Source organism: Lynx rufus, unplaced genomic scaffold (assembly GCF_022079265.1).
Source record: "Lynx rufus isolate CCGP_SWC_20201006 ecotype Redwood Valley unplaced genomic scaffold, mLynRuf1.p SCAF_10, whole genome shotgun sequence".
NCBI classification, from domain to species: Eukaryota; Metazoa; Chordata; class Mammalia; order Carnivora; family Felidae; genus Lynx; species Lynx rufus.
In genome coordinates, this window is record NW_025814824.1 from 55,741,047 (window position 1) to 55,999,938 (window position 258,892).

General features: G+C 40.0%; 2 protein-coding genes, 2 non-coding genes and 1 pseudogene across 11 annotated transcripts; 1 reads left to right on the plus strand and 4 right to left on the minus strand.

The window, feature by feature from the left end:
• Positions 1 to 6,125: 6,125 nt before the first annotated feature.
• Positions 6,126 to 120,620, plus strand: UBE2R2 (ubiquitin conjugating enzyme E2 R2). Of its 2 annotated transcripts, XM_047065553.1 has the most exons (5): positions 6,126 to 6,305; positions 90,965 to 91,051; positions 102,727 to 102,824; positions 117,029 to 117,163; positions 119,613 to 120,620. In XM_047065553.1, exons 1-5 carry the CDS (start codon positions 6,129 to 6,131, stop codon positions 119,830 to 119,832), a joined length of 717 nt encoding a protein of 238 aa, XP_046921509.1. In that variant the 5' UTR covers positions 6,126 to 6,128; the 3' UTR covers positions 119,833 to 120,620. The 2 variants fall into 2 exon arrangements, with proteins under 2 accessions (XP_046921509.1, XP_046921520.1); XM_047065564.1 differs by lacking the exon at positions 117,029 to 117,163.
• Positions 40,973 to 41,449, minus strand: LOC124501405 (60S ribosomal protein L27a-like; annotated as a pseudogene).
• A 2,228-nt stretch (positions 120,621 to 122,848) lies between the features above and the next one.
• On the minus strand, positions 122,849 to 201,386 carry UBAP2 (ubiquitin associated protein 2). 7 transcript variants are annotated; one of them, XM_047065493.1, is made up of 28 exons: positions 201,221 to 201,386; positions 194,876 to 194,953; positions 191,746 to 191,856; positions 185,756 to 185,909; positions 183,595 to 183,672; positions 174,005 to 174,059; positions 171,117 to 171,220; positions 165,097 to 165,162; positions 160,083 to 160,135; positions 154,909 to 154,976; positions 152,430 to 152,619; positions 148,876 to 149,089; positions 145,511 to 145,785; positions 144,738 to 144,907; positions 143,147 to 143,360; positions 138,911 to 138,950; positions 136,586 to 136,769; positions 135,324 to 135,393; positions 130,679 to 130,874; positions 129,744 to 129,835; positions 129,416 to 129,463; positions 126,991 to 127,069; positions 126,571 to 126,776; positions 126,149 to 126,248; positions 125,957 to 126,064; positions 125,734 to 125,801; positions 125,457 to 125,648; positions 122,849 to 125,366 (listed from the first exon to the last, which is right to left on the minus strand). In XM_047065493.1, the coding sequence occupies exons 1-28, from the start codon at positions 201,317 to 201,319 to the stop codon at positions 125,271 to 125,273; spliced, it is 3,408 nt and encodes a 1,135-aa protein (XP_046921449.1). In that variant the 5' UTR covers positions 201,320 to 201,386; the 3' UTR covers positions 122,849 to 125,270. The 7 variants fall into 7 exon arrangements, with proteins under 7 accessions (XP_046921449.1, XP_046921439.1, XP_046921468.1 ...); XM_047065483.1 differs by having other exon boundaries at positions 160,083 to 160,138; XM_047065512.1 differs by lacking the exon at positions 165,097 to 165,162.
• Positions 137,390 to 137,472, minus strand: LOC124505394 (small nucleolar RNA SNORD121A). The gene has a single exon (XR_006960655.1). It is a non-coding gene; the product is annotated as a small nucleolar RNA SNORD121A (small nucleolar RNA).
• Positions 152,226 to 152,308, minus strand: LOC124505389 (small nucleolar RNA SNORD121A). The gene has a single exon (XR_006960654.1). It is a non-coding gene; the product is annotated as a small nucleolar RNA SNORD121A (small nucleolar RNA).
• Positions 201,387 to 258,892: the final 57,506 nt, after the last annotated feature.

Sequence of the window (258,892 nt, forward strand, 5' to 3'; positions counted from 1 at the left end):
TGCTATTGACTCATTAAAACAAACAAACAAATAACAAACAAAAATACCCAAAACTATTGATTTGGGGCTTTTTCCTAAACAAACAAACAAAAGTACACTAAGCTTCTATGTTTCCTGTGACAGGTCATCTGGGGTGGTGGGGGGAAATCTGCATGACTCCCCCTCCCCAACAGCAGCATAACTTCTGTATAACCCATCATCGGGGGCAGAGGGTGGGCACATGGAGGTTATTGGCTCTTGTGTTTATTTAAATGCAACCTCATAGAGGTTTATTTTGCCCCTGCCCTGCTTCCACTTAAAATTGCATTCACCCCTGATGTGCCTGGCTGGCTGTGATGGTAGACAATGCAACTCTTGAATCCTACCATGGGTGTAGAGATCACTTAAAAATAAAATCTTAAAAACAAAAACAAAACAAAACAAAACAAAACAACCTGCACTCACCCTCCCAAAAGAATAATACAAATAAAAAATAAAATTGCATTCACCCCAACATTTTCAGTTTTAGGCTCTAATTTAGTCACCTTCATTAGTACTCACCAAAACTTGCAATATTATTTGTCTAGTAATTACTGATTTTTGTCTGATTCAATCTCAGCCACTAGAATGTAAGCTCCATGACGGCATAACTAAATCATTAAATCATTTAGCATAGGGCCTGTCACATAGCAGGCAATCAATAAATATTTATTGAATGAATAAGTGGCTCTTAAGAGCATCTCAGAGGCTGGGAGAAAGATGTAAACAAATAATTGCAGTATAGCATTGGAGGCGATGTGTTATGTGTGGATTGTTATGGGCACATTAGAATAGGAATATTACAGGGCTTTGGTTAGGAGCAATCATGCTTAAGTGGGATAACCAAGGTTCAACTCCAGGTTCTGCCATTTACTCACTGGGTCACTTTTTTTTTTTTTTTTGAAAGAGAGAGCTCGTGGGCAGGGGAGGGGGCAGAGAGAGAGAGGGAGAGAAAGAATCCTAAGCAGGTTCCTGTGCTGTTAGTGCTGAGCTTGACACAGGACTCCATCTCATGTTACACGGGATCGTGACCTCAGCCAAAATCAAGAGTTGGACGCTTAACCGACTGAGCCATCAGGGGCCCTACCTTGGGTAAATTTTTTAGCTTTTCTAACTTTTATTATATTCAGGAAAATAGATGTTCTAGTATGGATGTCATGGATTTTTGAGAGAATTAAACAGGAAACTACATGTAAAAAGTCTGTCACAGACTGATGCACAGCAAACATTAGCTATAATTATTAAAGGAAGATTGTGTCTCCTTAAGAACACTATTGGACTTAACATGTGTTAACATATGCAGAACTTAAAAAATGTTGGTCTCCTAAAGAGTCATTATGTAAGGTAAGAATTGACCTCTCCAAAGCAAATACTCCTACCTCTCATTTATCTTCCAAGATTTCTATATTTTCTCCCTTTAGAAGAAAGAATCATTTCAGAAGAGCCCAGGTTGAGGAACACCAGGTGATACCATACAGACTGAGGGTAAGTGTCCTATTTTCTTCACCACCAGAGGGCACCACTAGTCAAGTCAATCTACCCGTCATAAAACACTTAGGAACTCTAGGAAGCTGTTTTTGCCCTTCATTCTTCTGACAAATATGTTTTGAGTACCTACAACATGCCAAACGTTGTAGTGGCTTGTATATAAAAAAGGAGCTTGTATAAACAAGACCTGCCATCCTTGTGGAATCTATAATATTGAGCACCTACTATGTGTCTGAGAGGTTCTATTAGACATGGGGGTGGAGGGTGGGGTTCAATTTGCTTTTGCTGTTTTCCTGCCCTTGGCTGTAAGCCCATGAGAACAATTACTTAGTGTCTACTTTGTGTCAGACAATGTGCTGGTTGCTGTGGATCCAGGCATGAATATGACACAGTTGCAAACTACTAATAAACAATGTCTTACCTGCTAGGATAAAAAGGCATGAGAAATTCCGTGGAAATAAGAGTTCTTCAGACCAAGAATGGAGAATCTTAAGTACATACTTCATTAACACACTAGGATATAAGCTTCCTACACAGGTATATGTTTATTAGCCACCTCCCTTAGGGCTATGGTCATTGTAGATATTTACTATGAGTTTGTGAGTTTGTTTGAAGCCAGGGAGCAGCTTCTGGTCTGTGTCAGTTGTATGTTCTAGTGGGTTAGGCTAGGGATCTACCATCTTCTGGGGCAGGGTGGGACTGTGATGAGTTTATGTGGGTGAAATGCTTTGAAGATGAACTTTCTGCCTATTTGTCTACTCACATCCTTGTTATTAAAGGTGTCAACATCATCTCCTACGTTTCCAGGTCAGCAATCTTCTTGTCCCTAAATTGAATGGTGGAAGAAGGGAAGTCAGAACCAGCAACACAGCATCATTTTGGGAGAAGGGGATGTATTGACTAAGACATTCTCCCTCCTCTGAAGTGAGCCCTATTTCCAGTGGATTTGGTTGCAAGACCTAGAAAGTAGAGTTGGGAGCTAGGGAAAGATTCTTCAAAATATTGAGATCTCATCTCTGATGAAAAAGAACAACAAAAATAAATAAACAATGCTCCTTCATTGTGGATTGTGCAAAGTGACTTCCTTTTAAAGGGTATGGTATACAAAGGAGGTGAAAAGGGTTACATTATAGTGGACAGACCTGACACACTACCTCAGCCAGGTGATTGAGGTCAATATCAACACTGATAAATCATGTGGATACTATGTGCCCTGATATGATGTAATAAAAAATATCATTTTACTTCTGTGATCTTCCACCCCAAAACCTATAACCCACAAATTCTAATTGAGGGACATTACACAACATACTTGATTAGTACTCTTCAAAACCCTCAAGGTAATCAAAAATAAGGAAAGTCTGAAAAACTGTCACAGTCAAAGGAAGCCTAACAAAACATAAAAACTAAATATAGTGTGGCATCTCAGAACAGAAAATGGACATTATGTAAAAATTAAGGAAATGTGAGTAAAAACTTTAGTTAATAATGTATCAATATTGATTTATTAGTTATAATAAATGTACTATATTAATGTAAGATGTTAATAAGGGAAATTGGGGTGCCAGGTACATGGTAACTCTCTGTAGTACCTCCTCAATTTTTCTTTTCTTTTTTCTTTTTTAAATTTTTTTTAACGTTTATTTATTTTTGAGACAGAGAGAGACAGAGCATGAACAGGGGAGGGTCAGAGAGAGGGAGACACAGAATCTGAAACAGGCTCCAGGCTCTGAGCTGTCAGCACAGAGCCCGACGCGGGGCTCGAACTCACGGAATGTGAGATCATGACCTGAGCCGAAGTCAGATGCTCGACCGACTGAGCCACCCAGGCGCCCCACCTCCTCAATTTTTCTATAAATCTAAAACTGTGTAAAAAATTGTCTACTGAAAAATCAAGGTGCCTGGTTGACTCAGTCAGTGGTGTGTACAACTCTTGATCTTGGAGTTGTGAGTTCAAGCCCCACTTTAGGTGCAGACATTGCTTAAAAATAAAATCTATTTATATTCATTTTTGAGAGAGAGAGAGTGTGAGTGCGAGAGGGGCAAAGAGAGAGAGAGAGAGAGAGAGAGAGAGAGAGAGAGAGAGAGAGAATCCCATGAGGTGCAGAGAGAGAGGGAGAGAAAGTGTGGAGCCTGGAGTGGGGCTTAAGCTCAACCAATGCAGGGCTCGAACTCACAAACCCTGAGATCGTAAGTTGAGCTGAAGTCAGATGCTTAATCAATTGAGCTACGCAGGTGCCCCCAAAATAAAATCTTTTTTTAAAAATGGAGGAGGTGGTGGTGCCTGGGTGGTTCAGTCAGTTGAGCATTGGACTCTTGATTTTGGCTCATGATCCCAGAGTTGTAGGATTGAGCCCTGTATCTGGCTCTGTGTTGAGGATGGAGCCTGCTTGAGAGTCTCCCTCTTAAACAAACAAACAAACAAACCATCAAATAAATAAATAAATTTTAAAAATGGAAGGGGTAGTAGCCAGAATACAGCTATGCCTTAGTATTTTTTTCTTTAAAGTTCCTATTTAAAGAGGCGCCTGGGTGGCTCAGTCAGTTAGGTGTCTGACCGCTTCATGTCGTGATTTTGCAGTTCATGAGTTCAAGCCCTGCATCGGGTTCTGTGCTGACAGGTCAAAGCCTGGAGCCTGCTTCAGATTCTGTCTCTCCCTCTCTCTTTGCCCCTTCCCCACTCTCTCTCCCTCTGTCTCAAAAAAAAAAAATTAAAAAAGTTCCTATTTATGGATCATTTACCATATGCTAGTAACGCTGTATATAGATGATCTCATTTAATATTTACAGTTGTTTAAGTTAGTTGTAATTAATCCTCTATTACAGAAGCTGATGAATAAGGAATGGATAATGTAAATCGTGGAGCCAGGATTGGAATTTAAGATCTTTTCAATCTCAAAATTCTAAATGTATGGAACTCTCATAGTATCCTGACTTTTCTAGGAAATGTTTCAGCAGTTATCACAGGAAGAGCCTTCCCAAGAGAAATAGGTATTCTAAATCACCGGGATTTAAGACTGTCTCCCATCTCACTTCACTTATGATTAACTTAAAAGTCCCTCATTTCCAGGTTGGATCTTCAAGCTGAAAGGAACTGTAGGGGGTCAAGGTCCAAGTTCAACCACAGTATTTCTTTTTAAGATTTTATTTTTAAGTAATCTCTACACCCCAGGTGGGGCTGGAACCCACAACCCCAAGATGAAGTTGCATGCTCCACTGAGCTAGCCAAGCACCCTCACAGTATTTCATTTTACCAATAACTGAGGGATAGCCAGAGCACTTGCCCCAAATCACAGAGAAGGGCCAGGAACCCAGGTTCCGTCTGAGTTATTATTTCTCTCTTTATTTCCCACAACTTCCTCTTTGTAGTTAAGAGAAGTAGAAGCTGGCCTATCTGCCTTCCCCATTTCTCGGATGGGAATCGCCCCCCCCCCCCCCCGGGTGACACACTGCCCTCCAAGGACACACTAGTTTAAGGGCCCTGCAAAAGATATGTCGGGACAATTGTTCCTGCCCATAAGTCCCATAAACTCAGCACATTCTTGTCAAGCACCTACTGAGTGCAGGGACGGCGGACTTTGTGTCACGGGGAGGGACCTGCAGAGGAACAGAGTTCGTCGGCGGATGGCTGCGAAGCCTGTGGATACACATACAGAGAGGAAGGGAAGGCGCTGGGCAACTCTAGGACCAGTGGTCCTTTCCCGGGAGCTCCCCAGGAATCGCGGCGTCGAGCCGCACAACCGTCATTTGGGGCCAAGGGCATCCCCTGTGGCTACCCTCCGCCCCCACAGCCTCTTAGCCCTTTAAGGGCGGGGGACACGCGTCAGCGTCACAAAGCGCCGCCACCGCGCCTGGTGGCGGAGAGCAGGCGGGGAAGGGGGAGGAGGAGGAGGAGGAGGGCGAGCAGGGCGGGGGAGGGAGGGGCGTGCGCACGCGCGTCGGGCCGCCCGCCGCCGAGAGCCGCCCTCCCTCCCGGCGCGCGCCCCTCCTCCCTCTCACCCTCCCTCCTTCTTCTCGGCTCCGTCGCTCCCGCGGCGCGAGGCGCTCTAGCTCTTCTCCACCTCCTCCGTCGTCGCCCCTCCCCCCGCGCAGCCGCCGCCGCCGCCGCCGCCGCCGCCGCCGTCGCCGCCGCCGCGAGACCCCAGCGCGCCGCGCTCCCCCCGCCCTCCGGCCCCGCGCGCCCTTCGGCCCCAGCAGCCCCTGAGGAGAACGAGAGGGCGAGCGAGCGCGGCGCTCCCGGGCCGGCTCGGCCCCCTCCCCTCACCATCGCCGGCCCTTTGCCGCCCTCCTCCGCTTCCACCCCTTCTCCCCCCTCCCCCCCCCGCCAAGTTGAGGCCCCCCCCGGGGGGGGGAGGCCCGGGACCGGGAGCGAATTCCCCTAACTCCTTCAGCCCCTCCCCCCGCCTGGCCCGAGTGTGAGGAAAAGGGCCCGGTCCGGCCCGCGTCGTGTGTGAGGAGGACTCGGGCCGGCCCACGGGCCGTCTGGGGCCTGGTCCGGCCCGCCGGGTGTGTGAAGACAAGCCCGGTGCGGCCCGGGCGAGGACGAGCGGAGGGGAGGGGCCTGGTCCGGCCCGGCCGGTGCGAGAGGACTGGGGCTCCGGCCCGGCGCCGCCGCCGCCGCGATGGCCCAGCAGCAGATGACCAGCTCGCAGAAGGCCCTGATGCTCGAGCTGAAATCCCTGCAGGAGGAGCCGGTGGAGGGCTTCCGGATCACCCTGGTGGATGAGTCCGACCTCTACAACTGGGAGGTTGCCATCTTCGGACCCCCCAACACCCTCTACGAAGGCGGCTACTTCAAGGTACCCCCACCCCTCCCAGCCCTGACTTCCCCAGGCGGAGGCCTTGGCTCCCTGTCGCTTGCGGGGCCCAGAGTGTGAGCGCGAGTGTGTAGAGGGGGCTCCTCACCTCGACAGCCCCCTCCCCCCATCCGTGGAAGCAGGAAGGCCTTGCTTACCAAGTGCCTTTTCTTTGTCATGGGGGCGGGGGCGGGAGGCCAGACTGCACCGGGAAATAGGAAAGCCTCTCTGGCTAGGGTAGTGGCTACCGGCGGAGGAGGGCTGTCTTTGTTTTGTTTCCCCAGCTGAGGGTGTGTGGGAAGAAAGGTGGGCTTTCCTTTCTTGTCTTCCCATCCGAACCTTCCCCGCGCCGGCTGGAACTGCCCCAGAGGGCAGAGTGACCTGCACTTACTGGGTTGGACCTTTCTTTTTTGGGGGGTGGGGGTGGGGGAAGGGTATTAGTCTGTCATTCCAGAGTCTGCCTAGTGACCTGACACTCTGAGGATTTGATGGGCTTCTTGCGTGGTGGTAGTTACAACTTTACATTCCAGTGGGCGGTAATGAATAGGACCCTAGGGGTGGTAAATAAGGGTGCCTGCGTTTTCTGGCCATTATCTTACTGGAGGGAACGCTGATTTAGCCCCCTTTCTGTTCTCCTTTCTCTGTTTACTTAATGGTGTTTCAAATGCCCTTTGTCCTCACCCTGCCACCAACTTTACTGCCCCCCCCCCCGCATGTAGAAATATCTGTAGACGGTGTAACGTGTACAGGAGATTGATCGTCTCCCACTTAAGAGAGACAAAATTGAAACGTTTTACCCAGGTGGTTAGCTTTAGCAGATGGGGTGGTCTCACAGATGAAAAGTATCATCTGAGGTGAGATGGTTTCACTGAGTAGGACTGTTCCATAGCCACCCCCGATTTAAGACAGTGGTTATTATCATTCCTGAATCCATTGATTTTCTTTTTTTTTTTCTATTCCAACGTAAATAACTTGGAGGTATTGAGAGTTTTTTGTTTTTGTTTTTATTTTATCATTTTTGTGGGGATGATCACGGACTGAAGGTGGAATGTTTCAAATGGTGGAGGCAGACAGGAAATTAGTGCTAAGGAATCCATTTAATTTTATTTCCAAAATTAAGTAAAATAGAGCAGTGTGAGTCAATCTTGGTTTGCTTTGAAGGGAGGGGCTGTCTTGGCATAAGTTTTAAGTGAGTATCTTAGTCATGTAGTTATGATGTACATTTTTAGGACTACCCAATTACTTTTGTTTTTCTATCCTTCTAAAGGTAGAAACTTCAGTGTCAGCTTTGAAATTGGGTCAACTTTGTAGAAAATGTGAAGAATTGACGGGGATGTTTAATATTCATGCCTGTGATAATCAGTGAATATCTAGTGAAAATACATTTTTAGAGCAGCACCCTTACGAACTGTATGCTTAATCTTTTGTGGTCACCATACACTGTACTTTTTTAGATGCATGTATTAATGTACCAGTTATTAGTGACAAATTGAAGAAGGTATTGCTGTATCTGCTGGCTAAATTTAGTGGCATAAAGTTTAAATTTCCATAAAGTGTCATTGTTTGGGGTAATGGATAGTCAAGGTGAGTGGGTACTAATTAGAATGATCTCCATCTCAGTGTTTAAAAAAAAACAACTATGTGAAAGGAAATAATGGGCTGCAAATTGTATTTTTTGCTGAAAGAACAGGAAAAGGACTGTGGAGAATCCTCTCAGTTTGAAAGAAGTAGTATGGGGAGAGGATTCCCTACTGGAATTTTAACTTTAACTTTTAATTTTAATTTTAAAATGTAGGATTCCCTACATTGATTTCAGTTAGGTGTTTTGTCATTTCAATCCTCTTTAGAAAGAATGGTTGAATTTCATTGTATATGTTAATTTCTTAATCTTCAATTATGATATTTTAAAATGTATGAAAATTCTTAGGTAGGTTTTATGTTTTAGTCTTGTGTGAGAATTTTGTCAATTTTGTTTTCTTATACTTTATTCCTTATTGTATGGCCCTTTATTCCAAAAGTCTTTCATTGGAAAAAGCCAAAGTTATGGTCATGAGCAGTTGACACTTGTGATAGGTCTAAAACCATTGTTTTTTATTTCACTGCTTTTGTCTTAAAACAAGGCTTTTAGTGTGTTCCACTACAGCTGCAGTTAAAAGTTGGCACAGACCTTTTTCTACCACTATTCTCCCTTATCAGATAGTTCTTGAACATTTAGTATAATTTATTTTCAAGTTAAATTCTTTTTTCTATTTTGGATTGTAGTTTCTGAAGGCAGTGGAACCACCATTCTTTAAATTTTCCATGTTACTCCTTTAACTTTTACATATTAATAGGCTTCTTACTGATCTTTTTCACCGTGAAATAGTTGGCTCCAGTCTGTTCTAACTATGGCATCTGTTGTGGTAGAGACTTGTGAGACCTGTATTTCACAAATTTATTTTGGATTCATGTTGTCTTTTTTAAATCTCTCAAGTCTGTGATTCTTAGCTTTGGGCGGGCCGGGGGGTGGTGGTGTTGGATGTATGATAGGCATAGGTAGTTTCTTGTGCCTGTTTTTCTGGATATTCTAAAATCTTTCTTGGCCTTGCTTTTTGTCCAGTTTCTTGGTCTCTTAGACTTACCGAGTGAACTTCTTTGCTGATTCGACTTTTTCCTCTAGGGATCAATCATTACAAAACACAAAGTAGAATATAGCTTAGAATAGAGAATACCTCTGAACGTAATTTTGCTACTGTGGAGCAAGTTGGAATTTTATTGTCAATGGAAGAATAAATTGTTGATCAAGTGAGCAGTTAGTTAATGATGACTTTTAACAAGTTTACCTCATTCCTTTAAAAAGTACTGTCTTTTCAAGTAAGTCCTGTTAATGATCATAACTTAGAATGGCTGCTTTGGGCTAGAACCTCCTTGGAACTCCTGCATTATTTATCTGAAAGCATGGTAGCAGTGAGTCTAGAGATCAGAAAGTGAGAGTGCCTAAGGGGGAACCTGGCTGTCACGGTTGGTAGAAAATGTGACTCTTGATCTCGGAGTTGTTGAGTTCAAGCCCCATGTTGGGTGGAGAGATTAAAAAAAGAAAGATAGTGCCTCTTTCGTGAGGTGTGTAACATAAAAGTTTAAATGATACAGAAAACTTAAAATATTGCAGTTAACCTTTTGTAGTTTTAATTTTATTCAGTATTTGAGAGTCAAATATAGGTGCCTTCCATTTGTAGAAAACTTCAAACTGATAATTTACAAAGTACTATATACTCAAAATTTTCTTTAGTAGGAGCTTCTTTATCAGACTTAACACTTGATTTATATTAAAGAAACTTAAAAAAATTTTTTTTAAGCTTGCGAGAGAGAGAGAGAGAGAGAGAGAGAGAGAGAAGGAGACACAGGATCTGAATTGAAGCAGGCTCAGCAGAGAGCCTGATGCTGGGCTCAAACCCATGAACTGTGAGATTACCACCTGAGCTGAAGTTGGATGCTTAACTGACTGAGCCACCCAGGCGCCCCTAAAGAAACTCTTCAATGATAGTTTTTTTAAATAATGGCTATGCATCATTTTCATTTGTTCTAGAATAAATGAATCTATTTTCTGCCCCCCTCAGAAAAAACAAAACAACAACAACAAAAAACCTTGCCAGGCTTACCTTTAGTGTCTGGCAATGCCCTTCCGATTATAGCATACTCTATTTTGTGACTCTAATTTTTTCTTTTCCTTTTTTTTCCTTTATCGTTTATTCATTTTTAAGAGAGCATGAGCAGGAGAGGAGCAGGGAAAGAGGGAGACACGGAATCTGAAGCAAGCTCCAGGGTCTGAGCTGTCATCACGGAGCTCTACTTGGGGCCAGAACCCACAAACCGTGAGCTCACGACCTGAGCTGAAGTTGGATGCTTAATGGACTGAGCCACCCAGGAGCCCCTGTGACTAATTCTTAATATAAAATTGAAACAGTTATTTTAAGACAGTGATTCTTGGGGTGCCTGGGTGGCTCAGTTGGTTAAGTGCCCCACTCTTGATTTTGGCTCAGGTCATGATCTCACAGTTAATGAGTTTGAACCCTGCATCAGGCTCCACACTGATCATGAGGAGCCTGCTTGGGATTCTCTCTCTCTGCTCTTTCTACGTGCACGGGCTCTCTCTCCCAAAATAAATAAATAAACCTAAAAAAGGGAAGACATTGATTCTTAGTCTTTTTGTTATATGGATCCTTTTGAGAAACCATTTTCTTTGGGAAAATATTAGCACATATAAACTGGTTTGCATACATTTTCTTTTTCTTTTTTTAAAGTAGGCTCTGCACCCAAAGTGGGGCTTGAACTCATGACAGTGGGATCAAGAGTCAGATTCTCTACCAACTGAGTCAGCCAGACACCCCAGTTTGTATACATTTTTAGAGGGTTAACTAACAGGTTAAGAATTCCTGTTTTAAAGGATTTGGATAGGCAACTTAACAATTAACTTTAAAATTATAAGCATAGTGCTTTTTTTTTTTTTTTAAACAGTTGTATGATGAGTCTGTCAATATCCTAATTCTTAATTGTTTCTCAGTTACTTTGAGAATGAGTACCTCTTAGTGCTTTTAGCTGTAACCTTTTCTGGAAGTTGAACTTGTCTTGAGTGCTGAGTGAACTAAGGCAACACTATAAATGGAAACATAGTTAATGTCTAGTGGTTTGGGGCACTACTGTAGTAAATTTAGTAGTTTTAGTGTTCCTCCTACCACCTCCCCCCACCATGGCATAAGTATAGCATCTCCGTATGTATTTTATTTTTTAATGTGTATTTATTATTTACTTATTTATTTTTAAATGTTTTTATTTATTTTTGAGACAGAGAGAAACAGAGCATGAGCAGGGGAGGGGCAGAGAGAGAGGGAGACACAGAATCTGAAGCAAGCTCCAGGCTCTGAGCTGTCAGCACAGAGCCCGACGCGGGGCTCGAACTCACGAACCGTGAGATCATGACCTGAGCCAAAGTCAGATGCTCAACTGACTGAGCCACCCAGGCGCCCCATTGTGTATTTATTTTTGAGAGAGAGAGAGAGGGAAACACCGAATCTGAAGCAGGCTCCAGGCTCTGAGCTGTCAGCACAGATCCCAACGTGGGGCTTGGACCCACAAACTGTGAGATCATGACCTGAGCCGAAGTCGGATGCTTTAACTGAGCCACCCAGGTGCCCCAGTATTTTTTTTTTTAATGTTTATTTTTTATTTTTGAGAGGGGGGAGGGGCAGAGAGAGGGGGACAGAAGATCTGAAGTGGGCTCTGTGATGACAGCAGCAAGCCTGAGTAGGGGCTTGAACTCACACTGTGAGATTGCAACCTGAGCCAAAGTTGGCTGCTCAATGCACTGAGCCATCCAGGTGCCCCGCATCTCAGTATTTTATAGAATATTTTTTTACCATATTAAGCTGATTCCAAAATGGTTTTTTTTCCTCTTTTTTTTAGTTTTTAACTTGTTGGAAATTGGGATGTGTCTTAAAATCCGTGAAGTCTTTTTTTTTTGTTGTTTCTTTAATGTTTATTTTTGAGAGAGAGCACAAGTATACAAGCGAGTTTGGGGGAGGAACAGAGAGAGAGGGAGTAGAGGATCTGAAGCAGGCTCTCTGCTGTCAGTGCAGAGCCTGATGTGGGGCTCGAACTCACCAACCATGAGATCATGACCTGAGCCAAAGTCAGATGCTTAACCAACTGAGCCACCCAGGCACCCCCATGAAGTCTTAAATCCCATCAGCCAGGTGGCACTTGAGATCTAGTTGTGAGAGAACCTCCCATTGAAATCTTGTAATAATTTTTTTTTTAATGCTAGCATCAGTGTCTTAAATTTGATAAAATAAGTATAGTTTCTTTTTGAATGAAGAATTTGAGTCCTAGTTAATATTTTGTTTGCAGCATGTTGATTCTTGTGTTTCAGAGATTTGTGTTAGTAAATAATACTGAGTATTCATCAAAGGCAAAGCACTGTATGAAGAGTAACTTATAGAGAGTAAGGAAAGTGTTAGGATAGGTAACCTTAGACCTTATATGAATAATCTTAAAAATCTTTGTGTAGATTTTAAAATATGAGGTGTAGGTATTATTCACACAATTGTAAATGGTAATTTAAATCAAACCTTTTATTTTTATTATTTTTTTTAAAAGGCACTGTTTTATTTTTATTATTATTTTTTAATGTTTATTTTTTAGATAGAGACAGAGTGTGAGCAGGTGAAGGGCAAAGAGAGAGGGAGACACAAAATCTGAAGCAGGCTCCAGACTCTGAGCTGTCATCACAGAGCCTGATGTGGGGTTCCAACACACAAACTTTGAGGTCATGACCTGAGCTTAACTGACTGAGCCACCCAGGCGCCCCTATTTTTATTATTTAAAAAAATATATATTAGTTTATTTTTGGGAGAGCACAAGTGGGGGGGGTACAGAGTGAGGGGGAGAAAGGATCCTAAGTGGGCTCTTTGCTGACAGGCTTGACAGTAGCAAGCCCCATGTGGGGTTTGAACTCCTGAACCATGAGATCATGACCTGAGACAAAGTCAGACACTCAACCGACTGAGCCACCCAGGTGCCCCTAAATCAAACCTTTTAAAGTTTGGAGGCCCATTAGAGCATTTGTCAACATAATGACAATCTGTCATGATAAAACGTCTGTTCCATCTTTGCAATTTAGTATTACTAATCCTAGTTTAAGGTTCCAGAAGAACCTGTCTTGTGGGAGACAAGTGAAATAAAGGAGGCCATCTAACAAATTGGTCCAACTCTGCTAGTTAGGGGGAAATAGCAGGAAGAGTTATAAATTCAGGGTTTAGGACTACAGAATTCCACCTTGCTGAAAGGTCATAGTTAAAAGATCTAATTCTTTTATGTTCCTGAACTTCTTTTGGACTGTTTCACATACAACTACAGAGATGTTAGAGCAAGACTGAGCCTCTTTGGATGTGTTCTGTCAACACAACTATTTTATTTCAACTTTATTCAGTAAGAAATTTGTCATTCAGAGTTTATGCTTATGTACCTTTAAGTGAGGTGATTCTGAAGTGAAAGGAATGATAGATACGAAATTAAAGAGATAATTTTAGTTCAGATTCCCAAGGTTTGATATATAAATATTATTCCATATTAAAATTGGAAAACTCAGATTTTGGGATACATATTTAAGGTTTGTAGACAATAGTCCACTTTAAATACTATACTTGATTTGTTTTAATAACAAATATAAAAATGTTTTTGTTATAAATAGTAAATTGAATTACTGTTGTGAACCTGTTGGCAAGGTAAGTAGAATGAATACTTAAAACATATTAAAAACCAAGCACACAAATGTACTAAAAACTTTGAATGCCATATCTAATTGTGGATACACACTACTAAGTACAGTATTATAGATATTAGTACCTAACATTTATTGAAGCTTACAATGTGCCACATCCTTTATAGGAATATTTCATAATCGTGTGAGGTGTGGTTACTGTTACTTTCATATAGGAAGAATGAGTCATAGCTCATTTAAGTTGTCCAGGGGTCTTCAGCTAGAAAGTTTAAATACCAAATTGTAGTACCAGACTGCTGGACTCTGAAGCCTGTGTTATTCTTTTACTGAGATCTTTTGCCACTTAGGATATGTTTGAAGGTATAAAAGTGGAGCTTTAAGAAAATCAAATTTATGGGGGTGCTTGGGTCGCTCAGTCAGTGAGTGTATCTGACTTGATTTCAGCCCAGGTTGTGGTGTCCTGGTTCATAGGGTCCGCCCCTGACGGGTTTTGCACCGTGAGCGCAGAGCCTGCTTCGGATTCTTTCTGTCCCTTGCTCTCATTTGCCCATGTGTGCATGTGCTCTCAGAATTGATAAGTAAATATTGTAAAAAAGAAAATCAGAGTTACGGAGTTTTTATAAGGAACTATTTAAAATTTTACTTAAGTTTAAAGGTCACAAGGGTAATATCTGCCCCTCCAAATTATGGGTCAAGATTGTTATGATGACATTGGTTTATATCTTAAGTTCACTGGAAAAAGGAGATTTTTTTTTGTTTTTGGATTACTTCAATTAGAGAATGATAAATCCTGTTGCAGAATGATTTTTTTTTTTTAATTGGCAAAACTGTTACTTTAATAGTAACTTTCTAATTACTTTAAGGGGCCAGTGGGTTAGTGCCACTGTTGAGAAATAGAAGTCTGAGAAAACTACTTTTGGGATTAGAAATGATACTATATCTCTCACAGAAATGATGGTGGGAGGATGATAGGAGTTACATTTCTTTTTTTTTTTTTTTGATGATTTTTTTTTTAATTTTTTTTTTTTTCAACGTTTATTTATTTTTGGGACAGAGAGAGACAGAGCATGAACGGGGGAGGGGCAGAGAGAGAGGGAGACACAGAATCGGAAACAGGCTCCAGGCTCCAAGCCATCAGCCCAGAGCCTGACTCGGGGCTCGAACTTCCGGACCGCGAGATCGTGACCCGGCTGAAGTCGGACGCTCAACCGACTGCGCCACCCAGGCGCCCCTTTTTGATGATTTTTAAAAAATTTACATCCAAATTAGTTAGCATATAGTACAACAATGATTTCAGGAGTAGATTCCTTAGTGCCCCTTACCCATTTAGCCCATCCCCCCTCCCACAACCCCTCCAGTAACCCTCAGTTTGTTCTCCATATTTATGAGTCTCTTCTGTTTTGTCCCCCTCCCTGTTTTTATATTATTTTTGTTTCCTTTCCCTTATGTTCATCTGTTTTGTCTCTTTAAGTCCTCACATGAGTGAAGTCATATGATTTTTGTCTTTCTCTGACTAATTTCACTTAGCATAATACCCTCCAGTTCCACGTAGTTGCAAATGGCAAGATTTCATTCTTTTTGATTGCCGAGTAATACTGCATTGTACATATATAGACCACATTTTCTTTATCCATTCATCCATCGATGGACATTTGGGCTTTTTCCATACTTTGGCTATTGTTGATAGTGCTGCTATAAACATGGGGGTGCATGTGTCTCTTCGAAACAGCACATCTGTATCCCGTGGATAAATGCCTAGTAGTGCAATTGCTGGGTCGTAGGGGGAGGATTTACGTTTCTTTTTTTTTCAACGTTTATTTATTTTTGGGACAGAGAGAGACAGGGCATGAACGGGGGAGGGGCAGAGAGAGAGGGAGATACAGAATCGGAAACAGGCTCCAGGCTCTGAGCCATCAGCCCAGAGCCCGACGCGGGGCTCGAACTCACAGACCGCGAGATCGTGACCTGGCTGAAGTCGGACGCTTAACCGACTGCGCCACCCAGGCGCCCCAGGATTTACGTTTCTTAATGCAGTATTGGCTTATACTTTTATTTATTATTATTATTTTTTCAACGTTTTTTTTTTTTTTTTTTTTTTGGGACAGAGAGAGACAGAGCATGAACGGGGGAGGGGCAGAGAGAGAGGGAGACACAGAATCGGAAACAGGCTCCAGGCTCCGAGCCATCAGCGCAGAGCCTGACGCGGGGCTCCAACTCACGGACCGCGAGATGGTGGTGACCTGGCTGAAGTCGGAAGCTTAACCGACTGCGCCACCCAGGTGCCCTTATTATTATTATTTTTTTAATGTTTGTGTATTTTGAGAGAGAGCAAGCAGGGGAGGGGCAGAGGGAGGCTGAGAGAGAGGATCCCAAGCAGGCTCTGTGCTGTCAGTGGAGAGCCTAATGCGAGGCTGCATCTCATGAACTGTGAGATCTCTCATGCACTGTGAGATCTCTCATGAACTGAGATAATGACCTGAGCCAAAATCAAGAGTCCTACACTTAACCAACTGAGCCATCCAGGCGCCCCATGATTTATGCTTTTGAAATAATAATGCCTATGAGAAAGAATGAAATACGGCCTTTTGTAGCAACGTGGATGGAACTGGAGAGTGTTATGCTAATTGAAATAAGTCATATAGAAAAAGACAGATACTGTATGTTTTCATTCTTATGTGGATCCTGAGAAACTTAACAGAAGACCATGGGGGAGGGGAAGGGGAAAAAAAAAAGTTAGAGAGGGAGGGAGGCAAACCACAAGAGACTCTTAAAAACTGAAAATAAGCTGAGGGTTGATGGGGGGTGGGAGGGAGGGCAAAGTGGGTGATGGGCATAGAGGAGGGCACCTGTTGGGATGAGCACTGGGTGTTGTATGGAAACCAATTTGACAATAAATTTCATATTAAACAAATAATAATAATAATGCCTTAGGGGCACCTGGGTGGCTTAATCTATTGAAGTCTAGCTTTGGCTCTGGTCATGCTCTCATGGTTCTTGAGTTTTAGCCCCGTATCAGGCTCTCTGCTGTTAGTGCCTGCTTGGGTTTGTTCCTCTGTCTCCCTCTCTCTCTGCCCCTCACCTGTATTGTCTCTGTCTCTGTCTCTCTCAAAAATAAATAAACATTAAAAAAAAAAACCTAAAGCACAATGCTGTAATACTTTTCTTACTATATTCAAGCACCATAGGAAACTTGAGCAGTTTAAGGTTAAAACTTTTTTGTTCCTTCATTTGAGTGTTAAAGTGATATATTCCTACTTCTAGCATCTTTATTTTTTTTTAATTTTTTTTTTAAGCATCTTTAGATTAGTACCATAGTTTTCATCTGTTCTGTGTCTGCATTTCCAACTTTCATAATTCATTTATCTGCTTTGCTGTATTTGCTTCATGGGCAGCTGATGTTTAATTTGAGGGATAAATTCCATGAATTTATCCTAATTTATCCTAATATCCTAATTTATACTAAGCGTGGCTCACTTAGTAACACACATAGTAATTCAGATTGTAAATATTGAATAATTACTGTCTTGTTGAAAATAACCGTAGCCTCATTTATAAAATAATATTAAGAATTGGCAAAGTTATAGCAGTTGGGGCAATATGTAGCAATCCTTTGTAGAAATAGAATAACTTAAAAATTTAGAAACCAGGGGCACCTGGGTGGCTCAGTCAAGGTTAGGCGTCCTACTCTTGATTTTGGCTCAGGTCATGATCTCATGGTTCATGAGTTCAAGAGTTGGCCACTCAGCTGACTGAGCCACCCAGGCACCCCACACATGTCATTTTTGATTCAAAAATAGTATTACTCAGGTTATTTACCCTATTTACCAAGTTGAATCTCACTGAATCAGTTTTGGATATTAAATGCGACAAAGTAAAGTCCACACTACAGAGAAGTAAAGATTAGCCACTAACAAAGACAGTATGAAGTTGTACAATAAGCTTTGAAAGCAGTTCTCAAAAAATTCTGAATTGTTTGAGCACTGTGGGCGTAGCATTGTTGGAGTGGGTATATAGCCAGCCTCCTGAGGTATTTGCTCTGGAGGGGGCAAAGCTCATTTGAATTCTGGTAGTTGAGTTAAAAAAAAAACAAATCAAAACACTTATTACTTAGGCCCATCTTGATCTTAATCACTCAACTGCCATTTCCCCCATTGGCTAAACAAAGATAATGATGTCTTCAAGCTGTTAAGGACTAAGCCCTGTGGAAAAACTTCAGTGCTAATGTTAAACAACAACAACAACAAAAAGTATAACTATGTCCTCAGGGTTCCCACCCTTAGTTCTTTGGAATTTGTTAATCATATTTCAACATTTACTCTGAATAAGAATGACAAAATTGGCTACACAAAGAAAGAAATGTCTTGTTGAAGATATGGAAATTATGTAGAATTTGGATTTGAGATTCAAAGAATCTTGTATTAAAAGGGCTTTAAAATGAGCGCACGTCCTGAGTTTTGAATTAAATCTCCACCTTATGTAACTTTTTTCTGAAGATTTTTTTGTTGATAAATTATGGAATAAGTTATGTACAGAAAGGTTCCTTAAATTAAAAATAGTACTAGTAAGTGGTAAAACTGGAAAAGTTACTTGAGGATGTGTAAGTATTGTATTAAGGAAATCAGTTATTTCTAACTTAAAAAATTTTTTTTCTATTATCAAATTGTGATCTTAGATTATGAGCTGTTTAAGAAATGCCACTGGATCGGGGCGCCTGGGTGGCTCAGTCGGTTAAGCGTCCGACTTCGGCTCAGGTCACGATCTCGCGGTCCGTGAGTTCGAGCCCCGCGTCGGGCTCTGGGCTGATGGCTCAGAGCCTGGAGCCTGCTTCCGATTCTGTGTCTCCCTCTCTCTCTGCCCTTCCCCCATTCATGCTCTGTCTCTCTCTGTCTCAAAAATAAATAAACGTTAAAAAAAAAAAAAAAAGAAAAAAAAAAAAAAGAAATGCCACTGGAGGAGTGCCTGGGTGGCTCAGTTGGTTGAACGTCCAACTTGACCTGATTTCGGCTCAGGTCATGATCCCAGGGTGGTGGGATTGAGCCCAGCCTCGGCTTGAGATTGTGTCTTTCCCTCTGCCCCTTTCCCCTGCTTTTACTCGCTCTCGCTCTCACAATAAAAATTAAAAAATAAAAAAAAGAAATGCCACTGGATCTTTGAATTTCCTTAGCATTTGCCATAGGACCTAAAAGATAAAAGAATAAATGCTTATCTTTTGGGGAGTCACATCCTTTGAGAATGGCAGCCCCCCCTTCCTCCAAATTCTGCATGCAATTTCGAGGAATTACTGGTATCTGAATTTTCTCCATAGACCTTAAGTGATTCAACCTGTAGTCTAAGACATGTGGTAGACTAAAGTGGCTAAGTATTTAGACTGCTCAGTTACTTTAGTTGTGCTTTCCCTTTTGGGAAGAAATTGCATTTTATTTGGATTTTGACGTTTTATCTATAGTTGCCAGGTTGCCTCAATTAGATCTAATGTTCTTGATGACTGAAGTTTTTTTTTAAGTGATTTTTTTTTTAAGTTTATTTACTTATTTTGAGAGAGAGAGAGAGAAAGCTCTAGTTGGGGAGGGGCAGAGAGAGAGGGAGGGAGAATCCCAAGCAGGCTCTGCATTGTCAGCATAGAGCCTGATGTGGTGTTTGAACCCACAAACTGTGAGATCATGACTTGAGCCAAGGTTTGATGCTTAACCACTGAGCCACCCAGGCATCCCGTGATGACTTAAGATTAGCTAAAAATTAAGATTGAAATCTTGGTTATATAGTATTATAGCAAATGATAATCTTTGTGTAGGGCTCCTCTTATAATTTAAATACTATAAAACTTGTTTAGAAGAGGTTAAGAATTTTAGAACAGTGATAGTGAGAGGCATTAATTACCAAAACCTGCCAACCATAGCAACCTGGACCTCTGTAGTCTCATGAAGATAAAGATTGCTAAGCCTCATGTGGAAAATTAAAAGAAATAAAATAAAATAATTAAACCCAGTTCTGTTTTAGCCTTTTTAGAGTATCAGAAGACATTAAAAAGAAATTTTAAAACTAGAAGTGCATTTTGGAATTTCTTATAAAGTGGAGGATTTTAAAAGAGCGACTATAAATGTTATGAATATTCTTATGGGGTTCTTGATGCTTTAAAAAATAATTAGAAGACTACATTTTTAAAGCTCTGCTTGTACTTTGATAATACTCTATGTGCACGCATTTTGTTAATAATTTTGGTAAAGTTTAGCCAAATATGTACCTATATTTTTCTTTCCCCCAATATACATAAAGTTTCCTAAATAAAAGATTAACTATACCTAGCATGTACTGTTTACATATATACCTTGAATAAATGAATTATTAACAAGGTGGAGTAGGGAGGGAACTTTTAAAGTAGGTTAAATTTCTGTGGTGTGTGAATTATTATAAACTCTTCTGGGTTATTGTTTCAGCTACCAAATATGTCCTAAAGTGTGTACATCTTTAATTAGACCTTAATTTTTTGCCTTCCTGTTAGACATTTCTGCTAGTATGGCTTTTTTTTTTTTTTTAATTATGTTTTAATTATACTAAAAAGTAAACACTAAACTGGTCTCTACCTTTTTTCATAAGCCTCTTTTGTATTCACTTTCCTGGATATTTGACTGACACTGTCTACCCAACCACACGAGCCTAGAAGCTGGAAATCGTTTAAGATGATTTCTGCTTCCTCTTTTCACATATCCAATTATTTTTAGTATCTCATGTCTCTGGTATTTAGCCCCTCCTTTTCATTCCTGCTGCCACCATGTAAGTTATACTCAGTTGTCACTCAGACTGTGACAGTAGCCTCTTTACTGTCTTATGCCCCTCCAGTGTATGATGCTCCTAGAATAACCTTTCTAAAGTTCTTTTCTTTTTAGTTTTTTTATTTTTTTATTTTTGAGAGAGAGACACACACACAGACAGACAGACAGTGAGTGGGGGAGGGGCAAAGAGAGGGAGATACAGAATCCTAAGCAGGCCCCAGACTGCAGGCTGTCAGCACAGAGTCCAGCTTGGGGCTCCAACTCACAAACTGCAAGATCATGACCTGAGCTGAAGTCGGACACCTAACCAACTGAACCACCCAGGCGCCCCTCTTTCTAAAGTTCTAACCTGACCTGTCTCCACCATCAAAAAAAAAAAAAAAAAAAGAAAAGAAAAAGACACTATCTTCCACAAAATAAGTAAAAATTTCTTTGTGTGACATACAAAGCCCTTCATGATCTGGTTCTTACTTACTTTTTCAACTGTATTTCCAGTTCTTGCTCCATAGGTAATTTTTGTTTAAGTTTGTTTTGTTTTTTTTTTTAAGTTTGCCTAAGCAATCTGTACACCCAACATGGGATTTGAACTCATGACCCTGAGATCAGAGCTCCACCAACTGAGTCAGCCAGGCAGCTCTCCATAGATAATTTTTGACAGTGCCATTGCCTAAGCTATTTATCTGTCTGGAATGCCCTTTTCAACTTTTCTCTTGTTCTCTTTAGTCCAGGGAACTCCAACTTCTATTTTAAAACCCCATTCACTATGAATGACCTGAAAATTTCTTGGGTTCACCCCCTCTAACCTACACTCTTCCCAATTAAACTGTTTTAAGGTAAACTTAGATATCCTATTCTTTGATCTGTAAATACTGGAGTCCTAAAAAAATAAGTACTCTTTTTAAAAACATAATTGCATTATTCTTTTTTTAAAAAATTTTTTTTTTTTCAACGTTTTTATTTATTTTTGGGACAGAGAGAGACAGAGCATGAACGGGGGAGGGGCAGAGAGAGAGGGAGACACAGCATCGGAAACAGGCTCCAGGCTCCGAGCCATCAGCCCAGAGCCTGACGCGGGGCTCGAACTCACGGACCGCGAGATCGTGACCTGGCTGAAGTCGGACGCTTAACCGACTGCGCCACCCAGGCGCCCCTATTGCATTATTCTTAATAGTAATTCCTACACCTGAAACTAATGTAACATTATGTGTCAAATATACTCAATTAAAAAAAATCCTTAATATCTAATATGCAGATTTCCCCAGTTGTCTCATAAACTTTTAAATTAGTTTGAATCAGGATCCCATAGAAAATCCACAATTGCATTTGGTTGATATGCCTCTTAAGACTTTCTTAATCGATATATTATCCGTTCTCCTTTTTTTAAATGTTTGTTTTCAGTGTTTATTCATTTCTGAGGAGAGGGAGGAGCAGAGGCTGGAAACAGAGGATACAAAGCAGGCTCTTTGCAGATAGCAGAGAGCCGGATGCGGGGTTCAAACTAAAAAACCAGGAAGGAGATCATGACCCTAGCTGAAGTTGGATGTTTAAGACTGAGCCAGGTGCCCCCACCTTTTTTTTGATAACAGTTTTATTGAGATACAATTCATACACCATACAATTCACTTACTTAAATGTACAATTCAGTGTTTTTTTTTTAGTATATTCACAAGAGTTTTACAACTCATGACAATCAACTTTAGAACATTTTCATCACCCAGAAAAGAAATTCCATACCCATTAGTTGTCACTCCTCATTTTTCCCCAAGCCTTAGGCAAGCAGTCTACTTTCTGTGACTACAGATTTGCTTATTCAATAAATGTACAGATTTACTTTCATATGAATGGAATCCTATAACATACAGTCTTCTGTGACTGGCTAATTTAGCATAACGTTTCCAAAATTCATATGTTGTGGCATGTATCAGTACTTCATTTATTTTCATTGTTAAATAATGTTCCAGCGTATGAACATTTGAGTTGTTTTCTATTGAAAATAACACTGATATGAACATTTGTGTACAAGTGTCAATGTGGGCATATATTTTCATTTCTCTGAATTATTGGGTCATATAAGAACTCTATCATTTGAGGAACTCAGACTATTTTCCAAAGTGGTTGTACCATTTTATATTCCCACCAGCAGTGCTTGTGAGGGTTCTAATTTCTGTAATCTTGACCAACACTTGTCTCTCTCTTTTTTTTAAACTTTATTTTTTGCCATTTGAATATATTTAACTGCTAAACTGCTGTCTTCGCTTTTAAGGAATTCACTATTGTATTGGACTGGTAATAATTATGTTTTATTACATAGTAAAGGATATTATTATAATACTAAAAGTAATGGAAGGTTACTATGTTTCTAACACTGGTGGTCACCAGACATAGTCATGGAAAGTTCTAGCCCCAAACCTAGGTAGCCACTTATGTTTTCCACATTGTTTCTTCTCTGTTTAAATTCATAAAACTTCCCATGCAGGATCTAGTCATATCTCACCTTCTCATATCTCATGGAACTAAATTTAGGTTAGTAAATTTGGTGGAGAAAAATACTAATTTCTTGATGGAGTGAAATCTGTTATGCAGGTATTATACAGGAATTTAAATTTTATAACATTAAAGATGTAATGAGGGACATTTATTAAGGGCATTAGTTTATTGTTTTTCTAGGAAAAAATTCAAGCAGCATGAAAGTCTTTCCCTTGAAAATCACTTGACTGTTTGACATGTGATCCTTCAGAAAAATATTCTATGCATGTACAAACATAACTATACATTTTTAAACTATAATTTTAATTATACTTAAAAGCTTTTTCTGCATCTTGTTTTTAAACATAATAGTTTATTTTGGAGATCTTTCCATGATCAGTATTTGTGGATTGTCTCATTAATTGTAACTGTTGCACATTACTCCAGTTAAGGATATACTTTATTCAACTGTCTATTGATGGGCAATTAATCATTCTCAGATTTTTTTTAATGTTTATTTTTGAGAAAGAGAGCGCACGCGCGCAGTTGGGAGAGGGACAGAGAGAGAGGGAGTCACAGAATCTGAAGCACGCTCCAGGCTCTGAGTTGTCAGTACAGTGCCTGACACTGGGCTCTAACTCACAAACCATGAGATCATGACCTATGCTGAAGTTGGACACTCAACTGACTGAGCCATCCAGGCACCCCAGTTTTTGACTCTTACAAGCAAAGCTGAAAAGGGACATTTTTACATATCTTTATATTTTTGTGAATAGATTGCCTGGATTAAAGGATATATGTATTTAAATTTTACTAGTCAAATTATCCTTCAGAAATACTAATTTTTTTCCATGATGTAATTTTTATGGGTATTGTCAAACTATAAAATTTGCAGTTCTGATAAATCAGCTTTTATGATGGTTGTTTCTCTTAATTGTCAATGAAATTTAGCTTACTTTCATGTCATTGGCCATTTGTAATGTATATGCAGGTTATCTATACTTGTCCTCTGCCCATTTTTGTTAGGTTTTGTTTTTATTTATTTTAACTAGGATAAAGGCTGTGTGCCTAAAGAAGGTTGCTTGTTGCAAATATTGTTCCCATGTGTCATTTATTAATGATGTAATTTAAAATATTAATTTGTGCTTACAAATCTACCCAAAGTTAAACATGAAGACAAGCATAGAGAAAATTGTATTTGTCACTGTCATGACAGTAGGCTAGAAGAATTTGTGGGGTTTAGAGTAAACTCTTCTAAAACATTGTCTGTGTGGATGATTCCTAGTCTGTGAACAAACTTGACACAAATAAGTTACAGGCTGATACAGAGTTACCTGTATTTTACTGCGAAAATGGTAGTAGCTCCTTTCAAAAAGTAAAATGTTAATCCCCACTTATAATTCAATACATGTTTATTATAGAAAGTTAAAAAAATTTTTTTTAATGTTTGTTTATTTTTGAGACAGAGAGAGACAGAGCATGAACGGAGGAGGGTCAGAGAGAGGGAGACACAGAATCTGAAGCAGGCTCCAGGCTCCAAGCTGTCACCAGAGAGAGCTGGACGTGGGGCTCGAACTCACGGACTGTGAGATCATGGCCTGAGCCGAAGTCGGATGCTTAACTGACTGAGCCATCCAGGAGCCCCTAGAAAGTTTTAAAAGTTCCTGAAGCTATAAAGAAAACGTCACTTATATTGATGTTACTTAGAAGTAATACTTTTTTTTTTTTTTTAAACTAAGTTCTGTGCCCAACATGGGGCTTGAACTTGTGACTCCGAGATCAAGAATTGCATGCTGTACGACTGAGCCAGCTAGGCACCCCTAGAAGTAATACTTGTAATACATTTTCTTCTGAATATGCTATAGTTCATCTCAAAAATCAGATACTGCGTATTCATTTTTTAAACTTAATATATTCTGAACATTTTCCCAGCTGTTATTTAACCTTTTCTCTCTTGTTGGACCTGGGGATTTATTTTCCTTTCTAAAAAATACTATCTTTTTTTTTTCCTCCAGTTTATTTATTTTGAGAGACAGACTGCGCCACACACATGAGTGATGGAGGAGAGGCAGAGAGAGAGAGGGAGAGAGAGAGAGAATCATAAGCAGGCTCTGCCCTCAGTACAGAACCCAATGCTGGGCTCGAGCCCACAAACTGTGAGATTATGACCTGAGCTAAAGTTGGACACTTAACCAACTGAGCCTCCCATGTGCCCCTAAACAATACTGTCTTGAATACATTTTTATATCTATATTTGTGTGTTTTTCACATAAGTTTCTGGTACTTGATATATTGGGTCAAAAGTTATGAACATCTCCATATACATTTAGAGAAGATATTTGGAACTGATTTTGACAAGATAAGATGCAATAGTAAAAATGCTAATTTTCTAGAGGGCTAGGAAACCATTAAAGACTTGGCTACTATGCCTTGGTTTTACATAGTTATATATGGAAAGTTAATGGGATTAGATTAGCCAAAACGATTTTGAAAAAGAAGAGCAAAGCTAGAAAATTCATAATACCCAATTTTAAGATGCAGTATAAAGGAATACTAATCAAGAGAGTGTGATATATTGAACTAAAGAAACAGAATAGAGAACTGAGAAATAGACTTAAATATAGTCAACTGATTTTTTTGACAAAGGTGCAAATAATTCACTGGAGAAAGGACAGTCTTCAACATATGGTGTTGCAAAAATTGCTCATCTGTATGTAAAGAAGTAAGCCTCAACCTATATAATGTATTTTATGCAAAAAGTAACTCAGCATGGATCATAAACCTAAATGTAAATCATAAAGCATTAAAACCCCTGGAAGAAAGCCTTGAGAAAAGTCTTCTTGACCTTGAGTTTGGCCGAGAGCTCTTAGATACAGCACCAGAGATACGATCCCTGAAAAGAAAAAAATTCATGAATTGAACTTCATCAAAATTTAAAACTATTTTCTGTGAAGGACACAGATAAGAGAATGAAAAGACAAGCCATGAACTGGGAGAATGTATTTGTAAACCACATATCTGAGAAAGAAATGAGAATATTCTGGGGAGGGACATGGGAATCTGGTGGGCGTTTCCAGGTGATTTTTTTTTTTAATTTTTTTTAATCTTTATTTTTGAGAGAGAGAGAGAGAGAGAGAGAGAGACAGAGTGAGAGCAGGGGAGGAACAGAGAGAGAGGGAGACACAGAATCCGAAGCTGGCTCCAGACTCCAAGCTGTCAGCCCAGAGCCCGACGTGGGTCTCGAACCCATGAACTGCGAGATCATGACCTGAGCCGAAGTCGGACGCTTAACCGACTGAGCCATCCAGGCACCCCTCCAGGTGATTCTGATGTAAAACAAGGTTCCTATTCCTGATATTCAGTGTGATTCTGTGTTTTGCTTTATAAGTAGAATGACTTTATGTTCCAGAGTTCTATATTTATACATTTTTTTATTAGCCAAAAAAGAGGTACTTTAAAATTCACTGTTATGTTTATGTGACTACTCTACCACCAAGTACCATCTTCTCATGTAACCATGACACATACCTGTGAAATTATAACCAGAGGTGTTCTTTAAGCTTTGGAATTTTTTTTTTTAAATGTTTTTTTTTTTTTTTCCAACGTTTATTTATTTTTGGGACAGAGAGAGACAGAGCATGAACGGGGGAGGGTCAGAGAGAGGGAGACACAGAATCGGAAACAGGCTCCAGGCTCTGAGCCGTCAGCACAGAGCCCGACGCGGGGCTCGAACTCATGGACCGCGAGATCGTGACCTGGCTGAAGTCGGACGCTTAACCGACTGCGCCACCCAGGCGCCCCAAGCTTTGGAATTTTTATGTTAATAGCGTATATAATTTTTTCCCAAGGATTTTTCTATGTGATCTTTTTATTTTTTAGTTAAAAAAAATTTTTTTTTAACCTTTATTTATTTTTGGGAGTGAGACAGAGCATGAGTGGGGGAGGGAGACACAATCTGAAACAGGCTCCAGCTGCTCATTGTCAGCACAGAGCTCCACCCAGGGCTCGAACCCATGAACTGCGAGATCATGACTTGAGCCCAAGTCCCATCTTAACTGACTGAGCCACCCAGGCACCCCTAATTTTCTTTAATTTTTTATTTTGAGAGAGCAAGTGAGTGTGCAAGTGCACAAATGGGAGGGGGGCAGAGAGAAGGAGAGACAGAATCCCAGGCAGGCTTCACGCCATCAGCACAGAGCCACATGTGGGGCTCGAACTCATGAACTATGAGGACATGATGCAAGCTGAAATCAAGATTCAGACACTTAACTGTCTGTGTGCCACCCAGGTGCCCCTATATGATGTTCTTAATGAGTAGTTGATAGTTGTGATTTTTGTTCAGGCAAGGAAATTACTTCATAACATGTCTAATGTATTTCTGAAGCAGTAATTTAGTAAATGAGAACACTAGGAAAAAGTATTGCTAAGTTGAATATTTTAGCTTCTCATGTAATGCTCTACAAACACCTGGAGAAGGATTTGGGGCCTAGGTAAATCATCATTATGTTATTCTTATATATAATTAAAACTATAAATATTAACTTCAGAAATATGGAGAACATTTAAAATTTGTTATTTTTGCTTATGTATACTTTTGTTTACCAATATTGAGTGCTTACATGTGTCAGGCACTGTTGTAGGTGCCAAGGGTACAGTGAACAAAACCCTTGACTCATGGTGCTTATATTCTAGTGGGAGAGATAGACAATGAACAAAAAGTATATGGCATCTTAGAAAGTGGTTAAGCGCTAAGGAGAAAAGAGTAAAATAGTTAAGTAGGGGTCTGAAGTTAGGAAGAGGATATTAAAAATTTTTGTGTGTGTGACAATTTAGATATTTCTGAAGAAATGTGACTTTTGGAATGTTCTCATAAGGGGCAGAGTTAACTAACCATGAAGATCTGAAGAACATCTTACTTGAGAGCTAAAAAATAGTGTGTTGGGGCACCTGGGTGGCTTAGTTGGTTAAGCATCAGATTTAGGCTGAGGACATGCTCATGATTTTGAGCTCCACATGGGGCTTTCTGCTATCAGCGTGAAGCCTGCTTCAGATCCTCTGTCTCCCCCCGCCTCCCCACTCCCCTCTGCTCCTCCCCTGCTCACACTCTCTCCCTCAAAAAAAAAAAAAAAAAAAGAATAGTGTGTGTTATTCTTTGTTGTATGCCTTCGTGGGTTAATGAAGTAGAAGGCAGTGAGTAAAAAGTTGAATTATGTTTATTTTCTGTTGTAAAGGCTTGTAGTTAGACTTTTCTTTCTTTTTTTCTTTTTTGGTAAGTGCTATTTAGTGCAACTAATTTCTTGGGTTTTTATGGGTTGTGATTTTAGTCCCTACAAGCAACTTTAGAGACTGAAGACTCAGAGTTAAAACTTAAAACTGTTCATATTTCCTAGTGGAGTTAGAGAGTAGGCATTATGTACTTTAGTATTTTAGTAACCCTTTGAGTTTTCTGCTAAATCTCATTCTTCCTTAATATTAATACAGAGGTATTATAATATAGTGATTAAAGTTTGGGCTTTAGAGTAAGACAGCTAGGTTCTGGTTCTGAACCGGTGATCTTGGGCAAATTATTTAACTTCTGTAGGCCTTTAGTTTCTTCTGTAAAATGGGATGAAGGGGAATGTGGCATATGCTTTGTTAGGAATACTGTGAGAATTAAGTATTATGTTAGTACATGTGAAGGTACTTAGAATGTGCCTGCTATGTGAAAAGCAGTCAGTAAATGTTAGTTGGTGTTAGTGTTAGCAACACTGTTTTGAGTGGTATTTTTCACTTTATAAGTAATAACATGTGCATCATGTAGGATCATATTAAATGAAAAGTTTTATTATGCCTACTACTCTATCCCTTCCCATATCCCTGGTTGTATTTCCCAGAGGTGGTGGTGTTTTTTTTCCATTTTTTCATTTAAAAAATTGTACTAACCACTTAACATAAAATTTCCCATTTTAACCTTCTTTAAAAACATTTTTTTTTTTCCTTAGGGGAACCTGGGTGGTTTAGTTGGTTCGGTGTCTGACTCTTGATTTCGGCTCAGGTCATGATTTCATGGTTCCTGAGATCGATCCCCATGTTGGGTTCTGTGCTGTCAGTGAGGAGCCTGCTTGGGATTTTCCCTTTCTCAAAATAAATAAACATTAAAAAAAATTTTTTTTAAGTGGTTTCCACACCCAATGGAAGTCAGGACCCTGAGATTAAGAGTACTGTGCTCTTCTGACTGAGCTAACCAGGTGCCCCCTTCCATTTTAGCCATTTTTAAGTATATACTTTAGTACTTAATACCACTAATTTTTGTACTTTAAAAGCAGTCTTTCTTTTTCTTTTTTCTTTCTTTTTCTTTTTCTCTTTCTTTTTTTTTTTTTTTTTTTTTGCTATGGAAGATGATCACAAAATATCCACTTCCCCTCTGTTGAATATCTTCCCAATTTTCTAATAGCTTCTTAACTTTTAAATTGCTTGTATTGAGTTAAAAATTTTATAAAAATCAAAGTTTTACCTGTCTGTAATTTAAAGAATTAAATGAATTTTGCAAAGTTACTTCATAAAATAGTCCCCCAGACACTGCCTCTTCATTTCCATCACTCCACACAAAAGAACTTAAAATTCTTATAGCTGGGGCGCCAGGGTGGCTCAGTTGGTTAAACGTCCGACTTCAGCTCAGGTCACGATCTCACGGTCCGTGAGTTCGAGCCCCGCGTTGGGCTCTGGGCTGATGGCTCTGAGCCTGGAGCCTGCTTCCAATTCTGTGTCTCCCTCTCTCTCTGCCCCTCCCCTGTTCATGCTCTGTCTCTCTCTGTCTCAAAAATAAATAAACGTTAAAAAAAAAAATTCTTATAGCTGATCATTTTGGCATTAACCTCCTTAATACTGTGCTTCTATTACTACTCTCTGATTTTTAAATTTTATTATCTGTGATTGCCCGCCATAGAAGATAAGGATTTCTTTTTAAATCCCTCCACTGTCTTCTTTCCCTCTAACATATATGTTACACATACACGCACATATATTCCTCCAGTCTTCCTAAAGTTATATCATAATTATAGATCTTCATTACTTAAAATTTAAGATGTAGTAAAATATTACTTTTTTTTTAAGTTTATTTATTTTGAAAGAAACAGAGATAGCGTGAGTGGGGGAGGGGCAAGGAGAGAGAAAGAATCCCAGGCATGCTACACACTGCAAGCACAGAGCCCAATGAGGGACTCAAACTCACAAAACCATGAGATGGTGACATCAACCGAAACCAAGAGTTGAATGCTTAATCAACTGAGCCACCCAGATGCCCCCAAAATATTTTTATTTCCCATATAATATTTTGTTTTCCATATAGTTACCTTATTTTGCTTACTCATTTACTTTTCTATGTAGTTACCACTAATCCCAAGAATTTTTTTTTGTAATAGCTTTATTGAGATATAATTTATATTCCATGTAATTCTGCCACTTATAGTGTTTAATCCAGTGGTTTGTAGCATATTTACAGAGTTATGCAATCATTGTTACTACAACCAATTTTAGCATATTTTCATCACCTACCAAGAAAACTTTTTTTTAAGTATGCTTTATGCCCAGTGTAGAGCCCACTGTGGGGCTCAAACTACAATCATGAGCTCAAAACCTGATCTGAGATCAAGTCAAACACTTAACCGACTGAGCCACCCAGGGGACCCCCCCCCCTCCAGTTTTTTTTCCCCTAGGAAAATCTCTTAACCGTTAGCAGTCATACCCCCTTTCTCAGCAACCTCTTCAATCCTAAACAATCACTAATCTACTTTTTCTGTGTATTAGACTTGCCTGTTCTAGTGCTTGCTTTGGCAGCACATATACTAGATTTGTCTGTTCTGAACATTTTGTATAGATGGAATTGTACAGTATGTATATATACATATATATACACATATATACACAGATACACTTATACATATATATATATGATCTTTTGTTACTGACTTCTTTAACTTAGCACAATGTTTTCAAAATTCATCTGTTGCTGAATAAAATCACATTGTATGGACGTAATGCATTTTGTTTATCCGTTTGTCTGTTGATGGACATTTGGGTTTCTACTTTTTGGCTATTATGAATAATGCTTCTGTGAACATTTATCTACATATTTTGTGTGGATATTCTTTTCATTTCTCTTGGGTGTGTATCTAGGGGTGGAATTGCTAGATTATATGGTAACTGTTCAATCTTGTGGGAAATTACCAGACAGTTCTCCAAAGCGGCTGTATCATTTTACTTTTCATCAGTCTCCTGAAGTATTCTGAATTTTATTCTGCATAGTTGCCTTCTGTATCTAGTTTATAGCTGTTTACTGAGTTTACTGTCTTTGCCATCAGCCTGGGTGTTTCATGCTCCTACCTGTGTTATATTGGCTGTTTACCTTATTGTCTGTGTCTTTGGTTCATTCTCATGTTTTGGTATATCATATCCTTCAGTAGATGTTTTTGAGGAGGTGTGCATAGCACATGAATTTTTGAGCTCTTATTCTTTTTTTTTTTTTTAACGTTTATTCATTTTTGAGAGACAGAGCATGAGCAGGGAAGGGGCAGAGAGAGAGGGAGATACAGAATCCGAAACAGGCTACAGGCTCTGAGCTGTCAGCACGGAGTCCGATGCGGGGCTCAAACTCACGAACTGCAAGATCATGACCTGAGCCGAAGTCGGACACTCAACCGACTGAGCCACCCAGGCGCCTCTAGAGCTCTTATTCTAACTTGAGCTCTTACTGAATTTGAGTTGCTTGGCAGGGTATAGAATTCTAGGTTGGAAATCACATAGCTTTAGAATTTTGAGGCTATTGCTCTATTATCTTCTTGGTTCCAAAAGGGCTTTTTGAAATTCGGAATCATTCTAAATCCTGCCCATTATATGTGAATTCTTTTCTTCTGGAAATTTGCAAGATCATCTTTGTGTTCCCACTGTTCGGAAATTTCACATTGCTATGGGTACTTTTAATCTGGAAACTCGTGTTCTTCAGCATTGAAAAATTTTCTTGAGTTATTTCAATGATATTTTCTCCTATAAATTTTTTTTTGCTGTTATCTTTTGGAAGTGCCTGTTACGTGGATGTTGGATTGCCTGGATTAATCTCTAATTTACATTGTCTTTGAGGTGCCTGAGTGGGTCATTTGGTTAAGCATCCAATTCTTGATGTCAACTCAGGTCATGATCTCTCACTGTCTGCTGGGCATGGAACCTGCTGATTTTGTCTCTCCCCTTCTGCCCCTCCTTTATTTACACTCACTGTCTCCCTGTCAAAAAAAAAAAAAAAAGTCTTTTTATCTGATTTTCAGTTTCTTTGTGTTTTTATTTTTGTTATTATTTATTATTTTTTTAAGTAATTTCTACCCTTAATGTGGGGCTTGAACTCACTACCCCAAGATCAAGAGTTGCATGATCTACTCACTGAGCCAGCCAGGTGCCCCATGTTTTTATACTTTTACTCTTGATTTCAGCTCAGATTATGATCTCATGAGGCAACTATGCAGAATAAAATTCATGCACTGACAGTGTGGAGTCTGCTTGGGATTCTGTCTCTCTTCCTCTCTCTCTGTCCCTCCCCCACTCATGGCCCCCCCTTCTCTCTCTCTCTCTCTCAAAATAAATAAAAACTTTAAAAAAATTACCTCACCTGGAATGCTTAGCTGACTCAGTAGGAGGAGCATGTGGCTCTTGATCTCAGGGTTGTAAGTTTGAGCCCCACACTGGGTGTGGAGATTACTTAAAAAAAAAAAAAAAAAAAAATCTTGGGTGCCTGAATGGCTCAGCTGGTTAGGCGTCTGGGTCTTGATTGTGGCTTAGGTCATGATCTCACAGTTTGTATGAGCCCCTTGTTGGTCTTCCTGCTCACAGTGAGGAGCCTACTTGCGATTCTTTCTCTCCCTATCTCTGCCCCTCTCCCAGATCACACTCTGTCACAAAATAAATAAACTTAAAAAGAAATAATTAACTCACCTTTATCTTTCACCCCTTCTGTGGAGTTATTCATTTTTGTTTTATGTAGCATTTTTAGTATAATTTACATACAATAAAATGTACTGATTTTAAGGGTGTGGCCTGATTAATTTTGACAATTCCCATTTAGTCACCACCTCTGTGAAATTATAGAACATTTCCGTAATTCCAGACAGTTCCTTCATACCCCTTCCCAGTAATTTTCCCCCACATCATCCCAGGCAGCTACTCTTGTTTGCTATCACTATAGCTTTTATTTTTGCCTGTTTCAGAGATTTATGTAAATGAAATCATACAGTATGTATTCCTGGGTTTGGCTGCTTTTCCTCAACATATTGTTTTTGAGATTCACATATGTTACATGTAGTTTGTTCCTTTTGATGAGTAGTATTCCATTGTATCAATATACCCTAATTTGTTTATCTCTTTCTCTGTTTGATAGGCATTTTTCCAGTTTTTGCTACTTGGAATAAAGCTGTTATGAACATTTTTGTTAAGGTCTTTTAGTGGACATTCATTTTTATCTCTTGGGTAAATAGAATACCTAAGAGTAGAATTTCTGTATGTTTATCTCTGCTGTTTTTATTTAAAGAGTTCTATCTTGATACCTGATTTTTATTTTTATCTTTTTAAAAAAAATTTTTTTAACGTTTATTTATTTTTGAGACAGAGAGAGACAGAGCATGAACGGGGGAGGGTCAGAGAGAGGGAGACACAGAATCCGAAACAGGCTCCAGGCTCCGAGCTGTTAGCACAGAGCCCGACGCGGGGCTCGAACTCACAGAGTGCGAAATCATGACCTGAGCCGAAGTCCGCCGCTTAACTGACTGAGCCACCCAGGCGCCCCGATACCTGATTTTTAAAAATAACATTGTTTTTGAGTCTTGGTTGCAGTGTTTTCTCCGAACTTTCTGAAGACATTGTATATTTTTATGTAGCGGTAGATGCTGATTTATTTTTTTAAGCTTATTTTTCCCTCATAGACTGTTTCTTCCACGTTGTTGTTTTTTTTAATTTTTTTTAATGTTTATTCATTTTTTAGAGAGAGACAGAATGTGAGTGGGTTAGGGGCAGAGAGAGAGGGAGACACAGAATCCGAAGCAGGCTCCAGGCTCTGAGGCTGACGCAGGGCTCGAACTCATGAGCTGTGAGATCATGACCTGAGCCGAAGTCGGACGCTCAACCGACTGAGCCCCCCAGGAGCCCCCCAGGTTGTTTTTGATAAGAAAGATTCATGTTAAAGACTTTACTTTAAGTCTGGTAATCTTTGGTTATCTGCTCAGTAGTCTTTTTTTTTGTTTTTTGTTTTTTTGTTTTTTCAGTTGAGGTTTAATATACAGTAAAGTGTATGCCTAGAACGAGAGAAAACATTTTTAGTGCTCCAAAAGGCACTCTTGTACCCCTTCCAAGTCTGTACCCTCACTCCCCTAAACCATTAATTAGGGGTGTCTGGCTGGCTCAGTTGGTAAAGCATGCAACTCTTTATCTCAGGGTTCTGCGTTCAAGCCGCACAATGGGCATACAGCTTACTTAAACAAAACAAAACACACACACAAAACCTAGGGGGCACCCGGATGGTTCAGTAAGTTAAGCGTCTGACTCTTGGTTTTATTGGTTTCAGCTCTGGGCATGATCTCACAGTTTGTGAGTTCAAACCACACATTGGGCTGTGTTGGCAGTGCAGAGTCTGCTTGGGATTCTGTCTCTACCCCCCCCCCCCAAAATAAATAAACTTAAAAATACCCTATAGCCACTGATTATTTTGATGATTTCTATCATAAGTTAGTTTTGCCTATTTTTCAACTTCATGTAAGTGAAATTACTCCATTTTTTATTCTTTGTTTGTTACACATTCTTATAATTGTTTTTAGCAGTTATCCTAAATCAGAGTTTCTCAACTTTAACACAATTGACATTTGGAGCCAGTGATTTTTTGTTGTGGGGTAGGGGGCTATCCTGTGTATTGTATGATGTTTAGCAGCATCCCTGGCTGCTACCCACTAGGTACCTGTAGCAGCCGTCTCTCAGTTGTGACAACCAGTCTTCAAGCATTACAAGATGTCTCCTTGGAGGGTAAAATTGTCCCTGGTTAAGAACCACTGCCCTAGATATTTCAATCTGCATTCTTTTTTTTTTTTTTTTAAATATGTATGTATGTATTGTATGTATGTAATCTCTATACCCAAGGTGGAACTCACACTCATGACCCAGAGATCAAGAGTTGCATGCTCTTTTGACTGAGCCAGCCAGGTGCCCCTCAGTCTGCATACCTTATTTTTTTTAAGTTTATATATTTTGAGAGAGAGTGCATATGTGTACAGGTAGGGGAGGGGCAGAGAGAGAGAGGGAGAGAGAGAATCCCAAGCAGGCTGAGCACTGTCTGTGCAGAGCCCAATGTGGGGCTCCATCCCACGAACCATGAATTTTGACACGAGCCAAAATCAAGAGTCAAGATGCTTAACCACTGAGCAACCCACACACCCCTGCATTCTTAACTTATTACATTTTAGTCTGAGTTAGTGCTTTTCAAAAAAAGTGAGAACCACATAACAATTGAATTCCAGTCTGTCCTCCTTACCCTTTGTGCTACTGATACCACATTTTAGTTATACATGTCTTATAAATCTCTAAGGCAATAATAGTATTGTTGTTTTACATATTTAATCCTTGTAAAATAAGCAGAAAATCTCAAACACGTGCACACTTTAAAAAATATTTATGAGAGAAAAAGAGTGTGTGTATGTGTGTGTGTGTGTGAGTGTGAGTGAGAGAGAGAGAGACAGACAGAGGAGCAGAGAGGGAGCTAGAACCCGAAGCAGGCTCTAGGCTCTGAGCTGTCAGCCTGGAAATGGGGCTCGAACTCAGGAACTGCGAGATCATGACCTGAACTGAAGTTGATGCTTAACTGACTGAGCCACCCAGGTGCCCCCCCCTTTTTTTCCTTTTCTTGTTTAAAAATATTATTTATTTTTGAGAGAGAGAGAGAGACAGACACAGACAGAGTGCAAGTGGAGATAGAGCCCGACATGGGTCATGAACCCACAAACCATGAGATCATGACTTGAGCCGAAGTCGGACGCTCAACTGACTGAGCCACCCAAGCACCCCACTTTTTTTCTTTTTTAATTAAAAAAAATTTTTTTTAACATTTATTTATGAGAGACAGAGCGAGACAGAGCATGAGTGGGGAGGGGCAGAGAGGAGTGTGGGACACAGAATCCAAAGCAGGCTCCAGGCTCTGAGCTATCAGCACAGAGCCCAACGTGGGGCTGGAACTCACGGACCACAAGATCATGACCTGAGCTGAAGTCGGATGCTTAACCAACTGAGCCACCCAGGCACCCCCCCACCTTTTTAATATTTATTTTTGAGAGAGAGAGAGACAGAGTGTGAGTGGGAGAGGGACAGAGAGAGAGGGAAACACAGAATTTGAAACAGGCTTCAGTCCTTGAGGTGTCAGCACAGAGCCCGATGTGGGACTTGAACTCACAAACAGTGAGTTCATGACCTCAGCTGAAGTCAGTTGCTTAACTGATTGAGCCACCCAGGCGCCCCCTCAACCCCCCCCTTTTTTTTTAAATAAGGCAAATATTCATGAGACTACAGCACCCAGGTCAAAAAATAGAACTATTTTTCAGCTATCCAGGAATCCTTCCCATGTCCCATTTTGATTATAACCTCTTCCCCCTCCCCTTCCCAGATAACCATTGTTCTGACTCTTTAATCATTTCCTTATTCTTTATAGTTTTATCACCAAGTATGCATTTGTAGACTATCGTGTTACTCATTTTTAAAAATTTCGGGTTTTTTAAGTTTTTTTTAAATTACAGTTTACCCCTCTGCCTCTTTCTTTACATTTTTTTCTCTTGAAGAACCCTGGCCAAAGTTTGAATTTTACTGATTGCACATCTCATGTTGCAGTTAAGCATGTTCCTTCATCCTCTGTGTTTATTACAAATTGGTAGCTGGATTCACAGCCTTGGTCAGACTCTGGTTCAGTCCTTTAGGCATTGCTATAGGCAGTATTGTGTTCTTTAATCAGGAGTTATGTTACTGGTTTTCTCTCTTATTGTCATGTTAGCAGTTGGGCTTTATGCCCAGATCAATTAAATTATTGATAGTTGCAAAACAGTAACATTCTGTTATTTCTTTTTTATTTATTAGTTGGGATACTTTTATTAAGAGATGTTTCTCTGGGGCGCATGGGTGGCTTGGTTGGTTAAGCGTCCAACTTCGGCTCAGGTCATGATCTCACGGTCCATGAGTTCAAGCCCCGCGTCGGGCTCTGTGCTGACCGCTCAGAGCCTGGAGCCTGTAGCCTGCTTCGAATTCTGTGTCTCCCTCTCTCTCTGCCCCTCCCCTGTCCATGCTCTGTCTCTCTCTGTGTCAAAAATAAATAAATGTTAAAAAAAAAAAATTAAAAAAAAAAAGAGATGTTTCTGCTTATCTACTAGTTATCCAGAGCTACAGGATACATACTTGGTTCTATGTCTTTATCTCTTTCAAGATAGCAGATTAGTTCCCTATTATCCTTTAAGAACTATTTTTAAAATAGTGTTATTGTGAATTTAGGAATTCAAACATCTGATGGGTTTTAATCAATGGTAATTATTAACATCATTGATTCTCAGATTGTCCTACTGTTGGCCAATTGAAGCCTACTACATTAGCTCTTGAATAACTTGATCCACTCCAGGTGTTCTTTATAGCATTCTTGCTATAGGGTATGACCAAGTGTTTGAGGCTTATCTTTTACATTTCCTGCTCCAGATTGGTAACTACCTGGTTTCTCCAAGACACCCTAGTTATTAGTGGAAAATGATATTTGAGAATGTCATCTGGGCATTAGGTATGTGCATTGCTGAGTTATCATTTTGTCTAGAACAGAGTTAGGAGTGATGTATGTACATCTGTTTCCACACACAGCCACGCACACACACATTTTAAGACTTAATCTCTTTTATATGACATCTATATATCCTTTTTCCCATACCCAAAATTCTGTTCTTAAGGATATAGGGAATAACGGATTAAAATGTCATCATCATTATTTTTTTAATATTTATTTTTGAGAGGGAGAGAGACAGAGGGCGAGTGGGGGAGAGGCAGAGAGAGAGGGAGACGCAGAATCTGAAGCATACTCTAGGCTCTGAGCTGTCAGCACAGAGCTCGACACGAGGCTCGAACCCCCAAGCCACGAGATCATGACCTGAGTGAGCCTAAGTCGGATGTTTAACCGACTGAGCCACCCAGGCACCCCTAAAATATCACATTATTAATTACTCATTTGTTTTATCCCACATTATACAGTAGTCTCAGAATAGCAATACTAATAATACTGTTAGCCATATGATTGCTGAGCAGTTGCATAAATTATTTTGCATATGCTATCTCCATTTCCTCTGTAGAGCTGTACTATCTATCTATACCATCAGATTACATTGATATTACATACTGTATTCTTTTAATCTGCACCTATTTTTAGTTCTATAAGCAATTATAGAGTTCAGTGGAACTATATACATAGTTCAGAGGTTGACATACTTTTTCTGTAAAAGGCCAGATAGCAGATATTTTAGGCTTTGTAGGCCAGAAGGAAAAAATCAAAGTTACTATTACATAGTTACTTACATAACGAGAGAAACCAAACTTCCACAAAACCCTATTGACAAAATTCAAAATGTAAATAGTTGAGTATAATTTTTTATAATGTAGGTCTAATGAGAAGAATGGAATTAATTTTGGGGGTTAGATAATGCTTAATTTGGGTTCAGAGCTATTATCATTAAGATGGATTGCAGTTGTTCATTTGTTAATGTTGATCTCTAATGAGATTTTCTTTTCAAAAAGTCTACACACAGATTGGTACTGCCAAATACAAACATCAATCCGTGAGTATATGATTTTAATGGAAATAATTTATCGTTTGGAAGGCATTTATAAAATTCTGTTAGATTCTTGATATTTGTCTTTCAGCGTATCATTATAGTACAGATGAGTCACTTCCAGTTGTAGGTTAGGTTGAAGCTCCTCAGTTGCACAGTTATACATGGATTGATTTTAAAATATGAATTTTCTGGGGCGCCTGGGTGGCTCAGTTGGTTAAGCGTCCAACTTCGGCCCAGGTCATGATCTTGCGGTTTGTGAGTTCAAGCCCCGCGTCGGGCTCTGTGCTGACAGCCAGAGCCTGGAGCCTGCTTCGGCTTTTGTGTCTCCGTGTCTCTCTGCCCCTCCCCCACTTGTGCTCTGTCTCTCTCTGCCTATCAAAAATAAATAGAAAATTAAAAAATAAAATAAAATATGAATTTTCTATTTTACTTAGGGTCCAAAAAACACTGCTGAAATTGTCCTTTGAGCTCAGAAAATAGATATTTTGCAAATTTGTGTGGGAATGGAGACCTTAATTTTTGACTGAACAGGAAGCATATAAAGCAGTTTGCCATTATATACGATTCTAATAGCTTTAGTTATTAAAATATTTTAGGCTTTACCTGCAGTATGTTTCTTATATAAGCAGTCTTTTGCTAATTTTAAGTTATCAAGAATCCAAGTTTTCAGCAAAAGCTAAATTTTCAAATCCATTTGGTGTTCTACAATAATGGTTGCGGCTGATTTTTTTTCTTTAGAAAAATGTTGAGTCCATTCCTTGGGCTCAAAAAATGGCAGTAAAACTGCCAAGCCATGGAACTGCTGAGTGGTGGGGCAAGTCAGGATATTCAGCTTCTGTTTTGGAACCAATGATGGTGAAATCCCCGAAAGCAAATGAAATTTATCTTTTGGCACTACTGGTCTATAAGACATGATGGGTTCAGATATTTTCCTGAGAATACCTGCTGCTGAGTAATACAGTGAATAACCATAGTCTTGAAATACCTTATACATTTTACATTTTCACAAGTTTTGTTAATTTGTCCCCACTAAGCCTTTTTCTTACCACACACATTTTACCACCATTGCTTGTAGCATTTCTTAGATTCCACTTCAGGTTATACTGAATTAATGATTTCTTAAGTTTGAAAATACTCTTTACTCTAGTAGTTTCACATAGGCATTCATAGAGGCTAATTTTTTAGTTACTCAAACTCTGTATTGATTGATCAAATAAATAACTGATAAGTAATCTGCAACATCTGTTAACTCATCTGTATTCAAGGAAACCTGCTAGAAATCATTTGCCTTGTTTTTAAATTGACTATTGCTATTGCTCCCAATATCCTCAACTTGCTTGAACAACTGTTCTCTCTGGAAAGGCTAATAATCTTAAACAAGTTCGTTTTCTCTAGACACATTTCCTTGACTGCTGTAATCAAACATTATTTAATTAACTCACCATTAGTAAATGGCTTTCCTTGCTAGGCTGACAAATGAGCTACTCACACACATAGTGTGGTTGCAGTTTCATTTTTTCATTTTATGAAGAAATTAATATGAGATAATTTAAAATTTTCTGATTTTCTAATGCTTTCCTGTGAGTTGGGAACTCTTATGATGAGTACAATCTGGTAATGTCTCTATATGTTGTATTCTTTTAGCATAGTTATAGTGTCATTACATAATAAAGACAATGCTTTGCCATCTAATTTGATGACAAAACATACTCCACTGTGCCTTGATGTGTGACATTTAAAGTGCACTTTCTTGTTTTGACATGATGGGTTATGCACTCATAAATAAAATTAAAATGTCATGTACAGCAGTATGTGTGACACTCCATGCTGTCAGATACAACTACATCACTGCAATTTATAGTGCACCGTGATGCAGCAGTGTGAGAGGGCACCACATAGTCTCTATTGCAGCTGCTCAACTCTGCATTGCAGCATTAGAACAGCCAAGCCAATCATAAAAAAATGAGTGTGATGGTGTTCCCATAAAACTTTATTTTATGGATATTGAAATTAGAATTTTTTTTTTTTTAATTTGAAAAGTACTTGTTAGTATTTATTTTTTTTTTTTTAAATTTTTTTTTTTTCAACGTTTATTTATTTTTGGGACAGAGAGAGACAGAGCATGAACGGGGGAGGGGCAGAGAGAGAGGGAGACACAGAATCGGAAACAGGCTCCAGGCTCCGAGCCATCAGCCCAGAGCCTGACGCGGGGCTCGAACTCACGGACCGCGAGATCGTGACCTGGCTGAAGTCGGACGCTTAACCGACTGCGCCACCCAGGCGCCCCAGTACTTGTTAGTATTTAATGAACCTCTCTCCATGTGGTTTCAGGCTTCAGGCTACCAGGACACAGGCTCCCCCCACACTCTTAATCTTCTCCCCAGCCCTTCTACTGAAGAATTTGGCCTTCACGATGACAGGCTGTTTGGGGAGCTTTCCCTTTCCCAAAACTTTGTAGTAGCCCGATTGCACCACATCAATGATAGGAGCAGCTCCAGTCTTATTTTAGGCAGCATTTACCTGTTTCTGCTCACTAACCAAGGTCCACAGTTTATCAAGGTTGACAGTTGGGCAGAAGCTCTAGTTCCTTTTTAAGTGGTAATGTCTCATACCAACTTTTTCAAAGTAACCTGGATGATATTTGTCAAAGTTGATCCTGTGGTGATGCATGCCACCAGCATTACCCCGGCCTCCTGGGTGCTTCCGGTGCTTGCCGATGCAGCGGTGGCCGTGGCTCACGTGGCCCTGGCTCACGTGGCCCCGAAGTTTCTGGGTCTTCCTCAGTCTGGATGGCATATCGGTGGCCCAGAAGAAAGAGTGAAATTTGAATTTTATGTGTTTTTAGGCATCACAAATATTCTTTGTATTTAACCACATATTTCCCTTTCAACTGTTTTTCATCAGTTCTTGCAGGGTACTTTTTTTGTTTTTTGTTTTCTTATTTATTTTGAAAGAGAGAGAGAGAGTGTGAATGGGGCAGGGTCAGAGAGAGAGGGAGAGAGAAAATCCCAAGCAGGCTCCATGCTGTCAGCGCAGAGCCTGACACCAGGTTTGATCCCATGAACCATGAGATCATGACCTGAGCCAAAATCAAGAGTTGGATGCTCAACTGACTGATCCATCCAGGTGCCCCTGCAGTGGTACTTTTATCTTAGATGTTTTCCTTCAGCATGAGGAACTTGCTTTCAATAAATGATGTAGTGCAAATTTGCTGGCAACAATTTATCTCAGCTTTCGTTTGCCTGAAAACATCTTTATTTTTTGAAGTTTTTTTTTTTTTTTCTGGGTGTAGAATTGTAGCTTTTTTGGTGGGGTGGGGGGTAGGGGGGGCCAGAGAAGAAGCTTTCAGTATTCCAAAATCATTTTCTTGTTTTCTGGCTTCCTTAATTTCTTTTTCCCCCTAGCTTTATTGAGATAAAATTGACATATAACTTTAAGTTACGTAAAAGTTTAGGGTGTGCAGTGCAGTTATATTGCAAAATGATTACCACAACGTGGTTAGTTAACATATCCTTTATCTCTCATAATTACCAGGTTTTTGTTGTTATGGTGGTGAGAACGTTTATGATCCACTCTCTTAGCAGCTTTCAAGTACATTGTTGTTAACTATAGCCCCCATGCTATACATTTGATCCCTAGAACTTACTCATCTTACAACTGGAAGTTTGTACCCTTTGACCAACATCCCCATCCCCACCCCCACTCTCACCCCCATCCCAAAGCCCTGGCAACCACCAATCAATCAACTCTCTGTTTCTGTGACTTTGGCTTTTTTAGATTCCACAACTAAGTGAGATAATACAGTATTTGTATTTCTCTGTCTGACTTTACTTAGCATAATGCCCTCAGTGTTCATCCATCTTCTCCCAGACAGCAGGATTTTCTTTTATGGCTGAATAATATTCCATTGTATATGTATTCGCTTCCTGAATTCCTTTTGACAAGTCAGCTATCAGTACTATTATTGCCACTTTAAGATAATATCTTTTTTTCTTCTGGCTACTTTTAAGATTCTCTCTTTGTTTTCAACATTTTATGGTGTGCTTAGATGTGGTTTTCTTGGCATTTATCCTGCTTTTGGTCCACTGAGCTTTTTTTTTTTTTTTTTTTCAGTTTATTTGTTTTGAGAGAGAGAGCACAAGTGCACGTGCATGAATGGGGGAGGGACAGAGAGAGAGAGAGAATCCCAAGCAAGCTCTGCAACGTCAGCACGGAGCCCAATGCAGGGCTTGAACCCACGAACCATAAGATCATGACCTGAGCCCAAATCAAGGGGTCCCTGGGTGGCTCAGATCATGATCTCATGGTTTGCAAGTTCAAGCCCTGCATTAGGCTCTCTGCTGTCAGTGTGGATTCCACTTCACATCCTCTGTCGCCTTCTCTCTCTCTCTGCACCTCCCCACTCGTGCGCTCGCTCTCTCTCTCTCTCTCAAAAATAAACATTTAAAGAGTCTGGCGCTAAATTGGCTTAGCTACCCAGGTACCCCAGTTCACTGAGCTTCTTAAATTTGTGTGTAGTTCATCAGTTTTGGAAAATTCTTAGCCATTATGTCTTTGTATATTGCTTTTACCTTGTTCTGTCTCATCTCCATTTATAGAGTAGACCTTTTGTAATTAGGTCCTACCTATCTCCTACACTCTGTTCTGTCCTTTTTTTTTTCTTCCTGTTCTGTGCTTCACTGTGAACATTTTATTGACCTGAATTTGAGTTCACTAATCCTGTTTGATGCTGTTCCAAATCTGCAGTTAAATCTACCCAGTGAGTCCCCAGTTCTAGATACTCTATTTCAGGTTTAGACTTTTTAAACTAGATTCAAGTTATTTGGTGGAAGTTTATTTTAAAAATTAATTCACATCTTTTTCTCTATTTTCTTTTAACATACTAATCGGTGGCATTTTAAAGACCTTGGCTACTAACTCGAATACTTGGGTCATCTGTGGATTTGTTTCTATACCTTTTTCCTCTCTTGATTATCAGTCATTATTCTGCCTCTCTATATGTCAGTTTTTTATTATATGTTGGAGAATGCATATAAAAGAACCATAGAGAGGCAGAGGTAATCTTTATCCAAAGGTGCTTTCCCCTTTCCCTCTGTTAGGAAAATAGGTTGTCAGGCTGTTCCTTTCAAACCAGGCAAGGATTAATTTAGACTGGGGCTTGGGTTACAGTTTAGTAAGACTTAGTTCATCTCTGGTTGCCCTAGTGTTTCTGGTATGCTCCTCTGGACTTTTCTTTGAGAGAGGTGAATTTATGTCTTCTCAGCTTTGGATGACTACAGGAGATGGAATTCTGTCCTTCAGAAGTTCTGAGTTAGCTTTTTATAAAACCTCTGACACCATGCAGTTATAAAATCTGAAGGGAGATTGTGTTTTTGTGTCTATGCCCTAGAGCCAGGGGAAAATTGTCCATGTGTTTTAAGCACTTGTCCTTCATTCCAACCCTGTGTGACCACCAAAAACTGATTTCTCTTTCTCTTAGAGTCCCCCTACCAATGCCCAGTCTCCTTTTTCAGCACTCCCCTCCCCCTGCTCAATTGGCAAAATGCCCTCTACCACTGAAAAAGAAAATGAATAAAATGGCCATCTGTTTCTGGCTTATAAAAGAAAGACTTTCCTCTTTCTGAAATTTTAGTTCAAATAGGTCCTGTTACTTTTGTTAGTTTCCATATTCTTTCCAAAAATGTGATTTTTGCAAACTGCCCTCACTCCCTGCCACTTTGCACCATTGCAGTGAGAACATTGGTCTGTGACCTACTGTATCCTACTTGGAAGGAGAATTGTCTCCTATTTAATATCTGAGTGACCAAAAAGCTGGCCAAGTTCTGAGTGCATGGATGGCAGGCAACTTTTAACATATGACCTGGCTAGCCTTTTTCTAATGGAACCTCTTAATGTCACTATCTTTAGGCCTTTCTTTTGGGCCTGTGAGTTTCCTCAGTGGAGGCCCTTAACGGTTTTCTGTCTGGAGAGTAAGAGACTAACTACCAACTTTCTGTGAGCCACCTGAGGAAGATGACTAGGGTTGTCAGCTTAAAGCATATTATCTTTTACTTACTGCCCACTGTTTGCCTGATTGCAGCATGGAGTTACAGCCCTACACTGAGCCTGATGTTACCCAACTCAAAGACTTTGACCTTCTCCAGAGAATAAAGCGTCTGTCTTCTGGCAAGAGCATCCAGCTGCATAAGTCAGGGAGGGGATTTGAGAAGCTGACTGCTTTATAAAGAAACCTTCAGGCAGCTTCCTTCTCTTAGCTCTCTTCTATTCCCACTTCCAGAGCTACTTGATGCTTCCAGTTTTCAAGATTTGGGGAGGGGAGGTCGTTGTATGTATAATGTTGGTTCTCTGTTTTTCCACTGCCAGTTTAAGACAGCTTTCTCTGGCCAGTTGGAATAATTTGTTTCTTTTCCATCTGTTTTCTACTAAAATTTAATTGCTTTGTCTCTTTGGGCATTGTCTTTGTCCTTGTGGGTGTATGCTTTAAAAAAAAAATCCTATATTTTAACTTTTAGTGGGTCTGAGGATGAGCAAAAATAGGAGCTATGACTTCAATCTATAATACTAAAAAAAGATAACATGGTACAAAACTCATAAGGTATAAAAGGGCACTTACAGCAAAAAGTTAGTCTGAATAATCTATTCTTTTCTACTGGTTGTAATGCAACCTTTATCATAATCCAAATTCCCATTTACTTGGGTCTGTTTCTGTTTGTTCATTGATCTCTACCTACTTCGACTTATTTTGGCTTAGAATACATTTTTAATGTCTATTAATGTTATTTTCCACTCATTATTTTTGTTTTTCCTGAGAAATTTCATGGCTGTTCTTCCTTATTTTTGTAGAAACCTTTGGATCAAATTGGCTGGGTCTCCCCAAAATTCGTTTAGTACCTTTTGTTTGTTTGTTTTTAGTCATTGCATTACATTTAACAGTTAATTTGGAAAGAGTTGACATCTTGACAATATTAAAATCTTTCTATGACCTTTCATTTATTCAGAGCTTCTTTTATATATCTTTCAGACCTCTTATTTATTTGGTTTTCTTTTCTTTTTCTTTTGTAAATTGTATTTTTTTTTAATTTTATTTATTTTGAGAGAGAGAAAGAGAGAGGGAGCATGTGTGTGTGCCAGCCAGTGGAGAAGGGGTGAAGAGAGAGGGAGAGAGAGAATCCCAAGCGAGCTCCAGGCTACACAGAGCTCCATCTCATGAACCGTAAGATCATGACCTTCGGTGAACTCCAGAGTCAGATGCTTAACTGACTGAGCCACCCAGGTGTCCCTGTACTTTTTTTTTTTTTTTAATTTTTTTTTTTTTTCAACGTTTATTTATTTTTGGGACAGAGAGAGACAGAGCATGAACGGGGGAGGGGCAGAGAGAGAGGGAGACACAGAATCGGAAACAGGCTCCAGGCTCTGAGCCATCAGCCCAGAGCCCGACGCGGGGCTCGAACTCACGGACCGCGAGATCGTGACCTGGCTGAAGTCGGACGCTTAACCGACTGCGCCACCCAGGCGCCCCTGTACTTTTTTTTTTTTTAAGACTATTTTTTTTTAGAACAGTTTAAGGTTCACAGCAAAATTGGGAGGAAGGTACAGAGATTTCCCATATACAACTGACCCCATGAGTTGCATAGCCTTCCCCGTTATCAGTTTCTCCCACCTTCTCCCATAGTGGTACATTTGTTATAGTTGGTGGACCTACATTGACACCTCACAATCACCTACAGTCCCATTTCACATTCAGGCTCACTCTTGGCATTGTGCATTCACAAATGTGTAATGACATGTATGATCCTTAATATAGAGTATTTTCACTGTCCTGGAAATCCTTTGTGGTTTTCTGTTCATCCCTCCCACCCCAACCACTGATTTTTTTCTATCTCTATTGTTTTGTCTTTTTCAGAATGCCATATAGTTAGAATCATTTGGTGTTTAGCCTTTCACATTGGCTCTTATTTAGTAATAGACATTTTAGATCCTCCATGACTTTTAGTGGCTTGATAGCTCATTTCTTTTTAGCATTCAGTAATAATACATTGTCTGGATATACCATAGTTTGCTTCCATTTACCCAGCTAAGCACATCTTGGTTGCTTCAAATTTTGGCAGTTATTAATAAGGCTGCTGTTAATATTTACGTACAGGTTTTTGTGTGGACATAAGTTTTCAACTGATTTGGGTTTTTTGTTTGTTTTTTATTGATTTTTGAGAGAGAGACAGATAGAGTACAAGCAGTGGAAGGGCAGAGAGAGAGGGAGACACAGAATCCCAAGCAGGCTCCAGGCTCCAAGCTGCCAGCACAGAGCCCGATGTGGGGCTCCTCGAACTCACGCACCATGAGATAGGACCCGAGCTGAAGTTGGACGCCCAACTGACTGAGCCACCCAGGGGCCCCTTAACTGATTTGGGTTTTAAATACCAAAGAACATGATTGCTAGATTGTATGAGTATGTTTAATTGTAAGAGTCTGCCCAACACAGTGGCTATATCATTTTACATTCCCACCAGCAATGAATAAGAGTTCTAGTTGTTTCACATCCTCGTCAGCATTTGATTTTGTCAGTATTTTGGATCTTAACCATTCTAATAGGTGTTAGTGGAATTTCATTGTTTTAATTTGTAATTGTAATGATGTGTAATGTTGAGAAATCTTTTCATATGTTTATTTGCTGTGTGTCCTTAGAGTTCTGTTCAGATCTTTTACCTGTTTTTAAATCATGTTATTTTCTTATTGTTGAGCTTTAAGAGTTCTTTGTATATTTTGGAGTAGTCTTTTATCCCATGTGCCTTTTTTTTTTTTTTAATGTATTTTCTATGCCCAACGTGGGGCTTGAAGTCACAGCCCCAAGATCAAAAGTCACATGTTCCACAAACTGACCCAGCCAGGCAGCCCTATTACGTGTGTCTTACACCAGTATTTTCTCCCAGTGTATGGCTTGTCTTCTCATTCTCTTGTCAGCATCTTACACAGAACTCTTTTTAATTTTAATTAAGTCCAACTTATCAGTTCTTTCTTTTGGGCCTTTGGCATTATATCTAAAAATTTATTGCCAAATCCAAGGATATCTAGATTTTTCTCCTGTGTTATGTTCTAGTTTATGGTTTTGTGTTTTGCATTACGTCTATGGTCTATTTTTAGTTAATTTTTGTGAAGGGTGTAATGTCTGTGTCTAGATACTGTTTTCACGGTATCATGCTTAACTTGCAGCACCCCTTTTTTTACTTACTGTGTACTTTCCTTGTCTTTAAAGAGTATCCTCATCCTTTTTCTTTACATATTAATCTTGTACATTCAATTTTATTGCTAATTGTTTTTTATTGTTGCTATTTCAAATAGGATTTTTTTTTAAGTTTATTTATTTATTTTGAGAGAGAGCATGAGTAGGAGAGGGGCAGAGGGGTGTGGGGGGAGAGAGAATCCCAAGCAGGCTTCATGCTATTGGTGCAGACCATGATCTGAGCCGAAATCAAGAGTCAGACACTTAACCAACTGAGCCCCCCAGGCGCCTCCCTGGCTAAGGAGTCTTAATCTGAGAAAATTGTATAATTCAACAGAGAATTAACAAAGATAATGACAGTTACTGTTTATGCTTAGCCAACTGAGCTACCCAGGCACCCTTATAACTACTGTTTATGAAGAGGTTAACATGTGCCATGCCCTGTGCTAAGGGGAATATACATATATGTAATATCCAGACTTCCATTAATTACTAGCTGTATGACCTTGTGCAGGGTTCTAAAACTCTTTTTATTCATTTTCCTCTTTGTAATAAGGAGTTTGATGACAATACCTGCCTCACAGGGTTGTTTTAAGAATTAAATGAATTAATAGGGGCTCTTGGGTGGCTCAGTCAGTTGAGTGTGCTACTTCGGCTCAGTCATGATCTCACCATTTGTGAGTTTGAACCCCGTATCAGGCTCACTGCTGTCCACACAGAACCTGCTTTGGATCCTGTGTTCCCTCCTCTCTCTGCCCCTCTCCACCTTTCAAAAATAAACGTTAAAAAAAAAGAATTAAGTGAATTAACATGTAAAGAATTTAGAACAGTGCCTGGCACATAGTAAGCACTCACTGAGTGAGAGCTGCTACTGCACTATTTCTTATAGCAATCCCATGCGGTATATTACTGGACAGTTCTATATATGTGGGGAAACTAAGGCTCACAGGGCGTTTAGTAGTCCAAGGTTATGCAGATTAGTCTGTATTCCTGATTTTGTAGCTTATTAAGTCTGTCTGTCTTAATTGTATTTTGCCCAAGCCTCCCAAAGCAGGATAGTTGGATGTTCAGACAAGACAGTTTGTCAGGATGTTGTCTCATGAGGGGATCAGATAGACCCCTGCTGCTGGAATTTGGAACAGTATAGCCTTCAGAAAGACATTGGCCATTGCAAGAAGAAACGAAATATACTTTTAGAACAAGAACTTCAGAATTAGAGTTGGAGCACATGCTGGCATTTGGGCTGGGGGAAAGAGGTTGGAGCCCAGAGGTTGTTCCTAGGAGTTAGGGATGCATTGATTCTGTGGGTGTCGAAAAGTGGCAATAGCTGCAAGGACAATTACATCAGAAACTGGTAACGAGGGTGGCATTAGTTACTTCATTTCTCAGTCACTTGTATTTACTCTTCATCTCATAATACCAGACCAGCTGTGCTCTGATAGCAGCTGGCATCATGAGCTACAGAACTCATGGTTTAGATGCCCTTTGCAATAACAAATTTCTTCTCAGTCCTGGTGTCTGATGACGGAACTGACCTGCTGATCTGGATTCCTGACTTCTGGCTTACTCTTAACCTCTTAAAATTTCCCTGTCCCTCCAAATCCTGCTAATCCAGATTTCTTACTGCCGTCATATTACTGATTTGACACTTGCTTTTTTCCTTTTAATTAAATTTAATTTTCATTTACAAAAATAATTAAAATATATATAGTTTTATATGTATCCATCCCTACTCCCAAAAGCAGTCTCTTTCAGCTGTTTTAGAAGTGAAGAGTAAGTGAGTCTTTGGTTGCCTCCGTGTTTACTTTGAGATAAAGCCATGCCTGAGGTGAATTCTACCCCCAGACTCAGTCACATATTGCCAGTATTTATTTAAACCAGTTTTTTGTTGTTGTTCCTAGTGTTAATAATCATACTCATCAGTTCATGGCTCTTTATCATTATTTTGCCCATACCAGACCTTTTCCTGTTTGTTTGGTGGTAGTTGGTAGGTAGGTTTGTATGCAGCCATTTCTTTTTATTCCCATTCTCACTTCTCCTTCCCTGTTTTTCCTTAGGCAACCATTCTTTTTCTTTTTCTTTTTCTTTTTTTTAAGCAGGCTTCAGGCCCAGCATGGAGCCAGCACAGGGCCCAACATGCGGTTTGGACTCACTACTGTAAGATCAAGACCTGAGCTAAAGAGTTGGATGCTTAACTGACTGAGCCACCCAGGCACCCCCCTCTTAGGCAACCATTCTAATGTATTTATGAATATTCTTTGATAGGCACTCATAAGAATCACTTAAATTTTTTTTTTAACAATGGCAAACTTGGAGAAAAGCTCCAAGAACTTTCTTCCTGAACCATTTGATAGTAAGTTCTCGGTGTCTAATTTCCCACCATTTCTCTAAATATTTTAGTTTATTTTCTACAAACAATATTATTCTGTATAATCTCAATATAACTATTAACAATTAGGAAATTAATGTTGAGGCATTAGTACCATCTAATCCTCAAGCCCCATTCAATTTTGCCAATTTTCTTAATACTGTTCTTTGTAGTAGAAGAATTCAGAATCATGTGTTGCTTTTGCTTTTAGTTGTGTCCCTATAATCTGTCTCAGACTCTAATAATTTCTTGTGTTTTTCTAGACTTTAATGCCTTTGATGGGTTTGATGGTTACAGGACACCTATTTTGTAGAATATCCCTCAATTTGAGTTAGTAATGTTTCCTCATGTTTATTTCAGGTGGCATATGATTGTGATTTGTCTCATTATTGAGGATGTTCACTTTGGTCACTTAGAAGATATGTCAGGTTTCTATAAAGTTACTCTTCTCCTTTGTAGTGGATAAGTATTTTGTGGGAAACTATTTTGAAGCTATATAAACATTCAGTTCCTACTCAGCTTTCAATTTATTTATGTTTGTATGGATTCATAGTTTATTATTTTATTCAATGGCTAATGATGGTATGCATTCAGATATAAAACTATATGCATATATATTACATTGGTATAAATGATGTAGTTTGATTTTATTTTAATATAATGGTATATTAAAGTGTTAAAATGTGATCTAAATCTGGAAAGTCATATTTCAGAATGTTTAGGATGATTATCTGGTTGGTGGTGAGTAAAACTCTACCATAATGAGATAGGGTGGAGTTCAAAAAATTTAATCACATAAAATATAAGCTTAGTGTTATTTCTGGCTGGCCTGAAGTTATAGGGATCCAGCTGCTTGATCCAATTCTGACCTGGTCCTGGCTGCAGTTTTGTGCCACCTGGTGGCATTTGTCCACTTCAGTATAATATAAATGCGACAAATCTGGCTGCTTAGGACTTCATGCATTGGTAGCAATTTTAGGTGTGGTTAGTTGATGCCAGCTTCTTTGACACAATCTGGTGAATTTGGGCCAAGTGAGTACTGGGTATGAGAAGACCTGTTCTCTATCTCTTTGCTTTCTAAGACAGGTGGCCTACTTTTCTCTTCCTGGCCTTACCCTTGCCTCTGTCAGTATAGGGGTGAGCGGGTGGATATATTTACTATTGGTGATTTTTATTTTCTCTGCTTTGAAAATCTATATTTTCTCATATTCTCCAAATTAACATGTGTGAAGTATTAATAAAGTATTTTTTTAAGTTTATTTATTTATTTTGAGAGAGAGATCAGGGGAGGGGCAGAGAGGGGAGAAGGAGAGAGAATCACAAACAGGGTCCACATTACCAGTGCAGAGCCTGATGTGGGGCTCAAACCCAGGAACCGTGAGATCATGACCTGAGCCAGAATCCAGAGTCAGACACTTAACCGACTGAGCCACCCATGTGCCCCAAGTATTAATCACAGAAAATATTAATAACAGAGAGAAAGATGGAAGGCTCAGCTGTCACAGGAATAAGGGAAACCATATTAAGTAGATGATTTATGTAGGAACCGTTTTCTAGCCCTTCAAAGAAATTTTCAACCCGTGTTTAAGTCTTACTACCAGGACTTGTTCTGTGTATATGAAAGGATTCTTCCAAAGCAAGTCTTGTCTTTAATTATTCTATTTTTAAATTTTTTTATTTATTTAAGTAATCTCTACACCCATCATGGGGCTTGATCTCACCACTCCTAGATCAGGAGTCGTATGCCCTTCTGAGCCAGCCAGGAGCCCCTAATTTTTCTATTTTAATTCTATTACGTATTATCACCATTTCTGGATTATTTTCCGATTTATTCTGATTGCTTCATCTACCCACTAACATTTTCTTTTTGTATCTTAGGTGCAAAAGGTTAAGTTAATCATAATCCACAGTTTATAGCCCATTTTTGTCATTGGTTTATGCTAACTACCACTTGTGTTACTTGCTTCTATCTTTATACCCCACTTCCATTTCACTCCTCCTGCCCTAGGCAACCATTCTGGTGTGTACTTTTTAATTTGTACTTGTTCCTACAAAATGTGTGTTATTCAGTATACATGTATTTTACTTTATGTACTTTAAGTATTATTCATATTTTTATTTTCTCCTAAGCAGTATATTTTATTTCTTCTTCTTTTTTTAAGATTATTTGAGGGAGAGAGAGCATGTGTGCATGAATAGGGGAAAGGCAGAGAGAGAGAGGTAGAGAAAGAATCCCAAGCAGGCTCTGTGCTGTCAGTGTGGAGCCCAAGGTGGGGCTCGATCCCATGAACTGTGAGACCATGACCTGAGCTGAAATCGAGAGTTGGACGCTTAACTGACTGAGCCACCCAGACACCTTCCATTTTTAAAAAAAAAAAAATTTATGGAAAATGTAAAGATAAACAAAAGTGGAGAGAATCTTAAAATGAACTCTGATGTACCTATCACCCAGTTTAGTGATTAATATTTTGCCAATGTTGTTTTTTCTGTCCAGTTTCTTAAAACATATTTAGATACCATTTCCATTTTACCCATAAATAATTCAATATGCTTTTCTAACTGTGGTTATCATATTATTAATTGGAAGGCTTTCTTTTTCTCCAAGTTTTTCCTTTTATAATTTACTGTCCTTATTATTTCCTTTTATAATTTTTACAATAAAAATTATCTGAAAATATTATGGCGTTTTATGTTCTTTGCCTTTGTCTTTATTTTCCTAATTGCTTTTTACTTTTTCTTTACTTCTAATTTTATCATTCACTTTGGAGGTTTTCCTCAAATTTCTGTTTTTTTTTTAAGCCCTTGGTTAATTTTTAAGAGGGAGTTGCTAAGAAGCTGCAGGTGGGAAATTGTGTATAAGCGCACCTGGTTGATTAGTGGGTCTCAACAAGCTTAGGTGACAAATTGGGGCCTTTTTATGGGGATCTCCCAAGTATGAGTATCTGTAGGTCATAAATATAGTCTATTTACATTTCAGTTCACAGAAGAGTTTAATATCTTTTAAAAATGCATTATGGGGGCGCCTGGGTGGCGCAGTCGGTTAGGCGTCCGACTTCAGCCAGGTCACGATCTCGCGGTCTGGGAGTTCGAGCCCCGCGTCAGGCTCTGGGCTGATGGCTCAGAGCCTGGAGCCTGTTTCTGATTCTGTGTCTCCCTCTCTCTCTGCTCCTACCCCGTTCATGCTCTGTCTCTCTCTGTCCCAAAAAAAATTAAAAAAAAAATAAACGCTGAAAAAAAAATGCATTATGGGGGGTGCCTGGGTGGTTAGTTGGTTAGGCATCCAACTTCAGCTCAGGTCATGATCTCACAGTCTGTGAGTTCGAGCCCCGCGTCAGGCTCTGTGCTGACAGCTCAGAGCCTGGAGCCTGCTTCAGATTCTGTGTCTCCCTCTCTCTCTGCCCCTCCCCTGCTCATGCTCTGTTTTTCTCTGTCTCAAAAATAAATAAAAACATTTTAAAAAAATGTATTATGGGTTATGTTTCCTGTATTTGGGACCAGTATTGCAAATACTTTGAAAACCATTAGCCTTTATAAATTCTTGGTTTGAAAATGTTAATGATATCATCATTATTTGTAATTGCTACTGTAGTTTTTCTTTGTATATTTTATCTCTTGGTAGATTAATATCTGTCCTATGCTGACATATTTGGATACTTACGAAGACTAAGCTGAGCTAGGAAGGACAGTTTATATTTAAATTTTTTTAGGCTCACTGCCCAAGTTTAGTTTACAATCCCTGCCCTGCCTGATAGTTTAAGACACTTGAGAATATCGCTATTTTAACATGGAAGGTTATATTTTCAAAGTGCTACAAAAACGATTTATGTAGATTACTAAAATGGACTCCTAAAATCTTAAGACTAGGATGGACTCTTGGGATACTGGTTTTCCTTTTACATCTTTATTTTGGAAAACTTACTAGAGCTAGGGTTTTTTTCCCCCTGAATAACCAAAGATAAAATTTTACATACATTTTTGTTTGGCATAGAAGACTTGAGACCTTATTTAAGTTTCTTTATTTTATTTTCCAGAATGATTTTGGACTCTAACGTAAAATACACTTTAGTTATTTAACGTAAGCTTAGTATCTGGCATATAATTTTTGTGGGTATCCAGGCTATTTTATTTTAATATAATTATATTTTAGGAATACACATTTTCCAAGTAATTTTATAGAAGGAAATTCTCTTGATTGGGCATGACACTTTCCTGACAGGCCAAATATTGGTGCATAAGCTTCGTTTTCTAGTGACATCTTAGCTTTTGGTGTAAGTTTGGATTTCTTTCTTTCTTTCTTTCTTTCTTTCTTTCTTTCTTTCTTTCTTTCTTTCTTTCTTTCGGGAGAGACTGAGCTGGGGAGGGGCAGAGAGAGAGGGAGAGAGAGAAAATCCCACCCAAGCAAACTCTGGGCTGTTAGTGCAGAGTCTGATAGGGGCCTTGAACTCAGAAACTGTGAGGTCATGACCTGAGCTGAAGTCAGACATTTAACAGACTGAGGCACCCAGGCCCTGCCCCTATCCCCCCACACCCCCATTCCCCCACCTCCCCACCTCCAATGTCTGATTTCTAATAGCTTCTTCCTAACATTTTCTTTTTCTTTCTTTCTTTCTTTCTTTCTTTCTTTCTTTCTTTCTTTCTTTCTTTCTTTCTTTTTCTTTCTTTCTTTCTTTCTTTCTTTCTTTCTTTCTTTCTTTCTTTCTTTCTTTCTCTTTCTTTCTCTCTCTCTCTTTCTTTCTTTCTTTCTTTCTTTCTTTCTTTCTTTCTTTCTTTCTTTCCTTTTTCTTTTTTTTCCCTTCCTCCCTTAACATTTTCTGTCATTAATCAGGTAGTGAATGGCAAGTACCTTTTTGAGAGTGTGTGGATGCAACATCTTGTGGTGGCATGGCACGATACTCCATAGCACTATGACCTACCACTCTTTGGTTAAGCAAAAACATTGCTGCCAGTACCTTTTCTAAATGAGTCTTTTATATGCTACATTTGTTCATTCTCGAATTCATGTGTGTTTGAAATCAGAGTGTTCACAGATTCATGGTTGTATAACATCAAATTTCCATTTTTGACTTGTTTGGCATGTCTGACACATACTTTTTTTCTTTTTTGGGGTGGTGTGGTAAAACACAATATGAGTTGACACCATGTGAAGTTTTAACAAGCTATTCTTCAGCAATTAGTTAATGCAAGAAAAGATCTAACTTAGTTCTCTGCAGTTTTAGTGAGGATCTATTCTGTGTCTGAGAAGCTTTTTATTCTTAAAACAATGGCAAATATTTATGTTAAACTTTAATATTATTTGACAGATATGGATTAGTGAAGAAAGCGATTTTGAATCTTTTCAGTCTATTGTTCTTCAAATGACTGTCACTATCATTTGCTGATCTGTTTTCCTCTTTGGTAATAAAACTTTATTACTTGTCATTTAATACAATAAATAGAGCCAAGAATTAGATATTTGTTCCTTTTTCTCTTTTGCCATTGCCACTGTCAAAATCTAGACTTTCTTCCTTCATATGTAGTGAGTTAATTTTACCTCCTTCTGTTATCCTGCTTACTTCTTATCAAATACTTGCCTCATATGTCAGTCTCTTGCTTAAGAACATGTAGTGTCTTTCCCTGGTGTTTACTTAGGCAGGAGTAGAAGACAGAATATAGATAGAATGCTATTAAATTTCTTTTCTTGCTTTCATAAACTTGATGCTTGTCACATATTTCTCTCTGCTTGGCTGAATTATATGTTGTGTACCCTTATTTCCCACTAGTATACATCTTTAACAATATAAAGTCTTCCAACTCATGAATGTAAGTTATCTTTCCATTTGCTTGTATCATCTTTAATTTCTTTCAACAACATTTTGTAGTTTTCAGTATACAAGTCTTTCACGTCCCTGGTTAAGTTTATTCCTAAGTGTTTTATTTTTTTTGATGCTATTGCAAATGAGATTATTTTACTAATTTCCTTTTTTGGATTCGTTGTTGTGTAGAAATGCAACCTTTTTTTGGCAGCTGATTTTTTTGGATGTTCATATGGTATTCTGCAACATGGCTTGATTGGATTCATTTATTCTAAGAGTTTGTGTTTTGTGTGGAATCTTCAGTGGTTTTTATATAAGATCATAATGTCTGCAGACAGAATTTTCTTCTTTTCCAGCTTGATGCTTTATATTTAATTTTCTTGTCTAATTGTTCTGGTTAGGACTTCCAGCGTGAAGATACTATTTTATGTTTTCTTCTAGAATCTTTATAGTTTTAGTTTTGCACTTAGGTCTGTGATCCATCTGTAAATAGTGAGAGACAAGGATCAAGGTTACTTTTTCTGTGTGAATATCTAGTTCCTCCAGTACTATTTATTGAAAAGACTATCCTTTTTCCTATTGAATTGCAGTTTTGCTTTGTTGTAAAGTAGGTGATCTTATAGATGTTTGTTTCTGGAGACTGTCTTCTGTTCCATTTGTCTATTTGTCTAGTCTTATACCAGTAACAATCTTGACAATTAGAGCATATGGTAAGTCTTGAAATCTAGTCCTGTATCTCCAGTTTTATTGTTCTTTTTCACATTGTTTTTGGCAATTTTACATCCTTTGTATTTCCACATAATTCTGGGTATCAGCATGTGAATTTCCACAGGAAAACCTACTGGGATTTTAATTGGAATTCCAGTCCATCTGTAGATCCCTTTGGGAACAATGGACATCTTAATAATATTGAATCTTTTGGTCAGTGAATGTTTTGTATCTCTCTACTTATTTAGGTCTTTTTCATTTTTTTTCATCAGTGTTTTATAGTTTTCAATGTAGAGATAACACACATCTTCCTGCAGATTTATTCCTAGGTAACGTTTTTCTAGATTTATTAAGCTATAATTGACATATAGTAATGTATTAGTTTAAGGCATGCAACTCGATTAGATATGTGTATATATTGCAAAAATGATTAACAAATAAGTTATCTATCACCTCATATAGTTACAGAAATCATTTTCTTAAGAGAACTTTTAAGATCTACTCTCTGAGTAACTTTCAAATGTATAATGTAGTGGGGTGCCTGGGTGGCTCAGTCGCTGAAGCGTCCAACTTCGACTCAGATCATGATCTCGCGGTTTGTGGGTTTGAGCCCTGCATTGGGCTCTGTGCTGACAGCTGGGAGCCTGGAGCCTGCTTCGGATTCTGTGTCTCCCCCTCTCTCTCTGCCCCTCCCCTGCTCATACTCTGTTTTTCTCTCTCTCAAAAATAAAGAAAAAGGTATAATGTAGTTAACTGTAGTCCCCATGTTGTACATTACATTCCTAGAACTTACTGAAAATTTGTTCCTTTTGACCATGTTCACTATCCCTGCCATCCTTACCCACACACCCCTGCTTCTGGTAGATTGGCAACTATCAAGAAGTTCTCTGTATCAATGAAAAGTTTATTTTTTGTTATTTTGAGAGAAAGAGATAGCAAGCGGGAGGGGGCAGAGAGAGAGAGAGAGAGAGGGATAGAGAGAATCCCAAGCAGGCTCCACACTATCAGCATGGAGCCCATTGTGGGGCTGGAACCCACGAACCATGAGATCATGACTTGAGCCAAAATCAAGCATTGGATGCTTTACCGTCTGAGCCACCCAGGTGCCTCTCTGACTTCCTTTTTTTGATGAAACTCTGTTCTAGTAGTTTCCAAGGGAGGGTACCGTTGATAAGTATGAGACCTCCTATGTCTAAAAATACTTTTACTTGATCTTCATAATTGAGTGATAGTTTTGCTGAGTTTAGAATTAGAGGTTTAAGGTAGTTTTTCTTCAGAAATTTGAAGGCATTGTCTTCTTCCACTGTTACTGTTGAGAAGTCTCAGCCCCCCCGCCCCCCCCCCGTGGAGTCTTTTTTTTTTTTTTTATTCTTCCAGCTTTATTAAAATATAATTGACATATAACATTGGGTAAACACAGGATTTCCTTTTGTCCCCATGTTCTGAAATTTCACAGTGATATGAAACCTTGGTGTAGGTTTTTTTCATTCTATTGTGTTGTGCTTTGTAGGTTGACTCTACTTGTGTTCTTCAGTTTTAGAAATTTTTCTTGAGTAATTTCCTTCCCTTTGTTTTGTCTGTTTTAAACTCCAGTTATGTGGATATTGACCTTCTAAACTGGTCTTTTCGTTTATCTCTTTTTCTCCTTATTTTTCATCTTTGTTTTTCTCTTTTCTGAGAGGTATCTTCAGTTCTTCTAGCCTATATGTGTGCATGCAGGCACACATATGTATATGGGGCATGTGTGTATTTCCTCTTTGCTATCATAGTTTTCATTTTTCAGAAGCCTCTCTTTTGTTGTTGTTGTTTGAATGTCACCTCCCTGCCTTTGGCCTGTTCTTATGTTATGGATACCATTTCCTTCCTTTCTTTCTTTCTTTCTTTCTTTCTTTCTTTCTTTCTTTCTTTCTTTCTTTCCTTTTTAACTATATCATTTCTTAACATTCTAAGAATATTCATTATTTTTTGACATTTTCTTTTGCTTCAAGTTGTTTTTGAGGATTTTTCCCCCCTTTTTGTTTTTTGCCTCTAGGCTTTCCTTAAATGTCTACAGATCCTGTCCACTCATATTTAAGAGCAAAGTACTAAAAATTTTCAAAGATTGAAAATTCAGCTTGGTGTGCAAGGGCAAATATTTTGTGACCTGTTGGGTGTTCACAGTATGGTGATCAGGCTGGGCTGATTTGGGAAGTCCCCATTTGTTGTATCTTTACAGTTTTCTTTTTTATTTTTAAACCACTGTATTAAGGTATAATTGACCCCCTCCCCCCCAAATGGTCAGTGGTCAGCTACCTCAGAGAAGAAGCCTTTCTTTTATCTTGCATTTATAGATCTGGTTACTAGCCTTCTCAGAGCCAGGTAGAAAAAGAAAAACCCAGGATCTTACCATTCAGTAGTGAGATTTTCCCTGTTTTGTTTGATTTCTCCACACTGCTGTACTTAGTTCAACCATGGTAGAGAATAAACCTCTAGTCTTCTATTAGAGTGGTGTGGGCTAGTCACTGATCAGCATGGGGTAAAGGTTCTGGAGATATGACTACTCTTTATACAGACTTTTGACCAGCCCTCCTATTTTCAGCACCACTTGCACTTGGTGCCTCAAATTTCTGAGTTTTTCCATGGTTAAATGGAGAAAGTAAACCTACTCCTTGGGCTTTCTGACCACAAGCCGGGGTTTAAATTTTCTCTGGTCTTCTAAGTTAGTTACCACTTACCCTTCTGGTTTCTAGCTTCTAAAATTTTGTTATTTTGTGTCCTCCCATTTGTCCTTCTGGGTTTATGACTTTTAAAAAATAAAAAGACCTGTTTTATAAACTTAGTTTGTGAGGAAGCAAGAGTAAATATACATGTTGACACATTTTTAACTGAAAGTCCAAATGTCTTTTCTGCTATTACATTTAACATTAACCCAGCTGATGGTGCCATGGGTTCCTGTAGCATTTATTTTGGGAATAAAAAGCTTTACTTTCCAAGCTAAAAGAAACATTTTATTACTGTATTAAAAAATACAGAGGACTTTCTGTTAATATTGAAAGTTACTTCTCCTCAAATGTCTAAAGTTTACTTTTTAATGTTTGTTTGTTTGTTTGTTAACTTATTTTTGGGCGGGGGACAGAGGATCCGAATCAGGCTCTCTGTGCTGTCAGCACAGAGCCCGACATGGGCTCCCCCACAAACTGTGAGATCATGACTGAGCCACCCGGACACCCTTGAAGTTTACTTTTTAGAATTCAGTAAGAACTTCAGGGATTTCCTATTGTTATTTATATTTCATCTTAATTTTAGGATAATTACGTTGAGTATTATAACAACTCTCAATTAAACTTTTTCTAAAAAGTTTAATTGGGGGGCACCTGGGTGGCTCAGTTAGTTAAACGTCCTACTTCAGCTCAAGTCATGATTTCACGCTTCGTGAGTTCGAGCCCCCGCGTTGGGCTCTGTGCTGACAGCTTGAAGCCTGGAGCCTGCTTCGGATTCTGTGTCTCCTCTCTCTGCCCCTCCGCCACTCTCACTGTGCGTCTCTCTCTCAAAAATAAATAAACATGTAAAAAGATTTTAAAAAATAAAATTTTTAGATTGGGATTTTTAATCAGTAAAGACTCATACTTATTTCTTGACTTGCCTGTGGCATCTGTTACAGCATCATTAGGTATAGCTTCTCACTTTATTCTTCACATACTGTTAATGAACAGTTTAAAAGTTTGTGTTGGTCGTTGGCAGACTTTCGAAACTTACAGCAAGTTAATAGAAAACATGTTTTGATTGCTTTTGCTGTTATGTTGGAAACATATCCTATATAGCAGATGTGTGCTGATGACATAGCAGAAAAACTCAGCAGTGGGAGTGTCCTCATTTCACACTAACTCCAGGCACTATTCCAAATGCAACAGTAAACACTCTACATTTGCTGTCAACTGAGCTATTACCAAGTATAGTTGTCTTTAGGACCGGGAACCTTTTTCTTAACCTATTTAATTGTATATTAATAACAAGGTAACAAGAAGAATTGGAATATATTGCATTATTTATTTTTTTTGTCATGGCTAAAATTTTCACATGAAAATAATTAGTGAGATAACAAAATTACTTTAACATTTGCACTTTGGGGATTATCAAAATTCTGTGCCAAGACAATGTATATTTCATTTACATATATTAACATTGTTTTACTTTCAAGTTGGGAGTGGGTTAGGGAGTAGTTTAAGTCTCTAGGGAATTTTGGAAGCAAGGTTTCTAGCCCCTTGAGGGGGCTGGCTATTAACTTTTTGGTTATGCATCTTAGGGCCTCTTTTTCTTTGCCTATTTTTTTTTTTTTTCATTTTGTTATGTTTCACATTTTGTGGGGAGAATAGAGAGCTGGGGAAAGTGACAGCACATTAAGGTAAAAAGATCTTAAGACAGCCTAAGAAGTGATGTGGAAATGTTGGGGTTTGGAGCCGAGGGCCAAGAAAGAATTCTTGAGATGTCTTCTGTGGAAGAAGGTGGTTTTATTAAAGCACGGAGCCGAGACAAGAGCTGTGGGCAGAAAGAGCTGCACTGGGGTTGTGACATGTGACTGATTATATACTTTTAAATTGGGAGGGGGTTAGGGATAGCGTAAGTCTCTAAGGAATTTTGGAAGCAAGGTTTCTAGCCCCTTGAGGGGGCTAGCTGTTGTTAGGAAAAGGTCATTAACTGTCTACTAAACCCTTAGTCCTGAGACCCTGACCCTTCAGATGTGTATCAATGGGCCATATGCTTGGAGGGTGATTGCTAAAATATATCTTGGGTGGTAGAGATAAAGGAAGTTTCCAAAGGAATTTTTATATGTTAAAGTAGACTTACAGGATCCTAGAGGTCAGGCTAACATTTAGCTAAGATTGCCTTTTGCCTTTAGCAAAGTTTTAACGTACATTCCTAGAGGAATGTTACCCTGCCTGTCCCAAGGACTTGTCAGTGGACTGTAAGTTGTAAGGAAATTTAATTTTTTTCTTGTGCCTTTGTTTCCCACATCAAGAAGAACGAGAAAGAATGGACAGAAAAGCTTAAAATCAGGAGACAGTGGAGTTACAGAAGTCCAGGAAATAAAATTGTTCAGGAAGACAAAATGATAAACATGGGGAAATGCTTCTTGGTAGTCAAAGATGTGGACTAGAAAATAATCTGTTCCTCATTTAATAGGTCATCTGCATTTGTGGCTTATACATACTTCTTACCTTGTAATTTCCCAATGGAGTGATGAGATGAAGTGATGCTTGTAAAGCATTTAGCCCAGTGCCTGCCACTTAAGCACTTTATAAGTGTTATCATCACTGCCATTTATTGTTGTTCACCTATTTCCTCAGTCCAGAAATCTGAGAGTCCTCCATAATTTTTCTCTTTCTCAGTCCCCAAATCAAATCAGTCACTAGGTCTCATTGATTATACTTCCTGGATATCTCAAAGTAAGTGTTGTGTTCATTCCTACTGTCTATGCCATTGTTTTCATTTGTAAACCTTTCTACGTTATTTTCTCTCTGCCTTTAAGTTCCTTTTCAGTTTGAAGGAGTTTACCTCAGGTATCACCTTTCTATAAATCTTCCCTAATCATCTTGGGCAAAGTTAATCATTTCTCTCACAGTGCTCTTTTAGCACCTAGTAGACATCTTAAGGCCCTTAATTTGTAATCATTTATTTGCGTGTCTGTCTTTTCAGTTAGACCATAGCCATTCAGGGTTAGGAATAGTGTTATAAATATCTTTGTTTCCTGCCTCCCATATTTGGTACCTGGGAACAGGATTGTTTTTCAATAGTATGTTGAATGATTGAATATTCATGTAAATGTTCAGTGTGTCTGAATAACTAAAAATAGATGTCTGTTGAGTTCATGGATATCATTGAGGGTACAGTTAGCAATAGCCTGAGCATTTCAGAGAAGGCATTTGTAGTAATGCTACAGAAACTATTTTGGAGGTACTTGTCATGAGAAAGATAAATGGAGTTGCATGAAAAAGAGTCTCTCAGAGTTTAATTTCTTCTGTAATAAATGAATATTTTTAGGTATGACTTTTCAGATTTATTTCTTGTATTTCTTTTTTTTTTAAGTTTATTTATTTTGATAGAGAAGGTGCAAGCAGGGGAGAGGCAGAGAGAGGGGGGAGAGAGAGAGAATCCCAAGCAGGTTCCACATTGTCAGTGTGGAGCTTGATGTAGGGCTAGAACTCACAAACCTTGAGATTATGACCTGAATCAAAATCAAGTTCCGACGCTTAAGTGACTCAGCCCTCCAGACGCCCCTCTTGTGTTTCTTTAAAAAAAAAAAAATTTTTTTTTAAAGCTTATTTATTTTTGACAGGGAGAGAGAGTCAGAGCATGCGTGAGGGAGGGGCAGAGAGACAGAGACACAGAATCTGGAGCAGGCTCCAGGCTCTGCGCTGTCAGCACAGATGGGGGCTCAAACTCACAGACTGCACACAAGATCATGACCTGAGCCAAAGTCGGACGCTCAACCGAATGAGCCACCCAGCTCCCCTTGTATTTCTTGATATAGCCACATACAGGCCAAATTTAAAACTATACTTCATGGAAAAATTTGTGAAAGGTGAACTTGAGATAACTTGATTGTGTGTATGTAAACTTGGTTAAAGGTTATACTCTAGTACATTTACTTAACAGTTTCAGAAATAAATGGAGAGATCTAAATATTATAGATGCTATTTTCATCTAATTTATATTTAAATTCTAGTTATTTTTTAAATGTTTATTTAAAATTAAAAAAAAAATTTTTAACGTTTATTTATTTTTGAGACAGAGACAGAGCATGAACGGGGGAGGGTCAGAGAGAGGGAGACACAGAATCTGAAACAGGCTCCAGGCTCTGAGCTGTCAGCACGGAACCCGACGTGGGGCTTGAACTCACGGACTGCGAGATCATGACCTGAGCCGAAGTCGGCCGTTTAACCGACTGAGCCACCCAGGAGCCCCTAAAAAGTTTTTTAATGTTTGTTTATTTTTGAGAGAGAGAGAGAGAAACAGAGTGTGAGCTGGGAGGGGCAGAGGGAGAGGGAACACAGAATCCAAAACAGGCTCCAGGGTCCTACCTATCAGCACAGAGCCTGATGCGGGGCTTGAACCCATGAACCGTGAGATCATGACCTGAGCAGAAGTCGGACACTTAACTGACTGAGCTATCCAGGCACCCCATAACTGTTGATTTATTTTGAGAGGGAGCACAAGTAGTGAGCAGGGGAGGCGCAGAGGGAGAGAGAGAATCCTAAGCAGACTCCACGCTCAGCTTAGAGCCTGATGCACAGCTTGATATCATGAACTGTTGTCCTGACCTGAGCTGATATCAAGAGTTGGACACTTAACCCACTGAGCCCCAGGCACCCCTAACTTCTAGTTATTTTATTTTGATTTCATCCTTAAGCACAACAGTGGTGAAATGTCTTCTGGGTGATTTTGGACTTACTCCTAAATAAGAATTATTACTTCTGTTTTTACAGTTTATTTTTTAAATGTTTATTTTGAGAGAGAGGGAAAGAGAGTAAGTGGAGGAGGGGCAGAGAGAGGGAGAGCAAGAATTCCAAGCAGGCTCCACACTGCCAGTGGAGAGTCCAACATGGGGCTCGAACCCACGAACCATGAGATCCTGACCTGAGCCAAAATCAAAAGTCAAATGCTTAACTGACTGAGCCTCCCTAGGTGCCCCTCTATTTTTACAGTTTAAAAAGATACAGTAGTATGACTAAGCAAAAACTTAATGATAACTTAGAAAATATTTCTGCAGAAAGAACCAGTGCTTCTGTATATGCAGTGTGTAATTTACAAAATAAAGATGTCGGAATGTGTCACATTCCACATGTGACCTACAAACCTCCCTAAAGGATATCAGATTTCCAAAAGAATACTTAGCTATAGCTCATATATTTCATATTTACACATTTTCAGGGTGCCTGGGTCAGGTCTTGCAAACCGAGAAATCACAACCTGAGCTGAAATCAGGAGTCAGGCATGTAGCCGATTGAGCCACCCGGGCACCCCCCAACCCAAATGTCAATTTTCATTGCAAAGTAGGTATATAGAAATATATAGAAAGTCATGAATAAAAATCTTTTTTTTCCTATTTATAAAAGTAATATATGTTCATGTATCAGTCATATAGAAGTTAGGCTAGTTCTTTTAGTGACCCATTCGCCCATCCTCATTCCCTCCCTCACTTCTACCACTGCTCTTTTCCCCAGAGATAACCATTGTCAGTAGATACAAATATATCTTTAAAGCTTTTTTTCTATATGTTACATACAATATATGTGAAAATATAAATATCCTCAAGTACATATATTATTATTTTTTTAACTGCAAGATAAAGATTTTTTCTTTTTTAATATATAATTTATTGTCAAGTTAGCTAACATACAGCGTATACATTGTGCTCTTGGCTTCAGGGGTAGAGTCCTGTGATTCATCGCTTACATATAATACCCAGTGCTCATCCCAAGAAGTGCCCTTCTCAATGCCCATCACCCATTTTCCCCTCTCCCCTGTCCACTCTCCCCCCGCCCCACCATCAACCCTCAGTTTATTCTGGAGGGTATTATGCTACGTGAAATAAGTTAATCAGAGAAAGACAGATAGCATATGTTTTCACTCATATGTGGAACTTGAGAAACTTAACAGAAGAGCAAGGGGGAAGGGAAGGTGAAAATAGTTTCAAACAGAGAGGGAGGCAAACCCATACATATATTACTTTTTACATGTTCTATATGATGTATATTATTTTTAAGTAGCATCAGCCTATATACTGCCATTTACCTTTTTTTACTTAACACATCTTGGGCATTTTTCGCTGTTGGTATATATTGGTCTGTTACATCTTTTATAATAGCTACAGAACAGAGTATCAAAAGAGACGACCACTATTTAGTATTTGAACCAGAACCCACAAATGTGAGTTTATTGCTTGCTTAAAAGAGGTTTACTGGTCAATCACAGTCTGTCCAAGTAGAGCAGACTACTGATCTTTGTACACGTTTTGAGAAGTATAAAGTTTAGGGATCAGTTTATTTTTTGTAGCCATCAGTTTATTTTTTGTAGCCAGTTTATTTTTTGTAGCCAAACAGTGGAAGCATGATTACTTGGGTGAGATGGTTACTGGTTGGTTGGTATTCAGAAGTGTGTTTGTTGTTAAAGTATGTTCCCAGTTGACTGGCTTTTAGAAGCAAGGGGCTGTCACTGATAGGTTGGGTTGCAAAAATATAGTCACCAAGTTGTTTTCATGTGAGTTTAAAATTGGTTCTTGTTGGGGAGCCTGGGTGGCTCAGTAGGTTAAGCATCTGACTTTTGATTTTGGCTCAGGTCATGGTCTCATGGTTCGTGGGTTTGAGCCCCCACGCTGGGCTTCAGTGCAGAGCTTGCTTGGGATTCTGTCTCTCTGTCTCTCTCTGCTCCTCCCCTGCATGCATAGGCATGCTTTCTCTCTCAAAATAAATAAATATTTAAAGACAAAATTTGTTCTTGTTCCATAGCTGTAGAACTGTCAGGTGTGGATTAAGCAACTTAAAACTGGTTCTGATAGTTATTTTATTATGGCTACAGAACAGTCAATCTTTTTGCCACTAGGATATGAACCTTTATTCTTGAGATCAAGGATTATCCAGATCTTCACCAGTGTTGTTGATTTGTCTTAGAGGTGAGGTTTGATCTTTTTTTTTTTCCTTGAAAGTGAAGTCTTGATTTTTAGTTCCAGTGTTTATAAACATCTTCATCGCTTCATCCAGAGGGAGAGTCATTTTCCCCAACTTTCTTGTGTTGAGTCCTTCCTCTACGTATTTGAATTGTTGCCTTTATTTATTTGAGTTTGTTTGAGAGAGCGCACAGGAGGGACAGAAAGAGAAAGGGAGAGAGAAAGAAGCCCAAGCAGGCTCTGCACTGACAGCTCAGAGCCCGATGCAGGGCTCAAACTCATGAACCATGAGATCATGACTTGAGCTGAATTCAAGAGTCAGACGCTTAACTGATTGAGCCACCCAAGTGCCCCACCTTTATTGTTTTCTTAGTAACTTGTTCCACTCTGTATCACTGACCTGACTCATTTCCTCTTTTTTTTTTTAACTTTTTTTTTAATGTTTATTTATTTTTGAGAGAGAGAGAGAGAGACAGAGCATGAGTGGGGGAGGACCAGAGAGAGACGGAGACACAGAATCCGAAGCAGGCTCCAGGCTCTGAGCTGTCAGCACAGAGCCGGACGTGGGGCTCAAACTCACGAGCTGTGAGATCATGACCTGAGCCGAAATTGGACGCTCAACCGATTGAGCCACCCAGGTGCCCCATGATTCCTCTTTTTTAAAATAAGGTTTATTTATTTTTGAGAGAGAGAGAGAGAGAGTGAGTGAGTGAGTGCAGGGGAAGAGCAGAGAGACCGGGCGAGAGAGAATCCCAAGCAGGCTCTGCACTGACAGTGTGGAGCCTGATGCAGGGTTTGAACTCAGGAACTGAGAGATCATGACCTGAGCCGAAATCAAGAGTCAGATGCTTAACTACTGAGCCACCCAGGCACCCCACTCATTTCCTTTTTTAGTTATTATAGCTTTATAGGTTGGTTTTCTGTCTGCTAGTGTGTATCCCCCCCCATCCCTGCCATTACTGGTTTTTGTCCAAAACAGTATTATTTTCATACAGTTTCTCTTTTACATGAACTTTATAATCATCTTGCCAAGTTCCACCATATTTATTTGGTTAATAGTGGCATCTATTGCTGTTATAATGGTATGATAATGTTGATTATGCAAAGAATCATAATGCTTTTAAAAAATAATTGTGTATTAGTCATTCTTGTTTTTTTTTTAGCTTTTTCTATGTTTGAAATTTTCCATAGTATGAAAATAGAAATAGTATAATAAACTCCTGTATACCCATCACTCAGCTTCCAAATTAACTCATAGAAAATCTTATTTTATATGTACCTTATCCACTTCCCCCCATTATTTTGTAATTGATTTCAGACATCATATCATTCATTTGTGAATATTTCATAATGTGTTTCTAAAGCATAAAGGCCTCTTTAAAAAAGTAATCATAATACTATTATTACAATGGAAAAAGTTAGTAATCCCATAAAACCAGTAGTAAAACTCCTATGTCTTTCATTATATTTTATTTTTTTTATCTTTATGTTTTGGCCACTGTCCTAATGCATTTTATAAGCATTAACTCATTTAATCCTCAAACCAAGCTGTTTAATAAGTACTATAAACCTTATTTTACTGATGCAGAAACTGAGACACAGGTTACGTATCTTGTTTGAAATAATAGTTCATGAGTGACAGAGTTGGGTTTCAAACCCAGGCAGTCTAGCTTCTATTGCAGATATACCCTTAACTATAACTCTTCTATTCTGCTTTTCATATTGGTGCATATCATAGGTCTTTATAAATTTTAGTGCAGCTATACCTAGTTACTCTGTAAGGATTTCTTTCAATATATTTAGTAGTCTAGGAAGACATTTTGGGAGACCTAGACATTTGGCTACAAAATTTTATTGATTATTTCTGTTTCTAGAATGGATAGTCTAATTTCCCTATAGAAATGTGATAGAGGAGGTTACATTTTCAACTTATTGTAGAATTCCCAACTTACTATGTGCAAGTTATTTCACTTGCACTATTTCACAGTCTGAATTTATCTAGATATAGCTTATATAACTACATAATAATTAGTGAAGCTTTCTAAAGTATGTACAGATTTTAGAGATGAGATTGATTAGTGGAAAATCTAGGAAATGTCTTCTAACTTACCTCTTTTATTCTGTCCAACCCACCTTCTCAGTGCTTTTCAGAGTCATTTTGCTAAAATATACATCTTGTCATTATTTTTTGATTAAATATTATTTTCTGTAGCTTCCCACTAGCACCTAAATAAAGCTTCAACCTGTCTTCATCCTGTCTTCTTTTATCTCCTGTCATTACCACCTAGCATTCCACTAGCCATACCTGACCAACCATTATCTATCCTTAGTACTAGCTGTCACTCTGTACCTGGTGCCTTCATTTTGCTTCCTCTGCTTTTACCTATCCAGGGACTTATACAGGCAACACCTAGCCATAGTAGCGCTCAGTAGATGTTGAAGACATGAAGTCTTTCCTGTTTTTTCCCACCAGACTAATTACTTTTCTTTACATATAACATATTGTATATTTTATAGTGGGATTCTTTCTTAGCTGGATTGAGTGTGTGTGTGTATGAATATTTTCATCTATAGGTTCTCAGTACCCAGCCTGGAAATGCTTAATAAGATTTTAAATGAATAGTGGGAAAATAAGCTTATTTATAATTTAAATTTTAAGAAGTGATTTGGGTTTTTATTATTTGGGTATTTGGGGGTGGTCCAAGATGTTTTATATTTATTTTGTTCTCCTACTGCTTCTTGGTCATTTGGAAACCAGCACTTGATTTCTTATTTAATGACTTAGTTGGAGTTTGAGAATATTTTAAGTATTTTTGAGCCCCAATGAATATTCAAGAATTTTCCTTACCTTTGGATCTTCGGAATATTCAGGCACAGAAAATGTAGAAGGCAGAGAATAGCAACTGAACATAGTGATCAAACTCTCCCTGCTTCATACCTTTAAACTTGTTTGTGGAGAGAGACTTCTGTAAATAAAGGAAGTGGTTGTTAACATCTGTATCTATTCTTCTAACTACAAGGAATGCATGCCTGTGTAACTAGTTTAATAACTACTTTGCCTCCTTACGATTTCAAAGCTAATCAGACAGGGTTTTATTTAGTCATGTTTTGCCCATTAGTGAATGCTGAACCTTAAGATCAAAACAAATAGAAAAATTTGAAAAGCATATAATAATACAAAGATGGACCAGGGAGAGGCATCTAGATTTCTATACTTATTTTTTCTACTTCAGTATTTTCAATATAAGATTTTTTAAAAGTTTATTTATTTATTTTTGAGGTGGGAGAGGGACAGAGAGAGAGAGAGAGAGAGAGAGTGAGAGAGAGAATCTCAAGTAGGCTCTGCACAGCCAGAGCAGAATCTGATGCTGGTTCAAACTCACATGAACTGTGAGATCATGATTTGAGCCAAGTCAAGAGTTAGGAGCTTAGCTGCCTGAGCCACCTGGGCACTCCTCGATGTAAGAATTTTAATTCTTATTTAATTGCGAATTCTAAGTTTAAAGATAAGATCAAGTTCAGTATTTCAATAGCACTGAGCAGGTGTGATGTACCTTGTCCTGTTACATAGTTGAAAACCATTCATTAATACAGATTTGGGCAAAAATGTGGTTGTCAATTGGCTCCTTGGTCTTTTAATTAACTCTTAGGAATGTAGCTCCACATTTTTTTTTTTTTTTTTTTTTTTTAGCATTTATTTTTGAGACAGAGAGAGACAGAGCATGAACGGGGGAGGGTCAGAGAGAGGGAGACACAGAATCCGAAACAGGCTCCAGGCTCCGAGCTGTCAGCACAGAGCCCGATGTAGGGCTCGAACTCACGGAGTGCGAAATCATGACCTGAGGTGAAGTCAGCCACTTAACTGACTGAGCCACCCAGGCGCCCCTGTAGCTCCACATTTTAAGCACCTGAAATTTTTGGACCCCACTTAACAGCATTTTGGGAAAGTATTTTGTTTTTTTGTTTTTAAGTTTATATATTGAAGGAGAGAGAGAGAGAGCATGCACTTAAGGGGTAAAAGAGGAGAGAGAGAGAGAGAGAGAGAGAGAGAGAGAGAGAGAATATCACAAGCAAGCTCTATACCATCAGCACGGAGCCTGATGTGGGGCTCAAACTCATGAACTGTGAGATCATGACCTGAGCCAAAGTCGATGCTTAAACAACTGACCTATCCAGGCGCCCCTGGGAAGGCTTTTCTGTATTTTTGTTTGCTTTTGTTTGATTGTATTTTAAAGGATCTTGGGTTTGCCTAATAAGTGTAAAAACAAATACTAAGTTTTTCTATAAATCTTTTCCAGGATTCTAGTTATGTAAATAGAGCTGTAGGAAAATGGGTCACCTAGGCACCTTGGCCTTATCTTTCTTATGTTTGTATGATAAAAATTTTTGGTTGAGATCACTTAAGGCATTTGTAGAAAACTTTTATAAGAACTTGTTTTTTGGTATTTATAATTTGTAAAGCTTTTGTATATATTATTATATAATGGTTTAGGTATTTTATTTAGTGTTTCACAGTGCTGTATTTATTTTTATTTCATTTGTTCATTGCAAGTATATAGAAATAGTTATTTTTGCATATTCACATTGTATCCTGCAGCCTTCCTAAACTCATATTTGTTCTAGGAGCTCTTTTTGTAGATTCTTAGGGATTTTCTTCGTAGACAATTGTGTGATCTGTGAATAGAGATGGTTTTAGTTCTTCATTTCTAACAGTATGCCTTTTGTTTCCTTTCTTGCTTGATTGCACCGGCTAAGACCTCAGTGCAATGTTGAATAAGAACAAGAGTGATAGGAGTGGACATCCTTGCCTTACTTACCATCTCATAGTGGGGCACATTCAGTTTTCCACTAATAGGTGTGACATTAGCTGTAGGATTCCTATTTTGCCAACGTTTTTTTTTTAAACCATGAATTGAATGTTTACTTTTTCATATGCTTTGTTTGTACCTATTGAGATGATCCCATGTTTTTTCCTCTTTAATCTGTTGAAATACACATCTTTTACCCAGTGTTAAATCAATTATGATTTTTAAATGTTGAACCAGCCTTGAATTTCTGTGATAAAACACTGTTTGTCATGATTTATTATTCTTTTTAATATATTGCTGGATTCCATTTGTAAGTATTTTGTTGAGGATTTTTATATGTTTGTTCATAAAGGATATTGGTTTGAAGTTTAATTTCTTGTAATGTGTGTGTCTGGTTTTTATATCAGGGTGTGGCTGGCCTCATAGAATGAATTGGAAATTATTTACCCTTGTTGCATCTTCTAGAAGAGTTTGTTTAAAATTAGTGTTCCTGCTTCCTTAAATATTTGATAGAATTTGCCATCATTGATGTCTGGCTCAGGAGACTTCTTTGTGTAAAGACTTAAATACAAATTCATTTCCTTCCTTCCTTCCTTCCTTCCTTCCTTCCTTCCTTCCTTCCTTTCTGTAAGATTTTGTTTTTAATCTCTACACCCAACGTGGGGCTTGAACCCACAACCTCCAAATTCAAGAGTTGCGTGCTCCACCGACTAAGCCAGCCAGGCACCCCAAAATTCAATTTCTTAGTAGATATAGGACCATTTAGGTTATATATTTCATCTTTTTTTTAAATATTTTTTTAAAGTTTTTTTATTTATTTTTGAGACAGAGACAGAGCATGAGCAGGGGAGGGGCAGAGAGAGAGAGGGAGACACAGAATCCGAAGCAAGCTCCAGGCTCTGAGCTGTCAGCACAGAGCCTGACGCGGGGATTGAACTCACAGACTGTAAGATCATGACCTGAGCTGAAGTCGGATGCCTAACCGACTGAGCCACCCAGGCGCCGTGGTTATATATTTCATCTTAAGTACCTTTGGTACTTTGTGCTTTTTGAATAATTTGTCTGTTTCATGGAATTTGTTGAATTTTGTGAGCATAAAGTCATGTGTAATGTTTCCTCATTCTTTTAATATTGGTAGGATTAGTAGTGCTGTCACTTTTTTCTGGTCTTACTACTGGTATTTGTAGACTCTCTTTTTTATTGGTTTGTCTAGAGATATGTCCATTTCCTTGATCTTTCAGAGATCTGGTTTTATTAATGTCTCTCTGCAGTTTCCACATTTTTCAGTTCCATTGAGTTCTTTTATCTTAATTCATTTTCTTCTGCTGGCTTTTGGTTTAATTTCTTATTTTCCTAAGTTTTGTTAAGCAGAAGTTTACACCATTGAATTGAGACCATTCATCTTTTATTTTTACTTTACGGAAGTGTAGTTGACATACAATATTGTATTAGTTACAGGTGTACAACATAGGGATTCAACATTTATATATATATGTTACAAAGTGATCACTACAATAAATTGAACTACCATTTGTTACCATACAAAAGTGTTACAGTATTATTAACTATATTCCTATGTTGTACATTGCATTCCCATGTCTTACTTATTTTATAACAAGAGATTTGTGTCTTCTAATCCCTCTCCCCTATGTTGTCTGCTGCCTCTCTCCTCTCTGGCAACCACCAGATTGTATTGTTCTCTATAATTATAAATCTGTTTCTCTCTCCGTTTTGTTTGTGGGTTTTTTTTTTTACATTCCACATATAAGTGAAATGATTCAGTATTTGCCTTTCTCTGCCTAACTTATTTTACTTAGCATAATACCTTTTAAGTATCATCCATGTTGTTGCAAATGGCAAGATTTCATTCTTTTTTATAGTTAATATTCCATTGTATATATACCACATCTTCTTTATCCATTAATCTATCAATGGACCCCTGGGTTGCTTCTGTATTTTGGCTATTATAAATAATGCTGCAGTGAACATGGGTGCGTACATACCTTTTGGAATTAGCATTTTTTCCTTCCTTCCTTCCTTCCTTCCTTCCTTCCTTCCTTCCTTCCTTCCTTCCTTCCTTCTTGGATAAATATAAATACCCGGAAGTGGAATTGCTTGATCACATATGGTAGTTCTAATTTTAATTTTTTGAGTGAAATTCATACTGGTTTCCATAGTGGCTGCACCATTTTGCATTTCACCAAGAGTGTACAAGAGTTCCTTCTTCTCCACATCCTTGCCAACCCTTGTTATTGTCTTTTTATGCTGGCCATTCTGACAGGTGTGAGGTGATAACTCATTTTGATTTGCATTTCCCTAATGATTAGTGATGTTGAGTCTTTCCATGTGTCTGTTGGCCGTCTGTATGTCTTTGGAGAAATGTCTATTCAGGTCCTCTGCTCATTTTTTTTTCTTAATGTTTATTCATTTTTTAGAGAGAGAGACAGAGAGTGAGCAGGGTAGGGGCAGAGAGAGAAGGAGTCACAGAATCTGAAGCAGGCTCTAGGCTCTGAGCTGTCAGCACAGAGCCTGACCCAGGCCTTGAATTCACACGCTGCGAGATCATGACCTGAGCTGAAGTCAGATGCTTAACCGACTGAGTCACCCAGGCACCCCTCTGCTCATTTTCTAATTGGGTTGTTTGCTTTTTTGATACTGAGCTGTGTGAGTTCTTTATATATTTTGGGTATTATCCACTTATCAGTTATATCAATTGCAAATATCTTCTCCCATTTGGTAGGTTGCCTATTTGTTTTGTTGATGATTTCTTTCACTGTGCAAAAGCTTTTTAGTTTGATGTAGTCTATTTGTTATTTTTGCTTTGTTTCCGTTGCCTGAGGAGATAGATCCCCTCCAAAATATTGCTCAGGCAGATGTCTAAGAGCTTATTGACTATGTTTTCTTCTAGGAGTTTTAGGTGTCCAGTATTAAAAACATTTAACTTGGGGCGCCTGGGTGGCGCAGTCGGTTAAGCGTCCGACTTCAGCCAGGTCACGATCTCGCGGTCCGCGAGTTCGAGCCCCGCGTCGGGCTCTGGGCTGATGGCTCAGAGCCTGGAGCCTGTTTCCGATTCTGTGTCTCCCTCTCTCTCTGCCCCTCCCCCGTTCATGCTCTGTCTCTCTCTGTCCCAAAAATAAATAAACGTTGAAAAAAAAAATAAAAAAAAACCATTTAACTTATTTGATTTTATTTCTGTGTATGATATAAAAAAAATGGTAATTTCATTCTTTTGCATGTAGTTGTCCAGTTTTGCCTGCTGAAGAAACTGTTCTCCATTATATATTCTTGTCTCCTTTGTTGAAGGTTAATTGACTGTATAAGTGTGAGTTTATTTCTTGACTGTTCTGTTCCACTGATCTGTGTGTCTGCTTTTGTGTCAATGCCATACTAGTATTTTGATTACTATAGCTTTTAGTATATATTGAAATCAGAGAGTGTGTGATGCTTCCAGCTTTGTTCTTCTTTCTCAAGATGGCTTTGGCTATTCAAGCTCTTTTGTGGTTTCATAGAAATTTTTGAATTATTCTGTCAAAAATGCCATTGGTACTTGGATAGGGATTGGGTTGACTCTGTAGGTTGCTTTGGGAGTATGGACATTTTAACAGTATTCTTCCATTCCATGAACACATATATATTTCCATTTATTTGTGTTGTTCCTAGTTTCTTTCATGAGTGTCTTTCATATAGTTTTCAGAGTATGGGTCTTTCACTTCCTTGGTTGAATTTATATCTAAGTATTTTATTCTCTTTGATGCAATTGTAAATGAGATTGTTGTCTTGTTTCTTTTCTGATAGTTCATTAGTATATAGAAATGTAACAGATTTATGTGTATATTAATTTTGTTTACTGCAACTTTACTGAATTCATTTATTTTAATAGCTTTTTGGTGGAGTCTTTAGGGTTTTCTGTATATGGTATATCATGTTATGTGCAAATAGTGAAAATTTTACATACTCTTTTCCAATATGGCTTCCCTTCCTTCCTTCCTTCCTTCCTTCCTTCCTTCCTTCCTTCCTTCCTTACTTCCTCCCTCCCTCCCTCCCTCCCTCCCTCCCTCCCTTGTCTGATTGCTGTGGATAGGACCTCCAATAGTATGTTGAATAAAAGTGGCAAGAGTAGACATCCTTTTCTTGTTCCTGATCCTAGAGGAAAAGTTTCCAGCTTTTAACCATTAAGAATGATGTTACCTGTGGCTTTGTCATATCTTTGTCATATATGGCCTTTATTATGTTGTGGTGTGTACCATCTGTCATCACTTTATTGAGAGTTTTTGTCATAATGGATGTTGAATTTTATGAAATGCTTTTTCTGCTCTATTGAGATGATCGTATCATTTTTATCCTTCATTTTGTTAATGTGCTGTATCATGTTGCTTGACTTGGAGATTTTTTAAAAAGTTTATTTTGAGAGCAAGAGTGAGTGCAAGTTGGGGAGTGGGGGAGAGAGAATCCCAAGCAGGTTCTGTGCTGACAGCGTGGAGGCTTGATCCCATGAACTGAGAGATGATGGCCTGAGCTGAAACCAAGAGTCAGACGCTCAACCAACTGAGCCACCAAGGCACCTGATTTGCAGATGTTTAACCATCCTTACATCCCTGGAATAAATCCCAATTGATGATGGTGTATGATCCTTTTAATGTATTGTTGAATTTGGTTTGCTAACGTTTTGTTGCAGGTTTTTGCATCTATGTTTGTTGTGGGTAGTTGCATCTATGTTTACTAGGGATATTGACATGTAGTTTTCTTTTTTTGTGGTGTCTTTGTCTGGTTTTGGTCTCAAGGTAATTCTGGCCTTATAGAATGTGTTTGGAAGATTTCCTTCCTCCTTTATTTTTTGGAATAGTTTGAGGATAATAGGTATTAACTCTTCTTTAAAACTTTGATAGAATTCACCTGGGATCCATCTGGTCTTGGACTTTTATTTTTTGCTAGTATTTTTATTACTGATTCAATTTCATTACTAGTAATTTGTTCAGATTTTCTATTTTCTATTTTTGGAAGATTGTATGTTTCTAGGAATTCATTTCTTTCAAGTTGCCCAATTTGTTGGCATATACTTATTCATAGTAGTCTCTTATGATCCTTTGTGTTTCTGTGGTATAGGTAATAACTTCCTTTTCATTTCTGAATTTATTTGTGCTTTTTCTCTATTTTTGATGAAAGTCTGGCTTTTTAAAAGTTTCTCAGTTTTATCTTTTCAAAGAAGAAGTTCTTAGTTTCATTGATCTTTTCTGTTGTTTTCTAGTCTCTATTTCACTTATTTGCACTCTGATCTTTGTTATTTCCTTCCTTCTACTAACTTTGGGCTTTATTCTTCTTTTTTTAGTTCCTTTAGGTGGAAGATTACATTGTATTTTTGAGATTTTTCTTGTTTCTTGAGGTGGGTCTGTATTGCTATAAAAACTCTTAGGACTGTTTTTGCTCTATCCCAGAAAATTTGGATTGTTGTGTTTCCGTTTTCATTTATCTTGAGGTATTTTTTATGTCTTCTTTCATCTATTTATTGACTCAGATTTGTTGGTTTACTGGCATGTTTTTTAGACTCCATGCATTTCTGTTCTTTTCCAGTATTTTTCTTATAATTGATTTCTAGTTTCATACTTTTGTGGTCTGAAAAGATGCTTCATGTGATTTCAGTCTTAAGTTTGTTGAGGCTTATTTTGTGGCCTAACGTGTTCAGTATGCACCTGAAAAGCATGTTAATTCTTAAGTTTTTGGATGGAATACTCTGTATGTATTTATTAAGTACTGTGGTCTAATGTGTCTTTCTTTCTTTTCTTTCTTTTGAGAGAGAGAGCGTGCAAGCTGGGGAGGGGCAGAGAGAGGGAGAAAGAGAATCAATCCCAAGCAGGCCCTATGCTGTCAGCATGAAGCCCAATGATGCTGGGCTTGATCCCATGAGCCAACCATGAAATCATGACCTGAGCTGAAATAAGATCAGACGCCCAACCAACTGAGCCACCCAGGTGTCCCTGATCTAATGTATCTTTTAAGGCCAGTGTTTCCGTACTGTTTATCTGTATGGATGATCTATTTGTTGATGTTAGTGGGGTGTTAAAATCCCTTGTTTTCATTGTATTACTGTCAGTTTTTTCCTTTTATATCTGTTAATGTTTATGTATTTGGGTGTCCCTGTGTGTTGGGTACATAGATATTTACAAGTGCTGTATTCTCTTGTTAATTCCTTTGTCATTATGTAATCTTTTGTTACAGTCTTTGCTTTAATGTTTATTTTGTCCCTATAAGTATTTCTTTTTATTTCCATTTGCATGGAATATCTTCTTCATCCCTTTTCTTTCTTTCTTTCTTTCTTTCTTTCTTTCTTTCTTTCTTTCCTTTCCTTTCCTTTCCTTTCCTTTCCTTTCCTTTCCTTTCCTTTCCCTTTCCCTTTCTTTCTTTCTTTCTTTCTTTCTTTCTTTCTTTCTTTTAATAAATGTTTATTTTTGAGAGAGAGAGCTCACGCGTGAGCAGGGGAGGGGCAGAAAGAGAGGGAGACCAAGGATCTGAAGCAGGCTCTGTGCCGACAGCAGAGAGCCCTATGCAGGGCTTGAATCCATGAACCTCGAGATCATGACCTGAGCCACAGTCGGACACAACTGACAGAGCCACCCAGGCTGCCCCATCCCTTCACTTTCAGTTGTAGGCCTTTAGATCTGAATTGAATTTCTTTTAGGCAGTGTGTATGTATGTGTGTGTGCGTGTGCGTGTGCGTGTGTGTGTGTGTGTGTGTGTGTGTCTCGGGTTTTTGGTTTTTCCATGGGTCTTATTAATCCAGTCAGCCACCACATGTCTTTTGATGGGAGCATTTAATCTATTTACACCTAAAGCAATTATTGATAAACAGTGTATTTTATGCCATTCTACTGATTGTTTGTTGGTTGTTTTTGAAGTTCTCTGTTCCTTTCTTCTCTTGCTATCTTTCCTTGTGATGTGGTGACTTTTCTTAGTGCTATGTTTATATTTCTTTCTTTTTTTAAAAAAGTTTTTAATGTTTATTTTTTTGAGGAAGAGAGAAAGCGAGAGAGAGACAGAGTGTAAGAGGGGAAGGAGCAGAGAGAGACAGAGGCACAGAATCCAAAGCAGAGAGAGAGCTGTCAGCACAGAGCTCGATGAGGGGCTTGAACTCATGAACCATGAGAGCGTGACCTGAAACGAAGTTGGACACTTAACCAACTGAGTCACCCAGGTGCTCCTCTTTCTTTGTTTTTTAAGTAGGCTGCGTGTCCAATGTGGGGCTTGAACTCATGACCCTGACATGAAGAGTTGCATGCTCTACACCTGAGCCAGCCAGGAGCCCCTGTATTTTTTTCATCTTTTTTTGTGTATCTGTTATAGGTATTTGATTTGTGATTACCATGAGGTCCATATATAACGTCCTGTATATAAAGCAGTATATTTTAAATTTATGGTCACTTAAATTCAAGTACGTTCTAAACACTGCATTCCCCACTCCACCCCCATGTTTTATGTTTTTGATGTCATATTTTACATCTTAATTATTTTATGTATCTTTTGACAAATTATTATAGGTCTAGATGACTTTACTACTTTTGTCTTTTTTTTTAAATTTTTATTTAATGTTTTTATTTATTTTTGAGACAGAGAGAGACAGAGCATGAGCAGGGGAGGGGCAGAGAGAGAGGGAGACACAGAATCCGGAGCAGGCTCCAGGCTCTGAGCTATCAGTACAGAGCCTGACGCGGGGCTCAAACTCACAGACTATGAGATCATGACCTGAGCTGAAGTTGGACACTTAACCGACTGAGCCACCCAGGTACCCCTGTCTTTTAACCCTCATACTAACCATGTGGGTGGTTGCTGTGCTACCTTTACTATATGTTTACCTTTACCAGTGAGATTTTTTTTCTTTCATAATTATCTTATTTCTATTAATGGTCCTCCCTTATATTTTAGTTTAAAGACATCCCTATAACATTTCTTATAAGGCTAGTTTGGTTTGATGAACTTTAGCTTTTGCTGGTCTTGGAAGCTCCTATCGCTCCTTCAGTTCTGATTAACATCCTTGCTGGGTAGAGTATTCTCGGTTAATTTTTCATTTTAGCACTTTGAATATATCCTGACACTCCCTTCTGGCCTGTAAAGTTTATGCTTAGAAATCAGCTCATGGTCTTATGGGGGTTCCCTTGTATATAATTAGTTGTTTTTCTCTTGCTGCTATTAAGATTCTCTCTTTGTCATTAACTGTTGACACTTTGATTATGTGTTTTGGTTAGGTCTCTTTGGGCTCATCTTTTTTTTTTTTTTAATGTTTATTTATCTCAGAGGGGGGTGGTGCAGAGAGAGAAGGAGACAGAGGATCTAAAGCCATCTCTGTGCTGACACCAGTGAGCCCAGCATGGGACTTGAACTCACGAACTGTGAGATCATGACCTGAGCTGAAGTCAGACACTCAACAGACTGAGCTACCCAGGCACCCCTCTTTGGTTTCATCTTATTTGAGATTCTGTGCATCCTGGACTTGGATGTATTTGCTTTGCCAGGTTAGGGATATTTACAGCCCTTATTCCTTCAAATAGATTTTCTGTCCCTTTCTTACTCTCCTCTTTAGGGACCCCTATAATTCAAATGTTAGTATGCTTGATATTGTCCTAGGAGTCCCTTAAAATATCCTCATTTTTATAATTTTTTCTTTTTTCTGTTCCTTTTGGAACCCTGTCTTATCACTGATCTATTCTTCTGTATCATCTAATCAGCTGTTAATTCCCTGTCATGTATTTTTTCATTTCATTTATTCTTTAGTTCTAATTGGTCTTTTTTTAAATTTTTTCTCTGTGCTGAAGTTCTCACTGTGTTCATCCATTCTTCTCCTGAGTTTGAGGAATATCTTTATAACCATTCTTTACACTCTTTATCTGAAGTGTTTATCTCCATTTCATTTAGTTATTTTTTTCTAGATTTTGTCTTGTTATTTTGTTTAGAACATATTCCTCCCTCTCCTTGTTTTGCCTAACTCTGTTTCTGTGTATTATTTAGATCAGTTATCCTGCCTCTTCTCATCTTTTCTAATATAAATACTTAATGCTAAAAATTTTCCTCTGAGTACTGCTTTAGGTGTCATAAATTTTCATGTCATGTTTCCATTTTCAATGGAAATTCGAATTCAAACTTCAGTTCAAAATGTTTTCTTTTTTTTTTTTTAATTCAAAAAATTTTCTAATTAGCCCTTGGCTTCCTCTTTAAACCACAGGTTACTTGTTCTGTTATTTAATTTCCAAATATTTGGGTATTTCCAGTTTATTTATTTATTTACTTATTTATTTATTTATTTATTTATTTATTTTTTATCTTTAGCCTTGAGAGACAGAGAGACAGAGAGCATGAGTTAGGGAGGTGTAGAGAGAGAAGCAGACACAGAATCCAAAGCAGTCTCCAGACTCTGAGCTGTGAGCACAGAGCCTGATGTGGGTCTTGAACCCACAGACCATGAGATCATGACCTGAGCTGAAGTCAGATGCTTAATCAACTGAGCCACCTAGGTACCCCTCCATTTTACTTTTTGTTAATGATTTCTCGTATAATTTAGTTGTGTTTGGAGGACATGCTTTGTATGATCTTCTTTTAAATTTGTTGATATGTTTTGTGGCCCAGAATATGACATATCTTGGTACATGTTTCATGTGTCCATGAAAAGGATGTTGTTGGTGCTGTATGGTCTTCTATATCCTTGCTAATTTATTGTCTGCTTCTACTTAGAAGGAGGGAGATGATGATGTCTTCAACTATAATTTAGGATTTTTAATTTTTATTTTCAGTGATATAACTTTCTAATTATTTTGTATTCTAAAGCTCTTAGGTGCATACACTTTTAGAATTGTTACTTCTTCTTTGTGAATTGACCCCTTTAGTAACCAGATTGCCCTTTTCATCCCTGACAGTATTCTTTATTCTAAAGTGTGCTTTCTCTCATATTTCATAAAGCCATTCCAACTTTGTTCTTTCCCCTACCAGTTTTTCCACTAACATCCTTTTTTAATAAATTGTGATGTAATTTACATATCATAAAATTCACCCTTTCAAAGTATACAGTTCAATAGTTTCATTCTGTTCACAAGATTGTACAACCATCACCACCATCTAGTTCTAATATATTTTATCACCCTCAAAAGAAACCCTATACCCATTAGGAGTCACAATCCATTTTTCCCTACCAATCCTAATGTTCTTTTATTATACCTGGATCCAGTCCAGGATACGATATTGCATACAGCTGTTCCATCTCCATAGTCTCCTCCAATATTTGATGGTCTTTGTTTTTGCTTTTTTGTGACCTTGACAATCTTGAAAAGAACTGGTTAGATATTTTGTAGAATGTCTCTGAGTTTGGGTTTGTCTAATATTTTTTTTCATGATTAAACTGGGATTGTGAGTTTTGGGGTAAGAATACCACAGAGGTGAATTGTGTTTCTCACCATGTATCAGGGAGGTCATGATTTCCACGTGACTTAGCACCAGTGATGTTAACCTTGATCACTTGGTGTAGGTGGTGTCTGCAAGGTTTCTACACTGTTAAAGTTAGTATTTCTTCCTTTCCATACTCTATTCTTAGGAAGGGAGTCATTAAGTCCAGCTCATGCTCATGGGAAAGGGAATTAAATTTTACTTTCTGAATGGGATTATCTACATAAATTTTCTGGAGTAGTACTGTAAGGAACTTATCCCATCTCCCCTTATATTTTTTCATTCAGTAGTTTATACCAATATGCATTCATTTATAGTAATTTTGTACTTCAGGTAATTATCCAGGACCATGAATTGTTTTAGTTTTGGCCATTAGGAACTCTTTCAGGTTGGCTCCTATGTTCTTTTGACATATTTTTTCTTTAGCATGCCTTATTTTCACACAGTATAAGAGGCTCTAGGCTCATCCTGTATTTTCCTTGCCCCAGATCTAGAATCAAGTATTTCTCTGAAGAACTCTGGTTCCTTTTATTAGGGGATGGTAACTAAAAACCAAGATCCGGGGCGCCTGGGTGGCGCAGTCGGTTAAGCGTCCGACTTCAGCCAGGTCACGATCTCGCGGTCCGCGAGTTCGAGCCCCGCGTCGGGCTCTGGGCTGATGGCTCAGAGCCTGGAGCCTGTTTCCGATTCTGTGTCTCCCTCTCTCTCTGCCCCTCCCCCGTTCATGCTCTGTCTCTCTCTGTCCCAAAAATAAATAAACGTTGAAAAAAAAAATAATTAAAAAAAAACAAACAAACCAAGATCCAAGGAACTGGATGTCCTTGTTGCTACTGGGGTGTGGCTACATTAGAGCTGCATTATTTTAAAATAAGTAGCTTTATTGTGATTGTTATTATTTATTTTATTTATTTTTATTTGAGAGAGAGCAGGAGCAGAGAAGGCAGAGGGAGACAGAGAGAATCCCAATCTAGTTCCACACTCAGCATGGAGCCTGACATGGTGCTCAATCCCATAGCCCCAGGACAAGACCTGAGCTGAAATCAAGAGTAGGATGCTCAACTGACTGAACCCCCAGGCCCCTCGTTGTGATTTTAATGCTCATATACATTTATTCATTCATTCAAATTGTTTTAATTTTTTTTAAATTTTTTTTTAATGTTTATTTATTTTTGAGACAGAGAGAGACAGAGCATGAATGGGGGGAGGGTCAGAGAGATAGGGAGATACAGAATCCGAAGCAGGCTCCAGGCTCTGAGCCGTCAGCACAGAGCCCGACGCGGGGCTCGAACTCACGGACCATGAGATCATGACCTGAGCTGAAGTCGGACATTTAACCGACTGAGCCACCCAGGCGCCCCTAAAGTAATTTTTTTTTTTTTCAACGTTTATTTATTTTTGGGACAGAGAGAGACAGAGCATGAACGGGGGAGGGGCAGAGAGAGAGGGAGACACAGAATCGGAAACAGGCTCCAGGCTCTGAGCCATCAGCCCAGAGCCTGACGCGGGGCTCGAACTCCCGGACCGCGAGATCGTGACCTGGCTGAAGTCGGACGCTTAACCGACTGCGCCACCCAGGCGCCCCCTAAAGTAATTTTTTAAAAAATGTTTTGAATGCTTATTTATTTTTGAAAGAGAGAGAGAGAGATAGAGCATGAGCAGGGGAGGGGCAGAGAAGGAGACACAGAATCTGAAGGAGGCTCCAGGCTCTAAGCTATCAGCACAGAGCCCAATGCGGGGCTTGAACCACAAGTTGTGAGATCATGACCTGAGCCAAAGTTGGACGCTTAACCGACTGAGCCACCCAGGTGCCCCAAGAATATTAATTAGAGTTGTTTTAAATTCCCAGTCAGATAAATCTATGCCAGATAACTCTAACCAAATAATCTATGCCATATTTGGTTGTGATAATTGCTCTGTCTCTTTATTTTTTCTTTTTGTATGCCTTGTGATTTTTTTCTTGATAGTTGGATATGATGTACCCAGCTATAAGGAACTCAGTAAATAGGCCTTAGTAAAATGGTAGTGAGGTAGTGGGTGGAGGAAGTGCATTCTGTATTCCTATGATTAGGGCTTAGTCTCAGTGAGCCTTTGCCTCTGGACTGTGAGTTTAATCACAAGAGTTTTTCATTGTCTTCTTTTTTCTTCTTGTCTAACTATGTTTGCTCTTTCTCAGGACTCTTTTGGCTATTCTGGGTCCCCTAAATTACAGCCTCATATGAATTCTGGTACCAGCTTTTCCATTTCTATAAGGAAGGCAGCTGGAATTTCCATAAAATGATGTTGAATCTGAAGATCGGTTTGGGGAGGGTTGCCATCTTAACAGTATTAAGTCTTGCTGTCCATGAATATGCAATATCTTTCCATTTGTGTATGTCTTTAATTTCTTTCAACTGTGTTTTGTATTTTTCAGAGTATAAATTTTGTACCACTTTCATTAAATTTATTTTTAAGTGTTTTATTTTGATGCTACTATAAGTGATTTTCTTCATTTCATTTTCAGTTAATTAAATGCTACTATATAGAAATATAATTGATGCTAATATCTTGATCTTTTATCCTGCAACCTTGCTGAACCTGTTTACTTGTTCTGATGACTTTGAGTAGATTCTTTTGAATTTTTTATGTATAAGCTCATGTTATCTGCAGATACATATAACTTTACTTTCTTTCCAACCAATCAGTATACCTTTTATTTAATTTCCTTGCTCAATTGCCTTAGCTATCATCTCCAGTACAATGTTGAAGAGAAGTGGTGAGAGTGGTGAAAGCAGACATCCATGTCTTATTTCTGAAATTAGGGGGAAAGCGTTCAGTATTTCACTGTTAGATATGATGTTAGAGTTTTTTAAATCAATGCCCTTTACCAAATTGAGGTATTTCCCTTTTTGAGTGTTTTAAATTATTATGGGGTATTCAGTTTTTGAGTTCTTAGTGGTTGCCCTGGGGATTACAATCAATACCTTATAACTGTGGTAGTTCATTTAATACCATCTTAATTTCAATAGCATACAAAAATTTTGCTCCTAAACACACACATAGCCAACAGAACATGAAAAATGTTCAACATCACTAATGCAAATCAAAACCACAGTGATATATAACCTCACAGCTGTCAGAATGACTAAAATCGAAAACACAAGATGGGGTGCCTGAGTGGCTCGATTGGTTAAGCATCCAACTCTTGATTTCGGCTCAGGTCATGATCTCACGGTTTGTAAGATCGAGCCCTGGTTCAATCTCTGTCTCTCCCCCTCTTTCTACCCCTCCCCTGTGCTCTTGTGGGCACACTCTTTCTCTCTCAAAATAAATAAATGAACATCTTAAACAAACAACAAAAAAAGAAACAAGTATTGGTAAGGGTGTGGAGAAAAAGGAACCTTTGTTGATAGAAATGCAAACTGGTGCAGCGACTGTAGAAAACACTGTGGAGATTCCTTAAAAAATTAAAAATAGGATGAATCACTATATGATATAGTAATTCCACTACTGGGTATTTACCCAAAGAATATGAAAACACTAACTCAAAAAGATATATGCACCCCTATGTTTATTACAGCATCATTTACAGTAGCCAGGTAAGGAAGCAACCCAAATGTCTATCCATAGATGAATGGATAAAGAAGATGTGGAGTGTGTGTGTATACGTTTACGCATGTGCACACACACAATGGAATATTACTTAGCTATAAAAAATAATGAAACTTGCCATTTGTAACAACTTGGATAGATCTAGAGGATATATTGCTAAGTGAAATAAGTTAGTCAAAGAAAGACAAATACCATGTGATTTCTCTCATATGTGGAATTTAAGAAAGAAAACAAAAGAGACAAAAAAGTAGACTCTTTAATGTAGAGAATAAACAATTTGGTGGTTATGGGGGGAGGATGGGTGAAATAGGTGAAGGGGATTAAGAGTACAATTATTGTTTTGAGCACTGAGTAACGTACAGAATTGTTGAATCACTATGTTGTACTTCTGAAACTAATACAAACTATATGTTAATTGTACTTGAATTAAAAAAATAAAAATAAAAAAATTTTAGCTCTTTACAACTCCGTCCCCTTTACTTTTTTCTTAATATTGCCATACAAATTACAACTTTATATATTATGTGCCCATCAACAAAAATTTTTTTAATATTTTTTAATGTTTTTATTTATTTTTGAGAGAAAGGGGGCGGGCAGATAGAGGGAGATACAGAATCCGAAGCAGGCTCGAGGCTCTGAGCTGTCAGCATAGAGCCCGGCCCGGGGCTCAAACTCACAGACTGTGAGATCATAACTTGAGTCGTGAAGTCAGATGCCTAACCAGCCTAGCCACCCAGGCACCCCCATCAACAAAATTTTTAATTTTAGAGACAGAATGAGCATGCAAGCAGGGTAGAAGGGCAGAGGAAGAGAGAGAATCCCAAGCAGGTTCCACACTCAGTGCAGAGCCTGACATGGGGCGCAATCCCACAACCGTGGGTTCATGACCTGAGTGGAAATCAAGAGTCAGACACTTGGGACGTCTGAGTGGCTCAGTCAGGCAAGTGTCCACCTTCAGTTCAGGTCATGATCTCACAGTCAATGAGTTCGAGCCCCACATTGGGCTCTGTGCTGACAGCTTAGAGCCTGGAGCCTGCTTTGGATTCTGTGTCTCCCTCTCTCTGCCCCTCCCCCGCTCATGCTCTGTCTCTCTCTGTTTCAGAAATAAACATTAAAAAAAAAAAAAAGGAAAAGGAATCAGACACTCAACCGACTGAGCCATTCAAGTGCCCCAACAGATTTATAATTATTACATTATGTAATTGTTTTTTAAAAAAATTTCATTAAATGTTTGAGAGACAGAAAGAGAAAGAGAAAGAGACCTAGCAAGGGAGGGGCAAAGAGAGAGGGAAACACAGAATCCGAAGCAGGCTTCAGGCTCCAAGCTGTCAGGGCAGAGCCCAACGTGGGGCTTGAACTCACAAACTGCAAGATTGTGACCTGAGCTGAACTTGAACAGTTAACTGACTGAGCCACCCAGGTGCCCCTGTAAATGTCTTTTAAATTAGATAGAAGGGAAAAAGAGTTATAAACCAAAAAATACATTTATAATTATGAGTTCTCAGTTTTCATGTATCTAATAATATTTTTTTAATTAAAATTTTTTTAATGTTTATTTTTTGAGAAACAGAGAGACAGATTGCAAGCAGAGGAGGGGCAGAGAGGTGGGGGGGAGACACAATCTGAAGCATGCTCTAGGCTCTGAACTGTGAGCACAGAGCCCAACGCAGAGCTCAAACTCACAAACTGTGAGATCATGACCTGAGCTGAAGTTGGACACTTAACCAATGGAACCAGCCAGGTGCCCCTAATTTTTTTTAATGTTTCTTTATTTTTGAGAGAGAGAGAGAGTGCGTGCAAGCAGGGGAGGGGCACAGAGAGAAAGAGACACAGAATCCAAAGCAGCCTCCAGGCTGTGAACTGTCAGCACAGAGCCTGATCTGGGCCTCTAGCCCACGAACCTTGAGATCATGACCTGAGCTAAAGTTGGACACTTAACCAACTGAGCCACCCAGGCGCTCCACACTTATCTAGTAATATCTTATTCATTTTATTTTATTTATTTTTAATTAATTCTATTTATTTTTTGTTTATTAGAGAGAGAGAGGGAGAGAGAGAGAGATGGAGTCTGAGTGGGGGAGGGGCAGAGAGAGACGGAGCACAGAATCTGAAGCAGGCTCTAGGCTCTGAGCTGTCAGCACAGAGCGGAACTCATGAACTCCGAGATCATGACCTGAACCGAAGTCAGACGCTTAATCGACTGAGCCACCCAGGCACCCCTATCTAGTAATCTTTTAATACACCTTCAGTTTTTGAAGAAGAGTTTTGCTGGTTATGGAAATTTTGGTTGATAAGTTTTATTCTTTCAGCACATTTAGTGTCATTTTACTGCTTTCTGGCTTCCTAGTTTCTGATTAGAAATGATGTCTTATTGAGGATATCTTCTGCTTGATCAATTGTGTCTCTTGCTGCTTTGAAGATTGTCTTTGGCTTTCAGTAGTGTTTGATTATGATATCTCTAAATGTGAATCTGAGTTGATTCTATTGGCAGTTTGTTGAACTTGTTTATGAGGCTTAATGTTTTTCATTAAAATTGGATTTTGGGGCAGTTATTTCATCAAATATTCCTTTTTGCTCCTTTGTTTCCTTTCTTGCTGGGATTCCCAGTATGCATATGTTGGTATGCTTGTTAGTGTCCCACAGGTCTCTGAGGCATAGTTGTTTTTTTTATTTCTTAGATGAAATAACGTAAATTGATGTATCTTCAGTTTCACTGATTGTTTTTTCCTCTTGTTCAAATCTGTTCAGCCCATTTAGCTTTTTGTGGTTATTATAATTGTACCTTGCCACCCCAGAATTCCTATTGGGTTTTTTCCCCCCTCAAAAGCTATTCCCTTTTTTTAATAATTTCTCTTCATTGATATTCTCAGTGTGCTGAGACCTTTTTCCCATACTGTCCTTAGTTCATTAGCCATGGCTTCCTTTAATCCTTTAAACATTTAATGCAGCTGATTTAAGAACTTGCCTGGTAAATTCAGTATCTGGACTTTGAGTTTCTGTTGATCGGTTTTCTACCCTGTGTATGGGCCATACTTTGTGTTGTTTTCTTTCTTGCCATGTTCTATAGTATTGTGTTGAAAACTGGATGTTTGAGTAATACAATGTGGCAACAATTTTTTGTTGCCATCATTGTAATTGTTTCCTTGCTTAGTGGCTTTTTTCTGACCCAATTCTGTTTTGTCTATATTCGTGTGTGTGTGTGTGTGTGTGTGTGTGTGTGTGTGTGTGTTTAAAATGTTTATTTAGTTTTGGGGGGGTGGTGGGTAGACAGAGGATCTGAAGCAGGCTCTGTGCTGACAGCAGAGAGCCCGATGTGGGGCTCAAACTCACGAACTGTGAGATCATGACGTGAGCCAAAGATGGACGCCTAACCGACCTAGCCCCCCAGGCACCACTGTTTTGTCTATATTTTTATTTTTATTTAAAAAAAATTTTTTTTAACATTTTTTTTAATTTATTTTTGAGACAGAGAGAGACAGAGCATGAACGGGGCAGGGGCAGAGAGAGAGGGAGACACAGAATCGGAAGCAGGCTCCAGGCTCCGAGCCATCAGCCCAGAGCCCGATGCGGGGCTCGAACTCACGGACCGCGAGATCGTGACCTGGCTGAAGTCGGACGCTTAACCGACTGCGCCACCCAGGCGCCCCATTGTCTATATTTTTATATGTGGCCAGTAAAGTCTCCACTTGGTTAGTTTAATGATCAGCTAATGTTTGGACAGCAATTTCCTTAGTTCGATTTGATTTGATTTCCTGATACCAAGAAGTCTCCTGGGCATTATAAGAGGAGTTCTGTGTGCATATTGAATGAAGCATGCCTTTAACACTCAGTTATGCAGTTTTGAACTCTGCCTTAGCCTTTGTACAGATCTGTACAGATCCTTCAGTATAGCCAGAGATGCCAGTTTAGGCCCTTCTGATGAATTCTCATGACTTTCCTGAACATTCATAGAGCCTGGGCATACACAGCCCTACATATGGGCCAGTATTCTAGATTCTTGGGAATTTGTTAGAGTTTTTCAAAGTCCTTATGCACATCTCATATCCTTACTTTTCCTCTTTTTTTTTTTTTTTAAATGTTTGTTCATTTTTGGGAGATCACAAGTGGGAAAGGGGCAGAGAGAGGGGGACAGAGGATCCGAAGCGGGCTTTTCACTGACAGCAGCAAGCCTGGTGAGGGACTTGAACTCACCAACAGCGAGATCATAACCTGAGCTAAAGTCAGATGGTTAATCGACTGAGCTACTCAGGTGCCCCTAAATGTTTATTTTTGAGAGACAACGCGAGCACAGGAGGGGCAGAGAGAGAGGAAGACACAGAATCCGAAGTGGGCTCTGCACTGACAGCAGACAGCCTGATGCGGGGCTCAGACTCAGGAACAGTGAGATCATGACCTGAGCCAAAGTCGGACGCTTCATGGACTGAGCCATCTAGTCGCCCCTGTCCTTGCTTTTCTCATTAAATTTTTTGGTTAGTCTGTTGTTTGACCTAACAAGCAGCTTTAAAGTTCAGCATTTGTTGTTAGCAAACACACCCATGGAAAGTTATTTTGACACTGCCCAAGCTATAGATCAGGTCAAATGTAGACAGTCTTGCAAGTGAATTTTTCTAGGGAACCATCAAAAATGTCAGGTAGTGACAGTTCTTTGGGATTAAGGCTTGGAAGAAATTTCAGCACATTCTGTGACTGCTTGTCTTCACTTTGAATGTGATATGTTAGTTTTAATTACCATAGCTCCTGGAGAGCAGGTCATGGGACTGGGACAAGTTAAAACACCACAAAGTTCCAATGTTCTTACTGAGAGTCAGCTCTTTTTCTTGAATAGAGGCTCCTTGAATTATTGCAAACCTTTGGTTATTTTCTACATTCTGAAGAATTGAGTCTTAAAATTTTTGCCAATTTTCTTATTGCTTTTATCAAGAGAAGAATTTTTGAGGGTCCTGACTTGCTATGATTACTGGGTTTTGTAGCTTATTTAGTCTTAGCTTGTCCTTTCTATCCCTTTCTCAGGCTCTTTTACTATACTGTTAAATGAGTGTCTTTCTGGGTTTCTTCATATTTGAAATATGGTATACTGCCAAGGATAGTCACTGCAATTATTTATAATAGCAAAAGAGTAAGAATGTCCCAAATGTCCCAAAATACAGAAATCATTTATTTAAAATGATTTATCTAATATCCATATGATGGAATGTTACACAGATACTAACAATCATCTATTTGGAGACTATTTGGTAGGAAAATGTATGATACGGATGGGGAAAAATTATAAAATTCAGTATATTCAAATTTTTGAAAATAAGTTTTGTAAAGAAACAAACATGTATATACCAAAAAAACTGCTGGAAGGAGCTGTATCAAAATATTAGCATTTATTATTTCTGGGTAGTATTTAAATCAGGTGAGTTATAAATGATTTTTGTTCTGTATTATGTACCATAAGGTTGTATTAGTTATTTTTTGTGTTAAAAATAAATGTAGCAATTAGTATGACATACCTGTACCTATTACTATTTTTCACTCATATTAATGTAATGAAAAATTATTTGACTGTTGAGTTTGCGTGATTTAATATAAGCTCTTATGAATATTTGAAAAAACGCTATAAGAACATTAATAGTAACTCTGACATTGGGGCTAACAAAATGTATATGAGTAGTTGTTAATCGTAAGAGTTTACTCCATAGAAAGTTTAATTTCACTGGGATATAATAGGGTGAATTATTAGGCAGATGAAAAACCTATAGTCTCATTTATTAGCATTTCATTTTTTTCCTTTTCAGGCGCATATTAAATTTCCTATTGACTACCCGTATTCACCACCTACCTTCAGATTCTTGACCAAAATGTGGCACCCCAACATTTATGAGGTAAGAGACATATGTTGTGAATTTCTCTGAAGATTCATTTTTTAGATACAGTCCTGCAAAATAACCTATGCATCTCAGTATGCTGTGGTAGTTCTGCTGTAGCCACAAGGGAGTATTCATGGTTCCCCACTTATAGTTACTAGTCTTTAGTTTAATTGTTCCAAATTGGAGGTTGTTTCATAATACCGGTGTATTCTACACATAGATATGTTTATATATAATATATATAAAGCTTAAAATTTTTTTTAAGCTTATTTATTCTGAAAGAGTATGATTGGGGTAGAGGCAGAGAGACAGGGAGAGAGAATTCCAAGCAGGCTCTATGCTGACACAGGACAGAGCCCAACAAGGGGCCCAAACCCACAAATTGTGAGATCATGACCTGAGCCAAAATCAAGAGTTGGATGCTTAACCACCTGACCCACCCAGGCAACCCTAGATTTTTTTTTTAAGAGAGAGGGGCATGCAAGCAGGGGAGAGGGGCAGAGGGAAAGAGAGAGGTAATCTCAAGCAGGCTTCATCCTCAGCGTGGAGCCCGATGTGAGGCTTGATCCCATGACCCTGGGATCATGACCTGAGCCAAAATCAAGAGTCTGATGCTCAACCAACTGAGCCACCCAGGGACCCCTATTATATTTAAGATTGAGACTTTGAATCATTGTTGCTATTCCTAAGATTATACTGCCTAGGTGTTAAGATTGGCATTTTAAAAATTTAGTGTATAAAGTCATACAAATTACTATCCTCTAGCTTCACAGCAAGGGTTACCTGTTGCTATGATCACAGATTGAGCTTCTCAGGGGAATTTATCCTACTACATTTGGACTGGCCTCCTTTTAGTAATTGCTTCAGAGCAGTTGAGAACCTCTTTTAGAATAAATCCAAGGTGAGGTTCTTCTATGGAACATTTCACATGCCTGAGGGAGTGATTTCTAGTTTTGTTGGTGAAAGACACTTAGCTTTGGGCTAATCTATAACCATGCTGGAATGATGCATTTTGTTTCTCAGGATCATTATGTAAAGGACCTCTAAAATATCCTTATAGTCCACTCCTTTACCATTTTGTAATCTTTTTCATTGTATTAAGGCTCTGAGGTGGTCTTACTTTATTGAAGCTGTGGACCATGCATTAAAATTCCTTTTTAAAATTTGCAGCCTTAGTCATATAGTCCCTTCTTTTGCTCTGGTGGATATTGGGAAGCTCCTTTTCTCCAGAAACAGAACAACATAATGCCTGTAGGCAAGAAATGAAGAACTTGCTCTAGAGCTCTGAACCCTGAATTTGGATCTCCATATAAATTAGCACACTGGAGCAAGCAGCTTTATTGTTTTACACAATTTACTTTTTCTTCGAGGCATTATCTTTGCCTTTCTTTTTAAACAAGACAAACTGGTGCTCAAAAGGTGATGTGTAGTTACATTTCCAGAAATAAGCTCCCACAATTTGTTTTCTTTAATGTCTTTAGTATTTGAGATAATCACAATATTTATAAACAATAGTGAATACCTTAACACTATTCTGTATAACAGAGTTACCCCTTGTAGGAGATAGACTATAGAAACAATTCACTGTTTAAGAAGTTCAAAACGAGTTCAGCGCACGTAGAAATACTCCTGTGTTTCTGTCCATGTAGTATTTATGGATTTTATATAGCATGAGTGAAGTGAGAAGACTCAAGCTTTTGTTTTGCTATTAAGAACTAATTCACCTAAAAGCCATGTATTCACTTGTTTCCATTCTGAAGTTACCTAATCCCAAACTCCTCTCAAAGAGAAACAAAAGGGGCGCCTGGGTGGCTCAGTCGGTTGAGCGTCTGACTTCAGCTCAGGTCATGGTCTTGCAGTTCAGGAGTTTGAGCCCCGCATCGGACTCTGCTAACAAACCGTCCCCTGCTCATGCTCTGCGTCTGTCTCTCAAAAATAAATAAATGTTAAAAAAAAAAAAAGAAACAAAAAACAAGGAAAAGGATTCAAAACTGTGAAGGAATAAAGTGTATGTAAACTTCCCTTTTGACTATTTTTTCACTATTAAAGTAGACTATTTAGTTCTGTCTCAAGACTTAGCATTGGATCATTATTTTTTTAAAAGTTTTTTTCATATTCATAATCAAATTTTCAATGGGAAAATAATTCATTCGTATCTTATAAATATGCAGTTGTTTTCCATGCCACAAATGTTTACTTTTTAATTTTTTTAATGTTTATTTAGTTTTGAGAGACAGAGAGCACGAGTAGGGGAGGAACAGAGAGAGAAGGAAGCACAGAATCTGAAGTAGGCTCCAAACTCTGACCTGTCAGCACAGAGTCCTGACGTGGGGCTCAAACCCATGAACCACGAGATCATGACCTGAGCCAAAGTTGGACGCTTGAGCGACTGAGCCACCCAGGAGCCCCTAATGTTTTCTTTTTAAAGAAGTGATAAAGCGTGGTTAGGAATTTAATTTGATATAGTCATGGTGGTCATAAGAGACTTATAGGGCACCTGGTTGGCTTAGTCAGCAGAGCATGTGACTCTTGATCCTTGGGTTGTGAGTTCAAGCCCTACTTTGAGTGTAGAGATTACGTAAAAAAATAAAATCTTTGGGGTGCCTGGGTAGCTCAATGGGTTGATCGTCTAACTCTTGATTTAGGGTCATGGGCTTGAGCCCCATGTCAGACTCTGCACTGAGTATGCAGCCTGCTTGAGATTGTCTCTCTCTCTCTCTTTCTCTCTGCTCGTACACTCTGTCTTTAAAATGAAATGAAACAAAATAAAATAAATCTTTAAAAAACAGAGACTCTTCTCACATAAGTTAATTTATCTTTGCTACACTTTGGAAATGATTATCAGAATTGAACTTTTTGAGGGCCTATGTCCGTATTTGTGATTCTAAAGGTTGGGGCTCATGTTTCTTGGCCAAAGGGATATTCTTGTTGGTTGTTGCTCTCACCTACCTGCGTTGTCACCTGTGGTAGACAGTGGTGGACCTTGAGGTCAAATTGCTGTAGTCATCAAAATGTTTACTGCAGTGTTATTTATAACAGGATTAGAGATGGGGGAGGGGCAGTGAAACAAACCAATCAAAAATACAAAAGTAGAAGACTATTCAAATGCCAGAAAAAGGGACTTGATGAAAGAGTTTTGGGAAGGTTCCTGGGTAGCCCAGTCAGTTAAGCGTCTGACTCTTGGTTTCAGCTCAGGTCATGATCTCACGGTTCATGGGTTGGAGCCCTGTGTCAGGCTCTGTGCTGACAGCTCAGAGCCTGAAGCCTGCTTTGGATTCTTTGTCTCCCCCTCTCTCTGCCCCTCCCTGCTCACGCTCTCTGTCTCTCTCTCTCAAAAATAATCATTAAAAAAAAAAAGTAAAAAAATAAACTTAAAAGAAGTTTTTGCTACATTAACTTCACAAGCATTAAAAATAAATATTGTAGAGACTATTATTGTTAGAAAATAAGTTATAATGTTATTTTTTAAAATAACTTTTTAAAGTTTATTTTTATTTATTTTTGAGAGATAGAGAGTGAGCAGGGGAGGAGCAGAGAGGGGGACAGAATCCCAAGCAGGCTTCGCTCTATCAGCGCAGAGCCCACTGTGGGGCTTGAGCTCAAAATCTGTGACATCATGACCTGAGATGAAACCAAGAGTCAGACACTTAACTGACTTAGCCACCCAGGTGCCCCTATTATGTGAAGTTTTAAAAATCACAAGAGCTTTTGTTACAGTTTTGCTAAATACATCAATGTACACATTACTACAGCCCCAAAAGAAGTAAACGCTGCAGTATATATGAATGAATTTAATTATTTTAACATTACCTTTATCATTGCCATATTTGTGAAATTTATAAATATCAAGGGGGAACTTGGAGAACAAAGGAAATTTAATATGAACTTGTCATCAGTGATTGTACTACTATGTATCTACTCCTGTCTACTTTGTAATATGTTGAGTGAACTCAAAAATAGTTTCATGGTTACATGTAACTGCGTTCTCAGAAGTAGACAGCCAACAAACTCCATTTGCCTGGCCATGTATTAAAATGAGGCTTTCATACACCCTGTAATGCACTGTGAACTTTACAGCTATGGCAACTCAGAATCTCTCTGTTCTTTAGAATTTAGTAAATAAAAAATAATTTTTTTTTAGAATAGACTAATTTTTAGAGTAGTTTTAGATTCACTGCAAAATTGAGTGGAAAGCACACACTATTTGATCTTTTTAGTACTAGTGAGTTGTGAAACACAGTATGAAGCTTTACTTAAAGCTCAGTCAGAAGAGCATGTGACTCTTGATCTTGAGGTTGTGAGTTTGAGCCCCATGGTGCATGTAGAGGTTACTTAAATTTGTAAAAAAAGTAAAAATATAAAGATTTCAGATGTTGTTTTTTTTTTTTTTATGAAGGAGTATACAAGTCATTTTTCCTATATAGTGTGCACAGGTAAATGTCAACCAGTGCAGTCATGAAATGAAAGTTCATGTATGTTGGTGTCTTTTAGTCTGCTTGACAGCCAGTAATAAAATATTTTGCTGTTTCACTTATGGTTCTGGTTCTGAAGAGTTATTCTTCATTCTAGAACCCAGATTATTCTCAAATCATTATACTAATTTGTATAGCTTTCAGCATTATAAAGATGTATCAATTTGGCTACTATTCCACTGTCATTAGGGCATGGTATGTTTAAATATTATTGTTTTAATAATGATTAAAAATAGACCCTACTGTTTTAATATGCTTTTCCTAAGTCATGTTGTCTTAGCTTGGGCTGCTATAACAGTACCATAGAGGGGATGGCTTAAAGAAAAGGAATATATTTTCTCACAGAATAGGAAGCTAGAAGTCCAAGATCAAGGTGCCAGCATGGTTAGTTTCTGAAGACTCTTCTGCTTTATCTCTCTGTCCTTAGAAGGCTTGAGTAAAGAACAGGCTAGCTGTCTGGTATCTTATATAAGGTTTTTTGCCAAGTCTGCAGAACCATAACTGTTTGGAATAATAAAGTTTAGGCTTTGTAAGTGTTAAATGGGCCTAATTACACATAGTTTATGATCTTTGTAATTATTTAGATGGATGGTATGCATTAGGAGTGAAAATGGTTGAGACCTATAATCAGCTTTTTAAAAGTTGAAAGAACTGCATATATCCAAGAGTCCTTTACAGTAAAGCTCTAGTCATCAATTATATTTTAGCATTAAGAAAAGACCAGATAAAAGCAACAATAATGCTGTGTTAGCGAGGGTTCTCCAGAGAAACAGAACCAATAGGATATATAGAGATATGTATTAGAGGAGGTTTATTTATAGGAGTTGGCTCATATGGTTATAAAGTCTAAGAAATAGCACGGTCTCTGCAAGCTGTAGAACCAAGAAAGCCAGGAGTATAATTCAGATTGAATCCAGAGGCCTGGAAACTAAGGAGCTGCATGTGTATGTCCTAGAATACCAAGGCCCAAGAACCCAGAGTTCCAGTGTTCCAGGTTAAGAGAGAATCGGTCTTTTGCCTGTTTGTTGTGTTCAGGACCTCAACAGATTGGATGATGCCTGCCCCATTAGGATACTTAACTCCAGTTAGGGTGGATATTCCTTACTCAGTCTACTGATAGAAATTCTAGCATCTCCTGGAAACACCCTCACAGACACACCCAGAAGGAATGTTTTACCAGCTGGGATCTGATTTGTAAGTAATCTGTGACAAGCAAGATTTAATATATATTTATGTAGTTATATTCATGGATTTGCAGATCTTATGCATTCTCTATAACTTTAAGGTACAGGAAAAAGGTTTTTCTAGGCAGTGATGTGCCCAAATTTGGCTTCATATCAGAATCCTGTGGAGAAGTTGTTACAAATAAAGAATACTGGAGATTTCAGTTTAATTGGATTTGGAGAGGGCCTAGGCTAGATAGCCTTCACTTTACGTTTTACAGCTGCCGTTCTAGAGACTTAGAACTTCCCCCATCCTTTTTAAAATAATAATTTATTGAGGTGAAATTCACATCATAAAATTAACCATTTAGGGGCTCCTGGGTGGCTCAGTTGGTTGAATGTCTGACTTTTGATCTCAGCTTAGGTCATGATCTCACGGTTCATGAGATCAAGCCCTGTGTCGGGCTCTGTGTTGACAGCATGGAGCCTGCTTGGGATTCTCTCTCCCTCTCTTTCTGCCCCTTCCCCGCTCACTCTCACTCTAAAAAATTAACTGTTTATTATTTTTTAAATGTCTATTTATTTTTGAGAGAGAGGGACAGAATGTGAGCAGGTGAAGGACAGAGACAAAGGGAGACACAGAATCCAAAGCACCCTCCAGGCTCTGAGCTGTCAGCACAGAGCCTGACGTGGGGCTCAAACCCACGGACTGTGAGATCATAACCTGAGCCGAAGTTGGTCACTTAACCTGACTGGGCCACCCATGTGCCCCTAAAAAATTAACTGTTTAAAGTGAACGTAATTCAGTGACATTTAGTACGTGGTCCCAGTGTTGTGCAGCTAACACCTCTATTTATAAAGTATTCCCATCACTCCTGCATAAAACACTTTACGCACAATGCACTTTCTCTCCATTCCATTTCACTCTAGTCCTAGTCTCTGACAATGACCACCCAGCTTTCTGTCTGTATATATTTTGTCTATTCTGGATATCTCTTATAAATGGAATCATGCAATATGTGACCTTTTGTGTCTGGCTTTCATTTAGCCAATTTTCTCCATGTTGTAACATGTAGCAGTACTTCATTTCTCTTTATGGTTGGATGATATTCCATTGTATCTATCCATCTATTGATGGACATTTGATCTTTGTCCACATTTTGGATGTGAGAATAGTGCTGCTGTGCCCGTGTGTATATATGTACTTGTGTAAGTCCTTCTTTCAGTTCTCTTGTTTATATACCTAGAATTATGGTATCAAATAGGTAATTTTGTATTTTACTCTTTGAGGTACTACCAGACGGGTCTCCAGCAGATGAACCATTTCACATTCCCACCAGTAATGGATGAGGGTTCCTGTTTCTCCACGTCCTTACTAACACTTGTTATTTTTCATTTTTTTTTATTTTAATTTTTTTTTCAACGTTTATTTATTTTTTTTGGGACAGAGAGAGACAGAGCATGAACGGGGGAGGGGCAGAGAGAGAGGGAGACACAGAATTGGAAACAGGCTCCAGGCTCCGAGCCATCAGCCCAGAGCCTGACGCGGGGCTCGAACTCACGGACCGTGAGATTGTGACCTGGCTGAAGTCGGATGCTTAACCGACTGCGCCACCCAGGCGCCCTGTTATTTTTCATTTTTGTTTCAATTATAGCCATCCTAAGGGATGTAAAGTGATATCTTATTGTCATTTTGATTTGCATTTCCCTAATGACTAATGATGTTGAGCATGCTTTCATGTGTTTATTGGCTATTTATATATCATCTTTGGAGAAATGTTTGTCATGTCCTTTGCCCATTTTTTAATAGACTAGGTTATCTTTTTGTCTTTGAGTTGTAAGAGTTCTATATAATTAAGGATATTAAACACTTACCGAATACATGACTTGGAGATATTTCCTTCTTATCTGTAGGTTGTCTTGTCATTTTCTTGATAATTTTCTTTGCACAAAGGTTTTTCATTTTGATAAAGTCTGGTTTATTGCTCATGCTTTTGGTGTCATATCTAAGAATCCATTGCCATATCCAAGATCATGAAGATTTACTCGTATGTTTTTTGTTTTTTGTTTTTTTTTAATTTTTTTCTTAATGTTTACTCATCTCTGAGACAGAGAGCATGGACAGGGGAGGCACAGAGAGAGAGGGAGACAGAATCCGAAGCAGGCTCCAGGCTCTGAGCTGTCAGCACAGAGCCCAATGCGGGGCTCGAACTCACGAACCGTGAGGTCTCATATGACCTGAGCCAAAGTCGGACGCTTAACCGACTAAGCCACCCAGGCGCCCCTGTTTTGGTTTTTAAAGAGTTTTATAATTTTAGCTCTTAGATCTTCCATTTTGAGTTAATTTTGTATATAGTATGAGATAGGAATCCAACTTCATCTTTTTGTTCTTGAAAATTCAGTTATCCCAATTCATTTGTTGAAGAGACTGTTCTTTCCCCATAGAATGACCTTAGCATCCTCATCAAAAATCAATTGGCCATAGATGTATGTGCTTATTTATGGACTCTCAGTTCTGTTCTATTGGTCTGTAGGTCTCTCATTATGCCAGTCCTAAACTGTCTTGTTGATTATAGGTTTATAGTAAGTTTTGAAATCAGGAAGTGTGAGTCTTTGATTTTACTTTTTTTTTTCCTTTAAGATTGTTTTTTGCTATTGTAGATCCCTTAAATTTCTATATAAATGTTAGGATCAGGTTTTCAATTTCTGGCAAGGGGAAGCCAGGATTTTGATTAGGATTCCACTGAAACTGTAGATCAGACTGGGGAATAGTTAGTGTCATGTTATCATGAAGGCTTTCCACTTACGAACCCAGGATGTATTTATTTAGGTCTTTAACTTCCTTGAGCTGTGTTTTATAGTTTTCTGTGTACAAGTCTTTCACCTCCTTGGTTAGATTTATTCCTAGGTTGTGTTTTGTTCTTTTAGATGCCATTGTAAATGGAATTGTTTTCTTAATATCCTTTTTAGGTTATCCTGTTTAGGTTATTGCTGGTATTTAGAAATAAACCTGATATTTGAATGTTGATCTTATGTCCTACAACTTTGCTGAATTTGTTTACTTGCTTTAGTGCCTTTCTTGTGAATTCTTTGGAATTTTCTTTGTCGTTTTTGAAATAATTTTTCTTTTTCCTTTCCACTTTGTATGTCTCTTACTGCTTTTTCTTGTCTAATGCTCTGGTTAGAATTTCCAGGACAGTGTTAAATAGCAGTGGCAAAAATAGTTACCATTGTCCTGTTTTTTGTTTTTTTTTTTTTAATGTTTTTAAAATTTATTTTGAGAATGAGAGAGCGTGAGTCGGGGAAGGGCAGAGAGAAAGAAGGAGAGAGAATCCCAAGCAGGCTCCACGCTGTCAGCACAGAGCCCCACGCGGGGCTTGATCTAACATACTGTAAGATCATGACATGAGCTGAGATCAAGAGTCATTTGCTTAACTGACTGAGCCACCCCGGTACTCTAATCCTTGTCCTATTGATCCTTGGAGGGAAAGATTTCACCATTTACTATAATGCTAGCTGTGGACTTTTTAAAAAAATGCCCCTTATAATGTTAATAGTTCTGTTTATTGTTTTTTGAGTGTTTTTATCATGAAAATATTAGGTTTTGTCAAATGCTTATTTATTTTGAGAGAGAAAGCACAGGGAATCCCAAGCAGCCTCTGTGCTGTCCGTGCAGAGCCCGACATGGGGCTCTATCACACAAACCGTGAAATCATGACCCAAGCCAAGATCAAGTGTTGGATGCTTAACTGACTGATCGACCCAGGTTCCCTCAGATGCCCATCTTTTAATTTGTTGTTTCTAAGTAGAAATCTATATATGTTGTTCCACTACTCAGAAATTTTATGTATATACATATTAAACTCTGAACAAAGTAACATATTCCTCTGGTCTGATTTTTGTACCATATATTTATTTCATAACCAGTGGGTTCTTCACTACTGTGGTGGGTAGAATAATGGTCCTTCAGAGATGTCCATATCCCTGGACATTCCAGTCCCTAGAACCTATGGTATGTTAGCTTATATGTTAAAGAAAAGTTAAAGTTGCTAATCATTAGCTGACCTTAAAATAAGGAGATTATTCTGAATTATCCGGGTGGGCCCAATGTAACCCAAAGAGTCCTTTAAAGTAGAAGAGGTAGGCAGAAAATGAGAGTGAGAGATAGACTATGGAAGAAAGGCTCAGAGAAGTGTAACACTTTTTGCTTTGAGGATTAGAGGAAGGGGGCCAAGACCAAAGGAGTGTGGGTAGCCTTTAGAAGCTTAGAAAGGGCAAGGAAAGAGAGTGTGTCTTAGAGGCTTCAGGAAGCAGTGTATTAATGCTGACACATTGAATTTAGCCCTGTTGGAACAGTGTCAGACTTTGACTATAGAAATGTAAAATAATATTTTTTTTGTTTTGTTTTAAGCCACTAAGTTTGTGGTGATTTGTTAGAGTAGCAACGTAAAACAAATACAACTACCCAAGCATATTTTGTTCTACTGTTTATGATGTTGGTTTATTTATCTAGGCTAACTGATGTCTAAATTTCTCTTAAGGTGTTAAAATTGTACTTCTTACTCAAAATCCATCTCAAAGCTTTCTGAAACAATAAGCCTTTTGTTCTTCCACACTAATATCCTAGTTTCTCTCGTGATTTCTGTTGTGCCTTCTTTTTTTTTTTTTTTTTTTAACCTTCCTCATAGCATCTAATGATAGTACAGAGTTTTAGAATTTAGTATTTGGTATTGATTTTATTAAAATTTTATTCTCCTTTTAAAAATACTCTGTTACCTTGATGTGGTTGTGTATTTTATGTGTGTGTCTAAATTTGGGTTGTATGTGTAAGATTTTTACACTTTCTATAGTTATATTTCTGTTTAAAATTTTGAATTTTATCTTTCATTTTAGACTGAGATTGGTGACTATATCTTACTCAGCCTTGTCTTTTCTATTGAAAAACAGTCTATGATGCATATGGTAGGCAATACGTATGTGTTGGACTTAAATGTACATGTGAATTAGGTCCTATAATTTAAATTTATGAACCAAAATATTATAACCATAGTGATGAGTTTTATCCATATCCTGAGGGAGTTAAAATTATATTGTTGGGAGGCATATTTTTAGTTTATATAAACCATAATTATTAAAACCATTGATTGATGTTACAGGTGATTTTAGCATCTCTCTAGGCAGATTTTAAGCAAGGCAAATTTGAGGGGTATTTGTTTGTTTCTTTTTATGTACTTTAGGTTCAGATGTATCTGAAAATAAAGATACTTTGTTGCTTCTCAGGACTCTTGGATCTCAGTTCATCATGTTTGTCTATTTTTAAATGAGTTTTTTTAGAAAGATGGTGCTACAAGGCAAACCATAAGAGACTCTTAAATACAGAGAACAAACAGGGTTGATGGGGAGGGTGGGAGAGAAGGGAAACTAGGTGATGGGCATTAAGGAGGGCATTTGTTGGGATGAGCACTGGGTGTTGTATATAAGTGATGAACCACGGGAATCTACCCCCAAAACCAAGAGCACACTGTACACACTGTATATTAGCCAAATTGACAATAAAAATAAATAAACAAACAAGTAAATAAGTAGTGCTACTTTTTAAACTAAGATATATCTGGGAGATTAGTCAGAATGAATATTTGTAATCTAAAAACTACTTAATTCTTTCTTTAAAACTTTTTTTTAGTGTTTATTTTTGAGAGATAGCGATTAAGAGCATGAGTGAGGGAGGGGCAGAGAAAGAAGAAGACACCGAATCCAAAGCAGGCCCCAGGCTCTGAGCTATCAGCACAGAGTCCGACACGGGGCCCCGAACCCACAAATGTTGAGACCGTGATCTGAGCCGAAGTCAGACAACTAACTGAGCCACCCAGGTGCCCCAAAAAAGTACTTAATAATTCTTTAAGATTGATTGCAAACATGAAGAAAAAGAATTGTTTTCTCCCCTTATGATGAGAAAACAAGTTTTCTACGAATAAAAGAAAATTTAGCAGAACTGATGTCCTTTTTTTTATCATATTTTTGAGTACTTTCTAAATGTGATGTTTGTGTCTCATAGAATGGAGATGTATGCATTTCGATTCTTCATCCGCCTGTAGATGACCCACAGAGTGGAGAACTGCCCTCCGAAAGGTGGAATCCTACTCAGAATGTCAGGTAAGGGGCTACATAAGGAATAATCTGGTTTTTAGATGGCTCTTAAGATTGGATATTATCTTTTAACAAGTACAAAAGAATCCTTTCTGTACTTTGTTGTGTTTGTTTTTTGCTAGAGCTTTAAGTAACATGTATGCATCATTTTGAAGAGTCCCATTTACAGAGTAATAATGCATATTTTACTCATTTCTTTATGTTCATCTTGAAAGAATTTTTCTAGTGTGACTTCTTCCTCTTAACGTTATTTAAGTTCCATCCTGCATCTTTGGATCTTGTGATGCCCATGTTTAGATGAGTTGCTTCCTTATTCTAGGGTTCTTACTATATTTTGCAGAGAAATCTATCACATAAGTCTTTACAAACTTCAAATGACTTTATGTTGTACTACTTTAAAAAGGGCTTCTGGGGCTCCTGGATGGCTCAGCCAGTTAAGTGTCCAACTTTGGCTCAGGTCATGATCTCACGGCCCCATGTTGGGCTCTGTGCTGACAGCTCGGAGCCTGGAGCCTGCTGCAGATTCTGTGTCTGTCTGTCTGTCTCCTCCCTCCCTCCCTTCCTCCCTCCCTCCCTTTCTTCCTCCCTCCCCCTCTCCCTCTCCCTCAAATAAACATTTAAAAAAAAAAAAGCTTTCATTTACCTGGGTTTTTTGTTTGTTGTATTAACTGTGTAGATGGTTCTTAATGATTTGAAAGGCTTGTATATTTCTTTTGATTCCATCTGTTGAACTATATAAGTAGATATTAACCATCTGTTTGTTTATAGTGGTCTATATGTGTGGGAATTGGTCACCTAACCCTTAAAAGAACCCTGAGTTTTAACTTGTAATTGTTATGTTTACATTATTTATCATTATATTTTTCTGCAATAAAAATCTATATATAAATATATTTTAATTATTTGTGACAAGGCTGTAGTTAAACTTATTTCTATATTGAATTACTTTATTAATATACAGTTGATTAAAAACAACGTAAGTATACACTTCCAATTTACTATGTACATTTGCTAATTATTAGAAATGCTTTTTTAAATCAGGTAGATGGATATTTGTTTTCATTAGTCCATGTATCTATGAATAATTATTACTTTGCTAGAGTGAGACAGAAATACAGCTTTGGGGAGCCTGAGTGGCTCAGTCATTTAAGCGTCCGACTTCAGCTCAGGTCATGATCTCACAGTTCGTGAGTTAAAGCCCCGCGTTGGGCTCTGGGCTGACAGCTCAGAGCCTGGAGCCCACTTCAGATTCTGTGTCTCTCTCTGTGTGCCCCTCCACTGCTTGCACTCTGTTTCTCGCATTGTGTCAAAAATAAATAAATGTGAAAAAAAATTTTTTTAATAAAAAAAGAAATGTAGCTTCAATTTTATATATGATATATGAATAATATATATGCTAATATACACACCCAAGAATATATATACCTGTGTATAGACAAGCATATATATGTGTGTATGTGCATACATACACATGTGACAATAAACATGTAACATAAACATATATTAGATGCAGTGATTAAGAGACCATATTTACATATGATAATGGAATAAAATTTTATATGGCAGTGAAACTAAATCCTTTTAATTCTGAGTTATTTGGCAAAAACCACGGAGTGATCTGTTGTCAGTCCTTAGAAAAACAAAACAGTTTTATTGTGATATAATTTCCATTACCCTACAGTTCTCCCAATTTAAGTGTAATATAGTACAAAGTTGTATAAGTATCCCCACAATTTTAGAACATTAAAAAAATTTTTTTTAATGTTTTATTTATTTTCGAGAGAAAGAGCACAAGCAGGGGAGGGACAGAGAGGGAGACACAGAATCCGAAGCAGGCTCCACACTCTGAACTGTCAGCAGAGAGCCAACACAGGGCTTGAACTCATGAACCATGAGATCATGACCTGAGCCAAAGTTAGATGCCTAACCGACTGAGCCACCCAGGCACCCCAATTTTAGAACATTTTTATCACCTCTAAAGAAATTCATTCGTCTTCACATTTACACTCCATTATCACTCAACCCCCACCTCCCCCTTTTTCCTGAAACCCTAGGAAACCACCAGTCTACTTTCTGTCTATATAGATTTACCTATTCTGGATATTTTATAAGAATAGTAATTCAGTATATGGTGATTGGCTTCTTTAATTTAGTATGTTTTCAAGGTTCATCCTCGTTGTAGCATATATCAGCACTTCATACCTTTTTATGGCTGAATGATATTCCATTGAATGTTTATACCACACTTTGTGTATCCATTGATCAGTTGATGGACCTCTAGGTTTCCATTTTTTGGCTATTATGAATACTGCTATACACATTATGTACAAGTTTTTACATATACATGTTTTTATTTCCTTGGGTATATATACCTGGGAATGGAATTGCTGGGTTATATGATAACTCAACGTTTAGTTTTTTGAGGAATTGCCAGACTGTTTTCCAACATGACTGCAGTAAATAGTACATTCCTACAAACATTATGTGAAAATTTATTTCTCCACGTGTTCATTAGGACTTGTTATTATCTTTGTTTTTTTTTTTATAGTCATCCTGGTGGGTGGACATGGTATCTCATTGTGGTTTTGTTATTGATGTTTTCTCTTTAAATGACTTAAAATTTTAGAATAGTTTAGATTTTTGAAAATTGTGAAGGTAGTACAGATAGTTCTCATATATACCTGCACCTGCCAGTTTTATTATTAACATCTGATATTAATGTGGTTCATTCATTACAGTTAGAGAACCACTTTTAATACATTATTGTTAACTAAAGTCCATACTCTTTCACATTTCCTTAGTTTTTACCTTATGTTGTTCTTTGCTCTAGAATTTCATGCATGATACCATGTTATATTTAATAGGCATGTCTCCTTAGGAAACTGTGACAGTCTCAAACTTTTCTTGTTTTTGATGACCTTGACAATTTTGAGGAGTACCAATCAGGTATTTTATAAAAATGTCCCCCAGTTGGGATTTTTCTGATGTTTTCCTGATTATTAGAGTAGGGTTATGAAGACCACAGAGGTAAAATATATTTTTGTTACCTTGTAATAAAGGTACCTAATATTAACATGACCTATTACTATTGATGTTAATGTTCATCACCTAGCTGAGACTCTGTTTTTAGATTTCTCCACTATAAAGTTACTTGTTTTTCCCCTTTCCATTCTATACTCTTTTGAAGGAAGGAAGTCTTAGGCGCAGCCCACATGTAAGGAATGAGAAATTATACTTCCATGGGGGTGAGATATCTATATAAATTATTTCAAATTCTTCTGCATAGGAGATTGATCTTTCCCCTCCCCCCATTTATTTATTCATTTTGTTAGTCATTTTTAATCATTCTAAAATCTAGTAGCTCAATAAGGAACTCTACTTTGGTTAAAAGCAGAAAAAAAAAAGACTTCTTGACTTATACAAGGATTTCTTTATTAAAAATTTTTTAAAGGTTTTATTTTTTTGAGAGAGAGAGAGCAGGCAGGGCAAGGACAGAGAGAGGGGGACAGAGGGTCTAAAGTGGGCTTAACGCTGACAGCAGCAAACCCAGTATGGGGCTTAAACTCACAAACTGCAAGATCACAACCTCAGCCAAAATCAGACGCTCAACCGACTGAGCCACCCAGGTGCCCCTACACAAGAATTTCTTACAAGTTTTTATCAAGTTTCCTTCCCACTTTCTGGAAAGTGTATATACCAAAGAGTGTTCAAGCATATCAAATTACTGTTGATTATGCTCATTACTCATTCCTTTAGGTACCTTGTTCAAAACAACATACATTGAGAAGATAGATATACCTTGGAGTGCACCACATCTTGCCTGTAATTTTTTAAATCAGAAAAGAAGTGACTCCCTTTTTTAATTAAATAAATATGTTGATATACCTAACTTTGAAACCATCATGCTTCTGAATTCTAATTCTCATATTGATCAGGCACAGAGCCCTGCCATAAGTTTATGTCTATGAAATAAGGAATCAATACATACTCCTTGTACTTTATGCTTTACTTTAATAGGACTTTCCTTCAAGCATGATGCATTTCTCTTTTAAATTTTTTTAATGTTTATTTATTTTGAGAGAGAAACAGAGCATGAGCAGGGAGGGGCAGAGAGACACAGACTCTGAAGCAGGCTCCAGGCTCTGAGCTCTTCAGCACAGAGTCTGACGCTGGGCTTGAACTCATGAACCGTGAGATCATGACCTGAGCCAAAGTCAGCCACTTAACCAACTGAGCCACGCAGGTGCACCCCCCCCCCCCCCCCGCCGCTTCTTTCTTTCTTTTTTTTTAATTGCGAGAGAGAGGGAGTGAGCACCAGTGGGGCGGGAGCGGGGGGTGAGTAGAGAGAGAGAGGGAAGAGAGTGCTAGCATCCTAAGCAGTCTTAGTGTAGGTCTCGATCTCACAAACCATGAGATCATGACCTCAGTCAAAATCAAGGGTCTGGACACCTAACCAACTGAGCACCCAGGTCCCCAGGGATGATTCATTTCTTAACAATAATCAGAGATGCAATTAGTAAGTTCATTTTAATGAAAATATAATTCCAGCAGCCCTAGTCTATACATATGAATTTATTGTACTCCATCACATACCAAAATGCTTGTATTAACATCACTCTACACTTCTAACAAAATTATTTATGTGAAAGGAAAAACAGTTGGCTTTATTTGTAAATTTCTCTTTGTTTTATACCCCTTACATTTCATTACTACTGGGCATTGCACCCTAGGAATATTTGGATACGTGGAAAGTGTGCACTTCTTTTGTAAAGGGCAATTGTGAAAAGGAACGCTGGAAAGGAGAAATGATGTGATACTTGATATACCCCCAGGTGCATGAGTATATTTAAAGTCTACTGCTTTACATAGGATCTTTTATGATCATTAGCAGAATTCATGTACTTCTACTTCTTCATCCCTCCTATCCCTTACCACCATACAACAGTTCTAGCTGATTATTTGTTCCTTTAACCTGTACTTACCTCTTATTTTCAGCCTCAACTGGTATATTGACACTTAGATCCAAGTAAAAGAAAAGGAAATCAGTATACTTATTTTACCTCCCATCCTCTCTCCCCCTTTTCTTTATAACTTTTGAACATATTTATCATCAGAAGGTTATAAGATTTATAGTCTGTACTGTTTTGTAACATGATCCTGGTTTTTAAAATTTATTCCTGCCATTAAATGAATTCACTGTTTGCTGTCCATTATTTTACTTCCTTTGATCTATTAATTGGCTGAATTAGTCCATTAGTAATTTCTCCAGGAAAATGCTCCTTAGAGCCCCCTGTATTCCCTGAATTCTTACATGTTCAAAATGTTAACATGCTATGTGTATGGGTGTGCATATATGTGTTTTGCAGTTATACTTCAAGTGACAGTTTGGGCATAAGATTTCAGGATCATACTTTCTCTCCTCAAAGGATTATGATATTGTGGACATTATTCTGCTATATTTATTGTTGCTGGGGAAATGTTTGGCTACCATATTTCTCAGCTCTTTCATTCTACATAATTGTTTAAGAGACTGTTAGGCTTTCAAAAGAAACACCTCATTTGTAATTAAACTGACAGTATATTTAAAAGGGTTAAGTAAATATGTTGGAAGACTTGTTGAAAAATTGAACAAAAAATGCAGGGTTGTCCTTTTGGTATTATTTTGGTGCTTGTTTTTCAGGGCTAGTAGTAACCCTAGTCAAAAAGAAGTGTTAGCTGTATGGTACTAAGTGATTCTTACTTTTGGAGGTTGAATGTTGAATCACATGCTTACATCTTGTCCCCCTTTGAGAAAATAGGCATCCCCATTCTTCATAATATAAAGCCCCAAACGATTTTTTTCATTTCATTTTAGTACTACCTTAATGGATATTGCCATTACCCACTGGAATTCAAGATATTTTACCTTCTCCTGCATAAGTACACAATATATTATTCACCTTGTCTCAGTTTAAAATATTGTGAACCTTTTTTCTTTCAAGGTAGACCTGTTTTTCATTTGATTCAGTCCTTTGGGGACAGGAAACTCCTTTCATACTAATCTTCCTCTTAAAAACTACTGTTGTTACTTTGGGGAGCAGCATCATTTTGTCTCTCTCTAGGCCCTCAGGTCACTTGAGCCCCAATTTAGAAGCATTTCTTAGACTTCATCTCAGAGACTGCCTTCTCTGCTTTTATGCTTTTTTGTTTAGAGGCTTTATAACCAGGACTAGTTTTCTTGATTGCCCCTTTGATCTTCATACACAGCTCAAAAAGGTATTTGCATTGGAACATCTTTTTAAGATTTTATTTTTAATCAATCTCTACACCCAAAGTGGGGCTCAAACCCACAATCCCAAGATCAAGAATCACATGCTCTATTGACTGAGTCAGCCAGGAGCCCATGGATTGTAATCTTTAATTACCTTCTCAGACTTTTTTTTTTTTGTCTCTTAGCCTCATATAATCATAGACGTTCCTTCAATGTGATGATCTTGGGGGTGAGAAAATGAACAGAGGCTTTGGTGTTTGTGAATTTCTAGGGGAGATGTAGGTTCCATACATTATTGGAACCTCATCTGCCTGGAACACCTGATGGTGCCCAGAACTCTGTAATGTCAGGAAAGCTCTACCTAATGAGTGGGTGTGAAATACTTTTTTCCTTTTCCTTTGTTTCTTTCTTTTTTTTTTTTAAATTTTTTTTTCCAATGTTTTTTTTTTATTTATTTTTGGGACAGAGAGAGACAGAGCATGAACGGGGGAGGGGCAGAGAGAGAGGGAGACACAGAATCGGAAACAGGCTCCAGGCTCTGAGCCATCAGCCCAGAGCCTGACGCGGGGCTCGAACTCACGGACCGCGAGATCGTGACCTGGCTGAAGTCGGACGCTTAACCGACTGCGCCACCCAGGCGCCCCTGTTTCTTTCTTACTTATTGTGAGGCAAGGGGGTTCTTCAGCTAGCAGTTGTACATATTTCTCACAGGTCAGTGTATCGCACTGAAATATCAAGAGGCAAAATATGAGGTGCTCAGGATTTTCTTTTATATTCCTTTGCTGCTAAACTCTCTAGAGTTAGCAGTTGTGCAACCAAGGGTTCTGCACTCCATATCCAGTTTATGGGTGGCCAAAGCAAGACAGCAGTGGAGGTGGCATAAGGTTCAGCTCCAGCTGTTTTAGGGTCTTGATTGCTATATGGCAGTGTTATCTGAAAGCGGTCCCATGTTTACGTATGTTTGGACTTATTCACGACCACCTGTACTAGTCTTTCATTCAGCACCTCAGTGAACATATTTAGAAAACTTAAACATGGAAAGCTTTTGCAACCTGAAGAGGAATAAAGCATCCCAGTTACCTTGAAGAGTCTAACTCAATATATATCACAAGACCTAGTGAGTAGTAAAAGTAGAGGGGAAAGTAGGAAAAAGATCACTACAATTATAGGGATCCAGAGCATCAGCCAACTTGTGTCCACTAAAGGCTCAGTAGTTTGCCTCCTCATAGAGGCATAGAGGAAAGCCAGCACTTTCTGGAAGAAGAGAACATCCTATTACACCCAGGTGCATAGGATTAAGTTTAGGCAGGTTAGAGTTCCTTATGGAATTGGGAAGATTTAAGGAGTAGGCATTAGCGAAGAATGGAGTTGGGAGGGTAGGGACCCCTGATGTTGCCACATGTCAGCAATTAGGAGTCCATACAATGCTTCTTCTTCTTGGTGTAAGAAACAAAATATTCTTCAATCCATGCTCTGTCCAGAACCAAGTGAGTGCTTTTGGTTGGGGTTGGCTGTCAAATAGTAGAGTTCACAACTGCTTTCTCTGAAGCACCATCCCCAGAACTATCTGCTATACCTGCTGCAGGCTCTTAGATAAGGAAAGTCACCTTGGTGGAGGTTTGGTTTCTTTTGAAGGATGGTTGCATAGTGTTTTCTTTGCTACTACATCATGGAGAAGCATCTGTCAGGAATAGGATAAGATGTTTTCCTGTTTAATCTTCTCAATGACCTGCTGAAAGGGAAGGGAGCTAAGGACTGTCCCAAACATTAGATGACAAAGTAGGCAAGGTGAGGGGAAATGGCTGTAGCATTGCTGTTCCTAGGGCTCCTGACAGTCCCATTTGGGGCCAGGATGATTTCATTTATTGCTTCCTTGATATTTGTACATTGGGTTCCACTGCACTCAACTTGGTAGTTTCAGATTGTGTATATGATATTTATTGTGTATTTTAAAAATGTCCTTTTAAAAATGTTCTTTGTGTTTTTGTGTATTTAGTCTGAGACCCTCATTCCTACCATGTGTTTTTGCAGGGATGTATCAGTCAGCAGCAGTTCCAGGATTGCACAGGAGGAAGCATTTATTAGATTTGTTAGTTGCTTTAGAGACATAAACACAAGCTATTTGTAATATGTAACCGTCTAAGCTATCACATTTTCCCACTCATAACAGATTTATCTGCCATGATGTCCTTTTCAAATCCCACTTACGTCTTGAAAATATGTAATAAGGACTGTTTTTTAATTTTTATTTTAGTGTTTATTTTTAAGAGAGAGAGAGAGAGAGAGAGAGATGGAGTGTGAGTGGGGGAGGGGTAAAAAGAGAGAGGGAGACACAGAATCTCAAGCAGGCCCCAGGCTCTGAGCTGTCAGCACGGAAGCCGATGCAGGGCTTGAACTCACAAGCTGCCAGATCATGACCTGAGCTGAAGTCAGACACTTAACTGACTGAGCCACCCAGGCGTCCCAGGACTGAGGTTTTTTTGTTTTTTTTTTTTTATTTTTTTTAAACATTTATTTATTTTTGAGACAGAGAGAGAGAGAGCATGAACAGGGGAGGGTCAGAGAAAGAGGAAGACACAGAATCTGAAACAGGCTCCAGGCTCTGAGCTGTCAGCACAGAGCCCAACGCAGGGCTTGAACCCACGGACCTCGAAATTATGACCTGAGCCGAAGTCGGCTGCTTAACCGACTGAGCCACCCAGGCGCCCCCAGGACTGAGTTTTAACTAAGGGCCATCTTCTGGTGTTATGGGTTCATCTTTTGAAATGCTATAAATGTGAGATTAAAGGGATGTAGGTTAACTAGAAGAGTCAGGCACTGGGCTTCCCTTCTCCAAAGTTGCCTATCAATTTTCATCAAATTAGGCCATTATCTGTAAAACCTAAGAATCTCAATCAGTCATTGTTTCTCTGTGTATGTGTTTTAATTTTTCTTAATGTTTGCTTATTTTTGAGAGAAAGAGCATGAGTGGGGGAGGGTCAGAGAGAGAGGGAGACACACAATCCGAAGCAGGCTCCAAGCTCTGAGCTATCAGCACAGAACCCCATGTAGGGCTCAAACTCATGAACTGTGGGATCATGACCTGAGCCGAAGTCGGACACTTAACTGACTGAGCCACCCCGGCGCCCCATGTGTATGTGTTTTAAGAGTCAAGGTAAGTTTAGGCTTTTAAGAATGAACCCCTTCTACCTCATACTGCCTAGAGGGTATGTGTGTATACTTGAAGAAAAATGCCAATCTTTAATCCTGCAAAATTCCAAACTTTTCCTCTGTAGTTTGCAGGCAGATCCATGAGCCAGGTCTTAATTTGTTGTACTAGGGCCAGTTTTCTGCCTTCCCTCCTAAAGTTGTACTTGTGGTGACATAGTAGCTAACAAAGAAAGGTCAAAAAAGTGAGGGGGTAGTGGATGCCTCGCTGGTCCAGTTTGTAGAGCATGTGGCTCTTGATCTCAGGGTTGTGAGTTCAAGTCTTCTGTTGGGCGTAGAACTTACTTTATAAAATGGGGGTCAGACCCAACTCCTTGACCATTGTCTATATGTTGAAAAGGGACAAATACAATATTGTTCATTGGGTCATAGATGTCTAATTCTCATTTATCTCAAGTACTACTTTAGTTTTCTTGTTTTTATAACATGTCTGAGCTCTAGAACTTCACAACTTACTAATTTGCTGTTTGCTAGTAGTTTGTGTGTGTGTTTAATTGGTTTTCATTTTATTTTGGTGTTATTATTTAAAAGCCTTTTTTTCAAGCTTATTTTTATTCAAACAGTATTTTTTAAACAGTATTTTTAATTTAGTAGTCAAATCTGACAAAGATTGTAAAATAACCTAAAAGATCAGAAGTATGAACTTGAAGACTATAGAAAATGGAATGGTTTTGCCTGTCCTTTTGTCTGCATGTCTCTCCTTTTAGAACTTTTAAGGTTTGGTCTAGATCCCGTGTTGAAAAACTCCTACCATAGTCCTTTGTCCTGGCTTTTAAAGTGGGGATGGAGGGAGCACATTATTTCTTTGAGTATCTATAAATCCGGGAAAGGTGATGGTCGTGAGAACTGACCAATAATTGAAAACAAGAACGCTGTTCCTCATTTTTATCCCAAATTATTACTTGGATAGGTCTGTTTTTATTGTAACACATGTTAAAAATTTATAGTTCTGAATTTGGACAACCAGACCTACCTATTCCTCTAAACCTACAGTAGAGAAGAGCATAGAGGGAGGAAGGAAGGGAGTCTGGGGATGGGTCCTCAGAGTCTCTTGCCAATCCAAGAAATTGACGTCTGAATGCCACAGATTGTCTAAATGGACAAGCGCAACTCCATGTTACATCTAAAAACCAAAATTTCAGGGGTGTCTGGCTCAGTCGGTTAAGCATCCGACTTTGGCTCAGTTCATGTTCTCATGGTTTTTCAGTTTGAGCCCACACTGGGGCTCTGCGCTGACAACACAGAGCCTGCTTCAGATTCTGTGTCTCCCTCTCTCTCTCTCTGCCCCTCCTCAGCTTGCACACACATTCTCTCTCTCCCTCAAAAATAAACATTAAAAAAAAAAAGCTTCATGTGGAACTGTGAATTTACATAGACAAAATGAGACTTTTGAAAGAATGTAGTTGTTTTCCAGATCCTATCCCATTTGTTCATGATCTGAAGGAAACAATCTCTTTAGTGGCCTTTAATGACTTCTTTATTGTATTGTATTAATTTGATAGTTTCATTATTTGGTCTTTCTTTCCTTTCTACCTTCTGCTTTTTTCCTTCTGAAAAAAAATAGAATATATGAATAAAGATTTTCTAACACTTTAACCACAAAAGATGGCAGCAAAAAACCGTAACCATTGGAATAGCTGCAGAATTGTTCTGTTTTGTATGTTCTACTAGTATGGATTTAGCAGTTCAGTTTTTCCATTCTATAAAGATAGGATTAAGGGGCGCCTGGCTGGCTTAGTCTGAAGAGCATGAGACTCTTTATCTTGGGGTCATGAGTCTGAGCCCTACGATGAGTGTAAAGATAATTTAAAAAAATTTGGGGGTACCTGGGTGGCTCATTCAGTTAAGTCTCTGACTCTTGATTTTGGCTCAGGTCTGATCTCCTGAGTTGTTTTTTTTAATATTAGTTTTTAATGATCATTTATTTTTGAGAGAGAGCACATGAGCAGGGGAGGGGCAGAGAGGGGGGAGAGAATCCCAAGCAGGCTCCACACTATCATTACAGAGCCTGATGCAGGACTCGAACCCATGAACAGTGAGATCGTGACCTAAGCCGAAGTTGGACGCTTAACCAACTGAGCCACCCCAGCATCCCTTTGATCTCACAGTGTGTGGGATCAGGCCCCTCATCAGGCTCTGCGCTGGCAGTATGGAGACTGCTTGGCCTTCTCTCTGTCCCATCCCCACTTGTGCTTTCTCTCAAATAAACATTAAAAGAAATTTTAAAAACATAGGGTTAATAATACTTAACAGAGTTGTCTATCATATGCTACAGATATAATGCTTGTATTAAATTATTTTGGTACAAGTGCTAGAATGTATGACACTACTTCCAGATCTTTTCCAGTCATGATACATAGAAAAACATGAAATTACTATATTTATAGATCAGAGTAGTAAACTGAGGATACTTCTTTGGCCAGATGTTGTTGCTACAGAGGCTAAAGTTATCCCAGGTCCCACCTATCCCATGGGAAACAGTATATAATTTACCTATAACTAGGGTGTTGCATATGAATTGGCATCAAGAATCTTTGTTAGAGATTAAAAGTCTCGATTCTGCTTTGCTCTGTATTGGCCTTGTTATTAGGTAGATTCTCACCACGTGGTAATATAGATGGCTACCAGCTCTAGACTTTACTTATTGTCACAATTGTCAGTCCAATCAGGAATAAAAATTGCCTTTCTGCTATTAGAACATCATAGTTCCCTACCAAGGCTCTGATTGGCCCATCCTGGGTTACATGCACACCCCCAAATCCAGCATCATGATGAGAGAGAATCTGCTGCTGTGGTTAGGTAGGTTGTTTCTCTGAAGGTTTTGCATGATAGTAAGGGAAGATTAACCCATTAACCCCACCAGAACCAACAGAGTGGATTCCTCATTAAAAAACAAAAACAAGATCCTGCTGTCCAGAATAAGTGAAGAAATGAAAATGAAAGTGAAAACTTGCCGAGTTAAACTATTTTCATAGTCCACTATAGTACCTGACACTTCTTCTGAAAGCATCATGGATTTCCATTTAGAAGTATATGGTATTAGAAGTTCTTTTTTTGATAGAAATGAGTATTTCACCATTTTAAAAATTGTATTTCCTAACATTTTATTATTAAAGTAAACACAAGGTATAAGAAAATCAACTTGGTTAAACTACTCATGGGACAAAATTTCCTAATTCAGTTAATACGACTTACCTAGACCTGTCTTGTCCAATGTGGTAGCCACTACGTAACTACACATAACTATTTTAATTAATTAAAATTAATGTCAAAAATTTAGTTCTTCAGTTGCACAAGCTACCTTTCACAGTGCTCATTGACTACATGTGGCTGGTGGTTATACTGGATAAAAAGATTATGCATTTCCATCATCATAGGAAGTTGCAGACAGTGCAGATCTAGACCACTTATAGCTCTTTTTTCCCCCTCTCTATACCACACTTTGTCCTGTCCTTATCTTCCTAACAGGTTTTGGATATGTTCTTCTGAGGCAATCCTTATGGAATGTTCTACCCCCCTTTTGTTTGTTTCTTGCTTCTAGGATGTTATGTCCATTTCCCATCATTGGCAGTGATAAGTTTTTGGTAATCTTTATTTTATAATGTAATTACTGAAGAAATCCAGAAGGATCTTTGTGGGGAGGGGCAAAGAGTTAATTTAATAGAAAGGGGTGTATGATGAATGGATTTTAACTAGATGGGAAAGTTTTCTGTGAAAGTGCCTTTCACTTGTATAATCACATAACAAACTCTTTTTTTAGGAAAAGGTTTCATCAAACCAAACATCTAAATTGCCTGACTCAATCCCTTTATTTTTTGCTTGGGGCAGGAGCAAAAGACTGTTTTCCAACAATACAACCTATAAGCTCACGCCAGTGAGAAAAGATACAAAATTAATTTTTCCTCCCCAATTTTTCTTTACATACATGCATGTAGCTTGTAGGGAAAAGAACCTTGGGAATAATTTAAAGCCTTTTTGGAGCCTTGTCTGGTTATTTTTCTACAGAAATTTTATTCCCTGTGGTTAAAGTGTCTGGTTTTTATCTGTGGATGAAAATTGCCTGTCTTAACAACTCCAAGACGTAGAAACCCTGGGAGATAAGGGACGGCATCTAACTTGCTCACTACTGCACATCCAACATCACAGTTGGTGCCTCTCACACACACAAAGTGCTTAGTAAATAGAAACTAGTTCTTCCTTGCCTGGGATGTTGTTTTCCTCCATTCTCCTGCTTAAGTGTCTTCCTTCCCTAAGTATGGAAAGGAAATACGTTTGTGTGTATTATCATTTTTTTAGATCCTCTTAAGCAGCCATGATAAGAAGTGGATTTGTGGGGCAGGGTCATTTTTAACTTTGCCCACAAAAGGATGGCCTTAAAGCTAAATATTTTTTGCTTTTTCTTTTCCTATTGCGCTTAATTTGTAGTTTTTAAAATGTTATTTGAAAAGCTTTCAGGCTTCCACTTTGGAAGCAGATTGGAACATGTAGCCAGTTGAAGACAGTGCACGTCTTCTACAGAGTTTTATTGTGTGCCCTGCCACATGACCTCTGTGATAGGCTTGCAGATTTCCTCTTTGTGTCCTAGTTAGCAGCTTGTTTCAGCCTACCAGCTGAGTACTGAAAACAAAACAAAATTGTTTCTTTTCCCCTAAGGTCTCAAATATTATAGTCTTAAAGGCACAATATTTTTGGATCTTGTAAACATGAGTATTTGTAGCTGATCCCCTCCCCCCCCTTTTTTTTCTATTTCTAGGACTATCCTGTTAAGTGTAATCTCATTGCTCAATGAGCCCAACACCTTCTCCCCAGCCAATGTGGATGCTTCGGTTATGTTCAGGAAATGGAGGGACAGTAAAGGAAAAGACAAAGAATATGCTGAAATCATTAGGTAAGGTGCTTTGTTTTACCTTCCTTTTGATTACTTTAAGTCTTCATACAGAACCAAGGTTTAAATCAAACTTAAATATTGTTTGGGAAGATATTTCTGCCTGAGCCTAATGAGTTTGGCTTTTGAGGGAGCACACACTGGAAGATAATGCTGCAGATCTGATTTCCTGGGAACCAGAACCTCCAGGTTCTCAGTCACTTAAGTTTGCAGACTCTGCCTCTGAATCATTCTAGGGACACTGCTCAGTATTTTCAGCATGTCCGTTAAGTGTAGCAGATACCCAAAGTATTTCCAGACATTCTAGATGTTTTTGTTTACAAAAAGTTAAAAAAAATTTTACATTTATTTATTTTTGAGAAACAGAGACAGAGCACAAGCGGGGGAGGGGCAGAGAGGGAGACACAGAATCTGAAGCAGGCCCCAGGCTCTGAGCTCTCAGCACAGAGCCCAACGTCAGGCTTGAACTCACAAACTGAGACAGTGACCTGAGCTGAAGTCGGACGCTTAACCGACTGAGCCACCCAGGCGCCCCCGTTTTCAAAATTTTTAATGAAGCCCTATAGTTTACTGGCCCTTTTGACCATACCAGCAAGTATATTCTGGGTATCATTATTATCAGTAACAATAGTATATGGTTGAACAGAGTCCTAGAAGCTTCTTAGTGAGAGATTTGGAGTCTACCTATATAGCTCGCCATCCCTCATATGACTTTTTTATCAGTTAATTTTTTGGGTCTTTAGTTTTTCCATCTGTATAAAAAGGGGGGAAAAAGTAGAAGTTATTGGGACTGAACCAGTCAGCTCTCGATCATATCCTGAGTAGGACATAAGGTTTTAACAGTACCCAAGAATTGGTACTTGAATTGCAACAAATTCATTTCCCTTTAGTACTGTTAGATTTTATTCCCTTAAAATAGAACCCCAAGGACAGTTCCAGCACATTCTGTGAATAGTTTAGTAAGCACTAGAATTTATACAAATAGAGTCCCTCTTTATAACTCTAGTCAGCACAATGCCATGTGATGTATAAAAAAAACTGCACAGAAAATATAGCTGAATAATATATATAGATCAGCATTTCTTCACGATTTCTGCCCACTAGAATCACCTTTAGACCCTCTTTCATATCCATAGTCATTTAATAAGATTATAAGGATAAAATCTGGGCGCGTGTATTTCATTTTTAGCAGCCACTTAGGTGATTGGTGTATACCAAAGATTGAAGATAAATTAGTATAAATAGTAAAAACCTGAAGATTTAAAGGAGCTGGAGTAGACTGTGTGTGTGTGTGTATACATATGTAAAGTTTTTGAGAGAGAGAGTGTACAAGTAGGGGAGGGGCAGAGAGAGAATCCCAGGCAGGCTCCATGCTGTCAGTGCAGAGCCTGAGGCAGGGCTCAAACTCATGAACCTATGAAACCATAACCTGAGCCGATCAAGATTCGGACACTTAACCAACTGAGCCACCCAGGCTTTCTTAATTCAAGGGCTTATCTCATTCTCTAATTCTTAACACATTTATTACACATCCGCTTCATGTCAGGTACTGTTAGGTCATTAAGGCAGTCTTTCTCCTTGAGGAGCTCACACTTTACTGATAAGAATTTGTAAGCAAATCACCATTTAATGAGTGCACCTATAGGGGTGTTGAGAGGGTGGAGCCTTCTTGGGATTCTCTCTGCCCCTCCCCCACTTGCATGTGTGTGTGCACACATGCTCTCTCAAACATTTTTTTTTAAAGTGAGTAAGAAATACAAGGTCTCCACTCCAACGAAGTTGACATTTGGGTGGAAGAGGAAGGAACTGACAGAAAAATTAACAAATGGGGATCATAGAAAATATACTAGTGATTAAGTAGCATAATGCAAAGGAATGACTAGGTGACTGCTTTAAATTGGGTTGTTAGAACAGTCCATTTCTAAGTACAGATCTGAGTGACATAAGTAGCCAAATTAGTAAATCAGGAGAAGAGCAAGTGATCTACACAGAACAGGCGGTGTTCAAGTTACTAAAAAAACAAACCAGGGATGGCCTGTATGTTTTGGGTGGGAAATGAAGTAGGAGGCAGGTTGTCATGCAACACTGGAAACTAACATAGGCTATTTGGAATCTACTTTAAGTGCAAATGGCAGGATTACTGAATAAAGAAGAGTGGTTGGGGTTGCATAGAGTTTGGTGTGAGACGAGGCAGGGGGAAAAAGTCTCTTAGGTGACTCCTGGCTGACCAGCATCTGAGATCCACTACTTCTAAATACCCTCCAGGTTATTTGAGTGTTCTTCAACATGGTACCTGATGGGCTGAGAACCTGTGGTGTAGTAATCTGTCAGATGCCTTTAGGCAGGCACTGAAATTCAGAAACCTGAATCATAAAAAATGTTGATTATTAAGAAAGGCCAGGTGTAAAATCTATCTTCAAGATAGAGACTAACATAAACCATCTTCCTTCAGGAAACAGGTTTCAGCCACTAAAGCCGAAGCAGAAAAGGATGGAGTGAAGGTCCCCACGACCCTGGCGGAATACTGCATCAAAACTAAAGTGCCTTCCAATGACAACAGCTCAGATTTGCTTTATGACGACTTGTATGACGATGACATCGATGATGAAGATGAGGAGGAGGAAGATGCCGACTGCTACGATGATGATGATTCTGGGAATGAGGAGTCGTGACGTGCTCCTTCAGTGCCCCTGTACTGCCCTGCCGTCTCAGGCCAAAGGGAGGGGAGCAAGTGGGGACCTAGCAGTGGCCCCTCAACAAAAACCTATCACGGGGGTGGGAAAAACAAACACGGCTCCTGCTGACTCCCCTTATGGATCTCAGTTTGCTCCTTTTTATGGACCTCTTAATGGAGAGAAAGTAATCCTCCACAGAATGTCTGAATTCTTGCATTCTTTACCCTTCCATCACTGTATTGATTTTTTTTTTTTCTTCTTCTTCTTCTTTAAACCCAAACTTTCGCCTCACTTCGTCTCTACAGAGTGTTCACGGCAAAAACACCTTTGGTCTGTTTTTAGATTCTTGAAGAATTAGTCTTTCATCAAGACGTTTGTGTTTAAAGCTGGGAACCCATTGGAAGTTCACAAGTGCTGCATATGCTGAGTAGCAAAAGAAAATGGAAAAAAAATATAAAAACCCCACAAAACAAACTTTAAAAAAAAAAAAGCAAATTTGCCAAGATTTAGCTGCTCATTTACATTAGTGTGTGTGCATTCGATCAGCCCCATGGTGAGGAGTTTTGTTTCCTTTCCCATCTTAAGGCTGAGATACAGTGGGCATCAGGGACTTTGTGCTAAGCCTGATGAAATGTGTTCCTAAGGGCACAGAGACCCTTCAGCCTCCAGGAAATCATCCTAACACCGCAGGGGGCCTCAGCTACTCTGAGAGAAAGATCAGATTTTGTTTTTTGAAATCGATTGGGATCTAAAGCCTGAAATAAATATTCATACTTTACATAGAACTGAGCACTTGATTGCTATTTATTTTAAAGACAGAGTTGTTACCCTCCCCACCCCGAGGGAGTGGGGAGAGAGTGGAGACTAGTGTGTGTGTGTGTGGTCTTAGTGATCGGGAACAAGGAGTTTAAAATCACTATGCCAATTTTGGTTGATGCTGCTGGGGAAAAAAAGTCAAAACTACTGGTGACCACTGTTGGATAAAAAAACATCTTATGTGAACATGGCCTTTCCCTCAAAGATTTTTAAAAAACCCCCATGGTGAGAGTGTAAGTAGCCAGTTTTAATTACTCAGTATTAATCCTAGGTGCATGTGTTAAGATTTTGGTTTTCATTGAGCTGCTTATGCTGATAGTGATAGCTGTGGATAGGAGACACGAGTGACCAGTTTCCGCTTTCCTCGTTGGATGTGACCTGGACTTTTCTCTCCTTTCGATGTACTCTGGCTGTGGAGGGCAAGCAGAAGTTGTGCATGGAGCTTGCCCTGGGCTGCCTTGACTCTTCTAGCAGGGCCGAGGGAATTGGCTGCAGGCAGTGTCTGGGCAACGCTAGATCTTCCAACTGTGCTGCAGCTTTGACTTCCCCGGTCTCAATCACGTGTTACTTCAATCAATATTGAGATCCATCAGCCTTCACCAACCAGGGACTTCAGAACTTGGCGGTGATTTTTGTTTCATTTGGGAGTGGGCCAGTTCATAGGAGGGCAGTGTTCTTTCAGTGGGGAAAATCATTATAATGTAAAATTAGACTTCGGAAGGAAAATACAGCAGAGACTGGCTACGATCCTCCTCCAGATCCCTGTGCACTGGTGTCAACTTCTTCAGATCATAGCTCAGAAAGAACCAAAGGGTTGATGAGGGACAGGGGTAGGATGGATCCTAGAACAGAGTAGGTGATGCTTACTTCCTTAGCTCCTCCTTCCTTTCTGATCTCAGGGTTTTCATTAGCTCTTCAAACTCCAAACATTTGCTGACTAATGCCCAGCAGACCTCTCTGGCCTCTAAAGTTTGATTTGGTATTTATTAAGTGGGGATGTTAACATACAAAGGTTCATATGGGACAGTGTTGAGCCTGGTCCCAGAATCTCTGTCCCATCCCCATGGGGCTAGGACTACCTACACCCCTGAATCTAGTGATTCCAGTCAGATTCAGAGAACAGAGCAGCTCTTTGTGACAAAACACTGGCCGCACATTCTCATAGAAAGATGTTGGAACTAGCTTTTAAACACCTCATGCTTATAATCTGCCTATCTTCTGGAGCTCAAAGTCTCATAATGCTCGGATTACCCCATCAGCCCCACACACGTTTACAGCTGGTAGCTTGGTCTGCTCTCTTGGAGCCCTATAAGGCTTTTCTTTTACCCCTTACCGCGAAAGCATTTCTCTGTCAGGGCAGGCCAGGTGCCTTGGCATTGCGGAAGGTGCTGTGTTGCTCAGCCCTGTCCCGTTAGGCCCTGTTGGCCTCTGTTGCACGTTGACTCAGGGAGCCAGAGAGCCAGGTGGAGGTCATACCTCTCAGCCCTTTGGGGTGTTACTGTTGAGGGCTGGGTTTGCCTCTGATAGAGTACAATCAATTCCAGAAAAGACTGGCGTGTGTTGATTGGCTAGCAGGTAGGCATTCTGAGAACTCAGACTGACCTGTAAAACCCAGATGCTGGTTCCAGAGCTCTGTCCTGAGAACACATCCTGTGGCAAAAGAAAACTTGAGCATGTAATTTTTTTTTCCTTTTTGAGAGTGGAGGTCTCAGGCTCAGGCCACAACCTTGTAAGTACAGTTGTGATTATTTGGTGTTGACATGAATTCAGAATCCTGCATTTTTAGATTCCTTTTGATTCTAGTGGAGGCCTCTCTGGATGCTTTTCAGGTTTGTGTGTCTTGAGGCTGGTTGGAGAAAGTAATATCACGATTCCGTTGTTGCTTCTCAAAGTCTTCCCCCTCTATTTCGTATCATTCCAGAGTTCTTTTCTATTAGCCAAACTTTTCTGTAGTCCCTTCTTCCCTCTTCCCTGGTGATTACTTGCTTCTTTATTTGCTGGTTTCCTTATGTTTGGGACATATGCAGTAAGAGACTGAAGGGGAAAGTGTGTAGTTCTCCACTGAAAGTTAACTCCCCACCCCTCCCATTCTGAAAAATGGTTTACATTTACAAAAAGATTCAGATGCAATTTTCAACTATTCTGAAACCAGCAGGACACACCTGACTTTAATAGTTTTCTTAGCTGAAATTGTAGATGTTTTTCTTCAGTTTAACTTATGAGAAAAGATTATCTGATGCATTTTTGTGTTGAACTTCCCCTTTAGTGGTTTATTTTGTCTTTTTCTGCCCATCTGTCTACTAATAAAATGTGAAATAAAATATACCTGTATTGCTACTTCCCCATGGGATGACCCTCTTCTTTCTTTGTGTTAAAGAAAACTAAAAGCTGGTCTCAATATTTCCACTGTTCCCTTGAAGATTACACCCATGACTCAGCTGAAAAATTAAAAACCAAAGTGAATCTCACTCACCTGCCTTCTAGGATATTCTGCTCAACCCACCTCCTCACAGAATAAACATTCCCAGTCCTTACTAGTTTTTTAAGGAAAGGTTATTAGAGATACAAACATCTGTTAACCTTAATTCTTATTAAGTAGGGTACAACCTGCTGATACACGTAGGCTGGTGAAGGGATGAGGGTGCTTCCACTGCCCTCCTTAGGCAAGCATTTTGATTTCATCGTCATTTGTCTTTTGAACTTCCTGCTGCTAATAAGCAGAGATCAGGCAAGAGATCATATCATGTAATTACAGTCCCTGTTTAGTTTCACTTGTGGAGCACTTACCTTTTTCCTGGTCAGGAGCTCAAGCTGTGGGCAACAGCAGCACGTACCCCCCAACTCATGAAATGACCACTGATTTTAGAGGCCACAAGCAGAAAAGGTGAAGACTGACCCTGGGCTGGTTCTGGCACACTGACTTGACCAGTATTTGAGGCACCACTTCTGTTTGCTGCTTCCTTAGTCTAGTCTGAGGGGGTTATTTAGGAATGAAATGGGAGGCCATAAAGCCTCTGGCAACACCTCTACGTTGGAGCATAGTAGTGCTATGGTGGGACGACCTGCCTTGTGTCAGAAACAGGAATAGTGGATGGCCCTGGTTCCTCCCTGATGGCCTGGGAGCAGGAGGAAGGAGCTGTACTAGAATCCTGGCCCCAGGTGAATGGCTGCTTGGGACTTTGTGGAGCAGGTATTTAGCCCAGGCCCCGCTTACCTACTTCAAACCACCCCAACTCACTAGTCTGTTCAATCCCATCCCTTCACTATTAATCAAGATTCTCTTTGGTTGATGAAGGACACAGGATGGAAAGGAGGATTAGCTGTCCAAACTCTCCCTCCAGCCATGAGAAAAATATCCTCAGTTCTTACCTTTATTTCCTATTTTAATGTCAGCTGACGTCTGGAAAAGAAGTTACCCTGCCCTAGTATTCCTGTTGACCGGGCCCTACAAACAGAGATTGCCTTATCAAAATGAACTTTGAGAACCACTGCCCCTGCCCGGTCAGGAGGGTTAGCAGTCTTTTCAGCCTTATCATTTACCTTTACACCCTCTGGATGCTGACCTGGCCGAGGCGAGAGAAGGAATACCAATTTAAGCCTTTACACCCTATCGTCAGAAGACTGACCACACGGGCTATACTTCAGCCCCAGCCCTATGAAGTCCAGGCTGCCCAGAATAATAATGAAGACAGCCTCCACCTTAAGCTGCCCTTGAGTCACACCACACAGAGACTGTGCATGCTCTCAGAACTTTATTAGGTGGAGATCGGGCAGAAGAGAAACCCCTGAAACAGTCGCCCACCTGGTTCAGGACAACTGGCATAGAGGAGCCTTTGCTTGGAGACATGTTCTCACTGAGGTGACAGCGTATCTTTGATTTTTTTGTTTTCTAAAGGGAGCAGACTGACAACATCTCTGAGTGCAACTTCAGACTGTTTTTAAAAAACGGTCAGCCAGAGGAAGGCAAGTCTCTTGGGGACAAGACCAGAAGCAGAAGCCTCTGCTCTATATGCAGACAAACAGGTGCCACTTTCACGCTGGGCAGGAAGGATATCTCTGCTATTCCCAGATCAAGATTTGGCAGGAGAGGAACAGGGCAAATGACAAAAGGACCAGTTTCTCAGAAAGCGAGGGCTAAAGTAATTACACAGGGAAGGAAACCTCAAATAATGGCTTACAAGGGAGCAAAATAAGTCGTGATTCTTCATTGGTACCTGACCCCAAAACCCAAACTGCCTTCAACCAGCCCTTCCAGACACTGCTCCCAGCTGCCCGCTGGCTGGGAGGCTATACAGAAGGCCTAAAGGCAGAAGTGGAAAGAGGGGGTTATTTGCTACAGTGAAAAGGGGCTGTAGTTGGGAGAGCAGGCCTGGCTAAGAGTAGCAGCTGTACCCCCCCCCCCACTCTCCCAAGACTTCTATCACATTTACAAATACATACATAAATACATTACATACAAGAGCGAGTCTGGGAGGCAGGCTCCCCACAGAGGCTCGGCTGACACAGTTACACGTCTCAGGAATTCTAGGAAAGGGTGCTGGGCTCCCAGAGCAATGGGCTCTGCATGTTCTCTCCTGCCCAGGGTAAGCCCCGCCCTAGCCCACCCCTCTCTTCAGGGTTCAGTTTGTCCAGTATGGAGAGTTGCCGTAGGCAGGCTTGGAGGCTTGCGACTTGGGCTGCAGGGAGCTGGGCTGGCTGCGCTGACCCGAGCCACTCTGAGGAGGAGGAGGAGGAGAGAAGGCTGTAAGGGGCGGAACAGAACCCCCAGTCCAGGGCAGGTTGGCTGCCTCCATCACTGGGCTCACCTGGGCATCCTGTGGAAGGTGGTGGTGGAGCAGCTGTGAGTGAGGCTGCTGGTGGGCAGGCAGAATGTGTAAGAACGGTGGGGGTGCATAACCAGGGGCTGCTCCAGCAGCCAGGGGCCCGGTGGAGCCCAAGGCCGAGGGCAGGCTGAACGGTGGAGGAGTCCCTGCATGAAATCCCTGCTTATCAAAAGTCTGCAGGGTAAAGAAACAACGGTAAGGGCCAGCTCGGGCTGTACCTCCCACCCACCCCCTCGTCCACCTGAATCCTTCCCCTCACCTGAGTCTTGCTGTAGACCGAGCCAGTCATATCAGGCAGGCCGGTGGTGCTTGAAGACACAGACACTCCTAGGAGGGAAAGCAGTTGTTTTCACACCAATAGGGCCCAGGCTCTAGCCTCCCCCACACCTCCAAGGACTCTCTGGGACAGCCTTGCCTGAGAAAGAATCAGTAGAAGACAACTACTCTGGGCCTCAATCCTGGAAAGGAGGGGTAGACGCTACCTTTGCCAGGCCCAGAACCTGCAGACTTGTTTTGTGCCTGCGATGATCCACCATAGCCACCCTTGGTGTAGTCTCCCGCTGCTGTCCCCTGGGTCAGGTCATCATAACCTAGCGTGGCAGGGTACAAGAGGTACGTGTGAGCTAGGCAAGCCTGTCCCATCTGCAGCTCTCCGTGCTGGGAGCACCCCTCACCTGTGCTGTAGCTGTGCTGGCCATAACCACTGGCCTGCTGGAAAGGGGTGGTGGGGGTGCTGAGGTTCACACCATGCTGCTTGGCTGAGGCGGGAGGGACCTGGTGGGGAAGCAGGAGAGGTATCAGTGAAGGACCAGGGCAGGGGGAGCAGGTCAGGTACCCACCAGCTTATAAGCCCTAGGCAGCAGGTAGCACAACCACAAGGGACCTGTCTGTGGTCACTAGTACAACACGTGCTAGCAGCTACAAAAATAGACGGGAAAGTAGCTTTGGCTTCAGCCTAAAACATTCCTGAAGGCCAGGTGAAACTGAGTAGGGTCATGTCCCTCTCTCCCTGCTTCTCCCCAGAGCTGGAATACCACCACCACCACCACCACCACCACCACCACCACCACCACCACCCACACACACAAATACTCACAAACATGGTGGGCCCATACTGGAAGGCACTAGGCACGCCTGTGTAGTAGGGGAGGCCAGTGTAGCTGTAGCCGGGTGGCAGCGCAGGATTCAGAAAGGGCTGCTGGGCTGTGTGGTGGGCTTGGGATTGGCTCTGCTGAGGCTGAGCCAGCGTGGTGGGGGGCGCGGGGGATGCAGAGTCACCTCGGCCAAACTTGGTGACATCACCTAGGAGAAGAGGAATCATGAACTCCAATCACTGCCCCCACTCCCTCCTTATCCAACCAGGAAAAAAGCCAGACTGTCTCCTGCAAACAGGAACAGGTCTGGCTGCCACCTCAACAACAGGAAGCTCGCAGCCCTCTCTCAGCCCTTCTGCTTCCAGATTCCTAGGATTAGCTACAGTCCCGTGCCCCACTCCCCACCCCCTGAACAGACTAACCTGAATACGGGTTATTAGCTAGGCTCCCATCTCGGCTGGCCAAAGCTGTGGGTGTAGCGAAGGGAATTCCATAGTAATCCTAGGAGAGACCAGGGAGGCTCGATCAGCAGAATGGCCTTGTCCCAGGCCCAGGAGAGCAGGGCAAGCAGGCAGCACAGGCCATCCAGGCAATGCCATGCTCCACGGACAGGCCAGACTGCAGCAACACATGCATACCTCCAGAGGGCAGCACTCAAAGAGAATTCAAAGTAAATGGTGTCCTTCGGACTTGTGCAATGTGGCAGCCACAAGTGTGCAGACACACTGACAAGGCCGTCAGCCTTCACCAGGCAGAGCCACTGGAGGCCCAATCTCACGTGTAATTTACAGCAGAGATGGAAGCTGGTAAATGCCACCGGCAAACTCAAGTGGCTTTTCCTACGTGACAGATTCTATGAGCAGCTAGGAAAGCACCCTGAAAAGGAACCAGCAGGAGAGGAGCTATCTGACGGTTTAACAGGGGTCAGAACCGTAAAGCCAGGTAAGTACAGGTACAAAAGATCCCAGATAAGGTCCTGAATTGGCCCCTCACCACCCACTCCGTCCTGACAGCACTGAAAACAGAGGAGTTGGGGCAAGTGTAGATGCCAAGAGCACAAAACATTGGAGCGCTATGGAGAAGGGGAGGTCTGACCTGGCCCTTATTCGCCACCCAGGGCTTTGCCAGTCCTAGACATATTGTACCCTGGCCCCTAAACCTCAGAGGAAAGCCTTCCTGCTTTCTTTGTGGCCAATAGTGCCTGGTCACAACCAGATGGGAGCCATCCTGGCAAGGAATGACACTTACATCCTCCTTCGGCCTCCTCTCCACCTAACTTTCAGGAAACCCATAGCTTCCTCAGCCCTGAACCCCAGAAGGAGGCAGGACCGGGAAGTCACAGAGCTAGCAAGTCACAACTGGAGGCAGGCCTAGAGAAAGCCCAGGAGGGGGAGCTCTTTCAAAGAAAAAAGAAAAACCAAAGGCAGGAACTAGACACAAAAGTACCAGAGGCTAATAAATGAACAAAGGGGAAAGTGAACACAACGTATCTCAAAAGTAGGCTCAGAGGGGATTTCTTTTAAGGCACAAAATGATACAAAGACTACGAGGCAGGATCCCAGAGCTGGGATCCCAATGACACACTTCTAAGGACTCCACCACGACACCCTCTTATATTCCACCTCTGATGCCTGGAGATCCTGGGTCAGATGGCTATAAGGGGGCCAGGGCCACTTCTAGCTCCTCTGCAAAGTCCTAAGCCTCAGGCAACCCCCAGACATCCTAAGTTCTGTTGACCACCTTAGAAATCTGCTATCACGTCTTCAACACCCTTTCTGGGTCCTTCGAGGACACAGGCAGCAGCTGGAGAGTCCAGCAGGCCCTTGGGCAGCAGTGTGATGGACTGCTGGTTTGCACCCAAGCGGAAGAGCTGCCCAGCTACCCCAATTCCACCTCCGGAAATACTTCAGAAGCCGGAGAAGCATTCTCCTGAAAGACAGGAGCTTCAGCCACCAGGCCTGGGAGGTGGAGGAGACACCTGCAGGACCCTGAGCTCTTTGTGGGCAGGTAGAGCAGGAGGCAGTCCAGTGGGGAAGAGGCTGAGGAAGGACACCTCACTGGGGAAAAACCTCCTCCTCAGGGAACAGGAAACACCACATTCAGCAGAGGCATCTGCATAACTTTCTACTTCCCAACAATGTAACAGGCGCCCTAGGCTGCTGAAAATTCTCAGGAGTCTGGGAAATGCCAGACCAAGGTGGGAGAGGCACCGCTGCAGCCTGTAGGCTGGTCAGTCAGGGAACACCTGCCCCACTGTGGTGATGTGCCTGAAGGCCAGGCACCTCATCCTGGGAGTGAGGGTCACATTCAAGAAACTGCCCTGGCCTCAGAGTGAGGCTGCAGCAACCAGGGACATCCTGGGGCCAGTATTCTTACAAGCAAGCAGTGATGGCAGGTCAGACCCACACAGGCCCTTAGAGAGTGTCAGCTCCAGTGGGTGATTCAGCTGGGGACAGACAAGCAAAGCTGCTATCACAAAGCATCACTGATGGCCACTTAAGAGGCACTTCTAAGAGGAGGACTTGATAAAAACTCTAGAGGCAGTCAAGCAGCCCCACCTTGTGTCATATGTTTTGTCTTTTTAAAAAGAGTTAGGGGGAGCTGGGGGGAGATGAAGGAAGAGAAGGACTCACATTCAGTAGGAGACACTGCCTACTGGGACCCAAGGTCCCAATGGTTTTCAAGTTCCCACGCAGTAAGCACAGGACACTCATGCCCAAGCGACAGTGGCACTAGGCACCACCCCCAGATGCAAGCAGCTTTCTCAGCAGGTGGCAGTGAAAGCCTAGGGAGGGAGGACCTGTGAAAGAGCCTAAAGCCCCCCATCCCCTGCTACATCCCACTCACCATTGGCAGCCGTGACTGTAGCATCTGGAGCTCATCATAGCCATAGATCTGTATGAGAACCAAAAAGGGTGTTAGGGTTCACATCCCATCCCCTGGGAAGCCCAGACCCATATGGGGGCCCAAAACAAGGTTGAGGAGCTAGGACATATTCTGGAAGGGGAACCAGATCATCTGCTGTGGAAAGACACCTTTCCTTGGAGACTAGATGAGAGAGAAATAGCAGGGAAGGAGCTGCAGCAACCCAAGGCCCACCTCACCAGGTCCTGCCAGGTGTCAGCCGCTAAGGCCAAAGGAATCAGGCAGCCAGGAGCTATAACCATGCACTCACGGGATAGGCAGGAAGCAGTCCTCCCGGGCCCACGAGGTACTGGTTGTGCAGCAGGGGAGGTACTCCCTGGGGCAGGTTAGGGGGTGCTTTGCCTGTGAAAGCAAAAATCACAGGAGTGAAGACGCCACCACAAAGAATGAGATGCCTCAGCTACTGTGGGGGATGGGGGAGTTGAGCTCACTGTCATAGTGCTGCCCCCCATGGGGCCACTGCGAGAGGGGAGGGCAGCAGCTGAAAAATACAGAGGGCTGTGCCAGGAAGTGGGGGAGACCGAAAGCTCGTGATACCACATTCAGTCTCTTTCCACATCAGAGGGTATCCATGCCCAGACAGAAAACACCACCCCTCCACACTCCTGACCATCACTCTGCACCGAGCAAACCTGCACATAAGGATGATCTGCCTCCTAAGAACAGAAGGAAGGCTGAGCGGTCCCAGGAGAGGGGGACAGGCTGTGTCAAAGGTAGCTTTTAGCAGTTTCTACCAAACCACAGTTTGCTTGGCCCACACAGACCGCCTAGGTATGGCTGATTAGGAATCAATCATACTAAGTGGCCACAAGGAGCCCAAGATAGCTGTTCCCTGGTCCCTCCATGTCACCAGGCCATCTCAGCTCCAGGAAAGAGTGAGGATAGAAAAGACAGGGGAGCTAGAAGCAAAAAGGCTACCAGGAATCCTGCCCAGGGGGGAGTCTACCCAGAAGACTGATTTTACCCATCCCACATCATCGCTGGAAGGACTGGGCCTCAAGAGGTCAGTGGAACAAAGAGGACAAGGGAGCAATGGCAGGGCTGGAGGGAGACCAGGATGTTCCTATGCTTTTAGCTACCCAGAATGCCTTGCAGCCACCTCTAGGCATCCTCCCTGGGAAGCCTGGGATGTGGAAAGTGCATCTTCTAGGGGCAGGGGATAGGAAAAGTCTGTAGAGCACACACCTGAGGTCACCAAGGGCGTGGCCCTGGTACTGCTGCTGGGGGCACTCACAGTGGTCCCGCCCAGGCAGAGGCTGTTCACTGTGTTCATGCTGCTCGGCAGGCTGAGCCCTGAGGACGTGGCACCCGAGGCAGAGGTTGCTGCCGTTGAGAAGGTGGCTGAGGACTGGAGGGAAGGGGTGCTCTCCACGCTGGCATGCTGGCAAAACAAAAAAGCCAGGACACATGGATCTGGGGGTAAAACACAAGAGTGCAGGAGAACCTGGTCTGGCACTGGGGCCTGCACTCTGAAGACCAGTGTGAGGGGCTCCGTGCTTGGTGCTCAATGTGGGCCCCCACACTGCAGCTAGAGGAGGCCATCAGGACACAACTCATAAGCTGAATATCAAGCTACTGAAATTGAGCTTTGTGAGCAACACCCTCTTAAAAATTGTTAAAGTTGCTCAAGCTAAGGTATCTGAAATAAGGCACAGAAACTCCACCTAAACCACATATGAACTAGAACATCTGACTGTGAGGTGAGAACCCACCTCACAGAAAAGTGGTCTCAGGAGAGACTAATATTTGATAACAACGGCACCACAGGCAGCCCAGCCCAAGTCAGAGAGGTCTGGGAATAGCTGCCTTCTACTGGGCTTCCTAACTACTCTGATAAGGAAGTCACAGGGAGCCCTTTGCTCCAGAACCTGGGACCACTGTGCAAGCCACCAGGACCTACCTAGAAGAGCATGGCCTGTGCTTCTGCCCGTTTGACAGGATCCACCTAGGAAAGAAGGGTGAAACCCACAAAAGCTCTGCAGAATTCTAGGAAGCCTGCCCTGCTGCTCAGCTCCAGGAAGGAACAAGGTACCAGAAAGGGCTTTAAGGGCTGTGTGGGGAGTGGGTGGAAAAGATAACATCTGGGTGGGCAAAACAAGGCCCAAAGAGGGAAGAACTGGCTCTGTAATACTGAGACCAGCCTCCAAACCAGAACGTGTGCAGAAAACAGTAGTCTGAAAACTCCTGGAGAAGCCTCAGGAATAAGAAATCCCAGAAGGGGGACAACCATGCACCGTGCTTTCCACCACACAGACACTTCTGTGTAGGTCCCAGCCTCACAGGCTGCCCTACCCATCTGAGCACTGATCTTAAGAACCCTGACATCCAGAATCAGTTCAGCAAGGTAAAGACAGCTAAAACCGTGGTCTCCTGGGACACCACAGGACTCCGCCCCCTCAGCCTACACTGACAGAAGCAGGGTAAGGACAGCCCCAGCACCTGCTCCACAGTCCTTTGCACACAGCCAAGCTGACCACCTGCTGCAGAATGAGGAACAGCTCTGACCACTGTGCCTAGGTATCACCGGTCATAGAACTGAAAGCTCTCTTAACCACAGGACAAAAAATTACTATTCCCTAGTCTGGGGAGAGAAAAGCAGCTTGCTAAAAAACTAGTTCTTAACTTGCTGAAAGGAACTCATCCAGCAAGACTTTCCTACCTCCAACTGAACCTGACTGGGCTCCTGTCTCTGTTCCTCACCTCTCAAATCTGCGAGGGCCACAAAGGGCTGGCATAAATGGCTTCCCCTCCATTTAAACTGCTCGCACAGTGTCTCCAATGGGGCGGTGCAGCCAGCTCCTCAGAAAGAGCCCAGAAAAGCACAGCTGCACCAAACCTTCCACAAGGACACGAAGGGCAAGAGAAAACCCTGAGATTTCCTTTATAACCTTCAAGTGGGAAAGACCTACTTATAACAACTATGAAAAGACTGATGTATCTGACTATACAAAAGTCAAAAATGAAATGACAAACCTGGGAAAAGTATGTGCACCTCCCATCACAAAGGGCTACTTACTAGTCTCCTGAACAGGGGTTCCTAGAAACAGACACCAAGGACCTGACAGAAAAATGAACAATATGAAGAGCTCACTGAAAAGGAGATTAAATGGCTTTCTAATATATGAAAGAAGATGTTCAAGCTCACTCAGTTAAAAACTGTACTGACAGGGGCACCTGGGTGGCTGAGTCAGTTAAGTGTCTTGATGCTTGATTTTTGCTCAGGTCATGATCTCACAGTTCATGGGTTTGAGCACTGCATTGGGCTCTAAGCTGACAACTTGGAGCCTGCTTGGGATTCTGTCTTCTTCTCTCTCTGCTCCTCCCCCATTTGCTATCTCTTTCTCAAAATAAATAGAAATTAACTGGGGAGAAAAAAAAACTGCACTGACAGACCATTTTTTGAATTAACACACTGGAAACATAAAAATATTTAATAACATGATTTCAGGAGGCAGTGGGGAAATAGTACATTTCAATCATTACCAGTAGGAGGTAAATAGGTTAAAATCACTGTACAGAGCAATTTGGCAATTTGTATAAAATGTTAAATGCCTGGGGGGCGTCTGGGGAGTTCAGTGGGTTAAGCTTCCTGACTCTTGATTTTGGCTCAGGTCATGATCACATGGTCCTGAGATTGAGCCCATGTAGGTCATGGGATCGAGCTCTGTGTAAGGCTTGGCACTGGGAATGGAACCTGCTTTAAGATTCCTTCCTTCCTTCCTTCCTTCCTTCTCTCTCTCTCTCTGCCCCTCCCCCACTCTCACTCTCTCAAAAAAAAAAAAAAAAAAAGTCAAATGCCTGGGAATTCGACTTCCAGGATATACCCTGCAAACATAGCTATACATGTGAAGCAGCATGTGTAGAAGGTTATCGAATGCAATACTGTTTTGTACTCAAGACAGAAAATGGCCCTGAAGCTCCATCACTAAAAGACTGAGGGAGTAATGTGGTGCCGTAGAGCTATGGAAAAAGAAAGAATCTAGGTCTCAACACAAACATCTCAAAGATGCACTGTTAATGGGGAAAACACTGAAGGATACTATGTAGGGAATACTCCCATTTATGTTATTAATGAAAAAGGGCAAAAGGTAGGGGGAAAAGGACTTTGCATATGAATTTCCCATTTCATGGGTTAAAAAAAATCCAACTCCAGTGGGTCAAGAAAAGAGTAGGAAAAGGGGTAGGACCTAGCAGAATAAATACAGAAAAACATTTCAGTATGTATCTCTTCATACTATTCATTATTATATTAGCAATGTGGCAATTGTGTCACCTGACAGAGTATGGGACTCCCTGATGAGGCAATTCTGGTTGTGGCTATTTGGGCTACAGGATTTGGAGTTTCATGCTAAAACACAGAGTACAGCTAATCCATGGGAGCAAGAGCACTGGCTCCAACGCACCAGGGCCAGGGAAGCAGGGACCACTCACAGCTCCCATCGGCCAAACAGGGGTACAGGCACTTACCCAACACTCTGCTTTAAATATGGTGATCTATGTGTTTCATGACAAAGAATTATGTCCAAGATTTCACTAGGAAAACGAGTTTGAAAAGCTCGATGATAGTCACTTCCTAATGGAAGGATAGAGCCAACCCTTCACCATCATCCCATTCTGCAGCAAATGACCTCGTCAGAGGAAACAAATTTCCCTGATTTATAACAACTCCTACTCATCTGTACCCCAAATGTCCTTCCCTGTTTGGAGATCTCTCTCTTCTTATCTCCCAGTGAGGGAGTTCGTGGTCAATCTAGGTACCTCTTGTAGACCCCTCAGCTCCAGTGTCCCCTAGCCTTGAGTTAAACACCCCACCAACACCCTGCCTCCTCACCATTTCAGCAACGTTCGTTCTTCTGCTCACCACAAGCTATACACACCCACCATTGAAACTGTGCTGCCAAGAAACCACCTCAAGAAGCCACACTTCAATAACCGTCACCTAGGGTTGCTCCTTGACACATCAGGACCCTCGCCAGCTGGCACCCCACTTATACTTCCATTCCTGCCCTCCATACCCCAGACTTCCCTCTTCAAAGTCTGCCTCTGAGCTGGGGAAGGTGGCCTGCAATGGCATGAGGTAAGTGGAAAGAATACCTAAGCCACAAAAAGGAAAGTCCTCATGACCACCAAAAAACTGAAATGTGGTTCCACTGACTGGGCTAAGAGCCGGGACTGTGAGACAGAGACAGAGACAGAGACAGAGACAGAGACAGAGAGAGAGAGAGAGAGAGAGAGAGAGAGACAAGAGACAGATGCATGTGCCAAAAGATGGCTAGTCCTCACATAAGCTCTTTTTCCTCTAAGCATTCTCTCTACAATGGCATTTACAAAGTAACAGAAGGTTATCTAGAACAATGCTCTTGATTCAACGTGACTTTTGGTGGAGTCCAAGCTGAAGTTAGCAATGAGCTTACGTTCCTTGCAATGAGCCTTTTTCCTCAAAAAAGTCTGCAAATACCTCAACATGACCAATCCCAGACTAGGTCCAAAAGTCTCCCCTAACAAACAGGGAGCTCAGTAAATGCTCAGGAACAAATCCACCCCAAGAGCCCTGCCCATCACAGATCAGCTCTGGAGAAGCAAATCCTTCATGGAAGTCCCAATTTAAGAATCAAGATGTTCTCTGTGGTGCTTAAGAAAAGCAACAGCTCAAACCACATACCTAGATTGAGATAACACACCTGAGGAATTTGAGGTTATTTCAGACATTCAAAACACACATATTAAAACCCCACCTGCAAGTGACTAAACTCCAATCACCACGTGACTAAGCTCTGCGCTCGAGTTCGCTGAGCAGGGAAGGCGATGAGGGAGCCCAGAGGACACTTACTGTGTGTGACGTGCTGGAGGAGAGTGCCGCATGTGCAGAGGAGAGGCTGCTCTGATGGCTGGAGAGGGAACTAGAAGACAAAACAGAGCACCACATGTCCACCACACTGAGTCAACCCACAGGAGAGGCCCACATGTCCAGGTGGGCCAGATATTAAGCTTGCCCCATCCCTCCAAGGGTAGCCCCAGCTTCACATCCCACATTCCTCATCACCTTGGGGACCAGAACAGGTTTTCTGATGTTTAGAAATGATCTAAAGGGTCATTCACCATGAGGATCTGGGACACCCTGGCCTGGGAAGGCTTCAGGGACAACTTCAATCAACTAAAATCATTTGCGCTTTACACCGTAAAAAGTTAGAACAGGAGTGCACTAACACTGCCAGTCATGGAGACACCCATTTCAACTGTGTGCAAGGAAAGAAAGTTCCTATGTTCAACCCCACGTGACAGAGCCAAAGCCTGACTTCCGATCAAATCCAGAATTCAAATCAAACACTTTTATTCCTGGCTAAAGAGGGAAAGAGGCATACTCCAAAGATATAGGATGAGGACCAAACAAAACCCATTCTCCTACACCCTATTCTAGTAATTGAATCTCTGAAGCCACAACAGGAGCAAGTAAAACACCTGCTCAGAAACCAAACATCATTCCCGGGGAACCTGGGTGGCTGAGTCGGTTGGGCATCTGACTTTAGCTCAGGTCATGATCTCACAGCCTGCAAGTTCGAGCGCCACGTCGGGCTCTGTGCTGATGGCTCAGAGTCTGGAGCCTGCTTTGGATTCTGTGTCTTGCCCTCTCTCTGCCCCCTCTCCTGCTTAAACGCATGCACATGCATGCATGCGCTCTCTCTCTCTCTCTCTCAAAAATAAACATTTAAAAAAATTAAAAAACAAAAACAAACAAAAAACATCATTCTCATTTCACATCACTGTGACTCGAGCCCAGAGTGGGAAAGGCCAGGCCAGGTTCAGGGCACACTCCTGAGAGGTAGAGGAAAAGTAGCAGCAGCAACACCCTAGCTCCACCATTCCCAGGGACCCCAGTGCTCTGTGAGAGCAGGGGCATTACATGTTGTTACACAGCTGCTGATGTTTCTGAGATAGTGTCCAGCCAAAATGAATGAGCTAAAGCATTATTACAAAAGGCCAGGACATCATGCTACAGGCAACAGGAGTTTTGTTCGTTAGAAGAGCTTTCTATAAGGGTTCAGGACTTCGCACCATTGTGCCTCTCACTGTGAGCTCATATTTTCCCCATACCTGCTAAGCTGAGAGAGGGGGCTGCTGGACAGGTCACCAGGCTGGGACATGGAGGGCAAAGTGGCAGTGTGCTGGGATGCAGAGGGTAGAAGCGTAGTGCAGGAAGTGGTGCTGGGCAGTGAGCCCACAGATGGGAGGGCAGAGGGAGGGTCCGTTGTCTTTGGAGCTGGAACGGATGAAGTAGCTGTAAGAAACATATCGGTTTAGCTCCAGAACCATTTGTAAGTATGTACAATATGTTCAATATCTTGTGACAGGTCAGGGTCGGTTTGAGACACATACAAAGTTACATTCCCCAGGGAAAATGCCCAAGCATTTTCTGTCAGATATAACTAATAAAAATGACATGTGAAGGTAAGACGAACAGGATTTGGCAGAGAATAGGAAATGACAGCTTTATAATCATCAACTAGCCTATGCCATGGATATACTTCTCCTAACTAAAGGAACCTGACCCAGAGCTGCACCCACAAAGAGCAACAGGCTAGGAGGCAAATTTTTCTGAAAAGGCTCAACAAAGGATGATGGTACAAATCTGGTAGGCAAGACCATCAAAAGGTTAGGTTTTTGCTTGTATCAGGCTGACTTGTGAAAGTTCATAGCCAATTGAGGGCACATGGGGGTTGAGAGCCCAGGGTACATATACTGTGGAGAGTTACATATGCCTAAAATCCACTGTCCAACACCCACATTCACATGCATAGTGAACATTTCCGTAAACAAACAAACACACAAACCAAACCCTCAGAGCACATAAAGGAGCTTATTAGGCTTCCAGAAGATCATAAATGTGATCCATCCTAGCTGTAGAAAGACTCAGTTTCAGTTCTATCCACACATACAACTCAGATATGTGCTTGGAAATAAAGCATCATTGTCTTTCCCAGTTAGGAAGGAAAAGCAATCTTGACCCATCTGCAGAACTCCCTGGGAGTCTGAGGGAAAACATGCTAGTCTCTCAAAAAGACAATTTGAAAACAAACACAGTAGCAACAGGGTCAACACAGAACATGACCCATACTTAAGAGTGGTCCTTACAATCTTGAGACTTGCTTTTGACTGACGGTCTATTCCAAACATGACACCTGTTACAGAAGCCAGATAAAAGCACCACATATGTCCCTGACCCAAAACTCAGACCTTGTAAGTTACCTACGTAGATCGTAGGTCACATTATAACAAGTTCACAAGAAGCCTCTGAAAGAATGGCAGTGGAGAGACAGATGGAGATAAAAACCTATCTAAAATGCATGCTATGTTTTCCAGACATTTCATATCTCATGATTTTATTCATAATCTCTAAATAATAATTGGGGCACCTGGCTGGCTCAGTTGGTAGAGTGTGCAACTCTTGATCTCAGGGTTGTGGGTATGAAGCCTCATCTCCAAATGATCTAGGACACCTTGATATGTTCTCAATCTCAAGCCTGCAGAGAGGAAACTTGCCACCAAGGTTTGTGAAATGAGAATGTCCTCTGACATCCCAAGTTCTCAGAGCTACCAATGTACCTCCAAACAGTTCCGGCAGCCCAGCAATATCAAAACCAACTCTGGGTAATCACATGTGTCATTTCAATTCCAACTGAGGCCCCCTCTTGGACTGAAAAAAATCCCATGTCCACATTCCAAAAATCCTAAATAAAAGGAAAGTCTTTCTGGCTTCTATAATGGATACCCATTTGTGTTACTGAAAAATGAATGAAAATCATCATAACCAATCACAGATCAGCCACGAGCACCTAACAGGGATTTACCTGCAACCATCCTCTCCAGGGAACACTGAGCTTACTAGAATTAATAGAATCTTATCCCCATTTTTTCCCAAGTGTTTACAGAGAGCATCATTTTATCTCTCTTCCGCACAATAGCTCATCGAATCCAGAAGGCAAAGAGCATGCCTTTCCTGAACTAGCACACCAATTTCTGCTTTAAAAGTCTTTTACAGTATTGGAATGAGAGCCCTCTGACTACACCAGAACCTGTGCCTCTAAGCAAAGCATCTTTTAAATCCATGCTACACTCTACACTTGGGGTGTGGTCTGACTAGAACAGAATTACATGAGGCTATCAATTCCTTCTTGCTGTAGCTAACATTTCTCATAATACCATCAGCAACAATCTACTCACAGGAATCTGTAGCTGAACTTGTAAACCCTACCAAAGAAATGATGCCAACAGATAAGAAGTAGCTATCAGAAAAATGCAAAAGGATTAGTTTTGCAGAATTAGTCACTAGCCTATTGTTTTCCCCATCATATTAGCAGCTATACTCTTTTTGTTTGATTTCCACCACACAAAATGAGAATAGTCAGCTTATATACTTACTGTCTATAGTCTGCTGACTTCGACCACCACCATGTCCATTCTATAAGGAAGAGAAAAGAAAGTAAGCATACCACAAAAATCAAATGATAACCTAGCTGACTTTCTATTGGGATTTAGTCAGAAATACATGAATCATAGATTGATCAAGAAATGATGTGGGGCACTGGGGTGGCTCAGTGGATTAAGCATCCAATTCTTAACTTCGGCTCAAGTCATGATCTCACAGTCCATGACAGTAAGCCTGCATCAGGCTCTACACTGCCTGCTTGGGATTCTCTCCCTCTCTCTCTGCTCCCCCCACCAAAATAAATAAAAAACATTACGGGGGGGGGAAAAAAAGACGGCTTGTTTTATTTTGTTTCTTAATAAAAGGAGAGGTAATTAACACATTCTTTAAAAATCCTAAGGAGCTGACATTTTTGAAAAACAGACTGGGTATTTAGGGAAGTAACAAGACAGACTCTAATCACAGGAAGCAAAGAAACTGTCCTAAAAATTATTAAGCAGTACAAAGAACTCGGGAACTTATACTGAAATCACCACATCTTTGTATCTCACATGGTCTCCTCAGTACCACTCAGGCAAGAAAAAAAGTTTCCAAATTAAATGGAAAATAGTTCTCAAATAAAATGAGATGTTACTGTGAAACATGGCTTTTCTTAACTGGGTAGGGCAACAGCAGGTTAGCAGAGTGTGGTAGTACACCAAAAAGAGCGGAATCTGAAAACAATTAGTTTGCATTAACCATAAGGCATTTCATTGGAAACTAGACACACAAAAGGCGGTATCCTCACAAGGAAAATTTCCACAGATTGACCAAAGCATACAGTGAATGATAGTGGGGCCTACAAGGCCCAGACACTATCCCTGGATGGGAAAAGGAAGCTGACAGAGACTTCCTTCTTACAAATGTGAAAACTTAAACTAAAGAAAAAAGACAAGCCTTTAGATGTTGCTTCTGCATTTAACCCAAATCCTGTTGTGTTATTGATAATATGTTTTTTCCTTTTTTTTTTTACACATTTTTTAAAGTTTATTTATTTTGAGAGAGAGACAGAAAGAGAGAAAGAGGGAACATGTGCACATGCATGAGGGAGGGGCAGAGAGAGAAAGAGAGAGCAAGAAAATATCAAGCAGACTCCACACTGCCAGCAGGGAGCTCGATGCAGGGCTCAAACCCAAGAACGGTGAGATCATGACCTGAGCTGAAAACAAGAGTTGGATGTTCGACTGAGCCACCCAGATGTCCCTAACGTGTTTTTTTCCTGAAAAAAAATTTTTGAGATTATTTACAAGAAATGTAGACAATAAAAGATTAGAACTTCAAGGAGGGGAAAAAATGAGTTAAAATATAAGACTGAGGTCAGGGAAAGGAAAATACAATACACCTTACCAGTATATATACAGATAGGTTAGAAAGCAATCAAAATTGTACTCTCTGCCTCTCTTAAACTAGAGTTCACTATGCACTAGGGGCACCTGGGTGGCTCAGTCAAGCATCCAACTCTTGATTTCAGCTCAGGTAAAGATCCCAGGGTCATGGGAACGAGGCCCACCCTGGGCTCCACGCTGAGCATGGAGCCTGCTTAAGATTCTCTTTCTCTTTCTGCCTCTCCCCCATTTATGCACGCTCTCTCTCTCTTAAAACAAAATAAAAATTTTAAAAACATATATGCACTAAATTCATACACACGATACCAAGCATGTACCTCAAAACAGCACAAATAGTGACAAAGAAATGTTCTCAAAACCACACCATACAGAAAGAATAAAAAGGGGGAATAGAAAAGAACAGCCATCAGACCGTAGGAGTATTTTATTCCACCTTGAAAATCACGCATAGACAGTGGGGGCACCTGGGTGGCTCGGTGGGTTAAGCATCAGACTCTACTGATTTCAGCTCAGATGATGATCTCCCAGTCATGAGATGGAGCCTTGTGTAAGACTCCCACCAGGCGTGGAGACTAAGATTCTCTCTCTCTCTCTCCCTGAGGCCTTCCCCAACTAGTACTCTCTCCCTCTCTCAAAAAAACAATGGACAAACTGATTCAACACAGAAGCCACATTATTTGGGGTGGAGGTAATTCTAGGCAGAAGAATGGTGGGAATAAAAGTAAAGAAGTGCCAAATGGTCATGAGAGATCAAAAGTCTGCAGGGTCTTAGTTCAACTAGTCAAGCAAGGAATGAGGTGGGTAATGATCTGAGCAAGCAGCATACCAGGTGAAATTAGAGCTGGAATTCAGAAGTCGAGCAGACAATAGGGATTTAAGTTTAGACAGCACAGAGTCTGATTTCTCTTTTGGAAATTATACCAATACTATACAAGGAAATGTTCAGCAATAAAGGGAATATTCTATATGCACATGTGCATGTTCCTATATTATAGCCACTATAGATACTGAACATTTAAAATTTGGTTAGGGGGCACCTGGGTGGTTTAGTTGGTTAAGCATCTGACTCTTGGTTTTGGTTCAGGTCATGATCTCACTGTTTTGTGAGTTTGAGCCCTGTGTCTGGCTCCGTGCTGACAGTGGGGAGCCTGCTTGAGATTCTCTGCTCCCTCTCTCTGCTCCTTCCCACTTGCACCCTCTCTCTCAAAATAAATAAATAAACTTAAATAAATTAAACTAAACTAAAATTTGGTTGGTATGTCTGAGGAGCTAAAATTCTGTTTACTTAAATGAACTACTGCATGTGGCACGCCTGAGTGGCCCAGTCGGTTGTGTGTCTGGCTCTTGGTTTCGGTTCACGGTTTGTGGGTTAGAACCCCAAGTCAGGCTCTGCACTGTGCAGGTGCAGACCCTGCTTAGGATTCTATCTCTGCCCCTCACTGACTCTCCCTTGTGCTCTCTCTCAAGATAAATACATAAATTTTAATAGATAAAATAAAATGAACTACTACATGTGGTTAGTTGTTACCATATTGGAAAATACAAGAATAAACCTCTTGTTAAAGATGATAGATCAGAGTATATGGCTTATAAAAAATATGTAAACCCAGTAAGATAAATACAGGTGAAAAAATGATAACAAAATTCTGTAGACTAGAAAGCACAGACAGAATGGGAACTGACTTAGTTCACATGGTAAAGCCAAATCCAAAGGTAGTGTTAGGCAAATCCAGAAAATAAGGCAACTAAATCAAAGAGCCATACCAAGCAACTCAGTATTTATCTGCACCAGATAACTTTGAAAGTGGGAGTGGAGGTACAGCTAAATGTAGAAGGATTTGTTTAAAGACTGCACAGACCAGATCCCTTCCCCTCTCTCTCCATTTGCACAGCAAGGTAACTGCCCCCTCCCACCTTCTCTCTCAGACCCTAAACATCATCAAAAGGGTTAACACATGGTCAGATGTAGTGTTAACGAAAATGATTAACACAGACAAAACAAGTATTCTGACAACAGACTTCTCTTTCCGCTAGGCTCTTAAGACACTGACAGATAGACATAGGCCCTATAGGGAAGTGACAAGAAGAGTATCTGGAAAATCTAAACAAGCTCAACAGAACAGGCCAAAGGAGCTGACAAAGGAGGTGTCTACACAGGGGGTGTGTCCACCCGCCCCCACCCCCCCCCAAAGAAATGGCCTGCCCATGCTGTTCCACATCAAAGCCCACATTCCACTATCTACCCCACAAGCCAAAGCCCATAGTTAACCTTTTAGTGTCAAGTAGGCAGCCTGAAATCACCAGACATTTAAGGAAAACATCTAACATAAAAGAAGGAAAACAAAGAAAGGGAGGGAAAAAAATTCCTATGTTGAGATGTACAATATATCCTGAAAGTCTTAGAAGGAAACTTAAGAAAATGAACCCAAATTTCTGCTATGCCAATTCAACTATTTCCCTTATTTTCATGTTCTTGTCCACTCTTTGAAGTAGCTCTAGTAATGTTTGAACACCTTTGCCTTACAGGACACTAAAATGTTACAAATAAGACTAGAGTACCCCCACCCTCACCCCATCCAAAATACTATGAACTTGGAATATATCCTTATGTTTTCTGTATACTAAGTCTCTGAGGTCCATTCACACATTCCTGTGCATGGGTACCTGAAAAGCAGATTTCACACCAGATGCCCACTATTAGAAAACTCAACAGACTACAAGAATTGTATTCAAAAGGTTAACTAATTTCTTAAAGAAAATGTCATCTAAAACCCTCATTTCCCAAACTAAACATGGACCTCTAAATAGGATTTTGTACAAGAAGAAACTTGAAAGACCAATTACCGTGACGGTTCCTGGAGCTGACTCCGATGGACTCACAGAGCTTTGGTATGCAATTCTGTTATGCACAGAACTCTGGTCATAGGAGGAAGACGTTGTTACTGGACTAGTGGAGCTCAGCGATGAGCTGGTCAGACTGGAGGAGGTAATGACTGAAGTTGTATAGGTGGAGTTCTGTACTGCACTGGTCATCGGTAGAGAGGTATTCAAAGAATCACTAGAGAATAAAAAGATTTTGACATAAATTTATGTCGTGTTACATGGTTTCATTGAGTAGAACTATTTCATCACTTTACTGTCATACTATAAACAAACATGTCTGTACCTACACATTTACACTACCACATTCTTTAACTGTATTAAAGATGCAAATTTAAAACACCCTCCTTTCCAAATCAGACCCACCATTTTTTAAATGTTTATTTATTTTGAGAGGGGGCAGGGGGACAGAGAGAGGGGGAAAAAGAGAATCCCAAGCAGGCTTGGCGCTGTCAGAGCAGAGCCTGATGAGGGACTAAATCTCAAGAAATGTGAGATCATGACCTGAGCCGAAATCAAGAGCCAGATGCTCAACTAACTGAGCCACCCAGGCGCTGTAGACCTACCTAATTTAAATGACAGGCAGAAGGACATTTTAAAGAATCCTTAAGAATCTTTAAGGAATCCAGATTTCTGGGACCACTTGTAGAAAGAGAACCCAAACAAACATCAGGTTTTAGCACTAGAGAGCAGAAAAATTAATAAAATCTAAAATCAGGGATTCTCTACTTATAAAACAAATATTCAATTGAAGAAAAATAAGAGTTGGCAAAGATATACAAGAATTGCATCCCTCAAGGAGCCTGGGTGACTCAGTTGGTTAAGCATCCGACTATAGCTCAGGTCATGATCTCGCGATTGGCTGGTTCAAGCCACATGTCAGGTTCTGTGCTGACGACTCACATTCTGTCTCCCTCTCTCTCTCTCTGTCCGTCCCCCATTCACTCTGTCTCTCAAAAATAAATAAACATTGGAAAAAAAAATTTTTTTTAATATTGCATCCCTCACAGATTATTGGTAGGAACGTAAAATGCTACAGCCACATGAAAGAAGTTTGCTGGTTCTTCAAATAGGTAATATACGGGTTACCATATGACCTAGCAATTATTAGGTCTAAATCCAAAAGAACTAAAAGGAGACAAATCTGTAAATGAATGTCCATTGCAGCATGATTCCTAATAGCCGAAAAGTGGAAACAATCCAAATGTCCGTCAACTAATGAATGGATAGACAAAATGTGATATATCTGCATAATGAAATACTATTCAGAAATAAAATGCACACATGCTACAACATAAATGATCCTTGTTATCTGGAATAGGCATATCTGGAGACAGATGATTAGTTGCCAAAGGGAAAGGGGAGGGAGAAACTGGGAGTGACTGCGAACAGGCACAAGGTTCTTTTTAGAGTTATGTAAGAAAAGTTCTGCAATTAGGTACTAATAATGGCTGTACAAACCCAGCACCACATGGTGTATTGCCTCCAACAGGTGATCTCTTAGACTCCATTACTTTGCCAACAAAGGACTTAATCCGGAGAAGAAGTTGTGTACCTTAATGACTTTGAATACAAGCTGATGGGAATCTGGTTACTATTTTCACTGCTTGCAGCTGATCCAAATTCAGAGAGAGAAGGTTCTGATCCAAATTCCAAGGCGCCAAACTGAACGTTTAATCCTGTGACATCTGCTGAACCAGGCATTTCCACTGCAGAAGCTGGGATCTGAAAAAGCAGAGCCATCACGTCAGGAACAGAGATCCCAAGTCCCAGAGGCCTGTAATACAGCCAGTGAGTACTGGCTTCCCAAAGCACTACAGGCACACTTGAGGAACATGGGGTGAGAAGCCCAGTAGTAGGAAAAAGGAACAGAATATTGCAAAAAAACCAAGACAAGAGAAAAAAGAGAAAAGAAAAATTAAAAGTTAACAGCAGAATGATCAATGCCACCAACTGCTTCTTACAGCAAAGGCCGAAGAAAGGGGGAGTTGGTGGTGGGTGAGCGGAGGAAGAGAGCGGGCCTCCTCTGAAAGCATTATCTGGTCAAAGAACCACTTATTCTCTATCTATGGGACAAGCTAAATACACAAGACCAGCAAATTCTCTAAGCCAGGTCCAGTAATTTGAATTAACAGTCTCTAACAAAAAGCCATTCCCTCTAATATTAGCCCAGACACTCAGAAATGGCCAATTCTCATAAAGCAGGAAGCTATGTGCATGAAAAACAAATACGATGTCACCTCTTCTGAGGCTTACTAACCCAGCCCTTGAGCTAAATGTTAAATTATATCCACTGTTGGGATTGTGACTTCTGGATGGAGAACACACCTTAGAAGCTGGGGGTATCCGCCGCTTCGGTAGTTTGACGTGTTTAGGCTGTGGCTGGTGGGCAGTCACAGCAATGTTTTCTACAGTCATGCTGGGAAGCTGCAGAAGTTTGTTCACAGTGGAGGTACTGTCCCTGGGTGTTGACTCTCGCAGTTTTACCTGGGAAGGAAAGGACTCCAACCCAGGAGGAGGAACAGCAACGGGCTGAGTGTGGTGCTGCTGTCGCTGGCTCAGTTGACTAAGAACCGGGGATGGTTCAGGTTGAGATTTGAAGTCTATTAAATATGTGAAGGGGGAGGGAAGGAAAGTAAGCAACAACCAATTATTTAGGCACACGAGCTTAGAGCTCCCTCTTCCACCATGACTGAGAAAAAAAGGTTGTAGTTATCACTGGTTTCTCCCAACAACCATCTAGCTGAATCCCCTAAGTGGGGGGGTGTGTGATATATTATAGCTAGCATATGATAGAAGAAAAGGATGACTGTATGGGTGTATAGATAAATTCTTATGCAGACAGGAGATGCAGTTTATGTTAAGTTATACTGGTTGAAAAGTAGATAAGAAAAGCAAGGAGTTGCTATACACATCTGGCCTTTAGCTAATAGCTAATTATATTTTGTTGCTTTATGAATTTTGTAACTAAATTGTTAAAAATTATTTTCCAGTAACTAATATGTGATATCACAAAATCCAGAAAGCAAAAAAAAAGTGTATATGGTAACATAAATCACCCTTCCAACACTATCTGCAGATTCAGTCTACAAAGGCAGACACTGCACCCAGGTATATGAGTATCTTCAGAGACACTGTTTCAAAATACAAACGTATACAGACACACACACACATACATTATATACAGTTTCCTCACAAACCATTTAGTTTTCAGAAACTGTTCCACATTAATGTGTGAAGAGCTACTTCATTTTTGTGGCCACATAGTAATCCAGTGTACATAGGCATCAAGTTTTAAAACCAGTACTATATTAAAGGGCTTTTAGATTTCCCAACTCTTGCTATGAAAAACAATGCTGTAATGCACGGTTTTTTATGTAAGACATTTTGCTCAAGGGCAAGTATACCTGTAGAAAAGAGTTATTGGTTCAAAGAACAACTCTTAATTTTGACAAATACTTCAAGATTCTTTTCCTAATTTGAATAATGGAAAATAGCATAAAAGATGCAAATAAAAATAAGTTGGATGAAGCATCATTTCATACACTCCAATATACCTTGCCTATGAACTCTGACCATACCTTGTTGACCATTTTTTTACTTTGTTGCTCATCTCCTTGATTTTTAGTTACTCTTTTTTTTTTTTTTTTAAATGTTTAGAGACAGAGAGAGACAGAGCATGAGTGGGGAAGGGGCAGAGAGAGGGAGACACAGAATCTAAAGCAGGTTCCAGGCTCCGAGCTGTCAGCACAGAGCCCGACGCGGGGCTTGAACTCACAAACTGCGAGATCATGAGCTGAAGACAGACGCTCAACCGATGGAGCCACCCAGGCGCCCCTTTAGTTACTCTTTTCTATAAGGAAGTTACCCTTTGTCTACATGATTTTCAAGTCATACACGATAGAAGTTGGTAATTTTTTTCAGCAAAGAACCAGGTAGTAAATATTTTAGGCTGTGAAGGCCATCTGTTAGCAACTACTCAACTCTCCCTCTATAGACTGCAAGTAGTGCTAAGACAACACATAATGGGCGCCTGGGTGGCTCAGCTGGTTAAGCATCAGAATCTTGATTTCGGCTCAGGTCATGGTATTGTGGTTCATGATTTCAAGCCCCACATCAGGCTTTGCACTGACAGCGTGAAGCCTGCTTTGAATTCTCTGTCTCCCTCTCTCTCTGTGCTCCCCTGCTTGTGTGTGCGCGCACGCTCTCTCTCTCAAAAATAAACATTAAAAAAAAAAAAACATAATGAGTGGTCATGGCTGTGTTCCAATAAAACCGTATTTGCAAAAAGAGGTGACAAATCTAGTTGAAGGTTTGCCAACCCATGACTTAATGTATTTCCATCTTAGATAAACCTATTTTTGGACTTTATATTAGAGGCATGTAGGAAAAAGACAGGATTTATAAGGAACATGGGAATAGCATGTGCAAATCTAAAAACCCTTATCACCCACTGCAGTGGGTCTGCAGAAAAAGATTAACACAGCACTATAGCTGCCATCAAAAATGCCACCTTGTTTAACTGGCTCTTGGCTAGTGTCTGGGAACATAGACTTTTGATATGTTCCAGGCAAAGGCTGCCAGCATTCTTAACAGTTAAAAGTGACTCTGTGCCTTTAATGTTTGTACAATGTGGTTTATAGCATACAGTTACTTTCCTTCTGGGAATGTGGACTTTTAGTATGTATTCAGCAGACGGTAAAAAACTTTGGGCAATGAGGCTCTAATGAATAGATACGCCTCATTCTGAAGCCTGGTGGACATCACTTCAAACATGGGAGTGGTCTCAAGTACTTCCATTACAAAGAACTATTTCTTTGAGTAGAGAAATGTACTTCTATCTCTTTGAATAAGTCCTAAACATAAACCTGCCCAGGAAACCAACCCTATGGTTAATACAATCCTCTGCTGTTCCTTAATGCAGTGTGGCATGCGTATGTTAATAGGAAATGGGTGTTTTAACATCACAAAGTCTACAGCAGTATAGATTAGAAATTATCAAACTTACACATGGTGCCTTTATGTTACAAACCACTGACAGTAAGCCTGGCACAAATCATGATAGATACATACGAATGTTAGAATGAGAAAGCAATCCATAGGGTGTGATTTAAAATGTTGTCCAGGGGTGCCTGGGTAGCACTGTCTGTTAAGTGTCTGACTCTTGATCTCGGCTCAGGTCCATGATCTCAGAGTTCATGAGTTTGAGCCCCGCACTGACTCTGCACTTATGGCACAGAGCCTGCTTAGGATTCTGTCTCTCCTTCTCTCTGCCCCTCCCCTGCTTGTTGCTCGCTTGTGCTCTCTCAAAATAAATAAACATTAAAAAAAAATTTTTTTTTAATGTTGTCCACATCCCTGACTCGGTCCCCACCCTACTGTAATACAGCTTAGAAAATTCTGTTTCGGCCTTTACTTACAAAGTGTTGTTTCCATATATTTGCATGGCTTTCCCATGCTTTTGTACATCTCTTCAAAGTATGTTCTAATATTACTTCTACCACTACTACTACTAACTAAATACAGATATTTACACAATACAAAGCTAACAGAATTAATTCAGAAATGCTATAGAAATTCTACTAAATAGTACCTCTGGATAAATTCCACATTAGCGTTACAAGTCAACACACTCTGCTAATGTTCAGCATGTCCTCACTAGGGGCAAACCACCACAGAACATGTACACTTACCAAAATGACTAAGGACTGAGGACTGGGAAGTTGAGGACTTGAGGTCCCAAGAAGTAGTAGTTGTGGGGGGACTTGTACTATTCTGTTGTGAACTTGGGGTAGTGGTAAACTGGCCCAAACTTGGAGCTTTCAATTGGTCCAAAATCTGGGAGCTGGTGATGTTTGCCATTTTGGAAGGTGCAAGCTCTCCAAATCCTGAACCAAGGACGGATGACTTTAAAGAGAAAGAAAAAGAAAAACCTTCAGCAATACAAATTTCTATCCCAGAGTTAAAACATACCAAGTATTTTCACAAGGATTTTAAAATCTATAACCCAGAACATGGAATCAACAAGACTCACCTGAGCAAATACTACAAGAAAATATTACCAAAAAAGATCTGATTAAATCCAAGAATCAGTCCTGATTCTGATGAGAGGTTAAAGGAAGAGGACTATTTTCCCTGGATTTTAGGATAAAAGTGATGTCACAAGTTCACAAACAAAATAGTTTTCTAAAGAGAAATATCCTGAATTAAATGACAAAGACAAGCTAGAGAAATAAAAATATAGTACTTTCTCAAAATATGGAACAACAATAATCATCTTTAAGTTTGGTCACAGAAAGGCTCAGCCATGTAATCCTACAGTATTAAATGCAGTTTGCAGTACCTGTCTAAAAAGTTAATATTCTAAAATCAGACAATGATTTACACATGAAGTATCCGTGTACTGGACAGATACCCTGGACACTGCTGTGCTTATTTCGAGCTATTTTGATGACTAAGAACACTAAAAATGCTCCACAAGTATACAAAAGAAAATGTTACACCTCCCCCATCTATCCTGTCAGGTCACATACCAAGATCCAAAGAGAATGATATATGTAAAAGACCACTTTATAACCACTTTCTAACACCATACACAAAAATAAACTCAAAGTGGGTTAAAGACCTAAATATGAGACCTGAAACCATAAAAATCCGAGAACAAAAACAATAATTTCTTTGACATCATCCATAGCAACATTTTTTAGATACATCTCCTAAGGCAAGGGAAACCAAAGCAAAAATAAACTGTTGGGAAAATATCCAAGGAGAATGAGACCCTAGGACTAGTGAACACAACAGCAGATCAACTTCATTTTTACCTATCAAGATCATTCAGTTTCTAAAAAAGATAAGTTGTCAAAAAATAGCTTTTCAAGGGGTGTCTGTGTGGCTCAGTCCAACTCTTGATTTTGTCATGATCTCATGGTTTGTGCAAGCCCCTCATTGGGCTCTGCACTGACACACGGAGCCTGTTTGGGATTCTCTCCCCCCTCTCTGTGCCATCTATGCTCTGAGCGCTCGCTCTCAAGCCCCCCTCCCCCAAGAAAAACCTTTCAAAACCATTTAAAAGTTCACAAATAGAAATGACTTGCATTCTCTTAAGAGATCAGATGTAGAAAGCTGAAATAATTGTTTCTGTTAACATTATCCAAAGGCATGGAGTACCCCAGTTGTTCTAAGGAAGACCAAATTCTCCACTTTGAGTAGAACATTTAAGTTGTAGGGAGTTACTGCACATCGCACAATCTAACATTATTTATCACTACTTTAGAATCCTTGCTATTTCATGCTGCCAAACACCTGTCTTATGTGGCTACAAATCCAAAAACCCAGTTCAAGCCCACTTGTTCAGTAAAGGCTTCCAGAATGATGCTTTTGTTCTTCCCCTTTTCCTACCTAATTTCTATCCTGCATTAGCCAATACTATCAAATGCAGTTTCTGTGTGTTTTACAACATAATGAAATCACTGAGTCAAGGAATAGCACGTTGCTTCAGGTTAACATTTAGCACAGGACTTCTCAATTTCACCTACACTTCAATAGATGGGGGCTTTAAAAATGTGTATTGATACACAAGTATGCCTGCACTCACATATACACAAATACACACAAATGCCCAACTCGCAATCCCAAGATTCTGACTTATTTGGTTTGTGCAGACTCTGGCATTATTTTATTATCCTTACTACTGTTGTTATTTACTGAAGTTCCCCAGTGATTATGAAAGTACAGTAGGTTGAGCACCACTCCTCTAATATGCTAAACATTACTTGTTCCAGTTTCTCAAGGTATTGTTCATTACAAAAGGCAACACATCTGAAGGCACTGTTAAAAAAAAAAAAACACAACAAAACAAAAAACACATGTCCTAAAAAGAAAAAAACAAAATAATAAAACAAACAAAACTCATGTCCTACCTATGCTCTGAGTGGCCTGGCTAAGATTCCAACAGTTCGCATAGACATTACATCAGCAGACCAGTAGCAGATAGAAAGGCATCGGAGGAAGAAAGGACAGGGATGATTCACCTCAAACCATGAGAGTACTGGGGCACCTGGCTTGCTCAGTTGGTGAAGCATACAGCTCTTGATCTTGGGGTTATAAATTCGAGCCCATATTGGGGATAGAGATTACTTAAAATATTTATAAAAAAAAAAAAAGAAAAACTTGAGACCCCCTCAAAATAGAGATAGCATCATGCCTTGGGCTGTCCCACTTCAAGCACTCACATTCTCTCGTACACAATCATCAGTGGTACTAAAAATGCCAAATTCTCAACCCAGTTATACATGACATAATGTGGCTGTGCAGAGTAGAACACCACAATGAAAAGTTTACATATTAAATTCTCCATTTTATGAAGTGGTTCAGCAAATGATTTTTGAGTCAAGTAGGAGAGAAAGATTATTATCATATTTATAAATTCTGTTTCTCAACCATGGATTTCAGGTAAAACACAACAAAGAATGAACAAAAATAATTACCACTAGTGAAAGCTGTGGATCTATATTTGGAGGTGTTCCAAATGAGAATACCTCACTGCCAACTGAGCAGTACCTACAGTTAGGGCCTTCAGTTCACCATTATTCTGCAACTACATTCTTTGGTTATCTTCATATTCTTCACTAACAGTTCCTGAAGTCCTTTCTGATAGGAGCTAAATTCTCATAGGAAGTTAGAGTCAGATATGCAAGCGGCAGATGACCCTTATTTTAAGGAAAACACATCCACATTAAAAGGGCTTCTGCTACAAAGTGATGTTTTAAGGAAAGATACACTAATTTTATGAATAACAATTAAAAATGCAAAAAATAAAAGCCTTCCTAGACTTAGAAAGAACTGTTTTAGCATGATTTTAGCAAGCCAATACTGACAAACATTTGCATTTTACTACACTGGAAAACAAATGAAAATTTTAATGTCTTAAGTACAGACTTTCAAAGAAAATACAAGAAAAAAATTATTAATAAGAAGGATGCCTCAGTGATTATGACTTAAAAGATTTCAACTAATCATAAAGAAGCATTTTTTAAAAATCATTGTCCAGGAAACTCAGAGTAGTTGAATTCCACATGGAATCATCAGATATGTGCTTGGAAAGTATCACATCATTGTTTTCTGGACTGAGATCATCGTCTAAATATTTTTGTATTTAGAAAATAATTATCAGGCATGTGTCATTCTAGAATACATTTGTTCATGGGTACAGTCCTTCAAATCCCATACTAAAATAAAAGTGAGTTACCAGACTCTGAGGAGAATAGGAGTTGACAGCAGTGGAGCTGCCAGTCCCTGGTGCCATCTGATTGTTGTGCTGAGAATTTGTGAAGACAAGGGCTTGGCCAAAGCCCTGTTGTTGGGAAGTTTCAAAGGAGTTGACTTCTGAGGCTTGACTGGGAGGAACAGGCTTCTGGAGCAAGGCTACCAGATCAATGCTAAGCAGACAAAAAGCAAATGAGGAATGAGTCAAAAGCACATCTTACCAACAATGAATTTGAGAAGTGAATCAATATAAAGTAAATTCATGTTAAAAATAATCTAAGTGAGGTGATCTCAGGGTCATAAGTCAAGCCCCACGCTGAATGCAGAGATTATTTAAATAAATAAAGTTTTTAAAAAGTTATAATTTAAGTGAGGAAAACTTTTGGAAACGGTAGTTTAAAGGAGCCAAAAGAACAGCATCAATGACAAAAAAAAAAAAAAAGCATACGAAGCCACAGAGACTAAAGCAGGGCTTTGCAGAGAAGAGAAATGAAAAGGTACATTGAGATAGTTCCACAGAAATAGCACAATAACAACTCATTTGAAAACCTGGAGCAAATGAGTAAATAGTATTCTGAAGTTTGGCTCATTTTCTTTAGAATACTTTGCCCCATTCATTACTTGGAACCAGTGTCTCTTCAACTTGCCTCAAAGAGGGTGAATCTCTATTTTGAGGGATTGAGAACCACAGCCATAGTAGACAATCCAAACAGTCATAAATATTTCTAAGTTCTATGTTCTACGGTATAAGATATTTAAGCTTATATAAATCTCCAATAATTTTCTCTCTTAAACATTCGGGGGAAAACACAGTAACAAATCCTCTCTAGAACACTTGTAATGTCCCCAGAAAAACAGATATTCCAACTTAAAACTTATGGCCTGAAAACCTAAAAGCCTGAGGAAGAAATGATCTTCAAGATATATACAACCTGACATGTGAGTGAACTAGCTACTAACTCCTCCACAGAAACTGCAAGGTGCTCAGAATTTACTAACAAGGTAATTTGCTCCCTTAAACCATTTCAAAGGCCAGTTCCCACTCAGTTCTCCTGTCTGAAATGCTCACCATGCCAGTGAGGCAGATTCTGGGAGGTCAAATAATTCAAGGCCCACTACTATCTAATAAAGATCAAAGTTCCTAGGCCTGTATTCCTCTCCTTATGCACTACCCACACTTACTCTCCTGTAACCAGGTTAAAGTACCAAACTAGTATTTTGGATCCCCAGGTGATGTTATACTTATGATATCCTAACTCCAAGGATATAAATACAGGGTAGTTATATTACATATAACCCATCTCAAAAGATACATTATCTCACACACACACACACACACACACACAAAATACAGCAAGTTCTATTCCAAAAAGTTGGTAAGATGTATTAATATAGTATAGCACTGTCTATTAACTAACCATTAAATAAGTATATTTCTTTTTTTTTCTTTAAATTCCCTCCCATGCCCAACTGTGACCTCTGAACCCATCCTTTCCTCTGCTTCAGTGAATAGAGAAGGGGCTTCATATATTTTTTAATGTTTATTTATTTTTAGGAGTGGCAGAGAGAGAGAGAGAGAGAGAGAGAGAGAGAGAGAGAGAATCCCAAGCAGGCTCTGTACTGTCAGTGCAGATCCTGGACACAGAGATCAGTCTAACCAACCGTGAGGTCATGACCCAAGCCGTTATCAAGTATCGGAGGTTTTTGTTGTTGTTGTTTTTCTTAAATAAAAATGATCCTGGGGCACCTGAGTGGCTGAGTCGGTTGAGCATCCAACTCTTGTTTTCAGCTCAAGTCATGATCCCAAGGTCATAAGATTGAGCCCCATGTCAGGCTGCATGCTGACAGTGCAGAGAGCCTGCTTAGGAGTCTCTCTCTCCATCTCTCTCTGCCCCTTCCCGGCTTGCTCTCTCTCCTTCTAAAAATGAATAAACATTTGAAGAATAAGAGGAGAGGGGAGGGGGAGGAGGGAGGGGAAGAGGGGAAGGGGAGAAGGGAGAAGGGGAAAGGGGAGGAGAGGAGAGGAAAGAAATAGAAGAGCCCACATAAAATGAGAAATTTGTATTAGTATGAGAATGCCTAAATAAATGGTATTACACACAGAAAACCAAAGGTATTTTGTATTAAGTTTATCTGTCAAACAATATACTGCATTTACCAAAGTAAAAAAGAACCACCATAAATAGGCTTAATATAATCTCTATCACAAATGATAACAAATCACACACATAATTGCTATTTTAATTCATTAGTGGATACAACTAAGTAGATAATGATGTAGGCTATGTCAGTTCACAAGGAAGGTTAAGGATAAAACAAATTCTAAGAAAATAGTAAAAACAGGAAGAGATTCAAGAAAAGGAAAAAAACAGAAAGAGACCTGAGACCCAAAACAAATTTCTGGAGTAAGAAATTTAAATTATGCTTTGAATAACAAACAAAAGGGGACAAAAAGTGTTTACCTTTGCCCAGGTGTGACATGATTCTCTGCTGGAACAGCTGAGGCAGTGAAGACTTTTGTTTCAGAAAGCTGTATGGGAACGAATAAAAAAATACTTTGCTCTTATTTTACGTAACATAAAACCCAAAATGTATCCAATTTCTGACAATTTTGGGGCGCCTGGGTGGCTCGTCGGTTAAGCGTCTGACTTTGGATCAGGTCATGATCTCACAGTTCTTGAGTTCAAGCTCCACGTCAGGCTCTGTGCTGACAGCTCAGAGCTGGTAGCCTGCTTTAGATTGTGTTTCTCTCTCTCTCTGCCCCACCCCCTCTCATAATGTCTCTGTGTCTCAAAAAAGTAAATAAAAATGGTAAAAAAAATTTTTTCATAAAATTTCTGACAATTTTTAGTCACCAGTACTCTCATTACACTTCACCCAAAAAGTGGTCTAAAACAGAGGAAATACACAAGTGATCATAACAATTTTGTTAGGGGGAAGGTAATTTTTAGACTGACAAACCCGAAAAAAAGGACTTCACATCAGAGAAACAATGAAGTCAGACCAGGGTTCAAGTCCTAGTCACGCTATTCTATTTGACATTATACAAAATGAAAACACCAGTAAAACCACCACAAATGCCAAAAGTTTGAAAGAGCAAAAAAACTGATGTTTCTTCTCCCCCCAAACAGATGGTTTTAGTATTTCATTTATTAGTAATCTGTATTTCTTTTTTATTAAGTCATAGGTTTCCTTGTTTTTATAAAAACAACTTTATTGGGGGTATATCACATGCAATAAACTGCAAATATTCAAAGCAAATAACTGGGTTTTGTCATATTTATATGCCCATGAAATCATCACAAAATCATGACAATGAACATATTTATTACCCTAAAAGTTTGCTCCTGTCCCTATGTAATCAATCCCTCCCACCACTCACCTTAGTCCCCAGGAAACCACCAATGTGTTTTCTGTGACTACAGATTAGGGTTCTATTTTCTAGAATTTTAAAATATGCAATCTTGGGGCACCTGGATGGATCAGCCTATTGACCATCTGACTCTTGATCCCAGATCAGGTCATGATCTCACGGTTCGTGAGACCAAACCCCACATCAGGCTCTGTGTTGAAAGCATGGAGCCTGCTTGGGATTGTCTACCTCTCTCTGCCCTTCTCCCACTCTTGCTCTTACTCTCTCAAAATAAATAAACTTTAAAAATAAATAAGGGGCGCCTGGGTGGCTCAGTCGTTTAAGCGTCTGACTTCTGCTCAGGTCATGATCTCACAGTTTTTGAGTTCAAGCCCCGCGTCCGGCTCTGTGCTGACAGCTGAGATTTGGATTCTGTCTCCTTCTCTCTCTGCACCTCCCCACTTGGGTTCTGTCTCTCAAAAATAAATTAAAATGTTAAATAAATAAATAAGCAAACAATCTCTTTGTCTAACTTTTTTCATTGAACATAATTATTTTCAATTCATGCGTATCGTTTAAATGCCATCTGAAGTTTTGCGGGATTTTTTCAGTTTTTTTTGTTTTTTTCAGAGAGAGAACATGGGAGGGGCAGAGAGAGAGACAGAGAGAATGAATCTCAAGTAGTCTGTACACTGACAGTGCAGAGCCCAATGTGGGGCTAAAACCCATGAACCCTGAGATCGCCTGAGCCCAAATCAAGAGTCGGATACTTAACCAACTGAGCGCACCCTCCACCTTTTGATGTTTTAAGGCACCCAGGATAAAATTTTTTGAAACCTTAACTGACATTATTGAAAGGTAGGCTCTTTTCACATTTTCAAAGTGGGGCATGAGCATTTAAAGGCTAAAAAGTTGATATAATGAGATAATGTAACTGCAGGAAATATTTCTCAAAGACTTCTGTAATACATATTAACTCTAAATGTCTCAGAACTCTGAAATACTGGATAAAAATCAGATTGCCCACACAAATTAAAACTCTGATAGGGGCAGAGCAGGCAGTAGGTGTTCATTTTCTAGAAAAACAAATAAAAAGTGCTGAATAGATTACTGCTTGAACAAGAAGAGCTTACACCCTATTTCAAGGTAGTATCTTGAAGAGTACCCAGGAATCTATTTTTGCCTCAACTCTATCTACCATGTAAGATTCTGTAAGACACAGAGAAAAGCAATAAAGGAATAACTCTGTGAAATGCAATGACAGAGAAGATCTAAAGCCATAAAAATTTTAGTTCAAATCAAATTAGAACCACCATTAATCACTAACATCCTATCTGACCCTGGCAGAAAACAGAAAATTAAATTCTTTCCTCCTCCTTTTTTTAAAAAAAAGGACTTGACTGGCTGTCAGTAAAACATGTGCCTCTTGATCTTGAGGTCATGAGTTCAAGCGTCATGTTCGGTGTAGAGGTTACTTTAAAATAAAAATACTATCTTTGTGCGCATCTGTCTGGCTCAGTGAGTTAAGCATCCAACTCGTGGTTTCACCTCAGGTCATGACTGACACTGCAGCAGCCCGCTGGGAGCACAGAGCCTGCTGGGGATTTTGTCTCCCTCTCTCTGCCCCTCACCTGCTCATTCTCTGTATCTCTCTCTCAAAAATAAATAAACATTTAAATAAAATAAAATAGTTTAAAGAAAGTATTACGTAAAATGGAAGCATTCTCAGATTTCAAAAGACACAAGCCGTAATTTAAGATTTAGGAAAAGAAAAAGACTAGAAAGAAATATGTAAAAATTATTTAAAGTGGATGCGGCTTTGAGCCCCATGCTGGGCAAAGCTTACTTAAAAGAAAATTTTATTTTATTTTTTTTAATTTTTTTTTTTTTCAACGTTTATTTTTGGGACAGAGAGAGACAGAGCATGAACGGGGGAGGGGCAGAGAGAGAGGGAGACACAGAATCGGAAACAGGCTCCAGGCTCCGAGCCATCAGCCCAGAGCCTGACGCGGGGCTCGAACTCCCGGACCGCGAGATCGTGACCTGGCTGAAGTCGGACGCTTAACCGACTGCGCCACCCAGGCGCCCTAAAAGAAAATTTTAAAAAGGAGAAGGAAGGGAAAGGTTAATAATTCAAGTAATTTTAGATTGGCACCTTAGATTACTCATGTTTCAATAACCATTATTTTTTTTTAATATTGAGAGAGAGAGAGAGCGCGCGCGCGCACCAAGGAGCATGAGCAGGGGAGGGGCAAAGAGAAGGAGACACATAATCTGAAGCAGCCTCCATAATCTGACAGGCTTCTGTCAGCACACAACCTGACGAGGGCAAGCCCACGAACCATGAGATCATGAGCTGAACCAACTCAATGAGCCACGCAGGCACCCCTGTTTTTTTAATTTTTTAGATCGGTATCAAGCCCCGTGTGGAGCTCTGCACTGATAGCACAGAGCAGGCTTGGGATTCTCTTTCTCTGACCGCCTCCCCCCCGCCCCGCCAAAATAATATAAGTAAACTCTTAAATAAATAAATAAATAAATAAATAAATATCAATAAATAAAATTTAAAGATATACTTGTGAGTACAGAATGATAAGACGGGGAAAAATAATCTCAACAATTTCAAAGACTGGGTCACTTTATATTAAAGATCGATACTTCTAGGGCCTTTACTCTCCATCATGATGTCTGCTCTACCAGTCTATCACATACATATATGTTCTGGACCTTGAGGGTCAAACAGAAAAATGATATAAAATATGGTATAGGGCTATTAGTTCAGTTACATTTTTTAAAATTAAATCTTTTTTTGTCAAAGAGCATGTTATGCTGAGCCCAGAGTTATAGATCAACACTGAGAAGCTAGTGTAGTACACTCGAAAATGGTTATCAAATAAATGAATATAAAAAGCTAGTCTAGTTTTAAGAAGAAGGGGTTGGGCCTAGAACCAGAATCAGTTAATTTAAACTGTGACCCAAACACTATCTCCTTTAATTAAAATGTTATAAAAAATAAACATTCACAGGCCAGGGCAATAGTTATCAGAACAAAACAGGGGCTCCTGGGTGGTTAAGCGTCTGACTTTGGCTCAGGTCATGACCTCACAGCTCCTGAGTTCAAGCTCTGCATTGGGTTCTGTGCTGACAGCTCAGACCTGGAGCCTGCTTTGGATTCTGTGTCTCCCTCTCTCTCTGCTCCTCCTTTGTTCATGCTCACTCTGTTTCTCTCTCAAAAATAAATGAACATTAAAAAAATTTAAAAACAGGGGTGCCTGGGTGGCTCAGTCGGTTAAGCATCCAACTTCAGCTCAGGTCACGATCCCACCGTCCATGAGCTCGAGCCCCACGTCGGGCTCTGTGCTGACAGCTCGGAGCCTGAAGCCTGCTTCAGATTCTGTGTCTCCCTCTCTCTGACCCTCCCCCTGTTCATGCTCTGTCGCTGTCTCAAAAATAAATAAACACTGGGGTGCCTGGGTGGCTCAGTCGGTTGGGCGTCCAACTTCAGCTCAGGTCACAATCTCGCGGTCTGTGAGTTCGAGCCCCGCGTCGGGCTCTGGACTGATGGCTCAGAGCCTGGAGCCTGCTTCCGATTCTGTGTCTCCCTCTCTCTCTGCCCCTCCCCCGTTCATGCTGTGTCTCTGTCTCAAAAATAAATGAACATTAAAAAAAAAAATATTTAAAAAAAATAAACATTAAAAAAAAATTTTTTTAACATTTAAAAACAAAAGATAAGCTAAAAAATGATTTTTAGGCCTACTTAACACCTGATCCTTTTTTTTTTTTAATTTATGTTTTAGTAATCTCTACACCCAATATGGGGACCGAACTCATGACCCCCAGTTCAAGAGTCCCATGTTCTTCAGACTGAGCCAGTCAGGCATCCCTAACACCTTGTCAATTTTTTGTTAGTCAGTCAGTCAGTCAGTCAGTCTGTCTGTCTATCTATCTATCTATCTATCTATCTATCTATCTATCTATCTATCTATCTGCAGGGCAGGCAGGCGAACATGAGCAGGGGAGGGGCAGAGTGAGAGAGGCAGAGAGAGAATTCCAAGCAGGCTCCTCACTGTCAGCACAGAGCCCTACAGCAGGACTGGATCTCACAAACCATGAGATCATGACCTGAATCAAAACCAAGTTTCTTAAAAATCTTAAAAACACGATAATCACATGTCTGAAAAAGAGCCATGGGCAACCACAAGATGTTTCCAGCTTTTTCAAAGAATGCATGCCCTTACCAGAAAACAAGAGGAAGACAGATCTAATCTGATGCTAAATACTTACATCTTCAGTCCAGTCGTCTGTTGTCCACTCTTCCACCGAATTCTTCCAGGCCCCTGCTGACAATAATCATAGTTTACATCACAAAGTCAAATATCATCTCACTCCAACTAATTCTCTATCGTATACTGTATAAAATGTGTCATAAATCTTATTAGTAATTTAGTTTACAATCTAATATGAAGCTCCTGATCTATTCTCAATAAAATGCCATGTAGTCAAATTCAACTTAGCTAGATACTATCCACATACACTGAAAGCAAAGTCTCACACTAATTTTGCTTCAGTGTAGATCATATCCAAGCAATTTTGCCATGATTAATAAAGTATGAGCATAGCACAAATACACATATTTAACCATGAGACCCTTATGATATGTAACATTTAAAACAGAGCAAAATTCATTATGAAGCTGGCTTGGCTGGATCTTAATTTCAAGTAGATTACTGAACTACTGAATTTATAGATGCATCCTCTTTGTAAGATATTAAAGGGGTGCCTGGGATGGCTCAGTAGAAAGTGTTCAACTCGGATTCAGCTCAGGCCATGATCTCACGGTCCTGGGTTGGAGACCCATGTCAGGCTCAACGCTTAGAGTGCAGAGCCTACTTGGAATTCTTGCTCTCTCTCTCTCTCTCTGCCCCTCCCCTGCTCATGCTTTCTCTATCAAAATAAATAAACTTAAAAAAGATATTAGGTCCATTCTATGGTTCCCTAATAGATCTCCAGCAAAGCTGAGCATTAGTCCTGCTCACATAAATTCTGGTGCTATATATTAATTCCTGATGAGCAGATGCAGAAGATCTGCTCAAACAATTCTTACCGAATAAATATTTAAAGGGAAGCATTTGTATTCAGAAATGCTGACTTACATGCAAATACATACGTGCAAAAATCAGAGAAAATGATTTCATAAGAAAATACACAAAGATATCAACTATAACTACCCCCAGGAAGTAAGACTGTGCATGTTTTCACTCCTTCAACAGGGAAGAAATGAGCTGAGCATCTGACCTACAATGAGGTTTGTGTATGCAAAGGACAAAAGGAAGAGAAGAAGGGGAAAACAATTGAGAAAAGGGCAGGTAACCAGATCTAACTTCCTTAGAACGAGGTCTATAACCTAATAACCAACTGTTTCATAAATAAACAGAAGGTGCTACCTATGAAAAGAGTCCTTCCTAATGGAATTCTTTCAGATGGATGTCCCTTGTTAGGACTGGTTATGACAAACATAGAATTGATGAATGTATGCAGTATGGCGCTCTGTAAAACGTCCCCCAAGATATGCTACTATATAGGAGATATTTCAAACCTAAAAAACATTCTCTCCTGTGTGAGAACCCTACACACATCACTGAGAGACGTCATCTATCATCATAGATCATAGGACATATACATTAAAGGAAGGAAGAACATGGATACAGGCACTGTTTGTTCTTCTGTGCCTCTCAACTGCATGTATCCTTGAAATAATCATAAACATTAATACAGAATGTTCTGAACTGACAGTGTGATCCTTTCTACTGGTTCACTCATCATACCTTTTAATGGTTTCCACAACTTTTCCAGAAATATCATAAAACAATTAGGAATTTAAGTGGACCCAAATATCTCTTTGAATTAAAACTTTTTTAAGGTTTTTATTTTTGATAGAGACAAAGAGAGTATGAGTGGGGGAGGGTCACAGAGAGAGGGAGACGCAGAATCCAAAGCAGACTCTAGGCTCCAAGCTGTCAGCACAGAGTCTGATGTGAGGCTCGAACCCACAAACCACGAGCTTATGATCTGAGCCGAAGTCGAAAGCACAACTGATTGAGCCACCCACTCACCCCCAATTCAAACAGCCCCTTAAAACTAGGAAGAGGTCCTAGTTTAAGTGAAAAAACACGAGTTGCAATTAGTCCCAGTCAGAAATCAGTAGTGAAAAGTTGTTCTCTAGACCTCTGCCTAGGCTCCTTAGAGATCACCCTGTACGCAAAGCTAAATATATCTAAGGCAAACCATCTACCTACTCTCCACTCTTATATTCCTTCTGCAATGTGATTTTCTTCAAGGCACTGATACATAATCCCCAATGTTTTAATAGATCTCCATCAAGACTTTTCTCTAAGTAGATATACAGTTTTGAAAACTCACAACTAGGGGCGCCTGGGTGGCTTGGTCGGTTAAGCGTCCAACTTTGGCTCAGGTCATGATCTCCAGGCCTATGAGTTCAAGCCCTGAGTCGTACTCTGTGCTGATAGTTCAGAGCCTGGAGCCCATTTGGATTCTCTGTCTCCCCCTCTCTCTGCACCTCCCCCGTTCCCACTCTTTCTCTCTCAAAAATAAACAAACATTAAAATAATTTTTTTTTAACTCACAATGAGACTAACTTAAAGGGCAGCCAGTACACCGTGTTCCTGGTGCTACCTCGGTCCAACCTACCTTATGGTTCATGCTGTCAAATTTATCATAGGAGACAGTACTCTAAAGATTAAGGAATCCTACAAAAAGCTGGCGTTCAACGTAAGCAGTTTTAGGAGCATTCTAATCAAGAAAAAGAAAACAACTGCAGAGGCTCAAAAATCACTCCTAAAACATTCATCTTCAAGGTCTTTAAGACTCTTAGTAGGAAACAATTTATGGTGGAATTTTTCTCGGAAACCCTTCATCATCAATCATCAACAAACCAATACTGGGTTAAAAGCCTACATGTTTGGGGCACCTGGGTGGCTCAGCCGCCCACCTCTTGATTTTGGCTCAGGTCATGATCTCAGGATTCATGATTTCAAGTCCTTCATCAGGCTCCATGCTGGCAGTGTGGGGCCTGCTTCACATTAACACTTTCTCCTCTCTTTGCCCCTCCCCTGCTCAAGCTTTCACTCTCTCAAAATAAATAAATAAAAACTGGAAAAAAAAAAAAAAAAGACTACATGTTTAGCATGATGTTAAATACCAAAGTCCTATTTCACTGGAAAGACAAAAATGTTGTGGGTGATCATGGTGTATATTTTTAAACAATAAATCACACAGAGCTGATTAATAATTGGAAATGTGGAGGACAAAAAAAAGTTAATGAAAGCTAGAAAGGGAAGAGAAAGTTTATGGGGAAAACAAAGTATAGCAAAACTCTTAAAAGTTGGGGGGGGGGGCTGGCTGGGTCAGTTGGAAGAACATGCAACTCTTGATCTCGGGGTTAAGTTCAAGCTCCACGTTTGATATAGAAATTACTTTAAAATAAAATGTTAAAAAAAAATCAGGGCAGCTGGCAAGGCTCAGTCGGCACGTGTTGGGCTCCATGATGACATTTCTGAGCCTGCTTGCAATTTTCTCTCTCTCTCTCACTCTGTCCCTCCCCAACCCTCCCTCTCACTCAAAATAAATAAAAACTTAACAAATCCTGAAAGCTGGAAAACAGCTGGGAAGGTCCATCGATTGGTCGATCGATCTAGATTGAGAAGGGATACTCCAAAGGAGAAAAACAATGACGAGGCATTACAAAACCCTCTATATAAAATATCGAAAGTATCCTGAAATTTACAAAATACTGGGGCACCGGGTGGCTCAGCTGGTTAAGCATCCAACTGTGGGTTTCGGCTCAGGTCATGATCTCACGGTTTCATGGGTTCTAGTGCCACATCAGGCTCTACGCTCATGGTGCAGTCTACTTGGGATTCTCTCTCGCCCTCTCTCTCTCTGCCCCTCCCCAACACACACTGCCTCTCTCTCAAAAAGAAACTTATAAGTTTACAAAATATTTTTCCAAAAATTGTTGTGATAAAATACTCATAAAATTTACTATTGTGATCATTTTAAAATGTCCAATTCAGTGATATTCAGTTAAAGCACAATTTCATATATGTATATGTAAAGAGACTGGCCTAACACTTAGAAGGGTCTTATGAAAATAATCACAAATTTAGACATGGAGATTATAGTTAGAATTTGAGTACATTTAATAAGAAGACAATATACGTAGTCACAACCAAGTGCAACAAGTGGTTATGTCAGACCACAGAGGAGGCAACCCCTTATCAGAAACCAGGGCCAGGGTGCCTGGGTGGCTCAGTCAGTTAAGCTTCTGACTTCGGCTCAGGTCTTGATCTCACAGTTCAAAAGATTGAGCCCTGGGTCAGACTCTGTGCTGACAGTGCAGAGCCTGCTTGGGATCCTCTCTTCCTCTCTCTCTGCCCCTCCCCTGCTTGTGCTCACTCGCTCTGTCTCTCAAAAATAAATAAGCTAAAAACCCACCCTAAATATACAGACTATAAAAATTACAAGACATTACATGTAAAACAATACAGGCTCTGATCCTAATACTATTGTGAAATATTAGGCTTTTACAATAAGACTTTGTTCCCCATTACTCACCTATAAACCTACACCTCAAACGTGGGAAAACATCAATGATATTGATTTATTTTCAGCTTAAAACAATAAATTTGAGGTGCATGCTTTATGTTGCATTTAACTTGATGTTAGCATTCTATCAAAAGCACATTAAGGTAGCCATGTAGGAAAAACGAGATAAAAATCTGTGCTGCCTTGAAGGCCAATCTGTAAAACAATTCCATAATCAAAAGTTGGTATTTAAGGGGCACGTGGGTGGCTGAGTTGGTTCATCACCTGACTTCAGCTCAGGTCATGATATAGTGCTTGGGTTCCAGCCCCTTCCAGCTTTGCACTGACAGCATGGAGCCTGCTTCAGATTCTCTGTCTCCCTCTCTCTGCCCCTCCCCCACTCACATTTTTTCTCTCAAAAATAAACACTAAAAAACATTTAAGTTGATATTTAATCAAGCAGGTGTAAAAATATAGTTTTTACAAATATTCACTTGATGAATTCTACTTAACTAGCCTTGATTAAAATGGCAGACACTGTAAGCATTTTGAAAGATTCTTTTTATTTCAACTAAGTTCTATGTCCAACAGGCAGCTTGAACTTACAGCCCCAAGATCAAAAGTTGCATGTTGTACTAACTGAGCCAGACAGCCACCCCGAAGATTTTTAACTAAATAATTAAGAAAACCATACCTTTGAGTCCATAGGAATTTTTGTGTGGCAGATCCTGAGCTACATTATGAGCATTTGATGCCAGTTCTGCAGATCAATGTAAAATGGAAGGTTTTCACATTATCAAAATAATGAAGGTATTCATCAGAAGAGAAACTGTTTAGCAACTTAACAAAATTAAAGCATCAAAGCTGATCTAGGCTGTGCATCCGAGGAGAGGGAAACGTACTGCAATCAATACTGTGACAGCCCGGGGCACCTGAGTGACTCAGTTGGTTGAGCGTCCAACTTCGGCTCAGGTCACGATCTCACAGTTTGTGGGTTCGAGCCCCACATCAGGCTCTGTGCTGACAACTCGGAGCCTGGAGCCTGCTTCGGATTCTGTGCCTCCCTCTCTCTGCCCCTCCCCCACTCCCACTGTCTCTTTCAAAAATGAATAAACGTTAAAAAAACAAAAATAAAGAAAATACTGTGACAGCCTACTGTACCTCAACTATAAATCCTATTAGCCAGACAGCCTTTGAACATTCAATTGCATCAACTACACTTGTTCTCATCCCCATGTTCACCAAACTCCCTTCCCACTTGTTAAAACCATTATAATGTTTTACAAATATGTTTAATATGTTTCGACTTATAAATCATTATTGTAACCTTCAGTCATTCCATTTTCCATAATGGAGGGTCTGCCTCTAAAGAATGGATTTGATTACAATCCTGTCAAAAGTCATGTTTCTGAGCCTATAATTATGGTTGAGGTCCACAGGCAGAACTGTATGTTTTCAACAAGAAAATGCCATTCTGTGAGGCCCCTAGAGAAACAGCCCCAGCACTCTTATCAACTGACATCCTTTAACTGTATTCTGCATTAAACACATTTCCTTGTTTTTCAGCAAGGAATCTACTACTCTAAATGCGAATCGGGGGAAGAAGGGGAAAGAGAGGAGCCCAGAGAAGACAGGTGAAGGGAAAAGAAGAGGACGTGGAGAGAAAAAAGAAAAATAACAGTTAACTAATTCAACATTGTTTCAAAACCTGATTTAAAAATCAGTAAGAGTTATGAATAAAACCACTTAAAAATACCATGTGCAGGTTTCTGTATGGATGTTTTCTTTCCTTTTCAATAAAAAACAAGGGCTGGAATTTTAAGATGGGTATGATCTAAACTTTGTTGATCTTTTTCAAAATTTGTATGGGTTATACGCCAGTATCTGTACTTTTCTATAAAAACTTTAAAATCAGGGAGACTGGCTGGCTTGGCTCAGCCAGAAGCACAGGTAACTTTGATCTCAGGGTTTTAAGTTCGAGGTCTAGACTGGGTATAGAGACGACTTCTAAAAAAATTTTTTTACGGTTTTTTTAATTTTTTTTTAACATTTAATTTTTTTGAGACAGAGAGGCAGAGCATGAACGGGGGAGGGTCAGAGAGAGGGAGACACAGAATCCAAAACCGGCTCCAGGCTCCGAGCTGTCGGCACAGAGCCTGACGCGGGGCTTGAACTCACAGACCGTGAGATCATGACCCAGGCCGAAGTCGGACGCTCATCCGACTGAACCACCCAGGAGCCCCTAACGTATTTTATTTTGGAGACAGAGAGAGGGAGACAGAATCCAAAGCAGGCTCCATGCTCTGAGCTGTCAGCACAGAGCCCAACGCAGGGCTCAAATCCATGAACTACAAGATCATTACCTGAGCCCAAGTCAGATGCCTAACCAACTGAGCCATCCAGGCACCCACCCCTAGGTGTAGAGATTTCTTAAAAACTTAAAATACAAATTTCTTTAAATAAAAATTTAAAAAAAATTTTTAAATATTTATTTGAGGGAAACAGAGCATGAGTCAGGGAGGAACAGAGAGAGAGGGAGACACAGAATCTGAAACAAGCGAACTCACAAACCGCCAAGATCATGAACTGAGCCAAAGTCGGACATTTAACCAACTGAGCCACCCAGGCACCCTAAAATGAAAATTTTTAAATCAAATTTTCAATTTACACCAAAAAAAAATCTGCTAGGATTCTGATTAAACATAGACTTCACGTAAACATAAATTTGAGGAAAAATATAACTTTTTAATAACATACTGAATCTTCAGTTCATAAGTACTGAGTATCTCTCCATTTTGGGGTCTTGGTATTTCTGATCAGGTTGCATAATTTTCAGCATACAAATATTAGACATACTTTATCAGATTTAATATAAATATCGCATGTTTTTGTATGAACTATAAACGGTACCTTTTTTTCCTTTTTAATTATTTGCAATTGTTGACGGCTCATACAGAAAGTCTTGATTTTAGGGTTGGTCACACAACTACATGCATTTGTTAGAATTCACCTACTTATAGCCCTTCAAAAGGGTAAATATTACTGCATATAAAGCATATCTCAATAAACCTGACATTTAAAAAAATCAGCAAGGAAAATTTTCATGAGGTAGACTACCATTAAGAAGTCCAAAGAGAGTCAGTAAAAACTGTTTCACAACAACCAGACATGAAATATATAAATACGGTATATTCTTTTCTTCTTAAAACATATATATACAACTATGTATATGTGTGTATACACACACACATATATACATATACACACATATATATAAATTTTTTTTTTTAATTTTACAACAGGGAGAGAGAAAGAAAGAATGAGAATCTTAAGCAGGCTGAAGGCTCCAGGTTCAGTGTGCAGCCAAGGCACAACTGTGGGATCAAAAACTTGAACCCAAATCAGAAGACGGACTTTCAACTGACTGAGCTTCAATTTTATATTTTAAAATAAAATTTTATATTTTACGTTTTCACAGATAGAAGGCTGATGATCTGGCATATCGTTACACTGCCAGGCATTTGAAATTTTTTGAGGCTACAGATTATTTTTTCCATTTTCTCTCTGTTGATGGTCTATAGAAATACATCTATTGAACTTCTATCTAGCACCTTTTAAAACTCCCTTATTAATTTTAATATTTTATCTATAGATTTTTATATCATTTCAAGAAATGACAGGTTTTTACTCTTTCCAACCCTTCGACTTTTTTCAGTCCTTATTGCAATGATTAGGACCTCTAGTACATTGGTATATAGAAAGAGTAAGAGGAAGCCCCTTTACCTCCTTCCAGAGAAAAAACATTCAACACATCACCATTTACTGTAATGCTTGCTGTATGTTTTGTAGATATCCCCTGTCTAAGATTTCTTTCTATTCCAGATTTGCCAGTTTCTTAAAAAATCAGAAATGGATGTTAGGTTTTGTCAAATGCATTTCTTTAATAAGGAATTTTAAGCTTTAATCGGTTAAAAGTATAAGTAATTATTTTTGTTATTGAGATATAACTCACACAAGCATACAATCCATCCTCTTAAAGTACACATTTGAATAATGTCTAGTACATTCACAAGTTATGAAACAATCATGACTATTCCAGAATTTTTAAAAAAATTGTTTTTAACATTTATTCATTTTTGAGAGATGGAGACAGAGCACAGGCAGGGGTGGGGCAGAGAGGCGGAGACACAGAATCTGAAGCAGGATCCAGCCCACCACAAACCACTCACAAACTGTGAGATCGTGACCTGAACCGAAGTCTGATGCTCAACCAACCGAGTCATCCAGGCATCCCCTATTCCAAAATATTTTCATCACTCCAAGAAGAAATCTTTTTATTTTTAAGATTTTATTTTTAAGTAATCTCTATACTCAACATGTGGCTCAAACTTACAACTCTAGAGATCGAGTCGCATGCTCTACTGAAAGAGCCAGCCAAGCGCCCCATTCCAGGCAGAAATCTTGAAACCATTAGTAGTCATTCCCCATTTTTCCCCAAATGTTTCCAACCCTCAGCAACAAACAATCTACTGCTTTTTTTTTTTTTTCCCCCTGATCTGGACATTTCCTACAAGTGAACTCATATACTATAAAATATGTGATCCTTTATAACTGACTTCCTTCATTAAGCATGATTTTTTTTTTCAAGTTAGTTAATTAATAACATACAGTGCAGTCCTAGCTTCAGGAGTAGAACGGAGTGATTCATCTCATATATGACAGTGCTCATCCCAAAAGTGCCCTCCTTAATACCCATCACACATTTAACTCACCACCACCACCACCCACCCCCACCAACCCTCAGTTTGTTCTCTGTATGGTTTGGGGTGCCCGGGTGGTTCAGCCAGTAAGTCATCCGACTTCAGCTCAGGTCCTAACCTCACGGTTTGTGGGTTTGAGCCCCACATCGGGCTCTGTGCTGACAGCTCAGAGCCCGGAGCCTGCTTCAGATTCTGTGTCTCCCTCTCTCTCTGCCCCTCCCCTGCTCACATTCTGTCTCTGTCTCTCAAAAATGAATAAATGTTAAAAAATATTTAATTACAAAAAGAGTCTCTTATGGTTTGCCTCCGTTTTTATCTTATTTTTCCGTCCCTTCCCCTATGATTCATCTGTTAACTTTCTCAAATTCCACGAGTGAAATCCTATCTGTCTCGTTGCGCTTAGCATAACAGCCTCCAGTTACGTCCATGTTGTTGCAAATGGCAAGATTTTACTTTTTCATCATGAAGTAGTATTCCATTGTACTACACTCCATGCAGTATTCAATTCCATACATTCCACTGTGTGTGTGTGTGTGTGTGTGTGTATACACACACACATATACATATACACATATATATACACCACATCTTAATCCATTTATCAGTTGATGGACATTTGGGCTCTCAGCATGTTTTTAAGATTCATTCATGTTGCAGCATACATCAGCACTTCATTCCTTTGTATGGTAGAATGAATATTCCATTGTATGGATGATACACAACAATTTACTCCTCCATTCATCCACTGAAAGGCATTTGGTTTGTTTCTACATTTCGGCCATTATGAATTATGCCTCTATGAACATCTGTATACAAGGTTTTATGTAAAGCCGTGTCTTCCATTCTCTTGAGTATATGTATCTGGGAAATGATTGATTTTTTAATGTGAAAGAACCTTGATTACCAAGTATAAATTTAACATGGTCATGACGTATTATTCTTTTCTATCTTACCGAATGGTTTTCCAATATTTTGGCTTAAGATTTCTACATTTTTGTTGAAGAGGGAGATTAGTCTGTAATTTCAAATGTTAGCACAAAATTTACTGACATGAAGTATACTTTAATGCCTGATATTAATTACAATTGTGATTATATTAAACCGTCAATTATACATAATATATACTTTAATTATAACTATAATTAATATCAATATCCCTTTTCTCATTCCTATAACCAATTATGTATGCTGTTTCTCCTTCCCTTGATCAGTCTCACAGTAAGCTTATCAATTTTACTAATGTTTTCAAATAACCATTTTTATACCTTTTGCTGATCCTTTCTATAGTATCCTTGATTTCTAGTTCATTGATGGTGTTTCTGTGGTGATGGCACAGTCCTGTTTTTTGACCAGAATCGGTGTTATATGGGTGGTTTGCTTTTAGATTATTTATTGAACTACACTTTTATATTTTCAGTTATAATTCATGAATTGCCAAATTATGTTTTTATAAATATAACTGCAGTAGTTAATGATGTATTATCATGAACAAATCCTAGAAGCTCCAATTAACATGTATTTGTCCATGAATTTCCAAAAAGAAATAATCCAAAAACATCAGGATACAGAAAAAAATCTACAAAAGCAATTGATGCCCAAACCTACTAGTCACCTACCACTCTATCTGGCCAAATTTGTGTCCATCATCAGGAATGATACTTTTCAGTAACAAACCTACCCGTAAGAAATTACATATATCCCTGACACACTGAGATTTGAGTGTGAATTTGTACTGACTTACACAGATTGATAAAAGCCTCTTCCTCAGAGTGCACAAGGGAAAAATCAAATACCTTATGGTCAATGAGATTTTTAAATGAGACCTTGGAGGTAAGAACCAGCTAATAGTCTCAGAGGTAGGACAGCAGCCTGCTTTTCATTCTTCTCCATCAGTACATCTTTGTATGTTAAGAACTCAAACATTTAAAACACATCTTTGACAATAGACACTTACCAGTCCCCTCATCTGCACCATTCTGAGCAGCTTCCCAAACTATTGGCTTTGTCCCACACCCATCTATAGATGGAGAATCTGAATAGTCCGCAGGATTAAATGTCCTTGTGTTTGGAAAAAAAAAAAAAAAAAAAAGAATTAAAGCAAGTGCAACAATTACCAAAATCACAACATTAACCATATATCATCTTCTTCCTTCCCAAATACCCTGTCCTTCTAAAAGCCAATATAATAAAATTCACAGTGGGGCAACTGGAACCCCTTAGATGGTCAGTTGACTCAGGTCAGATCTGGATGATTTGGCTCAGATCATGATCTTACAGCTTTGGGCTATGCATTGTCAGCAGAGAGCCTGCCTGGGATTCTCCTCCCTCTCTCTCTACCCTCTGCAGGTAAATAGGGGCAGCGTCTGGGTGGCTCAGTGGGTTAAGCATCTGACTCCTGATTTTGGCTCAGGTGGTGACCTCACTGTTTCTGAGTTTGAACCCTGAGTTGGAGTCTTCACTGGCAGTGCCCCTCCCTCACTCTCTTTCAAAATAAGCTTTAAAAACAGGTAAACAAACATTAAAAATTTTTTTTTCCTAACTTCACCATCTTTCCCCTATTTAATTATAGCTAACTCTTCTTGAGTATCAGGATGTAGATTTTCTAAAAAGCAGAGGTTGCCTAGGGAACCTTCCATATGTTCTTGTATGATGTCCTTATTTCCCTAAGTTGCTGCACTCCACATCCTAAAGCAGATGTACATAACTATAACTGTATTAGGAAGAATAAGGGTTCTCATGGAAAACTTCCCTTAAAACTAAGACTAGGGGCGCCTGGGTGGCTCAGTCGGTTGAGCGGCCGACTTTGGCTCAGGTCACGATCTCGCGGTCCGTGAGTTCGAGCCCCGCGTGGGGCTCTGTGCTGACAGTTCGGAGCCTGGAGCCTGTTTCAGATTCTGTGTCTCCCTCTCTCTGACCCTCTCCCGTTCATGTCTGTCTCTGTCTCAAAAATAAATAAACGTTAAAAAAATAAATAAATAAAACTAAGACTAGACTTAAACACACACTAAGTGTTGATTTCCCAGAGTAAGAATCCAGATCCTTTTTGTGTAAAAACAGTGAATATAAAGAAAATGTTTCATTAAGGTTTTTTTTCCGTTAAAATTCTAAACACCCATATTCAGAAGTCTAACTAGGGCCAAATTAATACTATCTCTAAAATTTTCAGAATAGAATTTAAAAATTTCTTCCAGCTTTACTGAGGTATCTGACAAATAAAAAAATCACAAGAGTATTTTTTAATGTAAACTGAAAAAACCACAAAAGAATTTAAAAAGCTGGTCTGGGCACACACAGTATGTATTCCAGCCAATATGCTCCCTGTGTATCCATCTTTCCTTTATCCACAATGAGCTCAAGCAGGAAACAGAAATGGCAAGAGGTATCACCTGAAGGCAATGACCCTCCCCTGCTACAGTGCTACCCTGGAGCTAAGGAGAGACAAAAGGGTTTTCCTGGAACCAATTCCCTTCCTTTCTCAACTGTCATCTATATACAGATGGCTTCTATAAGCTTAAAAACTTTTCTTAAAAACCTAAGGGGAGCTAAGGCTTTAAAAGAAAAAAAAATTTTTTTTAATCTTATTTAAAAAAAAAAATTTTTTTTTTTAACGTTTATTTATTTTTGAGACAGAGAGAGACAGAGCATGAACGGGGGAGGGTCAGAGAGAGAGGGAGACACAGAATCTGAAACAGGCTCCAGGCTCTGAGCAGTCAGCACAGAGCCTGACGCGGGGCTTGAACTCACGGACTGTGAGATCATGACCTGAGCCGAAGTCGGACGCTCAACCGACTGAGCCACCCAGGCGCCCCTTAATCTTATTTTTAAGAGAGAGATACAGAGTGCGAGTGGGGGCGGAACAAAGAGAGAGGGAGACACAGAATCCAAAGCAGGCTCCAGACTCTTAGCTATCAGCACAGAACCCAATGCAGGGCTTGAACTCATGAGGTGTGAGTTCATGACCTGAAATAAAGTTGGACACTTAATCAACTGAGCCACCCAGGCACCCCAAAGGGGAGCTAATGTTTCAGAAGAAGGATAAAGTAAAAGAACAACCGGAAATTATGAACAATTGATTATATCACCTGTTTAGTAATAGTATGTTCACTGTTTAGAAAAAAATAAAATAAAAATACTAACATTTTTATATAAACATTGCATTAACTCACCATTCAAGACAATTGCTGGATTTATCAACCTAACTCTTATGCAGTGGTTTTCAACGAGGGGTGATTATGCTCCCCCCCCCCAACCAGGTAATATCTGGCAATACCTGAAGATTTTTTTTGATTGTCACAACTTGAGAAAGGATGCTACTGGCATGTAATGGGGAGAGGCCACGGATGTAAAGGATACCCCACTACTTCAACAAACTATTATTCAATCCAAAATGTCAAAAAAAAGCCAAGGACAGAAAGCCTATTACAATACAATTTTATTTGCATTTCACTTTTTCACAATTTTCTTTTTTTGTGGCACTTAAAAAATTTTTTTTAGTTTTTATTTGAGAGAGACAGAGAGACAGAGACAGAGAGAGAAGAGAGAGAGAGAGAGATGGGAGATGGTGAGAGGGGCGGGGAGGGAATAAGAATATCTTAATCAGGCTCCACACTCAGCTCAGCTCTCAGCCCCACAGTGTCTCCATCTCACAACCACAAGATCCAGACCTGAGCCAAAATCAAGAGTAAGACACTTAACTGAGCCACCCAGGCGCCCTTTCTCTTTTTAATAATTAACATCTGATTCACCAGGATAAATAAATTGGGAACAGGACAGAGGCAGAAAAACCCTTGAGTAATACCTAAAGAGAGTAATAACTATAAAAATAGGATGGCTCAGACTTACCCCATGCCGTGTGTTGTGAATCTTCCTGCTCCTCTCCCTCTTCCACGTCCAAATCCTGAAAACGAAAATAGTACTGTTAAATAGTATTTATACCCTACAAAATTATAATTCTACCAATGTCATTCTCCACACACCCCAAACAACACTATCACTGTTCCTAACAGCACCAACATTCCCATCTGGTGCACCCAACCTGCTGGTCACTACTGAAACAACTATCTACACAGTTATTGATTTTAAAGGATAGAAGGGATTTCATTCTGCTTATATAGTACTTGTGATATGTTGCAACTTAACACAGGCAGCTTATATTAAAAACTATTCTGGGGTTGCCTGGCTGGCACAGTTGGTAGAGCACCAACTCTTGGTCTCAGGGTCATGAGTTCTAGCTCTGCGCTAGGCAGGGAGCCTACTTAAAAAAAAAAAAAAACTATTCTAGATGTTTTAAAATCAGTTACTGCAAATACCGTAACATTTTAAACTTCTACTATAAAATCAAATGAGAACCAGAAAGAGGAAAACTGCTATGTAAGCTGAAGGTACTATTACACACTGTTTTTTATACTAGAACTTTGGTCAATAACCAAAATGGCAGCAGCAAGCGAGCAAGCAAGAAGAGATCATTTTATTCAGTGACTCTAGTTTTTCATAACATCCTCCACTATGGACTAAAGACCTAAATTCAGGAGCTAAAACTACACAACTCACAGAAGAAAATATAGAGCAAAAGCTTCACAACACTGAATTTGGTAATGATTTAAATATGACACCAAAGGCACAGACAAAACAAACAACCAGTTGTTAGATTTGTGCATCAAAAGACAACTATACGGGGCACCTGACAGGCTGAGTCGGTAGAGCATGCAACTCTTGATCTTGGGGTTGTAAGTTCAACCACCATGGTGGGTGTAGAGATTACTTAAAAACAAAACAAAAAAAGACACCTATATCAGCAGAATAAAAAGGCAACCCACAGAATATGTGCCCATGATACATTTGATAAAGGAATAATATCAAGAATGTGTGAAGAACTTCTACAGCTCAACAACAGAACCTAATTCAAAAATGGCAAAGGATCTGAATAGACATTTCTCCAAAGAAGATATGCAAATGGTCAATAAGCACATGAAAAGATTCTCAATATCACTAATCATTAGGGAAACCAGTTACCATTATGATGCTTACTATCAAAAAGAGAGAAAGAGAGAAAGAGAACAGAAAATAAGTTTTGGCAAGAATGCAGGGAAACTAAAACCCTAGTACACTTTGCTGGGAATCTAAAATGGTACAGCCACCATGGTGAATAGTACAGCAGTGCCCCAAAGAGTAAAACAGAATTATCATATGATCCTGGAATTGCACCTCTGGATATATACCAAAGAGAATTTGAAGAGAGTCTTAAAGAGATATATTTAATATTACTCAGCCTTAAAAAAAGATAATTCTTTTATTTAATGTTTATTTATCTTTATTTGAGAGAGAGAATGTATGCGCACATGGGGCAGGGGAAGAATCTTAAGGAGGCTCTATGCTCAGCACAGAGCCCGACATGGGGCTTGATCCCACGACCATGAGATCATGACCTGGGCAGAAATCAACAGATGGACGCTTAATCAACTAAGCCACCCAGGTGTCCCAAGGGGAAGGAAATTCAGACACATGCTACAACATGAATGAACCTTGAGAACACTGCACTGAATGAAATAGGTCAGTCACAGAAGGACAAATATTTTATGATTCCACATATATGAGGTACATAAGAGTAGAATTCAGAGAAGGATGGTTGCCAAGGGCTTTATTAGCCATACTAATATAACTAAAATGTGTATTAATTACGTATGGTTAACTTACCCCACAGTTCAAGTTAAATTATTAAAAACATGGTCTTAACCAAAATCTACTATATTCCCAGAGATGGGAGAATAGAGAGAAATGTCCTAAAAAAACAAAGAATCTTAATAATGCATATCAGTAGCTACTGCCTCTTGTAACACTGTCAAAAGGCAAAGGTAAGACTCACACACAACCACTTCCACAGCCTACAGGAAAGTCAAAACTCAGGCAGAAAGAAAACTAGCTCTAAGAAGAAAGCTTTCAAGCTACAGGTTTTTGGCCAAGAATATAACCCAAAATTTAGGAAAAGGATAACTTTTAAAAAAGAAAGTCTCATAAACAGAGAAAATGATAAAACAAATGTAAAATACTAACTTTCAGGAAATCTGAGTAAACATTATGCAAAATTCCATTGTACTTTTTAATTTCAAGGTAAAATGTTCAAACCAAACCCTGAGCACTTTTATGTATATTTTATTTTCCAGCAGGTAACTTTTAATTCTGTAAAAAAAGATCCAAGTTCTTTTCCACATTTACATTATCAACTGCTTTTATATAGAATGTTCCTACCCAAATTTTCCCATGGCTTTCTTCCTCCTCAGCTTAATCCCACCTCCTCTGAGAACTTCCCAAGCCACTCAATTTATAGACCCTACTGGTGTATCTGGCTGGCTCTATTGGTAGACCATGTGACTCTTGGTCTAGGGTTTGTAACGTCAAGCCCCACACTGGACATCTAGCTTTATTACTTAAAAAAAAAAGAAAAAAAAAAGGAAGGGAGAGAAGGAGGAAGAAGCCCCTTACTGACAGTTGACCACATCAACAATCAATTTCTTAAGTCAAAAAGTGATTTTACTTGACAGTCTCTTCTCCTTTCCCACCCAGAGTATGAGCAATCATGTCTTATTCACAGCTTTATCTGCAGCAATACAACAGGTATTTAAATATTAGTTGTTGCATTTAAGACTGATATGTAAGTCCAATTACATACACATGGAACTTTCTCATAAACTAAACTACCGGGGTGCCAGGCTGGCTCAGTCAGTGGAACATATGACTCTTCATCTTGGGGTTATGAATTTGAGTCCCACACTGAGTGTAGAGATTACTTAAAAATATAAAAATATTCCCCCCAAAAACCCTAAACTCTTATTTTAAAAGATAATATAACATCACTATTCATTTATAGGAAACAACCCAGCGATTCATTAATACATTTAAGAACACCACATTTTGTCAAATACTTTTTGTACCAGAACCCAAGAAGCCATATAAAACAATGCAAAAATTTTTTAAATACTATGTTAGCACACAATAGGTAGTCAATAATTACTTTCCAAGTATATTATATAAAGCATATTCATGTATTAATTTGTTTTAAAATACAGGAGCTAGGGGGTGCCTGGGTGGCTCAGTTGAATGTCCAACTCTTGATTTCAGCTCAAGTCATGATCCTAACTTACGGGACCAAGAGGCGTGCTCTGCAGGGAGCCTGCATAACATTCGCTCGTTCACTCCCTCTGCCCCTCTCTGGCTCTCTCTCACTCTCTAAAATTAAATAAGTAAATAATGAAAACTTATTCCTAAAGATATACAATACTAATAAGCAGCATTGGCTCCTGGAACACAGAATTAGTTTCTACTAATTACTATATGTCACATGACAAAGACCTTTACCCAGAATACTCCAAATCTCAGACATTTAACATGATCTTCAATCTGAACTCAGGATTAAGTCAGTATCATTGAGGAAAACTTCCAGTCATGCAGTATATATTTAATATATATCAGCTAAATTCCACATTTTGTACACAAAACACAATTATTATTTGATGGCCAAGTTACCTTTGAATGGTCAACATTTATATAGTTCCAAACATTTTGACACCAAAAACCAAAGACCAGGATACTTAGGACAGTGCCAGGCACAACTGCTATTTCCCTTCTCTAAAGAAGCTGTTGTTTCCTCACAAAAACACACAACTCACAAGATACTTCTCTACAAACTTTTAAACAAATTATAGTAAAATACATCTTACAAGTGTCACAATCATTCTTGCTACTCTGAGCAAACATTCAGCAAATGGTACAGAAACACTAGGCATATAAAGGGAATTTATTTTTACTTCATTTGCTAGAGAGCTCATACTTTTCATGCTATAAAATATTCTCCCATATTATACGTATGATTTTTCATTTAACACAGATACCAGATACGTTTTTGATTTTATTTTTTTAATTTACATCCAAATTAGTTAGCATATAGTGCAACAATGGTTTCAGGAGTAGACTCCTTAATGCCCCTTACCCATTTAGTTCATCCCCACCTCCCACAACCCCTCCAGATTTAAGAGTCTCTTATGTTTTGACCCCTCCCTGTTTTATATTATTTTTGCTTCCCTTCGTGTTCATCTGTTCTGTGTCTTAAACTCCTCGTATAAGTGAAGTCATACGATATTTGTCTTTCTCTAATTTCACTTGGCATAATACCCTACAATTCCATCCACAGAGTTGCAAATGGCAAGATTTCATTCTTTTTGATTGCTGAGTAATACTCCATTGTATATATATACCACATATTCTTTATCCATTCATCCATTGATGGACATTTGGGTCAAATTCTTAACATAAGGTATCCCATTTTATATATCCCAAATTATAGGTTACCATATTGAATCCATGCTGTTTCACAATATGTTTTAAGCCAATACTATACAGATAAAGCAATAAATAAGTAAGACAAGTTTTATTAGCACTTTGAAATTTTAGCAAATTTAGTCACAAATGTAGATTAGTATGCTGAGCGGGAGTCAATGTGAAGTCAGCAAGAGGAGCTCACAAGTACTGTCGAAATCAAAAAATAAATGCAGGGGCGCTGGGTGGCTCAGTCAGTTGAGCATCCAACATCAGCTCAGGTCATGATCTTGTGGTTTATGAGTTCAAGCCTACACATCGGGTCTCTGCCGCCATCGCAGAGCCTGCTTCAGATCTTCTGGTCCCCCTCTCTCTCTGCCCCTCCCCTGCTTGCACACACACTCTCTCAAAAATAAATATTAAAAAAAAAAAAAAAAAAGATGGGGTGCCTGGGTGACTCAGCCAGTTAAGTTTCTGACTTCGGCTCAGGTCATGATCCTGCAGTTCGTGAGTTCAAGCCCCGCATTGGGCTCTGTGCTGACAGCTCAGAGCCTGGAACCTCCTTTGGATTATGTGTCTCCCTCTCTCTCTCTGCCCCTCCCCTGCTTGTGCTCTCTCTCTCAAAAATAAACATTAAAAAAAAAAAAAGAAAAAAAGGCAATGGAGACCGTAAAGAACTGTTTTTAAGTACACGCTATACAGCTTATACTTGTTTTTAAGTATACACTGTATTTTGTAAAGTTTATTTATTTATTTTGAGAAAGATAGTGAGTATGAGCAGGGGAAGGGGCAGAGAAAGAAGAGAGACAGAATCCCAAGCAGGGTAGAGCCCAATGTGGGGCTAAAGCCACGAGATCATGACCTGAGCAGAAATCAAGAGCTGGACACAACAGATTTAGCCATGAAAGTGCCCCTAAGTACACACTCTAAAATCTGCATAGTACACAACAAACCAAAAATAACTGCAAAACGACAGAAGAATGAATGGTTTTAAAAGACTAATTAAACAGACCATAAGAAACTAAATTAAGATATTAAGTGACTTACAAGTGAATTTCTGGGTTACATAAAACAAAAGACATTTATCCCTTCATTATTGAAGTGACAATTGCACCACAATTAACTATCAAACTGTACTAATATTCACTAAGCAAAATAATTGTGTTTTTGTGTATATAGGGTACTAAGTGTTTCCCCCCTCTTGCCATGTGCTGGATGTGAGAGTCAAAGCAATTGAAAGAAATCTCCAGACACAGACCACTACCATTCCAAGAACTTGCTTAAATATGTTTAAATATAGGTGTTAGGATATACAAATTTTAACTCACGTTTACACGTGGGGTATATGGTAGGCTGATTTCTTTTAAGTCTAATCTGATTTATAGGGGCACGTGGGTGGCTCAGTCAGTTAAGCATCCGGCTTCAGCACAGGTCATAATTTCACAGCTCCTAGGTTTGTACTGACAGCTCAGGGCCTGTGGAGACTGCTTTGGATTATGTGTCTCCCTCTCTCTCTGCCACTCTCCTGCCTATGCTCTCTCTCCCTTTCAAAAGTAAATAATAAGAAAAAATTAAGTCCAATTTGATTTATAGAAGGTCAATCTGAATCCCTTACTCCCACTTTACATCCTTTTTTTTTTTTAAAGATTTTTTTTAACATTTATTCATTTTTTTTTTAATTTTTTTTTTTCCAACGTTTTATTTATTTTTGGGACAGAGAGAGACAGAGCATGAACGGGGGAGGGGCAGAGAGAGAGGGAGACACAGAATCGGAAACAGGCTCCAGGCTCTGAGCCATCAGCCCAGAGCCTGACGCGGGGCTCGAACTCACGGACTGCGAGATCGTGACCTGGCTGAAGTCGGACGCTTAACCGACTGCGCCACCCAGGCGCCCCAACATTTATTCATTTTTGAAAGTGAGAGAGACAGAGCATGAGCAGGGGCGGGGCAGAGAGAGAGGGAGACACAGAATCTGAAGCAGGCTCCAGGCTCCGAGCTGTCAGCACAGGGACTGACGCGGGGCTTGAATTCACAGACTGCGAGATCATGACCGGAGCTGAAGTCGGATGCTCAACCAACTGAGCCACCCAGGTGCCCCTTTACATCCTTTCTTAAAAAGGATTAGGTACTGGGGCGCCTAGCTGGCTCAGTCCATAGAGCGTGTGGTTCTTGATCTCTGGGCTGTGAATTCAAACTCCATTTTGAATTCCCAAATGCATAGAGAGATTACTTACAAAATAAAATCTTTCAGAGAGCTTAGGTAACTCACTCTTGATTTTGGCTCAGGTCATGATCCCAGGGTCATAGGACCAAGCACCAGATCAGGCTCCGCAATGAGCATGGAGACTGCTTAAGATTCTCTCTCTCTTTCCCTCTGCCCCTCTACCCAGTTCGCGCGCGCTCTCTCTAATAAAAAAAATTAAATAGGGTTGCCTGGGTAGCTCAGTCGATTGGGCAATCGACTCTTGATTTCAGCTCAGGTCATGATCTCACAGTTCATGGAATCAAGCCCTGCATGGGGCTCTTGAGCTGTCAGCACAGAGCTAGCTTGGAATATTCCCTCTCTTACTCTCTCTGACTCTCCCCCACTGATTTTCTTGTGCATTTATGTTCATGCCCTCTCTCAAAAATAAATTTTAATGTTTATTAATGCTCCTTTTAATAGGAGCATCTGGGTGGCTCAGTCGGTTAAGAGTCCAACTCTCAGTTTCACCTCAGGTCATGACCTCATGATTTGTGAGATCAAGCCCTACACTGGGCTCTTCGCTGACAGCCCAGTGCTTGCTTAGCATTCTTTCTGTATGATGTGAAACATGACATCCTAAAAGGACAAATGACAGAGTTCTGATAGCAAATCAATGGTAAAGAGAAAAAAGAGGTGGTACAGAGATGTTAGGAAGAAAAATATTCTAGATTAAAAAGAACATGCAATGTATAAACCTTGTTTCAATCCTGCCTCAAAGAAATCAACTGTGAAAAGACATTTAAAAAAATTTTTTTTAATGTTTATTTATTTTTGAGAGAGACAGAGACAGAGTGTGAGCAGGGCAGGGGCAGAGAGAAAGGCAGACAGAATCCGGAGCAGGCTCCAGGCTCTGAGCAAGCTGTCAGCACAGAGTCTGACGTGGGGCTCGAACTCACAAACTGCGAGATCATGACCTCAGCCAAAGTCAGATGCTTAACCAACTGAGCCACCCAGGCGCCCCAAAATTTTTTAAATAATCATAAAATTTTGTAAAAAATCAGACTATTAGATGATACCAAAAGTTTACTATGACTTAAAAATTTCTGCAGACAAGGTAGGAAAGAGACATATAAAGCCAATATGGACAAAAATCTTTAGTTATTGTTGACTAAGAGGGAGTATACATATGGTTAATTACTCTCTCCACTTTTGTCTAAGTTTGAAATTGATCATAATTTTGTTTTATTTTATTAAGATTTTATTTTTAAGTAATCTCTATACCCAACACGGGGCTCAAACTGACAATCTTGAGATCAAGAGTCACGCACTCCACCAACTGAGCCAGCCAGGTACTTCTGAAATTGATCATAATTTTAAAAGGCTAGAAAAGGGAATTATAATTAAAATCTGTTAGATAATTCCAATCTTACTTTGACTGTGCCTGGCAAATCAGTACACAGTTTTGTCCTTCTCTGATCTCTGGATATCATTTACCTTTGGCCTATATAGCATTTTAGTGAGTGACAGTTCAATGAACAGCCAAGGTAGTTGGTGGTAGGATATATAGTGTCTACATTATTTTTGTGCTTAATAACACTAATGATCAAAAATTCTGTCAATACGCAGTGTTTATATGGAGAACAGTCACAACTGCATGTAACAATGTATCAAACAGTGGCATCTGGCCAGGTGGCAGACCTGTAACTCTTGACTAGGAGTTGAGAGTTTGAGATCCATGTTGGGTGTAGAGATTATGTAAAAATAAAAGCTTAAAGAAAAACAAGAGGTACCTGGGTGGCTTAGTTGGTTAAGCATTTGACTTCAGCTCAAGCCATGATCTCATGGTTCATGGGTTAGAGCCCCATATGGGGCTCTGTGATGACAGCTCAGAACCCAGATCCTGCTTAAGATTCTCTGTCTCCCTCTCTCTCTGCCCCTCCCCCGCACTCGCTCGCGCTCTCTCTCTCAAAAACAAACAAACATAAAAGAAAAGAAGAAAAAGAATAGGGGCACCTGGGTGGCTCAGTCGATTTCAGCTCAGGTCTCACAGTCCTTGAGTTAGAGCCTCGTGTCAGGCTCTGCAATGACAGTTCAGAGCCTTGGAGCCTGCTTTGGATTCTGTGTTTCCCTCTCTGCTCCTCCCTCACTCATGCTTTCTCTCTCAAAAATAAGCATTAAAAAAATAAAACACAATTAAAAAAATGGATCAAGCAAAATGTCAATTCTGGGAGGTCATCCACTGAACCAAAGTAACATCGGCATATTACACTGTGTATCTTGATTTTAGAACCCTGGGAAAATTCAGTCACATCTCTAAAGAATATGAAATTACGTTATTAAAGTGGCTTAATGACATGCCAGATTAATGAATGTTGAGAAATGATCACTAACATAGGGTGCCTGAGTGACTCAGTCGATTGAGAACCTGACTCTTGATTTCAGCTCAGGTTATGATCTCACAGTTCATGAGACTGGGCCCCACGTCAAGACAGAGCCTGTCAGGCTCTCCACTGGCAGCAGGGAGCCTGCTTGGGATCCTTTCTCTGCCCCTCCCCTTCTCTCTCTCTTGAGCTCGCTCACTCTCTCAATATAAATAAACTGAAAAAAAAAATTAAATAAAACCAGTATCATATGAGTAAAACACATCTGTTAAAGTCCAACATAGAAGAATTTAGTCACTTTTTGATCAGAACTTCAAGTTTTATATTATTCATTTAAAGGGCTTTCTTGGCTTATTTGAAAACAACCACAAAATTTCCTCAAAATTACATGAATTCAAACAATTCATTCATAGCCATCAGTAAACAAATCAAAAAACTACACAAGATCAACCATTCTTTCAGAGTACACTGCCATGCCTTAGTGGAGAAGTAAGTATACCAATAGCTTGATCCTTCTTCCGAACACAACCATCTCCTTCCCTGTTATTCTGTCTTACCTCTGCCACGGGTTCGCTTGCCACGGTCTGAATGCTTGTCCCCTTGACTGCAATCAATTCCATTCTCTTCGCCTCTAACTATGGAAGAAAAGAGCACCTCTTGTATATAATCGTACGTATGAATTATCAAAGGCAAGGACAAAAGAGTTTCACCAAATGGATCAGAAAACAGGAAAAAACAAAACCAAATAAAAGTGGATCAAAAACTGAAGACAGTGGGGCACCTGGGTGGCTCAGTTAAGCGCCCGATTCTTGCTTTTGGCTCAGGTCATGATCTCAAGGTTCATAAGATCCTCACGTCAGACTCTGTGTGCTTGGGATTCTCGCTCTCCCTCTCTCTCTACCCCTTCCCCATTCATGCTCTCTCTCAAATTAAACATTTAAAATAGATTTTTAAAGACTGATGACAACACATCTTGTTAAATTAATAACTGAAAATTCTGTTGGGAAATTAAAATGATGTACCACTTTTTCTTTGTTCTAGTTGAACTTGGCCCTACCCTAAAGCAAGTTTGCTTCAAAAAAATGCTTATCCAGCTACATAACACACCAACATTGGCCCACTGTTCATGTTCAAAGCCTACAAAGTCACAGAATAGTGAAACAGCAATACCAAAGAAATACTGAGTTGCTAGAAAAATTACGTTGCAGACCGGTTTTCTTAGGATGCTATCCAGAATATGTCAACACGGTCTTGTCTTCTCCTCATCCCTTTATTGGCATTAATGACTGTATAGAATACAGAAATTTCATGAGCAGTACTGGCCCAGCTTTCTCTCATCTCTTTTCCCATGAGTCATTGGTGTTGTCCCGAGTGCCTTTTTTGGCTACTCCATTTAAATTTGCCAAACAACTCCCTGAGGCACCTAGGTGGTCTGGCTCAGGTCATGATCTCACAGTTCATGGGTTCGAGAGCCTCACATTTGTGCTTCACCACAGATCCCACTTGGAATTCTCTCTGTCCCTCCCCTGCTCATTTTCTCTTTCTCTCTAAATAAATAAACTTAAAAAAAATAAAATAAGTAAATTTGCCAAATACCTCCCTCAAATCCTGATCTTGATGCCTTTGTTCTTCCCCATAATTTCCACATATAACATCATTAAAATGCAATATTCCTGCAAAACATGTTACTTCTCACTCCACCTACATTACAAGTTTTAGGAGAGCAAAAATTTGTTTTATTCATTGCCCTATGCCTATTAGAGTACCTGCCACATTGTAGGTAAACATCTGTGGAGTAAATAAACTAGCAAACGTCTCTAAGATGATAATATTAAATATTTACCTTTTATTCACTCAAAATTCATCTATTTTGGTATGGCTGCACAGCAGGTAGTGTTGTTATGGGTAAATAATTACAAACTCTGGATCAAATGAAAGAACAGTGAAAATCTTTCCTATTTGACAAACTTTTTATCAAACCCTTGCTTATATGAGTATGTGTTAAGTGGGAAGAATAAACCTAGTTTATCAGGGAATGAAAAACCTAGTTTAAAATTAGAAGGTACACCTGGGGCGCCTGGGTGGTTCAGTTGGTTAAGTGCCCGACTCTTGATTTCAGCTCAGGTCATGATCTCACATTTTCTGAGTTTGAGCCCCAAGTCAGGCTCTGCACTGAGCCGGCTTGGGATTTTCTCTCTCTCTTAAATAAACATTAAAAAAAAAAAAAAAATTGGGGGCGCCTGGGTGGCACAGTCGGTTGAGCGTCCGAATTCAGCCAGGTCACGATCTCGCGGTCCGTGAGTTCGAGCCCCGCGTCAGGCTCTGGGCTGATGGCTCAGAGCCTGGAGCCTGTTTCCGATACTGTGTCTCCCTCTCTCTCTGCCCCTCCCCCATTCATGCTCTGTCTCTCTCTGTCCCAAAAATTAATAAACGTTGAAAAAAAAAAATTAAAAAAAAAAAAAAATTTAAGGGTTCAATTGATACATAACAGAAAGCAGTCTTAAGAGACAACACAATTACCTACAGCTCAGGTTAAGGGCTAACATGGAATTGCATCAGTTAAAATTCTAATGAACTACTTAGTTGTAGCTCATTGTTAACTATAATAATAAACACTGCATTGAGGAACTAGATTTATGGGCATTCACTGGATCACTTTCAGCTTTACGGTGTGCATAAAAATTTTCATAATGAAAAACTGAGAAGAAATGTACTTACACTCTCTCCCACGATTGCCACCTCTTCCTTTCCGGTTGTTATTTCCACGTCCACGATTTATTTCTCTCTCATTTCTCTTCTCTCTATTCTCTTTGTTCTCTGAACTTTCTTTTCCAAAATTCTTCTTCTTCCCCCCTACAGTCTCCCATGAAGTCTACCAAAGATAAGAATGGTCAGAGTTGTCGTTCAAAGTGTATACACTCATTAAGGGTATGCACATGTATTTTTCAGGCCTAATTACCCATGCCTTGCAACTCACTTGCCTAACATTTTAAATCTTATCCTCTGATGATAAAGACAACAAACCTCTTGCTAGGCTCCTATTGCTATATACAGCATGCATATATATATATATATATATATATATATATACACACACACACACACACACACATACATATACATATATATATTTATGCTATATATGACAGCAACTAGCTGAATTAACATACTGTGTGTTGTCCCCCCACAGAGCCTTTTCCTGTGCCTTAAGGCTTTTACCTGTGATTTAAGACTAAAGTAACTGATGTTTCCCCAATTTCCCACACAATGCCATCCTCACCTTTATCAGTAAGCCTTAAACCTATTAATAAATAGATTTGCTCAAAGAATACAAAATTACTTTTTTTTTTTAATTTTTTTTTTTCAACATTTATTTATTTTTGGGACAGAGAGAGAGCATGAACGGGGGAGGGGCAGAGAGAGAGGGAGACACAGAATCGGAAACAGGCTCCAGGCTCTGAGCCATCAGCCCAGAGCCCGACGCGGGGCTCGAACTCACGGACCGCGAGATCGTGACCTGGCTGAAGTCGGACGCTTAACCGACTGCGCCACCCAGGCGCCCCTAAAATTACTTTTAAATACTCGATAAAATCTCAGAAAAACAACTTGCTCTATTCAGTTAACCAAAATGACCATCTAAAAAAATTTAATGGTAGGCCAAAAAAAAAAAAAAAAAAAATTTTTTTTTTTTTTCAAAGTACCCAAAGATAGTGTGGAGCCCGAGCCTGCTTCAGAGCCAGTCTGTCTTTCTGCCCCTCCCCCACTTGCAACTGTGTGCGCATGTGCACTCTCTCAAAAATAATTAAACATTAAAAAAAAAGTAAACTACCCAAAAGTTCAACTTCAAAGACCTGTTCTAATGAGAAGTCAAATTATTTATATAACCTCCCTTCTCTGCCTCTCCTCTAATAGTACAGAAATCAGGGGCCCCTGGGTGGCTTAGTCGGTTGAGCGTCCGACTTCAGGTCGGGTCATGATCTCACAGTCTGTGAGTTCCAGCCCCGCGTCGGGCTCTGTTCTGACAGCTCAGAGCCCGGAGCCTGTTTCAGATTCTGTGTCTCCCTCTCTCTCTGACCCTCCCCCGTTCATGCTCTGTCTCTGTCTCAAAAATAAATAAACGTTAAAAAAATTTTTTTAAATAATAAAAAATAATAGTACAGAAATCAAATCAATCATATATATGTAAATCACTGAGAAAAGAACGCTATGTTCTTGTGAAAGTGAGTATTAGGATATCAATAAAGGTATTTTACTGAGAAATCCCAAAACTGGCCCATTTGTTTCTATTTACTTTGTCATTATTTAACTCATTCTCAAGAGATTTGAAGTGATTCAATCCCAAAATAAGAGCATACCTTTATTAAGCTTAAAAAAAACTTAGCAATAAAAGGAAATTACTAACAATGTATATCCAAATAAACAAAAGCACTAGAAATTAATCAACTAAAATTAAAGAAACATAGAGGTGAATTATTTCCAAAATGGTGGAGGCCAGAATTAAAACCTTTTTTTTTAGAAGAAATTTTTCTAACATCTAGAAACCTCTGCTGAACCTATGTATACTTAAATATAAAATCACCGGATATGGAAAAAATACATATTAAAACAAGTAATTTTCTGCATTTAAGCTTTGATAAATATTTTTAAAAATCAACAACAATTTCAGCATAATAATCAGGTATATTCGCTTCTGATGAGTATGCAGCTATTTTAACCTTCCTGCAAGTCTATCTGGGAATAATACTCAAACTTTAATTAGTTCACAGCTTTTGACCCAGCAAATTTAGTTCCAGGCCTTTATTCACGGGAAATAATTTTTTAATTGTGCAAACATTTATATGCAACAGTACAAAATGGCGGGACGGGGGGGGGCACAAATATCTAGCTTAAGAGACTATCTACCCTAGAACATCTATAAAGGGAAGCCACTTAAAGAGTAGCCACTTAATGTAGCCACTTAAAGAGTTATCCAGGTGTACACAGAAAGAGATCCATGACACAAGTGTAGCCAGCTATCCAACAAACTGTATAAAATAGGATTACATTTTTTGTTCAAATGGAAGCCCATGCATATACTGAAGAAAGTTAGGAACAGTTATTTAAATGAGGGCATTAATCTGATTTAATTTCTTATTCTGCATTGCTTTTTTAAGTAAACAATAAAGCTTATTTATTCCAGAAAATAATTCTGCATTGTACAAACTCAATTTATTATGTTTGCTAATATGAATAAACAAGATACTTTTATATATATATATATATATATATATATATATATATATATATATATATGGTAGAATCCTGTCCTCTTAGGTTAACAAGAGAAAAAGTAAATTACAGAGGTCCTAGAAAATCATACACAGTAGAGTCAGCACAAGTTGCATATGTATACAATTTATAATGTCTTTACATGGCCAGACCTAAAGGTATTCAATCATTATAAAGGGGCATATAAAACATTTGAGAAAAACATCTGAGCCCATTTCATTCAGCAAAGGATACCCATAAGCAAGTCTTGGATTGTGAACTCTACAGGGACTGACAAGAACTTATTTGTGAGGCAAAGTAAGGAAAGCAAACTTAAGGGGCAACTGACCTAACACCACCGTAAATGCTAAAAAGAATATCTCTCATTTGACACAACAGTCCATGAGCATGCACACAAGCTTTCAACACGAACCAAATGATTATAAAAGATTTCAACAGAACTTCTGACAACCTTTGTTATCTGTATTTTGCCACTACTTGTAGAATAGGTCTGAAGAAACTCTAAGAGGGATGGTCCTCCCAGACACATTTACAAATCAGAAAAGCAACTTCCCAGGCCAGCTAATTAAAATTCACTCTCCCACCTCCTATTTGCCAGGAACTACACAACAAACAAATTACGTGGAAAAGAAAAATACATTAATGCAAAAGACTGATTATTTCAAAAATATTCTGTCACTCAAAATAGCATTATAATGAAACGAAAGGTTTAGTACTTATGATCATGTTTAATGTTTTCTTTTGCAACAGCTACTCTTCCGTGAGAAAGACACTCTTCCTTAAGAAAAGCATGGACATTTCCACTTAACATTTTTTTCAGAGAAAAAATTTGGATTCAGAAGATCCTGGCCCAAAATAAGGTTAGCCAATAGGACAAATAGATTTGTTTGCATTCATGATTTAAAAAAATTTTTAATGTTTATTCATTTTTTTTTTAATTTTTTTTTTCAACGTTTATTTATTTTTGGGACAGAGAGAGACAGAGCATGAACGGGGGAGGAGCAGAGAGAGAGGGAGACACAGAATTGGAAACAGGCTCCAGGCTCCGAGCCATCAGCCCAGAGCCCGACACGGGGCTCGAACTCACGGACCGCGAGATCGTGACCTGGCTGAAGTCGGACGCTTAACCGACTGCGCCACCCAGGCGCCCCAATGTTTATTCATTTTTGAGAGAAAGAGAGAGAGCACAAGCAGGAGAGAGAGGGAGACACAGAATCTGAAGCAAGTTCCAGGCTCCAGCTGTCAGCACAGAGCCCGAGGCGGGGCTCATGAACCACGAGATCATGACATGAGCCAAAGTCAGAAACTTAACCGACTGAGCCACCCAGGCGGCCTTTAGTGGTTTATTTTAAATGTTCTTGCTCCTACCAACCCTACAGTGTTTACACTGTCTAGCACCCCAGTCCAATAAATTCTACCCCAGTCAGGGGAAGATATTCCTTACAGCTGGTTAGCCATGGCTGCTGCAGACAGCAACCAGGTAGGTAGGTTCTACTACTAAAGAAAAGATGTACCACAGCATGATCCTAAACAAACCAGGGTTTCAAAAGGACTTTCCCTCTGCCTCTTCTCTCAACAGCCTTCTCATCTCTCAACAAGCATAGACCTTTTGTGTCTGTATTCAGGCCCTAATTTTTCTATTTTCTGATATGTGAAGAAATCAAACCAGATCTGACCCCACTTCATGATTTTCAGGTTCAAGATAACCAAAGATATATTCTTTATCATTCACCCCAGTACTAACTCCTTTGGGTTCAGTGCCAAATGAGCAGAGGAAGTAAAACTAACTAAAACAGAGAACTGGACATTTCATTTAAGATTTAAAAATTCACCCAACTACCACAGAAAAGGAATAAAGTCTGCTGGAGCTAACGGAAAAGCAACACAAAGTAGTCTCCTGGCCTACCTGTACTGTAAAAAAGAAAACAGGCCCTCCAATTAACAATTTGGAAATATTACCTTTATTCAGAGTAATTTTTTAAATATGTAAATAGGAGGACAGTTTAGCCCTTCAGCTCATTTTGAAAATAATAGAGATGGGGCACTGGCATGGCTCAGATGGTTGAGCATCTCAATCTACATTTCAGCCCAGGTCTTTATCTCACGGTTCATAGGACTGAGTCCTGCGCTGGGCTCTGTGCTGACAGATGGGAGCCTACTTGGGATTCTCATTCTCAATCTCTCTCTATCTCTATCCCTCCCTCCCTCCCTCCCTCTCTCTCTCTCTCTCTCTCTCTCTCTCTCTCTCTCTCTCTCTCTCTCTCCCCCCCTTGCCCCACTCACGTGGTCTCTCAAAATAAACATTAAAAAAAAAAAAGAGGAAAGGAAATTAACAGAGAGCCATTCTACACTGCAACCATTAGCAATGTGGTAAACACACTCCCTACAAAACATAGGCCTAAGTGTCAGCAAACAAAAACTATTCAAAATTTTATTTCATCACTTAACATGATGTATTTTCCCAACAAACTGACATATTTGCTAGCTCATCACGTTGACTAGTGTTATCTTGAATGGAATTTTACTCACAGATATTGCTATACTCAAATAGTGAAATATTTTCCCAATTATCTGATTTTTATAATTACAAAAAACTCATTCTGCTTATTTTATATTAAAGATAACATGTTTTACTTTCAAACAGTTCATTTTTATATAGCCTATCCTTAAAAATGAGAACCTGACTAAACTTGAACAGACAAGGAAGGCATTTCTGGTTGCATTCATTTTTATACCCCTTTTAAGGTGCATCATTACTTGTTTTAATCTGCTCTGAAATGGTTTCAATTCCAAATACAAATGAAATATTGTGCAATCTCCATGTAGAAATCAAAAGATTAGGGCTAACAACTGCCTACTGTGGCTTTAGTTATATCCTTCCTAAAATAAAAGGGATGAGCTTTAGTGTGCTTACACATCCTCAAACTTTACTAAACAACAACAAAAAAAAAAACACAACAACAAAAAAAACCACACTTTGTTTTTTCCTTATTTTATCTATCTGTCAAAATTTGTCTGTAGAATATTCACACATAAGCAAATAGATATACCAGCAAATCCTGGTTTTCTGTTAGTCTAGAGATATAAGAAGTAGTAAGAGGTGACGACTGAGATGAAGAAACATGAGCAGTGAAGCCAAGAGAAGTTTTTCAGGTGGTGAAAATGTCCACAGGCCCAGAGAATTTGGAAACTGTGTAAGGCTGGAGTAGATGACCAAGTTCTCTTTCGAGTCTTCAGATTCTACAACTTCATGAAGAAACCATATATAACAAAAACAGTCATTTCAGGTTAGTGTTCTTTCTGGTCTTAAAACAAATATGGAATGGAACCCATAACCCTCTCCACCCCCACCCCCAAAAAGGTGAAGTTCAAAATGCAATATGGAATTAGAGACAAATCTTGGCACTGCAAAACAATTAATAATAATTAGTAATACTTACCGTGTCTGAATTCCCTTCCAGCAATATATTGATAGCTTTGTTCACATCTCCATTACAGTCATGTAGAGCCACTATGCACTCATCCTGATTTTTCCCCGTCACTTCCATAAGCTATCAAAATTATAAGGAAATAGTTAAAGGGACCCCAAAATGGCACTTAATATTAATTTTAAGATTCTTCTAGGGGCACTTGGGTGGCTTAGTCAGTTAAGTGTCTTGGTTTCAGGTCAGTTCATAATCTCATGGTTCATGGGTTCAAGACCCTTGTCAGGCTCTGTGCTGACAGGGTGGACCCTGCTTGGTAATCTCTCACCCTCTCTTTCGGCCCCTTCACTGTGTGCACGTGAGCTCTATTATAAACAAATAAACATTAAAAAAAAAAAAAAGATTCTGGGGAGCCTGGGTGGCTCAGTCAGTTAAGCATCCTACTTCAGTTCACGTCATGATCTGACAATTGAGTTCGAGCCCCAAGTCAGGCTCTGTGCTGAAAGCTCAGAGCCTAGAGCCTACTTCAGATTCTGTTTCTCCCTCTCTCTGCCCCTCCCCTGCTCACGCTCTGTCTCTCCGCTCTCAAAAATAAACATTAAAGTTTTAAATAAAATAAATTTAAAAAAGATTCTTCTATATAAAAATAAAAACTACACAGTCCATCCACATGAAGATGCCCTCCTTCTAAACTCTGAGCTTATAATCCAAGGATAGGTTTACCTGCTTTTTGTAGCCATTCATTGTCTTTTTATAAGTACAGAAGAGCCAAACTACTAACTAACCCTCCTTCAAACTGACCAAGTATCAGATTATTAATCAGCAGCGTACACATACATATATACCAACATTCTCAGCATATTCAGAGTCAGCTGACTACTCTCTTAGTTCAATGGCCTGGGATTTGCAAAATTCTGAACCAAACAGTAAGTGGACTATACATTTCCCAAAGACCAGCTGTATGTGGCTACATTAACAGAACATCCAGTCCAACTATTTTATACAGAGAAAACATTCCCTATGTGGTCTATCACCCCTTGGATTAGAACACTCCACATACATACTAAGTTGCAATACCTAAAGTTCTCACAAATGAAATTCTATAGCTATGACCAACTCACTTCTAGACACAGTACTTTCACAAGCAGCTTCAACAGGGCACTATGTTTGAAGTAATCAAAGAAATCCCCTGATACATTCTCTGTAACAAGGCAAATTAAGCTAGTTAACATTTTCATCACCAAGTATAATCACAGATTAGGCACAAGACAGGTTTCTTAATTACAACTGAAATGTATGATTTACATATCTGTTGTGTTTTACATACATGTAACTGTTTTAGTGTGTACTACCTGTTCAAAATGGTATGACCCCAACATCTGAAGTGCTTTCTCTAGGGTCAAAAAACTAATTGATAGCAAAGCCTACCTGGAATCTAGGTATCTTGATCTCATAAATACACTATAGAGTATTTATGTGCAAAGAAGTATCTTTGCACTATACCCTCTCTCTCTGATTTCCTCTCTGCTTTACACAGCTAAAGTACTACGCACTTTACAGCTTTCCAGTGCTTTGGTCTTTGGATATCTACTAGTGTCAGTTTTAATCAATGATCTGTTTTGTTGTTTTTAATGTTTACTTATTTCTGGGAAATAGAGAAAGAAAGCAGGCACATGGGAAGGGAAGAGCAGAGAGAGAGATGGGTACACATCATCTGAAGTGGGCTCTGTGCTGACAGCAGAGATCCAGATGCGGGACTCGAACCCATGAACTGTGAGATCATGAGCTGAGCCATAGTTGGATACTTAACCAACTAAGAGACCGAGGCGCCCCATCAGTGATCTGTATTAACACAATACCTGCAATATGCCTGTGTTAAGATGAATATTAAGTATCAAAATTACCCCCAGTGATTGAATTAGTAACAGACTGAAATTTAAACTTTAACTCTGAACTCCTGGACCAGTGCTCTTTTTTTATGTATCTACTATGCTATTCATATAAAATGCAATATAATATGGAGTAGTACGTCTCAAACTGTACATAAATCTCCTTCCAGAAAAAGAGTTCTATAATTTTTAATAAATTTTTTGTGGCCTTCTAAAAATATTACCAACAGTCTAACAACAGCAACTATAAGTAAAAGCAAAGCGTTTACATAGTAAAGGGCAAAATAGTTTGTTAGGCAGGAAGGTACGCATGAGCGACCTTAGATGTCCAGATGGAGAACTCTAACTGAGAAGAGTCAGGGGACCACCCCATTCCACCTATCTAGCAGTGGGTTTGTGGTTAAACATCCCAGCAGAGGAAGATTCAAGTCTGTTGTGCTTGTTGCACTTGTGTAGAAAGCAGATGTTTGTCCTTATCTGACCTATGTCTCTAGAATACAAATAATGTCATGGTTTCCTACAGGTGCAGGCTTCAAATACATCTTGGGAAAGGACCTGCATAGTTGGATAATTATTATATAATCCAAGTCTGTCACTCAAATGTTGCAACCTTAGGATTTGCCAAAAAGAAAAAAATTGATGTTAAGTCCACACCCTGAGTTTCCAAGGCCAACGTCTCTCTTGACTGGTCTGTTCCTCCATTGGAGTATACTTTACTAAAATTTTGTTTTGTTTTTTTTGTTTTGTTTGCTCTTCTGTAATTCTTTACCGTGGCTGCAAAAAGAACTGAGACTTCTTTCTTTTTCCATCTAACTTTCAGTAACAAGTTACTATGGGACATTCACTCCAAGAAACAATTACTGGTAGACCTCTACCAAGGGATGGAACAAGAGAAGTGTTACAGCTTGATTCTAGAATCTTGAAAGAAAAAGAAGTCTTAACAGGAAAGAAGATTTTGAGATTAAGATTTTATTCCCAAAATGGCCTCTCAAAGTTCTAAGTGAAAACATCACCCTAAAATTTAATGTTATATTTTTCCAGCCTATGTTTGGAAGCACAACCATGTTGAAAGAGGCAATTCAGTTCTTCTTAACATTAAACAAAATTTTCTGAAAACCTGCCAAATACTAAATGTACCTTCACAGGTATAGACAATGTCAATGTGCCTTTTCACAAATGTCTACCTCATCGTTGACAACACTAGCAACTATGAAGACTCTACTGCCAAAATAACAGTATAATTTGCCAAAACATACCTGTTTAACTTTCGCTTCAAACTCTGAATCATTTTTATCGAAGATCACTTGAGCGAGACGCATCTGTTCAGCTGTTGCCTGAAAAGCACACACACAACTTTTAAAGAGTTGAGCACACAAAATAGAAGTTAGATGCCAAAATATGCTGCAAAAAGAAAAAAAGCTCTCAAGCACTACAGCACTATGTAACAAATACTGATTAACTAAAAAAAAAAACAACGGACTCTGAATTTAGAGCTCTAAAATGTATACAATCTGTTTCCATAAGCCAAATTAGCATCAAATTAAATGGCATAAAGGTCCCATTCCTTTGGCCAAATGATAAAGTTATTATTCATCTCAACTGGCCACGTGACTCATTTAAATTTTCTTTCCCTTGAGGAAAGGGAGTGACAAGTACTAGAGAAAACTGGAAGAACAAGAAGCCACGGCAACTGCTAGACACAGGCTTAGAACCAGCCTGGCTGTCAAAAAAGAAAAAGAAACTCTGCTGTCAACTCTTAAAAGGTATCTTGGTCAGTACTGAAGAGAAGGGCTATATTTATCTAAATAAAAATTATGTGCAAGGGGGACGGGGGAAATGCCTGTGTGGCTCAGTCAGTTAAGTATCTGACTCTTGATTACATCTCAGATCTTGATCTCAGGGTCATGAGTTCAAGACCCACGTTGGGCTCCATGCTGGGTGGGAAGCCTACGTGGCGGGGGGCAGGGGAAGAACAGCGCCTGAGTGGCTCAGTTGGTTGAGCATCTGACTCTTGATTTCAGCTCAGGTCATGATCTCCCAGTTCATGGGATCAAGCCTTGAGTCAGGCTCTGTACTGGGAGTCTGAAGCCTGCTTGGGATTCTCTCTCCCTCCCTCTCTGCTCCTACTCCACTCTCACTCTCTCTAAATAATAAATACAGAGAAAAGAGAAAAAGAAAAATAGAATAAGGAGCAAAACCGATGAAAACACACACACAAAAAAACCTAGAGAACAAAGCACAATTGCTATCTTGTTTCAAAACTAAAAGGCACAGAGCACAAAGAAAATGATACAATACATAAAACAACACCTAAGTTTTTCTAACTCAGAAATAAAAATGAAGACTATACACAAAGAAGAAACATAATAATAACCGTTTAACAGTTAATGTTTCAAGAGAACTAGAAGGTGAAAGGGGAAAATATTTTAAGTAAAAATTTAGGGGTGCCTGGGTGGCTCAGTCAGTTAAGCACATAACTCTTGATTTCTGTTCAGGTCATGATCTCACAGTGAGTTCAAGTCCCACATGGGGCTTGGCACTGGCAGTGAGGAGCCTGCTTGGGATTCTCCCTCTTTCCATGCCCTCCCCTGGCTCACTCACCCTCTCAAAATAAATAAACTTCAAAAAGAAAAAAAAAAAAACTCATTTTATACTCAAGTGTGAAGGGCATAAATTGTTACCAGCACCTAATCACAAGGGAATATTATTCCCATGAACCTTTCCTCAGGAATCAACAGTATTGTCCTTAGACAACCAAAATGACTACAGACATTGACATAAGTATTTTTTTAATTGTTCTTAATGTTTATTCATTTTTGAGAGACGGGGGGGGGGGGGGGGAGGGGGGGGAGGAGGGGCAGAGAGAGGGAGTCACAGAATCTGAACCAGGCTCCAGGCTCTGAGATATAAGCACAGAGCCTGTTGTGGGATTCAAACTCATGAACTGCAAAATCATGACCTGAGCTGAAGTCAGATGCTTAACCGACTGAGCCACCCAGGTGCTCCTGACTAAGTATTAATGGTGACTGCTGAGCATATACTCACTGTAAAAAAAAAAAAGGGGGGGGGGGGGGTGGGCAAATGATATCTCAAAGGGAGAAAATATGCTGTACAACAGGTAATGAACAGAATATATAGATACAGTATAACTAAAAAGAAGACGACTGGGGAATCTCTGCAACTTCCAGATGTGGCTTGTCAGCTGATTTAGGTCCCAAGGGTCCCAAAGGCTGTACCCTGAAGCAATGGATGCACCAACCTATCCTTCAGGCTGGCACTGGCTGCCATATTATCATATTTACACTTGAGGGCCACCTCTATCAAGTAAAATATGATTGTAGGGATATTGGGGTGGCCTTGTATTAGGCCTGTCATATGGAAAAAACATGTAGTAACTGTCACATAGAACAAACAGGCTAAGTCCTGTCACCTTTATGATAGGGACTGCCTGTATTAACCTGTACTAAATGTTGTTGTTGGGAGACAGAACTTGGCTTTGTTTTGGGAGCCTCCCATCTCCTTCAGATACCCTGCCAACATCCTATATTTTCAACCCAACATGGGGCTTGATCCCACAACTCTAGGATCATGACATGAGCCAAAAATCAAGTGTCAGATGCTCTACAAACTAGCCACTCAGGCACCCCAATTTCTTGATTCTTATTAAGCAGTCCTGTGATTATTTTTTGTTTTGTTTTAAGGTTTTTAAAAAAAATACACTCGGTTGAGGAGTCAACTTCGGCTCAAGTCATGATCTCAAGATTTGAGTTCAAGCCCCACATTGGGCTCGCTGCTGTCCATGCAGAGCCTGCTTCTGTCTTCTATCTTCTGTCCATCTCTCTGTCTGCCCCTCCCCATCTCATGAGCTCTCTCTCAAAAATAAATACACATTAAAAAAGAAAATACACAATAAAAGTATTCAGATACCACAATCTACAACTTACTCTGAAAAGGTTCAGGGGAAACGCCATGTGTAGTTTCTCCTTTGTAAGAAGGAGAAAAAGATAAAGTAAACATGGTAAAAATGTTAGCATCTAGGAGATCTGGATGCAGGATATTCAGGAATTAGGTGTACTACTCTTGCAACTTTTCTCTAACTCTCAAAGCATATTTTTTGTTTTGTTCGTTTGTTTTTTAAAGTGAGATTCAAAGAGACTGAAGTAATTCATCTAACTGGTAAAGTGGCAGGCCCACTCATGGTCTTCTCTCTTATCTCCCTCTAGTTTGATAGGTTATCTCAGAACACCTCTACCTTTGGACATTTAGAATTGAGTAATAAACATCTTACAGAATAAAGTTTTCTCCCCCACCCTAGGTTGCTTCCCTAGGAAATACTTCCTAGAATGGGAGAATGGGATTAATGGATAAATGAACATGAACACAATTTTATTCACACTGCTTTGTGAAATTCTCAAACACATTTTTATTTTTTATTTTTCTCACCCCTCCCAACCCTCATCACAAGTTTTTAGAAAGGAAAATTAGGAATTTAAGGGCCTAAGAATCTTTCCTACAGCTCAGTATGCAGTTTTTTCATCGCATTGCATAAAATGAGCCATCCCCAAAAGGCCCATGGAGAAACTAATGACAACTCTTGAGAGGAAGAGAGTCCCCTCCCCTAGTCTGGAGACTGATTCACTGGATATCAGCCCAAGAAGGTTACTTGGGTCTAAGATGAAAACAATTTATAATCCTGACATTTCATGTGGCCCTCCTTTAAAAGATTACACTTTTATCAAGTTTTTCTTCTTTTTAGTTTAAGAGAGAGAAAGAGAGAGAAAGGGCACAAGCGAAGAAAAGGGCAGAGGGAAACAGAATCTCAAGCAGGCTCCATGCTCAGCAAGAAGCCTGAGGCAGGGCTCAATACCACGTTCCTAAAATCACAACCCGAGCAAAAGTCAAGAGTCAGACACTCAACCAACTGAGCCATCCAGGCATCCCTTAAGATTTTATTTTTGGAGCACCTGAGTGGCTCCGCCAGTTAAGCACCCAACTCTTGATTTCAGCTCAGGTTATGATCTCACAGTTCATAGATTCAAGCCCTGCATCGGGCCCTGCATTGACAGTGTGGAACCTGCTTGGGATTCTCTCTCTCTCTCTCTCTCTCTCTCTCTCTCTCTCTGCCCCTCCCCTGCTGGCATGCTCACACTCTTGCTCTCTCTCCCTTAAAAATACACATAAAAATTTTTTTTAATTGTTTATTTTTGAGAGAGAGAGAGAGAGAGAGAGAGAGAGAAACACAAGATCTGAAGCAGGCTCTTTACTGACAGACAGCAGAAACCCTGATGCGTGGCTCAAACTCACAAACCACAAGATCATGACCTGAGTCAAAGTTGGATGCTTAACTGACTGAGCCACCCAGGTGTCCCAAAAGATTTTTTTTTTAAATAATCTCTATACCCAATGTGGGGCTCAAACTTACATCCCCAAGATCAAGAGTCACATGCTCCATCGACTAAGCCAGCCAGGCATCCCTAAAAGATAACATTTTTAATCTTGACTGATTTAATAAACAAAAACAAAAAAATATTGTTTTCATCTATTTTTTTTTATTATTAGCAGGGTTGCACCTATGCTTACTTATAACTTGTATTCCTTCTTTGATAAGAGGCTGTTGATAAAATATTTTCTTAAGCATTCACCTATAAAGGGAGGGCCTATTCCAAAAAGTCCAAATTTTTCCAAAAATAGGTAGTTTTTCTTGATTATTTGTGAGTAAGTATCAGGGTAAATATATTTAGAAGTAAGCACTGTATAGATGTAGGTCTGTTGACAGAAGCAAAATACAAGGCTAAAGTTATACTGAAAAATGTAAAACAACAATTAAGTAGAGTCTACGCTCTGTGTCTCTCTTTTTTATATTTTTTAATGTTTATTAATTTTTTCAGCTTTGCAAGACATAGGGTTTTTTTTTTTTAATATGAAATTTATTGTCAAATTGATTTCCATACAACACCCAGGGCTCAATGTTTATTTATTTTTGAGAGAGAGGCAATGAGAGTACGAGCTGGAGGGGGGGTTGGGGTGGGGGTGGGCAGGGAGAGAGGGAGACACAGAAACTGAAGCAGGCTCCAGACTCTGAGCTGTCAGCACAGGGCCCGACGCGGGGTTCGAACTCACGAACCGTAAGAGAAATCATAACCTGAGCCAAAGTCAGACACTTAACCGACTGAGCCACCCAGGCGCCCCTACTTTCTGTGTCTCTTAATATCAATAGGGCACTTGGGTATGAATGACTATTAAAAAAGTACCTGTAATTAGCTATCAAAGTATAGTCAAGTATCAATCTGAAATTTATGATGGGTCTCTAGAAAAAGGTTTGCAAAACTAGTCAATAACATGTATAAAATGCTCTATTTTGTACCAGGTACTGTAGTTAGCATTTTATTTAAATTGTCTCACTTCATTTAAAATAATAATATAGGGGACAGGCTCTGTGCTGACAGCTCAGAGCCTGGAGCCTGCTTCAGATCCTTTGTCTCCCTCTCTCTGCTCCTCCCTTGCTTGCTCTCAAAAATAAACATTTAAAAAAAAATTTTTTTAAAGGTTGGGGGCACCTGGGTGGCTCAGTGGGTTGAGTGTCTGACTTCAACTCAGATCATGAGTTCATGGTTTATGGGTTCAGGTCCCGTGTCTGGCTCTGTGCTGACAGCCTGGAGCCTCCTTCAGATCCTGTGTCTCCTCTCTCTCTGCTCCTCCCCTGCTTGCATGCTCTCTCCTACTCTCAAAAATAAACACTTAAAAAAAATTTTTTTTAAATAATAATATAGGGGCGTCTGGATGGCTCGGTCAGGGTAAGTGTCTGACGTCGGCTCAGGTCATGATCTCATGGTTCGAGATCTCATGGTTTGAGCCCCGCGTCAGGCTCTCTGCTGACAGCTCAGAGCCTGAGCCTGCTTTGGATTCTGTGTCTCCCTCTCTCTCTGCCCCTCTCCCACTCACAGTCTGTCTCTTTCTTTCTCAAAAATAAAATAAACATTCAAAAAATTTTTAATAATATAAATAAATCTAAGGTAGAACTATTTATTTCTATTAAATAGAAATTAAATATTTTATACATATGGGCCTTATTAACTAAAAGCCATATAATATTAAAGGACTCTTTCCAGCTAACAATGCTTGAAAGTAAAGGCAGCTTTTTATAAGTGTCTTATAATTCACTTATTTCTCTACTTCAGAGTATTACTTCTCCATACATTCTGGATTCTCCAAATATATTCCAAGCACATACCTAGATTAATAATAAAGAAAAGGAGGAGCACCTGGCTAATTCAATCAGTAGAGTATGCGACTCCTGATCTTACGGTTTTAAGTTCGAGCCCCATGTTGGGTGTAGAGATTACTTAAAAATAAAATCTTACCAAGAAAAAAAAGAAAAGAAAAAGAAGAAAAAGGAGATAGCTAGATGCTAACAGTAGCAGAAAAATGTTCAGAATCAAGTAGTTGACAGTGTCTATGAATCACTGCTTCTCTTTCCCATTATGTAAAATCTACTTTATAAAAACAAGATTCAAAATCCTAAGGTTTCCTACAAAAGACATATGTGCTTCCTACTTAACGTAACTCTAAACAAAGCAAACAAGAGTTTCACAAAAACTTACCTGTACTACTTGTTTCTGTAGTTGTGATGCCTGTGTTCCTGAAATCTGTGTTTTTTCCCGAGAACCTCGGGTACGGTCACTGCTCACCGAAGTCATCATATACAGTATATACAAAATAACGTATGTACAAAATAGAAAATCTGCAAGAAAGCAGGCATGGTAAGCAGGCATGGTAAGCAGACATTCCAAATTACAGTATGAGGCAAGAAAAAAATCCGGGGATAAGGAGGAAACATGAGACAAAACATGAAAGTTCTCTAAAACACAAATTCTCAAATAATCCATTAAGGTTTTACATTTTCCTAGCAACAAGTGGACCAATTTTACTAACTAATGCAATCTCAAAGTTTAGGGAAAAATAAATTTAAAAAATGGGGCGTCTGGGTGGCTTAGTTGGTTAAGTGTCCGACTTCAGCTCAGGTCATGATCTCATGGTTCTTGAGTTCAAGTTCCATGTAGAGCTCTGTGCTGATAGCTGGGAGCCTGGAGCCTACTTCGGATTCTGTTTCCTTCTCTCTGTCCCTCCCCTGCTCATGCTCTGTCTCTGTCTCTCAAAAATGAATAAACATTAAAAAAAAAATTTTTTTTAACGAAAATCTATAGTTTAAAATTATAGCAATTCTAAACAAAAATCTCAGGAGCTCCTGGGATGCTTAGTCAGTAGAGCTGACTATTTAGTTCACTTGGACAAGAGGGATCCCTCTCTGAAGGCCAGCAGAGTGAAGGAGAGGTACTACAACAGCTAAATTTTTATGATTAGGAGACAGTCAACAGTTTGTTGTATCAGTCTTTACTTTTTTTAGTAAAATAGGCAAGAACATCTGCAGAGAATGGGATGGGTGAGGAATGTTAAGAAAATGGATTCTCTCAGAATAAACTTAAAAAGGGGGGAGAAGGGCTGGGGGCCTACATGGCTCTTGATTTTGGCTCAGGTCATGATCTCATGGTTCATAAGATCGAGCCCACTGGGCTCAGTGCTGACAGTGAGAAGCTTCCTTGGGATTCTCTTTCTTCCTCTCTGTCTGCCCCTCCCTGACTTGTGCTCACTCTCTCAAAAATAAATAAATAAAACTATTTAAAAAAAAAAGGGGGGGGGTCGGGGAGCACCTGGGTGGCTTAGTCAGTTAAGCATCCGACTTCGGCTCAGGTCATGAGCTCACGGTCAGTGGATTAGAGCCCTGTGTCGGGCTCTGTGCTGACACTTCAGAGCCTGTAGCCTGATTCAGATTCTGTCTCCCCTGCCCCTTCCCCACTTGCATGCTGTCTCTCTTTCAAATATAAATAAAACATTTAAAAAAAACTTGTTTTTTAAAGCGGGGGGGCAGGGGGGTCTTCTGGGTAGCTCAGTCAGTTAGGCGTCCAGCTCTTGATTTCAGCTCAGGTCATGATCTCATGGTTTGTGGGATCAAGCCCTGTGTCCGGCTCTGCACTGACAGCGAGAAGCCTGCTTGGGATTCTCTCTCTCCCTTCCTGTCCTTCCCTCACTCAAGCTCTCTCTCAAAATACATTAACTGATTAAAAAAGAAAGAAAGAAAATGGCAAAAGCTTGTAATAGCTACTAAGGGAAATACAAGGGGAAGTTGATAGAAAACAAGTAGAAAGAATTGAAGAGCGACACTGAGGATCCCAAATGAAAGCAGAAATCCTAAATATATAGGTGGCATTAATCCACATATTACCATGAAAGCAAAGCTAATGTCAGAAATTGAGAATTGCAACTGAATAATCAAGGGAGATGTGGGTTAAGATGAATAAACCCCTTGCTGAATTATCTCACAAAAGAATTTTAAAGCAGAAAGAGTTCATTTATTCAAGGCACAGATGACATCACCAGGTGAAGAGCTGCTCCTATCTACCTCTAACACTGGGGCCTTTCCCATAATACGTATTTGAAAACATCCCTTCCTAAAGAATACTCTCCAGCTTATTACGATCCTGGCTGCGAGATTCACAACCTCACTAAAAGCAAAGAACGACACTTTTAAATAATGTTTTCCAGGGGTGCCTGGGGCTCAGTCAGTTAAGCATCCGACTTCGGCTCAGGTCATGACCTCATGGTCCAGGAGTTCAAGTCCCGTGTAGGACTCTGTGCTGGCAGCTCAGAGCCTGGAGCCTGCTTCAGATTCTGTCTCCCTCTCTCTCTGCCCCTCCCCAGTTCACATTCGGTCTCTCTCGCTCTCAAAAAGAAATAAACATAAAAAAAATTTTATGTTTTCCATTAAAACTGTATTTTATTCTAGTATGATTGACTTACAGCCTTCTGGGTCATTAAGTACTCAGACAATTTGATGAAAAGTATGGACTCTCCCCTCAGAAAAATGCATAGCCACATACAATGCTGCCTGAAACTTCAGGTTTACATCTCCCATACCCTTCCCCAAAGCAATGGGCAACCCCACTCCACCCTCTCAATGCCCACAAACAGCCAGGCAAAAAGCCATGCTCCAAGAATTTACAACAGCTCTCAGGGCACCTGGCTGGCTCAGTCTGAAGAACATGTGACTGTTGATCTCTGAGTCATGAGTTCAAGCCCTACACTGGATATTTTTTAATAAATAAACATTTTTAAAAATTTTTGGAAAAGTTCAAAAATATAAACTATTAGGGCCCTTATTCTTAAGGGTATCCTTGATCAGGCCAATATTAAATATAACTGCTGGGGCACATGACTGGCTCAGTCAGAGCATGGAGACTCTTAATCTCAGGGTTGTTAAGTTCGAGTCCCAAGTTGAGTGTATAGATTACTTAAAATATAACTGCTCATTTGGTCATGAATCAAAATCTCATAATTATCACACTTTTTAAAGGGGTTCTCTTCTCTGCTTCCCTAAAAACCAAAAGCACCTGCTTTGCTCCAAAAGAAACAAGGGAAAACTCATATCCTCTTACATTCAATAAACATATACTTAAGTCTTAATACTTAATCATCATACTACTACCTATGTCCTCTCTAGAGAAACTGGCTATTATCAAGATCTGCGGAAATGTTACAAATACACTCGATTAATGGTAATGTTAAAAGTCATGATTTATCTAAATATCTTAGACAAATATAATTAGTGGGAAAACCTATATATCCTTCCCTCCAAATCACATTTAAGAGCATCAACTGGAACTAGACTAACCCTCTATGACTTACAAATATCTGCTTGAATCAATATGCTAAATAGGAAACATGAAACAATGTACTTCATATCAAATTTTTTTTCAATGTTGGGCCTACGTGACTAAAAATTAAAACTGGAACTTAACAGTTTACACCACTTGGGGCACCTGGGTGGCTCAGTCAGCTAAGTGTCCAACTTCGGCTCAGGTCATGATCTCACAGTTTGTGAGTTCAAGCCCTGCATTGGGGCTGACCATTCAGAGCCCGGAGCCTGCTTTGGATTCTGTGTCTCCCTCTCTCTCTGCCCCCTCTCTCTCATGTACGCACTCTCTCAAAAATAAATAAGCATTAAAAAAATTAAAAACACTGTGTACCACTTATAAGATGATTTCATGGTGAGACGTCCAGGAAAGAGGCATTTTACACTGCCCTAATTGGTCCAACCTATCTCGGATAAGCTGTAACCTATCCATCCCCTTAAGGAAGCCTAGAAGAAGTTCATTATCTGCCATCTCAAGGTCCTCTTTTTTTTTTTTTTTTTTAATGTTTATTTGGGGGGGGGGGCAGGAGCAGAGAGGGAGACAGAGGATCTGACGCAGGCTCCTTGTTGACAGCAGAGAGCCTGACACAGGGCTTAAACTCAGGAACCCTGAGATCATGACCTGAGCTGAAATCAAGAGTTGGACACTTAACTGACTGAGCTACCCAAACGCCCCTAAGAATCCATTTTCATAACATCCTATTTTTAGTTTACAAAGTATCCTATTTTTTATCTTATTGTACACCACAACAGTCTTAAGGAATAGATAGATATTATTGCTATCCCCATTCGTACATGCTGAATCAGCATGGACAAAATATTCTTTGGAAAAAAAAAATGTATGAGTTGTCTCAGCCCTCAAAATTCTATGCTATAGCTTGTAGCAAAACTTCTAAATACAAATGTGTGTGTGCAAAACAATGTACAAAAATTAAGTATATGTACCTATATGCCAGCTAAAGGGAAAAAAATAAGTCAATTTCTTAAGAAATTGTCTATGACTCCTTCTGCACTACAATGGCAGTACTGAATAGTTGTAACAGAAGCAAGGCAGAAAATATTTACTACCTGGCCCTTTACAGAAAGTGTTCTAACCCTTTTTTAGAGTTAGAGTGGTAATTCTCCCTCAACTACAGATTCAATTTAATTCTCATCAAATTTCTAACAAGGATTTTTTTTGAAGTTTTTTTTTTTTTTTTTTTTAATAATCTCTACACCCAACATGGGGCTTGAATTCATGACTCGGAGATCAAGAGTCATACGCTCCTCCAACTGAGCCAGCCAGGCGCCCCTCTAACAAGGTTTTATTGCCTAAAACCTTACTAGCCTGATTCTAAATTTACATGGGAAGCAAATAGTCAAGAACAGCCAAGATACTCCTTCAAAACGAAACAAAACCAAAAAGCAAAGGAACAATACTTACCTTACAGGTACCAAGGATTATAATGCTTCAGTAATTACAACAGTACAGGGATAGAAAAGCTGGCCAATGGATCAGAACAAGAAGCCCAGAAAGAGACCCAAGCATATACAACTATGGTTTCTAACAGAGATGGCATTGCATGTGATGAGAAAAGATAAATTCTTAAAGAAGTGAGGTTGAAGTAAGTGGTTGATTATACTTAAAAAAATTTTTTTTATTAGACCATACATTAAAAAAGTCAAATTAGGGGTGCCTGGCTGGCTCAATCAGAAGAGCATGCAACTCTTGATCTCGGGGTCATGAGTTCGAGCCCCACTTGGTATAACAATCTGGCCTTATCTAATAAAGGTGAACATGTATATACCCTATGACTTACATGCTATAGAAGCTGGTAACTCTTAGAGATTAAGAATGACCTAAGACCAAATCATAGCAGAGCCAATGATTCCAAAAAGAACAATAAATGGAATTCTATTTTCTAGAACAAGCAGTTACAGAGACCTCAAAGCAAGCATTCACATGATGTGGAATAATGTTCCCCTATTTATAAATCTTCTACATCTCAAGTTAATGAAATGACACTATGTATACTAGCATTTCTAAGTATCTTTTGGACCTGTGTATCCAAAAGATACTCAGAGGAGACTAACCAAAATTCAACATACCAGTTCAGGCATCACAAGGAAAATTATATCCCTGAAAGTCTGACCAGCTTTTTCTGAGTTACCTATCCTAATATCATTTACTTATGTTCCCAGTAGGTCCTCTGTTAACTGGGATACTAGATAAAGGCCACAGACATATAACTGCCCTGACTTTTACATCAACTATAATAGCAAATAACCAATTAACCAGAGTATTTCACATGCCAAATATGCTGGTTTAAAACTCACTATATTTCAGAGGCACCTGGAAGGCTCAGACAATTGAGCATTTGACTCTTAACCTCAGCGCAGGTCATGATCTCAGTCTGTGGGTTCGAGCCCTGTGTCGGGCTTCACACTGAAAGCATGGAGGCTGCTTGGGATTCTCTCTCTGCCCCTCCCAGCTTGCATGCACTCACACACACACTCTCTCCCTCAAAATAAACAAACTTAAAAAAAACTTACTATATTTGAATCTGCCTCTCAGTAACAGTACACACTTTGAATTTTTTTTTTTTTTGAGTTTAACCATTTTGATATTTTGTTGGTTTGGGTTTATTGTTTTAGTTATATTACATGGAACACAGTTAATTGTTCTGCCATAATGATTTTTACAGCTTTCTCCGAGTTTAGTGTTCTCCAAAATGAATAAATACACATGAACAAATACACTTTTTTAAACTATAAAGCACCACACAAATGTTAAAACACATTAGTATTTCCCAGAGCACCTAGACGGCTCAGTCAGTTAAGCATCCAACTCTTGATTTCAGCTCAGGTCACGATCTCAAAGTTTGAGAGATCAAGCCCACATCAGGCTCTGTGCTGACAGAGCCTGCTTGGGATTCTCTCTCTCCTCTCTTTGCCCTTCCCCTGCTCAGGCGCATGCTCTCCAAAATAAATAAAAACTTGGGGCGCCTAGGTGGCTCAGTCGTATAAACGTCCAACTTCAGCTCAGGTCATGATCTGGCAGTCTGAGTTCGAGCCCCGCATCGGGCTCTGTGCTGACAGCTCAGAGCCTGGAGCCTGTTTCAGATTCTGTGTCTCCCTCTCTCTCTGACCCTCCCCCGTTCATGCTCTCTGTCTCAAAAATAAATAAACGTAAAAAAAAATTGTTTTTAAATAAAAACTTTTAAAAAGTTATTTCTGAAGTAAAGGGATTTACTTGATTATTTCTAAAATCACCTCTAAGCATGATTATTCTGTAATTTTACCTTATGTATCTAAAGTTAAACATCCAATCAAAATCTTAGTGGTATTCCTAAAGTTAAAAAAAATTTTTTTTTTTTAGTTTACTTACAGATTTCCAAACAGTTGCTTTTGTACTGAATTATGTGACCCTTTATTCACTCATCTTTTCAACTGTTTATCACTCTATGCTCTCATTTATGAAAATAATCTAGATACATTAAATATAACAAAGTAAGAATTTCTTCTTACAGGAGTGCCATCTGCTGATAAAAATCTGCATGTACAGAAATAAACATAAGCTAAGTTGAATGGATGCTAAGACTGACCTTTCTGATTTACCAAAAGAGACTTTTTTTTTAAATTTTTTTTTTTCAACGTTTTTTATTTTATTTTTGGGACAGAGAGAGACAGAGCATGAACGGGGGAGGGGCAGAGAGAGAGGGAGACACAGAATCGGAAATAGGCTCCAGGCTCTGAGCCATCAGCCCAGAGCCTGACGCGGGGCTCGAACTCACGGACCGCGAGATCGTGACCTGGCTGAAGTCGGACGCTTAACCGACTGCGCCACCCAGGCGCCCCCAAAAGAGACTTTTAACAGTCTTGTTATTATAGCCAAACATTTTGATATAATGTACTTGAATCCCTACTTGTCAATCAGGAAAGCAACAAAAGTTTTTTATGTTTCAAACTATTACAGTTTTACTAATTCACTGTATCAGTATAAATATTAAGACTTCTATCTCCACTGCAATCATCAATCCTCAATCCACATTCCAAGTAGGTGTTTAGACTATAAATAATGTCCCCAGTTCCATGGCTGAATCAGAATTATATTGCCTTGTGAAACATGAGAAGTACACTTACTTTATGTTACATACTTTTGTTTGGAAATAACCATTTTTATCCTTTAATTAAAGTTTACTCCTCTGGGTTATATATACATAAACTGTTACCACCAAACACAAATACAATCCTTGCAAAAAAAAAAAAAAATTCAAAGAAGAAAAACGATGGCCCCAGCATTTGCTTCTGAGGATGCTTAAACCAATTCAGATTAGCTTATTTTCTGTCAATATAGCTACCCACACTAACTGAAATGTCAGAATAGCTGTATTTCCACTTAATAAAAAGAAAAAAGTCTTGAGGTGCCTGACTAGCTCAGTCCGTAGAGCATGTGACCGTTGATCTCAGGGTCTCAGTTTGAGCCCACAATGGATGTAGACTTGACTTTAAAAAATTCAAAAACTGGGGCGCCTGGGTGGCTCAGTCGGTTGAGCAGCCGGCTTCAGCTCAGGTCATGATCTCGCAGTCTGTGAGTTCGAGCCCCACGGAGGGCTCTGTGGAGCCTGCTTCAGATTCTGTGTCACCCTCTCTCTCTGCCCCTCCCCCACTCATGCTCTGTCTCTGTCTCAGAAATAAACATTAAAATTTTTTTTTAAAAAATTCAAAAACTGAAGTCTTTTTTTTAATGTTTATATTTGAGAGACACAGAGACAGAGCATGAGCAGGAAGGGGCAGAGAGAGAGAGGGAGGGAGACACAGAATCCGAAGCAGGCTCCCAGGTGGCCCTCAAAAAATAAGTCTTAACGCTTAAGATGTCCAGCGAAAAACTTCCAAAGATAAAACTGGGAATTTACAGAGCAAGCACAGAGAAAAAAATTAAAAAGTGTTACTGAAATTTTCTGGAAAAACAAACTTTCTTATATTAATTTTATATATAACTTCTGGGGGTGCCTGGGTAGCTCAGTTGGTTAAGTGTCCAACTTCAGCTCAGGTCATGATCTCAAGGTTTTTGAATTTGAGCCCCGCGTTGGGCTGTGCTGACAACTCAAGAGCCTGGAGCCTACTTCGGATTCTGTGTCTCTTGCTCTCGCCTGCTCTCTCTGCCCTCCCCCTCTCATGCTCTCTCTCTCAAAAATAAATAAGCATTTAAAAAAATTCTGGAGATAGTGAATTCATGAAACAAAGTAAAAGCATAAGTTATTAAAAAACTTATCAACCACCAATCAATTGTGAAAATGAATAAGGCAAGGAAACTAGACTATAAAAAGCAACAACTTTAACTAACATACTGTCACATGGGGAAATTCTATGTTGTCTCTTCTGGAAACAGAGCTATGTGTAGTAAATCGGAATGCTTCTGCAATAAGCACCCAGTTGCCAGACCAAAGGAATTCAGTTTACACTTGTGTTCCATTCCCTCTATCACTCTCCACCCACAAGAACTACTACTCTCCAACAGGTTCCAAGAGAATTCTTAGAATAGAAACAGACAAGAGCAAGAGATTCTAAAAATAATCCAGCAGAAACTCAAACATACATATCTCAGGTTCTTGAACTGAAGGAAAGACGAGGTTATTTCAATTTATCCAACCAAATTTTAAAACCCATATTTACCTCACTTCATCCAAAGTAAATTAAAGATGGGATAGATTAATATCAGGTTAGAACTGCTACATTTTTAACTTCTTTAAAAACAGTATCAGCGAGTGGGAGAGAGCCAAAGCATAAGAGACTGTTAAAAACTGAGAACAAACTGAGGGTTGATGGGGGGTGGGAGGGAGGGGAGGGTGGGTGATGGGTATTGAGGAGGGCACCTTTTGGGATGAGCACTGGGTGTTGTATGGAAACCAATTTGTCAATAAATTTCATATATATATATATAAAAATAAATAAAAATAAATAAAAATAAAAACAGTAACAGCAAAATACCATATAAAACGTCCTACCTAGATTATCTCAAGTGCAGGAATAGTCTAAATTACTTGTTATATAAGGAAAGTAAGCCAGGAGAATAAACTAACTTGATTAAACTACACATTTTGTCTGTAGAAGGGATATTTTTAGAAAATGTTTTATTAACCGCTATTTTTTTCAAGGACTTTTTTAAAGATAAGATACCTCAGTGAAACAGTGGCATTTTCGAGTGAGTCTAGAGTTTAGAATTAACTGAAAACGGCTACAAGCCACTTGTACTTCTATTAAAGCTTAAGTAAATACCACAAATTCATCTTAAGAGGACGCTAACTTTAACCACATAATATCATACCCTAACAGAAAAAATAAGGGCACACTTGATCTTTCTAAAAATTTACAGAACACTTTTTGATAACATGCTAAAAACTATGAAGATGTTGCTGAAAGCACCAACCACCAAAGTACTTTATTTAAGATGGTATCACAAAGTGTCAGCATTGGAAGGTAATTCTAAAACCAGGAGGCTCACACAATTGTAGAGTAGCTCATCTACTACATCAAAAAAATCTATATTCCAGACACAGCAAAAATACATGTTTCTTTTTCAAAGAGAATGTAATTATTCAAACAACATGAATTAGTCAGCTAAGGGCTCAACTACTATAAACAGAATATACAGTTTATGTCCAAGAAGCAAGTTTCTATCAAGAATGCTTAGAGATGCTATTCACTCAGTCCTGAGACTAATGGTGCCAGGACTATCTTAGACTGGCAAGGAAAGGGGATCCTTCATCTATATGAAAGATTTAATTTATTCACTCATTCCCAAAAGCCTAAAACCCATAAGTAGAATAATACCAGCAGCAAACACATACTGTTTAATATGTGCCAGACACTATCATACACACAGTATTAAGTCATTAAACTTCCCAACAACACTGAGGTATATACTAATTATTACTCCCATTTTTTACAGACGGAAAACTGAGACAGATTCACAGCTAGTCAGTGGTAAAGCCAAGATTCAAACCCAGGTCATCTAGGCCCACAGTCTGTGTCCTTAACCACTATGCTATGCTGTAAGGCTAATTGCTCAATTGTAGATACACAAGACTCCAAGTCAGCTTCCTCTTTAAGGCAGCATAACTACAGTTGGTATCACCTGATGTGACAGATTTGGTTCTAGGTCAGAATCTCAGCTATCTTCCTAACCTTTCAGATATTCACTGGTGCTCCCCTGGCTCTTTATCGTTACAGTTTTGTTACCAGTTCTGTTTCACTATGTGTATTTAACTTCCAATTTGCGTTCTTGCTTTTCCTGTTAAGAAAATACCCACTGGGGCACCTGCGTGGCTCAGTCAGTTGGGTATCCAACTCTTGATTTTGGCTCAGGTCATTATCTCATGGTTCATGGGATGAAGGCCCATGTAGGGTTCTGCACTGGCAATGAGGAGCCTACTTGGGTTTCTCTCTCCCTCTCTCTACCCCTCTCCCACTCATACTCTCCCTCTCAAACATTTTTTTAAATACCCATTAAGAAAAAGAGAGAGAAAATACCCTTTATTCTCAACTGTTTTCCAGAGAAGAAATTCATTTGTTCATTTCTGCAAAGAACAGGATTGGTTTAGATTAAGAACTTCAAGGGGGTGCCTGGCTGGCTCAGTTGGGAGAGCATGACTCTTGATCTCAGGGTCATGAGTTCAAGTCCCACACTGGGTGTAGAGATTAGAAAAAGATACAATAAAATTTAAAAAAATATTTTGGGGCCCCTGGCTGCCTCAGCTGGTGGAGTTTGTGACTCAATCTCAGGGCTGTGAGTTTGAGCCCTACATAAGGTACAAAGATTACTTAAAATCATGGGGCACCTGTGTGGCACAGCTGGTTAAGCATCTAACTCTTGATCTCAGCTCAGGTCATGATCTCACAGTTTGTGAGTTCAAGTCCCACACTGGGTTCTGCACTGATGGTGTAGAGCCTACTTGGGACTGTCTCTCCTTCTCTCTGACCCTCCCCCACTTGTGCGCGTGCTCTCTCAAAATAAAAATTTTTTTTAATAAATAAAATCTTAAAAACAAACAAAAACTTCAACTGATCTGGGAGACCCAGAGTAGCTAGCAAGAGGAACTCTATATCCCCCACCCAGGAGACAATAAGGCAGGCTAGGGTGCCAAAAAACTCTAGTATGAGATGCAATTCCATGCAACTAAACTGCTTGTGCCCTACATGCCAGAAGCTGACCAAGCTGATACTTTTATTCTCCACAGCTGCTGAGGGCAGGGTCAAGCCTCCAGCAGCTGGTGAACAAGGTTAACTCCCCTACACCCAAGCTTGGCTGACAGAAGAGCCACAACATTATTTACTATTCTGTGCATATAATATGCCCATGGAAAAGATAAGTGCTGGTAAACTCTGAACATTACAAAAATTATTTAAGTCATATTTCCTCTTTCAGGTTACTTAAGGTCAAGGAGGAAAAAGTATTTATCTATGGCTGCTTGCATACATCTGTCCCACTCCTACGTTGCTAATTTCTTGGCTATAAACCATCTTTTACCCACAACTCCAGCTCAGCAGCTACCTTATTCTTATCCCCTGAAAAGCCTCTCATTATTCATGACTAGTCTTACCCCCCTTTTTTTTTAATAGCCTTTTCTCTCTCCCCACCCCCTCAAAAAAAGGCCTATACTATACAGGATTTCACAAGACCTATAAACTTATAATACTATACTCTTAAAAAAAAGAATACTGGGGCACCTGGATGGCTCAGTCAGTTAAGCATCCGACTCTTGATTTCAGCTCAGATCAAGATCTGCAGTTTGTGAGTTTGAGCCCCGCACTGCGCTCTGCACTAACAGGGCAGAGCATGTTTGGGATTCTTTCTCTCTCTCTACCCCTCCCCTGCTCATCTCTCTCTCTCTCAAAATAAATAAACATTAAAAAATGTTTTAGGGGCGCCTGGGTGGCTCAGTCGGTTGAGCATCCGACTTCGGCTCAGGTCATGATCTCATGGTTCATGAGTTCAAGCCCTACGTCGGGCTCTGGGCTAATGGCTCAGAGCCTGGAGCCTGCTTCGGATTCTGTGTCTCCCTCTCTCTCTGCCCCGTCCCCGCTCATGCTCTGTCTCTCTCTCCCTCAAGAATAAATAAAACAGGGGCGCCTGGGTGGCGCAGTCGGTTAAGCGTCCGACTTCAGCCAGGTCACGATCTCGCGGTCCGTGAGTTCGAGCCCCGCGTCAGGCTCTGGGCTGATGGCTCAGAGCCTGGAGCCTGTTTCCGATTCTGTGTCTCCCTCTCTCTCTGCCCCTCCCCCGTTCATGCTCTGTCTCTCTCTGTCCCAAAAATAAATAAACGTTGAAGAATAAATAAAACATTAAAATTTAAAAAAAAATGTTTTAAATACTATACTCTTAATTTAGATTACATTCAAATAAGCACCCCCCAAATACCAAAAGGATACCTTTATTAGAGGTTTACTACTCCACAGCCAAGGACTTTTAAAGGGTCTATTTTACGAAGTAAAAAAAAAAAAAAAAAGCTTAATTATAAAAGACCAAATTAAAATAGAATTTCTATAAACCATTCCTTTACCAGAACATATTAATACCTTCCTCATAAATCCAGTAAAAATTCTTACACAGATACATACTCTTCCCCCCCACCCTTGCTCTACTTATATCATATTCTGTTCACCTTCCTATCTATTTTTCTCTGGTCTTGCCTGCCCGCCACCCGAATTTGTATGTATCCACATATACAGCGGCACATCTACAGTCTGCTTTCAATTTCCATTTCTGAAAGCTTCCAAGTTCCTCACAGGCGCTAGCAACAAGGAATTACTGGATGCTAGGATCTCCTACCATGTTCTGACCCTGTAGTTACACTGGGCCTGAGTAACCAGTAGAATGAGAAAACAAGAAGGAGCCCAGGAGTGCCTGGGTGGTTCAATGGGTTAAGTGTCCGACTTCGACTCAGGTCATGATCTCACAGTTCATGAGTTAGAGCCCCATGTTGGGCTCTCTGCTGTCAGCACAGAGCCCACCCTGGATCCTCTGTCCCCGCCCCCCCTCTGACCTCCCCTGCAGACACACACTCTCTCTCAAAAATAAACATTTAAAAACAAAAAAAGAGGGTGCCTGGGTAGCTCATACATTAAGCATATGACTTCAGCTCTGGTCATGATTGAGCACGAGTCCCACTTTTCTTTCTCTCTCTCTGCCCCCTCCCTCACTTGTGCCCTCTTTCTCTCAAAAACAAAACAAAACAAAACATATCTTTCAAAAAAAATTTTTTTCCAGGGGCACCTGGCTGGCTCAGTCAGTGGAGCATGCGACTCTTGGTCTTAAGTCTGTGAATTCAAACTGCATGTTGGGTGTAGAGATTACTTAAAACTAGAATCTTTAAAAAAAAAAAAAAAAAAAAATTTTCCCCAGGTTTCCAATGTGTAACTGGGATGTCAAACTACTACTCTGTAAACTAGTGGTTCTCAAAGTATGATGTCCAGACAGGCAGCAGCATCACCTGAGAACCTCTCACAAACGAAAATTCTCAAGGTCATCCCAGACCTACAGAACCAGTAATTATGTTTAGAATGTCAGTTTGTTTTTTAGGTCATCTCTACTCTCAATGTGGAGCTTGAACACACATCCCTGAGATTAAGAGTCACATGCTACACTGACTGAGCCAGTCAGGTGCCCCAGAAATTATGTTTAAACAAGACCTAATGGCACACTAAAGTTTGAGAATTACTGCTCTTAAAGTAACTTAGATAAGAATTTTGATCCAGCATAGGGGTGCCTGGGTGGCTCAGTCGGTTAAGCCTCCGACTTCAGCTCAGGTCATGATCTCGTGGTTCGTGAGTTAGAGCCCCGCGTCGGGCTCAGTGCTGACAGCTCAGAGCCTGGAGCCTGCTTCCAATTCTGTCTCCCTCTCTCTCTCTGCCCTTCCCCTACTCACACTCCGTGTCTCTCTCTCTCTCTCTCTCAAAAATGAATAAACGTTAAAAAAAAAATTCAAAAAAAGCAGGGGGGGGGGCACCTGGGTGGCTCATTCGATTAAGTGTCCGACTTCAGCTCAGGTCATGATGATCTTGCAGTCCGTGAGTTTGAGCCCCGTGTCAGCGTCGGGCTCTGTGCTGACAGCTCAGAGCCTGGACCCTGTTTCAGTTTCTGTGTCTCCCTCTCTCTCTGACCCTCCCCCGTTCATGCTTTGTCTCAAAAATAAACAAACATTTAAAAAAAAAAAAGGTTCCTATGTGATTTAAACTGAAAGATGAGAAAACTAAAAAAAAACACCACGATTTCACTTTTCTTATTTCACCTATATAAGAATCATACAGTCTTACAAAATTCCAAAAAATACTGACCAATAGAAGAAAATAAAACCACCACCCAAAAATACTTTAAATCGTTAATTTATTAAGTATCCTTCCAGTGTTTTCTATTTGAATGCATCACTGTCATCCACTAGAAATGGCTATATCATACTTTTATCACAGCACATTGGCAATATAAACTGCTATGTAAAAGCAAGGCAGCATTGTAGTTACAGCACCTCAATTATCCTATTCAGCTGAGGAATCCTGCATTATGGAGCTATGAGAGAAAACTCTTCAAGGGCTAAAATGGTTTTGGTTCCAATCCTTTTTGATAGAAATGCCTCCTAAAATGCAATATATACTTCCCTTCCTTGAGAAATACAGTACACAACAAACATGATTTAACTTTTTTTGATTCTACATCGTTATTATACCCATGTGATGAGTAACGTGGGGAATTGGTCTGAATCTTTTTTTTTTTAAACTCTTCGCCCAACATTGAGTTCAAACTCATGACCCAAGATCAAGAGCAGTGTGCTCTACCAACTAAGCCAACCAGGCGCCCCAGTCTGAAAATATTCTAACTCCAGGGCACTTGGGTGGTTCAACTCTGATTTGGGATCAAGTCATAATCCCAGCATTGTGGGATCGAGCCCCACATTATGCTCTGTGCTGAGCATGGAGCCTGCTTGGGATTCATTCCCTTCCTCCCTCTCCCTCTCTTTCCCTCCCCTTCCCCACCCCCTCCCCTGCTCACATTCTATAATTAAAAAAATAATGAAATATTCTAACTCCAAGACATAGCTAGGAACTTGCTTTCCTAAATAAATTCATTTTATCATTGTCTTACTTATCCTTGGCCTCTTTCTCAAAAGTGGCACCATTTACGTATCTACAGAACTTCTGGGCCCCATAGTATGGCTACTTTTCAAAAATAGTTTCTGAACTCAAGGACAATGCAGTTTCAAATGGTTATTCATTTATTTTAAAATCATCTGCACTGGGCACCTGGGTGGCTCAATCAGTTGAGCATCTGACTCTTGATTCCCAGGATCATGATCCCATGATCCTCCTGAGTGTGGAGACTGCTTAAGATTCTCTCTCTCCCTGCTCCTCTCCCCAGCTCACACTCTCCTAAAATAAACAAAACAAAACAAAACAAAACAAAACAAAATCTGCATTATTTTTACACTGATTTGTTGTCTTTTGGGGGATAGAGGGTGACTTTCCACCAAGCCTTATACAGAGTAAGCCCTCAAACCTTGATTTTCAGCAGATTGCAGAAGGACTTCTAGGACTTCTAGCTTGAGTGATTAAGAGACAACCTTACCACCTGCCAGCATGCACTTAGGTCAGCATGCATTTTACCAAGGAGGGAGGGAGAGATGGAGGAAGGAAAGAAAGAAGAGGGCAAATTTATTTCTTGGGTATTAACAAAAATTGGTAATAAATTCCAAGTGAATGTTCCCATCTCAAATCCTCCTGTCCCTAACCCTACTCTAATGTTGCTCTTCCCCAACCATGTTCAGCTGCATTAGTCCCACCTATCCTCTCTGGACAGAATCAAGTGAAGTCTCAGAGTCATTAGAACAGGACAGACTTAATGCCAACAAGTCTTTGTCTGTAATACAGACATGTTTTTTGTTGTTGTTGTTTTTTTTTCTTTAGTAGGCTCCACACCCAATGTGGGGTGTAAACTTACAACCCTGAGATCAAGAGTCACATGCTCTACCAACTGAGCCAGCCAGGCACCCTGAGACAGACATGTTTTTATAAATTTTTTGTCTTCACATCCTCACTTCCATTCCATCCCCACCCCCACCCTCCACCTCTGCATCCATCAGATCAAGATTAACTTCTCATTAGTAACTCTGTCCCAAGGCCTTCTGAGGGAAAGAATATGCAGGGAAGTTGCCTTCTCCTTTTGGCCTATTTCCTCTTCATAAGACCCCCTCAGAAAGGGGAAGGAAGAAGGTGTCAAATTGTAGGCTAATCTACCTCATCATCCTTGGGGAGACAAGTTTAATAAGCCAAATGTTTCTTTTAGTCAAGTCCTACTAACCAGTTACATCAGTTACAAAAACCAAGAATCTTTATTCTTGATACTCTAAGCCAAAACAGTATTTAATCAAAATTATCAATTTAACTCCTATCTTATTTTCAAGCACAGGAAAGCCTTAACAATAGTTAATGCAGGAAAACCTCCAACTCCAAAGTGTGAAAAGGACTTCAAGAAATCTCCCATATACAACAACACTCAAAAATGTTACCTGGTTCAACTCATAATCACTTGATAGCCACTTCAAAGTTATAGTCTTCATCTCACATTATTTTCTTGTTTTGATTTTTGGGTAAAGTGGCATCTCTGCTAACCATTCTCATATAGTAAACTGGATATTAATGCTAAAAATGATTACATCCCAACCATACTTTCACAAGAGACAGAACTTTACAAATCTCCAATTCTTACTGAAGAGAGGTGAGTAAGAATACTTCAAGTTATTCTTTTTCACAGCTCTGCATGAGCCGTTTAAACACCTGGCACTCAATTGTTATAAATACACAAATACTTCACAACTGATTTATACAAGTTCAGTATATCCATTATGAAGCTAGTCCACAACAGTAATATCATCTCTAGCTGTTACTGTAAGCCAGAAATATACACACTGATTTAAGTACTTCAGACCCACAGTTTTTCATTACCCTTCTCCAACCTTCCTAATGAATCCAAGACATACTCGAGTTGTTTAAAAAAAAAAAAAAAAAAAGTGTATTTGTTTCATTGTAATGGTGACTTTATTACCATTTCACTCATGCCAAAAGCAACTTTTTAAAAAATGTCAGTTACATGAAGAATGTATCTATCAAAACACAGATGTTTTGATTCAAATGTTAACACATCTGACACACACTAGGCTTGGTTTTCATTCATATACCAAAAATAAAATTCCTTAATAAGGAAATCTCCTACCACTACTATTGAGAAAGTATTCCCTACCTTTTTCCTTCTGACAAGTATGTGTTTAAAAACCGGCTCAACTATTCTCCACATCCACATTAATCTCAAGAACAAAGGGTTACAAAAATTACCCTCCAACACTCTGGGAAACTGCATGTTCTACCAGGTAAGCAATGACTACTTAAACTGTGTATCTCAAAAAAGATACACACTAACTGACTCCAGTTCCTCACCAAACATCTCCTTAACTTGTACTCTGGTTTCTATCACTCTATTACTCCAACATTAAGAAAAATGCTATTTCCCAGGTCACCACTGAATTAACTGTCAAATCTTTTTTCTATTCTCATTCTTTCACCGGTCTCTGGCATTCAACACATTTCATAATTTTATTCCTGTGGCTTTTCAGACACCACATCCTGGTTCTTTTTTTTTCTCCCTCAAATCCTCAGCAGCATCACATCCTTCCCTGAGCCCTGACATGTAAAAAATTTCAATTCTTGAGCACACTCTCCCTTCCCACAGAAATTTTATGCTCTACTGGCATCAATAATTACCTCCAACTTCAAAGCAAAAGACCTCATGTCTCTCCAAAGATTCAGCCCACATCTAACTGCCTACTAGGTATCTAACCTATAAAGAAATTCATCCAAATGCATCTCATTCGAAGACTTGCACAATTTTCCAAGTGACCAATATTTTTCAGTGTTCCAGAGCTCAAAACTTTTTAATTTTTGTCAATGTTTATTCATTTTTGAGAGAGAGAGAGAGAGAGAGAGAGAGAGAGAGAGAGAGAGAGAACGAACAGAGGAGGAGCAGAGAGAGAGGGAGACAGAATCAGAAGCAGGCTCCAGGCTCTGAGCTGTCAGCACAGAGCCCGACGCGGGGCTCCAACTCACAAGCCGTGAGATCATGACCCGAGCCGAAGTCGGACACCCAATGGACTGCAGAGCTCAAAACCTTTAAACCATTCTTTTAACGCCACCATGTCTTTAAGGCCTGTATCTATACCTTCCTTTACAATTCTGCCATCAACTTAGTATAGGTACCTGAATTAAGGGTCATTGTTTGTATTTAAAGCCTCCTCCTGTCTTCTAAGAATAAATTAGGTAGCCCAGTCTAGTACTAGTTTTGATGTTAGTGTTACATACATAACCCAGCAGTTACAAGATACCTTTATCAACTATAATATCAATAATTGCCTCCTGGTTCACTGAAACTTCATACCCTTATTTACCTGTCTGAACTAGCTTAACGGTAAAACTGATTACACAGTGATCCGTTTCATCTATCAGAATACCACTAAAATCCATCATCTTCTGTTCACAAATCAACTCCTTGATAAAATACAAGCTCTTTATTCCTTTCTGATCCATACACTTTGGTCAAAATGGCCTTGCAATTCTCCCAAATTGCACCTACTTTTTTGCCTCCACCTTCCATTGGCATGGTTTCTCAACATCATACTGAGCATATCCCCCCATTTTCTTATTTTCTGTCCCTCAGCATAAACAGCAATTACTCTCTACTCGATGTCCACAACTCCACAGCATTTTAGGGCCACTTAACAATATATTAAACAGCCCTACTTGACAGCAGTTTGAGTTCTTAAGTGTAATTTTCATGCAACCACATGGCTTTCTTCCAACTGTTCTCACAGTGTGCTATCAATTGCCACTTCTCAGTGTTATGTGCCTGACCTCCTCCTAGAATGCACCTAAAATTGGCAGAGGGCTTAGAGATCAGCTCACCTTGCTGATTAGAACAGCTAGTAAAATCAGAATGAAAAATGAAAGCAAAGGCAGTTTTAAACTACAGAAATCAAATCTAAACATCTCACTAAACGCCAACATATAAAAACAGAAGTGGGGCACCTGGCTAGCTCAGTTGGTAGAGTATATGATGCTTGATCTTGGGGATGTGAGTTCAAGCCCCATGCTGCGCATAAAGCTTACATAATTAATTAGATAAGTAAATAAATAAAATAGATAAAAGTGAAATGGAGCCTAGCAGAACCAGACTCAGGAGTTCAAGGACCACACCTACATCTTCATCCTCTTATTCCCCATCCAGTGCAAAACCCCAGGTTTATGCACCACAAATGTGGACACTGACTCATCATCTAGCACTTGGCTACATTCCCTGAGAGCATTATTTCAGACAGGTACAGTAGTACAGTATTTGTTATTAAGATTTGGAAGTCACACAGACCTGCACTCTACAAATTACATGATTAAGTAACCTTGACCCAGTACTTTACTCTTTCTCAAACCTGGAAGGAGCACCAAACAAAATAATGTACCTCAAATGCTTAGTCTAGATCCTAATAGCTACCATAAATAATAACTATATTATTAATGTACATTGGCCACTTCTGTTTCTGATTTAATTTCAAAATACTGCCTATTTATTCAAAACTATTCAAATAATTTTACTGAGTTATAGAAAATATCATAAAGTTCACCCTTTTTAAGTGTAAAATTCAATGACTTTTAGTATTTACCAACTGCACAACTATCACTGCAGGCCAACTATCACTCCAATAAAACCCTTTGCGACACTGGTCATTTCTTTCTCCCACAGATCGCTAGATTGTCAGAGAATATGAACTGGTTCATGGTATGCTATATACCCCATTACAGCTGGGATCTTTTGGTAAAGCACGATAAACATTAGAACAATTAAACAGCTCAAAATGCCTTAAAAAAAAAAAAAAGACTCGGGGTGCCTGGGTGGCTCAGTTGGTTAAGTGTCCGACTTTGGCTCAGGTCATGATCTCAAGGTTCGTGAGTTGGAGCCCTGCTTCCAATTCTGTCTCTCGCTCTCTCTCTCTGCCCTTCCCCTGCTTGCAGTCACATCTCTAAAAAATAAACACTAAAAAAAATTAAAAATAAATTTAAAAACTCTTCTATGGAAATAATTGTAAATGGCCTATATTAACAAGGTTTTTATTGCTGTAACCACCATCTGGATTGTTCTGTAATATACAGGGGTATTCTCCCACCATTACCTTAGTACTCCCAATCACAAGGAATTAAAAAGATAGTAAATAAACTGAAGTACCAGAGCTAAGAATTCTGAAGAGGTCATATGGTCTCCAGCAATTCAAAGAAGGGTTTCATCAACTCATTGATATACCAAGAAACTTTTAATCACAATAAAATGAAATCTTGAGGGAAAAACTTAAACATTCAGTAAGTTACTATGAAAAGCGAACCCAAAGAAAATGTCTAATGTGACTAACTTATATCAAAAATAACTTAGTCTCTCTTGCGGCACCTGGCTGGCTAAGTCCATAGAGCGTGAGACTTTTGATCTTGTGGTTGTGAGTTCGAGCCCCATATACTGGGTGTAGAGATTACTTAAAAATAAAAAAAAAAATAATAAATTTAACAAACAGAGTAACTTAAATTTCCTTTACTAGCTGCTGCAAATAAGCTACCAATCAAGGCCAAACAAAAGATACAATAACATAGTAATCAAAATAGCAAATTATAATAAAACTGAATTATAAACATTAAATTCTCAGTTTTTTTTTTTTTTTTTTACATTTCAAAGATTTTTTTTTTTTATGTAATCTCTACACTCAGCGTGGGGCTCGAATTCACAACCCTGAGACCAAGAGTGGCAAGCTCCATCAACTGAGCCAGGCAGATGCCCCTAAAATTCTAAGTGTCTTAACAAAAGAGACAATTTTAACTATAGGAATTTGTCTACTATTGATCCTATAGGAAGAATACAGGAAAAATAAGGCTCAGTTTCCCACTGGTTCAAGGAAGCCTCTCTAACATCCAGACTCAAATGACAATGCTTTCCTGTCACTCCCAAAAGGATTCTGGCTCCTAACTGCATTGTTCTATTTCAGTCTTCCCATCAGAATGCAAGCACCTAGAAAACAGGAACAGTGCATTATTCTTCTGTATCCCCAACACTTAACAGTTGCTGACAAGTAGCAACATTCAATCTAAGTGAAAACCTGTATAGTAGCACATATCATTAACAGCAACAAAAACTATTACTCAGGCCTAATCTGGGTTAACCTACATTCTGAGCATTTCACAGAAGTAAAATGCCGTAAGAATTTACTATCTAAAGTTTTTATTTATGTAAGCATTTACCCTTATTCCCACGCATCAAGAAGACTTTTCATCACTGTTTCAAAAAATCTGAAGTCTGCACAGATTAGCAAGATACATAGAACATTTTTAGTCTTTCTATCAGCCCAAGAAAGTTACACTTATCCTACAATAAATTGCAATTTACTTAACACTAGCAAGAATTATCTAAACTAGGGGCGCCTGGGTGACTCAGTCCATTGAATGCCCAACTCTTGATTTTGGCTCAGGTCATGATCCCTGGGTCATGGTATCAAGCCCTGAGGCAGGCGGGGGCTGGGCACCAAGCCTGCTTAAGATTCTTTCTCTCCCAAGGGGCGCCTGAGTGGCTCAGTTGGTTGAGCATCTGACTTCGGCTCAGGTCACAATCTCAGGGTTCATGAGTTCAGCCCCACATTCGGCTATCAGTGAAGAGCCCTCTTCTGAATCCTTTATCCTCGTCTCTCTCTGCCCCTCCCCCACTCGTGCTCATGCACTCTCAAAAATAAATATTAAAAAAAAGATTCTCTTCCTGTGGCCCTCTCCCACCCGCACTCACGCTCTAAAAATAAACCTTTCCTTAAAAAAATAAAAAATAAAAACAAAAGAATTATCTAACCTAAGTAACAGTAGTTATCTTGCTTATCAGATGGGACTGGCCATTATGCCTGATAATGAACAAAATAATTGCTTAAGTGGATTGTCATTATTCTACTTCAATACATATATAGGGTAAAGCAAAAACTGAGAAAAGATTTTGTGAACTGGGAAATCTAAATATGAATTTTTATCAGATATTATTAGGATTACTCTTTATATATATTAAATATTCATTTCCTATGTATGATTATGTTACTATGATTATTTGTAAGAGAAGCTCTTTATTGTAAAGAGATATTTGCTTAGGAGGGGCACCTGGGTGGCTCAGTTAAGCGTTAAACTCTGGTCATGATCTCAGTTTGTGAGTTGGAGCCCCACATTTGGCTCTGTACTGGTTAGAGCAGAGCCCGCTTTGGATCCTGTCTCCCTGTCTCTCTGCCCCTGCCCCGCGCATGCACTTTCTTTCTCAAAAATAAATAAATACCTGGGGCATCTGGGTGGCTCAGTCGGTTAAGCGTTCGATTCTTCATCTTGGCTCAAGTCATGATCTCATGGTTCGTGAGATCAAGCCCCACGCTGAGCTCCCCATGCTGCCAACACAGCACCTGCTTGATATTTCTCTCTGCCCCTCCCCCCCAAAATAAATAAACTTAAAGAAGTAAACATTTAAAAAGAGAAAGAGACACTTGCTTAGGAAATAAGCATAAACGTCATGATGTTTCACCTTACTTTCAAATCAGCCTCAAAAGATGTACAAGGTAGAGAAAAAAGTCAATGTAGCAAAATATTAAGTACTGACTCCAAGTCAAAGGTATACTATGCTCTGGGGTGCCTGGGTGGCTCAGTTGGTTGGGCGTCCAACTTCAGCTCAGGTAGTGACCTCTCAGTTTGTGAGTTCAAGCCCCACATAGGGCTCTGTGCTGACAGCTCAGAGCCTGGAGCCTGCTTCGGATTCTGTGCCTCTCTCTCTCTCTGCCCCTCCCCAACTCGTGCTCTCTCACCTCAGGTCATAATCTCAGGGTTTTGTGGGCTCAAGTCCCATGTCAGGCCCCACTGCTTGGGATTCTCAGCCTCCCCCTCTCTCTCTGGCCCTCCCCGACTCATGCTGTCTCTCTCAAAATAAATAAATAAACTTAAAAAAAAAAAGCTGAAGGAAACCAAACAGAATGAAAACTACAAAAAGGTCAGAAAAACAGTAACGACCAGGCAATGTAGAAGACTTTGATGGCAGAAATATATACAAAATATCCTCAATTATAATTAACATTGACGGTTCCCACGCTCCAGTTAAAAGAGAAATCTGCAGGATATATTAGCAAAGCAAAATCCAGCTGTGTGATGTTCATAAAAGATGTATCTAAAACATACCACTAGAATTGCCTAACGCATTTAAAAATTAAAGCAGTATCAAGTGTAAGTAAGGATGTGGAATTCTTATCAATTCAGTCTTGGGAATTAAATTCTGATATCTAAGATATCCATTATATGTATGCATTAAGCATCTTCCCGAGGTTTCTTGGCATCAGATGTTTAACATCCTCAAGAGAACTGAAAAAATAATCACACAATTTTCTGTGTTCTGTAGTTCAGGTGAAGAGCCTAATAAAAAATGACCATACAACACAGTTTGAGATCACCTAGTAAAGTTACACATACTCCACACAACCCAAAACTCCACTCCCAATTACAGTCTTGAGAAATCTGTTTATTTTAGGGGGAGGGTTGGGTTGTACAAATGTTCACATAGAAGTAAAATTTCTAATCATAAAAAAATGGAAATGACACAAACATTCATCACAATAGAGTAAGATGTGGCATATCCTTTTTTTTTTTTTTCATGTTTACTTATTTATTTTGAGAGACAAGAGCCAGCAAGGGAGGGGCAGAGAGGGAGAGAGAGAATCCCAAGCAGACTAGCCACAATCAGGGCAGAGCCCAAGGCTGGGCTTCAGGCTTGATCTCAGGAAATGTGGTATCATGGCCTGAACCCGAAATCAAGAGTCTGACACTTAACTCACTCAGTCACCCAGGACCCCCAGATGTGGCACATTCTTACAGTGGAGTACCATACTACTGAAAATTATCAAATTGGTAAAAACCAATATGAGTGAATCTAAAATATGTAAGAGAAAAAGTATCAGAATCTCATAAATTCCACTTAACTCAAGATTGATCAGACACCTGACTGGCTCAGTTGGTAGAGCATGGGACACTCGATCTCAGGGTCCTGAGTTCAAGCCCCATGTCAGGGGGTATAGTTTACTATGAATGAATGAATGAATGAATGAATGAATGAAGCAAGCTTGAAAATGGGCAACAATAGACCATGTATTAGTTATGGGTTATATGGAATAAAAATTATTCTAAAAAATAAACAACAACAACAAAGTAGGATAATGGATACCTCTGGGAAAGAGGGAAAGGAATGCCTTGGGAGATGACAGGCTTTCAGGTAACAATGCTCTATTTCATGGGTAGTCATTTTATTTTTGTTTTTGAAAACTCTACATGTGTTTTTATATCTCATATACCTTGCCCAATATGTATCTTTTATTTCTCAATAAAAATCATTAAGTATAAAAGTATTATTCCAGGGGCACCTGGGTGACTCAGTTAAGCTTCCAACTCTTGATTTAGGCTCAGGTCATAATCTCATGGTTCAGGCTCTATCCTGACAGTGGGGAGCCTGCTTGGGATTCTTTCTCCCTCTCTCTCTGCCACTTCACTGCTCACAATTTTTCTCTCAAATATAAATAAAAATATTTTTTAGGGGCGCCCAGATGGCTCAGTTGGTTGAGTGTCCAACTTTGGCTCAGGTCATAATCTCACGTTTGTGAGTTAGACTCTGTCAGACTCTGTGCTGACAGGTCAGAGTGTGGAGCCTGCTTCTGATTCTATATCTCCCTCTCTGCCCCTCACTCCCCTCAGAAATAAATAAAATTTTTAAAAATTAAAAATAAAAATACTTAAAAAGCATTATTCCACTTTAAGTATTACTTAACATAAAGAAAAAAAGGATTTATAATGAAATGTTAAACCATGATTAAGTCCTTCTTATCTTTTTTTTTTTTTTAAGTAATCTGCACCCAACGTGAGGCTCGAACTCACAACTCTGAGATCAAGAGTTGCATGCTCTTCCAACTGAGTCAGCCAGGTGCCCCATAATTTTTATCTTTTAATTTTCTCAAATTTTCTAAAATGTATTTTCTTAGTCTGATCCTGAAACATTCTGTAAGATGAAATTTTGAGAAGACGAGGAAAAAAAATTAATTTGGGTCTAAAAATTATGTAATATTAGGCTTATCAAATCAATCCTAAAGCTAGTCTTTTTTTTTTCCCTAAACCCTGTTTCAGCTAAACCTGTATTTTTTTAAGCCCACTTTACTCTCTTGTTTAATGATTTGGCAATGCTAAACACCGTTATCAAATGAAAAATCCCACGCTTCAAAGAGCACACATTCCAGCCAGGTAGACACACAATACAGGTAGCACTATACACCTTGCCCAAGCCCATGAGGTTGTGAAGATATTTTAGGTTTTCATCTGCCTAACCTGGAAAGCAGCATGTTATGGTGCCAAGAACACTCAGTCAGAAGGCCTACAACCTCCTCAGTTGAGACTGAGTGTTCAGAGTGTTTTTGTATGGGGATGAAAGGGCACAAGGAGGCAGAAAAAATAAAATGGAGAGAAAACACAGGGAAGAGAAATAAAAGGGAGTGGAGAGAATTAAAAGACACAGGGAGAAAAACACCATCAACAAGAAGCAACTCCGAGCTTCCAAAAGTCTTCACACAATATCTAGGACTGATCTGATCAGAAAATTAAGACTACATGTAAAAAAAGAATGAGTAAAGAGTAACATTGTTAAGTATTATTGGACTGTGTGCATACACTATAACTTTAAATGAGATAGTTCCTATGTGATATTTTACTTAAAAACAAGTTAATAATAACACTACACCAATAGCAAGAAACAAAGTTACAGCAACAGTAAGCTTGGAACTAAATCCAAATGAAATTCCCTCCTCTTTAAATCCTTAAAAATCTTTAAAATGAATTTTAAGTTTGAGACCCAATCAAATATATGTTCCATTACTTTTCATATTCCAAATGAAGAAAAACAGAGCTACATATTCCTAACAACTTTTCAAAGAACCCCATGTAGTTTTAAATGAAACACCTACTCCTTTATCCAAGTCCGGTTTCATAAATTAACTCCATGGGGCTTAAACTCCCAATCCCAAGATCAAGAGTGGCATACTCCACCAACTGAGCCAGCCAGGCATCCCTAATTTACTTTCTTTAAAAAAAAAATCCAGGACATGGGCTCCAGGGTGGCTCAACTGGCTAAGTGTCCTACTCTTTTTTTTTTTTTTTTAATGTTTTAAATTTATTTTTGAGAGAGAGCATGAACTGGGGAGGGACAGAGACTGGGGGGAGGGGGTAAGGATCCAAAGTGGGCTCTGTGCTGACAGCAGCAAGCCCGATGCAGGGTTCAACCTCATGAACCACGACCTGAGCCAAAGTCAGAGGCTCGAGCATGGAGCCTGCTTGGGATTCTCTCAGTCCCTCTCTCTCTCTGACCTCCCTGCTCTCTCGTACATGCACTGCTCTCTCGTACGTGCACTGCTCTCTCAAAATAAATTAATAAAAATCTCTCTCTACCCCTCCCCAACTCTCTCAAATTAAAAAATACAATATATAAGGGGTGCCTGAGTGTCTCAATCAGTTAAGCTTCCAACTCTTGGTATTGGTCAGGTAATATCTCAGGATTTGTGAGATCAAGCCCTGCATGGGGTTCTGTGCTGACAGCGCAGAGCCTGCTTGGGATTCTCTCTCCTCCCTCTCTCTCTCTCTCTCTCTGCCCCTCCCTCACTTGTGTGCATGCTCTCTCTCTCTCTCAAAATAAACATTAAAACAACGTTTTAAATATACATATATAAGAAAAAATACAGGACATGCAGCATCTTTGAGAGAAACACTAAAGAAATCTCAAAAAAAAAAAAAAACACGGTAGAAAATATCAATATATGCAGTCTGTGTATCTGTAAAAACAAACCTGTTAAATTTGATTCTTGGACTTTAGAATGAAAAAAAGGATTTCATTCCTAAATATTCGACAGTTGGGTCAAAATTATTTCAAAACCAGCTACAGGCTTATATGGTTGATATTCCCTGTAAGTCTTCCCTCTCTTTGCCTTCCTTCAAGTTACATCTCCAATCTCCTTTGGGGCAGAGGTAGGGGGAGACAACTGCTTCCAAGACCTATCAGAGATCCACACCATCTTTCCAGTCAACACCACCAGTACAATATGCCCCACTTTTAAAGGGCATTCCATTTACTCAAATTAATTAAGGGCTAACGGGTATTTGCTGACCTCGTAAAGATTAATAAACAAAATAAGACAGATTTAACAACATGAACTTCACAGTCTGTGAATTCATGCAGGCTCCTTTTGAGCAGGCATTTGCTTACACCAAAAAAAAGTGCCTAACAACAACAAAAACTTAATCATTTTTAAAAAAGACTGGAGGATCAATACTTGAAGACTAATAGTTTCAAAGAAAACGCTCCACTTCAGACCAGTTCAAAACTTCAAGATTGGTTTATACCCTCTACATACAGTATATGATTAAAGGAGTAGAGAAAGCAACCAGTTCCCGCTATAATTAACCCACAGGGCATAAGGCATATTGAAATTAACCCATTCTTCTCCATGTTCTCCTACCACTTCTCCCTCAACAATAAGTCACTAACACTGAAACCGCTGTTGAGCACTGCACAGGCTGCATCAGTTACCAGGAAAGGGAAGCAGAGTTGTTATTGTTGTTCTAGCCTTGTTCTAAGGCAGCTCCATGTGACTGCTGCCGGTCCAGCCCACATTTAAAGACAGAGGCCAGAGGAAACCAGAACGGCAGGAAATAGGCAGGAGAGGCAATTACCACAACCTTTTCCCATGGCCTCATTGCTATGCCACCACTTCCAGCCATATTTCAATCGTAACAGAACCCCCCCCCCGAATTAATTTGTGAGGGTCAGAAGCAACAAGGAAGCAAACAATGAAAATCACAGCTGTGGAAAACAAGCAGGACAGTGGCGGGGGAAATTTTCATCACACATGTGAACTAGGCATAAAAAAACAAAAATCAGATGGAACATATGGGAAGTAAGCAGAAGAGTAGTGTGGGAAACTAATCACTTCTGCCTAATAAGAGAAGTGTTCACAGCAATGGGAGGATGATAGCTTGAGCCCTGCAGGCAGGTAAGAGATATTGGTGGACAGGACAACTCTATCCTCTCCATAGAGGGGAATTTATTCCCTTTCCTGAAACAGATAGGTATCATCCCAATCTAGGCACCTAACACCTAGGATACAGGAGAGCTTCCTTCCATCTCCATTAGACAAACTGACACTAAAAATTAGTATATACAATTCGTGACAAAAAGTGAGGAACACACTAACTACTGACATAACTCTTGGTTTAAAGAGGTATACCATAATTGAAGAGAAAATAAAAAAGGCCTGGGTTCACCCAAGTTAATTGTATATGCCCTTCAAATAAAAGATGTTTGGATACCTTATAAAGACCTTCAGAAGCTCTCAACTGTTAGGACACACACGGGCTAAAGACAATAAGCCTAAATACTGACAGACCATATACATCAAATAGAAGTATAAACCAATATCCAACAGAGGAAGTAGTAAACTACAAGATTATTTCAAACAGGAAATAACAGGAATGATGACAGGATTAACTCCTACAGAGAACAGAATATGAGACCAGAGTGGTAGGTCTTGAGATGCCCGGGCAAATAATCAGATTGAAAACCGAGGGGAAAAGGTGGAAAAGCCAAGTGGGAAAAGTGATTCAGAGGCAAAGAAGACAGATATAATACACTAAAGAAAGAATAACATTTTAAATACGTACTACAATAAAGCTTCAGTTTACAATGCGTTCTCAAAACTACATTTAAAAAAAAAAAAACTCTGATACAACCAGGTTAGAGGAACCGAGACTGAGGAGGAAAACTGAGTCCCCAGAGTCTAACACCAAAACCTTCCATAACGAAAAAGGGTAGAACCTAACTATCCCTCCGAGTATGCCGGGAAAGGCTACAGAGCGCAGAAGTTGGGGTTTAAAGACGTCTAGTCCCAAGACTAGTGACAGGCGTGAAAACGGAAAGGTGGTCTGTGGTCAGGATGGGGACCATCAGCGTTGAGCGGGAGCTCCAAAGGACAGGCAGGGAGGGAGAGGTGGGAGAAAAACCACACCCTCCAGGGCAGAAACCCGAAGGGGGGGGGAGGGGAAGGCGCCCCCTGGGGTTGGGTGGGGCCAGGCCGACTAGGACAGGGGTAGGCAGGAAGAAGCACAGGACGACCACGGGCGAGAAGGAAGGAAGGCGTCCGGGCCTGGGCATACTGAGGACGCAAGAAGCTGGCGAGGGAAGCTTGGCCCGGTCTTCATGAGTGGGCGCTGGGGCAGTACGAAGAGGGTTAGGAGAAAGAAGAGCTGAACCAGGACGAGAGAGCGCACGCTGCCACGCTCAGGGCTCTGGAACAGGGAAGGAAAAAGAGGGTGCCAATTACCGCTGCTGTTCTCGCTGGACTCGGGACCAGCTGCCGCCGCCACCGCCGCTCGTTACCTGCCAATGTGCCTCTTACAAAGCGGCGGCGGCGGCAGAGGCGGCCCGGCCCGTCACGTGACCTCCGCGTCACGGGGGAAGGAGGAGCCACCACACGTAGCTAGCGCGCCGCTCATCAGCCCGCCCACAGAGCGCGTTGCTTCGCCTAGCCTCCCCCAAGCCTAGTAGGAGAGGCCCACAGTGCCGCGGCGGAGGCAGGCACGGGAAGGAGTAAGGGAAATTTTATAGGATTTATCGTACTCGGAGTTGTCAGGAGGGTACTACATACCGCACCCAAGATGCCAACAACTGCAGCGTGTAGTCGCGGTGTGATGATCTCACAAGACACCAGGAGTCGCTCCCCTGCGACCGCCTTCCTCCCATCACGTGATGTGGGCCAACCACTCAAAGCAGGCCTAGCTCCCCAAACCCTGGGAATACTCTTCCTAGACCTCCGCACAGCAGAGATATTCGCCACCGCCCCGTTTCCCTCGCGAGTTCATAGACCATGCGTTTATGACTTTGTGCTGAGGGAAGGTGGAGGCGGGAAACGGTCAGCGCTGGCTTCCGAGACTAACACCAGTCGGCTCCGCTTGCCAGGTAGCTGAGCGTGGTTCCTGCTGGGAGATGTAGTCCCGGCCGGGGGGTGGGGTTCCACTACCACGTTCCCGGGCTTGCGCTCCGCCCCGCCCCCTGCGCGGGAAAACGCCAACGGCTAGCTAAGGTACACCCGTGGTGGAGGAAGCTTCAAAAGGAACTTTAACAGAGCGGGAGGGCTTCGTGAATATGTTGTTAAATGCGAGGGTGGAATTCTGCAGTACGAAGCTCCTACGTAAATTAAGTAATGTTTATTGATCGCTTACTTCATGTCAGTGGTCTATACAACCATTTTTACTAACTCTTATGATCAACACTTTGAAGTAGGGATTGCAGCTGGTAAAGAAAGGCTTAGAGGACTTCCTGGCTGGCTCACTTGGTAGAGCATGCGACTCTTGATCTTGGGGTTGTGAATTGAAGTCCCAGGTTGGGTGTAGAAATTATTTTAAGATTAAAATACTTAAAAAAAAAAAAAGGAAGAAAGAAAGAAAAGAAAGGCTTAGAGGTTCAGAAAGAAAGAAAAAGAAAGCAAGAAAGAGAAAAAGGAAGGAAGGAGAAAGAAAAAGGCTTAGAGGTTCAGGTGTTTCTGGCTGAAGAGACTCAAACCACATTTTCTGTCTCCAAGCAATGAATAACCCCTTTCTCTCAAAAAGATCTAACTCCAAGAATTAAGCACAAGGGGGATAATGCTTTATACTTGTAGCATAGTGTTTTAAAGTATTTGCTCGTTGACTGACCTATTTGATCCTCAAAGGCAGTATCCCAGGCAAGTTAGGTACATGGACTTTGGAATACAGCAGATCCTACATTAATTTGAGCTTTCCTTTGTGATAACACCACTTCACCACGTGGTGAAAATTAAATGAGATCAAGTAAAGTACCTGTTTGGCATGTAAACCCTCAATAATCAGTAGTAATTATTTTCACACCTGGTATGTACCCTTTGGGCACAACAGATATAAAAGTAAGGTGGGAAGGAAATTAGCATATACTGATCTTTGTGCAGGGCACTGTACTATTTACTAACATGCTAGTTACTAATAGACTGTTGTAGGTTAAATTGATGAATAACAATTGAAACCTTAATAGTCCTGCTCAATTCAAGAGAAGCCTTTGTTATTTATCTGAATTGATCAAAGAATGCTCAGTCTAAAACAAATAAAACTTATTATCATGACCATTCATGTGTAGATGTACCTTATCTCTCCCTTTCTGACAGTGAGCTGGAATTGTGCCAGGTCAGTTCAGTCTTCCTCCTCTTTGTATTCCTGTTTTATAGAAATGTGTGGGAGAGTCCAAGATAAAACCCTTGAGAGGCAAAGGCTTAATTGAAAGAGTACAAGAAGACAATTCTGAAAGGACATATACAAACCAGATAACAGGAGCTGTCTCTGAGGAATGGGAAGGAGGGTTTGTGATTGAGGTTGCTAGTCAAAATGGACTGTAATCTAATCTATAACGTTTTAATTTTTTTTAATTAGGCTCCATGCCCAATGTGAGGCTTGAACTCACAACCCTGAGATCAAGAGTCACATGGTCCACTGACTGAGCCAGCCAGGTGCCCTTAATGTTTTACTTTTTTACATGAAGAAGGTACTGGTGTTTTAATTAAAGATAAACTTTAAGGGGCGCCTGGGTGGCGCAGTCGGTTAAGCGTCCGACTTCAGCCAGGTCACGATCTCGCGGTCCGGGAGTTCGAGCCCCGCGTCGGGCTCTGGGCTGATGGCTCGGAGCCTGGAGCCTGTTTCCGATTCTGTGTCTCCCTCTCTCTCTGCCCCTCCCCCGTTCATGCTCTGTCTCTCTCTGTCCCAAAAATAAATAAACGTTGAAAAAAAAATAAAATAAAGATAAACTTTAAGAAAAGAGAGACCAGGGCTCCTGGCTGGCTCAGTTGGAAGAGCATGTGACTCTTGATCTCAGCGTCTTGAGTTGCAGCCCCATGGTGGGTGTAGAGATTATAATCAATCCATCAATAAACACATACATTCATTAACTAACTTCCAAAAACAAAGAAAGAAAAAAGAGACCATGTATTAGCACTGTGAGTTGTACAAACTATGTTACTTTTTCAGTCCCTCAATTTCCTCTTCTGTAGTTATATTCAAAAACATGTCTTTTCTGTACCAGGCATACTGTGCTGGATGCTATCAATAAATTATCACTTATCAAGGGAGAAGTCCTACCTAGGACCTAGGATCAGAGAGAAAAATAAAGGCATCAAAGTCCTAAAATCTCACTGATAATAGTTATTACCACCTGGATGTAATAGAACTAACCTCTCACAATAGGTTCCCCTAAGGGATAATACTACCTACCATTTCCACGCAGCCTGACTCTGACACATTGACTCTGAAACTAATTTCAGATCCTGTAACTGCCAAAAATATCACCATCCAATTCACCAGTTTTTCATTGCTTGAGTACACTTGGCTGGACTAAAGGGAGAGCATAATATGATGGAAATACACTGGAGAAATTCTCAGAAGCCTGGGTTGTTAAGTCTGTACACATGGCAGGCAGTAAAGCAGGTGGTTGAAATCAGATGAGGCCCATCTCAGAAAGAACCAGTAAATGGATAACTAAGGTATAGGAAGATCAAATCAAGGTTGTATTAACTCCAAAGCAGAATCTTCACAATCTAGATAAAACTAATCACAGTTCAAGTCTAATCTACTCAATTACAGTAAATGATATCATTAAATGCATTATACCTTGCCTGAAGAATGTGATAACTGAGTGGGAATGGTCTGTATAGACTCTTTTAAAGGAAGGGAGGAAGGGAGCAAGGGAGAAGGAAAGAACCTTAAGAAGCAAAAAAAATGTACACCATGCAGGGAAAAGGGTAGCATAGAACATTTTAGTCCCTTTGGCAGGTCTCTCCCTTCAGCAGATAGAGATGGGTGTTCCATGCCTATTAACCATAGGATCACCCACATTTCCCTACCTGTGTTCCATATCACCAACAACCTTCTAGTGAGAATTTGGCTTCTTGGGGTCACCTGGCTTGTTCCCATGGTGGAACATGAGACTCTTGATCTTAGGGTCATTGTGAGGAATAAGGAAGATGATTCATTTTCAGAAATACCAAATAAAAGCTCTGCTGTCTAGTTAACAATAGGTTTACAACTTATTGGAAATATGTATGAACCTCCCCATGCACACAATGGAGTCCCAAACTGGTGGACACTTCACTTCCTGGTTCTTCCCCTCTCCATTTCACAGACTTATTTTCACAGGCTTTGCAATGGGCATGCACCAAAGAACTGAAGACTGCATCACCTCAAGCGATGTACATTTTATTCCAATCAGACTACTTCTTGGCTTACGTGGGCATAGGTGACTTCCAGGTAAGGCTATAACCTCTGTAGTACTTAGCCAATGAGGAATCAGGAGAGGAACTTACACACTAGGAGATAAATTGCCTGCTGTAACTGACTCAACTGTGCCTGTCCGTCAAACACCCACTCTTGCAAGAATGTTGATTTAAAGCCTTGCTTCACTGTGCTCTGAGTCTCTGAATCCCTCCTTTGACTGGATCAGTGGGCTTACTTCTCACAGTCAGGAGTTCAAGCCCCATGTTGAATGTATTAAAAAATAATAATAAAAATGAGTTTTAAAATAATTTGGCTTTGGCTCAGTTGGTTAGGGGTGCAACTCTTGATTTTGGCTCAGGTCATGATCTCACAGTTTCATGAGTTCAACCCCCACTCTGGGCTCTGCACTGCCGCTGCAGAGCCTACTTGGGATTCCCTCTCTCTCTCTCTCTCTATCTCTCTCTCTGCCCCTCCCCTGCTTGAGCTCTGTCTCTCTCAAGATAAATAAACTTAAAAAAATTTTTTTGGCTTCTTGTGAAGATTTTCCTCCAAAGGTGTTAATGCACTGTCCATGTTATTTTGCTTGCTGAAAATTAGTGTAATGACTATATAACAATTTGGCATACGCCGTCAGTTTTTGAATTACGTTTATTCCTAAAAGCAGCTGAGCTGTGGGCAAGCTGACCTTTGAAAGCAATAAACAAATAGTTAATGATACTACCATTGTGTGGGACCTATGAGGAATAGCCAAAAAGACTCCCTGTAACACTATTGTGTCTCATTTCTCTAAAAGCCCAGTTCCCTCCTAATTAATTAATAACTTGTCCTTTTTAGGCCTGTTTCTTGATCTACATAAAGGAGTGCAATTCTGTTTACTTTATATGGCACTGCCAGCTTCATGGAAGATACTGCTTATGAAAGTCCTCAGAAAATAATTGGACTATAAGAATTGTTAGGAACTGTTATTACCAGGAAGAACATCATTTGCTTTCATCAGTACTTATATAACCCTAGTCAGTGGTTAAGGCTTGCATTCTAGAGGAATTCAGGAAGGCCTGGATTCTAGAACAAAAGTCAGGAAACAACTCGTGGGCCAAAGCCAGCCTATCTCCTTTTTGTCTACAACCCGCTAGCTAAGATTGTTAGCCTTTTCTTTCTTTCTTTCTTTCTTTCTTTCTTTCTTTCTTTCTTTCTTTCTTTCTTTCAAGTAAGCTCTATGTCCAATGTAGGGCTTAAACTCACCAACCTGAGATCAAGAGCCTCATGAGCTCTATTACCTGAGCCAGCCAGTTGCACGAAAGTCCAATGTTTTTGTTTTGTTTTTTGCTTTGTTTTAAAGTAAACTCTTGCCATTTTGGGGCTTGGACTCATGACCGCGAGATCAAGAGTCATATGCTCCGTTGGCTGAGCCAGCCAGGTGCCCCTTATTAGCCATTTTTTTTTTTTTTTAATTTTTGGGACAGAGAGAGACAGAGCATGAACAGGGGAGGGGCAGAGAGAGAGGGAGACACAGAATCGGAAACAGGCTCCAGGCTCCGAGCCATCAGCCCAGAGCCCGACGCGGGGCTCGAACTCACGGACCGCGAGATCGTGACCTGGCTGAAGTCGGACGCTTAACCGACTGCGCCACCCAGGCGCCCCTATTAGCCATTTTTAAATGACTTAAAAAAAATCAGAAGAATAATATTTCATGACACACAAAACTTAGGCAAAATTCAAATTTTAGTCTATTAAGTTCCACTGTAACTCAACCATGATTATTCTATGATTATTATGATTATTCTATGATTATTATTCTAGTCTATGACTACTTTCATGCTACAATAGCAGAATTGAATATCTATAACAAGCTAAGTAACCCAGAAACCCTAAAATATTTACTGTCTGGCCTTTCACGCAAAAGTTTGCCAATCCCTGTTCTAGAAGAATCTAATTGTGTGACCTTAGGCAAGGTACTTAAACTCACTCGTCCTGTCTTCGTTTTCTCATCCGCAAAATGGGGATAACAATAACTACCTCAAAGAATTGTCAGGATGATTAAAAGAGCTCAATATAATGTTGGGTTTGCACCTTTTTTTTTAACGATTTTAATTTTTTAAATGTTTCTTTTTGAGAGAGAGTAAGCGTGAGAGAGAGCGCGCAAGTGGAGGAGGGGCAAAGAGAGAGGGAGACGTGTGGAAGCAGACTCCAGGCTCTGAGCTGTCAGCACAGAGCCCGACGTGGGGTTTGAACTCACAGACTGAGATCATGACCGGAGCCGAGGTTGGGTGCTTAACCAACCAAGCCACCCAGGCGCCCCTGGAAATGACTTTTTTTTAAGTAAATGATTTTTTAAAGTAACCTCTACATCCAACATGGGGCTCGAACTCATGACCCAAGATCAAGAGTTGCATGCTCCACTGCCTAAGCCACCCAGGTGTCCCTGTGTCTTTTTTATTTTAATCCCTTTTGACTGGAACCTACAAAACCTACAAGAGGAGATAAATACACACCTATATAAAACTGAAAATGTTTTACAAAACAATATCTATTCATATATTTATGTACTCTGAGGGCTTTAGTATACACTTCATCTAGCATTCCTTAATGTTAACATTTTACATAATCATGGTACATTAAACTCTGATAGTTTTTATTTTTTTCTATTTCTGTTTTTAAAAAATATTTATACCTAAAACTAATATAATGCTGTATGTTAACTATATTGGAATTAATTTTTTTTAATTTTTAAATGTTTATTTATTTATTTTGAGAGAGAGAGTGGGGAATTTCAGAGAAAGGGAGAAAGAGAATCCCAAGCAGGTTTTCATGAACTGAGATCATGACCTGAGCCAAAACCAAGAGTCAGATGCTTAACCAACTGAGCCACCCAGGTGCCCAAAATAAAAAATTGTTTAAGTATAATTTTCAATGGCCAAAAATGGAATAATTTGAGCAACAAAATAAATAATGATAGTACTTGGGGCACCTGGGTGGCTCAGTCCATTGAGCGACCAACTTCAGCTCAGGTCATGACCTCGCAGTTGGTGAGTTCGAGCCCCATAACAGGTTCACTGCTGTCAGCCTGTCAGCAGAGAGCTCACTTCAGATCCTCTGTCCCTCTCTATCTGCTCCCCTCCTACTTGCGCCCTCTCCAAAATAAATAAGCATTAAAAAAAACACATTTAAATAATGATAGTATTTGATTATGACTTGAACAAATATCAGTGAGTCAATACTGATATAAATAAGTGGACGCATAAATACAGAGAAGAAATAGCTCTTCCTTTTTTTTTTTTTTTTTTTTTTTCATTTTTAATTTGAGAGAGAGAGAGACTGAGAGCCAGGGAGAGGGGCAGAGGGAGAGAGAGAATCTCTAAGCAGGTTCCATGCTCAGCACAGAGCCAGTCTCGACTCCATCCCATGGACCCTGGGATGATGACCTGAGCTGAGATCGAGTCATGACCTTGAGAACAAGAGTTACAGGCTCTACCAACTGAGCCAGCCTGGAGCCCCTTTAAAAAATTGTTTTTTTTTTTAATTTTTTTTTTTCAACGTTTATTTATTTTTGGGACAGAGAGAGACAGAGCATGAACGGGGGAGGGGCAGAGAGAGAGGGAGACACAGAATCGGAAACAGGCTCCAGGCTCCGAGCCATCAGCCCAGAGCCCGACGCGGGGCTCGAACTCACGGACCGCGAGATCGTGACCTGGCTGAAGTCGGACGCTTAACCGACTGCGCCACCCAGGCGCCCCTAAAAGACTCTTAATGATAGAGAGCAAAATGATGGTTGATAGAGGGGGGTGGATGGGGATAGGCTAGATGGGTGTTAAGGAGGTCACTTGTTAGGGGCACCTGGGTGGCTCAGTTAATTAAGCGTCCCACTCTTGATTTTGGCTCAGGTCATGATCTCACTGTTCATGGGTTCAAGTGCCCCTCGGGCTCCATACTGACAGCACCAAACCTGCTTGGGATTCTTTCTCTTCTCTCTCTCTCTGTCCTTCCCATGCTCCTACAGACGGGTGTGTGCACGTGCTCTCTCTCTCTTAAAATAATTAAACATTAAAAAAAATAAAGGAGAGCACTTGTTAGGAGGAGCACTGGGTATTGTATATAAGTGATGAGTCACTGAATTCTATTCCTGAAACCAATATTGCACTGTATGTTAACCAAGGAGAATTAAAAAAAATTTTTTTTCAACGTTTATTTATTTTTGGGACAGAGAGAGACAGAGCATGAACGGGGGAGGGGCAGAGAGAGAGGGAGACACAGAATCGGAAACAGGCTCCAGGCTCCGAGCCATCAGCCCAGAGCCCGACGCGGGGCTCGAACTCCCGGACCGCGAGATCGTGACCTGGCTGAAGTCGGACGCTTAACCGACTGCGCCACCCAGGCGCCCCTAAAAAAATTTTTTTTAATGTTTATTTATTTTTGAGAGAGACAGGGCGTGAGTGGGGGAGGGTCAGAGAGAGAGGGAGATGCAGAATCCCAAGCAGGCTCCAGGCTCTGAGCTGTCAGCACAGAGCCCAACACGGGGCTCGAACTCACAGACCGTGAGATCATGACCTGAGCCGAAGTCGGAGGCTCAACCGACTGAGCCACCCAGGTGCCCCACCAAGGGGAATTTTTAAATAAAAACTTAAAAAAAATAAAGAGGCTCTCTCTTATTTGACTAATAGGAATACAAATTGGCATAAACCTTTTGGAAAACAAAAAGCCATTATATATTAAAACCTCTTCATCCAAAGCAATTCTGGTACTCTGCCCTAAGGAAATAATTTTAATTAAAAACAAAATTTTTTTAAGTAGGCTCCATGCCCGATGTGGGGCTTGAACTCATGACTCGTGATCAAGAGTTGCATGTTCTACCAACTGAGCTAACCAGAAGCCCCAGAAATAATTTTAAATATGGAAACATTGTTATGCAGAAAAGAACATTTCTCACAGTTTTATTTATAATAGTAAAAGATTGGAAGCTTCTTACATGTCTGACTGTAGAGAAATGGTTAAGCAAATTATGTCATTCTTACTAGATCTCATAATATGCAGCCTTTATAAATAACATTTACATTCCCAGGACATGGGAAACACTTGCTTTATACTATTAGGTATAAAAAGCCAAAACCAAATCACTGAGTTAATATAACTATGTAAGAACACCATGCATAGGAAAGGAAGACTGCAAAAATACATTAAAAGAATATTAATAAGAGCCATATATAAATAATAGGATTATAGGTAACATTTTCCCATTTCACTTCTATATTTTTTTTTATTTTTTTTTAACGTTTACTTATTTTTGAGACAGAGAGAGACAGAGCATGAACGGGGGGAGGGTCAGAGAGAGAGGGAGACACAGAATCTGAAACAGGCTCCAGGCTCTGAGTGGTCAGCACAGAGCCTGACGCGGGGCCTGAACTCACAGACCAGGAGATCATGACCTGAGCCGAAATCGGATGCTTAACCGACTGAGCCACCCAGGCGCCCCTCACTTCTATATTTTCAAATTACCTTCATTTTAGTTTATTTTAAAGATTTTATTTTTGGAGCACCTGGGTGGCTCAGTTGGTTAAGCCTCCCACTCTTGATTTCAGCTCAGGTTATGTTCTCATATGTTCCTGGTGGAGCCCTGCATCCAGCTCCCCAGTGGGCACATAGCCTGCCTAAGATCCTCTCTCCCTCTCTCTCTGTCTCTTCCCCTTCTCTTTCTCAAAAATAAATAAACATTTGAAAAATAATAAAGGGATGCTGGGTGGCTCAGTCGGTTGAGCAGCCGATCTCAGCTCAGGTCATGATCTCATGGCTTGTGGATTCTAGACCTGTGTTGGACTCCGTGCTGGCAGCTCAAGCCTGGACCCTCCTTCGGATTCTGTGTCTCCTGCTCTTTCTGCCCCTCCTCTACTTACGCTCTGTCTCTCTCTTTCAAAAATAACTAAACATTAAAAAATAATGACAAAAAAAATTTAAAAATAAAGGAAACAATTTGGCAGACTGTGCAGCCAAGCAGGCAGCACAAAATAAACAAATATTAAGTCTTATATCAGTTTTAACAACAATAAAGTCCATAATTCCAGTCTATTCAGACTAAGAAATTGACATAGCCCAGGAATAAGGATATTTAAAAAAATAATAATAATACACAGGACTGGCTTGTTAATAATGAGGGAAAAACCTTTATGTCCAAAAATAACTGATGGAAGGTAATACAGGACTCACACCAGGCTAAAAAAATAAAATAAAATAAGGTTTTATTTTAAAGTAATCTCTACACCCAATGTGGGGCTCAAATGCACAATTCAGAGATCACGACTCACATGTTGCACCAACTGAGCCAGCCAGGTGCCCCCCAAATTACCTTTAATACTCAGGTCTTATATGATTTTAAAAATGTTTAAGTGAGATATTTAGAGGTGTACTGAAAGCTGTATGCTCTTAAGAGATGAGTCCAAGACATATGAATATAATAAAGGGATGAATTATGTCCACCTCAAATTCGTATGCTGAAATACTAACTTAGTACTACAGAATGTGACTGTATTTGTAGATAGGGTCTTGAAAGAGGTAATTAAGGTTAGGGGCATCTAGGTGGCTCCCTAGTTAAGGGCCAGACTCTTGGTTTGGACTCAGGTCATGATCTCACAGTTTGTGTGTTCAAGCCCCACATCAGGCTCTGAGCTGACAGTGCGGAGCCTGCTTGGGGTTATATCTCTCTGCCCCTTCCTTGCTTGCTCTCTCTCTCTCAAAATAAATAAACTTAAAAGAAAAGAAATAATTAAGGTTAAATGAGGTCATTGGTGTGGGCAGTAATCCAATATGACTGATGTCAGCGCAGGGAGGGAGAAAAAGCAAGACCATGTGAAGACAAAGGGAGAAGATAGCCATCTACAATCCAAGGAGAGAGGACTCAGGAAAAAAAAAATCCTGCCAACATCTTGATCTTGGATTTCTATCCTTCAAAACTGTGAAAATACATTTCTGCTATTTAAGTCACCCGGTGTGTGGTACTATCTTAGAGCAATGCTAGCAAGCTAATACAGATGGAACGTTAAGAGTTCTACTAAGCAGGAAGATTAGGGGCTGGCAAAGAATTATCTTCCGTCCTCTTGGAAGATATTATTTTAGTTCTGGTAATCACATAGTTTGGGAAGTAGAAAGACCTAGGGTCATTACTGTCTGATTAAGAATAGAACACTCCAGGGGTGCCTGGGTGTTAAGCATCCGACTTCAGCTCAGGTCATGATCTCATGGTCTGTGAGTTCGAGCCCCACATCAGGCTCTGTGCTGACAGCTCAGAGCCTGGAGCCTGCTTCCGATTCTGTATCTCCCTCTCTCTCTGCCCCTCCCCCGCTCCCACTCTGTCTCTCTCTCTCTGTCAAAAATAAATAAACATTAAAAAAAAGAATAGAACACTCCATTAATTAATTAAAATAATAACTTAAAAAATAATATAACACTTTCTACCTCTCCACCTTACACCCAACCTTCAGTGGACCTCAAGGTCAAAGACCTCATTTAACACATAAATATGTCCTTTAATGATGTTAGCATATCTGTCTTTTGTAGAGTGAACACATTTTATTTTTTATTCTTATTTTTTAATAGCTTTTTAAAAAAAAGTTTATTTGTTTTATTTTGAGAAGTAGACAGCAAGCACACATGAGCAGGGGGAGGGGCAGAGAGAGAGAGAGAGAGAGAGAGAGAGAATCCCAAGCAGGCTCCACACTGTCAGTGCAGAGTCTGATGCAGGGCTGGAACCCACCACGGTGAGATTATGACCTGAACTGAAGTTGGATGCTTAACTGACTGAGCCACCCAGGCACCCCTAGAGCAAGTGCATTTTAAATGCATAGAGAAATTATATTTTTAAATATGTCACTCTTATGCTCAAAAGTCAACACTGTACTTTGAAAAACATGTAAAATAATTCTGCCTACTTCTCAAAGCCCTCCATAATCTGGTTCTTCCAACTTGTCCCACTTTATTTTTCTCTCGTATTCATTGCAGCTCCTCCATTCTACATCCCAAGATCTTCATGACCTGCACTATTCCCCAACACCTTCCTTTCCAAGAAACACAGATCCCACCTCCTCTCCAGGGGATGCCAGCCCTTATTAACCCTCCCAGTCTCACAGTATTACTAATTCTTCATATATGTAGCCTAACTAATCAAAGACTGTAAATTAGCAGAAAATCTTATCTTGTACTTGTTCTAAATTCCCTCATGATACTCAGAGAGAGGTCTCAGTAAATGTTTGTGGTTTTTGTTTGTTTTTGTTATTGTTTGTTTCTTTTTTGGTTTGTTGGTTTTTTGACATCCCTGGGTGGGCACAAACAATGCTTATAGTTTAAAGAGAAGGGAAGGGGTGCCTGGGAGACTTGGTTGCTTAAGCATGGGACTCTTGATTTTGGCTCAGGTCATGATCTCACAGTTGCCAAGATCAAGCCCCAAGTTGGGCTCTGCACTGATGAAGGGGAGTCTGCTTGGGATTCTCTCTCTCCATCCTTCCCTCCCCTCATGCTTTCTCTCTGTCAAAAATAAATGAATAAACTTTAAGAAATAAATAAAGAGAAGGGAAGAAAATCTAAAATTTTTAGAGCATGTGAAGTGCCAGCCCACTAAATTTAGTGTAAATTTTTACACTAAAAATTACAAAAATTACTTTTACATCCCCAGAGTAATTCTGAAGTATTATTTTTTATTTTTTATTTAAAAAAAATTTTTTTTTAACGTTTATTTATTTTTGAGACAGAGAGAGACAGAGCATGAATGGGGGAGGGTCACAGAGAGAGGGAGACACAGAATCTGAAACAGGCTCCAGGCCCTGAGCTGTCAGCACAGAGCCCGACGCGGGGCTTGAACCCACGGACAGTGAGATCATGACCTGAGCCAAAGTCAGACGCTTAACCGACCGAGCCACCCAGGTGCCCCTGAAGTATTATTTTTTAAAATGACATATTTTTGGGGGGCACCTGGGTGGCTCAGTTGGTTAAGCGTCTGACTTCGGCTCAGGTCATGATCTCACATTTCGTGGGTTTGAGCCCCACATTGGGCTCTGTGCTGACAGCTCAGAGCCTGGAGCCTGCTTCAGATTCTGTGTCTTCCCCTCTCTCTCTCTCTGCCCTTCCTCTAACTGTGCATGCTTTCTCTCTCTCTCTTAAAAATAAATAAATATTTAAAAAGTAATAATAAAATGACATATTTTTAAAGATTTTATTTTATTTTAAAAATTTATTTACTTTGAAAGGGAGAGCCCTGAAATGGAACTCAGTATCCTGAACTGAGCTCATGACCTGAGCTGAAATCAAAAGAGTTGGACCTTTAACCAACTGAGCCACCTAGGTGCCCCACCCAATAATTTTTTAAGTTTATTTATCTCTTTTTGAGAGAGTGAGAGTGAGTGGGAGAGGGACAGAAAGAGAGGGGGCAGAGGATCCAAAGCAGGCTCTGCACTGACAGCAGAGAGCCCGATGTGGGGCCCGAGCTCATGAACCGTGAGATCATGACCTGAGCTGAAGACAGATGCTTAACCCAGGTGCCCCTCAATAAATATTTTAAAAATGAAGAGTGATGCTTTCAAATAGTTATCTTGTAAAACTCCCTCTTGCACTTCTACATTTTGCTTACGAAAAAGATATAGAAACCTATACCCAGTCATCTGTGCATATCCAAATTAGAATGTAGCAAATTCTACAGATGAGCAGAATAAGAAGCAAGTTTTATTGTATGCCTACTATGTGCCTTGCTCTGTTCTGGGTGCTGTGAACAATTACAAAAAAAAAAAAAAAAAAATCCCTGACACAGCACTTCATATAGTAGGTGATAAATAAAGAGAGACAGAGTGCCCAGATATTTCAGGCAGGCAGGAATTTCAGGCAAGAGAAGCTGTGTTAACAATAGGCAGGGGGAAAATAACTGCAAGGTAGGCTCAAAGACCAGTTTGGCTGAAGGGAAAGTTTTTTTAGGGATCAATGTAGTGGAAGATAAAGTTATAGAGGTTAGTAGCATCTGATTGTATGTCTTGAATGTTAGGTTAAAGAATTTATTTCCTCTTGTTACTAATCCTGCTAAATACTCTTTCCAGAGGAACTGGAATGTCAGTAGGGTCTCTAGATGCAGTAAAGCCTCCTCAGAGACACTAAGGAATTAAGCTCTAATGGTGGAATGACAGGTGGAGGGGTAGATATTTTAGATGAGGCCACCCCCTCAGATTCTCTGCTGATGTGACACCAGTTCTGCCAACTTGAGGGTGGGCCAGCTGTGGTCGCTAAATAAAGAATATTTTTCACTGAGCACTCACTTGCATGTCGGTTTTGTTTTGTTTTGTTTGTTTGTTTGTTTTAAGTAACCTCTACACACAACATGGGGCTTGAACTCAGGACCCAGATATCAAGAGTCCCATGCTCTACCTACTGATCTAGCCAAGCACCCCACATGTCCATTTGTAATTACTGAGTGAACTTAAGCAAAACTTTCCTTTTGAGCTTCCAAGAACATACACATGATAGTTACCAGGAGAAATCTGCTCTGAAAAACATGACTATAATTCCTGGCTTGGCTATGGAAGAAAGTGCACCTTGTACAGTACACTTGGAGGAAAGGAGGGGGCTCAACCTGTTCAGCTCAGACTACCCTGACATTCCTCCAGCCAAACACTAATCTCCCAGAAGCTTGGGCCCTATTCAGGGACAAAGATAGTTCACTACGGCCTTCCGCAGGGACAGAATGGCTACACCTGTTGGCTTATTTATTTATTTATTTATTTAATCTTGCCTTCTTAAAGTAAGATCAAATGCCTTTTGGTTAAAGGATGAAACCACAGTGCTTCTCAATATTTTTGATACCAGGGTCTGCTCTAGGGAAAATTGTGAGGTAGGTTATGTATCTGGGAAATGACTATGAGCTCATCAACTTCAACTTCCTGGCAGGCAAGGAAACATTAGCCTTCTTTTAAAGAGGAGCTCTGAGGCCCAGAGAAATTAGCTGTTAAGCTTTCCTCTCCCCAGGCTGTCCCTTAAATAAAAAAATGTTGTTGCCTACTAGATAAATGCTTGAGACTATATTAAGTGATGGGAGACAATGAATCGGGTTCTGTTTTCAAGGCTTTCATAATCTATCTGGGAAAGAGATAACGTCTGTTCTTCCCCCCACCCCCCACCCTAGCTTCACTAAGCTGTAGTTGATATATGACATTGTGCAAATTTAAGGCATACAATATGATGATTTGCACTTGATCTTAGCCAAAAGGCTAAGAAAAGATAATATGATGATTTGATACACATACACATTGCTAAATGTTTACCACAATAAAGTTAGTCAACAAATGCTACATCTCATGTAATTACATTTTGTTGTTGTTATGGTGAGAACATTAAAGTTCTACTCTCATAGCAACTTTGAGGTACACAATACAGTATTGTTAACTGTAGTCACCATGCTATACCTTAGAGCCCTGGTATTTATCCATCTTATAACTGAAAGTTTGTACCCTTTGACCAACATCTCCTCAGTGTAAATTCTTTTTTTTTTTAATTTGTTTTTTAATGTTTATTTATTTTTGAGACAGAGAGAGACAGAGCATGAACAGGGGAGGGGCAGAGAGAGAGGGAGACACAGAATCTGAAATGGGCTCCAGGCTCTGAGCTGTCAGCACAGAGCCTGACGCGGGGCTCGAACTCACAGACAGTGAGATCATGACCTGAGCCAAAGTCGGACGCTTAACCGACTGAGCCACCCAGGCGCCCCCAGTGTAAATTCTTTAAGTGTATGGAAATAGAAAATGAGTTATGCCAGAGGGCATGAGGCACCAGCTAAGACCTCAGAGAGGAAAAACTATGCAAGCAGGATGTGAAAAATGGACATTTCTCTGGGTTAGAATGTAGTAGAAGGGCAATTCCTGGTGGTAGGGACTGTAGCACAGGCAAAGATCTGCTGACAGAACAGCATAAAACACATTCAGGGGAAGATGAATGGTTTGGTAAGGTTGGATATGGTAAGGTGGAAACACGAAGGGCCTAGATAAAATTTAGAATTTTATCTTGAAAGCTGGAAGAACTGTCAGAGATGTATTTTTGAAATGTATTTTTGAAAAATAATAGTTTGGGGGGTGCCTGGGTGGCTCAGTCAGTTGAGCGTCCAACTTTGGCTCAGGCCATGATCTCGTGGTTTGTGGGTTTGAACCCCACGTCAGGCTCTGTGCTGTGTCTGTCTCCCTCTGTCTCTGCCCCTCCCCGCTCATGCTCTCTCTTAAAAATAAATAAACATTAAAATAATAATAACAATAACAATAATAGTAACAACAATAATAATCAGTTAAGGTGGTATTGTGGAGGATGACTGAAGTGATAATGTTATGGACGTTGCCACTTTCCTCATCCCCACTCTGGTGATTTCAGGCCTCCCTGACAAATTTACCCCCTTTATCCAATGTTCTTCCAGATTTCTTTAGACAAGTCATGATAGCTCAAATAGTGCTCACCTCCATGTCCCCTAACCAAAATTTAGTCAGGCACTTTAGGTGGCAAGGAACTAATACCACTAAAATTACCTCCATTAATTTATTCAAGAAGCATCTATTGAGTTCACTACACATTATCTTCCTGGAGCGTACAGCCTAGTAAGGAAAACAGGGTGTGCTGGAGCTGGCTTGTGAGAGCCGGCTGCTAAATTTTCAGGAATTTTGCAAGCTGTCAAAAATTAAATTACACAAATTTAAAATTAAATACGTTATTCTAAAAATAAAGAAAAAATACTCAAATTCATGTGGTGCCTGGGCGGCTCAGTCTGTTGAGTGTCCGAGTCCTGATTTCAGCTCGGGTCATGATCCCAGGGTTGTGGATCAAGACCCACATTGGTTTCTGTGCTGAGTATGGAGCCTGCTTAAGATTCTCTTTCTCTCCCTCTGCCCTCTCCCCCCTCATGCTCTCTCTAAAATTAAAAAAATATTTTTTTTTGAAAAAAATACTCAAATTCATTCCCTTCTAATAGTTTCACTGTTATCTGTGCTCTTGTATCTATCTGTGAGGTGGAAAACTATAAAATACTGTGCATTTCTTCCTAACCTGTGTTCAGTGATATCATGTTGGTAGCTTAAAATAGGCTATGTTTGGATTATTTACACTATAGGAATCAGCAAATGCTACAAATCAGTACTTGTTTTGTTCACTGGATTCAAGAAAGAGACAAAATATGTTAATCATGCAAATTAAACTTAGAATTGTGTCATGTCTATAGCTGTTACACTGTGAATACAGCAAATATTAAATATTTTTTTCCAGTATTCAAAACCTACTATTCAATTTGGCAAGGAAGTTGGTCACTTCACTAATAAATGAGTGAAGTTCCTACACTTTTGCTTTGCTTCACTGGATCATAAGAAATGAATATATTTGGTCCCTGGTTCCCTGCACAGACCTCTAAAATCTTTGTAATTTCTCAAGTAATCAGAATGTCTTTTGTTATTCAAAACAAGCCTTTTCTCTTTCAACTGAGTTTATGCTAATGGTGAGTTAGGGTGGGGTTTCTACATAGCCTCAGGATGGGGCTGGTTACCAAAAAGACCTAGTGATTAGAGGGTTGGAACTTTCATCCACTGACCAAAGGGTCAAAGGGAAGATTTGATGAGCTCCATTTGCCTGAAGGTCATGCACTCCAGTTCCACTCCTGTCTTCAAGGACCCTTCTGGACTTCGACCTGTATACCTCTTCATCTGGCTGCTCACCTGTATCCTTTATAGTATGTTTTTTAATTTTTTAATTTAATATTTTATTTTGAGAGAGAGCAAGCGAGCAAGGGAGGGGCAGAGAGAGAGGGAGAGAGAGAATCCCAAGCAGGCTTCACACTATCAGCACAGAGGGGTTCGATCGCACGAACTGTAAAAACATGACCTGAGTCGAAAACAAGAGTTGGGCGCTTAACTGAGCCACCCAGGTGCCCCTATCCTTTATAATAAACTGATAAATGTACGTAAATATTTCCCTGAGCTTTGTGAGCTGAGCAGATCACTGAACCCAAGGAGGAGGTCGTGGGAACCTCTGGTTTACAACAGGTGGGTCAAAAGCAGAAGTAACAACCTGGACCTTGCAGCTGGCATCTGAAGTGGGGCAATCTTGCGGGACTGACACAGGTAGATAGTGTCAAAATTGAGTTAAAGTGTAGGATACCCAGTCTGTGTGCACCTGAAAACTAGGGAATTGCTTGGTGGTGTTGGAAAAGACTCCCCCTGTAAGTGAAAATATCAACCACATTTATGTCGGAGCTACACTTATTAGTTGCAAAGATAGATTGGCTATGGTTACAAGAGTCTGGCAGATACCAACAAAAGCATTCAGTGAGAATATGGAATTTACAATAAAGAGTATGTTTTGTGGGGCCCCTGGGTGGCTCAGTTGGTTAGGCGTCCAACTTGCGCTCAGGTCATGATTTCACGGTTTGCGGGTTCCAGCGCCAGTCGGGCTCTGTGCTGCCAGCTCAGAGCCTGGAGCCTGCTTCGAATTCTGTGTCTCTTTCACTGCCCCTCCCCCGCTCATGCTCGCTCGCGTGAACTCTCTCCCTCTCTCTCAAGAATAAGTAAACATTAAAAAAAAAGAGTATTTTGTTATTATTTGCAAACTGTGTCTTATCAACTTTATAAATAAAGTAAAATAAAGTTTATAAATAAAATTTATAAAGTAAAGTTTATAAATAAAATTGTACATATATATATACATGCATTCATACTTTTCAGAGAGCTAGTTGTTAAACATTTTACTAGCACAACCACTGGGAGAAACAGACAGTAAACAAATATAATGTGAGGTGTTAAGGACTAGGGAGAAATCATAAAGTAGTCAGGGGTCAGAGTGTCAGAGGAAAACATGCTATTTTGCATGGGCAATCTGAGAAGTTCTCTATAAGATAACCATTGAGCAGAAACCTAAATGAACTGAATGAGTGAGCCAGGTGCAAAGCATCTTAGGTAGAGGAACCAGCAAGGACAAAGGCTGTGTGGTAAGAATGTGCTTGTTTGTTCAGGGGAACATCAAAGAGTCTGGCTTAGCTAGAGCCTGGTAAGCCAGTGAGGAGGAGTAGGTTGAGATCCAAAAGGTGGAGAGGACCTTGTAGGCCAAATAGTAGAGACTTTGAGGTCCATTTTACTCTAAGAGACAGTAAGCAATGAAGAGTTTTACACAGGCGTACCATTTACATTTTTAAAAGATCACTCAGGCAGCTGTGTGAATAGACGGTAGGGGGAGAACATGGGAATGTGAGGAAGCTAGAGACCAGTCAGGTGAGAGATGATGTGGCTTGGAAGATGGAGACAGCGGTGGAGTTGATGAGAAGCAGGTAGATTTTATTTTATTGTATTTTGTTGTATGTGTATATATGTGTGTGTGTGTGTGTGTGTGTGTGTGTGTGTGTGTGTATAAGCAGTTAGATTTTAGATATATTTTGAAATCTACCTAACATGAAATGCTGATGGGTTGGATGTAAGATGTCAGAGCAAAAGATGAGTCAAGGATGACTCCAGGGCTTTTGGCCTGAGCAACTGGAAGACTGAAACACTGTTGACTTCAAAGAAATCAGAGGGGAGCCTGGATGGCTCAGTCCGTTAAGTGCCTGACTTTGGCTCAGGTCATGATCTTGCAGTTTGTGAGTTGGAGACCTCATGGGGCTCTGTACTGACAGCTCAGAGCCTGAAGCCTGCTTTGGATTCTGTGTCTCCCTCTCTGTCTGCCTCTCTCTCTCTGTCTCTCTAAAAAAAGAAAGAAAGAAAGAAAGAAAGGAAAGAAAGAAAGAAAAGAAAGAAATCAGAAAGTGGTTGTTGGGGGAGGGCAGGTTGGTAACCATGATGGAAATTTACTGGTTAAAGGCTTGGATGAACTTTCTGGGGTCAATGAAATGTTCTGTGCCTTATATTGGAAGGTGGATGCCTGGTGTATACACAGTTAAAATGCAATGAACTGAATATTTAATAGTTCTGCATTTTATTTTGCATAACTTATATCAAAATTTTTTTTAATGTTTATTTATTTTTGAGAGACAGAGACATGGCACGAGTTGGGGAAGGGCAGAGAGAGGGAATCTCAGAATCTGAGGCAGGCTCCAGGCTCTGAGCTGTCAGCACAGAGCCCGATGCGGGGCTTCAACTCATGAGCTGTGAGATCATGACCCGAACCAAAGTCGTCAGATGCTCAGCCAACTGAGCCACTCAGGTGCTGCTACATAAGTTATATCTAAACACACACACTGCACTGGGAAATGATCATTTATTGATATCAGGAAGCCTTAAAAAAAGGGTTATTTTATTTTTGTTATTTTTAAATATTTATTTATTTATTTTGAGAGAAAGAGAGAGGACAAGCACAGGAGAGGGGGAGGGGGAGAGAGAGAATCCCAGGCAGGGCTCCACAATGTCAGCATAGAGCCTGACCCAGGGGTCTATCCCACGAACCATGAGATCATGACCTGAGCCAAAATCTAGAGTCAGATGCTTAACCGACTGAGCCACTGAGGCGCCCCTATTTTTTTTAAGTTTATTTTTTGTGTGTTTTTTTAAATGCTTATTTATTTTTGAGAGAGAGAGAGAGAAAGCGCATGCTCAAGCAGGGGAGGGGCAGAGAGAGAGGGAGACACACAATTCAAAGTGGGCTCCAGAGATCATGACCTGAACTGAAGTCAGATGCTTAATGGATTGAGCCAGCCAGGCACCCCCTACTTGCTTTTTAAAAAAAAAAAAAAAATCTTGGGGCACCTGGGTGGCTCAGTTGGTTGAGCGTCTGACTTTGGTTTGGGTCATGATCTTGTGGTTTGTGGGTTGAGCCCTGCTTTGGGCTCTGTGCTGGCAGCTCGGAGCCTAGAGCCTGCTTCGGATTCTGTGTCTCCCCCTATCTCTGTCCCTCCCCCTGCTCCTGCTCTCTCTCTTGTCTCTTAATAATTAATTAATTAATTAATCTCGGGGCGCCTGGGTGGCGCAGTCGGTTGAGCGTCCGACTTCAGCCAGGTCACGATCTCGCGGTCCATGAGTTCGAGCCCCGCGTCAGGCTCTGGGCTGATGGCTCGGAGCCTGGAGCCTGTTTCCGATTCTGTGTCTCCCTCTCTCTCTGCCCCTCCCCCGTTCATGCTCTGTCTCTCTCTGTCCCAAAAATAAATAAAAATGTTGAAAAAAAAATTTAATTAATTAATCTCTACACCCAGGGATGCCTGGGTGGCTCAGTCAGTTAAGCATACCACTTCAGCTCAGGTCATGATCTTGTGGTTTGTGGGTTCAAGCCCCATGTCAGGCTCAGTGCTAATAGCTCAGAGCCTGGAGCCTGTTTCAGATTCTCTCTCTCTCTCTCTCTCTCTCTCTCTCTCTCTCTCTCTTTCTCTTTCTGCTTCTTCCCTACTCGCACTCTGACTCTCTTTCTCAAAAATAAAGATTAAAAAAAAAAATTTTTTTTTTAAAGAATCTCTATACCCAATCTGGGGCTCAAACTCACAACACCAAGATGTATGTTCTTCCAATTGAGCCAGCCAGGTACTCTAAAAGGAGTTTACTTTAAAAGATTACACATGAGTGGGAATGCCACCCATCTGGAAGTTATTGAGATCCAAGACTATTTTGGGGGATGATCCTCCCGTCTCTCTCATGGGGTTTCTGCATCTCCCTGTGCCTTTGCATCTGCATCACTTTCTTAAAATTAAATTTCTTAATGTTTATTTATTTTTGACAGAGAAAGAGAGAGAGAGAGAGAGAGAGAGAGAAAGAGCATGAGCAGGGGAGGGGCATAGAGAGAGGGAGACACAGAATCCAAAGCAGTCTCCAGGCTCTGAGTTGTCAGCACAGAGCCTGATGCAGGGCTCGATCTCACAATCCATGAGATCATGACCTGAGCTGAAGTCGGACTCTTAACCAACCAAGCCACCCAGGCGTTTCTGCATCACTTTAAGCCTTAACAATCAACAAAACAAGCCCTGATTTGTGTAGCATTTGCTAATTTCTGTTATACAAATACTCCCACCATACCTGTTTCAAGCTACAGGATACATCAAGTTACATTAAGTTACAATATAAACCTGAAGGTAGTAAAGCGAGGTAATGGAGAACACAGACTCCAGTGCAGGCAAGTTTCTTTGCCCAATGAGCCTCAGTTTCCTCATCTGTAAAGTGAAGTGATAATAATTAATGCCTACTCCACAGAGCTATGACTCCAGTTAAAAAGAAATCTCAGACCTCAGCCGTAGCAATCTCTTACTCGACACATCCCCAAAGGCAAGGGAATTAAAAGCAAAAGTGAATTACTGGGACCTTATGAAGATAAAAAGCTTCTGCACAGCAAAGGAAACAACCAACAAAACTAAAAGGCAACCAACGGAATGGGAAAAGATATTTGCAAATGACATATCGGACAAAGGGCTAGTATCTAAAATCTATAAAGAGCTCACCAAACTCCACACCCGAAAAACAAATAACCCAGTGAAGAAATGGGCAGAAAACATGAATAGACACTTCTCTAAAGAAGACATCCAGATGGCCAACAGGCACATGAAAAGATGTTCAGCGTCGCTCCTTATCAGGGAAATACAAATCAAAACCACACTCAGGTATCACCTCACGCCAGTCAGAGTGGCCAAAATGAACAAATCAGGAGACTATAGATGCTGGCGAGGATGTGGAGAAACGGGAACCCTCTTGCACTGTTGGTGGGAATGCAAATTGGTGCAGCCGCTCTGGAAAGCAGTGTGGAGGTTCCTCAGAAAATTAAAAATAGACCTACCCTATGACCCAGCAATAGCACTGCTAGGAATTTACCCAAGGGATACAGGAGTACTGATGCATAGGGGCACTTGTACCCCAATGTTCATAGCAGCACTCTCAACAATAGCCAAATTATGGAAAGAGCCTAAATGTCCACCAACTGATGAATGGATAAAGAAATTGTGGTTTATATACACAATGGAATACTACGTGGCAATGAGAAAAAATGAAATATGGCCTTTTGTAGCAACGTGGATGGAACTGGAGAGTGTGATGCTAAGTGAAATAAGCCATACAGAGAAAGACAGATACCATATGGTTTCACTCTTATGTGGATCCTGAGAAACTTAACAGGAACCCATGGGGGAGGGGAAGGAAAAAAAAAAAAAAAAAAAAGGACGTTAGAGTGGGAGAGAGCCAAAGCATAAGAGACTGTTGAAAACTGAGAACAAACTGAGGGTTGATGGGGGGTGGGAGGGAGGGGAGGGTGGGTGATGGGTATTGAGGAGGGCACCTTTTGGGATGAGCACTGGGTGTTGTATGGAAACCAATTTGTCAATAAATTTCATATATAAAAAAAAAAACAAATGAAGGGGGAAGCTTGGGGTTTGATGGTAGGTAATAATGTATATCTTAGAGGGGTTACTGTCAGGATTAAATAAAATAATTTACATACAGCAATGGAAAAAAAAAAAAAAAAAAAAGAAATCTCAGCCTCCCTTTCTGGTACTTAAGCACTTTTTTTGAAATCACACGCACAAGGCACCTGAGTGGTGATAGAGATAGCCAGGTGAATTCTGTTCAAAATAAATTCAGTCCAAAGTGTAGAGTTAAAACTAGTGGTCAGCCTTAGTCTGACCTGAGAAAACGCCAGCGCCCAAAGTTTCCAGCATCTGGGACTCTTTCCCTCTAAGTGGCAGTTCCAGGGGCAGGTCAGTTCTGGCTGCCTCATTTGTGTGCCTGCTAGGTGCCTTTGTTCAGGAACTTCCTGATTCCCCCCACTGAGGAAAATGTCCCTTTTTTTTTTCCCTTTTCTTTGTCTTAATGGAGAGAAACAGAGAAATTAAAAGGAAACAAGTACAGAGAGACTAGATACATAGAAAGAGATTAAAAGAAATAGATTGAGAAAAAACAAAGGAGAACGATATTCTTGCTACTTTATATTAAGTAGGCTCCACACCCAATGTGGGGCTTGAACTCATGACCCTGAGATCAAGAGCCAGCCAGGTGCCCCATTTTTCCTACATTTTCTAATAAGAGAAGACAAATACAGAGCTAAAGATAAAATAAAAGCTGATTCCTACCACAACTCTAGAGAATTTCTTGGAAAGGACTAAGCTTAAAAATTACAGGCGGCATAGATGGACCCATTTCTTGACTTTTTTCCTACCAACTTTTAACTCTGCGGTAACCCCTAACCCCTGCACCCAGATGCCCAATGCAATAATTCTACATATTTTTCCATTCTGACTCATGTTTTCCCGGTTGAATTTTGTAGCTACACTTATCACCTTAGAACCAAAGATTCTGAGAGCTGAAAGTGACCTGAGTACCTTTCCTTTCCCTGTAGTATTTTACATATGAGGAAACCGAAGCTCAGAAAGTTTGAGTTACTTGTTAAGTTCCCACAGACAAGTGACAGGTTAGGTGGTGATTCATCTATCTTTGTGATATCTGTCCTATCTTTCAGGGTCCCAGCAAGAAACGGGTAACCAAGGAGAGGGGTTTTTGTTTTGTTTTCTGAAGAGAGTTTAAAGGAAAGGCAACAAGAGATGGTGCTGTACCCCAGGGCTAGTGACCGTGGGGAAACATAATCACTACTGGATTTGAGGGGACAACAGGCAGGGAGCAGAGAGTATATGGAAAGGGATACCGGATGGGTTTATAGGGACTCGCTTTTCAGAAGGTGGAGTATGTGCTGGGGCATAAACACTCTCACAGCCTTCTTCATCCTCCTAATCTCCATTGGCTAAACATAATCAGAAGCCAGGGACAAGGAAAACACACCTATCAACATTTTATTTACTAGAATTTCAGACAATGCTTGTTTATGCCCTCCTAATTTGGCCTTGAGGTATACAACACAGCAAATCACCAGGAACATAAGAGACAAGAAAGCTGCAAGTTAGGGCACTGACCTGTCATACTGATGGAAGCAGAAGACTGGATGTAAGCTTCCAGGGGCTGACTCCACACAGACCTGGTGGAGGTTCATTCGGATAACAGGTCAGGTCCTGACCTTGAACGTGAGTCTAGTTTTACAGAGGGTGAGTCCTGTCCATTAGATGACTGCTCCTGGAGAGCTGTGCAGTGGTGATGGGCAGGGAAGACTTCTCTAAGAGCACAACATCCTGGAGAACCAGGAGTGACGCTAACTATAGGAAAGGCTGGAGTCTCCTGTGACCTGTGAAAAGATAGGTTGGTGGAACCTCAGGGAAGCCTGCGGGACCCTCTCCTCCCTCAGAGTAAAGTTACTTCTTCAGGGATTTCCTGACTTCATTGTTCCCTTTGGTTGTATCTTGTCTCCTCCTCCCCCACCCCTCCAACTCCCTACCCTGAAGCCAAAGGAGTCTGGGGTGGAGTCAAGACTCTCAGAAGCAAGTTAAACCAGTTCCTGCAGGCCTGAACATGACCTGCTGAGGAATAACCCCTGCAGAAAACCACTGTCCCCAAATGGAGCCACAGCTAGCTATAGAAGGTGCAGAGACCTGGGACAGGGCAAGAACTCAGGGAAAACACAAATCAGCACCTGACACTAAACACAGGTGGACCCAACCTGGATCTGTAGCTGCTGAAGCCTTGCTAATGGGGCAAAGCTGATGTTCATCATCCCGTAACCCTGATCAGCAGGGGCAAAAGTTGGAGTAGGGGAAGTATGAGTACCAATGCCTCTTTCCCTGAGGCCTTTCTCCAATTCTACCAGCTCAGTCTCTAGCAGAGTTCTTAGTGTTATCTGAGAAGCTGCCTCTCCGTGTCTCAGGGAGCCCAGATTTCAGCTCTCTCCAGGGTTGCTTAGGTCCCCAGTGTCTTGGGGGAAGGGTCACACATGGATTCTTACTCCCGTGTGGTCAGCCTAGCTAAGCCCCTCATCTGTCTGTGGCTAAAAGGGGAGGTTGCAACCAGGAGGGATAAAAAGGCTCATGGTTCCTGTTTAGGTAAAAGACTGGCTAGATGCTTGAAGACTTGCAGCTTTTTGTCAAAGTAAACACCAGCTAGTCCTCATGCTCCTGGCTGCCCTATAGTCAAGATTATTTGGACTGAGTTTAAGTAAGGGAGATCTGCCATGTCCCTGGGACTGTGAAATCTCAATAGATGGCTCAGGCTGTTCGGAGCCCTGAGAATGCTTTATAGTTGTGCTCTATTTCAAAGAGCCTTCACATCCCTTATCGCTGAAGTTCACAATCAGCCCAGAGATTCAAATAGCTTACAGCCAAAGATCCGGTTAATCATTAGAGAAAGGATTTAACTTCAACCTCAGATCCAGCGCTCTTTCTCCAAGCTGCCTCCTGCCTAACTTTAAGCCACATAGGCATGCACACATACACACATACTTTTGAGAAGTTATGTGTGCATCTTTTTGTAAATCGTATCTGTTCATAAATGTAAAGGGGAACTTGGTTCAAGGATCGCTACTCTGAAAAGTTCGTTATAGCAAAACAAACAAACCCAAAACAAAACAAAAACCCAAAGCAAACAAAAAAAATCTTCCTTCAAGACTGATATTACAGCTCTGCCCGCCTCCAAAAATGTGTATTGTGTGTATCTTTGCTCACACTCCATGTTGAGTTCATGCAGGAATGATACCTCCAAGAGTTTGGGAACTAAGGTCTGGCTCCCCCTACTGGATGTATGATGGATTCATTGGCCCAAGGGAATTTACCCAGTCTCCCCAGAAGTTTCTGGTCTCCCAGGACAATCCTGTATTTGTCTGTGCTTGGAAAGACCCCAAAAAGCCAGGCTCCCTGTGGAGAGATGTGATCATGGAAGACTTTTGAGAAGATTATTTTAACTGGAGTTTGTTGTGAGTAGTTTCTTGTTTGATTGAGAACAGTTTTGAAAAGGAAAGTTGAGAGGATGAATGAGCTAACTGCCCTAAACAGAACGTTCATGCCAAAGGAAAGGGAAATGAGGAATGTTTTAGTTTTTTGTTTTTTTTTTTAATTTTTTTTTTTTAACGTTTATTTTTGAGACAGAGAGAGACAGAACATGAATGGGGGGAGGGTCAGAGAGAGAGGGAGACACAGAATCGGAAGCAGGCTTCAGGCTCTGAGCTGTCAGCACAGAGCCCGACGCGGGGCTCGAACTCGTGAACCACAAGATCATGACCTGAGCTGAAGTCGGACACTTAACCGACTGAGCCACCCAGGCGCCCCAAGTTTTGTTTTTTTTTTTTTTATATTCATTTGTTTATTTTGAGAGAGAGAAATTCATTCCACTCTCCATATATATCATTACAGTTTTGACCAGCAAATGTTGCTGAATTATAAACTGAGTTAATCATAGTCTCCTTCTTGAATTTATTGACCCTGTTTTGAAGGTTTCAATAATGTTAAGTAATAAATTAATTTTTAAGTGTTTATTTATTTTGAGAGAGAGAGAGAGAAAGAGCAAGGAGGGGAGGGGCAGAGAGAGAGGGAGACAGAATCCCAAGCAGGCTCAACACTGCCAGAGGAGAGCCTGACACGGGGCTCAAACCCACGAACTGTGAGATCATGACCTGAACTGAAATCAAGAGTGGAACACTTAACTGAATGAGCCACCCAGGCACCCCATAGTTTTTTGTTTCTTTCTTTGCACCAAACCTGGAGCTTGAACTCAACACCAGAGATCAAGTGTCGCATGCTCTACCAACTGAGCCAGCCAGGTGCCCCTGTTTTAGTCTTTTTGAGCAAAGGACATCAATATTCTTTGTCCACTATCCTTTATTATAAATGCTTATTCACAATCAACACATATTGTAACAAAACTGGGAGGGGGCATTTTAAGGACACGATAAGAAAATACAAGTTATCACTGAAACTCTGCTGCCAAAAGACCCACTACTGACATTCTATTGATAACATTCTACTGATTTTTCCGATACCTAAATATAGATATGTATGAATTTTATAACAGATCCTGCTTTATACGCTGGTTTGTAACTACTTTGTTATGTAATAATATATCTGAGCAATCATTCTAGGTCAGAACACATGGGGTGCCTGGGTGGCTCAGTGGGTTAAGCATCTGACTCTTGATCCCAGCTCAGGTCATGAAATCACAGTGTGTGAGTGTGAGCCCTGCCATCAGGCTCTGTGCACAGATCCTGCTTTGGATTCTGTCTTTCCTCTCTATCCCTCCCCTGCTTGTGCTCTCAAAAATTAAATAAACAA

What these genes read in the sequence shown, in the direction of transcription:
- UBE2R2 (XM_047065553.1), top strand. Translation starts at nt 6,129, where the DNA reads ATGGCCCAGCAGCAGATGACCAGCTCGCAGAAGGCCCTGATGCTCGAG. An exon ending in ACGAAGGCGGCTACTTCAAG is followed by an intron (nt 6,306 to 90,964) that starts GTACCCCCACCC and finishes TTTCCTTTTCAG; the next exon opens with GCGCATATTAAATTTCCTAT. An exon ending in GAATATGCTGAAATCATTAG is followed by an intron (nt 117,164 to 119,612) that starts GTAAGGTGCTTT and finishes ATCTTCCTTCAG; the next exon opens with GAAACAGGTTTCAGCCACTA.
- UBAP2 (XM_047065483.1), bottom strand. Translation starts at nt 201,319, where the DNA reads ATGATGACTTCGGTGAGCAGTGACCGTACCCGAGGTTCTCGGGAAAAA. An exon ending in TGGTGCAGATGAGGGGACTG is followed by an intron (nt 165,163 to 171,116) that starts GTAAGTGTCTAT and finishes ATTGATCTGCAG; the next exon opens with AACTGGCATCAAATGCTCAT. An exon ending in CCTCCAGCACGTCACACACA is followed by an intron (nt 130,875 to 135,323) that starts GTAAGTGTCCTC and finishes TTGTTTTGCCAG; the next exon opens with CATGCCAGCGTGGAGAGCAC.